Below are 264277 nucleotides of genomic sequence, written 5' to 3'. Positions count from 1 at the left end.
TAGAGCCCTGAGCTCATGACCCATATTCGTTTTCCTTATTTATGACCCAGAGTCATTCTTTCCATTTAAAACCCTAAACTCACAACCTAGAGTCGTTTTTCTTATTTATGATCTAGAGTCATTTTTTCCATTTAGAACCCTGAGCTCACGACCTAGAGTCATTTTTCTTGTTTATGACCTAGAGTCATTCTTTCCATTTAGTTTTTTCTTGTTTATGACCTAGAGTCATTCTTTCCATTTAGAGCCCTGAGCTCACGACCCAGAGTCGTTTTCCTTATTTATGACCTAAAGTCATTCTTTCCATTTAGAGCCCTGGGCTCAGGACCTAGAGTCGTTTTTTTCTTGTTTATGACCTAGAGTCATTCTTTTCATTTAGAGCCCTGAGCTCACGACCCAAAGTCATTTTTCTTATTTATGACCCAGAGTCATTCTTTCCATTTAAAGCCCTAAGCTCATAACCCAGAGTCGTTTTTCTTATTTATGACCTAGAGTCCTTCTTTCCATTTAGAGTCTTTCCATTTAGAGCCCTGAGCTCACGACCTAGAGTCGTTCTTCTTGTTTATGACCTAGAGTCATTCTTAGCATTTAGAGCCTTGAGCTCATGACCCAAAGTCGTTATTCTCATTCATGATCCAAAGTCATTCTTTCCATTTAGAGCCCTAAGCTCACGACCTAGAGTCGTTTTTCTCATTTATGACCTAAAGTCATTCTTTCCATTTAGAGCCTTGAGTTCATGACCCATAGTTGTTTTCCTTATTTATGACCTAGAGTCATTCTTTCCATTTAGAGCCCTGAGTTCTCGACCAAGAGTCGTTTTTCTCGTTTATGACCCAAAGTCATTATTAGCATTCAGAGCCCTGAGCTCACGACCCAGTGTCGTTCTTCTCATTTATGTCCCAAAGTCATTCTTAGCATCTAGAGTCTTGAGCTCACGACCTAGAGTCATTTTCCTTATTTATGAACCAGAGTCATTCTTAGCATTTAGAACCCTGAGCTCACGACCCAAAGTCGTTCTTCTCGTTTATGACCCAAAGTGATTCTTAGCATTCAGAGCCCTGAGCTCACGACCTAGAGTCATTCTTCCCATTTATGACCCAGAGTCATTCTTAGAATTTAGAGCCCTGAGCTCATGACCTAGAGTCATTTTTCTCATTTATGACCCAAAGTCATTCTTAGCATTCAAAGCCCTAAGCTCACGACCCAGAGTCGTTCTTCTCATTTATGACCTAGAGTCATTCGTAGCATTCAGAGCCCTAAGCTTACTACCCAGAGTCGTTATTCTCATTTATGACCTATAGTCATTCTTAGCATTCAAAGCCCTGAGCTCACGACCCAGAGTTGTTCTTCTTATTTATGACCCAAAGTCATTTTTAGCATTCAGAGGCTTGAGTTCATGACCTAGAGTCATTTTTCTCATTTATGACCTAGAGTCATTCTTAGTATTCAAAGCCCTGAGCTTATGACCCAGAGTCATTATTTTCATTTATGACCTAAAGTCATTCTTAGCATTTAGAGCCCTGAACTCACGACTTAGAGTCGTTCTTTTGATTTATGACCCATAGTCATTCTTAGCATTCAGAGCCTTGAGCTCATGACCCAAAGTCGTTTTTCTCATTTATGACCCAAAGTCATTCTTAGCATTCAGAGCTCTGAGCTCAAGACCTAGAGTCGTTTTTCTCATTTATGACCTAGAGTCATTCTTAGCATTCAGAACCCTAAGTTCACGACCTAGAGTCGTTCTTGTCATTTATGACCTAGAGTCATTCTTAGCATTCAGAGCCCTGAGCTCACAACCCAAAGTTGTTCTTTTTATTTATGACCCAAACTCATTCATAGCATTTGGAGCCTTGAGCTCATGACCTAGAGCCATTTTCACCCCTTAGGTGTTCAGAGCCACTATTTTCTTTCATGGGTGTTTAGAATTGTAGGCCTTCAAATCTCCCATTAGCATTCAAAGCCATCATATTCCTTCATAGGCGTTTAGAGCCATCTTTTCCAATTTTAGTCGTTCAAAGCCATTCTTTTCATCAGTTTTAAGCATTCAGAGCCACTCATATCTTCCAATTTTAGGCGTTCGGAGCCACTATCTCTCCATAGTTTGGCATTCAAAGCCATCATCATATGTCTTCAGTTTGGAGTTCAAAGTCATGTCTTCAATTTGGCATTTAGAGCCATCATTCTCTTAAGTTTGGCGTTCAGAGTCATTGTGCATACTCATTTAGGCATTTAGAGTCACTGTTTTTCCTTCTTTTGGCTTTTAGAGCCATTTTTCCTTAGCCTTATCATTTAGAGTCATAGCTCTTAACACTCATATTCACTGGCATTGCACATCTTACCTTCACAATTTTACATACGTCCTCATTTTCCTCACCTCATTACTTTGTGCTTATCGCTTGTTCATCATGCTCTTCTAGACTTCCCCTTCCATTGCACATGACATAGTCCTTTGAGTTCACGACACATATTTTAGTCATGTTGTTGGACACCCTACACTTAGTGTTCTCATGTAGTTTACATAGGGAAGTCCCCTTTGGACACATTCTTTCCTGTACTCCAAGGTGGTTCGACCGTTACTCATCTTTGACATTGATCTTCGAGTCACTTTCGGAGACATCTTAAAGGAAGCCTGGATCCATAGCGCAACTTTAGAGGCACTTCGAGAGCTACCATTCTCTTAAGGTTTTAGAGTCATTTTTGTTCCTCTGTTGGTTTGGGAGAGTTTGTGTTCTACTTATGTACCTTTAGGGGTCTTTTTTTTTTTTTTTCGATAGAGTTCACTTCGTTATACTCATTATTCACACTCTCATTTCATTTCGATGTTCACATTCTTTGCACTTGTGAACTCTATAAAAGAGGGCTATATTTGTAAACCCTATTTTATTTATTTTTTTGGTTTTTCCTGTCACCTTTGAGGAGTACCTTGGGAGGACTTGGACAATACTTCATTTTGGAGAAGTGGGGGACAACTTCCATGCTCAGCTGCATAGGACACATGGCCAAGGACACCACCACCTTGCCATAGTGGTGGTTGAGATGAAGACTCTTTTTTTTTTTTTTCTAAATAACTTTAGATGATGAATGAAGAACAATGGAATGGGTGGAAGCTGATAGAGGATGAAAATGATATCTGAAGGATTGACAGAAAAACAGGGGGTCAAAGAATTCAAGAGGATTTTTTTTGGGAGAAAAATCTGGAGAGTGAGTGCTAGGTTTTGGTGGCAGCTAAGGGATTTTAGAAGAAAAAAAAATGTGAGCTGAGATTTGAGGGGGGGTCAAAATGTATCATTTTCTATGAGTGAAATGGTGAGTTGAGAGAAGTGGAGAAGAAACTCACGGGTTCTTGGGTTCCAGAGAAGAAGAACCTCCAACGTCTTCCTTGAAGCAAGTTCTCCATTATGACTTTTTTTATCTTTCATCCACTATTATTGAGATGTGTTGTTGTTGATCTTTGGGTGATTCATGGATTCTTTTTCATAGTTAATGGCTCATTTGTTGCTCGTGTTTGTGTTCAAAAATTGATCCAACTCATTTTTATCTGATTTGTGACATTTAGAAATCCTTTTAATCTACCTATCTTAAAGCCCAGTGACTAAGACATGAAGTGTGGCTTTTGATGGTTCATCTTATTTTCTTCATTTGTGCTCTATTTTTTCTATTTTCTCCATGCTCCTGGTGTTTGTGCATTCTTGGGTATGGGACCGTACACTGGGATGTGAAACCATAGGATGATGATGCTGACAAGAAAGAGCTTAAGGTAGCATGAATCTCTGGACCCCAAGTCAAATTCGTTACAAGACTGCAACTGCTAGTGGTGAGGCTCGGAATGGCGACAAGGAGGCACTTGGCGAGTCCATTCACGAGTAAGGGAGAGCAAAAATGGAGGATGGTGGGTTAGATTCTAAGGGCTAGGAATTCAAGAACGTGGAGGAGATGTAGAGAACTGAAATCGGAGATGGAATAGATCCTCACAAGAAAATCGACTGGTACCGTAAAGGCATTGGCTATTGGGAAGGTGTGGAGGCATCGATGGATGGTGTGTTGGGTGGATACGACCATGTGAATGATGTGGATGTTAAGAGCAATGAAGTTTTCCTTAAAACACTCATTTTTGAGCGGTTCGTTGATCCTGGAAGGATTCAGCATCTGATTGCCCTAGATTGTGGTTTCTGGCATTGGGAAAGCGACTAAGAATCTTCTTATAAGGTATTTTAATGAGGTTGATCTTGTTGAGCCAACATCACATTTCTTAGAGGCTGCCCGTGAAACTTTGGCTTCTAGAAAGCTTATGTTTTCGGACATGCACAAGACAACCAACTTTTATTGTGTTCCACTTCAAGACTCTACTCCAGAAGCAGGGAGATATGGTGTTATATGGATTCAATGGTGTATTGGGCAGCTTGCAGACGACGATTTCATTTCATTCTTTAAGAGAGTAAAGGTTGGATTGAAACCTAGGGGATTTTTTGTCCTGAAAGAGAACATTGCAAGATCTGGGATTTGTGTTGGACAAAGCAAATAGAAGCATTACCCAGTTAGATTTATACTTCAAGGAGCTGGTAGCTCACTAATAACATGAAGCAAAGCACAGTTTAAGCAAATAGAGAATGACAAGTCAATAGTGGCATGGGAATTTTCACAAGTGGTAAGGGCACTTCAAATTTTCTGAATAAATAACACCCTTCAATTCGTGGGTCCAGTTGTGGCAAATGCAAATTGTTGACTTTGGGAAGATGATTAAAAATCAAGATAACCCTCATGGTGAAAAATTATTCTTTATCATCATGTGTCAAAGTTTAATTTCCGTAAATTCTCTTTTAAATGATTCTTAAAATTCCGATTTCTCCAATAATCTTATTTATATTCCAATTTTCAAATTTAATTCAGAAAAACTCCATTTTTAAAATAATTTTCCAAAATTTCAATTTTCAAAATTTAATTTCCAAAACTCCTATTTTCAAATAATTGCCCAAAATTCCAATTCTCAATTAATTTTCAAAACTCCAATTTCTTTCAAATTTAATTTCCAAAACTCCAATTCCTAAATCTAATTTTCAAAACTCCAATTCTCAATTAATTTTGAAAACTCTAAGTTCTTTCAAAGTCAATTTCCAAAACTCCAATTCCTAAATTTAATTTTCAAAACTCCAATTTCTTTTAAATTTAATTTCCAAAACTCCAATTCTTAAATTTAACTTTCAAAACTCCAATTCTCAAATATTTTTCAAAATTCCAATTTTCAAATAAATTTCAAAACTCTAGTTTTCTTTCGAATAGTTTTAATTCCACTCCAATTTTCAAATATTTTTCAATTCTACAACTTTTCATTCTTTATTAGGGTTTTAGGTCACCAAAAATCTTGATTTTAATAAGTCTGTTGTCATCCTCATTTTGGCATGCACTTGTACAAATTTTCTTCGATTTTCAAATGATTTTCTGTTTCTCTTGATTTTAAATAAGCATGAAGACAATTTTCATAATTTCAAAATAATGGAATTTGTGAGATTAATTCATGCAAAATCAATTGGGCTTTGGTGGGGGCCCTACATATGAGTTTTCTATTCTAATTGTCAACTGTTATGCTTAATGAATATTGTTTGATCATTGTCTTGCTCTTTGATATGCATGTGATATATTCTGTGTTCATTATTGTGTACTAACTTTGTTTCATGGTAGCACTTTATTACTTACTAGCAAGGTACGTTCTTACTCTCACTTTGTTTATTTATTTGTTATCATGATTTGCTTTTGATCTATGATCATTTTGGTATTCAGTGATCTCCTAATTAATTGTTATGTTTGCTTCACCTTATTTAGTAGAGACCCATTCTTAAGGGTTTAGAAGGGTGTTACGGTTTTTACCGTACCTTCATAATAAGTAACCTGACCCCCGAACCCAGACTCGGTTTTTCATAGATCTGTTTTTTCCAAATAAGGAGTCATAATTAGAGTTTTCTTTCTTATTTTGTTTTCCCTTAAAAAAAAATGAAACAAAAATAAGTGGCGACTCCAAGTCTTTTAAAAAAAAAAATCATATTTTTCACCAACTAAATAAAAAGCGAGTTTCATCATCGAGTGGAAACGTATTGTTCTAAAATATGGGGTTCACACACCTCAAATCTTGAAGTTTAGGACACTTAAGGTTGGTTAAAAGATATGTTATTTTATCTTTGATCTTAGATGGGTTTCCTTGGAAATGTTTAGAAATGGAGAAAATTATAGTAGCAACTACATCCTCTATGTCTTCTTCTTCTTTGTCTTTGACTATTTCATTTTCTGAAATGGTTCTATAGATTTTTAATCTAGAATTCATATTGTCTTATGTGAGATAACTGTCTCGCCATCCTTTTATTGACCTTTAAATGCAACAATAAGAGTTTGGGTAATAACATGGTTTGACTATTTAAAAGATATGTTATTTTATCTTTGATCTTAGATGGGTTTCCTTGGAAATGTTTAGAAATGGAGAAAATTATAGTAGCAACTACATCCTCTATGTCTTCTTCTTCTTTGTCTTTGACTATTTCATTTTCTGAAATGGTTCTATAGATTTTTAATCTAGAATTCATATTGTCTTATGTGAGATAACTGTCTCGCCATCCTTTTATTGACCTTTAAATGCAACAATAAGAGTTTGGGTAATAACATGGTTTGACTATTTATTGTTTAACTTATAGGTTATGTTGATAGGTTGTGTTGAACATAATCATTTCTTGAAGTTGTGTTAATATGTTATACTCGGTCACACAATCTATGTTCCATTCATAAATGGTTCTATTAATACAAGAAGCTTGATCATACTGATTCATTTCCTCAAATTGCATATCAAGGAAGGTTGATCTTGGGTAAAAAATATTAATCCTAGAGATTGCTTTATTCTAATTTATTTATTTTTTATTAGTTCATCAACTTCAACATAAGAATTATTGTCTTTATTAATAACAATAATTCTCCTCAAATAAGAAAATTGTGGTGTGTCTAAAATAATTAAACTTTCTTTTACCTTTTCACTTATTCTTTTGATTAGATCTTGGTTTGGTATAATATTTTCTTGAAATTTCTTAGATAATTCAAATGACTTGAATAAAGGCTTATCATCGTTTTTAATAAAGGTTGTCTTAATGTGTTTTTAGCTTTGGATGACTTCTTCTATTTTATTGAGTTGATCTCCTAGAGATTTTATATTAATCTCTAATTTTATTTCATACTATATTTAACCAACCAAATATAACCTTAAGGAATTCTGCTCTATTTTCTCTCAAATACGATTGAGGTTACTTTGGTAATGTAATGACACCATTTCTTTAAATTATAATTCTATTTGAGAGAGTTTCTAAAACATTAAAGGCAACATTTCAAATATTACATTAATTGATCTCTTGAGTATCCAAGAGACTCCTAAAAGTGCAATGCTTTGCTGCTAAGAGTGTAAGTAAAGCCGAAAAAACCGATAAACCAATCCAAACCAACCAAAACTGATCATATTGGTTTGACTTTCAAAAATAAAAAGGTCGGTTTGGTTTGAGAATTTTGAAATTTGATTTTGTCGATTGGATTATTGATTTTCTTATCTCCTAATTGATAAAAACATAACCAAACTAATATCCTAAAACTTATATATAATTATTTGATATTTGTTAATTTTTTTATATTAAATTCTATTAAAGTAATGTTAATATATTTTTAACATTAAATCCAAGTTAATTTCAATTAATTTTTTTAAAAAATTAGACTTAGGTCTAATATAAACTCAAATTAATAGGATTTGATATCAAAACAAACACAAATCTACAACTAAATTTAGGATTAAAAAAGGTTAATAAGTTGGGTCAAAACCGATCCACAAAAACAAAATTAAATCGACCTCAAAAAGCTTGGTTTGGTTCGGTTTTTTTCACTCCAACTATGGTTGGTTCGATTTTTATCACATAAAAAATCGATTATATTGGTTCAATTCATTTTTTATCCAAAAACCTATTGAACCGATTTTATTTACACCCCTATTTGCTGCAATGTTTTCGTAGCACATTTTATTATTGCGTTATATTGTATTAGTAAGATAATGTGCTCCAACAAAGTGCACTTCATCGATTTAAGACTAGTGAGTGTACAAGGATGGTCATAGATCAAACTAGATTATTTTTCTTTCCTAGAAACTAACCTTAAGAAAAAAACTCTTTACTCAGTAATATCGATTGAGATTTTACATACTATTTATAAGCCCCAATGCTTGAGGTGCTTACTCCTATTACTTTATTTTCAAAAGAATTTCGATCATGTTTCCATTTTTATTTTTCCTTAAATAGGAATCAATTTGGTAATTTGATTACAATATTTTTGTTTAAATAGAAGGAAAAGTTTGATATTTCCATTCTTGTTTGGATGCATATAGAAATGTAGGAGTGGAATGGGTATTTGTTTAGTTTCAATATTAAGTAACAACATAAATGAGAATGAAAAAAAAAATGATAATAATATCTATACATATAGTTTAAAATAATATTTTATTTTATTTTTTTAAAAAAGTTCTCACAATGTACATAGTTTAAAATAATTTTTTATTTTGATATAAAAAATAATATCTTTGAAACTTTTTTTTGCTAAATGATAAAAACCTATTTGAGCTTGTGATTTAAAAAATATATATATTTTAAAAAAATTAATACCATTTTTAGTTGTTGTTCACGAGAAACAAATTTTAAAAACAAAGTAATCAATTTAATAATTTTTAAAAATGGTATTAACAATTATTTATTTTAGAAACAACTTATCTAAAAAAAGTTTTTATTTTTTTTTAATTTTTAAAAATAACTTGCACCAATAAATCAAAATACTTTCTTATAAGTAAGATTTTATTTCCTTCATAATCATTTTTAATTCAATTCCTATTCTTATTTCAATTACTCAATGGAGGAATGAATAAGAAAAGGGATGAAATATCATTCCCCCTTTACATTCTCACGTATCAAACATGTTTCTTACTATAGTAAGAATGAAAAGAGATCGTATCATCTCTCTACCCCATTCACATTGTTGTATATGTTATTTGTATCTAGGTTAAATCATAATCTTTTTGAAGGCTTATATTAACAATCCTTTTATTGAACACTTTTGATAAAGTATAATCATTCTAATAAGTTTGGAATGATAAAATTTTCAATTTCCTAGAGAAAGGAATGAATACAAGCCCATTGGTGAAATCTAAATAATCGATTTGAAACTTTCTTAGATCAAAAGTTTCAACAACAAACCTTTAAGCTCCACAAACCCCTCAAATGAAAATCAAAGAACCTTTAATTTAAAGCTTAAGTTAATTCTATGATTGAGTTAACCTGTCCTTGGAAATTTTATTTGTAGAAGAATATTTGAGTAGCACCAAGGATAAAAGGTAAGAGATCTCATAAGTGATCCTAATGAATAGCATTTGGTGCATGATGTGCAAAGATGATTTTCATGTTTTTATTAATTATAGGACTAAATGAATTATGCAATTTTGATAGGTACCGAGTTTGGATAAAATTCTCAATCATGAGCACAATAATTTGTAACGTGATATATCCATATTTCTGAGACATCTCAAAGAAGTAAGAAATTCATATTTTTTTCTTTTAACATAACATGTGGAGTAGATATTTATAATATCTCAACTCGAAACATTACATGATTCTATAATAATACAAATCACACTCAGTGAATTCGATTTTTATTAATATAAAATATTTATAACTCAAAAATTGGATCGAGATTTTTAATATTTTTTTTTTTCAAATAAACCAGTAAAATTGATTTTTTTTTTTTTTAAACTAACTTGTTTCGATTTGGTTAATTGTTTTAATTATTCCTAGTTCTCCCATTATTAAGAAAAAGAAAAATTCCAATAAAGTTATTCGTTCCCAAATTCACAAGCAAACATTGCGGCCCATTTTTAGGCCCAAGGAAAGGCCCATTGGTTCTGAGTTTACAATGTTGGTGAAGTAGTTGTTACTTGTCAATACTGTCACACCCTTATTTTATCTTCTCTTTGTGCTCTCTATCCAATCTTCCCCTTCCTCATTTCAGGGTCTGCTTAAACCCTACTCTCTCCACTGCTCCAAACCCTAGATTCTGAAGGAGGTATGAACCCTTCTCTTCTCACAGCTCCTCCTCCTTCTCAACACTCCTCTTCCTTTCTCAATCCCACACCTTTCCGCTTCTCAACAACCTCCCTCACAAGACAACGTCGTTATCGAATCTCACTCATTCGGAGCTCATCCACCCCTCCCGACCCTCTCACCTCGTCACCCCCCTCCGTCACATCCGATGTCTTCGGCGGCCGGAGGGAGCTCTCGGGGATTCAGCCTCTGGTCGACAGCTTGTCGCCGCCTCTCAGGCTAGTTAGCTCCGCTCTCATTGTAGCTGGCGCAATCGCCGCCGGGTACGGCCTGGGGTTTCGGTTCGGGAAATCTCGGAACACCGCATTGGGCGGTGCTGTGGCTTTTGGAGCGGCCGGTGGTGCGGCTGCGTATGCGTTGAACGCTTGCGTTCCGGAGGTTGCCGCGGTGAATTTGCATAATTACGTCGCCGGATGTGATGACCCTGGGGCTGTGAAGAAGGAAGATATTGAAGAAATTGCGAATAAGTGAGTAATCGTGATTGTTGTTTCTTTCATTACCCATATCTGTGCACACATTTCGCATTAGGGAAAGCATAATTCTACTTCAATAAGACCAAGAATGCATTTACAGAGAAATATACATCTTGCAATTTTTAGTTTAGTATGATAGTTCTTTGAATCGACTGTCCAATTTATCGCAGGAAGCCTAAAACCTCATCCATTTCTCAATGCTTAATTTACAGGTATGGTGTTAGTAAACAGGATGAAGCATTTAATGCAGAGCTTTGTGACTTGTATTGCCGGTGAGTACATCTCTAGAGTATAAGGTGTGCATCCTTGTTTTCAATACGCAGACTGCAGTATTCAAGTTCATGGGGTATGGGCGGTGGTTAATTGTGGGAGCAACAAGCATGGGTACATATTTAATATTCAGAAATATCTCAATGGTCAGGCAGCCCTAAGCTAGTTTTCTGTACTCTGAAAATGTAATTTTGTTTCTCCCTTAATTTATTTCCACCTGGGCATTTATATCTGTTAATCTTTTCATTATTATCTAGTGTTGTTGCTTGTCAAATTTCTGTTTACAGTTATCCGAATCAAATTTATGCTGTGTTGATTCTATTGATGAGTTATGCTATGATGTTTCTTGGAATCATCAGAATATAGTTGAGCTTTGCCTATAATTTTTCAGGTTTGTAACTTCTGTCCTTCCTCCTGGGAGTGAAGATCTCAAAGGTGATGAAGTTGACACAATTATCAAATTTAAAAGTTCTCTTGGAATTGATGATCCAGACGCAGCAGCCATGCATATGGAGGTATTCTTTCATTAGTTGTTGTAAGATTAAAATGTTTTTGGTCTTACATGAATCAGGGGTTGATTATATTTTTCTCAAATTCAGTTGTAAATTTTGTTGCTACAGATTGGTAGGCGAATTTTCAGGCAAAGGCTTGAAACTGGGGATCGTGATGGTGACATAGAGCAGCGTCGGGTCAGTTATTTGTAGTTGTATCTCTTGACAGCTTTGATTTTTAATCTACTTATATGATTTCTGAATGGAGATATGGAGCTTGACCATTATTAGTAAGTCTCCAGTGCAGGCATTTCAGAAGCTGGTTTATGTCTCAACTCTTGTGTTTGGTGAAGCATCAAAATTCCTTTTACCTTGGAAACGTGTTTTCAGGGTTACTGATTCTCAGGTATGTAGTCATGAATTGCTTTTTGTGTTTAGTTCAGTTACTAATATTCTGCAATCTCGTTCCTGTATGTTTGATAGATATTTATTAATAGCATTCCTAATTGTTAACAACACCAATCCTGTTCTTCTGTTTTAGATTATTAAAAGTTGATGGTGGTGCATATTTCATATCTTTACATGGATCACGTGGTTTTCCCTCACTAAAAGTCTCTCCAGTTTTTCCTGATGTTAATACTAAACTTTCTGCCTGCCAGGTTGAGGTTGCTGTCCGGGATAATGCACAGCGGTTGTATGCCTTCAAGCTAAAATCAGTTGGCAGAGGTAAATGCACAATGCTTTAACGCCTCAAACAATGATAATGCTCGTCTTAAGTGTGGTATTGTAATTGTAGATTCAATATGAAACAAAATAATGTGTATACCATCACTGTTTTGTGTGATGAGCCTATTTTGTGCATTGTGCACTTGGGACATGGGATTCTTGTTTTCAAGCTACTTTAGGGGCAATGCTGGATGCTACTTGGCCCATTTGAAGTAAGAAGATTGGCTGGGAAGGTCCATACTCTGTTAATCAAGCAGTTGCTAAGACAAAATGTCTAGGATACTTTTAGAGAGATTGATGAGCAAACTTAGAAACTGTTTGGGAGTGATTTTAGAAGGGTTGAAAGCACTTTCCAATGCTTAGAAGCGTGTTTCAAGGCTTGGAAGCACTTTCTTTGCAAAAAATCGAAGCTAACAAAATTTGAAAAATCATTTTCAAGAATATAGAGTCAATTGAAATAATTTTTGGACTAATACTCGGTAGGTGCTCCTTTCAAATTTTATTTTCTTTTCCATGTGATATATATTCTAAAAAACCATCATCAATTTTTTTTTTTTTAAAAATCCAAATTAATTATCCTTAAATTTGTTTCTAATAGAAGTGCTATTCACTAAAGTGCTACTAGCTAAAAGCGCCTTTAGTAGAATCATTCTCAAATGGGTGCTTAGTTCCAAAAGGTAAGTACTAAAATATAGTCAATATTTTCTTCCTATAGGGGGGATATTATTTTGCTGTGGTGGGGGGTTTGGTTTTGTACTGGGTGGGGCACAAGGTTGTCTATGTCAATTAGAATGAAAAATGAAGAAATATAGGATATAAAAGAACAGGAAAAAATAAGGAGGGGATCTAGCAAATATGCTATACAACCATAGACTGTGAAACGAGGAGAGAAAACCTGTAAAGTTGAATGTTTTAAGAGGTAGAAACCTGTAATGTGCAACAATTAATATGATGATAGTTACAAGAAAATATATAACATCTAGTTTGGTCTGGAAATTTTATTAGGAAGGATCTCAAGGATCAGCAAATGCCCCTATTGTTTGTTTTGATGCATCATCTGCAAGAGTGAAATAGTAAATTTTTGAAGGCTTTGAGTCCTTGAAACTGAAGCTGAGGTGTGGTTTTATGCTTTAATTGATAAAGAATAGTTTGCTGTAATTAAAGTTGCTGGTTATGAAGGCTGGAGCAATATTGCTATGCATCAATGATATGTCTTTTTGAAACTGAAGATTGAGCAATTCAGACATTTTTGTGACTACTTAATCTGTAATATGCTGTGATATGGTGGGGTTGCCTACCTTAATAATTATTTTATCCCATTCATCATTTATGAACCAGGAATAATTTGTTAGTGACTTAATTTCTTTGATTGGTGATAATCTTTATTTATTATAATGTTGAAATCCATTCTAAAAGCATATACTAGTCATACTTGATATGCTGCATGAGCACTAATAAAATTGAAATATTTGTTTAGATGTTGATGTGAATCAGCTTGTTAGCCTTAGAGAGGCGCAACTTTCTTGTCTGCTTTCCGATGAGGTACCTCCAAAATTTTTTGCGATAAATAGACTTCTGCATGGTTGACGTCTTATAATTGTTTCTTCACTTGGTAGATTCTGTCTGTGGCAGCTTGCTGAGGATATGTTTAAGGAGCATACAAGAAAACTGGTTGAGGAAAACATTTCAACAGCGCTAAGTATATTAAAGTCTAGGACGAGAGCAGTGTATGATTACTACTCCTTTATTCTAAAGCAACTTATAAGTGTATCCATGTATTGTGGAACCTATCAGATATTCTTTTCTTTGGTGAGAGCAGTTCTATGCATCATTTTAAAAAATTAAAAAAACAGTCTGATTGAATCTTCCTTCAGGGATGTGTATGTGAGAGCATGCATGTTCTCGGACTTACTTTCCGTTGTAAATAATTGACTGTGCATGAGAAGTTTTGATTCATCTCTTGTCTGGGCTTTGTATATTCTTTGTAGTTTGGTAGTTGTAGCATTTGCCCTATCTTATAAAATTAGGTTCTTCAGCAGGGGAGCTACACAAGTTGTGGAAGAGCTTAATAAAGCACTGGCATTTAATAATTTGCTAATCTCATTGAAGAATCATCCAGATGCGGGCCGCTTTGCTTGTGGGGTCGGGCCAATTTCTTTGATGGGTAAGGATGATAGCTAAAAATTTGCCTTTAAGTTCTCATGGTCCTGATGTATTTTTAGCATTCTGAACCTTGTAGCTGTTATCAATTTATATCTTTCACTTAGGTGGTGAGTATGATGGTGACAGAAAGATGGATGATTTGAAGCTCCTATATAGAGCATATGTTGCTGATTCTTTATCAAGTGGTCGTATGGAGGAAAATAAGGTGAGAAACTCTACTTCTAGTCTCTATGTCCTGTGGCAAATGTCCTGGCTTTTTAAACTAAACTTTTAATTCTGATAGATTTTGAAGGGTAGTTCTTGTTATGGCATAATACGTCTCTGACCCAAATCTGTCTGTTGGATAATTCTTCTTTGGAAGTCTCTTTTATTTGAACCATTCTGTGTACCTGTGTAGTGATATGTAGATGATAATACCGAACCAAGTGAACTAAGTAACTGTAGTCTTTATAGTTTTCTTTGGACTTGAGAGAAAAGAAGAGAAACCTTTAGAAGCCCATTTCCCTTTGTTCAATTTGTGAATAAGGGCAAAAGAAGAGAAATTAGTAATTAACTGGCAGAAAATTTTCTCTATGGCCCCACCAAAACTACTACTTCAAAAGTGAGGTCATTTGGAGAAGGGAAATTGGGTTCAACATCTCTGGGACTAGGTACAAGCCCTTTATACAAGATCTTGGATGAAGCCTATCCTTTCTTTCCCCTTGCTTTGTCTCCATTTCCCTTTTCTGTAGGATTCCTCACCATTTACCTTAGGATCTTTCTCTACTTCTGTTCATAGCTGAACAAAATACTCAAAACCTCTCTCTCCATTTTCTCTTCTATTCTCATTTTTAGAGGTTCCAAACCGTTTTAATCTGCCTTCATTTCTTGTTAAGACATCTTTATCACTTGGATGTGCAGTGTGGGTGTGAACTACTATGCCTAAAAGGTAACTAGTACTAGGATTTTCTTATTTGATGTTAGAAAGGCCTTAGCACCTCACACCATCAAAATGGATCCCTAGGCTCATCTATGTTTTTGTCTTTGTTTAGAGCTTAGTTGCTTCCAGTTTGTTCTATTATCCCTAGGCTCATCTATGAGTTGCTTTTGGTAAAATGAAAGAACTTTAATAAAAGCTGCTAGACACCTTAGGGCTTCTCACCCTTCTGGGAACTTCAATTCCCAGGCCTCAAACTGGAAGTCGCATGGGAAGGGGCCCTCTGTGACGGTGTTATTGGCCAAACGGTTGTTTGTGGCTGGCTTTGTTAATGTGTTTGATAATTGTTTATGTTTTATGTGACCCTTCTTTTATTTATTTATTTATTGTTGTTTTGTAGCTTGCTGCATTGAATCAATTGAAGAATATATTTGGTTTAGGTAAACGAGAAACAGAAGGCATTATGCTTGATGTTACCTCAAAGGCATATCGTAAGCGACTTGCACAGTCTGTGTCTGGTGGTGATTTAGAAGCTGCAGATAGCAAAGCTGCCTTCCTCCAAAATCTTTGTGATGAGTTGCACTTTGATCCAAAGAAGGCCAGTGAGATCCATGAAGGTATTATAGGAGCGAAAATTTTATGATGCGCTGACACCACAATCAGCATATGCTGTTTTACATGTCACATGCGCTAATACTAGTATAAGGTGTAACACTTGTCATACTCTACTGGTACTAGTAGAGTGCAACATGTTTTACAAGATGCTGGAGGGAAAAGAAAAAAAACTAAATGAAAAATTCTATGCCCTGTTTCTTAATGTTGTTTGTCCCAATTGTACCTTTCTTATGTGCCATAAAAGTGTCTGATGTGCTCCATTTTTTTTTCCAAAGAAATTTATCGGCAAAAGCTCCAGCAATGTGTAGCTGATGGAGAGCTGAATGAGGAGGATGTTGCCATTTTGTTGCGGTTACGAGTCATGCTCTGTGTTCCTCAGCAAACTGTTGAAGCAGCTCATGCTGATATTTGTGGCAGCTTGTTTGAAAAGGTAATAATTTTTTCTTTAGTTCTTTTGTTTGTTATATAAGATTCCTGCTTGTCATTGTGCTGAAATGCTTTTTGTCTGGACCATCTCCTCTGTTGGTTTGCCTTCTATGGTTTTAGTTCAAAAGAGGAATCTATGGGTTTATGTATTGAATGATATAGCTCCATCTCATCTGAAGACCCTGTTAAAAAAATCAGTATAGCCCCGTCTCACTTTTAGTACTATCACATGCTTTTCAATTTGTTGTTGTTAATGAAGAAATGGGATTTTTTGTGGTCTCACAATTTGGCATTGGCCAGCAGCTCAATAATTCCCACACAGATTGCTCATGAAGCAGTAATTGCCACTTTGAACAATATATGAGTATAATCTGCAGTGTTGAGATGATATCGTGAACAGTTTGCCCTTGCAACCTTGCTAGATCCAATAAGGTGGTAATAGCTTGAGTCTGATCAAAGGTCTGGCCTATAGTTTGAATACTGTGGCCTATAGTTTGAGTCGTGAAAAGGTCTGGCCTATAGTTTGAATACTGTGGTTTGTCAGTATGGTTGCCGGTTGGCAGAAAGGCAAAGTGAACATTTTATTTCTGTGGATGTATCCAGTATGTTGTTGATATGGCTGAGCACATTGAATGCAACAATTAGCTATTGCTATTGTTTCTTGATGGCATGTTAGACCAATGTTTTGAAAGTTATGACAGGCCAATTGTTTTAGGAAACACTCTGATTAGTCATTGTGGATAAAAATTGTTCAGTTTGGATAGGAGTGGATTCACTTGGAATTGGATGGTGTAAGAAATAATTAGGGTCAAGATTATTTGATTGTGCTCTAGATAGGCTATGAAATAAGGTTTAGAAAAGTTTATTAATTCATGGTTTCATCCATATTCCTAAAGTTTTGGAATTCCAAAGCATTCTTCCTAAGGGAGTTAGTTTCTCTAGTTTAACTGTTGTAGAACCTTTTGATATGTAGCTTTACTTGAAGACCTGTTGATTTCTTATTGCGGTGTTTCTGTGTTCAATTTTAACATAGTAGAAATTGCCGTTCTTATTTTCTTTGTTAGCAATCACTGATTATTCCTGCTAGTCTATTGCCTAGAGGATTGTTGAACTAAAGTAACTTATTTTTGTTGTCTTTTCCAGGTTGTGAAGGATGCAATTGCTTCTGGTATTGATGGATATGATGATGATGTTAAGAAATCTGTGAGAAAAGCTGCTCATGGCTTACGCTTAACAAGGGAGGCTGCCATGTCTATTGCTAGTACAGCAGTAAGTATCCAATCTGATTGCTTTCTGTCTTTCCCCTTTTCCCCCTGTTTTTGTTCTTTTGTGGGAAATTGGCATTTGTTTGTTAATCCTTTTCTTTGGAGAGGAAGGGATGAGAGAGGGATCTGAGTTTGGGGGGGAGACAGAGAAGAGGGAGGGGGATGGAGGTGATGGTGTGCTATGGCACAACTAAATAGCATGCCATCCATCACATCAAAAAAATTTTAAGCAACATATTGTTGAACTACTATAATCTGTAGCTTTAGTTAACTACTATTATCTGTGCAGGTCCGGAAAATTTTCATTAACTATGTAAAACGATCACGAGCTGCTGGGAACCGTATTGAAGCCGCCAAAGAACTTAAGAAGATGATAGCATTCAACTCCTTGGTTGTGACTGAATTAGTAGCAGATATAAAAGGAGAATCATCTGATGCTGCATCTGAAGAGCCTATTAAGGAGGAAGAGGTACAAATCGAAGAGGATGATGACTGGGATTCCCTTGAGACACTCAGAAAAATAAAACCCAGAGAGAAACTTACTGCAAAGTTGGGGAGACGAGGAGGGCAAACAGAGATAACTCTTAAAGATGACCTCCCAGAAAGAGAAAGGACTGACCTTTATAAGACATACTTACTGTTCTGTCTGACTGGGGAAGTGACCAAGATTCCGTTTGGGGCACAAATCACCACAAAGAAAGATGATTCAGAGTATCTTCTGCTGAACCAGCTTGGTGGAATCCTAGGTTTGACTGATAAGGAGATTGTGGAAGTTCATCGGAGCTTAGCAGAGCAGGCTTTCAGACAACAAGCTGAGGTGATTTTAGCTGATGGGCAATTGACCAAAGCTAGGATCGAGCAGCTCAATGAGGTGCAGAAGCAAGTTGGACTGCCACCACAGTATGCACAAAAGGTTATAAAGAATATCACAACTACAAAAATGGCAGCTGCCATTGAAACTGCTGTCAGTCAGGGAAGGCTCAACATAAAGCAGATACGAGAACTCAAGGAAGCAAGTGTTGATTTAGATAGCATGTTATCTGAGAGCTTACGAGAGAACGTCTTCAAAAAAACTGTTGATGAAATGTTCTCATCAGGCACCGGAGAATTTGATGGGGAGGAAGTCTATGAGAAGATCCCTTTAGATCTCAACATTAATGCTGAAAAGGCAAAAGGGGTTGTTCATGAGCTTGCACGAACTAGGTTATCAAACTCCCTGATTCAGGCTGTGTCCTTGCTCAGGCAGAGAAACAGTTCAGGGGTGGTATGGTTTTCACAACTTGGTTTCTTGTGACTTCAATTAGATGACTCCTTAAATATACTGTCAATAGATTTTGAATGCATAGCTAGATCTCATACATGTTTCTGCTGTCTTCAGGTTTCCTCTCTTAATGACTTGCTAGCTTGTGACAAAGCTGTACCCTCTGAACCGTTATCGTGGGAGGTTACAGAAGAGTTGGCTGATCTTTTTGCTATATACATGAAGAGTGACCCAGCTCCTGAAAAACTGTCCCGCTTGCAGTACCTGCTGGGCATAAGCGATTCAACTGCAGCTACGTTGCGAGAGATGGGAGACAGAGTACTGCAAATCGGAACAGAGGAAGAGTTTGTATTTTAGATTCTGTAATGAGATGCAACGTTCTAAGCACATGGCTCATTTTTGTTTCCCCTTTTTTGGTCGGTCCCTTTTCTTCAGAAACGAGAAACAATAGGGTGATTAGTAGTGACAATTTGCCAATGCAGTCTGGGATTCCAAATAGGCATGAAGGTATCAATAGATGTTTAATACCAATTATCGTGTGCGAATATTCTTAAAAATAAATAAAATTCTCAATGCTTGATATCCTGGGCCATTGTTTTGTTTTTAGAAATTTGAAGTTAAGTTATATGACTTCTATCCTTATGTTAAAGAGCCCACCTCTGCAATGTCTTAAAACCACCAAAGCTAGATGAAGCACTCATGGTTGAGTGGCCAGTTGTTGGAAGGGCTGGCTTTGAGTGGCAACAGAGTTTGGGGCCAAAATGGCCTCAGTAGGCAAAAAATTATCCTCAGTGGGCACCTTTTCTAACTTACTACCAAACTAGCCGGAGCCATGTAATTTATTGTCTTTTGGTTTTAAATAGGCTGAAACTGCATTTTCAAAGTACAACTTCTAATCTTTATCAAAGCTGCATTGTCAAAATGCTAGACTTTTGATTTTATACTACAAGGCATTTCAAACAAGGAGACCTAGGTTAAAAAAGGATAATAATAATTTACATGACTCCTCGGTGACATCAAGAGGGTCGGTTTAATACAAAGTTTGAAGAAATGCATGGGTATTGGGCAGGATGAATTTTGGCCCTCAAACAACAGCACGCACCCCTAAAACTATCCTAGAAACCTCAGAGCTATTGAGTCTTCTCTCTACCATCCCCATAGTCACTTCGGACCCCTTGACTTAAACTCCGGTTTGGGTGAGCTTCTCAAATGCTAATAATAGCCTTGGAAAACCATGGTCCACACCCTTTGAACTTGATTTTTCCGTGATTTGACAAGTCCTCAACACAAGATGCCAAAATCTAATTTATCCTTATTTTTAATAAAAAGCATATTTAAATTCAAATTCCAAATATAAAATGCGAGGGTATCGCAGTAGTAATTGTTTCTGCTTCTTCAACACCAAGCAATACCCTATCCGAAACAAAGTCTTAAAAAAACTGAGGACTGTATCAAGTCACCACATCTTTGTTTGTAGCAAGTTTGAAAAATTTGTAAGGGAAGCTGCATGCCTTGAAGCCCAATAGTCGTGGCAACCTCCGGTGGGGAATCCACGGCCTTGACTGTTGGGAACAACCCAAAGATACCGAGTTGGTGAACTTGTTGACCAAATTATTACAAAGATAAATCACGCTCATTACCCATGTTGGTTGGGCCTTATACGAGGGAGTACCCTATCTCATTAGCCTAGATTTTTTATAGTGTATATGATTTCGCAAAAGCTCATTGATGTGAGCATCGGTAATGCATAGAAAATCCATGGTCAGTAGCAGCATTATTCTTAGCTCTGGTTATACTTTTAAGAATGCTGCTGACATGGGTGTTTGGAATTTTAGGTAGACAAGAAGCTTTAGCTTTGAATCTTGTGTTGCTAGCACTGGTTAGGAGAAGTAACATCATATGATAAATATACATGTTCTGAGTTGGGTGTCTATTTGGCAATATTTTAAAAATTAATTTTTAAGAATAATTTTGAAAAATAATTCTTAGTTATTTTCAAGAACAAAATTTTATCAAAAACTCAAATATGAAAAACTATTTTTTGGGTATACAGAAGTTTTCAATCTATTATTAATATTTTCAATTATTTTTTCATGACATTCTATAAAAAATACTTCAAATTTATTTAAAAAAATTAATTATTCTTACAGAATAAATCCTCGAAAAACAGTTTTCCATTAAAAATCTATAAACTTATTTTTTAAGTCAAGAAAATAATTTTTATTTTAAAGAAGAGAAAATTATTTAAAAAAATATTTTCACATAGACTACAATTTGGAGAGGAACTTCAAATGGATAAAAAAAACACAAGTATTAAAACTCATGTAAGCAAGCATGCTAATATGAAAGTTTTGGACTTTGTTTCCACTTTGAAAAGTTGGGTTGACAAAGAAGTTTCTAAAGTTAGGGGATTTTGCAAAGGTAGCTCCAAAAACTAAAGTTTAATGCAAAACCCCATTATTAGGACAAAAATAATTGAAAACCCATTGAACTTCGGCTGACTAATCAACCAGATTCCTCACCAAAAGATATGTTCACACACTAAACAACCACCATTCAAAGTAATTGTCAAAATCACCAAAATGTCAAAAGCCCATTTCCACTATGAGATGGTGCCTGCCTCTTTTTTTCTTCTTCTTTATCCTTTTCCCTCTCATAAGCCAACCAGAGGCTATCAGAGATTAGTGTAATGATGAAGTTGGGACATGGCCAACACCATAAAACACAAGTCTAATTAATTTCCAAAGTTCATTGTCATATACATTTCTAAGTTTTGTTTTTTCTTAGTTAAACATTAACTCTTTTAAAATAATTCTCAAAATTCTAAGTAGCTTAAACTATCAACCCTTTTTCATTACGATAAATTCTTTTAAGTTCTTGGACTGCTTGGATGAACCAGACAATGGTTTGTTTAAAGTTTAAGCATTGGTGCATTGCTCTATACCCCAAATTTAGAAGAGCTTTCAAACACTAGAAGCAATATTTTAGAGTAGAAACATAATTGTTTCTAGGTGTTGGATAGGTTCCACATCTTCTTGCATGATCTTACCTATATTTTGAAAACTCAAAAGAGATTTGTGCTTAATTTTTCTTAAATAATATAACATGTGAAGTAGAATTTTATTAACTTAAAAATACTAAAAATATAAAATATGAAGATTAAATTACAACCATTTCATATAGAATAAGAGTACGTTTGGGAGTAATTCTAAAAAATATTTCTAACATTTTTAATACTTAAATGATAAAATTTTTTTAGTATTAAAAACATTAAAAACGCTTTTTAAAATCATTATCAAACGAGTTCTAAGTCTTGCTGAAAAGGTTACCAAAAATAATGAAAATTTTTAATTAGAATTATTATCCTTCATTTTGAACATATATATATATATATATATATATGTTCATTGTTGAATGGCAATGTATATATGTTCATTGTTGGATTGAACTTGACCCATTCAAGCAGAATGTAAATGATGTAATGCTGATGAGGCCATTCTTCATGGATAATGTTATTCATTTGCCTTGTGCTCAATATTGTCAATGTAAGGGATTCACTAGTAGTTAGGTTAAAAATACATATTTCTTAATCTATGCTAGTGCCTCGTACGTATTCTCCACTATGGACATGAATATTAATGATATAACCCCACTACGAAAGTGGTGAGAAAACTGCTAATAATACTAAGAAAGAATAAGGGTTTTTGAACTTTTGCTCTACACATTCAACACTTTCTTTTTTTTTTTGAAATCTTTGTGAAGAGTTTTGACTAGTACCAGTAATAAAAGGCCATTGAGTTACTCCTTTCTCTCTATAAATAGCTACGTATATCCATGAGCTTCACACACTGAGCTTTGCCATACACAAAACCCCTAGCTAGCTCTTCTTCTTGGTTTCTTCTTAATTTCTCATCTTTGGTCTAGATAAACCCTAATAGGATAATGGGGTTTTCCACACCATGTCATCATATTTTATCCTACATGTTTCTTGCTTTTATACCCATTGGCATGGCCTCTTCGGGACTGTCCTCTACTTTCTATTCAGCCACATGCCCTAAAGCCCTCTCCACCATTAGAACTGCAGTCAATACTGCAGTGGCCAACGAAAACCGCATGGGGGCTTCTTTGCTTCGTCTCCATTTCCACGATTGCTTTATTAATGCAAGTTTTCTCTCTCTTCTCTTCCGTTATAATTTTTTTCTTTGTCCTTGTGGTATATCCTCTTCCATTATAATTTTTTTTCCTTGTCATTTTGGTATATATATTATGACAATGGAAAAAAAGTTTTTGACACTGTATAAGTATAAGTTCTTTTTAACCATATAAATATGTTTTAAAGTTGAAGTTCTTATAAATGGTATTAAAATCGATTCTCAACCTTAGTTGAGGGTTTGTTTGACCCTATGAAATATGTCTATCTGTTTAATTTCACAATGTCATGAGATACTATGAAAATGTCGTGTTTATATGTCTTATATGAGATACATGAGAAAGTTTATAATTTTATATAAATATAAATTCTTCTTAATTGTATACATATATTTTAAAGCTTTGAGGATCCTTTGAGCTTAACAGATTATTATATATTTACACATATCATATTTTATTCATTGTTAACCTATTTTGTAGGATTATTTAACTTAAGTGTCCACCTTTTCGTCTATTTATTTTTCATTCATTAAAATGTTTGTAGTTTTTATATGCATACGTACCGTGAATTTTATGTAATTTTGCTAATGATATCATATTTGTATGCATGATCAATATTAGTTTAACTCACTATTCTTAAGATTAGTTACTTAGTATAATATCAAGATTGAAGTACTTTGTAAAAGATTAGGAGTTGAAATTAAGGTTATTGTTCATTTATTTTCATCTATTCACCCACGAGAGAGAAGGTTGTCTCGGAGCATGGGGCACGGTGCCAGGACTATTAATTTAAGCATGCAGGAATATATGATCAAATTAATGGTTCAACGAATTTTTACATGAAATTAACTTATTATGGTTGATTATTATTTTAATGGCATAATGGTTTGTTTGGATGCAACAGGGATGCGATGGATCAATTTTATTAGACGACACAGCAAATTTTACAGGAGAGAAGACAGCAGGGCCAAACGCAGACTCGGTGAGGGGGTTTGAGGTGATAGACGATATCAAATCTCGAGTGGAGAGTGTTTGCCCTGGAGTTGTTTCTTGTGCTGACATCCTTGCTGTTGCTGCTCGAGATTCTGTTGTTGCTGTAAGCATAATTTTATCTCAATAAACATTTTCAAGATTTTATTTTCAAGAGATACAAAAAGTAAAAAAGTGTGTTTAAATTGACCAAAGGAAACAAATCCTACTCGGCCACCATAATTTGACCCTTGAATGAAAGAGGTGGTGGTCAAATTTGTCACGTAGGATTGCAGACGAAACACCTTGCATTCTCCATAAAGCAATCATCTGTTATTTCTTGGTAAATTCAACACATTACCCATTAATTAATTGGAGTTGACTTTAGGTGGATCTTTAAAAATTGATTGATTTGGGCTAATTTGGTTTGTCTATTCAATTGGTTCTTTGCATATCTACATCTACCTCTTATCAACTTGATCAATATTTATTTTTCTGCAGTTGGGAGGACCTACATGGACAGTTCAGCTAGGAAGAAGAGACTCCACCACAGCCAGTATCAGTGACGCCGAGACCGACATCCCATCTCCGGCACTGGATCTTGATGACCTCATATCTGCATTTTCCGATAAAGGATTCAGTGCCGAAGAGATGGTGGCTCTCTCTGGTATGTTATCGACGTTGTCACAAAGTTTTTTCAGTTCAAAACAGTATATGCTAACCCTGTGGGCTTTTCTTGAATGTGTAGGATCTCACACTATAGGCCAATCCAGGTGCCTGGTGTTCAGGGACAGGATATACAATGACGACAACATCGATTCTTCTTTTGCAGAATCATTGAAATCCAACTGTCCAGACACAGATGGTGATGACAACCTATCTGCTCTTGATGATACAAGCCCAGTTATTTTCGATAATGGTTATTTCAAGAATCTGGTGGACAACAAGGGCCTACTCCATTCAGACCAAGCGCTCTTCAATGATGGTTCGACGGATTCTCAGGTCTCATCTTATGCCTCCAGCGCTACTAGCTTCTATAAGGATTTCGCAGCTGCCATGGTGAAAATGGGTAATATTAGCCCGCTTACAGGAACTAAAGGCCAGATTCGTGTGAATTGCAGGAAGATAAACTGAGCCATGGCCCTCTGTGATATCTATTTCAGCAACCCTGCAAGTTTAGTTTACGTTTTCTGTATGCTCTCATTGATAATAATTGGCTAAACATGCCATGTTTGTGTGTAAAACAAGTACTAATATATGGACAAGTGGTTTTCTCATTTCTTTCACCGAACAATACAATAAGGTAGTACATAACAAAGTTGTGAATCCATGAAATGGATATCACAGAAGACAACATGATTTTGACATGGACTTGGGCCCTTGGGGAGAGTGAGGAGAAGAGAAGAAATAAGCTGAAGTTACACTCTGGGAAACTGAAGGAGATGGAGATTTACACAAACAATTCTCCAGGTTATTTGTTGTATTACCCACATGATAATGATAATGTAGTCCTAGTTAATTGATTTTCCGGCAATTCATCCTGATCTCTCCGTCAGATCCAGTGAGAGGCTTCATGTTGCCCATTTTGATCATGGAAACACCGAAGTCTGCAAAGAAGGCTCCTGGGTTGTTGCTGTAGTATTGCACTAGACCATCGCTAGCACTGCCAACACCCTTGAAGAGCTCCTGATCAGAATGGAGGAGACCCTTTAGTTTCAGCAAGTCTTTGAAGTACTCTGTGTCGAAGTTTGCTGTTGTAGCATCTAGAGTTGCTGTGTTGTCATCTCCTCCCTCTTTAGGGCATATCCCACGCAAGGAGGCAGCAAACTTGGGTTTTATGTTGGTCTCGTTGTAGATCCTGTCCCTGAAATTGGTGCAACGGGTAAGGCCAATGGTGTGGCCGCCTGAGAGCAGAACAAGGTCATTTAGATCTAGCCCATGATTTTGAAAGTTCGAGAGAAGCGCTGGGAAGTCAAAAATTGGACGTGGGAGATTGCTGTTTGCATCGTTAAGACTTGCTGTTCTTGCATCTCTTCTGCCCAATAATACTTGGTATGATGGACCTCCCAACTATAACACAAACACAATTGATACTGTTTTGTTAAGTTTAGATTAAGGCAAGGAACCAATAACTGGACAAATGAAAGAATTATAAGGCACTCACAATGGCAACAGAGTCGCGAGCTGCAACAGCTAGGATATCTGCACATGACACCACATTGCCACAGCAAGCTGAGTTAACGGCTTCTTTGATTTCATCTATCACTTCAAAACCCCTAAGGGAATTGAGATTGGGCCCGGCTGTCTTCTCACCAATGAAGTTGGGGGTGTCGTCTAGCAGAACTGATGCATCACAACCCTGCCAGTGCAACCATAAACACATATATACCAAGAAAGTCAGAATACCATTGCAATGGTGATCTACAATTAGTATACCTAATTAGTTTCTTATTATCTCTTCTTACCTAAATCTCGTTTGAAATTTGTCACACATGAGCCTACGCATTCACTGCATAATCTATGTCACTACTAACGTTTTTCTATAATGTAAGCCAAAAATCATGTAGAGAGATTGATACTATCTCTAAATGAATTTTCCGTATTGCTTCTCTGATTCACTTGTAACATTTAAAAAATAAATAAAATTGAATGTATTCACAGATTATATTTAGTTGGAAAAGCAATTTGGAGAATCATTTATATTGGGTTGAAAAGACAACCATTAAAGACCCCCATGACATCAATCAGATAGAAAAATGTGAAAAACCAGTATCAAGAAGAATAAACCCATCACTAAACTTACATTCACAAAACAGTCATGGAAGTGCACTCGAAGCAGTGATGCTCCAAGGCGTGGCTCATGATAGATTGCCTTTTTGAGAATTGATCTAATGGTGGGCAATGCCTGCGGGCACAACTTGTCATAAAAATCAGGAGAGAGTTGTGCAGATATAGGGATCACAATAGCGGCAGCTACCACAAAGCACATGAAGAAAGACCGAAAGGCAGACATGGCTATCAGCTCAGGTTTCTCCCAAATTGCAGTACAGAACAGACCAAAGGGCATATGTTTATATAGAGTGAAAATTATATGACCAATTCCCTGGTTTCTATCAAATTGGATGTTATTTTAATTAACATCATCCAATTGATTAATGCAAAGAAAGTTCACCTTTACAAGTATAGAACAAGTGGGATTTTCCAATTGAAAACATTGAAATGTTTGGTTTCAGGTTACAATCTAATGATCTTGGACTTGCTCAACCTTACTATAAGATACTTCTAAGAGGAGTTCAGTTCTTAGGAAAACATTAACATGTGCATGGATCAAATACTAAGTCAATCTTCAATGAGGATCCAAGCAAAATCAATGTTAAACATGACTGCCTGAAGCATATGCTCATATAACGTATGCCATTGCAATAGTACTTGCTTTTCACACTGATGCTTGCGCCTTGGACGGCGTTGATGATATTAAATATAATAGGAAAAGAAAATTTGAACCTCCAAAATTAAAAATGGCAGATCTGACTGGTCAAAGCCTTGGAGGGGAAGATATGATGGGAAACAAAAATGGTTTTAGTTATTTTGGTGATGGTTTGAAGAATAAAGGTTACCTAATCAACTGTCATACTCTTATCCTCTGATTTGAACAGTTCAGACTTCAGCTCTGATAGGAGGGGTTATTTATTCTAATTACTATTATTCTATCACCAACCCAGCTTCTTGAACTGCTTTTCTATTTGGAGGTCAACTCATTGATGGATCATGTTTAATGCAACATATAAAAGTTGACAAAATCAGAGAACTTCCAAGAAATTACAGAGACTTTGCATTTACCCTTCCTCTTACACCGAGTCATTTCTACCATTATCCAAATACAATTTAGAAGCAGCAAATGTGAGTGTCTACTCTCATGTGTGTGTGTGTGATACAAAGTAGCTGAATCTGAAACACCTAGCACACCCTTAAATCAGATGAGCCTATATGCAATTAATCCAAAACCTTAGCACACAAAACACTGGCACTCAATGCCCAACAGATAACAAAGAATACAACTTAGATTCTTCTGTATGCCGAGGATATGAGATAATATTGATACAATGTCAGCAATCTTTCACAAAATTGTTTACCATCTAGTTAGATGTATATAATTTTTTTAATAGGTAAATTTTTTTCTCCCCATTGGGACTTGAACCCGGAACCTCCCACAAACCATTCCCATCTAGTTAGAAATATGGACATTGCTACAATGATTTGGGATATAATATTAGGTATAAATATTACAATAACGATGGGGTTTTACTGGAAACTAAAGCATTGCATATTCAGGCAGCTAGAATGCTCCTACCATCATCCAAATACAATTTAGAAACAGCATATGTGAGTCTTCTCTCAAGTGTGATACAAAGTAGCTGAGGGCATCCCCAATCAGATGTGCCTATATGCAATTAATCCAAAACCTTAGCAACCAAGACAGTGGCACTCAATGCCAAGCAGATAACAAAGAATACAGCATAGATTCTCCTGAATGCAGAGGAGATGAAACGATATTGACACAGTCTTTCACAAAAGTGTTTAATGTCTAGTTAGAAATGTGAACATCACTAGAATGATTTGAGGGATAAATTTTACAATAACAATGGGAGTTAACTGGAAACCAAAACATTGCATATTCAGGCAGCTAAGCACAAGTTTTTTTCACCAACTGCCTTCTCCCTTCATCTTCTGGCCTGAGGGCATCAGTTCGTAGAATTGGTCCATGAAAGAAAGATGAAGCACCATTTATATTCAACTTCATCAAGAAAAAATCGAGAAATAAAGAGGCAGCATAAAACTTTCCATTCATAAATACTAAGGTATGTCATGTTCTGAGACACAGGATTTTCCCGTTCAAGATAAGAAATTGAACCCATATACAGAGATAAACAAAAATTAAACTCCCAAATTCCAAATAATTACACGAAAATTGATCTAAGAAATCACCCATCAAGATCATGGTTGGTGAATGTTGCGAATTGCAGCATTGATACTTCTACAGTCGAAATCCATGGTCTTCATCCAGTTCTCAAAATCTCCAATTTCCTACACATTCAAACCCATAGAACATGAATAACAACCTCTCCCAAAATAAATCAACAAAGACAAAAGAATCATATCGAGCTCTTTCATTTTGCGAGGAGGTCGATGGATTCAATTTTCATGTAGCATCTAAACACAAAGTTATCCCCAATAACTTGTCGTCAATACTTCAACACATTATAATCGAGCAACTACCGCAATCCAAATTTATGATTTTCGATTTCAAGCGATTAATATTCTATATGCAGCTCATCAATATGCAAATTTTAAGGCAAGATCTAAATGTAGTGAAATTAGAATAGAAATGGAAGATACTCAGAAGTACAGATAAAGAACCTTTATAGCAGTGTTGATGGCATGAGAAGCAGCCAGCCATTGATGGGTCTGCTTGGCAAAGCGGATGACGGTGGCAGTTAATGCTCGGCTTTCGAGTTCAATTCGCTTCTCGTTAATAAACGCTTCTTGAACTCCACCATTCACAGTATCCACCAAAAGATCCGAAACCCTCATCGCTGTTCTAATTGCATCTTTCTTTGCTTTCTCTGTTTTCAAAAAAATTCGAAATAGAATCCCCAATTTCAATTCTCGACACCTAGGGTTTTGAAGATACCAAAACCTAGCTCAAATTTAGTTAAATTGAAAAAGAAGAAAAGGCAGGAAAGGAAAAGGAACTGACCGGTTTCATCGCGGAGTTTGAGAGAAGTTTGGTGGTGGTCCTGGATAAGTTGAAGCAGAGAAGCTTCCAAGCCGCTGGGATCTGCATTTGGTCTCTCGATCTCAGCGGGAGACAACACGCGTGCACGCGCCACCGGAAGAGGCTGTGTAAACATTTCGACGAAAGCGAAGAAGAGGGTCACGAAAAATAGGTGAAATGCGCGGTGATTATAGCATTTGGTAGGAGAGGTGGGAATGGAAGACCTTGGGTGCACACATGTCTGTGCTACCCTGGCCGTTAGACGTCCCAGATCTCACCACGTCATCAACCGAACCTATCATGAGTGTTAAGAACTTTTCCTTCAAATTGCCCAAGTAAACACAATGAAGTGAAAGGAAAATTCTGCAACTAGAATGGATTAGATCGATTTATAACCAAGTTTGATTGGATTTAAGAAATGTAGAAATGAATTTAGCCTATTCGATTTTCAATTTCTTATTTCCTAATTGATGAAAACTAAACTAAATTGATTTTATACAACTTATATTTCTTATGATGTATAATACTAAATTAATATTCTAAAACTTATATTTCATGTTCGAAAAATTTGTTTTATACTTATAATTATATAGATTTTATAAATTTTATTAAAGCAATTTGTTGTTCCTAGGTTAGTGATAAATTAATTTTTAAAAGCATCTTTGATATTTCTTTGTTTTATACTAAGAAGGAATGCACGAGACCAACTTATAGCCTTTCTTATATTGTTTATGTTAACTTTCATTGATTGTATATTCTAACTGTGATTATACACATAATTAGGCTATAGAATATCTCCATTGTTTCCTTGTACGACTCTTTATATACTTTGTAAATAATTAGGATACAAGCAATTTTTCCTCCATTGATGTGCTTCATCTTTTCTTGGTATCAGAGCATCCTTGCTCCAACAAGCACACCTGATCTCTCTTGCTCCATATCTCAAATTTTTTTCTCTTTGTTTACCACAATGATCGAAAAGTCATATATAACTAAATCAAATCAAGCTCCTATTGTTATCACTCCCGAAGGAACTTTGAACATGTTGATAACTCTTAACATCACAACTACCAGTAAAACTCACTGGTCCCAATTACCCTACTTGGCGAACTCAATTTCTAACATTGCTCTATAGCTATGATCTTAGAAGGTATATAAATGGCACCTTGATAGAATAGCTATGATCTCACAAGGTATATAAATGGCACATTGATAGAACCTCCTATAACTATCAAGAAGAATGACATTGATGTTGTAAATTTAGATAACAGACTTTAGAAAATGCAAGACAACCTCTTCCTTAATGCCATGCTTGTATTTGTTTCTTATCAAGTCGCACCTCTTATCACTTTTATTGAATCAACCAAAGAAGCATAGGATCGACTGCATATGACATATGCCAATAGGTCACGATCTCGCATCTTCAACCTTAAAAAGTCTCTTACCAAACTCATAAAAGACAACATGATATATGCAGAGTTTATGCAAATTGTCAATACTATTGCTGATGAGTTAGTACTTGCTGGAAGCCTTGTTGAGGATGATGATTTAGTCATTGTTGTACTGAACGGGCTCGGAGAAGAATTCAAAGAAATAAATGTTGTTGTTTGAATCCAAGATACACCAATTTCCTTTGAAGAACTTCACATGAGAAATTGGCAGATCATGAACGAAGTCTTAAAATGCACACTACTGAATGAGAAACTATGCAAATAATAGCCCAATTCAATCAAAAGAACTCTAATGCCAAGAACAAATGTTACAATTTGAATGGACAGGGGTGCAACAACTACAATTATGGGAATTAGCACTTGAATCAAGGAACCACCATGAATTGTAACCATCTGAGACATTTCTCATCTCAAACAAAACGTCCCAATTTTTCCAACCATAATTAGCATACTATGAACCAAAATTGTGTGTCAACCATGTGACAAGATTGGTTACTTCACCAAAACTTGTTGTTTTCGATTTACTTCTTCACTAGAATCATAGGCTCACTTAATGGCCAATGACTCCAACAGCCTCAACTGGATAATGGACTCGAATGCCTCACATCACATAACATAAGATTTTCAGAACTTGTCTATTCATTCCGTTTATAATGGCGTTAATGACGTTATCATCAATGATGATAATAATGTTCCCATCTCCCACACTGGTTCTATTAAGCTTATTACTCCTAACTTTATTTTTCAACTTAACAATGTTTTGTGTGCTCTTTACATCAAAAGGAATGTGTTATATGTTTCCCAATTTTGCAAACACAATAATATCTCCATTGAATTTTTTTTCCACTTTCTTTGTTGTGAAGAATTTACAAATGGGAGCTTTGCTTGTCCAAAGTCAAAGTAAAGGAAATCTGTATGAATGGCAAACCTCTTCTACTACACTCCAAACCCTAGCCATATGCTACAATTCTACCAAAGTCATATAAATCAATGGCATCATTATCTTGGCCACCCCAATTCCAAAGTTCTTAAAAATATTGTTTTTAGTAATTTTCTTTCTATTTCCACTATGTCAAACCTTGATGTGTATAATTCGTGTCTTTGCAATAAAAGCCATTGTTTCTCTTTGGTGTTTCTATTCTTATCAATACTAGACCACTAGAAATAATTTTCACGAATGTTTAGGGACCTTATCTGATTACCCTAGTTAACAACTACCAATATTACGTGTTTTTCATTGATTTTTTTTTTTTTAAAAATACTCTTGGCTTTATCCCTTGAAACATAAATTTGAAGTCACTAGTGTTTCTGAAAAATAAAAGGCAATGGAAAAATATTTCAAGCACTCATATCCACAATGTATTTTGATAAAAGAAGAGAATTTTAAGGTTTAAATCCCACATTTTCTAAACATAACATCCAACATCTCATTTCTCCACCTTACACTCCACAAATTGTGGGTACAATCAAGCAATGACATCACCATGTTGTTGAGATAGGACTAACACTATTGCATCATTCTTCCTTACCCTTTAAATTTTGGTCTACAACTTTCCAAACAACCTCATATCCTATCACTCGTCTTCCTACACCAATCTTGGATAATTTGTCTCCATTTGAGAAACTTTTTCAACATATCCCAAATTATAACAAGCTAAAAACATTCTATTGTTGATGTTATCCCTAACTTTAACCCCACACAAATCACAAACTTCAACCCTGCTCCATACTATGTATTTTTTTGGGATATTTTGTGCCATATAATTCTTATAAACCCTGTTTCTAGAAAACTTTATATATCATGTTATGTAATTTTTTTAGAAAACAAATTCTCATACCAAAATACGGTCTCCATGAGTCAAGTCACCACACATTTCCTTGAGTCTTGGCTATCTCTTGATTTTGCCACTATTCCGGCCACAATTCTCATTCCTTCATCTAAACTAACCAACCCTACCTCTAACTTTCCTATTCTCATACTTTCCCTTTACCCTCCATCTTCAATCAATGACATCTTCACTAATGCCAACTTACCCATCTTAAACACTAAATTAGTAGCCTCGTTGACTCTTAATCACTAATGGTAAGTCCCTTCATCCTCACTAATTCCCTACCCAAAAATCCATCACCTATCTTACCACCCTAAGGCATTGTCACATGCTCTAAAAATCAGATTTTCAAACAAAAAATTTTCAGTCTTACCTCTAACTCTCTTTCCATACCCAACCCTATTGAACCAACTACTTATCTTCAAGCACAACAATATCCTCATTGGTGTATTGCTATGAGCGATGAATTTGATACTCTCCTTCGAAACCACACATGGTCCTTTGTTCATCCTTCTAAGTCAACTCAATATCAATAACGCATTTCTTTAAGGCACCTTTGATAATGATGTCTACATGCAACAACCTCCTGGCTTTGCTAACAAACAATTTCCCAATCATATTTGTAAGTTAAACAAAGCAATTTATGAACTTCGCCAAGCTCTACTTGCATGGTTTCATAAACTACACACCTTTCTCATTAGTTATAGTTTCATCAACTCTATCTCAGACACTTTTCTTTTCATCATGCGTAAAGGACAACATGCGTTACAACTTCTTGTTTATGTTGATAATATCATCGTCACTGGAAACAATTTATAGACAATGCAATGATTTATCACTTCCTTATCTAATTGTTTTTCTCTCAAAGATCTTGGATCCATGAATTATTTTTTAGGTGTTGAGGCTATTTGAACTACCAATGGTCTTTTCCTTTCCCAACACAAATATATTCGAGATCTTTTGGAGAAAAATTATATGCAAAATGCAAAGGAAGTTACCAAGCCCCTCTCTACCACTGAAACTTTAACATTGCTTGATGATGTTCCTTCTTCGGATGTTTCTCAATACCGCCAAGTTGTTGGCGCCTTATAATGCTTATCATTCACTTAACATGATATTTCCTTTGCTAGGAATAAGCAGTCACAATTTATGCATCGTCCCTCAATGAATCACTAGACAATTGTTAAAGAGTCCTTCGCTATCTCAAAGACACCTTGCACCATGACCTTCTTCTTCGTAAGTCTCCTAATGTCTTTTTATGCTTTTTCGGACTATAATTGGGCTGGAAATGTTAATTACCACACTTTAACATCTATGTACATTGTTTTCTTGGTTCAAATCCATTAAGTTCAAGCTCCATTAAGTAACGCATTATTACTCATTTCTCTATCGAAGCCAAATGTAGAGTAATTGTTTTCATTGCTAGCTACTAAAATAAATTGACTTCAAAATCTCATTCATGAGATTTTGATTACTACTCAAAAAGAGCATATTTTATATAATAATTCTCATGAGTTTTACATCTTTTGAGTAGTAATTATGCCTAAAATACTCAATTAACATGTTGTTACCCTTGCAAGAGTTACTAACTATTTTATGAAGTTTTGGAGTCATTTCAAGGTATGATTTTGATAAATTTATGACAAAAGAAATGAATCAAATTGAAGAAAACAAATAAAGTTAATGAAGATCCAAATGCATAATGAAAGAAGTAATGCAATTGGTTTGGACCAGGATTTGGAAGTGATTGAGGTGGATTCAAAAGAAAGAAATGGAAGAAATGACAAAAAAAAGAGTTGAAAATTTAAATATTTTTCATTTCATATGATCATGAGAAAATCTCGCATGACTATGCGAAATGGGCCAGAATGAATTTTTGCTGCAAACAAAAGGGAAACCTCAAAGCTGATTTCGCATGATCATGCGAAATTTTCGCACAATCATGTGAAATGCTTCAAGAAGGCAAAAATTGTTGTTGTTGCATTTTTTATTTCACACAATCATGCGAAATTGTTGGATCTCGTGCGAAATGACCATTTTATTACTAAACTCCAGATTTCTTGGTGAATAAGCCTCTATAGGACCTCTTAAATGATGCCAAGTGTCCACTTAACCTTGGCCTATAAATAAAAACTTGATTTTCTCATTTAGGGGACTTTTAGACATTTCTAATTGTAGAATCTTCTAGATTTTCTCTCTCTCTATAGAATTCTCTACTTATCTTCATTTTCTTACTAGCCTAACATGCCTTGTGAGACCAAATCTCCAAGCATGAGTGGTTAAATCTCGTTTTTCTCGAAGGAGGGAGAATCTAGAGGTAGGATCTATGGTGAATTAGAGAAATGAGTTTGAATTACACAGGTAATTTGATCCAATTGATTGATTAATTGAATTTTGAGGATTTTTCTCTTCAAATTGTCTTGGATGATTTCTACAATGCAAACTAGGTAGATTCATCAAATTCTTAAAGCTAGATTTGATGAGATTGAATAGTTGCATTGTGTGAATCATTGGAAAATAATTTAAAATGAATTGAATATATGATTTGATTTGATCTCTTGGATTAAATGACCTAATTTGAAGAGAAATTAGATCTAGACTTAAAGTTAAATAAAAAATCGATTTAGATGAAAATTTAGGTTTTCAATCTAACTTAATGAAAAGTAGATCTCAATATCTATTCACCATGGAAATTGTTTTCTAGAAAATCTTAACTCCGAGAATTTCATCTCCTATTAATTTTATTCTATTTTACATTTCATTTTTCTTCTCAATTTGAGACCATTTGTTAAATTCATTTTTTTTTTACTCTGAATTTTCAAATCAATTTCACTTGATCACAATCATTTCTTACCCTTCCATTCAAGCCTTAATTAACAAGAATAATCCATCCTAGTGGATGACACTTAAAAATCACTATACTACAGTAGTTTGTACTTGTAGACCCTCAATTTTGTCCCTCGACACTGGCATTTATCCTTTGGGCGTCACCTGCACCCATCGTTCTCATATGACACTACTAGGGCCCCTTTTGGGCTTAGTCGGTGTCCGAGCCTCATGTGGGCTTGTCTGTGGTCCATTGTGGTGCATATGAGGTTCATTTTAGAGGGTCATCGTGGTCATTTTCCTAGTCATTCACATCACCCTATAGGAAGGAAGTGGGGTCATCCCGATGTTTTAGCTTAGTTGGAGTTTATAGAGGCATGTTGAGGTTCGGAGCACTCGGGCTTGTTTTGATCGTATCTCCCTCATCCAAACTCGGAATCAAGAACCGTTTCTTTTTATGGATTCCTTATTCTTCCAGGAACATTCTGTAAAAGTTTCAAAATTTTTTGCAACCGGTCAGCTGGTTGGCAGCCGGTTCAGCCGGTTCAGCCGGTTCATCGAGTCAGCCGGTGTAGAATACTGATTTTTGGTAATTGTTTTGATCATATCTCCCTCTTCCGAACTTGGAATCATGTACTGTTTTTTTTCATGGATTCCTTACTCTTCTAGGAACATTATGTCAAATTTTCAAATTTTTTTGCCATCGGTTCAACCAGTGGGCATCCGGTTCGGCCGGTTCAGCCGGTTCATTGAGTCAGTTGAGGTAAAACACTAATTCTAGTAATTTTGGGGCCCAAATCCTACATGGCTCAGGCCCGTAAGCTCCATATTGGTTTTGGGAAATGTTGTGGGTCCATTTTGGGCCTTGGTTTTGGTTCCTTGTAGCCCACCACGAATCCATATGGATTCTTGGTGGTGAAGCAAGCTGAAAGCTGAAGGGAGTGAACTGGCCTTGTAAGTTTAAGAGAAGTAATGAGGGGTGTGGTTCCCATGCTGATGAAGGGGATTTCGGTGCTGAAGGGGAAGGAACCCAGGAGGCTCAAATGCTGAGAGGGGTATGAGTATAAAAGGTGGGAAGAGAGGAGAGCAAAGGACCTTTTGGCATTTTCAGAGAGAGGGGAAATTTTGCTGAGGAGAGAAACAAAAAGGTCAGGAGCATCTTCTGAGTTGAGGGTGTGGGGGAAAGCTTCAGCACTGTGGTTTCTTTGAAGAGGAGAATGACAGCATCTTAGTTTTGGGAGTCGTCATTGGCATACACGGATCATATTTGGTGGAGATTCTGAGGTAAGCATGCTGAATTTTCTTTGCTGACGGTTTATCTTCCTCGTCTTCATATGTTTTTCTCCTTCCTCATCATCTTTTCTTCCCTTTGATATGAATATTGTATTGCTTGGGTGTGGATAAAAAAGGCCACACATGATTTTTGTTGATTGGTTATGAATGGTTTAGGAACTTTCTAACTGAATTTGGGATCTTTTTATCAACCGGATGAACCGGTTCAACCGGTTCAACCCCATAACTGGCTGCCTCTGTCAGCCATGGGGAACACCTGCCTTTCTTGGTTTGGTTCTCACTCATCCGGGCTCGAAATTGAGAACCGTTTCTTTTGTTTGCTTCCTTAATATCTTAGGAAATTTCTGACCAAATTTGGGATTTTTTGTCAATCGGATGGACCAGTTGGGAACCGGTTCAATCGGTTCAGCCCCATAACTGGCTGCCTCTGTCAGCCATGAGGAACACCTGCCTTTCTTGGTCTGGTTCTCCCTCATCCGGGCTCGGAATTGAGAACCGTTTCTTTATTTTGCTTCCTTAATCACTTAGAAAATTTCTGAACAAATTTGGGATTTTTTATCAACCGGATGAACCAGTTGGGAACCGGTTCAACCGGTTCAGCCCCATAACTGGCTGCCTCTGTCAGCCATGGGGAACACCTGCCTTTCTTGGTCTGGTTCTCACTCATCCGGGCTCAGAATTGAGAACCGTTTCTTTTGTTTGCTTCCTTAATCCCTTAGGAACTTTCTGACCAAATTTGGGATTTTTTATCAACCGGATGGACCAGTTGGGAACCGGTTCAACCGGTTCAGCCCCATAACTGGCTGCCTCTGTCAGCCATGAGGAACACCTGCCTTTCTTGGTCTGGTTCTCCCTCATCCGGGCTCAGAATTGAGAACCGTTTCTTTATTTTGCTTCCTTAATTACTTAGAAACTTTCTGACCAAATTTTGGATTTTTTATCAACCGGATGAACCAGTTGGGAACCAGTTCAACCTGTTCAGCCCCATAACTGGCTGCCTCTGTCAGCCATGGGGAACACCTGCATTTCTTGGTCTGGTTCTCCCTCATCCGGGCTCGGAATTGAGAACCGTTTCTTTTGTTTGCTTCCTTAATCCCTTAGGAACTTTTTGACCAAATATGGGATTTTTTATCAACCGGATGGACTAGTTGGGGAACCGGTTCAACCGGTTCAGCCCCATAACTGGCTGCCTCTGTCAGCCATGAGGAACACCTGCCTTTCTTGGCCTGGTTCTCACTCATCCGGGCTCGGAATTGAGAACCGTTTCTTTTGTTTGCTTCCTTAATCCGTTAGGAACTTTCTGACCAAATTTGGGATTTTTTATCAACCGGATGGACCAGTTAGGAACAGGTTCAACCGGTTAAGCCCCATAAGTGGCTGCCTCTGTTAGCCATGAGGAGCACCTGCCTTTCTTGGTCTGGTTCTCACTCATCCAGGCTCGGAATTGAGAACCGTTTCTTTCTTTTGCTTCCTTAATCACTTAGGAACTTTTTGACCAAATTTAGGATTTTTTATCAACCGGATGAACCAGTTGGGAACCGGTTCAACCAGTTCAGCACCATAACTGGCTGCCTCTGTCAGGCATGAGGAACACCTGCCTTTCTTGGTCCGGTTCTCACTCATCCGGGCTCGGAATTGAGGACCGTTTCTTTTGTTTGAATCCTCACTCATTTAGGAGTTTTATGGAAAAATTTTGGAATTCTTCTCAATAGGTTGTACCAGTTGAGAACCAGTTCAACTTGTTCTGCTGAAGGACTTTAGGTAGCCCTCGTTTTTGGCATTTTTCGAGCCCTTATCCATTGGGGCTCAAACCCATTTGCTATAGGGCACTTGTGAGCCATCTTGAAGGTTTAAGTCAGTGTTTGATTTCAGTTAGTATGGGAAATTTTGAAGTTATGGGTGGGGTGGTCTAGGTAAGTCTAGTTTGATTTGTATGACATTTGGGGAGTCCATTACCTGATCTCAACCAGCCTTCTTCCTTTTTGGCACAAAATTTGATGCTTGATTCTGAATACATGTTGCGTGGCTGACTCACCCTCTACTGTAGCACATGGCTAGGGACCACAGGTACGCATCGTTGGTTTTGATTGTTGAATCATATGCATGCATGGTGCCTAATCCTGAATTTTTGTTACATGTTTATCTGTGTTTGGCTGACCTTTTATGCAGCGCATAGCTGGGGACCATAGGTACGCACCCATTGTTTTGGGTTGGTTGAATTCTTATGCATGCCAAATACCAATTAGGATTGTGTGATTCATGACATCTATTTAGCCTAGGGTTTCATCTTTGACCCATATGCTCCCACATACCCTAATTCATTAGTAGAGACCGAGTTCCGGGCCTAGAGGGGTGCTACCTCGCATGAGGTACCTTCCCAATGGGTAACCTGATCCCCGGACCCAGAATCTAGTTTTCGCAGACCGTTTTTTTTCCATACTGGGGTCATTAGGGGTTTTGGTTCTTACTTAATTTTCCCCTTTTTTAAAAAATAAAAATAAAAAGTAAGTGGCGACTCCATACAACACCGTTCCTCACCGGGGGCGGGTTTTTCAAAACTGGAAAACTCCAACTTTTTCATTCCTTCTTTTCTTTTCATAGCAAGTCGCGCCGGTCCGATGGATCGGGTGAGGGTCCACAGTACTAAAACCATTTTTGATCGGGTACAAGCTACTCTAGAATAGTGAATTAGGTTATAAATTTTGTTTTGATCCAATAAACAACGAAAAAACCAAGCGATCAGATTCATCTCCACATTACTATCATTTATAAAAATGTTTCTCAATACCGCCAAGTTGTTGCCGCCTTATAATGCTTATCATTCACTCAACATGATATTTCCTTTGCTAGGAATAAACAATCACAATTTATGCATCGTCCCTCAATGAATCACTGGACAATTCTTAAAGAGTCCTTCATTATCTCAAAGGCACCTTGCACCATGACCTTCTTCTTCGCAAGTCTCCTAATGCCTTTTTATGCTCTTTCGAACTCTAATTGGGCTGGAAATGTTAATGACCACACTTTAACATCAATGTACATTGTTTTTCTTGGTACAAATCCATTAAGTTCAAGCTCCATAAAGTAATTCATTGTTACTCGTTTCTCTATCGAAGCCAAATATAGAGTAATTGTTTCCATTGCTAGCTGCTAAAATAAATTGACTTCAAAATCTCGTTCATGAGATTCATTTCCACATTCCTACCACTCCTGTGAATTACTGTGACAACATTGGAACAATTTATCTTAGCGTTGACCTAGTGTTTCACTCACAAATGAAACACATTGCCATCAACTTTCACCCAGAACAACTCTTGAATTTTCTATCAACCCAGGCTTGATAAATATATATATTTTTTTAAAAGTACTTGAAGATGGATGAGTAGACTTCAATGGATTTATAAAAATGAGAGTGAGTGGATATCTAGGTAATGTATCAATAATTGTTACAATGTGTGTAACTCTTAAAATGATAACTTACAAAAATAACAAACTCTATAATCTAAAAATTTAAGATGTTTCTAATTCCATCATGATATTAATAGAGAATATAAAAAATTTACTTTAAAGTTATATATGCATAAATGTCAACATATGTAAACAAATTGTTTAATTAAGAAAAGAATTTATGGCATGAAATCTTTTAAAGATCGAAAATTTCTAGATATATAATAAGATTGAGATTAGAAAATTATTATGGCTCATCATTTAATAGAGTTTATAGCAGTTTTCTTCCAATGACCTTTCTTAAAAAGAAAAAAAAAATAGAAAAAAAGAAGAAGAAAGAAATACAAAGAACGATGTCTCAACTTAGGCTAATTTGGCACTTATAAGAATCATATCTCTAAGGTATAATTTCATGTTTAATAACACGTACTATTATTTATCTAATCAAAACTAAAATGATGAATATTTGATTCTACAATTAAATTGTATGATATTTCAATAATAAGCACAATTTCTTTTCAAAGAATGATTAATATTACTTTTAAATATGAACATTTGATTTAAGTTATAAACCTAGATTCTTTTTTGCCTTAGGCATCAATCAAACATAAATGCTCAACAAAAATGCTTATATAACTATGTCTAAGCCATTTAACTTTATGAGTATCATTAATTTAGAAGTCTCTTGGAAGAATAATATTTAGAGACTATTAGCAACAATAAAATTCGTACAAAAATAATTCAACTTTAAACAATAGAAATTAAAAAAAAAAAAAATACTTGCCAAGTGAGATTTGTAGTATGCTATCTTTAAAGAATAATTTTCTCTCTTTTGATATTGTTTGAAGCGATAACCAAATGATGTTTTCTCACATAAGATACAATAGTCAAATTTATAGGAGATGTGTCTTTACAATATCGATGGAGTTGCATCGCTCAGTTAAGATGTTCCTATTAACATAATGAGTAAAGTAATAGGTAAATATGAGAATAAAATTGATGATGATATTGAAATAAGACAAATGAAATTGTAAAAAATAGATTTTTTTTTTCATGTCTGTAAATTCATTTATTACCTCTTTTCCTTGTACTAATTAACTTAACTATAAAAAAACATAAGAAAATTCTACAATACCTCCTTCGGTACCATGCCTCCATTTTTTTCAGCCATTGGATGAAAATGAATAAATCTCAGCCATCCAAATGAAAAGGAAAAAAAAAAAAATTCAAACCGGGTACCTCCCCCTCCCATTCTCTCCTCCTTTTCCCTTTTTTCCCCCCTAATTTGCTCTCTTCCCCTCCACCTCCATAGCCGGCTGTGTGGCTCTTCCCCACCCTCACTCATCCTCCATAGCCTACTTCCTCCATAGCTCACCCATTTCCCGCTCTCATATTTGTTTTCTCTCATTTTTCCCGTTTTTCTCTCCATTGATTCTCCACAGTTGGGTGAAGACCACGGTCGGCTTCAACCGGGCCAACCTCTTCGAGGCCAACGTCGCAGACCTTATCAAAGACGTCTCCACAGCTAGGTGGAGACCACCTTCGCCGTCAATCGGGATCAAAGACGTCTTCACAGGTGGGTGGAGACCACCATCGCCGTGAACCGGGCCAATCTCCTCCAAGCCGACGTCTTGACCTCATCAAAGAAGTCTCCCTCAAGGACCGCGAGCTCAGGATTGTGGGCGAGGTCGATGCCAAGATCCGAGTCTTAGACTTCATTTCTCCCGATGTCCAGGTCAGCTATTTTTTCTGCTAGATTCTTCTTCTCGAAGATTTTATGTAAATTTTCTGAATTTTTGCTTTCTGCTACATTTTGTCACACAGAGAATTTCGGTTATTTCACATGGAGAATTTTAGTGGAATCTTCATAACCCTTGTGTTTTCTTCATATTTTATATTTTGTTTAAGAGGTGTAAGGGGATGTTTTCAGGTTCTAAATTTAATGGTTTAAAAACCCGAATTGAAGACGTAGCTGGAAGAAGAAGAAGAGGACGTGTAGTACTAAGGAAAAGAAAGCTGAGAAGGACACAATTGTTTGTTACTCAAAAGGCGCTTGTATCCTAATTATTTGGCGAGTTCTATATAAAGGGAAAAAATGTGAGTAGTAATTATGTGTTTTACAATATTGTATCCATTATATTTCACGTTTTTTGTTAGATTTATGGATTGATTACATTATAGAAAAAGAGTGTGGCTAGATCCATTATTGAACATTGAAAAAAATTTATATGTTAATTTTGTCATCATTTTAAATGTAAAGATATTTGGGGAGGATGTTGTAGTTGTAATGGTATTTGTATTTTAATTGGCATTTGATTGATTGTAGTAAGATATAAAAATAAAATTTATTGAAATGTGAAAAAAAACTTAAGTTGAGATAATGTGGTGGTGAAAGTATGTTTGATTTATTATATCCGAAATCATATTATAAAAATTGACTTAAATGATTTGATTTAATTTTTAGGAGCGAACGCGATGGTCTTGAAGTTGTTAGAAATCCAAAGAAGCCTATCGGCGCTTGGATACATTACTAGTAAGGGAAAATAGAAATATGTAAAATAATATGTTTTTTAATGTAATTTTTGTGGTTGTTATTGTTAAATTTGTTTGAAATTGTTTTGTAGTAACGATCAATTATCCATGATGAAAGAGAAGGATAAAGGAGTGAAGATAAATGATGATGTAAGGAGTAATATTGTTATGTCTAATATAATTACATTTTAAAATTAGAATTTAAATTATGTGACCAATTAATGTAGTTGAGGAAAAAATTGGGCAAGAAGTGGAATGCACTTTCAAAAGTAGAAAAAGAAAATTTCATGGCAAAGTCCAAAGAAAGTTCAAAACAATATTCACTTCAAAAGGGTGTGGTTCCAAAGGTAAATTTTTTTTGTAATGAATATATAATTTCTTTACTTATGTATTTGTTGGAAATTATATTAATGTAAACATGTTTGATGTTTGTGTATCTTTTCAGTTATATCTTCAGACTCGATGCTCCCCCGAGCGAGTGATTAGAGTGATTGAAAAATTAGAACCAAAGCAAAAGGCAGCCATAGAAGAAATAGGATTTGGTAGCCTCTTGCAACTTCGATGTAGGAAAATTGATCATGGGTTATGTCTTTGGTTGATAAATAGTTTTAATCCGAACACTTATATGTTACAGTTGTATAATACTTGTATCAAATTATCCCCCATTGATGTTGAATTTATTATGGGATTGAGGGCAAGAGGGTTCAAGATTGGCATGAACAAAGATGTTGGCCATAAGAATGATTTATGTAAAAAAGATTGTGATAAAAAAGGGCGATTTCCATTAGTGATGTTAGAAAATCAAATTAGGGAGGATAAAGAGGGTGGAAACGATTTTAAAGTTCGTTTTGTATTATTTGTGTTGGTGCATTATTGTGCCCAACAATGAAGCTTTTTGTGAATCGTTCTTTCTTACATCTTGTGGAAGACATCGATTCAATAAAGAAGATGAATTGGGCAGAATTTGTGTTGTCTTATCTTGTGCACGGGATTGAAGAGTTTAAGAAGAAACAACAAAGTGGGGTTTGCGGTTGCTTATTGTTTTTAATGGTAATGTCCTTGTAATTAATTTACATCATAGTGAAATACGATTTTGTTTTAATATAATTTATGAACTAACTATATATCTATGTCAAATATACTCGTAGTTATTCTACCACGAGCATATATCGTTTGAAGAGAAATTTCTACCGCTATATACTCGACCTTCTCCTCGGATTACTGCTTGGGGAGATGATGAAGTATTGGACAGGAAATGAAGATTGAAAAAACTTGGTGGATATGCAAATGAGAATGTAAGTTATAGTTTTGAAAGTCGTTTACTATTGATTTAAGTTTTTAGTGATTTAAAATTTGATATGTATTATATTTTGATGAATATATTGTAGCTCAAAATATGGGTGATAGAAAATGAGATAAGGGATTGCGTTGATGGAAATGCAACGACAATGGCGAGTGAGAATGAGGACGATGAGAAATTTGTCATCAATCTAAACAAAGATGTTATTAAACGAGTAAGTGTTTTACAATATTCATCGTGACTAACGGTGTTTTACAACCTTTGTATTATGATGTTATTAATCACATTCGTATATATCACTAGGTTGATGGTGGGAACTTAATGGAGATGGATAAAACCTTTCAACAATTAAAGACACATCTAATTGATATGGCTTATGGTGCAAGTAGTAGTAGTTGTGATCAAATTTTGGCTAAATTTGAGGAGAATTATACTACAGTGAAAGGTCTCTTCCTTAGGTCAAGCGGAAAACCTTTGAGAATGCACGAGGAAGGAACGAAGAATGACATGCTCTCATGCGAGAGAAGTTTGGAAGATACGAACAATATGAATGTGAATGAACATTATCTTCACACTTTGTCAAATGAGAAGTTATGCACCGAAGACTTGAATGAAAAGAATGAAGATGCATGTGCTACATCAATTGAAGTGCATATCATTCCAGACGAAAATCAAAATATTTTACCACTTCCAATCAAAAGGAATAGAAGAGATTATGGAAAGGTATGTATCATATAAAAGGAAAAATTATTTTCTTTACAACTACTTAACCATTACATAGTAAATAGATGTATATTAATGACATTTTCCATATTATGAACCATTACAAGCACTATGTGGTTATCCTAATCATGTCATGAAAACACGTTCATCAAGGGAGAGGAAACCAAGTAAATTCAAGGTCTCCCCGTTTGTACACAATTTAAGGAAGATGGTAAAACGTGAAGCATCAAAGGTATAATACAAATAGTTTAATATCATTGTTCTTATTTTTGATACTTAACATATATAGTTAATAATTATGTCTTGTTTTCGAATTAGTCAATCCCCATGTCCATTCGTGAAGACGTGGTGGATACTCAATCATTCAATGTACTTCAATCTCTTGTCGCTGATTATGTTTTCAATAAAGCATTGTCAAAAAGGTTTGTCGTGTCTAGAACATTCATAGATGTGTTGTTACAATTTTAGCCTTCATATGCTTCCAATTTACTCAAGTTTGTTTGAACATATTATTATTTTAGTGAGCTTCTTGTTGACTTTGGTCATGAACATGGAGTTCGTGGAGATTTTGAGTGCTTACGTCCTAGACAAAATTTGATGGATGTTGTAAGTACCTACTTCATTTATATCAAATGCATGCTATATTAGTTAAATAAATTTATTGAAGTTATTGTTCAACAACAGGTAATAAAACTAGAAGCCTTAAAGCTAAATGTAGACCCCCATTTGGGGCCTTTTCTTGCAGCTGGTCATTTTGCCACGTGGAAGAGCCTTGCTCAACCACGTGTCTTCTTTTGAGAGGGCAATGCAGAATCATATGGTGTTTTTGAAGTGCCAATGGAAGGTTGACAGGTGGCATGAGGTTCTGCAGGTTGTTAGAGGGGCAAATCCGGGAGAGAGAAAAGTGATTCTGCAGAGTAGTGTTGCTTTTGGGGGTGGTTGTTTCTGCAGGTTGTTAGAGGGGCAAATCCGGTAGTGAAGAAGGGAGATATTTTTTTAGGTATCCGGGGCTTTAGGAAGGTGGCAGAGGGAGCTTTAGAGAGGATTTTTTGGTTTGGTTATTTTTGGTGAGAAAGGGATGATTCTGGCAGGGAGGAGGGTATGAGAGAGGGGATGATACTTTTTTCCTGCTATAGAGAGTTGGAGAGAGGAAAGAGGCTGCCGTGAGGGAAAAAAGGGGAGAAGAAGAGGAGAAGGGGAACCGGAGAGAAGGCAGCTGCTAGAGAGAAGGTAGTGGAGGTGAGCAAGCAGAGGAGAAAACAGAGGAGAGAAGTGGCGGCTTGCTGAGAACCAAACGACTTTCGATCGAAAGGATTGCTCAGGTTTAGCTATTTTTACACCTTAAGTTCTCCATTATTTCAGTCAGTCGATGTTTCTTCCTAACACTTGGATGCTTCTGTTGGTTATCTAACGTGTTGAACCTGTTTCTCATTTTCCGTTTGCTTAGACTCTGTTTTCTCCTGTGTGTGTGGCATTATGATTCTTCTATTTTGTATGTGTGTTAAAATCAGTCAAGAACCTCCCACCGGTTCTTAGCTCTCAGTGTTTTTCGTGGAGGAAAGCTAGATTTAATCGTATTATTTCTTCTTGCACATGTTCTGTTTTCTTTCCCCGTGTCTTCTATCTCTATTATATTTAGCGTGAGTATCATGTTTGGAGTGGGTTGCCTGTATTGAGATGTCTTCGGAAGAGCTCAGTGGCAAAACCTCTGAGACTCATGTGTCTCATTGTCTGTTCGGTGAGTAGAAGTTCATCCATCCAGGGAGGTGCCTTACCCATCATCCTGCAGAAGCTCTCCTAGTATCATGCTTAGAAGCCTAACTTGGTATCCGAGGTAAGAACCTGGTGCAGTGGTTGAGGCCTTAATACATGGGTTGAGATCATATTTGGAGGTTGCTCAAGCAAGCCTGACGGGTTTTCAAAGGAAGCAGACCAGACAAAGCTTGCTTTTGGAGTGCTTTTCTCTCTCGTTGCTGTGGTTTTTACTACAATAGACCCAAATGACCTTGCAATTCCGAACCAGTTCGGAAAAGGGTTGAAGAATCCAGAGCTCTTGAACTGGCCTGAAAATGGTGATGACCCATGCTGTATCCCACGCTAGGATCACGTCTTCTGCAGTGGTTTAAGGGTTTTCTCAGATTCAGGTTCAGAACCTGGGCTTGAAGGGTCCCCTGCCTCAGAACTTCAACCAGCTCTCCATATTCATTCTCTCCACGCGTCCATGCCTATCACATTTACCCCATGCCCATACCCATTTGTATTATCACCCTTCTCTCTACACCACCGTGCACCTATATCATTCATCTCACTCACTCATCATACCCACTGCCAACCAACATTACCACCATATCTATTCACTTCTCTCTCTAAAACCTACTCATACCCATCTCTCAAACTATCCATAACCCCACCCAAAACCACTTGAACCCATCATCATCTATATCCTCACATTTACCCAACTTCTCCATACTCACTGCCCATTTCATCCCGTCACCTTCTCTCTCTCTTCATCCCACCAAACTCATCCTATCGTACCACCTCTCTTATTTATCCTCCCGCCTTGCATGCACTGGAGGTCATCTTCCCAAAGGCATGGTTGATGATGAGAGGTTCTCAAGTGATGAGGATTCGCGAAGTATGGTGAAAGCTAAGTACTCAAGTTTCCGAGGCCCATAAAGATCAAATGTCATATCATCTATAACAGCAACTATAGCAGCTCATCGGGTGGCCCTAGGCATTGAGAATCCGAGTTGGTCCACTGAAAGGATACCTCTGCCGTGTCTTAGCCATACGATATTCTGATGTTACAATGAAGCTTGACTCTCAGCATAAAGTTCTTACAGTTAAACGTGAGCATTTTTCTGAGTGCCAGAGATTGGGTTGATGATGCTGCCACATCAGCTGAAAGTGATAGGTGGAATACTGGAGAGACATCTGTTGAGAGAAGCTCTTGGCCAAGCTTCTCTGCCTCGAACTTTTCGGATCCAATCCTGCAAATCCTTTTGGTTCTGTGGATAATGATTTCATGATTGTAATAAAAAAAAAAAGACGCAGGTGACGCTTCCTGGGAGATCAAGTCAACCCCAAATCCAAAAATCATCTTGGAGTGCAGCAACTACTAGTAAAACTGTTGCTGATAGTGATCAAGTTGGAGGGACTGGTGGCGAAACAGTGAAGCAGAATGAAACTATGCCAAGCGTTTTGAACAGAATCCCTGTAACGCCTGTCACCAAGAGTACACTTGAAGTTGTCATACCAAAACATGCAGTTCCCAAGCTCATAACCGGATCGAAAAACAAGCTTGCCCAGATCAGTGAGTGGTCTGGGGCCCATGTTACCCTGTTGGAAGATAGACTGGAGGCGACAGGGAAGATGAACTTGGCGTTCTATTTTTAGGACATGCAGCAGAAGCTGTTCATGCTCTTGATGAGGTGGATGGAGCATTGTCCCATGGAGTAAGTCCTGATGGATCAAGGTGGTAGAGGGAGACAGGGATTGAACAAAGACCTGATGGTGTGGTTTGCAGGTGGACACTGATCAGGGGTGTCAGTGCTGATCATGTTGTTGAGTGGGAAGATGAGTTTTGGGAGGCTACTGACAAGTTTCAATATAAGGAACTTGGCTCAGAGAAATCAGGGCGTGATGCAAAAGGAAATGTATGGCGTGAATATTGGAAAGAATCAATGTGGCAGGATTGTGGGCTTATGCACATGGAGAAAACTGCTGACAAGTGGGGAATTTGCCGCCAGATGATTGAATTGCTTTTTGTCCATGCTCCTTCTCCTGATATGAAACTGAAGTTGCACAAGGAACTAACAGATTAATGGTGGGCGTCTCGTTTTTGCAACTGCGGCTTCTCCTTCTCTTTGTATGAGATTAGAGTAATCTGGAGGAATTGCCACACAGTCAGCGTAAAGTCTAAAACCTGGAAATTGTCTCTTCCTCAACCGGTTCCAGGTACACGTTGAGGCCTCCTTATGTAACCTCTTAAAAGGAAAACCTCCTGGAATTGAGAATGGACCAGAAGTACATGATGAGAAGGGGACCCACTCCAGCATGCTAAGCATGGCCACCTTTGATTGGGCCATCTTTAAGACACACGTGACTCACCTTATATTTTCAAGCATGTTTTCAAAAACCCATTTTCAAAAAGAAAATCTCACTTTCAGGTGATTTTAAGTCTTAATTTTTCTCTCTCTTGTTTTTAAATAAATCTAGTTTTAATAAATCAATTCCAATCATTTTCCCTTAATCATGCATCTTTTACTTTTTTTTTAATTTTTATTCATATTTTCATTTTTATTTCATTCATTTCACCTTTTATTATTATTATTATTATTATCTTCCTTATTATTATTATTATTTTATCCTTGTTGTTTTTAAAATAATCCCTCAAATCCCAATTTTCAAATAGTTTTCCAATTTTTAAAATTCTTCAAATAATTTCAACTTCTTAAAATTTTCCTCCTTAGGCATTTTTTTTTAGGTTCTAAATACCTCATTCTTTTAATAAAATTTGGCCGCCATTTTCTCTTCAGCGAGCCACTTTCGATTTTTTTTTTTTTCATAATTTTAAAAGGTTTTGAAATAAGCAAAGAATCAAATTCCGTAATTCCGAATAATGGAATTTATGGAATTAATTCATGCAAAAATAAATGGGCTTTGGTGGGGGCCCCACATAAGTGAATTTTATAAATTGATTGATTGATCGATTGATTTAATTGCCATGCATGATTGATTTTATTCTGCCCTATGACATGCTCGAAATTATTTCCTTAATTGTGCACTAACCACCTCTCTTGATAGCGCATTGATCGTTTGATGCCAAGGTATGCCCCACTCTCACTTCGATCGTTCTTTGTTGAGTGTTTTGATTCTCATATGTGCATGATTAGTTTTGGGTATTCATCGTTTTCCTTATTAGATACCATGATTGCTTCATTTCATTAGTAGAGACCCGACTTTAGGGACTTAGAGGGGTACTACGGTCTTTATCGTACCTTCCCGATAAGTAACCTGACCCCCGAACCCGATCCGGTTTTCACAGATCGCCTTTTCCAAAAATAAGGAGTCACACTTAGGGTTTTTCTTTCTTATTTTGTTTACCTGATGCGACTCATGGTAGCTTAGCTTTAAAGGCGTATCAACAAAATTTATACCTTAAATACTATTACTAAAGTAGCCAAGCTACTATAGCATAGTGGTTCTAGGATCGTTCACTGGGAAGGGTTTTCGCAAACACAAGTGATATTCAAATTAGGAAAATAGGTGATTTTCTTATGGATGTTAGCTTTAAAAGAAGATGAAAATGTTTTAGAAAGATTTAAACTAATTTAAGCTAACATTAAAGACTAAAATGAAAGGGTGTAAAAACAAGTTTCTCAAAGATAGGATAGCCATGCTCTGACTCTTATGCAAATTGGAAATCTCAGGATAGCTCCTCGCGTTGGGGTTGCAACTATGGTGATGCTTGCTTCCCGAACCGGTATGGATTTAGCAAATCAAGTTTTAATCCTTTAAAATGGCAAAACAGATGGTAGTGGATTTTATCAATGGTTATTCACCTTAGACTTCCTTTGAATGGCTCGTAAGAGATAACTAATGGTCTAAAGCCAAAAGCTTACCAAATATTGGCAACTCAAAGTCATTCCAGGTGATAAACTCACCTTTCAATGGCCATTGAAATTGTTCTAACGGATTAATGCAAAACTTGGAATTGAAAACCTCACCTTCCAATAGCTCGTAGGAGATAACTCATGGATAGAAATCCAAAAGCTTATCAAGTATTGGCCGTTGGAAGTTGTCCAAAGGAAATAAAAACCAAAATTTACATTAATGAACCATTAATGAAAAACGACTACCTTACCTTCCGGGTGCGAGAAATTTCCATGGGATTGCATCCAAGCCATCACATAACATCCATACTTTGAGAAACTTAAAGGTTTTAGCCAATCATCCTCTGAGGAAAAGCCTCAGAGGCTGTTTGGCTACTAAGAAAATGAGAAAGAAAAGAGAAAAGAAGAAAAACAGAGCTTTATATAATTCTAATTTAATCTACAGAGGATCGATCACCCCATCCGTCCATTCCAATCCCATTCCGTTTGGAGGTGTTGTGCACCTCTATATATAGCAAAATTACAAGATAAAGCCTTATGATGGTTGAATACAAGGTTACAAAAGGAATTTACATGAGAAAATATCAAGCTAAAAATATCTGGGAAGTCGGTGGTGTGTGCGTGGAGAAACAGAGGAGATTTGGCATTTTCGCAATGTGAATTTCTCCTTGCGAAATTTCGCAATGTTGCAAATGGAAAAATTTCGCATCGTGAGGAAAATCCCCTTGCGAAATTTCGCAAGGAGAAATTCACCTTGCGAAATTTGCGCAAGGTTTGATGCAGTTGTCTTCCGAAGGCCATATCTTCCTCATTTCAGCTCCAAATTGTACACGGTTTGAAGCATTGGATTTTGACTTCCTGAGATTTGAAATGGTATATAGTATGTAGAAAATTGACTTCGGAAGTGCCCCAAAAGTGCGAAAGAAGACTGCAGCTGCTGTCCTCTGTTCTCCTCTTCTCTCCTCTTCTCCATTGTTCTTGTTTGTGCTCGTGTTTCCACTTGAAATTCAAGCCTGTAAACTTCCAAAATCCTTGCTTTAACTTGTCCAAGTAGCTCCTCCATCATTTGGCATGCTTGAATTGATTCATAAGCTGATAAAAACATGTAAACTTGCCACAAAATGGTTAAAACCAATTACTAAGGACCTTAATGAATTAATTGGGTTAAATGAATATGATTACTACACAAAGGTGCTTAAAACCATTATAATTAGGTCTACAAAATAGCACTTTTGGTAGTAATCACACCCCCAACCGACTCATTGCTAGTCCCTTAGCAATGGAGGAGATAAAAACTAAGTAAACTATAATAATATACATAAAAGAGATCATGCAAATCACTCCAAAAAATGATACGAGTGGCATGATGGACATCCATGGATCAATAAAGATGTGAAGCTCAACCTATAATAAGAGTTGTCAAAGCATTCACTTGATCATAGAGTACAAAGAATGGATATTATGCAAGTTTAAGCATCAAAAGAATTTCCACTCTCAAAAGATCCAAATCAAATTCTTCCACTAAATGCTAAGTGTTAATGTGATTAGCTTCCGAGTATAGTATGGATAACTATCATCTCCCCCCAACCTAAGTCTTTCTTTAAGCTTAGCAAAATTAACCATCTCTTGATAGGCTAGGAACGCACCTCTTATTCACAATTCTTTTCACTTACTAAACTTAACCAATTCACCCATGTAACAAGAGAGGATCGGTGACTCCCAACCAATAAAGGCTTAGGGCACCAGGCTTTAAAGGCTTTCGCCACCCCTTCGGACCATGCTCAGGTTTCAAGGCAAGCAAAGAAGTTTATTCTATATTTTTTTTCTTTTCTTTTTCTTTTTCTTTTTCTTTTTCTATTTTTTCAAAGACTCATTGGTCTTTATGAGGTGTCCCAACACTATTAAAGAGAGGTTAAAGGTGTCAAATTATGATTTCTCAAGCTTAAAGGGTGAGATAGTTTCACATCTTATAACCGGAATCTAATGTATGTGTGTGCGAATAGCTTAAGGTGGAAGAGATAAGTTTGCATGCAATGGGAGTTTCAACAATTCATCAACTTTTAGAAGAGCATAATACAAACTCTAGGACTCATGTAATCAAGTTGAAACTCGACTTCTCTCATTTAATTTTGAGAGTTAATCCTTAATATCCATGGAGTTTAAAGCAAAAATTTTAAAAATTTAAAAAAGTAGCTAATTTAACTAAGTATGATAAAAATTTAAACTAATACTTACTTCCTCATCTCTCCCCCCAACCGAGATGAACATTGTCCTCAATGTTTGAATCGAAAATAAGGAGGAAGGAAGTGGTACCTCATGTGATGTGGACTTGGAGTTGAGAAGGTTGAACCGCTTTTTTCAAAATTCAAAAATTGAATGAGAGAGGAATTTATACTAAATATTTACAAAAATGATGAGTGGGCCCTACTTTGAGCAGCTGAGGACAAGGCTCAAAGGGTCCATGCCATGATGGTATACTCATATAAGTTGCAATGACATTTGAATGTAGCTTGCAGGGGTGTTAAAATTGGAGATAAAAAAACATGAAGAAAAAATTTGCAAGGTGAAAATTCACCTTGCCAAATTTTCGCACTGGTTACTCCCCTTGCGAAATTTCGCAAGGAGAAATTCACCTTGCGAAATTTTCGCACTGGTTACTCCCCTTGCGAAAGTGCAATCCCGAGAGGTTGCATTTTGCATCTTGCCAAAATGTGCATTTCGCAAGGTGAAATTCACCTTGCGAAATTTTCGCAACTCACTTGTTGAGTTGCGAAATGGGCTTTTAAGCTTGGACTTAGATATATTTCTCCCCTATTTCACCTTTTTCTCCACATTTGTGAGCTTGTGAGCTTTCGTACCTGCATGAACACTTCAAAACTCATCTTAAAAACATATTAAAACTAAATTAAAGCTAAGAATTCAAACTAAAACATGCATAAATTTAAAGAAAGCATAGAATTTAAATGAAGCTGATAGCATGTACCCCAAAAAGAAGATGAACTATTTAGCTCATCCTCACTCACACACCCACTTCATGCTGAAATCCCCCTGGATCCCAAACAAAATTGGCATCCTTCCCATTTGGTCCAAGGAATTCGTTTCTCTTCTCTTCCCTGGAGAAGTGGATGCTTTAAAGGGTTCAGGTAACCCTTTATCATCTTGAACCTTATGATTTTCAATGGAAGGTTGGTCCATAGAGTTGTCATAGCAATCCCCCACCAAAGTGTCGATCATCAACACTTTCCTTGATCTTTTTGCATTGGTTCCTTGAAGGTTATGGTGGGGTTGAGGAGGAAGCTTCCTTTTCCCCCTTGCTATGTCGAGATTGGTGAGCTTCTCAATGGAGTCTTGAATTTTTTCTATCCTTAGTGATAGATCATTATAAACCTCCTCCATTCTTACATTTATTGAACTCTCCAAATTATCAATCTTTCATTAAGATGAGAGTTGATCTTTTGTTGCTCACCTACAAAGTCCTCCATGACTTTGCTTATCTTCAAAATGGCTTGCTCCAATGAAGATGTACTCATTGATGGTTGAGGTTGAGGTTGGGTTGTAAGGTTGGGATGGTTATTCCAACTTGAGGTGTAGGAGCTTTGGTAACCGCGCATTTCTCTCATAGTTGGAATGGTAGGGCACTCCCCTACCGTATGCTCATATGAATCATCTCCATTCAAAGCATACTTACTACCCCATTGGCTTTGTTGAACTTGCCTTTTCCCCAATTCAATCCGATCCCTCATGGATAGGTATGCGAATTTGTCATTCGGTTGATGTTGAGGTTGGCTTGTAAGGTTGGATGGTTTACATACTCAAATGAAGTTGGCATGGCTTGTGGTTGTGCTTCAGTATGCACATTTCTCAATTCAAACTCTTCTATCGTTCTAGCCATAGATGCTAGCTTTGCCTTTATGCTCATGTCTTCATTCAAAGCATCCTTACTACCCCATTGGCTTTGTTGAACCTGCCTTTTCCCTAATTCAATCCGATCCCTCATGGATAAGTATGTAATTTTGTCATTCTCATGATCATAATGAGAGCTTTGATCTTCATGTGGAATTTCCATTTCTAAAAAAAATGATATTCAACTAAGGCTCTTTCTTCAACTTGTACCAGGTTCCCTCTTGGTCTCGAATCCAACAAGGAATGCACAAATTGAAATTAAAACAAAAATAAAAGAAAAGAGAATAAAAAATTTAACTAAAAAAAACTAAACTAAAAAAAAAAATTAGAAGAAAACTCACCAAACTTGTGATGAAGATCACAAGTTACCCTTAATGGTTGCTTCACTGTGCTTGTGGCACCTTCCCCGGCAACGGCGCCATTTGATGCGACTCATGGTAGCTTAGCTTTAAAGGCGTATCAACAAAATTTATACCTTAAATACTATTACTAAAGTAGCCAAGCTACTATAGCATAGTGGTTCTAGGATCGTTCACTGGGAAGGGTTTTCGCAAACACAAGTGATATTCAAATTAGGAAAATAGGTGATTTTCTTATGGATGTTAGCTTTAAAAGAAGATGAAAATGTTTTAGAAAGATTTAAACTAATTTAAGCTAACATTAAAGACTAAAATGAAAGGGTGTAAAAACAAGTTTCTCAAAGATAGGATAGCTATGCTCTGCTCTTATGCAAATTGGAAATCTCAGGATAGGCTCCTCGCGTTGGGGTTGCAACTATGGTGATGCTTGCTTCCCGAACCGGTATGGATTTAGCAAATCAAGTTTTAATCCTTTAAAATGGCAAAACAGATGGTAGTGGATTTTATCAATGGTTATTCACCTTAGACTTCCTTTGAATGGCTCGTAAGAGATAACTAATGGTCTAAAGCCAAAAGCTTACCAAATATTGGCAACTCAAAGTCATTCCAGGTGATAAACTCACCTTTCAATGGCCATTGAAATTGGTTCTAACGGATTAATGCAAAACTTGGAATTGAAAACCTCACCTTCCAATAGCTCGTAGGAGATAACTAATGGATAGAAATCCAAAAGCTTATCAAGTATTGGCCGTTGGAAGTTGTCCAAAGGAAATAAAAACCAAAATTTACATTAATGAACCATTAATGAAAAACGACTACCTTACCTTCCGGTGCGAGAAATTTCCATGGGATTACATCCAAGCCATCACATAACATCCATACTTTGAGAAACTTAAAGGTTTTAGCCAATCATCCTCTGAGGAAAAGCCTCAGAGGCTGTTTGGCTACTAAGAAAATGAGAAAGAAAAGAGAAAAGAAGAAAAACAGAGCTTTATATAATTCTAATTTAATCTACAGAGGATCGATCACCCCATCCGTCCATTCCAATCCCATTCCGTTTGGAGGTGTTGTGCACCTCTATATATAGCAAAATTACAAGATAAAGCCTTATGATGGCTGAATACAAGGTTACAAAAGGAATTTACATGAGAAAATATCAAGCTAAAAATATTGGGAAGTCGGTGGTGGTGCGTGGAGAAACAGAGGAGATTTGGCATTTTCGCAATGTGAATTTCTCCTTGCGAAAATTTCGCAATGTTGCGAAATGGCAAAATTTCGCATCGTGAGGAAAATCCCCTTGCGAAATTTCGCAAGGAGAAATTCACCTTGCGAAATTTCGCAAGGTTTGATGCAGTTGTCTTCCGAAGGCCATATCTTCCTCATTTCAGCTCCAAATTGTACACGGTTTGAAGCATTGGATTCTTGACTTCCTGAGCTTTGAAATGGTATATAGTATGTAGAAAATTGACTTCGGGAAGTTCCCCAAAAGTGCGAAAGAAGACTGCAGCTGCTGTCCTCTGTTCTCCTCTTCTCTCCTCTTCTCCATTGTTCTTGTTGTGCTCGTGTTTCCACTTGAAATTCAAGCCTGTAAACTTCCAAAATCCTTGCTTTAACTTGTCCAAGTAGCTCCTCCATCATTTGGCATGCTTGAATTGATTCATAAGCTGATAAAAACATGTAAACTTGCCACAAAATGGTTAAAACCAATTACTAAGGACCTTATGAATTAATTGGGTTAAATGAATATGATTACTACACAAAGGTGCTTAAAACCATTATAATTAGGTCTACAAAATAGCACTTTTTGGTAGTAATCATTACCCTTTAAGAATAAAACAAAAATAAGTGGCGACTCCAAGTCATTTTTAAATAATCAATAAAAATCAATTTTTCAAAAATAATAATTCAAGCTCACCATCGAGTGGGAAACGCATTGAGGAGAAATGCGGGGTCCACACCAAATTATTTTGAAAGACAATTCATAGGCATACGAAGTATAAGATGCTATCTTCCCACGACATTTTCAGTAATCTCATATTTCTCTTGTTGTTTACTTACATATTAAGTACAATATACTAATGTTCGTATTATGTTTTCTTATTAGCAAATGATTTTGTGCAGGAGTCCTCATATTTTTTTCGATAGAAAAACATCCATCGTGAGTAAGTACATTAGCGAATTGAATGATTGCGAGAAGGTTAGTAATTATTTCTAATGTTTAATTGCATATATGAAATTTAGAATAGATATTGTTTTCACCTATAATATAGTAGATTTTTTGTGCCCAACTCATATATATTGTTTTTCTAACTTTATAGTTATTTATTCCAATGCATGACGAATGCCCTGGTCATTGGTATCTGTGCGTCATTGACTTCAAAAACTCTCATATCCAAATTTTGGATTCATTACGATTGAAGAATCGAGACAAGTTCTGGTTTCAGAGTGTCAAAACAGTTGTATGCTTTCATGTTTATATTTTTCTTCTATTCTATTTTTTTTCTCTTCCATATTTATTAACACTTTCATAATAAATTAGGTTGAATTTTGTCAAACGTTCTTCAAACTGTATGACATAGGGAAAGATGTCTTCCAATTCTCCATTGATTGGGCTCCTTCGATTCTGACCTAAGAGAATGGGTTAGTATGAATACATAACTCACATTACTATTCTTTTTCTGAGGTATAATTAGACAACCATTCAATAAGTTGTTTTGCTTTTCTTTTCTCTTTCTTAGGTGGGACTGTGGAGTGCATGTCATTAGACATATGTAGAGATTCAAAAATGGTGATTCGATGACAAGCTCCGACTTTTGTAATTCTGTTAAAATACGTCGAGAAATAGCATGTGATTTAGTTTTACACGAGGGAAATAGAGAAAAATAAACCATTGTGGCTATTGTTTGTACAAAGATGTCGACACGAGCAATGAAAAAATTATTATTATGATATTTGTTATTTTTCTAATATTTATCATTTCCATCTCCACATATCGTCTTGTTTATTGGGAAGTTGTGAGATTCGATGACCATACATTATTAATGATTAAGTCCATTTTATTTGAATATCCAAATACTCTTCTTTCAATATGGTAGGCAAAATGAAATTGTAATATATTGGTATCATTCATGTTCGACATGTGTGATTTTGTACGATCTTTAACCTAATCAGATTTGTAAATATTCATTTATCTATGCTAACAATATATAGTTAGTACATTAGTAGACCGGTTAACGAATGACGTTCAGCCGATAAGAACCAGTCCTACGATTTAGCTAAGTCCACTTTTCATAGGCATACGCATTATTCGTACCGGTTGAGAACATTCCTCATATGGATAATGACCCTATGGATGCATTGTGAACTCGTTGAGGATTTGTCCCAACCACCTCAAACAATTTTAGATGCAGAATCACCCGGTGTCGGCGTTCAATTGAGTGATTGAAGATTTTTCTAAAGGGAGTGAGCAATTTTTTGAGTTGTGGAAAGCGGTTGATCAATGAAGAAATTGTCTCAACCGGTTGACGAATGATTTGACCAGTGGGAACCGGTTGACAAATATAGCAAACTGGTTGAGGAATTTTCTCAATCAGTTGATGGTTTTTTAACCAGTGGCAACCGGGTGAAGATGGGTATCAACCGGTTGAGAAATTTGCTCAACCGGTTGAGGGTATTTTTAACCAGTTGAGACCGGTCGACAGGCGTTCTCAACCGGTCGACCGCCATTCCTCAACCGGTTGAGAAAATTCCTCAACCGGTAGCCACTGGTAAAAAATTCCTCAACCGGTTGAGGCCAAATCTCAGTCAGTTGCCTCCTGCAATGCTATTGTGCAATTTAGGAGTACGACTACCATCCACAAAAAGGTATGAGTGTACCAATAACTTTTCACTACGTAAACATTCGACAAGGTACCATTAAGTTCAATTAAAAGGTTTGAAATTGATGGAAACTCGCATTACAAATTACCTAACTACGATTTACCCATTTTGAGTAAAATCACTAATTTTACCTATTTCATATGAATTACATCATATTGATTACTTTCCTATAGTTAACTTATAACCACCTAATTGTCACAAACTTTAACCACAATTGAATTTAATTAAATCCACATAATTAACCGTTTTTTCGACATGATATAAATGAATCGGTTTCTCCATTTGCCAATCATTTTATCACTTGTTATCAATTAAATTATAAATGTAGAGGATATTGCATTCTATCAATCAACTTGACTCTTGATCAAAATTCAAACTTTTCATTAAATAGTCAAGTTAAAAGTACACATTAGTGGAAGTGATAACGTCAACTAATATAAATACTGATTTAATACCTACCATCCCTTACTCCGTTAAGGAATAAAAAAAAGGTTGCATATCATTTTCATTTGGATATTTGTTTGGATCCCCACCTTGACATGGTGTTGACATATTTTGTTCATGTTGCTGAAATCCTGCTATCTGCACATGCACATTCCATGGTTTTTTTCAACTGTCCAATTCCATTCCAATTAATTAAAACTAATCATTAAATAATGCATAGCTGAAATTCATGTCAAAAGTGTTTCTTTATTCCCGATCTTACATTATTAAGTTCACCACAATCTATGTACATGTCAAATCGGTTATTTGACAAATGCTCCCCTAACATTCCCTGCATTTTTCAATAATTAAGTGTTGTCAATTATTATTGAATTAGATGTTATCAATGTTTGGAAATTATATAACAAGCCTATTGTACATACATGTATGGTTGCAAAAATGTCAACTAATGAATTTGTTGAAGGCATCATTTCCATTTGAATGTCACATTGGGAAGACAAATTAGTTTCCTCCTACGTACTCATAATGCCATCAAAACAATTATGTTCGTCATTTATGTAAGTACAACTACAAAAATTAATCTTAGGGGCAATTTTTTATTAAATATGACATACCATATAACTCGGCTGAGCATTTTGAGGGATTGTAGCTTCTGGACACTTTCGAATTGTGTGACCCACTCTTTTACAACGACTGCATCGTCTTCCCTTTTGAACATTCATAGCCACTTTGCCTGGATTTCCTTTAGTCTTCACAATATTTGGATCACGAACTTGGTTAGTACCTGTCGCTCCATCTGCTGCTATTTTCTTCCCTTTCAAATTATAGTTATAGAGTTCCTCCATTCTCGCCGTCAAATTTTGTATTTCATTTTTGGCCTCTATAAATGAAGATGACGTATCTGACGCAAAGTAGGAGAGCTTGTTGCACATCGATGAACCATGTCGTACAAACCGATCCATGTCGTTATCCGTCTCATTCACTGGTACTGATCTTGTATACACCTTTGCTAACTTTGTCCACCTCTTCATAATACATGACTGAGGAATCTCTTCCAAATGCTCCACCTTCATAACCACCACCATGTGGCAACATGGGATGCCAATTGACTCAAACATCATGCATGAGCATTTTAATGTTACAATATCCGGGCAAAATTGTACTTCCCAATTTAAGTTCGGGTGTCTAAACTTAGATAATGTGTATGCCCGCATTGAATGATCACTTACAAGACCTACCACAAAGAATAACTCTGCATTTTTCATCTCTCACGAAATTTAAGGAAAGATTCTTTCGTGTATACCGTCGCACATGATTTTCAATTATGGATAGTTTGGTTGAAAGCACGGGTGAAGAATTGTTCGACTCGAACTCTGCCTTTGCCTCGTTTTGCCGTATTCTCATATGGCTCTATCAAATTGTTGTACAAACTCATACAGTCGCAAGCGAATTTTTAAGAATCTATTTAGATATGCATTCATATCTCACACCTTTGTGTGGTTCTCATCCCTCCAAAGAAATTTCCACGTAAATACGCCTCTGCCCATCTTTTACGTTTCCCATATATCTCGGTCACCCAACGATTCTCATTAAGTCCCAAATTTGCAACCATTTCATGCCAAACCTTTTCAAATTCTTCTTCATTCCCACGCATGAACATGCACCTTGCAAATATGCTTGAGAAGTCCTTAATATGCACATTCGTGAATGCATTTCGTTGCAAATGCCATGAACACAATCGATGACACGTATCGGGTAATACTTTTTTAATTGCCTTACGCATAGCTTTATCCCCATCGGTTACAACAGATATGGGTTTCTTATTCATCATTGCATCAAGAAATGTCTCCAACACCCATTCATATGTCCCAACACTTTCATCTATCAATAACGCACAACCAAATACAACAGTTTGGTGGTGATGATTAACACCGACCAACACTACTAGAGGCTTTTTATAGGCATTTGTCCTATAGGTTGTGTCAAATGCTAGGACATCTCCAAAACACGCATAATCCATCCCGAGCAGTTGAATCAGCCCAAAACAAATTTGCTAGTCGACTTTCTTCATCAATGTTGAATTTATAAAAAAATGAAGAATCCATTTCTGCCTTTCCACACAAATAAGCTAATGCCGCTTCTGCATCACCGTCTTTAATTTCACTTCTACGCATTGCATCAACGTGATTGTATATATCTTTTTGTGTGAAACCGACGTGCTCATGTCTCCCTGATTGTTTGACCATATAGTCCATAATTTGTGTGGTTTTAACACCTACTTTACACAAAACATCAACTTGTGTCTTATCTGGATTACTTATTGTTCGATGAGACCGAAGGAATTGTGTGTTGATAGCATCGACCAAATTATGATTATGATCTCCTATAAATTCCTTTACAATCCACTTTCCATCTTTCCTATTCAAGCCTACACGAAATGCACCTTCACATCCAACTCTACTCAATGATCGTGGCTCACGCTGTCGCTTGTCATTTTCAATAAACTTTGTCGCTTGCTGTCCTTCTCTAGAACACGCCCACTTTCGAGATATTATATCTCCATTCTTGTCTCGCTTCAAATCATCTTTTCGAATACTAAATCCGGCTACTTTTGCTAACATGTTGTAAAATGTTTCAGCATCATCTATGCAATCGAATTGCAATTTGTAGACTTCTTCATCTGAAATACCCTTCAACACCTTCTCTTTCAAACCGTTTCCACCCAGGTGGTTAGTGCCACCGATAAATGCATCGTCATTGACGACGTCCTCCTCCTTCACTTCAAACTCCCGCTTGATTGTTTTCTCCTTCACCGATTGCATCATCTACATTACATAAATAACGTAAAAATGTGCCCCAATAATACTTTAACAAATTATCATATCACTTTTGTATCAATTGATTGCATACTCGAAGATAAACCGAATTCGACAACGTCATCTATTCTCGTTTTTGGATAAAAATTGAGAATTTAAGAAATTATAGAACCGGTGTAGACTGCACACGTGATAATTTCCCCATGATTTTCAATTTAAAAGGTCATATGTTGCAAAATTGATACTTGTGTGCTATACACAATCATAAGCAAAACTTTTTAAAATCATTAAATATCACTTAAAAATCATTATGTTGAGGAAATAACTTGTGAAAATGCAAATGCGACACCAATACCCTAAAAAGATGGCGTTAGACAATGATCGACGTCTGACATCTATACAGAAACGCACCATAATTTAAATTGACCTTAGACAACCAAGTGAAGTAATAGTTAAATTCAACTTCCTAGACATGGTTCTGTTGTTGAGGCTAAGGTTGTAGTGCTTTTGGAGGTCCTTGTGCAAGAACAATATTTCAGATTGTCCAACTTTTTTGTGGTAGGGGATGGTGTTGTTGGTCTTGATGAGCATAAAAAAACAATCGGTACAATTGTTTGGTTCCTCGTAAACCGAATCTATTCTCTTCTCTTGCTCTAAGCTATTATAATGTGGAAGAAAGTGGTTGACCTACAAATTCACCGGATGCATTTTGGTACTGCTTACAAAATTTGGCAGTGTCTACCGGTTGAGAAAATGTCTCAACCGGTCTTATTTAATCGGTCGACCGGTACATGTTCACTGTTATAATATGTTAACAGAGTAGCTAATTGTTTCTTTTCGTTGTTCATTTCATTAAGGCCTTCATTCCTAATCAGAACGTTAGAATGTTGCCCTATTTAGGCATACTATGTTAACAAAAATTCCATCATTAATCTTAGTTGCCATCTTCAAGGAGTTTGCCAGTCACAATAATTAATACCTCTGATTCACATTCTTTAAAAACATGGAAAATCACTTTTATATAATTCTATCTAAAAGCATGGAAGCTTTTGGGTACGCCGCCAAACTTATTCCAAACTTACCCCATATTGGGAGTCAATAATACACATTTCTTAAGGTTAATTCTCTCCTTTTAAGTCAGTTGAATATGTATTACCCTATAATTTTGATGATAGTGTGATTTTTACAACCAACATGAATCACTTATATTAAATAAATTAATGGCAATTGTTCAACAGATCACTGATGCATATTACTAACAATGTGCTATAGACAATCAAAATCCAAACTCTTTAACATCATTACATACCATTTAAAAATCACTATTAGGTTTTGGGAATATTTCCCCATCCATTTGAAAGATGAGGGAATTCAACTTAAAAAATGTATTATGGATTTGTTTACCTATTCTTTATTGAGTTAAAGATCATACCGTTAAAATGGAAAGTCCAAGTGTGATGCAGCTTGACCTGAAGATTTGTCTTCTGCATGTTTTTTGTAACCTGTTCTCCAACATATAGCAGACCTCGTTCAGTCTCCAAGCTCCTTACAATATGTTCCCTTCCAAATATATACTAACATATGTATGTGGTTGGTTGATGGAGTTATTACATTTTTTAATAGGCTGCCACATGTTGAAAACCTACCACCACAATGGTACACTTAGTGGTTGATAGTTTGGATATTTGCATCAGTTTTTTAGGTGCCATTAAATATACATTTATATCAGGTGGGAAAGTCAGCCTAATGTTGATATTTTTTACACCCATTTGAAATGGATATATGTATAACTTAACAAAATATAAAGGGGAGATATGGACTTAATTGATAATATTGACATTTCTTACTGTTGTTTAGCCTATTTATTGTAACTATGTTTTCATACCGTTTCCTACTTACTATATTTTTTCATGAATTAACGTGATTTATTTTTAATTAATGCTTCCTAATATATCCTAGATATGAGAAAGGTTAGTTAATTAGACTTAGTTACGTAAAATGAGATATGTTATGATATTCTACTAATGGAAATTTTAAATAAATTCAGATTCATTAATTTATTTCACTCACCATGGTATATCGTACTTATTCGAACAATTTGTCATACAACCATAATTAATTTTAATGGCCCTATGGTAGTATATGTTAGTTAATTACAATTTTAATCTAATAGGTGTGACTATATCTTAGTGAGTTCATTATACTATATTTTTTCATGAATTAACGTAATTTATTTTTAATTAATGCTTCATAATATATCCTAGATATGAGAAAGGTTAGTTAATTAGACTTAATTACGTAAAATGAGATATGTTATGATATTCTACTTATGGAAATTTTAAATAAATTCATATTCATTAATTTATGTCACTCACCATGGTATATCGTACTTATTCGAACAATTTGTCATACAACCATAATTAATTTTAATGCCCCTATGGTAGTATATGTTAGTTAATTACAATTTTAATCTAATAGGTGTGACTATATCTTAGTGAGTTCATTATACTATATTGCACATATCATAAAATTGCCATATTTTATTTTCCTTAATATAAATTTTGTGAAATTAACTTCAATTAATTTATTTAAGGTACATCAAAATATTTATTCATTTAATCCATTATAGGTTAAATGAGTTCATATGGAATATAATAAAGTGTAGCAAATATAATGTAAGACATTAAGCTAATTAAATTTTATTAGTTCATAAACTGGATGTCTTTCCATATACTAGGAAGGTCGACCGACGTTCAAACCACTTGTAACCCTCAGCCCCTTTGTCTTCTACTCCATTCTTCTTCATCCTCGGCAAGATCTGAACCCGTCCGTCTTCCACTCCAGTCTTCTTCATCCTCACGCAATACCTGAAGGCCACTCGGAATTTCATGGCTCCAAAACGAGCACCGGTCGAAGCATCCTCCACCGGTGGAAAGGGAAGAAACGGTGGTATCAAGGATGCGCGGACCAAAAAAAACCTCCGACCGACAACAAGCCAGCGACAGCAATAGAACACCTCGATGGAGCAAACGCACCACCAACAAAGGAAAACGACGGCCGTCAAGCAAGTCCGGAGGTTCGTAAGAAGGCCACCTTTGATCGATCTACGTTCGCAACCCCTGACCTAGCCCAACGATTTCATCTTCATTTGCGAATCGGACCGTAATCCCGGGTAGGAACATTGATTTTGCAAAGCTCAGTTATTTCCATTTCGATGTGCTTTTCGCGAGAATGGGTTGGCTTCCTATTGTCTCCGTCAAAGAGTTCCTTTATCCCAAGGTTGTCAAATGTTTCTACTCCAATATGACATTCGAAAATGAAGGACCCATTACTACCACGATTAACGGTGTACAGATCGTTTTTGATGTTGCTGAACTTTGTCGGATTTTAGAGATTCCAAATGAAGGGTTTTGTTTGTATGAAGTTAAGAAGTGGCCAAGGGTGGAAGGTTTCAAACCTGCAGAAGCTATACAGAGGCTATGTGGTTACCCGAGATCTAGTAGACCAACTTCCCATTTGTTGACTGTGTTGAGTCGTATCCTACATCACATGATATCGTACATTTTCATCCCTAAAGAAGGGCACCGAGATGATGTATCTTTCTTGGAGGCTTTTTTGGTTGACAACATTCTCACAGAAAGAAAGGTTAATATTGGTTACATAATTTTCCAACATATGAAAGCATGTTCAATAAGCGAAGATTCAGTTTTCCCCTATGGCATGTTTATCACAAAGATTGTCAAATACTTCAATGTCAATTTGCGCAATGAGACAGACGGGAAAAAACTCAAATCATTTGATACATATGATCGAGCTTCACTTCGGTGCATGCATTTTGTTCGGAAGAAAGATGGTTCATGGGCAAGGAAGTCTTCCGTTCCCCCCTCAGAGGTTGATGTGTCTTCAGACAATGGGTCCTCCGAGGATGAAGAATATGCAGATCAGGATGTAGAGGGAAGAACTTCTGAAAAAGCAAATGTCACACAAATACCGTCAACAGGTGGTGTAATTGGACCGGACGACTCTGAGGCATCAGATAACCTCAATGCCTAGATTAGCTCCCTTGGTACCCGCTTGGAGGATATTGTATTAACCAATGACCGACGTTTGACATCTTTGGAGAATCGCATTGATGGTTTACACGAGGAAGTCAATGAGGGTATGCAAGTTATACGAGGCCAGCATGATGAGATGATGGTCTTCTTGCGATCCCACTTCCCGCTTCATGGACCAGACCATATATGACCCCTTCTACAATTTGTACTAGTTTTATAGTTATTAAACTTTCATTCTGTTTTTGGACATTTGGCTAATATAAATGACCTTTTGTAATTATGACTTCTCGTATTACTTATGGATGTAGTGATCGGCCATTCACATAAATGGCATAAATGTATTCGCTCAATTCTGATGATGGTATATGGATGATGTATTTTCTTCTACATGTATATATTCTATCTAGCTTATTTTGTTTATAGCTCTTGATATATAGGTTCTTTTCATCTCTTTAAACCTTCTTCTGTAGATTTAAAATTGTTGGTGGACATCACATAATTTAGGTTCCCATTTGGGTGCCATGGATATTTTTGTGTTTTAAATATTGATTATGTAATCCCTGGTTTCGGATGGCAAAAGGAAGGTTATGACTATTACCATCAAAAGCATAGAAGAATCATGCGTTAGGAAGGTTATATTGAGTATTGGTTCCTCGTAAAACGTATGTATTCTCCTCCCTTGGTCTAAGATGTTATAATGTCTACGAATATGGTCAGCCTACTATATTTTTTTTCTCATAAAACTTGGGCAGTTTCAACTGGTTGAGGCAATGCATCAACCGGTAGCAGTTTGGTTTGCTACCGGTAGCAACTTGCCATTTTGCGTTTTGGAAAAAAAATTGGCAGTTTCAACCGGTCGAGCTAATGCATCAACCGGTCGCAAGTTGTTTTGCTACCGGTAGCCACTGGTCATTTTGGGTGTTGCACCAAGAAATGACCAGTGTCTACCGGTCAAGTGCACATGTCAACCGGTTGCATATAACCGGTCGACCGGTTACTCATTAATAGAATAGGTTGAGGTATGCTTGCCTGCTTGCAAAAATTATCGTACTAAGTTGTAGCCCTCTTTTTCCTTATTAAAATCATTCTTATGTTATACTATTGGAGACACACTCTTAGCCTTTAGCCTCCTAAATGCAAGCACTTCCTTTCCCCACATAGGTTGGGCCATTTGGCCATTGACATTATATTAATTATTAGTTGAGCTTTTGCTGGACACCACTTGTTTCCGATGAAATCACATAATGATTTTTAAGTTACATGCTTTTCCCTCTGGATTTGTGTTTGAATTAACGCCTTTAATAGATAAAAACAGGGCATGCTCCCCCCATGTACGGGAATCCTTTCAGTTTTTCATTGTCCTTCCACTAATTTAGATTGCATTTAAATTGGAGGAAAAAGGCCAATCTCTTCTAAACTATATTCATAAGTCAATTTACTGTGCACATAAGTAAATTGAGTTGCAAAGCCTTCCAAGCTTCAAGAAGTTGCAAGAAGGTACTGCAACTTGTGTGTCTCAACTAACCTAGAAACTAGGAGAAAAATTGATAAACTCAAGCTTTGAAGAATTATGCTTTGAAAACTTATAAGATATTACAAGGATTATATCGACCAACACATGCATTCACTTTTGCTGGTGGTGCAAATTTGATCAGGAGTTGAACAAATTTCACCATAATATGTTACAAGATTAAATTATACCAAGCATTGGCACTAATTTGAAGTCACTGAGTAATGATGAGAGGCACCATGAAATGTGTTCAAGATGCAGGAAACGAATATCCTTGTGTTTTCTAACATTATTGAGGTGTTCCTCCCAAGAATTTTGCTGCTTTTCCGACTATGATGGTTTGGTTTTCAAGCTTTTCATCTAATGTGTGTTTCTTATGGAAGACATTCTTGGTTAAAATCCTTATCATTGACCGGTTGATTAAAAAAGGCATGTCCTGAAAATGGTGTTGTTTATGTTGCTAATGCCAGTGTTCTACTAGCTGTAACTTACTTCATTGCATTGCTCTCCATCTTTGGGAGACTATTTATGCTTTGCTTCGTCAAGTGAAAGATTCCCTTTTTAGTTATATGCTAGCTTTATTTGAAAGAGGAAGCATAAATCTGGAAAACTGTTGTCTAAATTTTGAAAAGTATATTCCTCAGGTCTTTGGTTTAATTGTTCACTGATTTTTTAGGGAGGTGTATTATGTTCCTTAAAATGTTTTGAATAGGCTGTTATTAGATTGACTTAATGCTTCGGGATTTTTATTGCTCTTTGTCTTCTCCTTTGGTTCTCTTGTTCCTTTGTGCTTCCTAAGATACCCACACCCATCCCCAACCCGTGTTTTATTGGGTTTGCCTCCTTTTGATGTTTTTAATATATATACTTGCTTAAATTTGTCAAGATGGAAGGCAATTGAGTAGAAAATTGTAATTTGGATTTGGGGGACTAGGAACATTGAATTTATCAAAATCATTGAGTAGAAGTTGGATCCTTGAATTAAGGATTGAGGGAAGGATATAACTGGAACCGTTTTAGAGGTGTATAGTTCACTGTTAGAGTTTAATGGGAAGAAGGCTGTTGGAACGGATGGTTTCTCTTTTAATTTTTGGCAATTGAGTTATGATTTGGTGAAGAATGAGTGATTGGTTTTGTGTTATGAATAGAATAAATAATTTACAAACTTTAGCTTTAGAAACTTAAAAAATATTTAATGAGTTGCATTGCCTTATATAAAGGAGTGTGGATGACTTTGGTTACTTCAGCTTTGGTTACTTAGATTGATAAGGATAATCTATCTTCCGGGAATTATATTGGTTTTGTTTGATTGCAAGTTAAAGGCTTTGTTGGTGATGATGCATAGTTACTCTTGATTGGCACAGCATTTGTGTGCTGCATAATCACATTGGCAGTGTCTACCGGTAGAGATAATTGCTCTACCGGTAGCACATTACCGGTCGACCTGTTCACCCTCAGTTTTGTAAGTTGCAATATGATGTAGTGAGAAGCAACATGTGTTTCTGCTGAAGGCTAAATAAGATTTATATACATATTTCCTCACTCCTATGAGCCATGCCTAATTAGGCATGAATGAAGCTCATGTTTTCATGCTCTATATTTGTTTTCCTTCTTACATATTTGTCATGTCATGAGTTTTCTCTTCAAAACCTAGAATATATCTAGAAATCCTAAACTTAGTGTCTCATCCAATTAGAAATCCTATCAATATAAAGACTTATCTTCTTATAATAAAACCTTAAGACAATTTCATCTTCTATAAAATAACTCTAAAACTATAATACTTAACTAATAGAAACTGAAACAAACTATGAATGTGAGTAACAGTCTAACAATATTGATTTTTCCATTAGTTATGCAATATGTAATTTGTTTTACTTAGATTACTTGTACCATCAAATGCTTTTCTCTTAATTCATAAAAACTTTTCTACGGACTATATGAAAGAAAAACCATAATCTTTAGAATTTTTTATGGCTAATGTGAACATTTTGAACCATTGAACCCTGCTTTATAAAATTGGGACACCTCCTTTTAATTGAAAAGCCATGTAAAATGTACGACATTGAACCTATTTCTAATGATGTTTCCTTGTAAATATGAGGCTCCTAACATTCAAAGAAGTCTACATTGCTTGTAATCTTAAACATAATATGAACCTGTAATAGTCCTTACTAGTTGCCTTGGTATTTCTTTGCTCTTCCATGTTACATGTAAAGGAGGTTGTATACGTCAAGGAGTCTACATTAAACCTCTAAAGTATCTATATAAAACTACTTTTAAGTTAAGAACTAAACCACTTTTAAGTTAAATATCATTGATAAATAGTGTTAGTATATTCAATAAATATAAATTACCAAATTTTTTGATTCTCTAATATTTACCAAACAAGACAAGTACTCATCACTAGCTTTGATGCATGCATTATATCTCGCGGACCTATCATGTTATTAATATGCCTCATGTGTCAAACTATTTGGTGCTAAGCCTAATCCAGAATGATCTCACTCTTTTAAATTTGATTGGCATAGTTAAGTTGGAAGAAAATGTCCGAAAGAGTTATTGTGACTGTTAGAATTATGTAATGAATGTAAGAATTATTTTCTATTAATTTTAAGAGTTCTTGTGACCGTTTTTCCCTACTTTCTTTACTAGCAACTGTTCTTAATATGGAAATTTATCTCATTATTTCTGTTATTCAAACCTTAAGGAAACAATTTTTTTGATTGTTATGATGGATTTCATTCTGTCATCACATTTTATCGAGATGCATGACTTCTTTTATTTATGAGATGGCAGATTATGAATTCTGAGAAATTCATTTGGTATTTTGCGTCAGAAGACTACATAAGAGGAAAGATATTTACAAGTAAACTAAAAGAGGAAAGATACTAAGAAGATTAAAATTCAATCCACATCTATTCTTTAAAATAATGAACATGAAGAGTGATGAGTTTGATGATGTTATCAACAAAACCAATCAAGATATATTAGAAAAAAATGTTGTGTTTTGCATCATTAAAATGTGGTAATTGAACCCAAAGAACAATTGAATATTCAAAATCCTTGCAATCAGAAGCCATATCACATACCTAAATGAAAACAAAATGAAGTATATGAACCGGTCGACCGGTTATATTCTACCGGTTGCATACTTATCTCAACCGGTAGCCACTGCCCCTTTTAGTTGCTGCATTGTCAAAGGGGCAGTGGCTACCGGTTGAGATAAGTATCCAACCAATAGAAGATAACCGGTCGACCGGTTCATATTTCATTGTATAAGTTGTAATTTGTTTGGATTCCTCCATAGATTCGTGTATTGATGGGCCATTTGGTATTTTGCTACATGTAATTCCTCTTTCTTTGAAGTGAGATTATTGTGGTAAACGAACATCCATAGAAACCAACCTTTAGTTGCGTGCAAGCGGTTATATATTTTATGAGAAGGTGCGTTAATAATAAAGATCGAATTGAAGGCTGTAAGGTGGAATTTGTGTCCTCCTAACATGGAAGTTCAAAAATAGTAGCACACAAGGTAGGGATAATCCAATGGGAATAATGTTAAAGACGATGGTCAATGCAAAGACACTCGACTTACATGGTGGTCAACTCTATCAGGTCAGTTCTCACCCAGCCAATGTTTTTTGTATGAGTATTTCTTGGAGCTTGGCATCAATACTTTCTTGTGATGGAAATGTTTTCCTTAGATTAATGTAATCACAATAGCTCATTAATGATTGTGTACTTGGCAACCTTAGGTGCTTTGGACTAAAGTGTCCCCCTGAAATGGTTTAATTGCAACAGGAACCACAATATGATGGGTCTCTTTCATATCTAAGGACCTATAAGAGGTGTTCATAGGGCCCATTATTGAGTGCATATGTAGGGTTTCACTGTTGAATTTCCATATCCTATCATTCCATGAACATAAATGCCCACAACAGGTAACACTGACATTTCCTTTATATGTTTGATTTATATTAGCTAGCAATTTGTCTGAACTTGTTTTCTCCCCTTTTAACTCTCCTGGAGGACGCTTAGTCTTTCTTTATTTTTATTTGCTCTCCAAAAGGAGACAATTTTGTTGGGCTATATTGCGAGTGTATTTGGACCATAAGAGATGTTTTATCTTATTTATTCTTTCACTTGTATTATTGTGAGTTTACTTGGACCATAAGAAATGTTATATCCTATTACATTACTGTTTTTGTAACTATTCTTTGTTGTAAGGCTATACATCCATCCTTTTCAGTTTGCCTTTTGAAAGCAATGTATGCCCTAAGCTAATAACAGTTATTTGGTTTATATCTTTCTTACATTTTGTTGCAATTGGAAGTGTTTTGAGATTAACACGGTTTTATCTTATATTTCTAATTTTGCAGGAGGCAAGCCTAGCTATTCCACTATTCTCACCTATTCTTGTCCCAATGGCCCAAAGTATTGGACAACTTCTATCGCAAATTGCATCATCACCTACAGTTCGCCTTGGGGTGAGAATCTAGGTCCCTGCATCTTATTGAGATTGTTACAGATCATTCCTTTGAAATTATTTGGTCAAGCCAATTGAAGCATGCATTTTGTCAATTATTATTGCTATAACTATGATACATATAATGATGATTAATTATAATTACATGTTAAAAAAATTAAAAGAAAAGAAAAGAGAAATGGTAGGATGAAAGAATAAATAGTCCTCTCTAATTAAAACAAGTTGATTGATCTGTTGTATATATTCCTTCAGTTGTTGGAAAGCTTTCATGTATTCGTCTATCCATTCCAACTTCCCATTTCATATTAGCTTGAAGAAGGGAAGACATTGATTGGTGCATTACCATATGAAGCAGTTTATGTTGCATTATGACCTGTCAACCTTTGCATGTCTTTCATGCTTCTAAAGGGAAGCATCTCTATCAAATTCCATTTCTGCCCTAGATTCACCTTAATTACTCATCAAGTTACCAGGTAGCCAAGGAATTTGCCTCTGACAACACTGGAAATGCACTTCTCAAGGCTAAGCTTCATATATAATTCCTTTAGAATATCAAAAACTTGTAATTTTTGGTAGTTCTGGGCATGGATCCTATTCTTCCCCAACATATAATCTATGTCAACCTCAATAGTTGGTATGCATTTGGTTTACCAGCCATTAGTAAGTGATGCCTATGTTTTCTAGAACCAAGGCATGACAATGTGGCAATATAGCCTCTTTCAATGATAATAGCAGTCTCTTTGGACATTTGAGTGCATTGGCATTTGTTATATCTAACGGAAGCATCCAAGAATGAGAGTTGTTGATACTTGGTTGTGGAATGTATCAATCAGTCTATTTGTGGTAAGGGAAAGTTGTTGCTAAGACTCACCTTGTTCAGGTCCATGTAATTCATCGAATTTGCCACTTTTGATTTCTCTCAGCACCAATACTATACCTGCCATCCAGATCAGAAACTTGACTTCTTTTATGAATCCAGCTACTATAAGTTAAATCAACTTCTTGACTTCAAATTCAGCTACATTCTGGTTCAATTTTTTATCTGCTAAACTTGCTGGTGTCTGGGTTTAACATGGAGTTGTCCAGTGATAAGGAAAGGGTCTTGCTGGACTATACTGCATGCACCATGCAAACACATTTTGATTAGTTTTCAAAGGAGGGAAACTAGATATGAGAATGATTCCTTGTAAATCCAGTCAGGTCATTAAATAAAAAACATTATAAAACTATGACCTCATACTAGCGGCAAAGCACTATAGTATAGTGGCTCTAGGGTCGAACTCTGGGATGGGTTTTCATTCTACCAGTGATATACTCAAGATTAGAAATTGAATTTAATGATTTCCTTTATCAAAACTTAAAGTTTAAAAGAAATAAAATTGTTTTGAAAGTGTTTGAAACTAAATAACATAAACTAATTAAAAAAGGAAGAAAGAAAGTCTCTCGGAGCTAAGGATTGCTAGGATCAAGTTCAGAATGCAAAGTGGAAAATTTCCGGATTTTTCTCCTCGCATTGGGGATTTAACCTATAGTTATTCCCGAACCGGTATAGGTTTAACAATGAAGATTTAATCCATAAAAAGTCAATAGAAATGGTAGTCAAGGTCCATTAATGGCTTAGACACTATGGGTCTTCACCTTGAACCACTTTCCCAATGGCTCGTACATGATAACTAATGGACTGATATGGATCTAGCAATAAGCATCCACAGAGACCTGAAGCTTACCATGTATTGGCCATTCAAAGTGATTCTAAGAGATTTAAAGCAAAACTTTGGATTTAGAAGCCATTTATGAACTCCAACTACCTGTATTTAATGCACGGGAGTTTTCCACCTTTGCATCTGGACTTTTCACCTAGCTTCCTTCACTCCAAGAAACTATAAGTTTAGCCTCTCATCCTCTGGGAAACATCCTCAGAGGTTGTTTGGCTTCCGAGAAAAAGAAAATAGTAAAAAGAAAAGGAAAACGAGAGAGCTCTGTATTTCACTAAGTGTAAAACATAACATATATGTTAGTTGTTCGAGAGGTGATTTCCACCCCTTATATAGTCTTTACAAAAGCAAAGCTTGTGATTGGTTAGTTACAAGGATAAGAAAGGAAATTACATCAAAAATACATAAGAAAATATCTAAAGTGGAGTCCGCAAAAACAGAGGAAAATTCGCACCACGCATGGGCTGTGCGAATTTGGAAGGTGTTGTGCGACCTGGAGGTGTTGTGCGAATTTCAAGGTGTTGTGCGAATTTCGCACAAAAGGGAAATACATAGAAATACTGGACTGCTAAAATAATGATTAAGCTTATCCTCCTCTGATGGGGGCTTGCTAATATGAATAACAGACTCCACCATCCTTGGAGGTATATAGAAGGCGATACTTCTCTCTCCTGTCCATCCCAGTTTACTTTTGCATTTGTTATTTGTTTTGAACCATCACATCAGAGTCATATGTTGTTGTCCTCAATTCTTAAGGTGCGATGTGTATTATTGTTTTTTTTTTTTTTTTTACATATCCCAGATGCTGGAGTTCATGCACCATACTACCTAATACTCTCTTTCAATGAATTACTAAAACAGGTAACTGATTTCTTTCTTATGAACACTTTCAGGCAGAGATGACTTTGAAGCAATTAGAGAACCTTAGCCCTCCCATAATGAAGCAAGTTATTCCTCTGGTGGAGCAACTTCCTCCATTGTACATGGACTTGGTCAAGGGAAGAGAAGATTTGCTCCAAAACTGAAGAAACTCGTCGGCTAGTATGTAAAACCTCTAGCTATTGTTTGATTTATTTAATTCCCTCATACACATGGATATGGTTTTTTCCCTTCATCACTACATGTTTTTCTTTTCATTTACAATTTTAATGCTTTGCTGGAATGAGCTAATAATATATGGACAATTTAAGTTATTTTGTCGAGTTGTAGAACTTGATTGCCAATATGATTTATCTGAATTCAACTCAAGAACTGTATCACCCTCCCCACCCTGTGGCATGAGTGCATGTCTTGGTACAAACAAATTAGATGTGATGGCAACAAGTTTGGAGTTGGATACAACATGATGCACCTAAAACCTCCTTCATGAAGAGCCATGCAGCTAATGAGTTCCTCAGTTTTAAAATATCTAATTTGATGTTTTGTACTCACCCTAATGTCATTGATTGCCCTAAAATTATGATACAACAGCAAGGAAGGAAAAAAATGTAGAAATCCACAACAGAATTCTAAAATAATGTTTGTTTTTATTGCATGAATAATAACAGAAACAAACATATAAAGGTGGATTGCTATTTCATCAAGAAGCAAAATTTTGGTCTCTTGTATTCCTTTTCCACCCACCAACTGCAGAGCAACTTGCTGATGTCTTCACCTAAGGTTTGGTAGAACAATTTGCTGATGTCTTAGCCAAAGAGTGACAAGTAGGAGTTTTCATGGTATTCTATGTGCAGTGGCAGTTTTGTACGTCTCTTTGTCCCTCCCTCCTCTCTTCCTCTCGTAAAACCTATTATTTTCTCTTCCTCCCTCCATTTCCCTTCAGTTCCCTTGCTTCTTATTATATTAATTTAAGAGAAATGTAATATGTCTCTCTCTCTCTCTCTTGCCCCATCTCTCTTTTTCGCTTATTTCACTTCTTATTCTATTTAATTTCAGAAAAATGTAAGACCTGTTATGAAACCCATTCCATTTGTTTCCTTGCATATGTTCTTATATGGGCGCATAGCGTACAGTGACTCACTTGATCAACATAGACGATGCAAAGGGATGCACTTAGTTTAACATGGAGCATAATTTTCAATGTTCATCTCCTGCTTAAGACGTAAGCTAGCATAGAGCATAATTTTTCTTTTCCTTTTCTTTTTTTTTTTTCCCTCTTTTTGTAAGTTTGAACATGGTTTGAGGGTATTCTGTGTATTTTAGCTAAAAAGGGCAGGGAGAGGATCACGAGACAAGGAAATGCACAAAAATCGAAGCGTTGACCGCGTTGACCGTGACCAAGCGGTCGACCGATTTATGAACCGGTCGACCGGTTTGTCGGGGCTGAGAATTTAAAGAACCTCCCGCACCTCAGTTTCTCACTCATTTCTTCTAGTTCTTCAACCCTTGTGCCGTTCCAGCTGCCCTCGAGGGATTTTTGACGCCATTATAGCCTTCTGAGAGGTACAGATTGGATTTTGGAGGCTAGGGTTTTGGATTTTGGGACCCAGGGCTTCTCATTTGGGCGATTTCCTCCTCAGTTCGCGCGTCAGATCCTGCATCAGTGTCTTCCCGCACTTGAGGGCTTTCAGGTGTGTGTGCATCCCTCTCTTCAGCCTCGTCTCCTTCATCTCAGCCTTTCGGATGGCACCTAGGAGAGAGTCAGCCGCTTCCAGGGCTCAGGGCAAGCGCCCTGCTGAGCCATCTCAGCCAGATCAGTCCAAGGCTCGCCGAAAGGCGAGGTACGACACTGCTATTTTCGGCTCTGTCGAAGACTACCAAAGATATAAACAAAAATTCGCCCAGAGGAAAGTTGTTCCAGGGAGAAGCATCAATTTCTCCCAGCTTAAGTACTTTCGATTTGAGGAGTTATTTGGACAGATGAGATGGCTACCAGTGGTGACTATTTCGGAGCCTATCTTCCCGACTCTGATTCGTGCTTTCTACTCACGGGTGACCTACGGGGTTGGAGGACCGATCACTTCCACTGTCAGAGGAGTTGAGATCACCTTGAGTCCAGAGAGCATTTGCCGGATTTTCGATATACCATCAGTTGGACTGAGGGTGTATGAGTCCAAGGTGTGGCCCATGGTGCCGGGATTTGAGCCCAGAGAGGTTATTCAGAGGCTGTGTGGACTTGCCAATGGCCAGGGGATGGGCAAACCCTCTGCACATAGCCTGACAGTGATCAGTCGTATCCTGCATCACACGGTCTGCTCCATTCTGTTGCCACGTGGCGGACATCGAGATGAGGTATCCTACCTCGAGGCTTTCATAGTGGATTCCATTTTGACAGGGAGACGGATTCATGTCAGGTACCTGATGATGATGCATATGATATCTTGCTATGAGAGCAAGACCCGCGTGCTCCCCTATGGTCGCTTCCTCACAAGAGTATTCAAGGATGTCGGGGTTGACTTGAGCCGCGAGACAGATTTAGAGGCCCCAACCACGTATGACACATATAACGAGCAATCTCTGGGGCGAATGAAGTTTGAGAAGGCCCCTGATGGCTCTTGGATCAGGAGAGCTGAGCGACCACCGGCACAGGACTAGGGGCAGGGATAGATGCATCTCGGAGATGAGGAAGAGGCCGAGATTCAAGAGATGGAGGGTGGGCTAGACCCTAGAGGGACTTTGAGCAAAGCATGCCTGAGTGTGACATTCCTCCTCTTGAGCCGATGATATCTGAGCCGGCATACACAGCTGGACCATCTGAGTCATTCTTCACTGAGCCTTCTCACGCAGAGATACCATTTCAAGCACCTCACGCACCTGATCATGCGCCTTGGATGGATTTATCCGCTCAGATCAGTTCTCTCGGGACTCGTATGGAGGAGCTTGCAGTCGTCAATGATACTCGTTTCCACTCTATGGAGGATCGCATAGAGGAGTATCAGACCGGCTTCACATCGCAGTTTGAGCATCTCGATCAGAGACTTGGGCGTCTTGAGGAGCGTATGGATCAGCAGCATGAGGAGATGTTGGCCTACCTTCGCTTAGTGTTTCCTCCACCTCCGCTTTGATATCTTCGAGACCCCCCCCCCCCCTCCCCCTTTTCTTTTTTATGTTGCCAAAGGGGGAGAAATTTTAGGATGTAGGGGGCACACACATGCATGACATTTCCATATCATTAGTCTTGTTTTGTGTATATGCGATATTATTATATATGATATGATATTTTCAGAATTCACATTGTCTCCTATAGAAATTTTATTTTGCATGTCATTTAAAATTTTCGCTTTAATTAATCCATGTTTGGTTTGAGGGGGAGATTTCTTCTCTCCTAGATAACCAAGGTTCTTTAAAACCCGAGTTTTATCAAACATACCTAAGGCAAATTGATTCAAAAGTGGCATATTAATTCACATAAAGACCTTGCCTAAGTAGTATAAAAGAAAGGAATTGCAAAAGGAAGGTTTTCGGGGCCAAAAAGCTCAACCGGTCGAGTCTATCTGTAACCGGTCGACCGGTTTACGCTGTCCGATCGAAGACCGATCGAGAAGTGTCAAAAACACTATCTCTTCTCGGTTAAGGTTCACACCCTTCTAGGTCGAGGTCCGGTCGAGGCAACGATAACCTGTCATGCATTAAATGCTCCAACATTTTGCTGTTGCCTTTTGCAGAACGACCGGACGAGGTTGTCTTTTGTTGTTTTTGACTCCCAAGCTTAGAAACCTAAAAATTGATAGCTCCACTTCATTTATGACTAAGAGAACAATTGCATTCAAAGCCTACATACTTGTTCTTGATCAAAAAGCTCTCAATTTCTTCCTTAGTGCATTAAAACCATCACTTACATATTCTTAGTGCACGCTTGTAAATCATCTTACATTCATTTCCTATGATGTCAAGTCTTCCAAGCGTCTCGATCATGTATCAATTTGGTTCTTTGATGAATTTTCGAGTTTATACCTGAGATTCTTAAACATTTAAAACAATAAGTCACTTAACCATGGTTTGTTATCATCAAAACCCGATTAGGGGAACCATTGGGCTAACCAGAATTAATGCCCGCACTAAGCACAGGATCCACCTCAATTCCCTCCAAAATTTTACCAATAAAGCAAAATTTTTGTGATGTCTATACGTTCAAGATTCCTCAATATCCAATATGTGGAAATAATCTAGAAGCACCAGCACAATAAACAGTGTAATATACTTTTCAAGAGTGCATACCAGCAAAATGTTAAGATCATGTCCTCCATCATCCCTTTTCCCCTTCCCCTTCCCCTCTCTGAAACTGACTTAAAAATAGGAATAGTCTTGGTCCCTTGTGTGGGTGGACAACTTACATAATTTATGTATAGAAAGAGCGAAGATATTAGTAACATAAACTAAGGTATTAGTAACATAAACTAAGGTGATTCATTAAAGTCCCCAAGCAAACCAACCATATCTAGAAACTATCTTACATGGTAGGATGGATAGTTTTGGTCCTTTCAGTGGAGAATGCTAATCTACTCCAACAGGTGAAGAGTTAACATATTTTATGACAGTGAGACAGAGGAATGCTTTTATTTGTTCCTTGTTTTCTCTATCATTTTTCCATGGAAGTTGTGCCCAAGGCATTGAGGGAATCATCAAAGAAATAACAAGAAGTTGCTCTACACCTAGACTCAGAATTGAAGTATATCCCTGATCAAGAAATTGAGCATATTGATATTTGTCAAATCACAACCAGGAATTGAGTATCATTCTGATGATGTGATTAGTCCTCACTTTTCGTGTTGTGCATTACTAATGTATAAATGGCTCATTGAATAACTATAAATGCATTAACTTCTGAAGCCCAATTTGGGATATGCTGGTAGCCAAGTAAATGCCTGTAGGTTCTATGAACTCAAATCGATCTTTAAGATTGAACAACGTTTAATGTAAATTCACGCATTAATTCCATGATCACTGTTACTTCGGTCTATCAGCGCCACCGCCTTGACTACACCATCACAAATACCACTACAGGTGAAAAGTTTCACAAAATTTACTACAACTGAACTCTTTCCTGATTGGTCACAATGAAACCGAACACTCCTCACAATACCAGATTGCCTAACAGGCATTTGTAGCAACTATGGTCATCAACTTCATTCTTTATTTATATTTTTCTTTAAAAAAATTAGAAAACAATGTGCATGCTTAATGTATCTCTTATTGCCCCCCTTTTATTTATGTGCCAGAGAACCATCGCAATTTGATTGATGTGTAAAATTTCTTTGGTATTTTTCAATTTGGCCATGCCAAACAAATGATTGTGAATCAGTGGGGTCAACACTTACTACATGGCAAGGACAAAATTGCCTTCCCTTGGAACCCAACAAGTCAGACAAGAAACAATGTCGTTTCATGTCCTCGTGTGCCCAATTGAAAGGAAACGAAAACAAAGCAAAACAAGAGATGCTTACCGTAATTCAGAAAATGACAGTCATGTACAGTTAAAAGTAGTGTCCTAAGCTGAAGGGAACATGGGGAATGTTATTAAATTCTGAAATCTTAGGGATTCCACGAAGATGGCAAGGCATATCTGTGATTGCTCTATGCCAACATTGCTCTATGCCAACATTGCTCTATGCTTTGCTTGTAGCAAGAGAACTTTCAATCCATTTCTTTTTGCCTCCTTTGCTCAGTGTGTGTGTATTTCAAAGGTACTCTAGTTATGATTTGGCCTATTTTAACTATCACAATTTGATGCTTCTAAAGGAGTGTTCATATATGTATTTGAGAGGTTCTGCATTTGTGAGTTGTCATCTCTAACTTTCTCATTTATGCTTCTAAATGAATATGGTAACCTTAGCAACACATGAACATTGAATTAGAAGAGGTACTTCATTTTATTATTTTCCCAATTTTCTAATTGAACAATATCTTTGGCATTTTATTTTCTCAAGTTGTAATTTGTATGGAAGCTTGTCTCAATCAAAGTTACAATGTTTTCCAAAATATTTGTGGGCAAGTTGTGGGACATTAAGTTTAACTAGTCTTGATAATCGTCTAAGGATTTTACCCTTTTTATAGGCCTCCAAAAGGGAAAGTATACTTGTGACTAGTTCCTTAGGGATTAGGTAGTTTAGTCATATTGGGTGAACAATACTACCTTTTATTTGGGAAGGCCTCAAGGTTGGATGGTTGGAGGGTAGTACTTTGGGATAGTCTGTTTGTGTCAACTTCATTGCCCTTTAACCTTCGCTTCTTATTAGATAAAGAGTTTGAAGAGTGGATGTTATTTTTAAGGACAAGGGTAACTAGAAATGATGATTATTTGAGTGCTTGTTTCTTGTCTTGGTCCTCTATTTGAAGGACCAAACTTCAAAGGTTAAGTTGTTTGTTTTTTATGGATTATCTATAGTGAAGTAGTTTTCTATAGATGTTGAGCTTGCCGAAGCAAGTTTATTATGAAGAGTCATATTAGGGTGCGAGGCATAAGCAAAAGTTAACGTGGAGACCTTGGTTGTTAAGGCCTTGGTTCGTGATTATGCAACTCTTTTGAGATCTATACATGATAAGGTTAGGTTTTTTAAGGATCACATTACTTTTGTTTGGTGTTTGATGTGAGCTTGTCTGTGGGTAAGCCTATGTCTTGATCTATGTTGGGAATAGTAACAAAGAGAAGTCATTTGTCTTGATCTCATCGCCATATCACATACCTAAATGAAAACAAAATGTAGTATATGAACCGATCGACTGGTTATATTCTACCGGTTGCATACTTATCTCAACCGGTAGCCACTGCCCCTTTTGGTTGCTGCATTGTCAAAGGGGCAGTGGCTACCGGTTGAGATAAGTAGCCAACTGGTAGAATATAACCGGTCGACCGGTTCATATTTCATTGTGTAAGTTGTAATTTGTTTGGATTCCTCCATAGATTCGTGTATTGATAGGCCATTTGGTATTTTGCTACATGTAATTGCTCTTTCTTTGAAGGGACATCATTGTGGTAAACGAACTTCCATATAACCCAACCTTTAGTTGCGTGCAAGTGGTTATATATTTTATGAGAAGGTGCGTTAATAATAAAGGTCAAATTGAAGGCCTTAAGGTGGAATTTGTGTCCTCCTAACACGGAAGTTCAAAAACAGTAGCACACAAGGTAGGGATAATCCAATGGGAATAATGTTAAAGACGATGGTCAATGCAATCACACTCGAATAACATGGTGGTCAACTCTATCATGTAGTATATGCATAGGGAATAAAATTTGTTTGGTGTAAGTGATATGAATTTTATAATTGAAAATGTATGTATAGGGATGAGTATAGCTGAATGTTTACTCAGCCATATTTAAAATACATTTACACAAACTAAATATTATAAGCATTAGAAACCTCTTAATCCAACTTCAAGTCTTCGAATTGTGATCTTGTAATGCTCGAACAATCATCTATTGAGTAATCATGACATCCTCATACATTGTGATGAATAAGAAGTGAAGGTCTATACAATTTTGGGAGGTGGTGAAATGATTTCCGGAAAAATCTAAATCCAAAAATACTAAAACATTCACAAGGGTACGAAGAATGTGAGGAATCCTCACATTCTTCGTATCCTCCCAATTCTCCACTTCTTTGGAGTTTTTAAAATTTTTTGGGACATCATATGGCTTGGGTATTGTTTAAATAGGTTCGTTACACTTAGGAAGTGGTGAAATGATTTCCAGAAAAATTCAAATCCAAAAATACTAAAAAATTCACAAGGGTATGTAGAATGTGAGGAATCCTCACATTGTTCGTACCTTCCATATTCTCCACTTCTTTGGAGTTTTTTAAATTTTTTGGGACATCATATGGTTTGGATGTTGTTTAAATAGGTTCGTTACACTTAGAAGGTGGTGAAATGATTTCCGGAAAAATTCAAATCCAAAAATACTAAAAAATTCACAGGGGTACGAAGAATGTGAAGAATCCTCACATTCTTCGTACCCTCCCAATTCTCCACTTCTTTGAAGTTTTTTAAATTTTTAGGACATCATATGGCTTGAGTATTGTTTAAATAGGTTCGTTACACTTAGGAAGTGGTGAAATGATTTCCGGAAAAATTCAAATCCAAAAATACTAAAAAATTCACAAGGGTACGTAGAATGTGAAGAATCCTCACATTGTTCGTACCTTCCATATTCTCCACTTCTTTGGAGTTTTTTAAATTTTTTGGGACATCATATGGCTTGGGTATTGTTTAAATAGGTTCCTTACACTTAGGACGTGGTGAAATTATTTTCGAAAAAATCCAAATCCAAAAATACTAAAAAATTCACAAGAGTACGAAGAATGTGAGGAATCCTCACATTCTTCGTACCCTCCCAATTCTCCACTTCTTTGGAGTTTTAAAAATTTTTAGGGACATCAAATGGTTTGGATGTTATTTAAATAGGTTCATTACACTTAAAAGGTGGTCAAATGATATCCGTAAAAATCTAAATCCAAAAATACTAGAAATTTCACAAGGGTACGAAGAATGTGAGGATTCTCACATTGTTCGTACCCTCCCAATTCTCCACTTCTTTGGAGTTTTTAAAATTTTTTGGGACTTCATATAGCTTGGATATTGTTTAAATAGGTTCATTACACTTAGGAGGTGGTGAAATGATTTCCGGAAAAATTCAAATCCAAAAATACTAAAAAATTCACAGGGGTACGAAGAATGTGAAGAATCCTCACATTCTTCTTATCTTCCCAATTCTCCACTTGTTTGGAGTTTTTAAAATTTTTTGAGGCATCATATGGTTTGGATGTTGTTTAAATAGGTTTGTTACACTTGGGAGGTGGTTAAATGATATCCGGAAAAATCCAAATCCAAAAATACTAAAAATTTCAAAAGGGTAGGAAGAATGTGAGGAATTCTCACATTCTTCGTACCCTCCCAATTCTCTACTTGTTTGAAGTTTTTAAAATTTTTTGGGACTTCATATGGCTTGGATATTGTTTAAATACGTTCATTACACTTAGGAGGAGGTGAAATGATTTATGGAAAAATCCAAATCCAAAAATACTCAAAAATTCACAAGGGTACGAAGAATGTGAGGAATTCTCACATTCTTTGTACCCTCCCAATTCTCTACTTGTTTGAAGTTTTTAAAATTTTTTGGGACTTCATATGGCTTGGATATTGTTTAAATAGGTTCATTACACTTAGGAGGTGGTGAAATGATTTATGGAAAAATCCAAATCCAAAAATACTCAAAAATTCACAAGGGTACAAAGAATGTAAGGAATCCTCACATTCTTCGTACCCTCCCAATTCTCCACTTCTTTCGACTTTTTAAAATTTTTTGGGACATCATATGGCTTGGGTATTGTTTAAATAGGTTCGTTACACTTAGGAAGTGGTCAAATGATTTCCGAAAAAATCCAAATCCAAAATACTAAAAAATTCACAAGAGTACGAAGAATGTGAGGATTCCTCACATTCTTCGTACCCTCCCAATTCTCCACTTCATTGGAGTTTTGAAAATGTTTTGGGACATCATATGGTTTGGATGTTGTTTAAATAGATTTGTTACACATAGAAGGTGGTCAAATGATATCCAGAAAAATTCAAATTGAAAAATACTAAAAATTTCAAAAGGGTACGAAGAATGTGAGGAATTCTCACATTCTTCATACCATCCCAATTTTCCATTTGTTTGAAGTTTTTAAAATTTTTTGGACTTCATATGACTTGGATATTGTTTAAATAGGTTCATTACACTTAGGAGGTGGTGAAATGATTTCAGAAAAATCCAAATCCAAAAATACTCAAAAATTCACAAGGGTACGAAGAATGTGAGATTCCTCGCATTCTTCGTACCCTCCCAATTCTCCACTTCTTTGGACTTTTTAAAATTTTTTGGGACATCATATGGCTTGGATGTTGTTAAATTAGTTTGTTACACTTAGGAGGTGATCGAATGATATCCGGAAAAATTCAAATCCAAAAATACTAAAAAATTCACAAGGGTACGAAGAATGTGAGGAATTCTCATATGCTTCGTACCCTCCCGATTCTCCACTTGTTTGAAGTTTTTAAACTTTTTTGGAACTTAATATGGCTTGGATATTGTTTAAATAAGTTCATTACACTTAGGAGGTGGTCAAATGATTTCTGAAAAAATCCAAATCCAAAAATACTAAAAATTCAATACATTTTGAGGGTGTGAAATGGATCGAAAAATTCAAAATGGAAATTTACCGAAAAAATATGTGAGGGGTTTGGATTTCCATATTATTAGTAATTATACCTTTTTCGTATTTTCAATATTTCAACCAATTTTTTTGAAAAGCTAAGAAATAATTTAATCATATATTCTCAATTAATAATTAGTACACAACTAATTTAATTTTAATTTAATATATATTTTATAAAATTTGGTTCTAGTTTTCCCATTTTTTTAACTTCATAAACCAATTATATTACTTTTCACACTTCAAATATTCGTCAAATTTTTGTCAACAAATTATTTGATGTTAAAATAAATTAAATTTACTTTTCCTTAATTTATAAATTATATCACCAAATTCTTTATAATTTTATTTATTTATTTTAAGTTTAATTTTTATGTGGGGTTTAATCACTTTATAGTACAAAAATAAATAAACTGTAATTTATTTTTTCAAAATTTTCTTTATTTTTCTGTTTCATAAAAAAAAATTCCTAAACAAAATAATTACATTAAACAAATTTATAATTGGTTAATGTAATAAATGTAACAATGTGTGTTGCATGGGATTATTTCCCATGGCAACCGGTTGGGTGACCTGAAGAAGTAGTTTTGTTTTTTTTGTTTTTTTTTTTTTTTAATTTAACATGCCATGTGTCTCTACCCTATTAGCCCAAAAAAGTGGGTATGGTACCGAAAAGTGCTTTTCGGTACCGTAGCAAGACCCAAAAACATATTGATATCTCTAACCAACATTTGCTCCTCACCAATGATTTGATCAATTCTTCTAATCACATGACAAAAAAATAAAAAATAAAAAATAATAAATAATAAATACAATACTTTTTCAATGACTTACCATTCAAGAATTCTTGATTTGACAATTGGTTATAGCTGTATGACGATTGTATTTACCTTTGTAAATATTTTTTATGCTATCATGAAACTCTTAAATAACATGTTAACATCAACGTTAATACTACCTTTGCATATAGTCAAGGTGGCTTAAGATAAGCTTAAAGTGAAAAAGATGCATCACAACGTATGGATCACATTACAAATTTTTGGCCATAAAAATCTTATCGATTCAGTAATAAATATATAGTAATAATAAACTTTGATTGGTGATTGATTAATTGGTGTCAAAATTGGGCCCTAAAAATGGACTATGGTGGCCTTTGCCACAACCAAAAGTCGAATAATTTCTTTATAACAATGAGAGAATCTTTCTAGATTAAGTTTCCAACAACACTGACTTTACCATTAAATGTATGAAAATTACAAATCAATAAGCTTTAGGATATGATAACTTACAAAAATAATAAACTCTATAATCTAAAAATTTAAGATGTTTCTAATTCCATCATGATATTAATAGAGAATATAAGAAATTTACTTCAAAGTTAAATATGCATAAATGTCAACATATATAAACAAATTGTTTAATTAAGAAAAAAATTTATGGCATGGAATCTTTAATTTAGAGATCAAAATTTTCTAGATATATTATAAGATTGAGATTAGAAAATTATTATGGCTCATCATTTAATAGAGTTTATAGCAGTTTTCTTCCAATGACCTCTTCTTAAAAAGAAAAAAAAAATAGAAAAAAAAAAGAAAAAAGATACAAAGAACAATGTCTCAACTTAGGTTAATTTGACACCTATAAGAATCATGTCTCTAAGGTATAATTTCATGTTTAATAACACGTACTATTATTTATCTAATCAAAACTAAAATGATGAATATTTGATTCTACAATTAAATTGTATGATATTTCAATAACAAGCACAATTTATTTTCGGGGAATGATTAATATTACTTTTAAATATGAACATTTGATTTAAGTTCTAAACCTAGATTCTTTTTTGCCTTATGCATCAATCAAACATAAATGTTCAACAAAAATGTTTATATAACTATGCCTAAGCCATTTAACTCTATGAGTATCATTAATTTAGAAGTCTCTTAGAAGAATAATATTCAGAGATTATTAGCAACAGTAAAAGTCATACAAAAATAATTCAACTTTAAACAATAGAAATTAAAAAACAAGATACCTTCCAAGTGAGATTTGCAATATGCTATCTTTAAAGAATAATTTTCCCTCTTTTGATGTTGTCTGAAGCGAAAACCAAACAACGTTTTAGCATATAAGATACAATAGTCAAGTTTATAGGAGATGTGTCTTTACAATATCGATGGAGTCGCATCGCTCAGTTAAGATGTTTCGCTCAACATAATGAGCAAAGGAGTAGGTACATATGAGAATAAAATTGATGATGATATTGAAATAAGACAAATAAAATTGCAAAAAATAGATTTTTTTTTTCATGTGTGTAAATTCATTGATTACCTTTTTTTCCTTGTACTAATTAACTTAATTATAAAAAAAAAACATATTGATATCTCTAACCAACTTTGCTTCTCACCAATGATTTGATCAATTCTTCTAATCACATGACAAAAAAAATAAAAAAATAAAAAAAAATAATAAATAATAATAATAATAATACTTTTTCAATGACTTACCATTCAAGAATTCTTGATTTGACAATTAGTTATAGCTGTATGAAGATTGTATTTACCTTTATAAAGATTTTTTATGCTCTTAAATAACATGTTAACATCAACGTTAATACTACCTTTGCATATAGTCAAGGTGGCTTAAGATAAGCTTAAAGAGAAAAAGATGCATCACAACTTATGGATCACATTACAAATTTTTGGCCATAAAAATCTTATCGATTCAGTAATAAATCTATAGTAATAATAAACTTTGATTGGTGATTGATTAATTGGTGTCAAAATTGGGCCCTAAAAATGGACTATGGTGGCCTTTGCCACGACCAAAAGTCGAATAATTTCTTAATAACAATGAGAGAATCTTTCTAGATTAAGTTTCCGACAACACTGACTTTACCATTAAATGTATGAAAATTACAAATCAATAAGCTTTAAAATATGATAAATGATTTTATAATTTAAGATTAACTTTAAAGTAAAAGGAAGTTATGATTTAGATAGAGACATGCAATATTGAAAATGTCATGTATGGAATAATCAATGCGTAGATACAACCTTCCACCTAACTTTAAATTTTTTTTTTCTTTCTACTTTATGGAAAATCCCCCTTTATTAATTGAGCAGCTTTATCACATGATACCTAACTTTGAAAATGTCCCCTTTATTTATTTATTTACTTTTTTTTTTTTTTTGCTTTTTCCATATAGTAAGCAAGTCAAATTTTGGAAGATAACGAGACAAAGAGGTAGCTGCATTGAGTTAGGTGGGTCCCATCATAAATTGCCTTTAATTGAGCATGCACATGCAGATTGACTGTTGTGGCGAAATCAAAATTCGTTATGCTATTTGAAAAGCACTGCAGTGCCACGTGTGCGGGCCAGGTGTCATGTATAATTCGATGGGTTTATATCATGGTGGTATTACTTTATACTTTGATTATTATTATTATTATTTTACAATCCCATATGTTTATATCATCATTTAATAATTTTCACATTATTATATATTTTGAATGACCCAAATCAAAAGTTTGATATATATTTTTTATACGTCATATTGTTTCATATTCCGGGTTTCATGGTTTCGTACTTTATATATTATTCCATCATTTTGTATTTAAATTTTATTATTTTTTATTTTTTTAAGTTATTTTTTCATATGTTTATATTTTTATTGAATGACCAACATTTTATCATACATTCTCAATGATTAATGATTAAGATCAAAAATTTGATATGATATGAAATTAATATTATAATTTTTTCTAGAGAAAACAAGGGGGTTATTTGTCAATATCATAATTATTATTTTAAAAAATGTCATTTTTTTTTTCTCTTCTAGTCAAAATTTGGGAGATAGTCTCGCCACATTGATAGCTGTATTGGGCCCATGGTGGTTCAATAACCATCTGCTTTAATTGACAATACACATACAAGTCAATTACCACACAATGCCGCAGAATGAAAAAAATGTAAAATAATAGTAATAATAATAACAAAGAAAAATAATAGTGAAAAGTGAAATTTAATGCAAATGGTTGATGGGTAATGAAAAATGATATGATATTTTAAAATATGTAAGATTTTAAATAATTTAAGTGAATTTTTTTTTCATATTTTTTTTATTATAAATAAAAAAAAAATTAGATTTTTTTTTGTTCTTGTTGTTGTTGTTTAGTTCAAGTCAACTGAGCAATAGCTTCAAATTTGAACCGTGTCACTCAGTTACTTACAACTATATAAAAATCATGGTCAAATTTCAATACTTAATTGACTAAACCCCATTGCTCTTGAGCATTCAATGAACATCTACAAAATTAGAAATTTGCACGTTACTTTCCAGCCACCAGAAAGGAAGGGGCACATAACAACTGAGCCGACGGAGCCGTAAAGTAGGAAAATTTGATACTATACTCAACTTACCATGTGATCTGTTAAAATATATGAGTAAATTTCGACCGTTAAATTAAAATATTAAAAAAAGTAAGATTTAGATATAAAGAAATATAACTTTAAGGACACGTAACAACTGAGCCGACAAAGATGTAAAAATATAGGAAAATTTGGTCTTATACTCAACTTATCATCTGATTCGTTAAAATATATGATTAAATTTTGACCGTTGAATAAAAATATTTAAAAAAGTAAGATTTTGATATAAAGAAATATAACTTAAAGGGCACATAACAACTGACGCGTAAAAAGTAGGAAAATTTGGTCTTATACTTAACTTATCATCTAATTTGTTAAAATATATGATTAAATTTGAACAGTTAATTAAAATATTAAGAAAAATGAAATTTAGATATAAAGAAATATAACTTAAATATAAGTTATATTTAATTTTTTAGAAAGCATTAAGAAAAGTATATATAATTTTAATTAATTTAAAATAGGAGATAAAAATAATTTATTATCTTTAATCTATTTATTTATTTATTTATTTTTTTCAAAATTTAGCCGAGACCAAACAAATTGAAAACAATGCCCACTTTTTTGTTGGGAAAACAATGCCAATGTAAAATTAAATTTGAATAATTGAATGAAAGTATTTAAAAAAATAAAATAAAAATAAAAAATAAAAAACACGAGGTGTATAAAAAAAACTAAGACATAAATATAAAAACAATAAAAAGTATTTATGAATTCTAAAGCAATGAGATTCTTTTCAATCACGTAACCATTTATAATTACATCACACTTTTTTCGATGTATATTACTCCAATTCACGCTAGCGCCATGACCAAAAGCAAAAAGTAGAAACCATTTTAGAAAATTTCCAAGGCATGCAGCGTAATGACTCAAAAGTGGATTCTCTTGGTGTACAAATGTCTATGGGATTGATTTGATCCATTCTTTCTCTAGAAAAAATTTGAATGGTCTTGCAAGAACCTTTCCTCCTCTGTGTTTGGTCCCATCATTGACGGGCATTTAATAAAGAAACTATCCAAAACATTTTACCTAAAGATAATGAAAGAAACCAAAGGACAAAAAGGAAAAAAATTCTCAAAGGTATTCCGTTGCTCCACACTTGGGTGGTATGATATGATTTGTGTTTGTCTTTATTCCAAAATATCTACCAAGAATATCACAGACTAATCCAAATTTTCCTGGCTAAAAATTTGTCAAATCAATCAAAGTAGCTTAAGTTTCAATCATTTTCACATGTGTTTTTTTTCTTCTAAATTTCAATAGGTAGTAGTAAGGCTTACTCATCAAGTAAATTGGATGCACCCCTTGTTAGACAAATTGAGGTCGAAAGGAGCAGGTGGCTAGCCACCATAGTAGTTGGAATGTTTTCAACATTTCACACCATGTTTCAAGGTTTTATATTGTGTGGGTGGTTGGTTGATTAGGGTTTTGCAATAACTAAGTCCTAACTCCTAAGTACAATGTTGAATGGAATATTTTTTAGAATAATTTTTAAGTATTTTATGATCAATAAGAAGTAAAAGACAGTCCACCCTTATTGAAAATGATTAAAAATATTTATTATTTAGCGTAAAATAGAAAATTCTTCTAGAAGATTAATTTATAACTACTTATTATGAATAATATCAATTAGAAGTTAAATCTTTATTGTTATGAGATATTATATTTGATCAATAACAACAAATTAAAAATTGATCTATTAAACTTATTAAAGTACAAAACAATGCAATAGTACGACTGTACGATCATACTTAAAATGACAAGGATAATTTAATGTGAAGTCTAAGTGTCTATTTGGGAACCGTTTTCAAATTTAAAACATGGTTTTAGAACAAATTTTCTTTATTTTTTAAATCATCTTAAGGTGAACTAAACACATCAAGCAAGATGATTTTTTATAATTGCCCCTCCAATGTAATCTTATTCTTGAATATGATACAACGAAGAACTATGTTTAAAAAATTACTCTCAAAAATTGATTCCTAAGAATCATTCTTGCAAACATGACCAAACAAACCATAATTATTTCAAAAGTTTATATCTTCTTGTGTTCTCATACCAAGTCCAAAAATCAAAATACCAACAACAAACTGTTTTCCGACTATCAATTTTGCTTTAGTAAAATAAAGTAGAAGCTCTTGATTATTTGATCGGTCAATCAACCTCAAGAAGGTCTCATCTGCATGGGGTCTTCACCAAACCTACAAAATTAAATGCATTTCAATGGAGCCCACATTTGAAAAATTTTGCGTTTGTCTGGAATATCAAACATTGCGACCGCTTCATTTCACGTAAACGCGTCTTGATGCTAATTGACATCTATTTTTCATCGTTCTCAACTAATTAATGCCCCCTGCTTACTTTTCCAAACGTAGAAATGTGATCCCAACCAGGCCATGCACTACTGGTCATGAGGATTAGGTAATCTGCCAAAGGCCATACGCCTCTATATAAAACCCTACCTGGACTGCCTTGTGCTCACCACACTCCACTCTTAAACCCTAAATTTTTCTTTTTCTCTTTTTGGCTGATTAGTCCTATGGCTTCCTCTTCTTTCTCCATTGTTGTTGTGGCATTGGGTGTCCTCGCGCTCTTTGCGGGGAGCTCTTCTGCTCAACTCTCGACCAACTTTTACTCTAAAACTTGTCCTAAGGTCTTTGATACTGTGAAGTCTGGAGTTCAATCGGCGGTTTCGAAAGAACGCCGCATGGGCGCTTCTCTCCTCCGTCTCTTCTTCCATGATTGCTTTGTCAATGTAATCCTTCTAGCTTCTTGTTCTTAGTGTATGGGCTTGAGTGTTGGTCATGCATGTTTCATATTTGAAGTCCAAGAAAAAAATCTTAGATAAGGTCATAGGGATTCTTAGCTCAATTTTGGGTTAATTTGGGAGTGTCTTTTACGAGGTTGTTGTTTTAATTTTTGTTCTTGGGTTTTTTATTTTCCAGAGTCTTGGGCCTTGCCGACATCCAACCTTCATATTAAACATGTACTACTTTTTCTTTGGTCAAAGGGGTAGCTCGAATAGCTACCGCATGAGGTGTAGATTAAACAGATTGGCTGGGAAGGTCGTAGTTAAACACTTGAACTCACCTCGAGATTCGTTCTTGACCCGGTCAAGAGCTTCTTAATATGCTTTTATAGTTTAACATGGTATCAAATTTGTCCTTAAAGTCGTGAGTTTGTAGATCATTATTTGAAACCTATCTTTGAGGCAAGACATGTGAGGTGTCGGGACTAACTCGGATTAGCCTGATATACATTGTTGGTCCATAATGAGAATAGTTCAAACTATTGGTAGCTTAATATGCATAGTATTAAATTTACCCATGAAGTCATGATATACATTGTTGACTTACTATCTAATCATTCTAAGTTTTTGAAATATAGTTTTACTAAATTGTTATGCTTTTAGGGACTAATTTTTTTGTTTCTAGCCATGCCCTGGAAAATGAAATTTGAAATGAAAAGGCCTGGTTGCTAGAACACCCTGGCTTGCAAACGCAATTTTCCAATGAAATGGTCTCTACCAAGGCCTAGATACAGCTTGAGAAGAAATAAAAAGTCAACAGGCTTAAAAGAGGTGTCCTCAACTTAAAAAAAAAAAAAATCACAATAAATCATCTTAATAATTAATATCTGCTTCAGACTGTTGTTCTCCATTAATTTATCATAGAAAGTAAACGATACAAGCTAGCTATAGTTATTAATATGACCAATTCATACTTACTCTGTTTGATGCTTGGTGTTTAATTACAGGGCTGCGATGCATCACTCTCCTCGACGACACCTCTTCCTTCACGGCGAGCAGACCGCCGTCCCCAATAAGAACTCCATCAGAGGCCTAAATGTGATCGATAACATAAAGTCGCAGGTGGAGAGCGTGTGCCCTGGTGTAGTCTCCTGTGCCGATATCATAGCCATTGCTGCTCGCGACTCGGTCGTGATTGTGAGTTCATAATTAACTAGCCTTTTCCTTTTACAAAATATATCATACATGACTCCAGAATTAATCATTCTTTGACACGGTTTTTATGAAAGCTTGGAGGGCCCGACTGGGATGTCAAGCTTGGAAGGAGAGATTCCAAAACAGCTAGCCTCTCTGGTGCCAACAACAACATCCCCCTCCCACTTCTAGCCTCAGCAACCTCATCTCTAAGTTCCAAGCTCAGGGCCTCTCAACCCGAGACATGGTGGCTTTATCTGGTAGATATATAAAAAAATTACATAGTATGGCATTGCATATTTTAAAATCATATCTCGGGTTTTAATATACGGATCAACCTGCAGGAGCACATACAATAGGCCAAGCGAGATGCACCTCCTTCAGGGCCAGGATATACAACGACACCAACATCGATAGCTCCTTCGCTAAGACAAGGCAAGCGAGCTGCCCGAGTGCTTCTGGTTCAGGAGACAACAACCTGGCACCTCTGGATCTTCAGACCCCTACCACCTTTGACAACTACTACTACAAGAACCTGATCAACCAAAAGGGTCTTCTTCACTCTGATCAAGTTCTCTACAATGGAGGTTCCACTGACTCCACAGTTAAAACCTACGTCAACAACCCAAAGACCTTCACTTCTGACTTTGTTGCTGGAATGATCAAGATGGGTGATATCACTCCTCTCACTGGGTCTGAAGGGGAGATCAGGAAGAGCTGTGGGAAGGTGAATTAAGAGAGGCTTTGATCATCATTTGGGAATAAAAATCAATAGAAAAAAAAAAAATTTCGATTTTTCTGCAAAGTTGTTTGCTGTGGTAGAGTTGTTATCTTAGCTGCAAAATCAATGGAAGGTTTAGTTTTAATTGTTGCAATGAGCAGTGGGAAAGGTAGAGAGTGATTGTTTGGAGGGATTCAACTCATGAGTTTTATGTTGTGATTTTGCTTGCTATGATCAAAATAATATCATAATTTATGATTAATATTTATCTTCTTGTGTACTCTTTTATTCGAATCTTATAATTTCATCTAAATATAAATATATATCAGAAATTAGGACTCTAATATTATATTAAATTATTAATTTAATTTCAAAATAAAAAAAAGATGTAATTGGAAAATGTTCAAGAATTTGCTGTGGGGGCGAATTAGATAAAAACAAGAATTGGGGGGAAATAATTTAATTTTCTTTTCCTTTTCTTTTTCCTTTCTCGAGGTGAATTCATTTTTCGTGAAGTACCCAAGAAAGCGAATTGGAAATTTCTCAAGGAGTTAGTTTTCTTTCTTGTTAACGGGTTTTGGTTGCCGTGTAACGCCTCAAATCTCCAAATGCGGTAAGTGCCTCTGGATTCTGATGTGATTTCCGCCATTTTGTTGTTTGAGATATATGATTACTTTGCACACTCTGCCCTCTAGGTTTTGCTCGATTGCTTGGTCGTTGAGACAATGGAAGAAAAGAAATCAATCAACTTTGAATTCGTGTGTGCTTTTTGTTGTGTTCTGGGGAAATGAAAAGAGAAAATTCGCAACTTTAGCAAGCCTAAATCTTAATATAGTGGAGGTTTCAGTTTTCTTGGGTCTTACATAATGAAATCTCTAAGAATCAGAATTCTACTTCCTTTCTTTCCGTACATTCCCCCTCAATCAAACAGAGTGTTTGTTTTCTCATAAGCAGAGTGTTTTGTTGTTGTTGTTGTTGTATTATCAGTAGATCACTAACAGTGAACATTTTTTATTTTCTTTTTCTCTTCTTTTCCTTGACATGTATCAACATTTTGAATATAGTAGCAATGAAATTGAACAAAGTTCTGATCACCAAGGAGTGAAATTAAAATGCAGAAGGATTAGTCTATCATTTGCTGCGGATATAGATTGTGGGTAGTATGATACCATCGGCATGCATATGTTGGAAATGGTGCTTGAAAATGAAAATGTGATGTGAACTTGGTGAGGAAAGTTAGGAGATCCTCTAGGACTTTGATCTTGTGGTACCCTGGAGAGGATAACCATAATCAATGGTGCATAGTTTCTAGATGCTTCTGGTATAGGGCACAATTGTGACATGATTGTAGAGAAGCCTTAAGGTATTCAAGCAATAGTTGGGGTTAGGCAAAATGTAATTCGTTTGTGGATGTCAAGGCATAGAAAAAAGATGTGAAAGTTGCCGTTTGTGCCAAGCTGACTGCTTGAATGAGATGAAAAGAGTGAAATGCAGGGGAGTAGACTTGCTTAGATTTATATCATTGACATACAAAAGTGGAACAAGAAAACATCTGAATCCTTGAATCATTCCAAATGAGCCATAAGGTGACGAATATGGGTTGAATTCCAAGATATTAGCACCAAGGGTTTGTTTGAGAATATGGAGGGGCCTTATGGAATAGATTAATGAAAAAACCTGAGGATTGTTCCTATACCATCTTCTGATAGTTCTACTGGTTGATCAATGGTCCAATTTAGGCGACGATAAGATCGATAATGGCACTGACAGTAGCGCACTTGATATGACTGAAGGCTCCATCAAAATTGAGAGTTTTTTATTTTTTATTGTTAGTCTCATATTTTGCTATTGACCTACTTATATTTGATGAACTTATCAGGCTTTTATATTGTATTTTAAGCCTTAATAAGCCAGCAATATCAATGACAGGGCAACAAACAAAACCAAGTACCATGTGTTGTGCACCATTGACCGAACTTATCTGTTGTACCAAATACTTAGCCTTTTTACATAGCAACTCTAGTTAAGAAAAACTAGAGAAAGAGTCACTACGACCTTTGTAGTACTCCGGGTATTATCCTTAGGGATTGACTTATGGAAATTGTCAATACTAGAATAAATGAAATGCTTTTGTTTAAATCCTAAAGTGAAAAACAATTTGAGTATTACCTTTTATAAAATGGGATTAAGTGAATAAAACTAAATTAATAACAAAATGAATATTGATTTTTAATTCAATCGATTCAAGTTTGGGGCTTTCCATAATCCAACTTAAGGTATAGAAATAGAGAGAATAAGGGTTTCTTAAGTAAAGTGATCTTAGGGTTTTGGGATCCTTGGCCATTTTGCGATCAACTTGAGTTTTATAAATCAAAATTGTATCTGAAACCTAATTTTTCCTTTTTAAAACAGATTTCTAAAACCATCAAATGAATGAGATTGATTACCAGTTTAAGATTTGACTTTTTAATCCTTCCTACTCCTTATAGCTTTGTTTTGGGGCAAATAATGATAGGGAAGACGAGGATAACTAATGATAAAAAATTATCAAAAATCACTAGTATTAGGTAATAACCTACCGTATCATTTCCTAGACTAACTCACAAGGATAGAATAAAAAAATTGATAAATTGTCACCCAACTAATAATTAATTTCATTGTTATAATAATTTACCCACTGTCCGTGTAGGTTTCCTAGCCCTTAGGTTTTCATGTTTCAAGCCCTAAGTTAGCTTCTTAGCCTCTTATGGGGGTGATGTCACATTCACAATTCATAATGGGGTAAAAATCTATAATTTGAATAAAAAGAAACTAAAAACAATATATTTAATAAAGAAGAAAAGGAAAACAACCCAAAGTTCTTGTCTTCTTCCACCTTCAATGTCAAACTCTTAGGAAAAAAATATCCAAGATATCTTAAACCTAGAATTAAGAGAATTTATATAATATCATCAATTACCTAACATGTGGTAAACTCTCATTGGCCACTTATTACAAAAATAATTATCTAAAAAAATGATTAAAAAATAATCAAATGGTGATTTCTAGTCGTGTAGGGTCCACTTAGGGCGAATGGAGTGCCCTAGATGCAATTGTCGAGGTAGAGGAGGCAAAACATCAAAGTGACAGTGGGTGAATTCGAAATTGGCATTGACAAAACATCAAATTGGGGTCATAAGTTGAATTTCAAAATCATTTCGAAATGACCCTTGAGCTTTGCACAGTTGTCTTCAAATTACCATAACTTCTTCATTTCAACTCTGATTTGTACACCATTTGAAGTGTTGGACTCTTGACTTCCCGAGCTTCGAAACGATATATAGTATGCCTAAAATGGCTTTTAGGAATTACTCCAAATTTGTCCTCAAAGTCAGAGTACATGTTTCCACTAGATTTTGAGTTCCAAATTTCTATGCAACTGAATCTTGCTTCATGTCTCATTTCCCATGTTTTCTTGTCTTCTTTCTTACTCCATAATGGTCATTTCTCATATTCCAAACTCATGATATCCTCGTTTTGCCTTTTCTCATGGTCTATAAGTCTTGACTCACTTATTTCGTTATTTAGTCATTTCTTGATCCTTCAAAATCTAAAGTGATTCAACTTGTACCTTTTTCTTTCCTTGAACTTGAGATAAGTCGCCAAAGTACAAGTTAAACTCATGACTAGGGCCTTAGCATTGATTTAGGTTAAATTGGGTAATTTGAATGTCCTTTGGTGCACAAATCATATCGAATTTGTGTCATTAGAGCACATAATTTGGCTCCAATCCCCCTCAACCTAAACTTTGCTAGTCCCTAGCAAATAAAAAAAGTAAAAAAAAAAAAAAAATGAAAAATATGTAATGAGATTCATGAAACCATATTGACTCAACATAACATGTTTCACACACAAGATACCTAAGTAGTCAAATTTCCTAGAATTGAGCAAGATGACATAAGATATGCAATTTTTTAGTTTTCTCGCCTTATCTTCGTATACAAAAATATGCATCAATGTTTGGCATTCCCCTTAGTGTCTCTTGATTTTCCCTTGATTGGTTATTTCCACCTAAACCTCATGTGCTTAATTTTGGTGTCCTTTCATAGTATTTTTCTTAAAACATTTCTTAAACTCAAATTTCATCATTCTTTAAGTTCAAGAGGGAAGAAAATTTATTTTGATTTTTCTTTCTTAGTTTAGGAAATCTCCTTCTATATGGCTCAATAGGGATCCACCGACAACTCCCAAGTTTTCACCCAAGGTACCAGGTATTAAGGACCTTTATAGGCCACTTACCCCTTAGTTATCACCCTAGCTCAAGGTAGAACAAGGTTGAATTTCCAAAACATTTATTCCTTTTTATTTTTATTTTTATTTTTATTTTTTCAAGACTGAGTTTAGTTTGTGTAACGAGCAAGATATCGATGACTCCTAACCAGTTAGTTTTGGGCACCAAGGCTTGAAGACATAAGGCAATTACCCTTAGGATAATTGCTCAAGCTTAAATCAGTCATTTTCAATTTTTTTTTTTTCAATTTGTTTTTCTTTTCTCCTCCCCTTGCTGCTTAAGAACAACTCCTTTCAAGCTAAAGAAATTGTCTTAATCAAGATACCATAAGGGTACACGTGCTTTGTGTGTGCTTTGAGTCTTAACTAGAAAATAACCATCAAAGAAAAATTGAAGGTATTCCAAGGATTCAACCTAACTATTTTTGCACTTAAAGGTATAGAAAGATGAGGTATGTGAACTAATACTCTTGCTTTAACTATATTTCTTCTCAAATTCTAAAGAAATAATACTCCTTAAAGTATTCTCATGCAAAATAAACCATGAGTTACCAAAGCAAATCAAGAATCTCATTAACTAACCAAAGATAGCATGCAAACTTTTAAAAAAAATAAAAATTAAGGCTAATATACCTTCTCCCTCAACCTTAATTACACATTGTCCCCAATATGTAGGATAATGGGTCAAAAGAAAGGAAAAAGGGAAATATTACCTTCAGATCATCGGGTGAGAAGTTTGTTATAAGGACTTCATATAAACTGGTCTTGCACAAAAGCAACAAGATCAATAGCAAAAGTATGCATAAAGAAAACTATAAATGGTGAGATTCGAAAAGAAAGTATAAGAGCATAAGTATGCCCCAAAAATACCATAGTGTATACAACCATCTCGAAGAAGGTATGTATAAAAATGAAAATCAAGGGCCAATGATAGGATCAACAACTCCATCTATCTCCTCCAACACAGGGGTGGCTACTTGGTCAATGTCCTCCGACATAGGTGTAGTAGCCTGATCAGTGATCTCCAATATAGATGTAATAGCCTCACCACCATTCTACATCATAGGGGGGTCATCGCTAATGATGATTTCCACACCAGTGTCAGCAACTCGAATGAAAATCTCACCATTGACCTGTCCTGTAGAATATGCAATATCAATGATCAAGGTAAAAATCTTAGCTGTAGCATCACCTGATGTCTGTAAAATAGGCATGGTCTCATGGGCTACCGTCGGTGCTCTAGTGTCAAAGCCTCAACTAATCACCTCTGTGCCACCATCAACCTCTAAGTTGGTATCAGCTGGTGTAACAAAATCTTCTCTCTATCTAAGTGGAATAACCAAAGAAGTGAACTACTATACAAAAAAAGTGAGGTCATCCATCCGAGTCTTCATCTTACTTAAGCAAGCATCAATGCGGGAGTCCATGGACACAAATAACTCTTGAAGTGTGTTTAGATGGGCCATGATCGATAAGGTACTCGGGGTAGCATCAGCAACCTGAGGCTGCGAAGGTCTAAGGATATTAGAGACTGGTACTACTGGTGTAGAAATAGGAACAACAGGCTCTGGGGCACTCAAAAGAGGTGGTGGAAAAAGAATAGGAAGCACTAGTAAGCTCGTGTCAAAAGTAGGAGTAGGTGGAAGCGGGCTCTCTGTAGTAGATGGAAGTGGAACAACATGCAAAGCTCTTTTTCGCCTAGTGCCATGGGTGGTCAACTGTGACCTTGAATGAATCACTCGAGTCCACTAATTGATAACATAAGTGTGAGAAGCCATGCGGCAATCAAACTCAGGTAACTAGTGTCCACAGCGAAGCAAGTAGTATGAGAGCAACTGAGACAAAGGAATGAGATAGCTTTGAGTTGAAGCTAATTGTTTCTCTTTCACCTTTTGAAAAAAATAAATGATGGTATCCATGATGAGTTGAGTTGGACTCCACCACTCGCCGTGTACATGTGATATAACCCCCATAAGATTGAACCAGAGCGCTTTGTAGAGTGTCCAAATGGAAAAATGTTGGTGTTAATGACTTGATGCACAAACCATAAGATCTGTGGCATCTCAAGGCGAGTAATAGGCGAACGACAACGAGATCTCGAGGTGCTAGTATACGTGCAATCCTCGGAAAGGTTGGTTGTGACGAAGGTGCAAATTGGGCTTCAAGAGGAGCAGATGATGGTAAACCAAAGGCTACAACAATGGTCTTAGTGGAAATAATATCAACTCGTCCTTTGATAGAAAAATTTAGCTCTCGATACCTCCTTCTCCAATCCTCGAGAATAGAGAAGAACTCTCATACACTAGCGGCATAAAAATTTGGGAGAAAATCCATCAATGTGAGAAAATAATATTGATCGAGGAGACGCATGGATCGTGCATTGGGCTTATAAGTACTAAATCCCTTTGTCATAAGAGAATTCCTGACCAAACTCCGATCGAGATAGGTCCACCCTAGGGTCATCATCACAAACTCTTAGAGATGGAGGACGTGTTGGGCTTAGAGTAAGGGAAGCTGCCTATGGATGTAGAGGAGTGGTAGTAGGCCTGGTGGTCTTAGGAATGGTTGAGCAATTAAAACGGGCCTTCGTCCTGGCCTCTACATGCATGGCTTCAATCCTCTTAGTGGTCGGGCGATCAAAACAAGCCTTCGTCTTGGCCTCTACATGCTTAGCTTAACGAGTGACATGCCTCTTGGTAGGCTCACTAATCACTACACCACTTTGACTTTGGACAAGAGGTCAGGCACGCTTTTGCCTCGGGGAATGCTCGGTCACATTGTCACTTTGAACAACAACTTTCCTTTTATCTCAATATGCAAACTTTAAGGCAAGATCTAAATGTAGTGAAATTAGAATAGAAATGGAAGATACTCAGAAGTATAGATAAAGAACCTTTATAGCAGTGTTGATGGCATGAGAAGCAGCCAGCCATTGATGGGTCTGCTTGGCGAAGCGGATGACGGTGGCAGTTAATGCTCGGCTTTCGAGTTCAATTCGCTTCTCGTTAATAAACGCTTCTTGAACTCCACCATTCACAGTATCCACCAAAAGATCCGAAACCCTCATCGTTGTTCTAATTGCATCTTTCTTTGCTTTCTCTGTTTTCAAAAAAAATCCAAACAGAATCCCCAATTTCAATTCTCGAAACCTAGGGTTTTGAAGATATCAAAACCTAGCTCAAATTTAGTTAAATTGAAAAAAGAAGATATCTTGACTGCTTCGTTTGGTTGCTAAGAAAAGGCAGGAAAGGAAAAGGAACTGACCGGTTTCATCGCGGAGTTTGAGAGAAGTTTGGTGGTGGTCCTGGATAAGTTGAAGCAGAGAAGCTTCCGAGCCGCTGGGATCTGCATTTGGTCTTTCGATCTCAGCGGGAGACAACACGCATGCACGCGCCACCGGAAGAGGCTGTGTAAACATTTCGACGAAAGCGAAGAAGAGGGTCGCGAAAAATAGGTGAAATGCGCGGTGAATTTAGCATTTGGTAGGAGAGGTGGGAATGGAAGACCTTGGGTGCACACATGTCTGTGCTACCCTGGCCATTAGACGTCCCAGATCTCACCACGTCATCAACCGAACCTATCATGAGTGTTAAGAACTTTTCCTTCAAATTGCCCAAGTAAACACAATGAAATGAAAGGAAAATTCTACAACTAGAATGGATTAGATCGATTTATAACCAAGTTTGATTGGATTTAAGAAATGTAGAAATGAATTTAGCCTATTCGATTTTCAATTTCTTATTTCCTAATTGATGAAAACTAAACTAAATTGATTTTATACAACTTATATTTCTTATGATGTATAATACTAAATTAATATTCTAAAACTTATATTTCATGTTTGAAAATTTGTTTTATACTTATAATTATATATATTTTATAAATTTTATTAAAGCAATTTGTTGTTCCTAGGTTAGTGATAAATTAATTTTTAAAAGCATCTTTGATATTTCTTTGCTGAAGATAATGACTAAGAAGAAATGCACGAGACCAACTTATAACCTTTCTTATATTGTTTATGTTAACTTTCATTGATTGTATATTCTAACTGTGATTATACACATAGTTAGGATATAGAATATCTCCATTGTTTCCTTGTACGACTCTTTATATACTTTGTAAATAATTAGGATACAAGCAATTTTTCCTCCATTGATGTGCTTCATCTTTTCATGGTATCAAAGCATCCTTGCTCCAACAAGCACACCTGATCTCTCTTGCTCCATATCTCAAATTTTTTTCTCTTTGTTTACCACAATGATCGAAAAGTCCTATATAACTAAATCAAATCAAGCTCCTATTGTTATCACTCCCGAAGGAACTTTGAACATGTTGATGACTCTTAACTCAACATCACAACTACCAGTAAAACTCACTGGTCCCAATTACCCTACTTGGCGAACTCAATTTCTAACATTGCTCTATAGCTATGATCTTAGAAGGTATATAAATGGCACCTTGATAGAATAGCTATGATCTCACAAGGTATATAAATGGCACATTGATAGAACCTCCTATAACCATCAAGAAGAATGACATTGATGTTGTAAATTTAGATAACAAACTTTAGAAAATGTAAGACAACCTTTTCCTTAATGCCATGCTTGTATTTGTTTCTTATCAAGTTGCACCTCTTATCATTTTTATTGAATCAACCAAAGAAGCATAGGATCGACTGCATATGACATAGGCCAATAGGTCACGATCTCGCATCTTCAACCTTAAAAAGTCTCTTACCAAACTCATAAAAGACACACATGATATATGCAGAATTTATGCAAATTGTCAAGACTATTGCTGATGAATTAGTACTTGCTGGAAGCCTTGTTGAGGATGATGATTTAGTCATTGTTGTACTGAACGGGCTCGGAGAAGAATTCAAAGAAATAAATGTTGTTGTTTGAATCCAAGATACACTAATTTCCTTTGAAGAACTTCACATGAGAAATTGGAAGATCATGAACGAAGTCTTAAAATGCACACTGCTGAATGAGAAACTGTGCAAATAATAGCCCAATTCAATCAAAAGAACTCTAATGCCAAGAACAAATGTTACAATTTGAATGGACAGGGGTGCAACAACTACAATTATGGGAATTAGCACTTGAATCAAGGAACCACCATGAATTGTAACCATTCGAGACATTTCTCATCTCAAACAAAACGTCCCAATTTTTCCAACCATAATTAGCGTACTATGAACCAAAATTGTGTGTCAACCATGTGACAAGATTGGTTACTTCACCAAAACTTGTTGTTTTCGATTTACTTTTTCACTAGAATCATAGGCTCACTTAATGGCCAATGACTCCAACAGCCTCAACTGGATAATGGACTCGAATGCCTCACACCACATAACATAATATTTTCAGAACTTGTCTATTCATTCCGATTATAATGGCGTTGATGACGTTATCATCAATGATGATAATAATGTTCCCATCTCCCACACTGGTTCTATTAAGCTTATTACTCCTAACTTTATTTTTCAACTTAACAATGTTTTGTGTGCTCTTTACATCAAAAGGAATGTGTTATATGTTTCCCAATTTTGCAAACACAATAATATCTCCATTGAATTTTTTTCCCACTTTCTTTGTTGTGAAGAATTTACAAATGGGAGCTTTGCTTGTCCAAGGTCAAAGTAAAGGAAATTTGTATGAATGACAAACCTCTTCTACTACACTCCAACCCCTAGCCATATGCTACTATTCTACCAAAGTCATATAAATCAATGGCATCATTATCTTGGCCACCCCAATTCCAAAGTTCTTAAAAATATTGTTTTTAGTCATTTTCTTTCTATTTCCACAATGTCAAACCTTGATGTGTATAATTCGTGCCTTTGCAATAAAAGCCATTGTTTCTCCTTTGGTGTTTCTATTCTTATCAATACTAGACCACTAGAAATAATTTTCACGAATGTTTGGAGACCTTCTCTGATTACCCTAGTTAACAACTACCAATATTACGTGTTTTTCATTGATTTTTTTTTTTAAAAAAAAATACTCTTGGCTTTATCCCTTGAAACATAAATTTGAAGTCACTAGTGTTTCTGAAAAATAAAAGGCAACTATGGAAAAATATTTCAAGCACTCATATCCATAATGTATTTTGATAAAAGAAGAGAATTTTAAAGTTTAAATCCCACATTTTTCTAAACATGACATCCAACATCTCATTTCTCCACCTTACACTCCACAAATTGTGGGTACAATCAAGCAATGACATCACCATGTTGTTGAGATAGGACTAACACTATTGCATCATTCTTCCTTACCCTTTAAATTTTGGTCTACAACTTTCCAAACAACCTCATATCCTATCACTCGTCTTCCTGCACCAATCTTGGATAATTTATCTCCATTTGAGAAACTTTTTCAACATATCCCAAATTATAACAAGCTAAAAACATTCTATTGTTGATGTTATCCCTAGATTTAACCCCACACAAATCACAAACTTCAACCCTGCTCCATACTATGTATTTTTTTGGGATATTTTGTGCCATATAATTCTTATAAACCCTGTTTCTAGAAAACCTTATATGTCACGTTATGTAATTTTTTTAGAAAACAAATTCTCATACCAAAATACGGTCTCCCATGAGTCAAGAGTCACCACACATTTCCTTGAGTCTTGGCTATCTCTTGATTTTGCCACTATTCCGGCCACAATTCTCATTCCTTCATCTAAACTAACCAACCCTACCTCTAACTTTCCTATTCTCATACTTTCCCTTTGCCCTCCATCTTCAATTAGTGACATCTTCACTAATGCCAACTTACCCATCTTAAACACTAAATTAGTAGCCTCGTTGACTCTTAATCACTAATGGTAAGTCCCTTCATCCTCACTAATTCCCTACCCAAAAATCCATCACCTGTCTTACCACCCTAAGGCATTGTCACATGCTTTAAAAATCAGATTTTCAAACAAAAAATTTTCAGTCTTACCTCTAACTCTCGTTCCATACCCAACCCTACTAAACCAACTACTTATCTTCAAGCACAACAATATCCTCATTGGTGTATTGCTATGAGCGATGAATTTGATACTCTCCTTCGAAACCACACATGGTCCCTTGTTCATCCTTCTAAGTCAACTCAATATCAATAACGCCTTTCTTTAAGGCACCTTTGATAAAGATGTCTACATGCAACAACCTCCTGGCTTCGCTAACAAACAATTTCCCAATCATATTTGTAAATTAAACAAAGCCATTTATGAACTTCGCCAAGCTCTACTTGCATGGTTTCATAAACTACACACCTTTCTCATTAGTTATAGTTTCATCAACTCTATCTCAGACACTTTTCTTTTCGTCATGCGTAAAGGACAACATGCGTTACAACTTCTTGTTATGTTGATAATATCATCGTCACTGGAAACAATTTATAGACAATGCAATGATTTATCACTTCCTTATCTAATTGTTTTTCTCTCAAAGATCTTGGATCCATGAATTATTTTTTAGGCGTTGAGGCTATTTGAACTACCAATGGTCTTTTCCTTTCCCAACACAAATATATTCGAGATCTTTTGGAGAAAAATTATATGCAAAATGCAAAGGAAGTTACCAAGCCCCTCTCTACCACTGAAACTTTAACATTGCTTGATGATGCTCCTTCTTCAGATGTTTCTCAATACCGCCAAGTTGTTGGCGCCTTATAATGCTTATCATTCACTTAACATGATATTTCCTTTGCTAGGAATAAGCAGTCACAATTTATGCATCATCCCTCGATGAATCACTAGACAATTGTTAAAGAGTCTTTCGCTATCTCAAAGACACCTTGCATCATGACCTTCTTCTTCATAAGTCTCCTAATGTCTTTTTATGCTTTTTCGGACTATAATTGGGCTGGAAATGTTAATGACCGCACTTTAACATCGATGTACATTGTTTTCTTGGTACAAATCCATTAAGTTCAAGCTCCATTAAGTAACGCATTGTTACTCATTTCTCTATTGAAGCCAAATGTAGAGTAATTGTTTTCATTGCTAGCTGCTAAAATAAATTGACTTCAAAATCTCATTCATGAGATTTTGATTACTACTCAAAAAGAGCATATTTTAGATAATAATTCTCATGAGTTTTACATCTTTTGAGTAGTAATTATGCCTAAAATACTCAATTAACATGTTGTTGCCCTTGCAAGAGTTACTAACAAGTTTTATAAAGTTTTAGAGTCATTTCAAGGTCTGATTTTGATAAATTTGTGACAAAAGAAATGAATCAAATTGAAGAAAACAAATAAAGTTAATGAAGATCCAAATGCATAATGAAAGAAGTAATGCAATTAGTTTGGACCGGGATTTGGAGTTGATTTGGAGGTGATTGAGGTGGATTCAAAAGAAAGAAATGGAAGAAATGACAAAAAAAAAGTTGAAAAATTAAATATTTCCATTTCGTATGATCATGAGAAAATCTCACATGACTATGCGAAATGGGTCAGAATGAATTTTTGCTGCAAACAAAAGGGAAACCTCAAAGCTGATTTCGCATGATCATGCAAAATTTTCGCACAATCATGCGAAATGCTTCAAGAAGGCGAAAATTGTTGTTGTTGCATTTTTTATTTCACACAATCATGCGAAATTGTTGGATCTCGTGCGAAATGACCATTTTATTACTAAACTCCAGATTTCTTGGTGAATAAGCCTCTATAAGACCTCTTAAATGATGCCAAGTGTCCACTTAACCTTGACTTATAAATAAAAACTTGATTTTCTCATTTAGGGGACTTTTAGACATTTCTAATTGTAGAATTTTCTAGATTTTCTTTCTCTATAGAATTCTCTACTTTCCTTCATTTTCTTACTAGTCAAACATGAGTGGCTAAATCTCGTTTTTCTCAGAGGAAGGAGAATCTAGAGGCAAGATCTATGGTGAATTAGAGAAATGAGTTTGAATTACACAGGTAATTTGATCCAATTGATTGATTAATTGAATTTTGAGGATTTTTCTCTTCAAATTGTCTTGGATGATTTCTACAATGCAAACTAGGTAGATTCATCAAATTCTTAAAGCTAGATTTGATGAGATTGAATAGTTGCATTGTGTGAATCATTGGAAAATAATTTAAAATGAATTGAATATATGATTTGAATTGATCTCTTGGATTAAATGACCTAATTTGAAGAGAAATTAGATCTAGACCTAAAGCTAAATAAAAAATCGATTTAGATGAAAATTTAGGTTTTCAATCTAACTTAATGAAAAGTAGATCTCAATATCTATTCACCATGGAAATTGTTTTCTAGAAAATTTTAACTTCGAGAATTTCATCTTCTATTAATTTTATTCTATTTTACATTTCATTTTTCTTCTCAATTTGAGACCATTGTTAAATTCATTTTTTTTATTCTGAATTTTCAAATCAATTTCACTTGATCACAATCATTTCTTACCCTTCCATTCAAGCCTTAATTACCAAGAATAATCCATCCTAGTGGATGACACTTAAAAAATCAATATACTACAGTAGTTTGTACTAAAACCATTTTTGATCGGGTACAAGCTACTCTATAATAGTGAATTAGGTTATAAATTTTGTTTTGATCCAATAAACGACGAAAAAACCAAGCGATCAGATTCATCTCCACATTACTGTCATTTATAAAAATGTTTCTCAATATCGCCAAGTTGTTGCCGCCTTATAATGCTTATCATTTACTCAACATGATATTTCCTTTGCTAGGAATAAACAGTCACAATTTATGCATCGTCCCTCAATGAATCACTAGACAATTGTTAAAGAGTCCTTCACTATCTCAAAGGCACCTTGCACCATGACCTTCTTCTTCGCAAGTCTCCTAATGCCTTTTTATGCTTTTTCGAACTCTAATTAGGCTGGAAATGTTAATGACCACACTTTAACATCAATGTACATTGTTTTTCTTGGTACAAATCCATTAAGTTCAAGCTCCATAAAGTAATTCATTGTTACTCGTTTCTCTATCGAAGCCAAATATAGAGTAATTGTTTCCATTGCTAGCTGCTAAAATAAATTGACTTCAAAATCTCATTCATGAGATTCATTTCCACATTCCTACCACTCCTGTGATTTACTGTTACAACATTGGAACAATTTATCTTAGCGTTGACCTAGTGTTTCACTCACAAATGGAACATATTGCCATTAACTTTCACCCAGAACAACTCTTGAATTTTCTATCAATCCATGCTTGATAAATATTTTTTTTTAAAAAAAGTACTTGAAGATGGATGAGTAGACTTCAATGGATTTATAAAAATGAGAGTAAGTGGATATCTAAGTAATGTATCAATAATTGTTACAATGTGTGTAACTCTTAAAATGATAACTTACAAAAATAACAAACTCTATAATCTAAAAATTTAAGATGTTTCTAATTCCATCATGATATTAATAGAGAATATAAAAATTTTACTTTAAAGTTATATATGCATAAATGTCAACATATATAAACAAATTGTTTAATTAAGAAAAGAATTTATGGCATGAAATCTTTTAGAGATCGAAAATTTCTAGATATATAATAAGATTGAGATTAGAAAATTATTATGGCTCATCCTTTAATAGAGTTTATAGCAGTTTTCTTCCAATGACCTCTTCTTAAAAAGAAAAAAAAAATAGAAAAAAAGAAGAAAAAAGAAATACAAAGAACGATGTCTCAACTTAGGCTAATTTGACACCTATAAGAATCATATCTCTAAGGTATAATTTCATGTTTAATAACACGTACTATTATTTATCTAATCAAAACTAAAATGATGAATATTTGATTCTACAATTAAATTGTATGATATTTCAATAATAAGCACAAATTCTTTTCAAAGAATGATTAATATTACTTTTAAATATGAACATTTGATTTAAGTTCTAAACCTAGATTCTTTTTTGCCTTAGGCATCAATCAAACATAAATGCTCAACAAAAATGCTTATATAACTATGTCTAAGCCATTTAACTTTACGAGTATCATTAATTTAGAAGTCTCTTGGAAGAATAATATTTAGAGACTATTAGCAACAATAAAATTCGTACAAAAATAATTCAACTTTAAACAATAGAAATTAAAAAACAAAATACCTGCCAAGTGAGATTTGTAGTATGCTATCTTTAAAGAATAATTTTCTCTCTTTTGATATTGTTTGAAGCGATAACCAAACGATGTTTTCTCACATAAGATACAATAGTCAAATTTATAAGAGATGTGTCTTTACAATATCGATGGAGTTGCATCGCTCAGTTAAGATGTTCCTATTAACATAATGAGTAAAGGAATAGGTAAATATGAGAATAAAATTGATGATGATATTGAAATAAGACAAATGAAATTGTAAAAAATAGATTTTTTTTTTTCATCTCTGTAAATTCATTTATTACCTCTTTTCCTTGTACTAATTAACTTAACTATAAAAAAACATATTGATTTCTCTAACCAACGTTTGCTTCTCACCAATGATTTGATCAATTCTTCTAATCACATGACAAAAAAATAAAAAAAATAAAAAATAAATAATAATAATACTTTTTCAATGACTTGCCATTCAAGAATTCTTTATTTGAATTAGTTATAGTTGTATGAAGATTGTATTTACCTTTATAAAGATTTTTTATGCTATCATGAAACTCTTAAATAACATGTTAACATCAACGTTAATACTACCTTTGCATATAGTCAAGGTGGCTTAAGATAAGCTTAAAGAGAAAAAGATGCATCACAACGTATGGATCACATTACAAATTTTTTGCCATAAAAATCTTATCGATTCAGTAATAAATCTATTGTAATAATAAACTTTGATTGGTGATTGATTAATTGGTGTCAAAATTGGGCCCTAAAAATGGACTATGGTGGCCTTTGCCACGACCAAAAGTCGAATAATTTCTTAATAACAATGAGAGAATCTTTCTAGATTAAGTTTCCGACAACACTGACTTTACCATTAAATGTATGAAAATTACAAATCAATAAGCTTTAGGATATGATAACTTACAAAAACAATAAACTCTATAATCTAAAAATTTAAGATGTTTCTAATTCCATCATGATATTAATAGAGAATATAAGAAATTTACTTCAAAGTTAAATATGCATAAATGTCAACATATATAAACAAATTGTTTAATTAAGAAAAGAATTTATGGCGTGGAATCTTTAATTTAGAGATCAAAATTTTCTAGATATATTATAAGATTGAGATTAGAAAATTATTATGGCTCATCCTTTAATGTTTATATAACTATGCCTAAGCCATTTAACTCTATGAGTATCATTAATTTAGAAGTCTTTTAGAAGAATAATATTCAGAGATTATTAGCAACAGTAAAAGTCATACAAAAATAATTCAACTTTAAACAATAGAAATTAAAAAACAAAATACCTTCCAAGTGAGATTTGCAGAATGCTATCTTTAAAGAATAATTTTCCCTCTTTTGATGCTGTCTGAAGCGATAACCAAATGACGTTTTAGCACATAAGATACAATAGTCAAGTTTATAGGAGATGTGTCTTTACAATATCTGTGAAGTTGCATCACTCAGTTAAGATGTTCCTCTCAACATAATGAGTAAAGGAGTAGGTAAATATGAGAATAAAATTGATGATGATATTGAAATAAGACAAATGAAATTGCTAAAAATAGATTTTTTTTTCATGTCTATAAATTCATTGATTACCCTTTTTTTCCTTGTACTAATTAACTTAATTATAAAAAAACATATTGATATCTCTAACCAACTTTGCTTCTCACCAATGATTTGATCAATTCTTCTAATCACATGACAAAAAAAATTAAAAAATAAAAAATAAATAATAATAATACTTTTTCAATGACTTACCATTCAAGAATTCTTTATTTGAATTAGTTATAGCTGTATGAAGATTGTATTTACCATTATAAAGATTTTTTATGCTATCATGAAACTCTTAAATAACATGTTAACATCAACGTTAATACTACCTTTGCATATAGTCAAGGTGGCTTAAGATAAGCTTAAAGAGAAAAAGATGCATCACAACGTATGGATCACATTACAAATTTTTTGCCATAAAAATCTTATCGATTCAGTAATAAATCTATAGTAATAATAAACTTTGATTGGTGATTGATTAATTGGTGTCAAAATTGGGCCCTAAAAATGGACTATGGTGGCCTTTGCCACGACCAAAAGTCGAATAATTTCTTAATAACAATGAGAGAATCTTTCTAGATTAAGTTTCTGACAACATTGACTTTACCATTAAATGTATGAAGATTACAAATCAATAAGCTTTAAAATATGATAAATTATTTCATAATTTAAGATTAACTTTAAAGTAAAAGGAAGTAATGATTTAGATAGAGACATGCAATATTGAAAATGTCATGTATGGAATAATCAATGCGTAGATACAACCTTCCACCTAACTTTTATATTTTTTTTTTCTTTTCCCTTTTTTTCTTTGGGAGAATTATATTTTAGGGGTAGATGGGCCCCCAAATTAACAAAAGGTCCGTGTAACTCTTCAAATTGAGCCCAAGACTCAATGAAAGTATGGAAATTGAGTTGAAAGATATTATCCTTCAATATTTCCAAAAATGTCCTTTGTTGATTTTGAGAAAAAAATTAATATTTTTGAAAAATACTTTTATTTAATTTAATATTTTTTAAAAATATTTTTGATTTAATTTAATATTTTTAAAAAATACTTTTATGTAATTTAATATTTTTTTAAAAATACTTTTATTTAATTTAATATTTTTTTTAAAATAAATTTATTTAATTTAATATTTAAAAAAATTTAATTTAATATTTTTGAAAAAAAATTTAAATTTAATATTTTTGAAAAAAAAAATTAATTTAATATTTTTGAAAAAAAAATTTTAATTTAATATTTTTGAAAACCACTTTTATGTAATTTAGTATTTTTGAAAAAAAATTATTGAAAAAAAATTATTTAATTTAATATTTTTGAAAAAAAAATTTTAATTTAATATTTTTGAAAAAAAAAATTAATTTAATATTTTTGAAAACCACTTTTATGTAATTTAGTATTTTTGAAAAAAAATTATTGAAAAAAAATTATTTAACTATTTAAAAAAATTATTTAATTTAATATTTTTTTAAAATAGTTTTATTTAATTTAATATTTTTGAAAAAAAAATTAATTTAATATTTTTGAAAAAAAAAATTAATTTAATATTTTTGAAAACCACTTTTATTTAATTTAGTATTTTTGAAAAAAAATTATTAAAAAAAATTATTTAACTTAATTTTATAAAATATTTTATATGTGTTCTTAAAGGGTATATTTGTCCGTTACTATTTCATATCCTTCAACTCAATTTAAAGATCAAAAGTTTTATACACTCTCTATAATTAATGTTTAAGATCAAAAGTTTGATATGATATGAAATTAATATTATAATTTTTTTTAGAGAGAACAAGGGGGTTATTTGTCAATATCATAATTACTATTTTTAAAAATGTCATTTTTTTTTTCTCTTCTAGTCAAAATTTGGGAGATAGTCTCGCCACATTGATAGCTGTATTGGGCCTGGTGGTTCAATCACCATCTGCCTAAAATTGACTATACACATACAAGTCAATTACCACACACCGCATAATGAAAAAAATGTAAAAATAATAATAATAATAATAACAAAGAAAAATAATAGTGAAAAGTGATATTTAATGGAAATGGTTGATGGGTAATGACAAATGATATGATATTTTAAAATATGTAAGATTTTAAATAATTTAAGTGAATTTTTTTATCATATTTTTTTTTATTATAAATCAAATAAAAATTTTAGATTTTTTTTTTTCTTTCTTTTTTGTTTTTGTTGTTGTTGTTGTTGTTGTTTAGTTCAAGTCAACTGAGCAATATCTTCAAATTTGAACCGTGTCACTCAGCTACTTACAACTATATAAAAATCATGGTCAAATTTCAATACTTAATTGACTAAGCCCCATTGCTCTTGAGCATACAATGAACATCCACAAAATTAGAAATTTGCACGTTACTTTCCAGCCACCAGAAAGGAAGGGGCACATAAAAACTGAGCCGACCGAGCCGTAAAGTAGGAAAATTTGATACTATACTCAACTTACCATGTGATCTGTTAAAATATATGAGTAAATTTCGACCGTTAAATTAAAATATTAAAAAAAGTAAGATTTAGATATAAAGAAATATAACTTTAAGGACACGTAACAACTGAGCCGACAAAGATGTAAAAATATAGGAAAATTTGGTCTTATACTCAACTTACCATCTGATTCGTTAAAATATATGATTACATTTTGACCGTTAAATAAAAATATTTAAAAAAGTAAGATTTTGATATAAAGAAATATAACTTAAAGGGCACATAACAACTGACGCGTAAAAAGTAGGAAAATTTGGTCTTATACTTAACTTATCATCTAATTTGTTAAAATATATGATTAAATTTGAACAGTTAATTAAAATATTAAGAAAAATAAAATTTAGATATAAAGAAATATAACTTAAATAAAAGTTATATTTAATTTTTAGAAAGTATTAAGAAAAGTATATATAATTTTAATTAATTTAAAGTAAGTTTTTTATTTTTTTAATTTATTTTCAAAATTTAGCCGAACCAAACAAATTGAAAACAATGCCCACTTTTTTGTTGGGAAAACAATGCCAATGTAAAATTAAATTTGAATAATTGAATGAAAGTATTAAAAAAATAAAATATAAATAAAAAAGAAAAAACACGAGGTGTACAAAAAAACTAAGACATAAATATAGAAACAATAAAAGTATTTATGAATTCTAAAGCAATGAGATTCTTTTCAATCACGTAACCATTTATAATTACATCACCTTTTTGCGATGTAATACTCCAATTCACGCTAGCGCCATGACCAAAAGCAAAAAGTAGAAACTATTTTAGAAAATTTCTAAGGCATGCAGCGTAATGGCTCAAGTGGATTCTCTTGGTGTACAAATGTCAATGGGATTGATTTGATCCCTTCTTTCTCTAGAAGAAATTTGAATGGTCTTGCAAGAACCTTTCCTCCTCTGTGTTTGGTCCCATCATTGACGGGCATTCAATAAAGAAACTATCCAAAACATTTTACCTAAAGATAATGAAAGAAACCAAAGGAAAAAAGGGAAAAAAAATCTCAAAGGTATTCCGTTGCTCCACACTTGGGTGGTATGATATGATTTGTGTTTGTCTTTATTCCAAAATTCTACTAAGAAAATCACAGACTAATCCAAATTTTCCTTGCTAAAAATTTGTCAAATCAATCAAAGTAGCTTAAGTTTCAATCATCTTTCAAATGTGTTTTCTTCTTCTAAATTTCAATAAGTAGTAGTAAGGCTTACTCATCGAGTAAATTGGCTGCACCCCTTGTTAGACAAATTGAGGTCGAAAGGAGCAGGTGGCTAGCCACCATAGTAGTTGGAATGTTTTCAACATTTCACACCATGTTTCAAGTTTTTATTTTGTGTGGGTGGTTGGTTGGTTAGGGTTTTGCAAAACTAAGTACTAAGTACAATGTTGAATGAAATATTTTTTAGAATAGTTTTAAGTATTTTATAATCAATAAGAAGTAAAAGATAGTTCGATAAGAAGTAAAAGACAGTCCAACCTTATTGAAAATAATTGAAAATATTTATTGTTTAGCGTAAAATATATAATTCTTCTAGAAGATTAATTTATAACTACTTACCTTGAATGATATCAGTTAGAAGTTAAATCTATATTATTATGAGATGTTATATTTAATCGATTACAACAAATTAAAAATTGATCTATCAAACTTATTAGAGTACAAGATAGTACGATAGTACGACAATATGATCGTTCGTAAAATGATAGAAATAATTTAATGTGAAGTCTAAGTGTCTATCTGGAAACCATTTTCAAATTTAAAATACGTTTTTAGAACAAATTTTCTTTATTTTTTAAATCATCTTAAGGTGAACTAAACACATCAAGCAGGATGATTTTTTATAATTGCCTCTCCAATGTAATCTTATTCTTGAAAACGAGACAATGAAGAACTATTTTAAAAAATTACTCTCAAAAATTGATTCTTAAGAATTATTCTTGCAAACATGACCAAACAAACCATAATTATTTCAAAAGTTCATATCTTCTCGTGTTCTCATACCAAGTCCAAAAATAAAAAAACCAACAACAAACTGTTTTCTGCCAACTATCAATTTTGATTTAGTAAAATAAAGTAGAAGCTCTTGATTATTTGAACGGTCAATCAACCTCAACAAGGTCTCATCTGCATGGGGTCTTGCACCAAACCTACAAAATTAAATGCATTTCAATGGAGCCCACATTTGAAAAATTTTGCGTTTGTCTGGAATATCAAACATTGCGACCGCTTCATTTCACGTAAACGCGTCTTGATGCCAATTGACATCTATTTTTCATCGTTATCAACCAATTAATGCCCCCTGCTTACTTTTCCAAACGTAGAAATGTGATCCCAACCAGGCCATGCACTACTGGTCATGAGGATTAGGTAATCTGCCAAAGGCCATACGCCTCTCTATAAAACCCTACCTGGACTGCCTCGTGCTCACCACACTCCACTCTTAAACCCTAAATTTTTCTTTTTCTCTTTTCTGGCTGATTAGTGCTATGGCTTCCTCTTCTTTCTCCATTGTTGTTGTGGCATTGGGTGTCCTCGCGCTCTTTGCGGGGAGCTCTTCTGCTCAACTCTCGACCAACTTTTACTCTAAAACTTGTCCTAAGGTCTTTGATACTGTGAAGTCTGGAGTTCAATCGGCGGTTTCGAAAGAACGCCGCATGGGCGCTTCTCTCCTTCGTCTCTTCTTCCATGATTGCTTTGTCAATGTAATCCTTCTAGCTTCTTGTTCTTAGTGTATGGGCCTGAGTGTTGGGTCATGCATGTTTCATATTTGAAGTCTAAGAAAAATCTTAGATAAGGTCATAGGGATTCTTAGCTCAATTTTGGGTTAATTTGGGAGTGTCTTTTACGAGGTTGTTGTTTTAATTTTTGTTCTTGGGTTTTTTATTTTCCAGAGTCTTGGGCCTTGCCGACATCCAACCTTCACATTAAACATGTACTACTTTTTTCTTTGGTCAAAGGGGTAGCTCGAATAGTTTCTGCATGAGGTGTAGGTTAAACAGATTGGCTGGGAAGGTCGTAGGTAAACACTTGAACTCACCTCGAGATTCGTTCTTGACCCGGTCAAGAGCTTCTTAATATGTTTTTAGGTGCATTTATAGTTTAACATGGTATCTTGTCCTTAAAATCGTGAGTTTGAGAGAGTTTGTAGCTCGTTATTTGAAACCTATCTTTGAGGCAAGACATGTAGGTGTCGAGGTTAAAGTGGTGTTTATTTTTTTGGCTTTTTATCGAAAGTAATTTAATTTTAAAATTTAAGTTGTTTGTTTTTCTATTTTTTTATGATTTATTATAAATTTTTTTATTAAATAAAAAAAATTAAAATATGTAGTTTTTTTTTAAATATAGAAAATGATATATTAATTTTTTTTTTACTTTTTAATACTTAATAGAAATAAAATACTAAAAAACAAACTATCTGATATTTAATACTATTAAATATTAAGATTCTATTTAGAATTGAGTAAAAAAACAAATACCATCTAACTTGGATTAGCCTGATATACATTATTGGTCCTTAACGAGAATAGTTCAAACCACTGGTAGCTTAATATTGCATAGTATTAAATTCACCCATGAAGTCATGATATACATTGTTGACTTACTATCTAACCTTTCTAAGTTTTTGAAATATAGTCTTACTAAATTGTTATGCTTTTAGGGACTAATTCTTTTTGTTTCTAGCCATGCCCTGGAAAATGAAATTTGAAATGAAAAGGCCTGGTTGCTAGAACACCCTGGCTTGCAAACGCAATTTTCCAATGAAATGGTCTCGACCAAGGCCTAGATACAGCTTGAGAAGAAATAAAAAGTCAACAGGCTTAAAAGAGGTGTCCTCAACTTAAAAAAAAAAAAAAAAATCACAATAAATCATCTTAATAATTAATATATGCTTCAGACTGTTGTTCTCCATTAATTTAACATACAAAGTAAACGATACAAGCTAGCTATAGTTATTAATATGACCAATTCATACTTACTCTGTTTGATGCTTGGTGTTTAATTACAGGGCTGCGATGCATCACTCCTCCTCGACGACACCTCTTCCTTCACCGGCGAGCAGACCGCCGTCCCCAATAAGAACTCCATCAGAGGCCTAAATGTGATCGATAACATAAAGTCGCAGGTGGAGAGCGTGTGCCCTGGTGTAGTCTCCTGTGCCGATATCATAGCCATTGCTGCTCGCGACTCGGTCGTGATTGTGAGTTCATAATTAACTAGCCTTTTCCTTTTACAAAATATATCATACATGACTCCAGAATTAATCATTCTTTGACATGGTTTTTATGAAAGCTTGGAGGGCCCGACTGGGATGTCAAGCTTGGAAGGAGAGATTCCAAAACAGCTAGCCTCTCTGGTGCCAACAACAACATCCCCCCTCCCACTTCTAGCCTCAGCAACCTCATCTCTAAGTTCCAAGCTCAGGGCCTCTCAACCCGAGACATGGTGGCTTTATCTGGTAGATATATAAAAAAATTACATAGTATGGCATTGCATATTTTAAAATCATATCTCGGGTTTTAATATACGGATCAACCTGCAGGAGCACATACAATAGGCCAAGCGAGATGCACCTCCTTCAGGGCCAGGATATACAACGACACCAACATCGATAGCTCCTTCGCTAAGACAAGGCAAGCGAGCTGCCCGAGTGCTTCTGGTTCAGGAGACAACAACCTGGCACCTCTAGATCTTCAGACCCCTACCACCTTTGACAACTACTACTACAAGAACCTGATCAACCAAAAGGGTCTTCTTCACTCTGATCAAGTTCTCTACAATGGAGGTTCCACTGACTCCACAGTTAAAACCTACGTCAACAACCCAAAGACCTTCACTTCTGACTTTGTTGCCGGAATGATCAAGATGGGTGATATCACTCCACTCACTGGGTCTGAAGGGGAGATCAGGAAGAGCTGTGGGAAGGTGAATTAAGAGAGGCTTTGATCATCATTTGGGAATAAAAATCAATAGAAAAAAAAATGAATTTCGATTTTTCTGCAAAGTTGTTTGGCTGTGGTAGAGTTGTTATCTTAGCTGCAAAATCAATGGAAGGTTTAGTTTTAATTGTTGCAATAAGTAGTGGGAAAGGTAGAGAGTGATTGTTTGGAGGGATTCAACTCATGAGTTTTATGTTGTGATTTTGCTTGCTATGATCAAAATAATATCATAATTTATGATTAATATTTATTTTCTTGTGTACTCTTTTATTCTAAGGCTGAATCTTATAATTTCATCTAAATATCAATATATATCAGAAATTAGGACTCTAATATTATATTAAATTATTAATTTAATTTTAAAATAAAAAAAATGTACTTGGAAAGTGTTCAAGAATTTGCTGTGGGGGCGAATTAGATAAAAACAAGAATTGGGGGGAAATAATTTAATTTTCTTTTCCATTTCTTTTTCCTTTTCTCGAGGGTGAATTCATTTTTCGTGAAGTACCCGAGAAAGGGAATTGGAAATTTCCCAAGGAGTTGGTTTTCTTTCTTGTAAACGGGTTTTGGTTGCCGTGTAACGCCTCAAATCTCCAAATTGCGGTAAGTGCCTCTGGATTCTGATGTGATTTCCGCCATTTTGTTGTTTGAGATATATGATTACTTTGCACACTCTGCCCTCTAGGGTTTTGCTCGGATTGCTTGGTCGTTGAGACAATGGAAGAAAAGAAAATCAAGTCAACTTTGAATTCGTGTGTGCTTTTTGTTGTGTTCTTGGGAAATTGAAAAGAGAAAATTCGCAACTTTAGCAAGCCTAAATCTTAATTTAGTGGAGGTTTCAGTTTTCTTGGGTCTTACATAATGAAATCTCTAAGAATCAGAATTCTACTTCCTTTCTTTCCGTACATTTCCCCCTCAATCAAACAGAGTGTTTGTTTTCTCATAAGCAGAGTGTTTTGTTGTTGTTGTTGTTATTATCAATAGATCACTAACAGTGAAACATTTTTTTATTTCTTTTTCTCTTCTTTTCCTTGACATGCATCAACATTTTGAATATAGTAGCAATGAAATTGAACAAAGTTCTGATCACCAAGGAGTGAAATTAAAATGCAGAAGGGATTAGTCTATCATTTGCTGCGGATATAGATTGTGGATGGTTTGATACCATCGGCATGCATATGTTGGAAATGGTGCTTGAAAATGAAAATGTGATGTGAACTTGGTGGAGAAAGTTAGGAGATCCTCTAGGACTTTGATCTTGTGGTACCCTGGAGAGGATAACCATAATCAATGGTGCATAGTTTCTAGATGCTTCTGGTATAGGGCACAATTGTGACATGATTGTAGAGAAGCCCTTAAGGTATTCAAGCAATAGTTGGGGTTAGGCAAAATGGAATTCGTTTGTGGGATGTCAAGGCACAGAAAAAAGATGTGAAAGTTGCCGTTTGTGCCAAGCTGACTGCTTGAATGAGATGAAAAGAGTGAAATGCAGGGGAGTAGACTTGGTTAGATTTATATCATTGACATACAAAAGTGGAACAAGAAAACATCTGAATCCTTGAATCATTCCAAATGAGCCATAAGGTGACGAATATGAGTTCAATTCCAAGATATTAGCACCAGGGGTTTGTTTGAGAATATGGAGGGGCCTTATGGAATAGAGTAATGAAAAAACCTGAGGATTGTTCCTATACACATCTTCTGATAGTTTCTACTGGTTGATCAATGGTCCAATTTTAGGCGACGATAAGATCGATAATGGCACTGACAGTAGTGCACTTAATATGACTGAAGGCCCCATCAAAATTGAGAGTTTTTTATTTTTTATTGTTAGTCTCATATTTTGCTATTGACCTACTTATATTTGATGAACTTATCAAGCTTTTATATTGTATTTTAGGCCTTAATAAGCCAGCAATATCAATGATAGGGCAACAAACAAAACCAAGTACCATGTGTTGTGCACCATTGATCGAACTTATTTGTTGTACCAAATACTTAGCCTTTTTACATAGCAACTCTAGTCAAGAAAAACTAGAGAAAGAGTCACTACGACCTTTGTAGTACTCCGGGTATTATCCTCAGGGATTGACTTATAGAAATTGTCAATACTAGAATAAATGAAGTGCTTTTGTTTAAATCCTAAAGTGAAAAACAATTTGGGAATTACCTTTTATGAAATGGGATTAAGTGAATAAAACTAAATTAATAACAAAATGAATATTGATTTTTAATTCAATCAATTCAAGTTTGGGGCTTTCCATAATCCAACTTAAGGTATAGAAATAGATAGAATAAGGGTTTCTTAAGTAAAGTGATCTTAGGGTTTTGGGATCCTTGGCCGTTTGCGATCAACTTGAGTTTTATAAATCAAAATTGCATCTGAAACCTAATTTTTCCTTTTTAAAACAGATTTCTAAAACCATCAAATGAATGAGATTGATTACCAGTTTAAGATTTGACTTTTTAATCCTTCCTACTCCTTATAGCTTTGTTTTGGGGCAAATAATGATAAGGAAGACGAGGATAACTAATGATCAAGAATTATAAAAAATCACTAGCATTAGGTAATAACCTACCATATCATTTCCTAAACTAACTCACAAAGATAGAATAAAAAAATTGATAAATTGTCATCCAATCAATAATTAATCTCATTGTTATAATAATTTACCCACTGTCCGTGTAGGTTTCCTAGCCCTTAGGTTTTCATGTTTCAAGCCCTAAGTTAGCTTCTTAGCCTCTTATGGGGGTGATGTCACATTCACAATTCATAATGGGGTAAAAATCCATAATTTGAATAAAAAGAAACTAAAAACAATATATTTAATAAAGAAGAAAAGAAAAACAACCCAAAGTTCTTGTCTTCTTCCACCTTCAATGTCAAACTCTTAGGAAAAAAATATCCAAGATACCTTAAACCTAGAATTAAGAGAATTTATATAATATCATCAACTACCTAACATGTGGTACACTCTCATTGGCCACTTATTACAAAAATAATTATTTAAAAAAATGATTAAAAAATAATCAAATGGTGATTTATAGTCGTGTAGGGTCCACTTAGGGCGAATGGAGTGTCCTAGATGCAATTCCCGAGGTAGAGGAGGCAAAACATCAAAGTGACAGTGGGTGAATTCGAAATTGGCAATGACAAAACATCAAATTGGGGTCATAAGTTGAATTTCAAAATCATTTCGAAATGCCTTGAGCTTTGCACAGTTGTCTTCAAATTACCATAACTTCTTCATTTCAACTTTGATTTGTACACCATTTGAAGTGTTGGACTCTTGACTTCCCGAGCTTCGAAACGATATATAGTATGCCTAAAATGGATTTTAGGAATTACTCCAAATTTGTCCTCAAAGTCAGAGTACATGTTACCACTAGATTTTGAGTTCCAAATTTCTATGCAACTGAATTTTGCTTCATGTCTCATTTCCCATGTTTTCTTGCCTTCTTTCTTACTCCATAATGGTCATTTCTCATATTCCAAACTCATGATATCCTCGTTTTGCCTTTTCTCATGGTCTATAAGTCTTGACTCACTTATTTCCTCATTTAGTCATTTCTTGATCCTTCAAAATCTAAAGTGATTCAACTTGTACCTTTTTCTTTCTTTGAACTTGAGATAAGTCTCCAAAGTACAAGTTAAACTCATGACTAGGGCCTTAGCATTGATTTAAGTCAAATTGGGTAATTTGAATGTCCTTTGGTGCACAAATCATATCGAATTTGTGCCATTAGAGCACATAATTTGGCTCCAATCCCCCTCAACCTAAACTTTGCTAGTCCCTAGCAAATAAAAAAAGTAAAAAAAAAAAAATGAAAATATGTAATGAGATTCATGAAACCATATTGACTCAACATAACATGTTTCACACACAAGATACCTAAGTAGTCAAATTTCCTAGAATTAAGCAAGATGACACAAGATATGCAATTTCTTAGTTTTCTCACCTTATCTTCGTATACAATAATGTGCATCAATGTTTGGCATTCCCCTTAGTGTCTCTTGATTTTCCCTTGATTGGTTCTTTCCACCTAAACCTCATGTGCTTAATTTTGGTGTCCCCTCATAGTATTTTTCTTAAAACATTTCTTAAACTCAAATTTCATCATTCTTTAAGTTTAAGAGGGAAGAAAATTTATTTTGATTTTTCTTTCTTAGTTTAGGAAATCTCCTTCTATATGGCTCAATAGGGATCCACCGACAACTCCCGAGTTTTCACCCAAGGTACCAGGTATTGAGGACCTTTGTAGGCCACTTACCCCTTAGTTATCACCCTAACTCAAGGTAGAACAAGATTGAATTTCCTAAACGTTTATTCCTTTTTTTTTTTTTTCAAGACTGAGTTTAGCTTGTGTAACGAGCAAGATATCGATGACTCCTAACCAGTTGGTTTTGGGCACCAAGGCTTGAAGACATAAGGCAATTACCCCTAGGATAATTGCTCAAGCTTAAATCAATCATTTTCAATTTTTTTTTTCAATTTGTTTTTCTTTTCTCCTCCTCTTGCTGCTTAAGAACAACTCCTTTCAAGCTAAAGAAATTGTCTTAGATACCATAAGGGTACGCGTGCTTTGTGTGTGCTTTGAGTCTTAACTAGAAAATAACCATCAAAGAAAAATTGAAGATATTCCAAGGATTCAACCTAACTATTTTTGCACTTAAAGGTATAGAAAGATGAGGTATGTGAACTAATACTCTTGCTTTAACTATATTTCTTCTCAAATTCTAAAGAAATAATACTACTTAAAGTATTCTCATGCAAAATAAACCATGAGTTACCAAAGCAAATCAAGAATCTCATTAACTAACCAAAGATAGCATGCAAACTTTTAAAAAAAATAAAAATTAGGGCTAATATACCTTCTTCCTCAACCTTAATTACACATTGTCCCCAATGTGTAGGATAATGGGTCAAAAGAAAGGAAAAAGGAAAATATTACCTTCAGATCATCGGGTGAGAAGTTTGTTATGAGGACTTCATATAAACTGGTCTTGCACAAAAGCAACAAGATCAATAGCAAAAGTACGCATAAAGAAAACTATAAATGGTGAGATTCAAAAAGAAAGTATAAGAGCATAAGTATGCCCCCAAAAATACCATAGTGTATACAACCATCTCGAAGAAGGTATATATAAAAATGAAAATCAAGCGCCAATGATATGATCAACAACTCCATCTATCTCCTCCAACACAGGGGTTGCTACTTGGTCAATGTCCTCCAACATAGGTGTAGTAGCCTGATTAGTGATCTCCAATATGGATGTAATAGCCTCACCACCATTCTACATCATAGGGAGGTCATCGCTAATGATGATTTCCACATTAGTGTCAGCAACTCGAATGAAAATCTCACCATTGACCTGTCCTGTAGAATATGGAATATCAATAATCAAGGTAAAAATCTTAGCTGTAGCATCACCTGATGTCTGTAAAATAGGCATGGTCTCATGGGCTACCGTCGGTGCTGTAGTGTCAGAGCCTCAACTAATCACCTCTGTGCCACCATCAACCTCTAAGTTGGTATCAGCTGGTGTAACAAAATCTCCCCTCTATCTAAGTGGAATAACCAAGGAAGTGAACTACTATACAAGAAAAGTGAGGTCATCCATTCGAGTCTTCATCTTACTTAAGCAAGCATCAATGTGGGAGTCCATGGACACAAATAACTCTTGAAGTGTGTTTAGATGGGCCATGATCGATAAGGTACTCGGGGTAGCATCAGCAACCTGAGGCTACGAAGGTCTAAGGATATTAGAGACTGGTACTGCTGGTGTAGAAATGGGAACAACAGGCTCTGGGGTACTCAAAAGAGGTGGTGGAAAAAGAATAGGAAGCACTAGTAAGCTCGTGTCAAAAGTAAGAGTAGGTGGAAGCGGGCTCTCTGCAGTAGATGGAAGTGGAACAACATGCAAAGCTCTCTTTCGCCTAGTGCCATGGGTAGTCAACTGTGACCTTGAATGAATCACTCGAGTCCACTGATCGATAACATAAGTGTGAGAAGCCATGCGGCGATCAAACTCAGGTAACTAGTGTCCACAACGAAGCAAGTAGTATGAGAGTAACTGAGACAAAGGAATGAGATAGCTTTGAGTTGAAGCTAACTGTTGCTCCTTCACCTTTTGAAAAAAATAAATGATGGTATCCATGATGAGTTGAGTTGGACTCCACCACTCGCCGTGTACATGTGATATAACCCCTATAAGATTAAACCAGAGCGCTTTGTAGAGTGTCCAAATGGAAAAATGTTGGTGTTAATGACTTGATCCACAAACCATAAGATCTGTGGCATCTCAAGGCGAGTAATGGGCGAACGACAACGAGTATCTCGAGGTGCTAGTATACGTGCAATCCTCGGAAAAGTTGGTTGTGACGAAGGTGCAAAGTAGGCTTCAAGAGGAGCAGATGATGGTAAACCAAAGGCTACAACAATGGTCTTAGTGGAAATAATATCAACTCGTCCTTTGATAGAAAAATTTAGCTCTCGATACCCCCCTCTCCAATCCTCGAGAATAGAGAAGAACTCTCATACACTAGCGGCATAAAAATTTGGGAGAAAATCCATCAATGCGAGAAAATAATATTGATCGAGGAGACGCATGGATTGTGCATTGGGCTTATAAGTACTAAATCCCTTTGTCATAAGAGAATTCCTGACCAAACTCCGATCGAGATAGGTCCACCTTAGGGTCATAATCACAAACTCTTAGAGATGGAGGACGTGTTGGGCTTAGAGTAAGGGAAGCTGCCCATGGATGTGGGGGAGTGGTAGTAGGCCTGGTGGTCTTAGGAGTGGTTGAGCGATCAATATGGGCCTTCGTCCTGGCCTCTACATGCATGGCTTCAATCCTCTTAGTGGTTGGGCGATCAAAACAAGCCTTCGTCTTGGCCTCTACATGCTTAGCTTAACAAGTGACATGCCTCTCGGTAGGCTCACTAATCATTACACCACTTCGACTTTGGACAAGAGGTCGGGCACGCTTTTGCCTCGGGGAATGCCCGGTCGCATTGTCACTTTGAACAACAACTTTCCTTTTATCTCGAGCCATCTGAAATAAATGTTGAAAAACAAACTAAACTTAAAGAAGGAAAATAAATAAATAAATAAAAATAAAAATAAAAATTCATTAGGGTTAAGAAAACAATCTAAAATAAAATTAAGAAAAAAATGAAATAAAACAAACAAAGAAATTGTATGTGGAGAAAAATTGGATGCTCATGAAATTTATGGATTCATGTGAAACAGTGGTAGACCATTCCTAAAATGCGGGAGCACATTCAAGGTGTCCAACAATGATGAAAACATGAGTCTTTAAAGCCTTAGATATAATCCAAACAATACCTAAGTTCAAATATCATATGACAAGGAAATATTACTATATTTCAAAAAGCTCTACTCGAGTCCTCCTGGCGAGTCATGGAGAGTAGAAGGTATTGATTGGTCCCCTATTTCAGAAGAGAGTGCTTCTAGGTTGGATTCCCCTTTCGCCGAAGCAGAGATCTTTAATGCCATCTTTCAGTTAGATAGGGATAAGGCGCCGGGGCCTGATGGTTTCACCATAGCAGTATTTCAAGACTATTGGGATGTGATCAAGGAAGACTTAGTGAGGGTGTTTGCAGAGTTTCACAATAGTGGGATTATTAATCAAAACACTAATGCTTCCTTCATAGTCCTTTTGCCTAAAAAGAGTCAGTCAAAGAAGATTTCAGATTTTAGACCTATCAGTCTGATCACTTGTCTATATAAGATAATAGCAAAAGTATTGTCAGGGCGTCTAAGAGGAGTTCTACAAGAGACCATCCACTCCACTCAAGGTGTTTTTGTTCAAGGGAGACAAATTCTGGATGCAGTTCTTATAGCCAATGAGATTGTGGACGAGAAAAAGCGATCAGGGGAGGAGGGAGTTGTGTTCAAGATAGACTTTGAAAAGGCTTATGACCATGTGAAATGGGATTTCTTAGATCACGTGTTGGAGAAGAAGGGTTTTAGTTCTAAATGGAGGAGTTGGATGAGAGGTTGTCTGTCGTCGGTCTCTTATGCTATTCTAGTAAACGGTAATGCTAAAGGATGGGTCAAGGCAGCTAGAGGTTTAAGACAAGGTGACCCTTTATCCCTTTCCTATTCACTATTGTTGCAGATGTGTTGAGTAGAATGTTGTTGAAAGTTGAGGAAAGAAATTTGCTGGAGGGCTTCAGGGTAGGCAGAAATAGATGTAGGGTGACCCATCTGCAATTCGCAGATGATACTATCCTATTTGCTAACCCTAGAGAGGAAGAATTGCAAACTCTTAAGAGTTTATTGTTAGTATTTGGTCAAATCTCTGGGCTTAAGGTCAATCTTGACAAAACTAATCTTTTTTGCATCAACCTTGATCAGAATCATCTTTCTAGGTTAGCGTTGTTGCTTGACTGCAAGGCTTCAGATTGGCCCATTCTTTATCTGGGTCTTCCTTTGGGAGGGAACCCAACTGCTTGTGGATTCTGAGATCCAGTGATTGAGAGAATCTCTAGGAGATTAGACGGTTGACAAAAGGCTTACTTATCTTTTGGTGGTAGGATAACTCTCCTACACTCTTGCCTTTCCCATATCCCTAGCTACTTCCTTTCTTTGTTTAAGATTCCAGCTTCAATGGCTGCAAAAATCGAGAGGATGCAAAGGGACTTTCCATGGTCAGGGGTTGGGGAAGGTAAAAGAGATCATCTTGTTAGGTGGGAAGCAGTGTGCAAGCCGAGGGTTATAGGGGGTTTGGGGATTGGGAAGATTCCTTTAAGGAATCGTGCTCTTCTAGGGAAATGGTTGTGAAGGTTCCCTAGGGAGAGTACATCTCTTTGGCATCAGGTCATTCTTAGCATATACGAGACACACTCAAATGGTTGGGATGCCAATACTATAGTTAGATGGTCACACCGCTGTCCTTCGAAGGCCATAGCACAAGGCTTTCAGGATTTTTCCAAGTATACTCGGTTTATCGTAGGAGATGGGGAAAGAATTCGCTTTTGGGAAGATTTGTGGTGGGGGGACCAAACTTTAAAAGACCAATATCCAAGACTATTTCGAGTAGTAATGGATAAAAATATTCCAATATCTTCAATCTTTGGTTCGTCTCGCCCTCTCTCATGGAACTTTAATTTCCATCGTAATCTAACCGATTCTGAGATAGAAGATCTAGAACGCCTCATGCACTCTCTAGATTGTATGAACTTATCCACTTCTGCTTCAGACGCGAGATCATGGTCCTTATGTTCTTCAGGTTTGTTCACAGTCAAATCTTTCTTTACAGTCCTGTCCCAAATGCCTGATTCATCTCCATTTTTCCCCACTAAGTTTGTTTGGAAATCTCAATTCCCTTTCAAAGTTAAGGCCTTTGTCTGGCTTGTGGCACATAAGAAGGTGAATACCAATGACTTGCTACAATTGAGGAGACCCCACAAAGCTATTAGCCCTGACATATGTAAGTTGTGTATGGAACAAGGAGAATCAGCAGATCATCTCTTCCTCCATTGTTCAGTGACGTTGGGGTTGTGGCACAGACTTTTTCAACTAGCCAAGATGGATTGGGTTCCTCCGAAAAGCATTTCAGACATGATGTTCATCAATTACAAAGGATTTGGCAAGTCCAAGAGAGGGGTAATTCTATGGCAAAACGCGAGTATAGCGTTAATCTGGGTTGTGTGGCGGGAAAGAAATGTTAGGATATTTGAGGACAAGGCTAGGAATTCAGGGAATCTTTGGGATTCCATTCATTTCCTTGCGTCCTTTTGGGCGTTTTGTTCAGCGGGTTTTAAGGGCACCCCCCTTAACGTATTACAACTTGATTGGCTATCAGTGTGTAGTTCCAATGGGACGGCCTAGTGTATTGTTATTTTTTCATGTTGTTTAGTTTTTTTTGGAGGGAGGATTCCTCATCCTCCTTGTGTACTTCTTTTTCTATCAATATATTCTTGCGTGGTTTCCTATCAAAAAAAAAATATCATGTGACAAGGAAGTCAAAGTGATTAGTTAGCTTAGGAGAATGTGTAGAACAAATAGAAAAATCTACTAGAGAGTTTAAAATGTTCCAAAGAATATAAAACATAGATTAGGCAACAATTATGCAAAACTCATCGAAAAATAAGGACTTTGCTCTCAAAGTATTCTAAGATGTTCAAGAAGCCCTAAGAATCATGTAAAAAAAATTTTCAAAATTTTTCTCTAAGTATAAACCAAAAATTCTAACGCCCTGAATTTCCAAGGAAATTTCCAAGCAAAGCAAATGAACTGTGTGAAACCAAAATCAATCTTGTTGCACTACACTCGGGGTATTTATCGTTTTTGATTTATCTATCCAACCGGAACAATAGAAACCCTAAACAATGTTGATGAGAGTTGGGTAACACTGCATTTTATATGGAGCAACACCGCACAACGAAATCATAAAGATCAAGAAAAATCCATGAAAAATAAACAAGAAATGAGTATGAGTGTAATGCGTACTTGGAATGCGACAAACCCACCACAAAACCCTAAAATTGCCTTCAATGGAAGCTAGGAAGATGAACAAGGGAAGAGAAAACAAAGGGGAGAGGAAATGAAGTGGTCTAGAAGTGGAAACGACCATTTGTAAAGGAGTTTGGGTGATTTCGGAATGAGCTCCAAATAGAAATTAGGTATTTTGAATTGGATTTTGGTTAAGAAGAGTCATTTCGAAATTTAACTATTGAATTCGAAAATAACCTTATTTCGAATTTGTTAACTGATGGTAAAAAAAAATGGCCATTTTAAAATGTAACCATTAGAATCGAAAATACCTTATTTTGAAATGACTCACTATATACAAAAACATTTTAGACACATCATTTCGAAATGAAAGAAAATCATTTCTAAATTGGGCAAATTTCAAATTCACCTTCTGAAGTTCAAAAATCTCAATTCTAAAACAAAAAATTTGATTTTGATAAGCCCACCATTTCGAATTTGCTAACTATAGCCTCAATGTAGGGAAAGAAACCCATTTCGAAATTTCACTAATGATTTCAAAAATAGCTCCATTTTGAAATGACTTACTATTGATTCCAATTTTTATTTCGAAATTGCAATTTTATTTTATTTTTATTTCGAATTTGCCTTCATTTCGAAATAACCCGCTGTGAGTGTTGAAGTCCATTTTAAAGCATCAAAATTGATCATTTCAAAATTCAAAATCCATCTCAAAATTCCTTGTATTCTAAACTCATTGTTTGTGAGTTCAAAACATCTATTTCGACATTTACTAGTGATTTCGAAATCAATCTCAATTCGAATTCACTTTCCGTGGGTTTAAAATTGCAATTCCAAGAAAAAAAAAAATTGAATTTGAAAGGATCATAATATTGAAATCACCCACTAGTGGTCTCCAAGAGCGTCATCTTCATTTGAGATTTCAAATTTAAAAACGAAGGAATTTTGAACTCATCCACTATACCTTTAACTCTTCATGTTTTTTTTTTTCTTTTTTTTTAAAAAAAAAATTAGGATCTCTCCCAAGGGCCACTTAGTTTGTGTACTCTATCATTTGTACTCAAAGTTCACCAATAATCCTCACAAGTAAATTTTGGAGACCTATAGTTTTAAATATAGATCAGCGTACTTGTAGGAGCTTTGTCACCTTGAACACATGTGAGGCTTACCTTTTTACTCCCTTGGAGTTCGCATTCCTCTATATCACCCGGATGTTTGCAAGCTAAGTAGCTACAGCTTATAAACTCATTAGTCAGTTAAAAACAACTAAAAAATAAAAAATAAAATAAAAAAATGCTAACCATATTGCTAATGACTAATTGAAAATGCAAAACTAAACAAAGGAAAAATAAAATAGAATAAAATAAAAGATAATCAAAGTTCATCTTCTTTATAGCCCAATATGCACGATGTTCGAGCTCTACAAGCAAATGACATGTTTTACCATAAACAGTCCTATATGGTGACATGCCAAGGATAGTCTTATAGGTTGTCCTATATGCCTATAGGGCATCACTCAACTTGGTAGACCAATCTTTTCTTGTAGTGTTGACTACTTTGGTCAGGATTCTCTTAATCTCTTGATTTGCTAGCTTGGCTTGCCCATTCATTTGAGAGTGATATGGGGTGGACACTTTATGCCTCACTCCATATTTCTACAAAAGAGTGGAAAAGGGCTTGTTACAAAAGTGTGAACCTCCATCACTAATGATTGCTTTCAGAATGCCAAACTTAGAGAAAATATTCTCCTTTAAAAATCTGAGCACCACTTTATGATCTTTGCTCTTGCATGCTACTTCTTCTACCCACTTAGAGACATAATCCACTCCCACGAAAATATAAAGATTACCAAAAAAATGAGGGAATGGTCTCATAAAGTCAAGGCCCCAACAATCAAAGACGTCAACAACACAAACGTGATTTTGTGGCATTTGATACCTTGTGTTGATTTTCCCCAGTTGTTGACATTGTGGACAACTTTTACAACGAGTGTTACAATCCTTGAACATAGTTGGCCAATAGAATCCACTTTGTAGAATTTTTTCTAAAGTCTTCCTTGGAGCAAAATGACATCCACAAACTCCTTCATGACACATTCACAATATGTCTTGTTGTTCATCCTCTGGAACACATCTTCGAATAATTTGATATGGGCAAAACTTATACAAATATGGATCATCCCAAGCATAGTGTTTTGCCCGTGAAAGAAAATACTTTTTTGTCTCCATGTTCCATTTTGAGGGAAGCTCTCCAATTGCCAAGTAGTTGACTATATTTGCGAACCGAGACAACTTCTCCACTGAACAAAGTGCATCATTAAGAAACTCATCATTAATTTGTGCTTTCTCGAAATATGACTCTACTTTAATTCTAGAGAGATGATCAGTAACCACATTCTTTACCCCTTACTTATCCTTGATTTGAATGTTAAATTCTTGAAGAAGAATGATCCGTTTGATAAGTCTTGCTTTGGCATCCTTTTTGTTGAGTAGATATTTCAAGGCCGAATGATCAGTAAAAATTACTATTGAAGTTCCCAAAAGGTAGTTCTTGAATTTATCAAGTGCAAACACCACTGCAAGGAGCTTATTTTCAGTAGTTATGTAGTTCTTTTGAGCATCATTGAGGGTCTTACTAGCATAGTACACTACATATGGTTTTCCATCTTCCCTTTGACCCAGTATAGCGCCTACCGCACAATCACTGACATCACACATCAACTCAAATGGAAGAGACCAATTAGGAGGTCTCGCAATTGGTTCAGTAGTGAGGAGTGACTTTAGCCTCTCAAAACTTCTTGACATGCTTTAGTCCATATGAATTTTGCATCCTTAAGCAATAAAGCATAAAGAGGTTGAGAGATTTTTTAAAAGTCCTGTATGAACCTCCTATAAAAACCTGCATGCCCCAAAAATTGTCTCACCTCTTTAACAATAATAGGTGAAGGTAGCTTTGAGATAAGCTCAATTTTTGTTAGATCTACCTAAATGCCCTCTCTAGAGATGATATGACCAAGTACTACATTTGAGGTTGCCTTGAAGTGACACTTCTCCCAATTTTGGACCAAGTCCTTCTCAATGCACCTTTTCAAAACTTTTTTCAAATTTAAGAGGCAATCATAAAAGGTCTTCCCATAAATTATCAAATCATCCATGATTCTCTCTACCATGTCACTGAAGATACTGAGCATACACCTTTGAAATGTGGTCGGTGCATTACAAAGACCAAAAGGCATTTTTCTATAAGCATAGGTGCCAAATGGGCATGTGAATGTGGTTTTCTCCTGATCCTCCAATGCAATGGCAATTTGAAAGTAACCTGAATAGCCATCCAAGAAGCAATAATAGTCATGACCAGCTACCCTCTCCAAAACTTGATCCAAGAAAGGTAATGGAAAATGATCTTTCTTAGTGACTGGATTCAACTTCCTAAAATCAATGCATACTTGCCAACCTGTAGTCAACCTTGTAAGAATGAGCTCTCCTTGATCATCCTTCACCACAATTATCTCATGTTTATTAGGTACTACTTGAGTGGGGCTCACCCAACTATTGTCAGAGATAGGATAAATTATACCTGCATCTAAAAGCTTCAATACCTCATTTCTGACTACATCTTGCATAAGGGGATTTAGCATTCTCTGTGGTTGCCTCACTAGTTTTGCATTCTTTTCCAAATAAATATGATGCATGCAAATCAAGGGATTTATCCCTTTCAAATCTGAAATGGACCAACCAATCGCCCTTTTATTCTCTTTAAGCACCTTCAAAAGTTTGATTTTTTGCTCTTCATTTAATGTAACTGAAATGACCACAAGTTTTTCTTCATTTTCCTCTAAATAAACATACTTTAAACCATGCAGTAGGGGCTTTAACTCTGGTTTGCTTATCTCAACCTCCCCTTTTTTGCTTTCTTTATCATTCTCAACACTGTTCAAAGATTGAATGGTACATTTTTCTTTCCACTTTGTAGCAACTTCAATACATTCTTCTTTAGCAATTGTAGAGAAAAATTCATCTATATTTTCCTCCATTAACTTTTTTGTGTGTTCTTGCACCAAGGCCTTTATAAGGCATGCTTCCTCATCCTCCACATCATCATGGTCTATCAATTGCTTGCATAAATTGAAGACATTCATTTCCACTGTCATGTTTCCAAAAGATAACTGCATCAATCCATTGCGATAGTTAATGAGAGCATTGGTTGTAGCAAGGAAGGGTCTCCTAAGAATAATTGGAATATAATTTACACCATTTTTCAATGATTTTGCATCTAACACCACAAAGTCTACTGGGTAGTAGAACTTTTCAACTTGCACCAAGACATCTTCGACTACTCCTCTGTGTACGTTAATCGAACAGTCTGCTAAAGAGAGTGTAATGGTAGTAGCCTTAAGCTCTCCCAATCCCAATTGCTTATAGATTGAATATGGAAGCAAATTTTCACTAGCTCCCAAATCTAACAAAGCCCTTTCCATGAATGAGTCTCCAATCTGGACTGAGATGGTAGGACAACCTGGATCTTTGTACTTCACCATTGCCCTATTCTCAATGATGGCATTGACTTGCTTAGTGAGGAATGCTTTCTTGCTTAATTTAATTCTTCTCTTCACAATGCATAAGTCCTTGAGGAACTTTGCATAAGCAGACACTTGCTTAATCATATCAAGGAGTGGAATGTTGATCTTCACTTGCATCAAAACTTTCAAAATCTCCAAAGTCTTATCTCCCACTTTGTGTCTCTACATAGCTAAAGGGAAAGGCAAATGGTTGAAAACACTCCCTTTATCTTTACTCACTATGGTTTCCTCATATTTTTCAGTTTCTTTCTCGTTCCTAGCATTTTTGTCCATAGTTGGCTCATCTCTAACAGGAATATCTTCACTTATTGGTAACTTGGGCTCTTCATATTCTTTCCCATTTCTGAGTGCGATAACTGCATTGCAATCTTCCTTTTGCACTTTAGAAACTTCATTTGCTCATTTGGAATTTTTCTATGGTTGAGCTGAAAACTTTCATTTTTCTTGAGATAAGCCTACAGCAAGTTGACTCAAAGTGGTTCAAATATCTGCTAGTTCTTGAGATGTTTGAGCATTTATCCTACTTTGATCCTCATAATGTTTGTCTTGCTTCTGTATGAACTATCTCATCATATCTTCCAGGCTTGATTTAGACGATGAGGTCTAAGGTTGTGGCAAAAAATTTTGAGACGACGTACCTTGTGGTTGAAAACCTTGCTGCCTATTAGTCTAATTACCCTGAAATTGGTTTCCTTGCTGCTGAAACTGGCCATGTTACCTCTTCTCCATGATAGATTTGGATGATTCCTCTAATCCAAATTATAAGTGTTGGAATATGGAGAATTGCTAGAATATTGCTTGTATGTCCCTAAGGCATTGGCTTGCTTTGAAAACATGTCTTGCACTGCAAATAGAGTGGGATAAGATTGCACACCATGTTCTGTGGACTTACATGTCAAGCACGGTTGAGTTATTCCCTCATTGACTATTTGTACCTCTTGAACTCCCTTGGCTTCCAAATCATCCAACCTCCTCATAATGGTCGTAAACTTTGCTTAGACATCTATACCCTCAGGTAAGGTATACACTCCACTAGCTCTTGCCTTGTTCATTGTTCTATCTCTAGGTGGTTCCTTGACAATTGGTTCTTCCCAACTTCTAGATACCTCAACAACATAATCAGGGAATTGAAATGTTTCATTAGGGTTTTTATTCATGAAATCTCCTCTACACATAGTCTCGAGAAGTTGTTTCATTGGTGGTGACATGCTTTCATAGAAATACAATACTAGCATCCAATTGTCAAATCCGTGATAGGGGCATGTTGCGACCATCTCCTTAAATCTTTCCCAGCATGCAAAAAATTTCTCATCCTCCATAGCCTTGAAATTCAAGATCTCATTTTTCAACGCACTAGTCCTATGTGTTGGAAAGAATTTTTGCAGAAACACTGATTGTAGATCACCCCAATTTCTGATACTATAGGGTTTAAGACTATTTAACCAATTCTTAGCTTTATCTTTCAATGACAAGGAGAATAGCTTCATACGGAAGATCTCTAAAGGAGTGTTGGCTTCTCAAAAAATTGAAACGATGTCCTCAAATTCCTTGATGTGAGAGTATGGGTCTTCATTTTATGTCCCCTTAAAAATGGGTAGTTGAGATACCACTTGAGGCCGAATGGTAACATGATCATGATTTGGAGGTAGCATAAAACATGATGGTGTGCTCAACCTGGGAGGATTTAGAAACTTTCTCATAGTTCTTTGGTCTTGTATAGGTGGTCGTGGCCTGTTGTTGCTGTTGGACTCTTCAGTGTCCTCCATTTTTGGTTGAGATTCTTTAGTTGTTCTTTGAAGTCTACCTAAAAGATCTCTTTCCCAACCAAGCATAAAATAGAAGAAAAAATATATAGAAAGAAAACAAAATTAAAAGAACTAAAACAAAACAATGCACTATATCCTAGTTATGACAGTTGCCAATCCCCGGCAACGATGCCAATTTCGTTACCAAACTTCTCTGTTGTACCAAAATTCTTAGCCTTTTTATGTAGCAACTTTGATCAAGAAAAACTAGAAAAAGAGTCATTATGGCTTTTATAGTACTCCAAGTATCGTCCTTAGGGACTAACTTATGGAAATTGTTAATACTATAATAAATGAATTGCTTTTATTTAAATCCTAAAGTGAAAAACAATTTGGGGATTATCTTTTATGAAATGGGATTAAGTGAATGAAACTATATTAATTACAAATTGAATATTAATTTTTAATTCAATCGATTCAAGTTTGGGGTTTTCCACAATCCAACTTAAGGTATAGAAATAGAGAGAACAAGGGTTTCTTAAGTAAGTTGATCTTAGGGTTTTGGGATCCTTGGCCGTTTGCGATCAACTTGAGTTCTATAACTCAAAATTGCATCCAAAACCTAATTTTTCTTTTTTAAAACAGATTTCTAAAACCATCAAATGAATGGGATTGATTACCATATTAAGATTTGACTTTTTAATCCTTCCCACTCCTTATCGCTTTGTTTTGGGGCAAATAACGATAGGGAAGACGAGGATAACTAAAGATCAAGAATTATAAAAAATCACTAGTTTCAAGTAGTAACCTACCGTATCATTTCCTAAACTAACTCACAAGAATAGAATAAAGAAATTGATAAATCATCACCCAACCAATAATTATTCTCATTGTTATAATAATTTACTCATTGTTCCTATAGGTTTCCTAGCACTTAGGTTTTCATGTTTCAAGCCCTAAGTTGGCTTCTTAGTCTCTCATGGGGGTGATGTCACATTCACAATTCATAATAGGGTAAAAATCCATAATTTGAATAAAAAAAAACTAAAAACAATATATTTAATAAAGAAGAAAAAGAAAACAAACCAAAGTTCTCCTCTTCTTCCACCTTCAATGTCAAACTCTCCAGAAAAAAAATCCAAGATACCTCAAACTTAGAACTAAGAGAGTTTATATAATATCATCAATTACCTAACATGTGGCACACTCTCATTGGTCACTTATTAAAAAAATGATTATCTAAAAAAATGAATAAAAAATAATCAAATGGTGATTTCTAGTCATGTGGGGTCCACTTAGGGTGAATGGAGTGCCCTAGATGCAATTCCCGAGGTAGAGGAGGCAAAACATTAAAGTGGTAGTGGGTGAAATCCAAATTGGAGTCATTTCGAATTGGATTTCGAAATGGCCTTTCAGCTTTGCACAGTTGTCTTCAAATGACCATAACTTCTTTATTTCAGCTCTGATTTGTACACCATTTGAAGCGTTGGACTTCTGACTTCCCGAGCTTCGAAACAATATATAGTATGCCTAAAATGGACTTCGGAAAGTACTCCAAATTTGTCCTCAAAATCAGAGTACATGTTACCACTAGATTTTGAGTTCCAAATTTTCATGCAACTGAATCTTGCTTCATGCCTCATTTCCTATGTTTTCTTGCCTTCTATCTTACTCCATAATGGTCATTTCTCATCTTCCAAACTCATGATATCCTCGTTTTGCCTTTTCTCATGGTCCATGAGTCTTGACTCACTTATTTCCTCATTTAACATTTTCTTGATCTTTCAAAATCTAAAGTGATTCAACTTGCACCCTTTTCTTTCCTTAAATTTGAGATAAGTCTTCAAAGTACAAGTTAAACTCATGGCTAGGGCCTTAGCATCGATTTAGGTCAAGTTGGGTGATTTGAATGTCCTCTGGTGCACAAATCATATCGAATATGTGCCATTAGAGCACATATTTTGGCTTCAATCAACCATCCTTTTGGAATCTATTTAACTCCTTGTGGAATGTTAGATACCATTAAGAATCTCTAGTGGATCAAGCAAATGAATTGGATCGATAGGCTTGTTTGAAGAGGGAGATGTCAAGAATGTTTATGGTCGAGTGATTATGGGATGTGCGAAATTTGGAAATGTCAGGTGTGAAGCAAAATTCAAAATGAAATGAAATAGGAGAGAATGGTAGAATGGGTGAGCCACCCATTCAAGAATAGAGGAAGCAAGTAGGTTTTCTATGACAATCTGCTGAAAGAAAAGATGTTTCATCATATTGATGATAACAGGAAGTACTGATGCACTCAGAGTGTTTATCCAGATTGAATGTGTCTTTGCTAGATCAATTTGTGTGCATAGATATAGAAATATGTGTAAATATAATCCAAAGCTATGAAGCTCGTAGTCTTGAACCTGTTCATCTTATTCACAAACCCTTTCCAATTGTGGTGGAGACGGGATGAGTCAATTCATTGGGCCCATTACCATCCATCTCTAAACAAAACTATAATGTGGGATTCCATCCAAAACCATCAAGGTGTATTATCATGGAAAACAATTTGTTTTTTGTCCCTTTACTATGACTCTCCATCTTGATCTTGAGCATGAGGAAGTTCCTTATTAGGATGCTACTATAATTTGAGAAAATTTTAAACATTTAATTTTGATGCTTTTGTGCTCCATCAATATTCACAAGTTCTGTGTATGTCTACTGATGATTCTCAACCATAAACTGAATCTACCACTTTGTTGTTGACTGTAAAGAAAATCGTTTTGCCATCCATGGGAACCTATATTGACCACCAGCCATGCTACTGGCTATAATAGATCTGGAACATTGTTACAATGAAATTTGATCTGCAGTAAAGTAGCATGGTTGGGCAAAACAAACAATAACCCCTCCCTGCATCAATATTCAGCAACCTGTATGTGTTTAACCAGAATTTCTTGGATCATGATTTATCAATTTGAGCTGTGCTTGGAGGGATTGAAGAGCTAAAAGATCTGTTGAAGATTGACTGGAAAAAAATTGATGGTTCCATGGATAGTGAGCTGTATTTTAGCTACAGGTTTCTGGGATTGAAGAGCCAAAAAGACCCATTGAAAGGGTCGGTCCTAGAAAAATGTTTACGGCTCTATGGATTTGCGCTGCACATTGGACTACTTACAGAGCAACTGCTTCCAAAAGGAATTATTCAAATTGCAGAATGTTAGTTTCTTCCTGGAGCTGGAAGAAACACAGCCTCCACAATTGCTCTGTGTTGGACAACAATTGCTACTGAAGTGATTCTAGTTGCTTCCAAAAAGAATTATCCAAATTGCGGAATGCTAGTTTCTTCCTGGAAGATCCATAGCCTCCACAACTGCTCTGTATTGGGCAACCATTGCTACTGAAGTGATTCTGGGATGCTGGTGGAAATTTAGGTAAACTAGAAAGTCAAAGTTACTGCATTTCTGTAACTTTTCCTTTTTGAATCCAGCCACAGGATGGGATTAAAGCCATGCTGTCTGTCTGCCACTGTCACAAGCTTCACTCCAGCCAAGGCAACCGCAGCTTCGTGCATAACTTTTCTTGCTTGTCTATTCCTACATTAGGTAGTACACTTCATTAATTGCTCCCTGAGACATTGACAAGTAAAGGATAAGGACTCGAGGAAAAAAACCAGAAAGTATGCAACGATTTCCAATTCTTGTTAACTGTAAATTTGTAATGATAATGGTACAGGACATGGACTGGGAAATGTGAAATGATACGGAAACACCAAGAGTAATAATATCTATGAAATTGAATGGGGAACTTACAACACAAAAATCAGTGTAATGTCATATAAAGTTTGGGCAGATAATTAGCAGAATGGAAGAATTGTTTGTTATATTATATGGTAGGTACTTGTGTAGTATCTGATTTTCTATCTATTCTGAACTTCTGGAACCCTTTTCTTAACCTCACTTTTTTTATTGCACTAAACATAGCATATGATTTATTGATTACTGGCTCGTAATTAACACATCTTTTGCTGGTACTGCAGATGATGGGGGTATCATAGCTGGACAAACAATCTATGGATGCCACTGTAAGAATCTTAACACCCCATTTCACTACACTTCTGCAGGATCACCTTCTAGGATAAGGTTTAATAAGAAAGAAAATAATTCTCATAATGGTTTCGAATACAGCATTCTGATTTTTGCATCTCATGTTGGAGGAACGTGTTCTTGTTTCAAGCTAGTTACAAGTTGTCTCATGTTGTTCTAAGTGCTTGATTGATTGTGTACAGAACAGAAATCTGAGTCAAATGTTAGGCTTGTTTAGCTCACCCTCCTGCAGAATTTATCAATCATCTACCTAGTTAAGTAATTGCAGTAATATATGGTGGCCCATGATCTAGCTCAACGATGGTGTCCTCTGGCAATAAATCATGACATAGGAAAGAGAGGTGGGCTCATATGACTTGCTTATTCTCAAATGTCATTTCACTATTTGAACATGTTACAAATTAGGCACTTTCTGGAAATCTGGAAAATCATGGAGTCTTGTCTATTTTCACTGTTAAACCAAATCTGAAGAGACTTGAATCTGAAAAAATAAATCATAGTTAATGTGTCCTGCTGACCCTTGATTCTTCGATTGGCTTCAAAACAATAGTTAATGAACGGGCAGCCATGGAAGTCTGCTAATTAATACTTGCAGCTATAAATTCATTGGCCTCTTTAATTCCTCTGAGTTCTACACATTTTAAAAACAGCTGAGTCTTCACTCCAAAATTTTGATTTTGTCAGAAGATCTTTTATTTAACTTCAGAAGTCAACTTATGTTTAACATTAGAGATAATCCCCTTTACGGAGAGATTGAGATTGAAGAAATAAATTATGTACCAAGACCATGCTTGGCTGCAAGGAAAAGGTTGGGTGTGGGGTTGCCCATGGTTGAAGAGAATTTTTCCAGATAATATTTTAAGTACGGTTTGCCAAATTTTCAATGGTCTGCCGCCCCCACAAGTGGATTATTACCTTCAGGCAGCTGTTTTTTTTTCATTTGTTTATTATTTCTATTAAAAACCAATATATTCAAACCTACATTGAGACTTGATGCTTGACCCATGTGATAGCTTTATTTAATTTCATCACTTTTGAGCTGGGTTGATGTCATTAGGCTAGGGTTTTACTATTCTCATAGGTGTCCATGAGTTGGGTTTCTTTGTTGGTAATTTCTATGAACTTACAGTACTTGAACTATATGATATGACACTTGACTTATGGGAAACATTTTCCTTTCAACAATCACCAAGAATCCCCTATCACATTTTTCATTGGATTGGAACCTTTTAAAGTAATGCCACCATTGGATCCAAGAGTGAGGCGCATGCTCGAGATATGTTTGATCAAAACTCCAGTACCATGATAAGTTATCAACATGACCTAAAATTTTAAGTAGGGTTTGCTTTTTGTTTTATCGAGAAGTTAAAATCAAGCCTAAAATCATAGATTTATATGCAATGTAACTGTTATAAAAAATTTACTAAGCATGGAATAACTTTTTGTATACATCAAAAGAGAACTTCTACGAGATGAAATCTTTTTAATAGCATTATGTAAGTAGTCACCAACGATCTTTTCAGCCAATGTAAAGAGAGTTTTTGGTGTGTTAGGCTAAACAATTGGGCCAGTTACATTTTTTAACTTATCTTGGGCAAAGATGCTTTTAAGAGAGGGAAGGGAATTCATTTGGAACTCCTGACTTTTGAGTGGACAATTGAGTAGATGAGATAATATGCCAATATTTGAAGCAACCAGGATGTGAAACCAAATATAAAAAGGGATTATGTAATCTCAATTTGAGCTCCACACGCCATTAAAACCCAAGCACATCATAAAATATAAAAGCCAGGGTCGCAGCCCACATGGTTCCGTGTGAAAGAAAGAAAACCAAAGAGTATATATAATGCAATTTTCTGGGTACAAGCATGACGAGATGAGGAAGAAACAAAAATGAACCCATTTTTTCAAATGACAATGGCCGAATTTTAAGCTAAAATTATTTCCAGCTTTTACCCTTTGTCTGGGGAAGAATCACAATTCACCCAACAACCAAATTTAATTATTGTTTTGCTTCTTCTTCTTCAATGGCACTGATACAAAAGTGGGCATACGCTTAAGGCTCGGTCAAAGCGTATTCCCCACATGGGTAACCACCAAACTTGGTGGGAAAACCACCGGAAACTGGTTTTTCTTTTCATTTTGGATTTCAAATTTCTGGATTTGTCTGAAAATTTGGGTTTAATTCCTTCTCTATAGATGACAGAAAATTCTTGGGAAACCCCAGCTCTGCGAAGAGAGGTAGATGTTCTATGCTGGTATTTCCCTAAGGCAAAAGGAATGAATTAAAAGAAAAAAGAAATTAAAAGAACCCATTACATGTTGGGCCTAGCTAAGAATTCTCAGCAACCAAACAGGAGTAGAAAGAAAGAGGAGAGCAGTCCCCACCAATATGATGATCATTAATTCTACCATATCAAACATGATGCATGAAGAAAGTTTAAAAGATTTAGGGTGGTGAATTCAGTCGAAGTATGGAATGTTATCGCTTGTAATAGAGCTATAGCCTGTTGTGCTTGAAGGCAGTATTGTATACAAAGAAGATGCAGAAGGAGGTGAAGAAGAAACAACTGATGGTGTGGGTGGGGGTAGAGATAGAGGAGGTGGAGGAAGAGATGATGGCAGTGCAACTGCAGATATCGAATCGGACTCCGAAGAAACTATAGCAGCATGACTAGAAGAAATGATGGTGGAAGCAGCTTCTCTATACTTGTATTTCAGTATCTCAGCTTTCACTGCATTAAGTTCGGTTTGTAGAGAATGAACTTGATGTTGTAAAGCTGAGATTGCACCCATGCATCCATAGACTGGATCTCTGAGCCTCAAGTTTGCTTCAAAAACCAGGCTGTTCACGGCATCTGCTCTTTGGTTCTCTGCAACATCCTAATTGTATATGCATAAATTATAGAAGAAAACATCAGAAGGGTAGACGTTATGAAGACTGTAAGATTAGATGGGAACTGGGGCTTTACCATGAGCATCTTGGAGACGTTGCTGGCACCAAAAACTTTGTGGACAGCAGCAAACTTGTGGGGTTCATGGGGGGAGAAATAGGGGGAGAAAGGGCACTCTTCAGCACATCTTCTTCTCAGAAGCTTACATGCAGCACAAGGGGTGATAGTGTTCAAGGTCCCAGGAGGCCCCAGCAACTGTCTCCTTCCCATATGAGAAGATTTATGATCAGTTTCTCTCTTGATCTTCTTTCCTACTTCATCAAATAATCTCTCCCTGATCAACAAACAACAATGGAAAAGAAAAAGGAAAACAGAAGGAACAGTTATTATAAAGAGAAAGGAAAACTTGGGGTTTGAGGAAATTGTGGTTCATCTCATTAATTCTACCTTTCTCTGGACATTCAAGAGAGCATGCAACTTGTTGGGAAGTAGCTAGAGACGGGGACAGAGTTCCAAAGGGGGCAGGAAAGGGAAGGAAAGAAGAATGTAATCAAGGGAGAGGAGTGCTTTAAATGGCTTAAAGGACTTAGGACAAGGAGGTCAATCTTTTTTTTCTTCTCTAGGAAACAAACAAGAGACGCATTATGATATTATGGAAAAGGTTGAAAAGAAAGATTGTGATCCTTTTGTTTTTATGAGATGGTGGTTTTGGGTAAGCATTATATCATGTATAGTTGGATGTGAATTTGAGGATTGAGTCATGGGGGGAACAGTAGATTAGGGGAGAGAGAGAGAGAGAGAGGAAAGGCAGCTGTGGGCATGTTAACATGAACTAGTTGCTCACGTGTGGGCTTCTCTATTGCCGCCATTGAATTTGAACGCAACCATCTGTCATGCAGTGATGTGAATGGCTGGACTTACTTAACACCCACGCTTGTTGGATCTACCTCCACCCTCCATTTGTGCTTCTCTAGGGTTGCCTCTAACTCCCTGTTAATTTTTAATTTGTTTAAAAAGAAACTTCTAGTTACGTACTTATGGAACTTTGTCATTTCCACAAAAATTAGATTATTATTTAAGAAAAAGCAAATGAGATCATGCCCAAACAAATGAGATTAAAATTAAAATATATATATATAGATATAAAACAAGAATACCAAATTATACAGCAATATATTATAATTCTACTTTTAACTATGAATGTGGTAGTAAAGCACAACCCTTTGTTAAAATAAGATATATTTATATTTTTCTTGATTTTTTTAATTTTATTTATTTCCTTTTATACCGTGATTCTTTTTATCTTAAATGAAAGGTGTATGTGATTTTTAATTTTTTACCCTTGTACACCTAAAATATCTTGCTTTAATTTTTTCTTTTCCCCATACACCTAAATAACTTTACCCTCACTTCATTTTTTTTATCTTTATTCCTCTTTTCCTCTTTCTTCTCCTTTGGCACCGTAAATTCAAAATGGGGAAAAGAAATATTGAGAATAAGATTGACTACCATGAACAAAGCACATGGTAAAAGGAAATATCGAAAGTAAGGTTAGTCACCATGACCAAAGCACATGGGAAAAAAGGAAAATAACCTTTTGTTGAAGTTAATGAAGTATCTCCACTAAAATTAATCTTACAATTCTTTGAAATAATCCATATAAGAAAACTAAAATTCATTATACGAAAATGGTTTATCTTCCTTATCAACCTTTCCTTGTATGCACTTCAACCTTGTTCATGTTGAAAGAAAATTTAATTTGGTTTAAGATTTTCATGAGTTGATTGCATAAGCTCTAAAACTATTGGCTTTTTTTTATAAAAACTAATTAGGTATTAATGATGTTAAGACTAATCATTTTCATTGTATTTAATATCACTTATTATTTGGAAAATATAGTCAATTCAATATTTCATTGCAAATAATTTTTAGGGTTTTATTATCTCGAGATTTATTTAAAAGACTTTGACACACCCATCCCAATATAAGTTTGAGAATGGACTAATCTCGTAATGAGTTTAATATTGAAAACCAAAAGATGAAGTTAAACTTTCAAAGTGTTGCCACATTTTTTCTTATAGTCAATTGATTTTCATAAGAGTTAATCAAATCATTGAATTCAATAAGCAATACTTGAATTAAAGAAAAATAAGTATCTAATAACCTATTTTCAAACATGATATGACATGAGGAGCCAAAAAATAAACTCAAGAATGGACACAAAAAAAGTGTGCGATTACTATGTTCATAAACCCAACTATAACTTTAAATTGTGGTTATCGAGATTAGCAATATGGAGAAAAAGGGGGGAATTTAACCCAAAAAAAGGGTTACATTCTGAGGATGGAGGTTTCGATTATTAAAGAAAAGAAGTTGCTTAAAATGTAAGGAAATGGATTCATGTGGGTCATGAGTTCTTGTTTGACCCGGATTCTAGGGGTATAGAAGTCGTTGCTCTCTCATCTCCGATTAACCTAACCTTTTTCAGTTCCCACATCCTCACTACACCGACATTCATTTCTCCATGACAAGTAACAACCCCCTACTCCCTCCTCCGATTTGAATCTATTCCTAATTCTATTTTTGTACCCAATGGCCAATACAATTGACTGGGTTATTTGAATTTCAGCATAGATTAGATGCATGTGACAATGTTTTCTTTTGTATTTACTCTAAGTGGGTATTCAAAAGGACAAAGTGTTCTTTATGTTTTCTTTTGTATTTATTCTATTGGGTATTCAAACGAAAATATTATTATTTAAATTGATATCCTAATTGATTCCGTGACCATATTTTAAGATTGTTGTCACAATTAAAATCCATTATTTAAAATAATTTTCAAAGTAGAAAAAAAAAAAAATGAAGTCAGGGAACGTGGTACTTCTCCTACAAGTTTTATTTTGGAGCATTTAGGAAATTTTCTAATTGAGGAATTTTGCTTAAACCTATACTTGTCTCCCATTTATATAATTATATACCAGCCATTTTTTTAAAAATAAAATGACTTGTGAGAGGTTGTAAATGTCTATCTTCTTTAAAAATTAAAGCTTTTAGAAGAAGATTTTTTGTTTTTAATTATTACATGATAATATAACTATTTCTAATAAACTTTAAAATTAGACTTGGTAAAAAAATCTTTTATCATCACAAAAACCTATTTTAAGCCTTCAAAATGATCAATCGTGATTGACAATAATAGTTTCATGCATGTTTATTCGGGACCACCGTTGCTCGGAATACACGCATTGGAACTCTTCGCTCAATGTCCTAGATCAAGCCTATTTATTCTACTCGAAAACTCAAATACAATAGTCAAACCGCATTACACACAAATCAAAATAAAAAAAATAAAAAAGTGTGAAACCAATGTTTGGTTAATCTTGATTTTAATGATAACAAAACAAGGTTTAGAACTAATGATTATATTTCAAGTGTGATTAGGCAAGACGATTTCCAAAGTGGCAATCACAAAGACAAATCAAGCTAAGGAGAAATCATGAAGAAAAAAACCACCTCAAAGAGAAGTGTTTTTCAAGACCTAAGCTTCATAAGATCTCTTTGTAAGGTTGTTGGTGCACCAAGATTTCCATGCATTACATTATTTACTTATGCACCAAAATCATCCAACAATTATTTTGTTTTAAATATTTTAAGAATTTGATGATTTCATGTTTTAAACTAAAACCTTGTGTTAAATGTCTTTCAAACTTATTTTAAAAGGTTTTAAGTTGAAAAAGTTGGTTGTTGAGCCAAAAAAAAGGCTCAACCGATTGAACTAGTGAGGAACCAGTCGACCGCAAGCTCAACCGGTCAAGGTCTGGGTCGACCCATAGCTCAACCGGTCAAGGCCCGGGTAGACCCCCAGTTCAACCGGACGAGGGTGCAAAAAACTTTCTCTTTCTTCCAAAACGGTTGTTCAACCGGTCAAGGATGAACCTCAACCGGTCGAGGTCCGATCGAGGTCCAACAATCACCTGTCAAGCATTTAATGCTAACGGCTAGTCAACCGGTCGACCCCTAACTCGACCGGTCGAACCCCCAAAAGGCTAGTTTGGTTTTTCTTTTCTATAAAAATGCTTCAATCTTCATTGTTTAAAAAGTTTAACCTTCCCAAACCTTTCTTGATTATATTTGAGTCTTGGAATAATATTTTTGAGTGCACCATTGTTCTAAAACTTGCATATCCTTAGTGCACCTTTCAATCCTAGTTTTCTTGTATCATTTGAGCTTAAAGTTCTTGTACTAGGATTTTTGTGAGATCATTTATTTGTAAACCTTTGAGATGAAGTTTCTCAAGAGTGTGGTATCTCTTGAGAAGTGTAAAGGGTGCTTGAAGCCAAAAGTCCAAGATGGTGAATTGGAATCATAATCCAATTGTATTGCTTGAAGGCTTGGTTTGGAAGTCTTGAATTAGTGGAACTTCAAGCTTGAGATTGAAGCTAGAGGAGAGTGGATGTAGGCCAGGTCGCGTCGAACCACTATAAACTCTTGTGTTTGCATTCTCTCTTCCCTACTCTTTAATTTATATGCAATTGTCTTTATATTGCTTATTATATATTTGAATATAATTTGTCTCTTACTTTCGCATAGTTTAAATTTGCAAAAATAGATCATCACCCTATTCACCCCTCCTCCCCCCCTTTAGGGTGATTACCATAGGTTGGATTAGCCTAATTTTCCTAACAATTGGTATCAGAGCAAGACTTCTTATTTAAGACTTAATCGTCTAAGAAGTAATAGTTAATCCATCAAGCTCATCCCACATTGAAAGTTTTTCAACCACTCGACCTCCACTTTTTACGGGAATCGATTATCCCTATTGGAAAACTAAAATGACTTGGTCTCCAATCTATTAATTTTTATTTATGGGATGTCATTGAAGATGGTCCCCACATTCCTTCAAAATTAGAAAATGGAGTGATGGTTCCAAAACCTAAGAATGAATGGATGAACTTGATAGAAAGAAAGTTCAATTAAATGCCAAATCCGTTTTTATCTTATATTGTGTTATTGATAGAAATGAATTTAATCGTATTTGGCAATGTAAGTCGGCTAAAGAAATTTGGAGACTATTAGAAATCACTTATGAGGGAAACAACCAAGTTAAAGAGTCTAGAATCAATATCCTTGTGCATGATTATGAATTATTTTCTATAAAGGATTTTGAATCTATTGTTGAGATGTTTTTTTGGCTCATTGTGATTGTGAATGAACTTGAAGCCTTGGGAAAGACCTACACTGAAGTAGATAAAGTCATGAAGATCTTAAGGTCTCTACCAAAGAAATGGGAAACAAAAGTAACAGCTATTCAAGAAGTAAAGGATCTCACCAAACTCTCACTTGAAGAACTCATTGGATCACTCATGACTTATGAGATAGAATTGTACAATCATCAAAGAGTTGAAGAAAATAAGAAAAGTATAGCTTTTATGGCTTTAATAAATGATGATGAAGAGGAAGAAAGTGAAAGTGAAAGTGATGAAGACTCCATGGAAGAAGAATGCACAAATGAGGATGCTAACATGTGTTTTATGGCTTTGGAAGAACATCAAGATGAGGTAAACTCCAACTCTAACCTTTTTGAATTTCAAGATGTACTTCAAGAATCATATTTTGATCTTGAAAAACTTGGTTTCAAAAATATCTCTCTTAAGAAAAAGATTTTTTGTCTTCAAAATGAGCTCAATATTTTGAAAATATTGAGAAGGCAAAAATCTCTTTTGAAAAGGAAAATGAGGAGTTAAAAATTCTCAAATGGCCAAAAAGACTTTTGATATAATTTTGGCAAATCAAAAATGCATTTTTGATAAAAAAAAAAAAAAAAAAAAAAAAAAAAAAAAAAAAAAAAAACTAGGTTACAAGCCTTTCAAAAATCAATTTTTTTTTAAAGGAAACCTCTAGTTTTTCGCCTTCAACTATTTGCAAATGAAGTCACATTAGTGATATTTGTCCCTTAAGAAAATCTCCTCATGTTCTTCAAAACTCTAAATTATTTTGGATTCCAAATGGAAGAAAAACTAACCCTCTAGGACCCAAAAAGATATGGATACCAAAGGTTACTTAATTTGTTTTGTAGGGATCCATGTAAGAAGGAGGATATGCTTATCTTGGAAAGAATGCATTGATGATATTGGTAATGGTATCCCTTCTAAAGCTTAATTTGCAATATCATTTTACTAACACTTGGTATATTTTTGGTATATTAATAATATAACATTTGGTGTCACTTTGATAAAATTGGTATATTTGTTAAACCAAGGTTTGGATTAAAAAGAAGACTTTTTTATACCTAGGTAAAACTCAATGATCATATGCTTCTATGCCCTAAGAGTGTTATTCAATGCATGTTATATATCTTTTTAAATGCATATGTTCTCCCATATATATATATATATATATATATATATATATATATTCCAAATCATGCTTTAAATTGGGAATGCTCTAAGGATGAGCAATCTTTTATTTGGAAACTATTCTCAAATGAAAAAAGGGGAGAGATTCATTTTCATGAGGAATTATATTTTGGATATCACGTGATTCCCCTTATATACTTTATTGAAACTTTTTGTTGATGACAAAAATGGGGAGAAGTAATGGTAGGTTGCTAACTTGGGAAGAAATGTCAATTTTGTTTTAGCAATCCTATTCATATTGATGCTATGTGCTTTATTGGTTATATTTGTATGCATCATATTTAATAATAATGTCTTGCCAAGTTGCTCTTTATGTTATTTATGTTTGATTATATAATTTTGAGCATCCTTAATATACTCCTTGAAGTTTCTAAACTTGAATATTTTCTAAATTCAAATGAGCATATATCGAGGGGGGGCTTTTTAGCAACCTTGGTTTTGTCATCATAAAAAATTGGGAGATTGTGAAACCAAGGTTTGGTTAATCTTGATTTTGATGATAACAAAACAAGGTTTAAAACTAATGATTATACTTCAAGTGTGATTAGACAAGACGATTTCCAAAGTGGCAATCACAAAGACAAATCAAGACAATGAGAAATCATGAAGAAGAAGACCACCTCAAAGAGAAATGTTTTTCAAGACCCAAGCTTCATAAGATTTCTTTGTAAGGTTGTTGGTGTACTAGGATTTTCATGCATTACATTCTTTACTTATGCACCAAAATCATCTAAGAGTTATTTTGTTTTAAATATTTTAAGAATTTGATGATTTCATGTTTTCAACTAAAACTTTGTGTTAAATGTCTTTCAAACTTGTTTTAAAATGTTTTAAGTTAAAAAAGTTGGTTGTTGAGCCAAAAAACTGCTCAACCAGTTGAACTGGGTGAGGAACCGGTCGACCGCAAGCTCAATCGGTCGAGGTCCGAGTCAACCCCCAGCTCAATCGATCGAGGCCCGGGTAGACTCCCAGCTCAACCGGTCAAGGGTGCAAAAAATTTCTTTTTGTTCCAGAACGGTTGTTCAACCGATCAAGGATGAACCTCAACCGATCGAGGTCCAACGATCACCTGCTAAACATTTAATGTTAATGGCTAGTCAACCGGTTGACCCCTAACTCGACCGGTCGAACCTCCAAACGGTTAGTTTGGTTTTTCTCTTCTATAAAAAGGTTACAATCTTCATTGTTTAAAAAGTTTAACCTTTCCAAACCTTTCTTGATTATATTTGAGTCTTGGAATAGTATTTTTGAGTGTACCATTGTTTTAAAATTTGCATATCCTTAGTGCACATTTCAATCCTAGTTTTCTTGTATCATTTGAGCTTAAAGTTCTTGTACTAAAATTTTTGTGAGATCATTTATTTGTAAACCTTTGAGATGAAGTTTCTCAAGAGTGTGGTATCTCTTGAGAAGTGTAAAGGGTGTTTGGAGCCAAAAGTCCAAGAGGGTGAATTGAAACCATAATCCAATTGTATTGCTTGAAGGCTTGGTTTGGAAGTCTTGAATTAGTGGAACCTCAAGCTTGGGATTGAAGTTAGAGGAAAGTGGATGTAGGTCGGGTTGCACCAAACCACTATAAACTCTTGTGTTTGCATTCTCTCTTCCCTACTCTTTAATTTATATGTAATTATCTTTATATTATTTATTATATATTTGTATATAAATTGTCTCTTACTTTCGCATAATTTAAATTTACAAAAATACACCATCACCCTATTTACCCCCCTCTAGGGTGATTGCGATAGGTTTGATTAACCTAATTTTCCTAACAAAAAGTTTTAATGATATTATTGAATAATTGATTTTTCCAATGCAAATAAATCATATGGTCTCTTTTGATTTTTATCTAAGAATAATAAATTATAAAAATAAACATATAATGCAATTTTAATATGTGACTTTTCTTTAAAATTATATGAAACTAATAAATTTTTGAAAAGTTTATATTATTAGGATTTCGATCCATGATGTGGGTCATGTGGGATTAATAAATTATGAAAATAAATATAAGTGAAATTTGAATTCATGACTTCTCTTCAAAATTATATCGAACAAATAATTTTTCAAAAAATTTATACCATCAAGATTTTGATCCAAAATGTTTATCATGTGGAAATTTTCTTTTTAGTCTTTTTTTTTTGTGAGATTAAAAAAAGTGTGGAAATAAATATGCGGTGATATTTGAATTCATGATATCTCTTTTTTTCGAGGTTTCAATATTATATTGAATAACTAATTTTTCAAAAAGTCTATATTATTAGAATTTGGATATATATCTTGTCATGTCTGTTATTTAATGGGTATAAGTGTAATTTGACAATGAAAGAATATCTTGTCGTGTAATTGTTTATTTAAAAAGTTTGTATTTATTAAGTGTGAATACAATTGCTGATTTTGAAAATTTATTTGATGAGGCTATTGGATGAAAACAACTTGACCCATGTGTGTTTTTTGACTTCATATGCATGGCCCATCATTTTCTAGCGTAGACTTTGGCATCAACCCGATGCCCCATTTGGCCCTTTTGGGTTCCCTTGGCTTGGGTGGTTAGGATATCTTTTTCTTCATTTTTTTTAATTGTTTATTTTTTTGTCCTTTTTGATAGATAAGGAGTCAGAGGCATAACTTGGAAATGCCAAGGCAGTACCCACCAAACTCTAAATGTGAACCGTTGAATGTGTGTGATGAAAGTTATATCAATGAGAAAAAATATAAACAAATGAGATTAAGGGATAAAAATATAAACAAATAAGATTAAAATACAAACATATAAATGAATAAGTTTAAGATATAAAGATACAAATAAATAAGATCAAAAATGTAAATAAAGGAAACCTAAAAGTATTATGTGGCACCACAAAATTGTCGGTGTCATTTTGGTAAATATATTTTTGAATACCATAGTATGACCTGAACTTTTAAAGCGTAATTTGGTATCGCTTTTATAGTAGAAGTAAGACTATGGCAAGAAATCATCCTTCAAAATAATTTCTTATTTTTCTAAGCTTTTTATTTTCTAAAAGAGAAAGCAGTAAATAATTTTCTAATTTTAAAAAATAAATATTTTTGGAAAAAATTTGAAATTTTTTAGATTTTTTTTTATATAAATGTAAAGTATTTTTTACATTTGAGTTTCTAAAAAGAAATTATTTTTTAAATATAATTGTGAGTGCTAGTAAAAAAGACTGATTTTTCATTGCCATAAAAAATAATAGCTAATAAAAAAGTTTTATTTTTTGTATTTGACTAATATTTTTATTAACTTGGCTAATAAAATATAATTAATAAAGATATTTTTTGTCTTTTTGTATTTACCTTATATTTTTATATATCTAGCTTTTATTTTCTTTTTTTTTTATCTTATATTTTCTTTTGTATTTAAGTATGTGAGTAATTATTTTGAAAAATGTTTCATAGAAATTTTATCAAAGATGAAATAATTTTTTTTATATATTAAAATATAATTTTTTTTTCAAAAAATAATATTTTTATGATTTTTATATTAATCATTTTTTAAAAAGGTATTATTAAAAATTATTATTTGAAAAGTAAATATAAAAATATAATATTTTTAACCAAATTATTTGTTCTTTATTTTTTTTTAAAACACGAGTTTAGTTTTATAATTATTTTTGGTAGAAGGATTTATTTATTTAAATTGATGTAATTATTCCAGAAGCTCATCCAAACGCCCCCACATCAAACTACACAACTCTATTCCTAACCATCTGATTTGGAGACTTTGAAATGTGGACACATTGTGGGTTGAGGCATTTACAATCTGGCCCACTATTTTTTAGTATGGGCTTTATGGGCTAATCAGGCTCAATCTTTGGGTTTGGGCTTCTGAGAGGAAAGGTGCCGTCGTCTCTAGAGGAGTACATCAAGCGGATAGTGACGGACTCTCTCAACTGGAGCGGCAATGGCGATTCGAGCATTTTCAAGATCAAAAATCCCAATTTTCTCTGCAAAAATCCTGCAAAGCCTAATCAAATCACCTATTAAAGAGTCTACAAAGTTCCAATTTCCAGTTCTAGAAGTGGCTTCGAACAAACCCCTCCTTGGTTTGAAGCATTACCACGACGGAAGGCCAAGAGGACCCCTTTGGAGAGGGAAGAAACTGATCGGGAAAGAAGCCCTCTTTGTGATATTGGGTTTGAAAAGATTCAAAGACGATGAAGAGAAGCTTCGCAAGTTCATTAAGTCACATGTGTTGAGGCTCCTGAAGATGGATATGATTGCTGTGCTCACTGAGCTTGAGCGCCAAGAGGAGGTTACACTGGCTGTTGAGGTTCTTTTTCTTTGTCTGAATCTTCTCTTCATGTTTAAAAAAACACGTTATTGTCTTTGGGTTTGTGAAGAGTTCTCTTTTGCTGGGGTTTAATATTATGTTTGTTTTTTCTTCAAGCAATTAAATTTTGAGTTTAGAATTTGATATATGAATGAAAGTTCTAAGCTTTGTTTGTTTCAGTGGAAAATAGAGTTGGGGAGCAATGTGCGTACACTGTTGAATGAGAATTCTTTTAACTGTGGTTGTGGTTTATTCTTTTCTTGAAGTTTTTGTTCATGTTTTACTCATTTGGGTTAGTGAAGTTTTTGTTCATGTTTTACTTATTTGGGTTAGTCGAGTTTTTTCAGTTGTCAGAATTTGAAGTTAGTGACAATTTCATTTTTTTTGTTTGTTTATTTTCATGTTTATCCTAGCAATAAGTGTTCATCATAATGCTGCATCTCCATTTTTAGATTTTCAGAGGACATGTAAGATTTCCCTTTCTTCAAGCTTTTTATATTTGGGTCTATGAGTTGTTAATTTTAAAGTTTCAGAATTGGGATCTAAATTAAAATGTTATCATTGCAAGTGTTTGTCAAGCAAGACAGGGAATAAATTTGTATCTATAATTCGGTTTTATTGTGACTCCTTCAATCACCTTTGTTTCTTGCTCAATCTTCAAGTTTGTGGGCTTTTACTATTCATGCTTCTCCTTCTTTTTTTTCTCAACTTCTGGGGTTTTATCTGAGCCTTGGGGAAGAACTTATTGAATTTCAGGTGTTTAGAGTGTTTCAAAAGCAAGACTGGTATAAGCCTGATGTCTATTTGTATAAGGACTTGATTATTGCATTAGCAAAATGCAAAAAAATGGACAATGCAATGCAATTGTGGGAAAATATGAGAAAGGAGGATTTGTTCCCTGATTATCAAACATACACAGAAGTCATTCGGGGGTTCTTGAGACATGGGTCACCTGCAGATGCTATGAACATATATGAAGACATGAAGAAGTCTCCAGATCCACCAGAGGAGTTGCCATTCAGGATATTGTTGAAGGGACTTCTGCCACATCCCCTTTTGAGAAATAGAGTCAAGCAAGACTTTGAGGAGATATTTCCCAATCGGCATGTTTATGATCCTCCAGAAGAGATATTTGGCATACACTAAGGTTTGCATTTTGTACTCCATTTTCTTTTTGTTCCTTTTGTTTATTGAAAATTTGTTTATTTACGTACTTCTCCCATTTTATTGAGTTCTTTTAGCTAGCTTGAATAATTGAATTTGTTTGAAGATATGCATTAGCATATTTGATTAATCAATGACAACATTCCCTCAAGACATTTTCATTTTGTCCTTACTAGGCTGCTAAGGCATTAATTAACCTAGAAGTATGAGATTGTGGGCTGGTATAGTGGAGTAATCCGTGATTCAACTGGCCCTTATAGATATTCAGTCTGAAATGGCCCTTGGACACCTCAATAGCTGACAATGGATTGTGTGAGGAACTACTTCACCCGAACCCCTAATCCACTGATAGTGAGAAGGAGTTCCATCTAAGCAGATTCATCAAAGAATAGTAACGTCTTCCTGAAGAATGTAAGAAATCCCCCCCCACCCCCCACCCCCCCCCCCCCCCCCCCCCCCCCAAGTAATGATGAAAGTATAAAATAACAACATTTTATCCTTAATTACTGGAAGCACTACTATTATCATGGCAGCTACTTTCCGAAGACTGTTTCACCTTGTCCTTTCTTATTGGAAAGAATTTTGATGGCAACACCCTCCACAAATTATCTAGCTGATGAAAGCAATTATCAAGACAGGAATTGAAAATGCTTTCAAGTTTGAATCTTCCTTCCATGCCTTAGTTCTGGTCTACTGCATATATTTTACAGGACATGCCTGGAGCTTGGATTATCAAATTGAGTTGCATTCATCCACTTTGATTGTTATGGTACAGTATTGCTTCCATAATGAGATATTTCTTGTGTGTTTTTCATTTGGTTTTAGGTTTCAAAGAATTGCTCACATCAATTGAAGGCAAGATTGGACAGAGAATGTGAAGGAGAAGGGTTTATTGTTCTACAAGTGGAAACAGGAGCATGGAAATTCCACCACAAAAGGGCTCATATCTCACTTAGCTTCAGTAGTTGGAGCTTCTCTGAGTATAAAGTCTGATGTATTGCAAGAAGTTTTCCTTTTTCGAGAGAGAAAGAGATGCTCTACATTTTTCCATAAAAATGTGAACCATTTTGAGAGAGAGAGAGAGAGAGAGGAATGCTCTACATTCGTCTTGCATGCATTTTCATACTGACAATAAATTTTGTTAACAATGAATAATAATCATATTATTTTCTCTTTTATGTCAGCTTTATGTGATTATCTTCTTAACTCGTTCATTTATTGACTACGTTATTAATTCTTTCATCACTCTAAAATCAGCCCCTTTCGCATATTGTCATAAAAATTAATGTTAACAATTACTAATTACAAAATATTACATTTACGATAATCAAATCCACTCCTCCTCTCTTTCACCTTGTAACTAATTTGCATCTCTCTCCTCTGTTTTTATTCTGCTGCAAGTTTTGCAGGAAGCTCATTGAAGGTTGAAACTACAATGCAAAGGAAGCTCCTGATGATTTTGTGAGGGACATGGTTGGTCATGGAACCCAGTGCCCACACTGCCTCAACAGCAGCTGCCAACCAAGTGAACACCGCAAGTTTTTCTGTGTTGGCACAAGGAGCTGCAAGAGGAGGGGTCCATCTGCAATGGTTGCCTTTTCTAAAGTTTGCCATGCATCAGAATGCGAGGATGCAGATATACTAGCTGCCTTTGATTATGCTATTGTTGATGGGTTGACATCATTTCAATTTCATTAAGCCTGGGAGGAGCAGTTGATTTTACTACTGACTCCATTGCAATTGGTGCTTCTCATGCTATGCAGAGAGGTATTTTAACCATGAATTCTGCAGGAAACAATGGACCCGAGTGTGCATCCATAGTTAGTGTTGCACCATAGATGCTCAGTATGGCGGCAAGCACCACAGATTGCAGAATCATTGGTGAATATGTTCTGGGGAATGGAATGGTACTAAGTGTAAGTACTTTTGTTAGTGTGATATACATTTAATAGGTGAACATTCTATCATAGCACTAATTAATTGGAGGATATTAATCCATGATTTATATAACTTGGCTATGAAAAATTCATTTATTCATATATGTCACACCCATTTTGGTACTTCTTTCTCTTAGTCGACTATTTATTTGATTATGTAACAGGGTAGAGTAATTAATTTGGAGTGAAGTTTTCTCTTGTACATGGAAAAGATGTCACAACTAAATGTGATGAATTCAGTGCCTTGTAAGTTCTGCTCTCAAGCTCATATTTATCTTGTTTCTCCACGGAGAAAATATACAAACCAATAGAATTGTCATTGCATTTCAGGAGATGATGCTTGGACTAGTTTTTCAACCATAGATTGGTGAAGGAAAAGATTGTAGTATGCCAAGCCTTCTCTGCCTTGGGAGAAGCTTTCAGAGATGGTGTCCTTGGGGAAATCACCTTGAATGACTTCCAAATTGATGTTTCTTTTGCTTCACCTTCATCATGAGCTTTAAGTAAGCGGCATTTTGACTAGGTGGTCCAATCATCACTGAAAAATGCACTTACCGGACAATGGGGTCTAGTCAGAATGTCAGACAAGCCTGGGCTTACTCAGGTTCAATAGTTTTCATAGAATTGTACCTTATGGGATCTTGTGGGATTTGCATGGTAACCACTAATATTTCATCTGCAGACCATGAATTTCTTCAACCTTGGATCAAAACTCTCTGTTGTTGATTTGCCTGGATATAGCTCTGGTTATGGGAAGACAGAAGTTAAGGATGCTTGGGAGGAGCTTGTGAGTATGCGGGTAGGACTTGGCCTTTAGTTGATAGTTGCCTATTTCTATTTCAAAATTAAACAGCTAAAATATTGTGGATTTTGGAGGGTGGGTGCATATGACGCCATTGTATCCATTTATGGATCACTAATTATCAGTTCAAACTGTCATTCATCATATCCTTTATCGTCCACAATCCAGAGATAGTATGTATTATTAATTGTTCACTTGACAATTGAAGTATAAATTAATAACTGGAAAAATATCATTTTGATCAGTTGCAGGGAAAGAACTCCTTGCTTGGAGCATTGGAATTACCTTCAAAGAGGCAGCCTACCTAGGTACACCCCAATACTATACATTTACTCATCTATTTATGGCATAAAAATTTATTTGCAGATAAGTACATGATCATTTCATTCTTTAATCACTTCAAGACGGTAGTAAAAAACTTAATTTGTAGAAAAGTACATGAATTTTTCATAGTTTAATCAATTCTTTAATCTGTTCTCATGTAATTGAAAAGAACACCTCTTTTTTAGCAGGTGCCTGCAAAAGATGTGCAAATTTTATATAATGAGGAAGTTAAATAGTTGTATGTATAAAACCATGAAGAGTTAAGATATGTATATGAATATATATGATGATAAGTAACAAGAGTTGCCATTAATTCATCCAATTGTTGCCCAAAAGGTAAGCAGGAAAACAAGCAGCCAACCCATTTACTCTTCTGGGGATGTTCTGACTCATCCCTGTTGGGCATGTCTTGTGTTAAAGACTTTCATGTTTGTCAGGGGCCGCAGAGTGGAAATTTTTGGTTGGACTGATGTTATTTTTCCCTTTTTCCTTTTACAGTTATATGGTTTTTATTCTTTTTTTTTTTTGTTTTTTGTTTTTCTTTTTTGGTAAGATCATTAATGGACTAATAGCTTCTGTAATGGAGTCAAGAAGGCACTTGTAAAGGGAGACTTCTCTAGGGTTTTTACTTCTCAAAAAGTCAATCCGAACACACCCACATCAAACTACACAACCCTATTCCTAACCATCCAATTTGGAGACTTTCAAATTAAAGTATGTGATGATCCCACTTGTGGTCACATGGTGGGTTGTTCTAAGTTGAGAATCATAACCATCTGACACACTATTAATTCTGAACCTTCCACTTTCATATTCACACGCCTCTCCAGTCAGATTCCAGATTGGGCATTAATGGAACTGTGCACCCCATACTGCCACTAGCTGACTAGCAAAATAATATGTAAATTGCATTCACTCTTAATATGGGCAATGGGCAGATCTGACCCGCATTAGTAAGCTTTTTCCTTTTTTTTAATTTCCACTCAGATTTATTTACTTGTTTAAAGTATATAAAATAATTGTCAGAAGAGGGGGGTATCATTCACTTCAATTCAATAGTATTGCATGTTTGAATTACTTATTAGATATATAAATAAGTATTAAGAAAATTATCATGTAAATCAAAAGATTTTGATTCCTATCTTCCACATGATGGCATAATTCATGTCTATTTTTATTACTAATCTAATTCTTATTCCCACATGCCGAACACATCTATTTTTTTCCATCAGTATGATTATTGGGCTAAACCCAGATCTCACTGTTTTTCCTAATAATTCTTACTCATTGACTCACTTTTCAACAAAACAGAAGGAGATATAGTTTAGTGATTGTTCAAACAGATGTTCTGGAAATGGAAATGATGATGAAGTAGACATTCTCCAGTGTCAAGCATAAGAAGAAGATGAACATGTATTTTCAATCATCCAAGCTCGCGGCACAATTTCTTCTTTTGATACTACAACTATAGAGATTACCATGTCTATATATATATTATTATTATTATTATTATTATTGCCATGTTTTGATCATACAGCAACATTTAGCAAGGCATGGCATACTCTAAACCAACAAGGAGCCCTCTAAAAATCAAGAATTTATAGAAAATCTCCTAGGAATGCCTTCATGGTAGTTGAACAGAAAGCCTCCAAACCTAGAATCCATTCTGCAACCAATCCCAAAGCACAAGGTTGAAGTAGGCGATTCGTGCTCATAGTCTTCTTCGTATGCCCTTGAATCAAATGATCGTCTTCTGCTTGAGTTTCGGACTCGAGCATGGAAAATTGAAGGGGTTGTTGGAGAAGACGACCTTGACTGTGATGATGAGGACGATGAGGAAGTGGAAGAGGCGGGAGATGTTGGAAGACTGATTTTCCTTGAAGTGAGCTTATGGAAGATGATGTTCAAGAACCCGGGCTTTGAGTGCCTTTTCATGGAGTTTTTCATGGTGGTGGAATAGTAAGAGGGTGGGGGTGTGAGAGGTGGGAGAGGGGTTTCCGGGAACTTGAATTTAGGGGTACCGGGTTGAGACTCCCATGTGAATGGAACTCCCGCAGATGCTTCCCCATGGTAGACCCCAAATGAGGAGTTTCCCACAGGGACCTCCTTGGCTAAAAGCCTTGAGAAGAACCTGTCATCCTGCTCGATTTTCAGGGTCTTTTGAGAATCATTTGAGCTTCTCCTGCTTGTCATCCTTCTTCACAAACCCACAAAAATTTGAAGACCAAAAAAGCAAAAAGGAAGACAGCTGAGCTAAGAGGAAAACATTTACAGAACCCCTGATCTTCTGAAGGACTGGTTCAAGCTCCTACACCTGAACTTAACACACTGGAGGTAGTACAGGCAAACTTCCTTATATACAGCTAGCATTACAGTAAAATCTGTCTGGCCTATGACCGAGTCCTCATCTCTTGGGTTCCACCTAATAAATCCAAACTTTCTACAATTTATAATCTATAGAACTTGAAAAACATGAGCATGCACTCTTTAATGAGAAAGTCAAATCAGATGTACCTTTGAGAAGCCTGAAAAAACCCAGGGCCCTGCCCATATGAACTGCTAATCCATGTGAGGAGGCACCAATCATCCTGTGTGCCTTACTTAATTCTTAATTGATGGCAGGCATTTGACATTAGGATGTGACATTAACGTGTAATCAAACCAAACTATAATTTAATCAAACTTCCAAACGATGATGCTTATGTTTTGCCGGCTATCATGGTTATTTTACCATCACAATGAAATAACCATTGTGATGTCTTTCAATACACGCATGTGCCATGCTAGTTGAGAAACGATGCACTAAAAATATATTAAAAAAAATGAACTCAAAAAATTCAGGTTTTGTTTGGAAATGTTTTCGATTCCAGAATAAAATTATGTTTACAAACTCAAATATAAAAAATAATTTTCTCGACGTTTTAATCCTTAATAAAAATACATTTAGTATACTATAAAGTTTTCATAATATTTTTCATATTTGTAATTGTTGCTCGGAACTCTAAACCTGTAACAAATTCTTGAAAAACTTTTAAAAATAAAAAACTATTTTTAAAAATAATTTGCAAGCATGAAGTAATGTTTGACTAAACGAACCATATCTCATGCATCAGGGATGAATCTAGAAGATTGAATGAGCAAGGGCAATGCTCCACAAGGTTTAGGGTTTCACCTAAATCAAGATATTGTCGGTGTCAACATCCCATTAATTTAATAAGTGAACCTTATTACATTTGAAAAAGACTTCAATAGAATTTAATTGGCAAGTCAAATCTTTTCTTTTCCCTTTTTTTTTATTATTTTTTTATTGTGATGGTGATGGTGATGGTGTGTGCATGAAACTGATGAAAGAAGTGACCAGAGCCAATGACAGGATTAGACTTTAACAAGCTGTGGGGTAATTCCAATAGAACCTACCCCTAGTGAACCTGCCCCTTGACTCCCTCCATAGCCATTGCTGATAAAAGAATACTAAACAGAACAAAAGGAATTAGGGTAAAGTTCTAGCCCTTACCTACATTTTACAGACACATTAGAATGTTATGCCAGTAATGAACGTAAGTGAAGAGCCAATGAAGAATAATGGCCCATGTCATTATTAATAGACCCTAGAGGCTAGATCTAGAGCAGCTCCCTTGAAGCACATGTCTCTCGTGGTCATTCTGTTTTTTGCATATCTCCTCCAGTCTGATGATTATAGAGAATTTTTTTTTTTTTTTTGATAGGCCAGTCTGATGAGTTAGAGAATTATTAGGAAACAATTTTTCAGACTTAAAATCTGTTGGATAAAAAACCAGTTTTTGGGGAACTACTTGTGAAATAGGTTGTTTTTAAGAACATATTTTAATTATTCTTTAAAGTCTGTTTTAAAAAATAATTATATAAAACGAATAATGATTGAAAATAAAAATTATTTTAAAAAAAATATCTATAAACCCATAAAAAAGTTCGAAAATATTTCAAGCTTTCAAACACTTTTGCTTTCAAAAACATTGTAAAACTATTCTTGAGAAGTGCCATCAAAAAAGTATTTTCGACAATGTTCCCATACGTACCCCTAAATTATGCTAGACTTTTGATTTAGTTGCTATGTTACAAGACATTTTTGTTTTGCATCAGTTGTTGCTTAGTAAGGTGATGAACACTTCTTAACAATCTCCAGTATATAATTAGTTTCTGATCGTACTGAATTGACATAAAGCTAATGCATAAATCATCAAAGGAGAATGAAACAGTCATTGCAGTTATGAAGTCCTAATCATAATAATAGTTTATAGTATTACAGTAACCAAACCACTCATCTATATATGAATAGAAAACCACCACTTTCAAACACGTTCTTGGAAAATTTGGTTAAGTTAGTGGGGAAAGGAGGATTTCAAGTAGGATGGATCCAAAAATTAAGGGTTAGCTATCATGTTTGTTGAGACAATGGTGTCTGATTTGTTGCCTAAGTTCAGTAATATAAGGAATCGAGCAAGAGCTGATTTTAAGGGAGTGTAAAAATTTGACTTCTATGTTTTTAAATTCTATTCTCATGTACCTCAGTATTGAGATAGAGTAAAAACGAGAACTTTAACAACAAAAACACATTCAAATAGGCAAATAATCTCAACTATTTCTCAGGGTAGATAGGAAAAACTATGAAAAGATGAATGGCAAGTCAATGAATTGATTCAAATTTCTTCAACATTCATAAGAAAAATCCAATATATGCAAAGACACTTTATGGAGCTTTAAAAGATATAAGATTATTACTTGATATTAATCATAAATGAAATTTTAATTAATATTTCTGATTATTAAAATATGGTATTCCATATCATATAGGAGAAAATGTTTCCAATACTGTATATGTAGTGAACTCCTTTTAACCATATAAATGTATTTTAAAGTTGTGAGAACCCATTGAGCTCATAAATGGACAATAATTGCATGAGAGGACCGGGCCATTATCCATGAGACAGACGTTATGTCACCATGGAAGGTGATTGGGTAGACAGCCTAATGTGCGGGTTGTTACATGAAATATCTAAAAAAACGAGATGAGATTGGAATAGTGAGTGGAGAATTAACCCAAAGAAAAGGGAAAAAAACACTTAATATCCAGGTAAATATATAAGAGAACAAAGAAGAATATTTTCAGATTTGAAACAACTGAAACTCTACCTCATGCACATATAAGAACAAATATTGGGTCAGCCATTCAAAAACAGGCATAAGAACCCTAAACCTTCAGATTTAAAACTAATAATTAATACTTAAATGGCAATAGGAGAAAATTTCACCACACAATTCAGAATTTTGTGGCTTGCTCACCCTTTGAATGTTGATCATTTACTCATATAATATGGAGGAAGACATAAATGGGTTCCAAAAAAGCCCCAAGATCAAAACAGTATAGCTGAAAGTGATTTCAAAACTGCAAACCAACACAAAGTTTGTTGTACCAATTGATCGAGCTGGGATTTTATGTATTCACCTCTAGAAAAATAATGTTGTCACGTATAATTAAGGCAATAAAAGAACAGTATATACCATCAGTCACCAGTAATCATTACAGGAACAAGACCCATTCCTGAAATGGTGAAAGCGTTTCCGGTCCCTCACAATAATCTCTCTCTTGAATGCATTGGATATAAGCTTCATAGCAGAATGGCAATCACTGCATGTCCGGAGGTTCTTGACGACCCGAATTGTCTTTCCAGGAGGTGTGCTCATAAGTCCAAAAGCAACAGCAATCCTCTCACTATGGTATCTAATTGCACCCTCTTTCTCCTCTTCCTCTATGTCATGTAGCACATTGGCAGTATTTGGCACATGCCCTTGCCCTTTCAATTCCTTTGCAATCTCATCCAAAAATGCATTAATTTGGGTGAATTGAGGATGTGAAGTGTCTCCAGCCACAAATTCATGTACTATATTGTTCACCTCAATTGAACTGCATCCAGGTGTTTTATGCACCCCCCTCTTGATCATTAATTTCCGGCATGTATTCACATCATCCCACCGGTTTAAGGAGGCATATAGATTGGACAAGAATACATAATTTCCACCATCACAAGGGTCCAACTCCAATAGTTGCTGGGTCACCTGCTCACCCAGTTTGGTATCCTTATGAATCTGACATGCCCGAAGCAAGCTTCCCAACACCATTGAATTTGGTTTCATGGGCATGGTCCTTATAAGTTCTAATGCCTCTTTGAGATAACCTGCTCGACCTAGGAGGTCAACCATGCAGCCATAGTGTTCAACTCCAGGTTCCAACCCATAAACTCCAAGCATTTCAGAGAAATATCTTTGACCTGCAGATAACAAGCCTGAGTGACTACACCCACTCAAAATCCCAACAAAGGTCACTCCATCTGGCTTAATTCCTTCCTTCTCCATCGCAATGAAAGCAGCTATAGCTTCCTCACCACGACCATTCATTCCCAATCCTACAATAATAGAATTCCAACAAAAGATGTTCTTTCTGGAAAGGCCATGAAAGACATCAAGGGCTGCTTCCAAAGCCCCACATTTGCAGTACATGTCTATGAGAGCATTACCTAAAACAACATCAATTTTTAACCTTTTTGTTCTTATATAACCATGAATCCATTCACCCATATCCAAAGCGCCAAGATGAGCGCAGGCAGATAGCAAACTAACCATGGTTACCTCAGTCGGCTTCACATTTTCAGATTGCATTTGTTGGAACATAGATATGGCTGTTCCAAACTCCCCACATTGAACATATGCTGAGATCATGGTATTCCAAGAGACAGAATTCCTAGCTGATCCCATCAAAAGGAACAGCTCCTGAGCAGCCACTAGTTGCTTCGACTTACAATACCCATCAATTATGGCATTCCATGAAACTACGTCTTTAACTGGATTACAATCAAACGTCAAACGAGCTGAATTGACATCACCTAACTTGCAATAGCAAGTTATCATGGAATTCCACGAACACGAGTTACGCTCTGTCATATTATCAAACAGATTCCGGGCCTCCTCAACATACCCATGCTTACTCAACGCTGAAATCATCGCATTATTCGCAACAACATCTCTCCTAGGCATTCCCATGAACACCCTCTTGGCACACTTCAAATCCCCAACCTTAGCATAAAAATCCAGCAACCCAGTTTGTAAAATCATGTCATATTCAAAACCCATCTTCATTATCTGGCAATGAAAAGCCTCACCTAACTGGGCTTCACCCGAAATAGCACACGATCGGAGAATCAAAGAAAATGAAGTTTTGCTGGGAAGCACATCATTACGGAGCATCCCACTGTAAAAACCCAGAAAATCCGGACAAACCCCAGATTCCAATGAAACCCGAATCATTGAATTCCACAGAGATGGGTCTGGGCTTTTCAGATTCTGCAAGAAAACCAAAGCGTAGCGAGGCTTCTGAGAACGAAAACATGAAGACAGAAAGTTGGTGACAAGAGAATTTGAATGAAAATAGTCGTTGGTGAGGATTTGACAATGGATTTGTTGTAATTCACTGAGGTTTAAGAAGGCATTTTGCGATCTGAAAGCTAGATAATCAGCGAGAGATGATAGATTTTTGGGAATCGAAGTCATCAATCTTTTGTCATGGTACGTCTTCTACTCTGCTTTTGTTTCAATTTACAGTTGGAACTCCCGCCACAATGTTTGGGCTGGCTCCAAGCCCATATTGAGTAGGTTGGGCCTGCACACAAAGACCATGAATGGGCTCGACACTGACCTCACTTATGTTTGATGGATATCAACATAAATAAAATAATTGAGCTTTGACGAATGATGAGAGAAAATGATTTTAGGTTTTGCTTGTCAACGTCCTTAAAAAAAAAAAAAAAAAAAAAACCCTTTCTGAAGAACCTTATTTTTAAGAATATTTTATACAAAATTACCCTTAAATTTATTCTAAAAGAAACCTTATTTTCATGACAAATTCTTCAAAGAACTACTTTTTTATTTTCCTTTCTATAATACAAACATTTTCCAGATATATCGTATATTGGGAGACGTCAATACGATATTTTTGAGGAGAAACATCGTTTAAACACAGGTCAACACACTACAGAGCACTCTCAAAAATGGCTCCTTTCTTTTAGCCGTTGAAGGGATTCGAACCCCAAATAAAAGGTTTAGGGTTCAACTCATCAAATCACAAGTTTGTCATTTGTTAAATGTATTGCACTTAAAATATTTTTAAAAAAATATTTTAGAGAGCAAATTAATTATAATTATTTTATAATTAAATACAAAAAATTCTTTTTATTAATTACCAAAAATATAAAAATTATCATAATAATTTTCTTCATAGTGTTTTTAATATCATTAATAAATTAATTAAATATTAAAAAATTATACATATATCATAATTTATTTTATATCATTTAATACAATTGAATTAAATGGATCATAATTCCAATATTAATATATATTTTTAAGTTAGACATATTATAATTAAATATCATAATATTATTATGAAATAATATTTTATGTAAACTTATAAAATTCATATTTTTATCGATATATAGATATTATTATCAAATATGATAAATCATATTATACATATATCAAATTCTTTAATAAATAATTTTAAAATATTTATTATATTTATAATTTCATTTTTATGGAGTTTTCTTGTATTTTTATAAATATTAATCAATTTTATACTTATATAGATTTTTTTTTTTTAAATATCTATCAATATATTTTATATATTCTTAAAATCAATAATATATAATTACTGATATTTTCATCGAGGGTGAAGATCAAGTCGGTGGAGGTTTGGCTACAAGTACGAGTGAGGCCTTTAACTTACATGAAATATGACGTAAGAGGAGCTGTGGCGGCTCCACCGTGGAGCCTCTTGGACAGATGTGCGGTTTGAGAAACCTCCAGAGCGTTGGTCCACTCGAAATGGTCAAATATAAAATGATCAATTTTATTCCATAACTCTCTAATCCATTTCTATTTAATAACACCGTATGAAAATTCCTTAGAAAGGCTTCACATTTCAAATTCACTGCTATTGCTTCTTGGAGGATCAAATCTTCGAAAAGCGGTAACTTGATGTGAATTCTTCTATGCATCTTTTGATTTTCACTAGATTTCTTTCTTCTTCCTTTTTCTTTTTTTTTTTTTTTTTTATTATTTAAAAAAAATGGATTTTTTGTTGGTAAGTTTCATCTGAGGCTCTGATCATACTGATATGGTGTCTGATTCTGTTATTTGCATGAATTTGTTTGTACCCATTTGATCAGTTTGGGATTTTTGCGATGAATTTCGGTTTTTAATCAGTATTGAGGAATTCTGCAAATGACAGAAAAAAAAAATTAAAAAAAAAATCTTTTTTACTTTTAGTTTTTTGGATTCTTCTGAAATCATTAAAAACCCACTTCTGTTTCATGGAAGTAGCTTTACTCTGCGCTCTTGTTTGGGTTGGGAGGAACGATTATAGCAAACCCAAAAGGCTATTGAAGCTTTTTATTAACCTTCAGCATTTCTTATTGTAGTAATCCTGGGTTCTGTCTTCAGGATTTGAAAGAGACTGGTTTGTTTGATAATTGTGCTAAGGTTTCCATGAATTTTTGCATTAGGAATATGATTCAGCGTGTTGATTCTAATTTCTTTATTTATTTCAAAGTGTTAATAATGATTTTTGTTTTGGTATTCAGGTTTAAACCCTATTCTGAACGATTTTTCTGCTTGATCACCGAGTATTCGACTAAAGTCTTGTTAGTTTCTCCTCTTTTTTCTTCTCCAGCATAATTCAGTTGATTTTCGAAAGGAAAAACCAGGGAATGCTGCAAGATGTATCTGAGTGCTCAGCGTTCTCTCTCTGAAGTATTTGATGTTGCATATTTACCCCATTTGCCATTCCTCATCTTTGATGAAACTGAGCGCATAAATTGCAGCTCCCTTTCTCTCAGTGCCCAAAAGCAAGATGGGTCAGTAGAGCATAGAATTTGTTGTGTGTTCATACATTACTTGTGTGGGGACGGTTGAGCTTCTTCTACTATTTAGAACCCCTGCTCTGTAAATAGCATATATTGTATAAGCAGACGAGACTCGGGCTTTATTGTGTGTTAGCTTTTGTTTATTGGGATGGAGAGTAAAGGGGCTGTGTTGATGAACAGATATGAATTAGGAAGATTGCTAGGGCAAGGTACCTTTGCTAAGGTTTACTATGCCAGGAATCTTAAAACTGGCCAGAGTGTGGCCATTAAAGTGATAGACAAAGAGAAGGTTGTGAAGGTTGGGCTCAAAGATCAGATCAAGCGAGAAATATCTGTTATGAAACTGGCTAGACACCCTAATGTTTTGCAGCTTTATGAGGTTATGGCCACCAAAAGTAAGATCTACTTTGTTATGGAATATGCTAAAGGTGGTGAGCTCTTTAAGAAGGTGGCTAAAGGGAAGCTAAAGGAGGAAGTTGCATGGAAATATTTTAGGCAGCTGATTGATGCTGTTGATTTCTGCCATAGCAGGGGAGTTTATCACCGTGATCTGAAACCGGAAAACTTATTGTTGGATGAGAATGATAACCTAAAGGTCTCTGACTTTGGATTAAGTGCCATGGCTGAATGCAAGCATCAAGATGGGCTACTCCACACCACTTGTGGGACTCCTACCTATGTTGCTCCTGAAGTGATCAACAAAAAAGGCTATGACGGGGCCAAAGCTGACATTTGGTCTTGTGGGGTGGTCTTATTTGTCCTACTGGCGGGTTATCTCCCATTTCATGATTCAAATTTGATTGAAATGTATAGGAAGATTAGTAAGGCAGAGTTTAAGTGCCCTAATTGGTTCTCACCAGATGTACGCAGGTTGCTTCAAAAGATATTGGATCCAAATCCCAATACTAGAATTTCCATTGCCAAAATCAAGGAAAGTTCTTGGTTCAGAAGAGGATTGAAATCCAAACAGATAAAATCTGAAACAGGAAGCAAGGACATGGCTCCTTTGGATTCAGATGCAGCTTCGGGTCCCTGCAAAAGTAATGGTATGGCTTCTGAAGCAAAGCAAGAGTTAGCCAAACCTACAAACCTGAATGCTTTCGATATCATCTCTATTTCTGCTGGTTTTGATCTGTCTGGCTTGTTTGAGGAACCTTGTCAAAAGAAAAAGGCAATATTTACTTTCAGAAAACCTGCTGCTGTCATCATCTCTCGACTGGAAGAAATTGCCAAGCATCTGAGGCTGAAAGTGATGAAGAAGGATGCAGGTTTCATGAAATTTGAGGGCCTGAAGGAAGGTAAGAAAGGAATCTTGTCCATTGATGCAGAGATTTTTGAGGTGACACCATCTTTTCATTTGGTGGAAGTAAAGAAGTCTAATGGAGATACGTTGGAATATCAGAAGCTACTGAAAGAAGATATAAGACCTGCTCTCCAAGATATCGTTTGGACTTGGCAAGGTGAGGAGCAGCAGCAACAACAGCAGCTTTCCTGACTGTTCTTATATAGTCAGTTCTTTCATGGGGAATGATATATTCTGTTTGGTTGTGTATCTTCATAATCTGCCGTTTCTAAATCTTGTCTTCGCCCTTAGTGTAGTCTACCTATTTAAATAGACTCTGTTCTTTTGGTGCTTGTGCTTTATAACTTCTTTTGTCAAACAGATTGTGATATCTTTCAATCACTTCCTCTTGCTGTTCTTTGTCTGTTTTATAAGTTTACCAGCTATGCTTTTCCTGAAGTACAAACAATCTTTATTTGTTTGCCGATTTAGAAAGATAGAGAACTAATATTCTCGGCCTACACAAGTTTCCTAGTAACCCATTATATGTCCTTGTTTGGTACCCCCTGAAACCAGTTTGAGATGTATTGGTGCTTGAGAAACCAGTTTCAATGACTGAAAGTTTTGAAATGTACTTGGACCATAGCTTTTTTTTTTGTGATCTTAGAGTATGGTTACTCGATTTTTTGCCAGTAATCCTCCTGCATTGTGTTTAAGTTATTGCCAACCTTGACTGATCTGATGAGATATTTGTTTGGGGGGAGGGGGGGGGGAGAGATTTTGGTGACACTCCCTTATCAAAACTTAATTTGAGAGTTGTCCATCAATCCAGCATGTGTGGCCTACGTGTGATTCTTGAGAATTGCAAGAGGGTCTACCTCAATTGAGTTAACCAAAAAAAGAAACATATAGAAAGGAGAATACAATTTATGTACATACAAAATAAGAAATATATATGGATAGGCCCCTTTGCCATCACCTTAGGTTGATGATTTTTGTGACTCTGAGGTGTAGGTTAGTTGATGAGTCATTAGGTTCATGTGGTATGTAGCTACCCAGCTTTTCTAGAGATTCCCTTGGTTGCAGTTAAGTGGGCGTAATCTGATTACCATGACCCTCTATGATTCCTCTTGTCCAGACTGATCATGTAGCATAAATGGCCAAGGACCAACTGTTACCCGGGGAAGGATTTTCTCCCAAACTCAATCATAATGGAGAGTGCCCATTGACTATATATATCATATGGTAAGATAATATCAGTCACTTTGAATTTAGGGTCAGCCTTCCATCTCTGCTTACTGTTTCTTTCTACATTCAGATATAAATAAGTACAATTATTTTATACCTAAATAGTAAATTAGGTTAAAACCCAAGAAACAAATCCGACAGTCATGCTTCACGAAGCCCCACACTATGTAGATAAATACTTTCATGGTATTGCCATACTGCGATCGAGCCTAAATGTCAAATTTTCAAAAGCTTATAACATTTAGAAAAATTGTTTACTCAACGTGATATCAAAACTCCATTTAATTGGAGATCTCAGGTTCAAGTCATCCCTCCTTTATTATTCTGTCTGCGTGATGGGTATGGGGCTGAACATGTCTCTCCTTGTCAATCATCATTATTAAGTCAGTGAGATCTTTCAAGCTGTGGAAGATCACAAGGAACTCAGCATTTTCATTAACAAGTGCACAACACCATCAAGAAAAAGTGGCTGTTTTTCAACACTACAAAATCTAATCTGTGAATTTAAATTAAAGAAAATTGATGCAGTCAAGGAATAGGAATGTAAAAGATTAGAATACATTATTACCAAATGCAGCAATGCTTATTCCAGGATAAAAAGTTTCTTATTCTTTCTCTGTTATCTGGAAGTAAAACACCCAGCATACTACAGCTACACAAAAATGGGTGAATTGGTCAAGTCAATGATCTCAGGATGGACAGTAGCAGCTCTTCTCTTCTTGAAACATGGGTTAGTTCTGTAGGCAGGTGAGCAGCTCAATAGATCTATAACCTCAATTTCACAAGAGGTATCGAGACTGCTGGTTTTTGGTTTACCTCTATCAGCAGCCACTGTAGCTGGCAATTGTTTCATTGTCAGAACTTTATTTTCTTTGCTCAATCCAGAGGTATCTTTATCATCAAGAGTTCCTTCTGTGCTATGAGAAGATGTTCTCACTGGGGAATCAATGAGACAAAATGGTGGTCTATGTTCATCTTTTGAAGTGGGCGAGTCTGCAGGTTGTCTCATGGCGTTTTCTTGGGTCTTTCCAGAACAATGAACTACTTCTGGAGAGGGTGAGTCCCCTGGTTGTCTCAAGCCATGTTCTTCAATCCATCTAAACTGCTCCAGAGCAGTCTCCTCATGGGCCGTTACTTGATCAAATCCATCACTGCTGCTGCCTCTTTCACCAAGTTCTTCTTTCTCATCGCCCCTGGCATTGTCAAAGAAACTCTGATCACTTCCTGAATAGCATGGAAGCTCATCCATGGGAGAAACTTGCACCCTCATGTGCTCTGGCAAGATTGGGCAACCAGCAGAATGCTTTGTATACTTTGTTGAGAAAAAGTTCACTGTGAGGTTCAAGCTGATAACATATAGAAAAGACATGAGTATCTGAGGAGAAACCCATATAGCTTAATGCAGAAAAACACGTCTTATCTATCAAAAATTGGAGGAGAAAATGTCAATACCTCTGCCATGCCGGGAGGGTGAACATGGTGTACGCGAGTTTGATCTTATTGGCAATCCCAGAAAGGGATTTGAAACCTGCAGCTGCCTTTCTGACGGCTAGTGACTCTGTTGGGTGCTGCCACGCCCATTCAAACTGCAAGTTTCAAACAAATTGAACATTCAAATGGGTTGGTAACTAGGCCATAGAGCAAGATAACCCATAGGAGATATTTTTGAACAGAAACTTGAAATTTTGAAAATGGTGTTTTGAGAATTTGTTTTCAAAACAAGGTGATTTTTTAAAGTAAGTCTTAAACTGCTTTTGGGTATTTTTTGTAAAGTGTTATAAGAAATAATTGGAAACTAAGAAAATAGATTGGAAATTTTTGCATTCTACATAGGGCACATTCACAAAGAACAGGTGGAGAAACACGTTTCGAAAACAAAATTTTATTTTTGAAAGCAACTTTAAAATTGTTCTCAAAAACTTATTATTAAGAACTGTTTTGAAAATATTGTCAAAAGATGCATAACATTCCTGAAACAAGAAATGTTTGCAGATTATTCTAATGCTTCTAAAATTGTGAAACAAATGGCTACTCCATTTGAAATTTGGAGCAAGAAATTAAAAATTCAGCTTTAATGATCAAGGAATACAAACCTGAAGAGCAGAAACATTTGTTGGGAAACCATAAATACATAGAACCATTTCCCAAGGGCGCTTCCTCTTGGTTTTCCATGCTCCACACGTTATTTCACCGTTGTGTTGCCTGATTCTACGCCTTGGATTAACTGTAAATCTGTAGTTTGGAAGACAAATTAGAATTCGAGCCATTTGACCATAAGATTAAAACCAAAAGGTTAATATGGATTAGGGTTTGCTGCTAAAGTAGAATAGAAGCGAAGTCTCCACAGCGAAAAATGGTTTAAAAAAAAATGTAATTTAAGGAAAGAAACCCTAGTGGTTCACATAGATACAGACACATACAGAAACCCTATTAATCCTTTTGGGTGCTGAGATATTGCAAGAAAAAAAAAATAGACGATCGTGAGATCCCACGTTTCTTTGCTTCTTCGGATTAGATTTTTCTCAGCAACCAAACAGAATGAAGCGGAAAAAATGGAAAAGAAGGGAAAAGGGGAGGAACCCGATATAGGAGTGGCCTTTGTGCCTGGGGCTGAGGGAAGCCAGTAGATAGCAGGCAAAGAAATCACCGCCTTTCTCCTCTGAATTTAGGGTTTCTTCTGAGATTTCTGATCGCCCCTTTCTCTTCGTCATCACTCTCTGCCTCTCTTTCTCTCTCTTCTTGTTTTCGATGAGAATGAAATTTGACCGTTACTGCATAAACGAGTCGGCACTTAACTCACGTAGTTTGAATCTCTTAAATCCAAAGCCCAACTCGCTTAGGGCCCAACCCGAAGTAATAAGTGTGAGGGAAATTTGATTTGGAAGGAGAAAATAATCCATGTTACAAAGTGAGTTGCCAAAATATTCCTAAGCAATAATCAAGTGTGTCCAAGACCATAGTACATGATGATTTTGAAATTTGATAATTACTTTGACGAATTTAAACGGTGGCATCCATGGGTTGGTGGAATTTGCCCAAATTAAACATTTAGCCTATGTTTGGTTCTTAGAAAATTTGAGGAAAAATGCAAAGGAAAGAAAATAGAGAGGAAAAGTAAAAGAAAAGAAAAAGTGAAGGAAAATAAAAAATAGAATTAAAGATGATAAATTATTTTTATTTGTTATTTCAAATTCATTTTATTTATTTTAACTCACCAATATAAAGATTAAATAATTTTAAAATGCATAAGTTTCTAACTAATTTTAATTATATTTAATTTTCTTTGGAATATTTTATAGGACAACCAAATATGAGAAAATCATTTTTCATAGCATTTTTTTTCTTTTCTTTATACTTTCCGGAACCAAACATAACCTTAAAATCCACTTCAACCAGAGTATTCCCCATTCTTTAGTTTAGTCAATTGTTATTTTTATTCCGTTCATTTTACCTTCGGGAAATACTTATGAAACATATTGGTTTTCCATTTGAGAATATGCTTGAAAAATTATTTGTAAAAAATAATAAAATTTGGACCTTTTAAAAATTTAAATGTTTGGACCTTTAAAAAATATGCTTAAAAGGCTTCGATGTCATCCATAACTTCATTATTTTCTTTCTTCTCTCTATTGCTCCTGTGAATGTGCCGAAGTTGGGGCTCAATATGTAGGCTTGAGACCACCTATTTACAATCCTTAGTGAGCTGGGCTTGCTGTAGCCTAGCCCATGTACAACCCCTGCTTACTGACGGGGTCTCTTGTCATTCCATGTCTGGAACTTAACCTCGATCCTGCTTTAACCAGCACCTTCGTGCATTACTTTCATTACCTTAATACAAGAGGAAAATGTACTACTCTGAATTCATAATCTAGACTATTGAATGAAAGTATGAAAAGCCGAAACTAAGATACAAAGAAATGCGACCTAGGTACAAAGCAATAGAATCATTCTCAAGGTACAAAGCAATGGGACCTAGCGATTTGTGATTAGCTACTACTTTTTGGTATGGTATGGCACCGATATCGTAGGATGACAACCCTAAGCAAAATCACAAAAACTAACCACAAAAGAGAAATTCAGTCTCCAGAAGGCTAAGCCACAAGGAGAAATTCACCCTCCCTTAACATCTTCCCTCACTTCATTGTCTTGATGCTCTGTGAAACCCCCCCACTTTCATTTCACAAACACTCAATCTTGACCCTCCATTACATCCACCTAATTAGTTAGCATTTAGGACTAAGACAAACACTCTAAGAGGCAGCTGATGTTACCCTCTGGAGATTCTCTTTTGCACCACCACACAACATCTACCCACTAAACAAATGAGACTGCTATGTTCCATGAGGTGACAGAAGATCAAAGATTCATTTCTAGGAGCCTCCTAATGTATGAATGAATGTCCAGTAACAAGCCCTGCATATCAGCTAATATCACAAAATGCTTAATAGAATAATATTTACACTAAGAACTTCATGCAACGACAGTAACTAAATGACTTCTGTATGCAGAGATTATTCTCTATACTAGTGTGGGATGCAAAGATGGCAGACTTCAAAGGCTGACAACATTCAGGGTCCTACTTCCACTGTCTGCTAAAAGCAAAATAAAGACTGATGTATTCCTGAACTCTCATTGAAGTAACCTAAAGCATCATTTTAAGTGAAAAAAAAAAAGAAGTTCCTAATCAACACATCATCTAGGGAATATTCACTTGGGAAAAAAACTCAAAACAAACAGCTCCATATTCCCTCTATTCGACCACACAAAACACATGGGGATCAGAGGTTAGAAAGGAACTAACCAGGAAAAATCGATCTTATTAGTCACCAAATAATAACCCCTTTAAGTCTCATATGATCTACCATAATTAAAACTTCCCTCCTAGCATACATGCAACAAACAGAACTAGCTTCCTAATGCTATGTTTGATTTGTGGATAGTACTATGAAAGGGAAAAAAATGCTAATCGAAGTGATTTTCTTATGTTCCAATGTCATGGAGAAAGGTGAAGAAAAAATACTAAGAAAAGGAGTAGGAAAAATGTTAAAATATTTTCCTCCCCATTTTCCTTGGATAAAGCTAAGAAAAATTTAAGTAAAGTGTATTCATCAACAATTTAATTTTATTTCCCTGAACTTTTCTATAGGCAACGAAACAAGAGAAAATTTTTATAAATTTTGCTAATTTTTTTCTTTCCTTACATTTTTCCATTCAAAGTTTCTGGGAACTAAACACAGCCTAAAAATCAAATGAAATACCCTTTTCCTACTTTCATAACTCAAGCTTTTTCTGGTTACAAGATGATCATTCTTTTCCACTGTAATCTGGATATTGATGCATATAATAAGATTAGAGTGATAAATTCTATCATAGGAGTAAGAAAAAGCGCACAGAAGCAAAGGAACAAATTTGAAGCTAGTGTCGAATCCTTTCAAATTGAGGCCCTAACATTCCATAGTTCTGAAATGCCATCTGGGCTCCTGAGGTAAGAAGTCTTCTGTGAAGAAACTGCATTATAGATCATAAATAATATATACTTAGGGTAGCTAAGCCCCATAAATAAACTGCATTTGAAACAAAAGCCACAATCTATACAGAAACAGGAGTACAACAGTAAGGGTTTGTTCGGATCCGAGGAAAAATACAAGGGATATTAAAAGGAAAATAAAATGCTAAAAATTAAGCAGGGAAACGAATCCATGCTTGTCCAGAGTAAGTTCGAACATTTTGATTCCCATTCCAAGATCCAAAGAGGGAATCCCATGGTATTACTATTTCGAATTATCGGCAAATTGCACAGCAGCCAGAAATTCAAACCTGGAAAGTACTAAAATTCCCGAAAGAGAAAAAGAAAATTGAAGAGGAAAAGATCAATCGGAAGGCTTGGAGGACGAAACCAAATGCCTCCAGAGATAGCGCCCGCTTGCCATGTCCACGCATGTCCAGAACCCCGATCCTATTGCCGACAATACCTGCCCGAAAAAGATGAAAACAAAAACACCCTCAGGTCAATTAATTGAATGGAATCCAAAAAAAAAAAAAAAAACACAAAACCCTAGAAAGGAACCTTGGAGGACTTGGGAGTGGAGTCGTGGGGATCATTGTCATCTCGATCACCGTCGGCGGGAGCGTCGGCGACAACTTGAGGTTGGGATTTGAGGTTCCTGAGAACGAAGAATCCGGCGAGGGTGGCGGAGAGGAAGATGAGAATGAGCCTGAGCGGACACATTTCGATTTTGCCTTCTCCGGCGGGCGGAGAGACGCGGTGGGGAACGACCTTTTTGAAGTCAGAATAGGGAGAAGGCAAAGGAGTGGGTGGGTGCAGTTGAAGATTTGTCAACAGTTTGGTTGCGGATATTAGACTTTTCCTTTGCGCATGTTTTTAAATTTCTTCCTTTTTTTTTTTTTTAATAGGTATGGGAGAGTGGCATTATGCTGTGATTCATCTCCCAAATTGGTGCTTTCTCATTGATGATGGGACTTTTACTTCAAATTAAAAATAAAAAAATAAAATAAAATAAAATAAAAAAGGAAAATTGGGTGAACGCTGACGGTGATTAGTTTAGTTTGGTATAATGCGGGTGTAAAAAAATTGATTAGTTTTGTTATATTATAATGTAATTTAGTGCTCCTTTAGGTTTATTTTAAATTAACAAATAGTAAAAAAAAATTATATAAAATATTGTAATTATTGGATAAAAAATATTGATTTTTTTTTTTCTTAAGATTTATTTTTAAAATATGAGTTTATAATTAAAAAAAAAAAGACAATTTAGCTTTTATTAATAGTTACCACCAAATCCTATAACATGAAACCTTATTTTACAATTATGTGATAATATTTTAATATAAGAATAAATGCAGCCTTAAATTGTACAAAAATAAATAAGATCAAATATCAAATACTATAAATTAAGATCAAGGCCTAAATACAAAATAATACAACCATTCTCAAGTGCAAATTTGTGACTGTCAACTTCTGATATGACATTTAAAAACCATTTTTGGGTATAGAGGATAGAGCCTTGACCACTTTTGGGTATGGCATTAAAACCTTTGCACATGGCCCTCTTGCCCTTCAAAATATACATACGGAGTTTCTTTCAAAGTAATTGTTGAAACGTTTCGAAACTTAAGGTTATTCAATACAATTTTAGGCCATGTTTGGTTCCCTCAAAATTTGGAAGAAAAAAGATAGAGAAAAAATAAAATAAAAAATAAATTCAAAGTTAATAAATTATTTTTAAAAAATTTATTTTACTTATTTTCTTCCATGATATAAAGATTATATAATTTTAAAATATATAAATTTTTAATTATATTTAATTTTCTTTGGTATTTTCCTAATGTAACCGAACATAAGAAAATAATTTTCCTTAATATTTTTTTTTATTTCATTTATATTTTTCGGGAACCAAATATAGTATTAGGTTATCTTTGAGATAAAAAGAGAGTTAACAAATCATATCCTATATTTGATTAGTCATAAAATAGAATAAGTTATCTTATCATTTATCTTATATTATCTTCAATCAAATATTATATAAAATAAGTGATTTATATCCTTTGTATATAGAATATGTTAATCCTAACATAAGAGGATATTGGATACATTAATTTAATGATTTAAAGTGACTTAATGACTTAATTTATATCAATTTCAATTTTTTGTTTATTTAATTTATATCAATTTCAATTTTTTGTTTATAAACATAACTTTATATTAAAGTAAGAATAAATTAATTATTTTGACTTAATACTTAATATTAACTTATTCTTACTTAAATTTAAAATTATGTTTTAAAAAATCAAGATGGATATAAATTAAGTCATTAAATCATTTTAAGATAAATTTGTTATTAAAAAATAAGAACTAATATATATATATATATATATATATATATATATATATATATATATATATATATATATATATATATATATATATATATATATATATATCAAATAACATAATATAAAAATTTATTTAGAAAATTTAAATATTATAATCATAAGAGAAATTTAAAAAAAAAACATAAAATATTTAAATGTAATATAATTTTAATTTTAAACATTGAAAAATAATACTTATTTCATTTTTTTTATATATGTGATTTAAATATAAAGATAAGATAAAAATATCATCTCAAATGAATTTAAAGCACGTTTGACAATGATTATTAAAAATGTTTCTAGCATTTCTAATACTTAAAAAATAAAAAATTTCAAATGTTAAAAAGACCAAAAACACTTCCTAAGATCACTAACAAACACACTCTTAATATCTAAAGATATAATATTCTAATCAAAATCATATTCTAAGGCATGGATTTTCTATCCAATAAGATATAACATCTAAGATATACATATCCTATTCTACTCTATCAACCAAATGCAACAACATTTTTATCTACAAATGCTTTTGAAAAGAATTATCTATCAAATGCACATCCAAATAGCACAACCAATAATTTTAAAAATACTTTTTAAGTTTTGTTAAACACTTAATTCTTTAAAAATAAAGAAATAAAAAACCATTATCAATTTTTTTTAAAAAAAAAATTCTCTAAACTTTATCAAACGCACCATCAAACAACCAGGACTTTAGTGCACATTTAAAAACCAGAATTTTTAATTTCGATAAAGTTCAAATCTTCAAAACGTGATTTAAAACAAATTCAAATAAATAAATGAATAAATAAGGTTACCTTAGATATATTACTTATAAGATACTAGTGCTCTAGATGAAAATGGTCCACCATGGTGCGCATGCACTTGTCCACCATGGCGCGCATGTACTTGGCCACCATCACTGTGAAAGCCGACCATCATCTAAGTAATGACACCCATGTCATAGGCAGAATATCTTAAGATTCTAGATAATATTTTTCCAGGGCTGCGCCTACCACATCCATGCATAGCACTTTCTACACGGGTCTCACCATGCAACCAAATGGGTTATCTTTTCAATCATATATATCAAGTTATGTCACGTGTACCCAACAATCCTAGACCCAATCCCATATCTCATTGCTTTATACCTTAATAGCAATCTTTTATATCATAGTTTCATTTGTTTAGACCCTATCCTATATGTTTATACTTTCATTCAATAGCGCAGATTTCAGCTTACACTTGAGAGCAGCCTAGATTAAAACGTTACCGTAAATTTTTCCTTTCTTGGAGTCGACTCCTGAGATAAAAACTGAGGATTGAAATCCAAAATCAGGAAGCAAGAAATTATTGGACAAATAAAAACCAACTTCTGCAATCCATGTGAACTCCCTTTGTTGGCTAGTTCTTTTGATGTATACACCCAACCAGTGATACATAGAGTCACCACCTCCCATGTGTTTCCAAGGCATTTCTGCTGGGCTTTTCACTTGGAAGATCAGAGACGCTTGCACCCTCTGGGCATCCTCAAACTCGGCCAAGTCCAGGGCAGCAGCTGCAAAGGAAACAAAGCTACCTCTGTAAATTTCCAAAAACTCCTGGTAAAGCACACAGATCAATTTGAGAAATGATCCTGAGAATTCTTTGCCTGGTAAAGCAGAGATCTTAATTTGTGTCGTAGAGATATAAGAGGAAAAAGAAAATGTCAAGAAACTCGAATTTAATGAATGTTAGTTATCATATGTGTTTCACCATTCAGCAAATATCATCCTGCTGGTAGAATTGGACAGCCAGGCCATCAGATGAGTTGTGAAATAAAAGGCAGGTTGCAGGGGACTCTGGGGTATAACAAATTTCAGTGTATTTTAAGCTCTCAGCATGGCATGGTCATGAGCAAGGAGGGGGATAAGTCAAGCTGAGGCTCATTGAAAACCACCCAAACCATCAACTTCTGAAAGTACGTCAAAATATTCAAAGGTAATAAAAATATGTATCAGAGCATAATTGGGCTGGCTACAGCGTATAGGCCTATAGGTTGCAGAAGCCAAATCCATTTAGAGCAATCGTGTTCAAAGGTTCAGGTCAGAATTGCATTCTAGTTCAGAAGTGAACAATTTTCTTTTATTCCACTATGCCAAGATATTACCATTTACCTATGTCACCATACCACAGTTGACATGTCATAAGGGATAGATAACAAGTTTCTGAGAAACAAAAAGTCAGTAACCTACCATCTTATAGTTTGGCGAACCGACCAATCTTAGCAAGTACTGTTCTTAAACTTCGGATACCAGCTCCAGATTTCGAGCTCACCATCATCTGAAATTAAAAAATAGAGTTCCAAGTGCTGAGATTGGTTTTTACAATAATGAATCAAATTAATCAAATAAATTTGTTCCTTCATACCAAAGGTTGAACTATAGACTTATTTGCCTTGAGGCTCTGCAAAATTAACATGGAATTGACCAAGTTTTTTAGTCTAACAGGAGAGATGTGTACATAAAAATTAAAAGAAGTAATTATTTCTCAGAACATTGACCTCTTCAATTTGCATCGCACGTCGTGCTACATCAATTGGGAACACCAAATCGGTCTTGGTTAACAAAATCTGGTATTTAGTTTGAGCTCTGTAAAATAAAACTTTACTCAGCATGAAGGAAATTAAATGTGCTATTAATGTGATACATGTTTGCAGTGTCACTTCAACTAGCAATGATACAGATGAAGCAATCATCATTCATTAATCCAACACTGAAGATAAAAAACTGGTTTTTTTTTTTTTTTGATAAGTCTGAAGATAAAAACTGTTACCATGAAAGGTCTGTCCTACATGCAATTCATCAATGTTATCTCATGCAAGTTCGACTTTTCTTTCTTTGCTCATTTTTATTATATATATATATATTATATTCTGGTTTCTTAAACCATGATCTTATTACCAAAAAAGCAGGGGACAAAAAATGAACAACAAGAATTCAACCCATATAATTGAAAAAGAAAAAAGAAAAATAGCACCAATCAAATTAAAAATTTCCAATTTGCAGCCCCAACAAGCATGAAAATCTTTAATACAAGGTATGCCAGCAGGCATGAGCCTAAACACCCATAGTATAGTAAATATGTGATTCTTTCCCGTAAATGATTGATCCTCTCATACAGTTGCTGGCAGCATTTGCTGATTATTCCATTTCTTAAAAAAGATATTTCTCCAAACGATGCATATGTAACAAGAATGGTTTATTGTAACACCCCTACAAAAAATTTTGACACAGCAACCTCAAATCAATGCAATGAACTCACTACCATCATTATGTAGGTGCTTTCAAATGTTTTGAAAACAAAAAAAGAAACAAAAACAAAAAAAAAAAAAGGCAAAATTTTTGTAATGCTGCATGGCCAAAATTCCCCTGTGCATATTTCTCAGTGCAACTGTGTGGGTGACTGATATCCCTATATGGGAAATGAAATCACAATCCATAACCACCTGTCTGCATACCTTTCCATCAAATCAATGAGCTCATGATCCCTAGGCTTCATACCCCATTTTGTGTCAACAAGAAGGCATACTCGCTTCAGGCCAATTCTTGTGGAGACATACTCTTTAACCTTTGAAATTGAAAATCATTTAAACAAATTTGGCAAATATAACAATAAGATATATTGATCAAATTATTTTTGTGCAGGACCGACCAACAAAGCAGATAGCAAGTAACGCACATAGTCACTTGCTGAAAGTGCACAGAAAGTAGGGGATAGATGAACATGGCAGAATCTGAGAATTAATTCTGCTTGCGTGCCATCACAACAAGCAAATCAGTTGGCTGCTTGTTTTCCTGATTCGTTTGTTTTTTTAACAAACAAAATAGAACAAAAAGATCTTTGTCCTGCCTTTCAAGAAACAAAATGATGATCATTCTGCCTTCTTTGTAACAAATGAACAAATTAATGGCAAGCATTATATATGTTTTAACTCTTCAAATTTATACATATGACTATTGTACATCCTAGTATAAAATTTGCACATCTTTGCTAACCAACTTCCACTAAAGAAAAGGCGTTCTTTTGCATTATGTGACAGAAGTCACAAAACATCAAGTTTCTTATGTTATGTTGGATTGAATTATGAAAAGTTTTATGTACTTCTGAACAAATTTTCTTAATACTGTTAAAGCATGACATAATCATGTACTCGTCTGCAAATAAATTTTGTGCCATAAATAAATAAGTACTGATATAGTGTCAGAGTATACAAAGAAGAAAGTAGATTTCAATTCATGCTTTAACCAGGTTGGTTGCCTCTTTGAAGAGACTTTATACCTCAATTGTCAAGTCAACAATCAATAATAGATAACATCTTTGAATTATGGCCCATATAGCAGATTATGTAGACAGTTTGAATTGATAATTAGTGATCCATAAAAGAAGACAACAAGGTCATATGCTGCCTCCTTCTAAATACCACAATATTGTAGCTGTTTATTTTGAAACAGATAAAAAATGCAACAGAACAACAAAAGGCTAGGTCCTATCTGCATACTCACAAGCTCCTCCCAAGAATCTTTAACTTCCTCTTTCGCATAAGCAAAGCCATATCCAGGCAAATCAACTAAAGAGAGCTTAGATCCAAGCTTGAAGAAATTAATGGTCTGCAGATGAATCATTAGTGGTTACCATGCAAATCTCACAAGATCCAGAAGGTACAACTGTAGGAAAGTTATTGAACCTGAGTAAGCCCAGGCTTGTCTGACGTTCGCGCAACACCCCATTGTCTGGTAAGTGCATTTAGCATTGATGATTTCCCAACATTTGACCTTCCTGACAGAGCAAATTAAGTTCAACAACTTTCCACCATTTTCTCATTTCTCAAAAAGCATTAAGCTATTAAAAAACCCATGGATACAAAAAACACTAGAGTTGAGCCTGCAGAATCTAATAAATGAGCAAGCAGACAGCATAACACGATCTACTGGGGAGACATATGATAATTGTCCAACACTGTGAGGGATCTGCAGTACCCACAAAGAAGACCCCACTTCCTAACAATTCTTGTACAAAAAAGACCAACTAGTATACTAAAGCTTTTTAATGTCGTCAAATTGTCCAAATTGAAGAAAAGGATTTGCCTAGGCCATGCATTGAGCAGTATTTATGATGGAGTCATAAACAGTAAACCAAAACAGAAGGACAAAATGGAAAGCAAAAAAAAAAAGAAGCAGACGAAGAAGAAGAAGAATTAAACAAAATTAATGATGCAAATGACCAAGAGTAATCATTGAAATCCATACCAGCAAATGCAATCTCTGGAAGGTCGGGGGGAGGAAATGAAGAAGAAACATTTGCAGCAGCAAAAAATGTCAATTTATTCCTAAATATCTGTGTAAGACAGTTAGCACCAGTATTAGTTATAAATAAACAACAGAAGAGCCAGCAGTTCTTAGTAAATATGAAATTGTGTATGTTCAATGCTGAAGATAGCATGTTTATACGTCCATTTTTTATTCCAGTTATATTTGTTAGTTAGGGGACCATGAAGGGAGAATTACATGGCTAAAATTTGTCTTATGAAAACATTTTATGCAAACATGACAATATAGGTGAGAACCAGAAGACAGTTCCCAGTCCTTTAGAATACTACCATGGGTCTGACCTTCATGGTATTGCTAGTTCTATCTCTTTCCACGTTCACTGATTGTAAATTGAGAATTAAAGTAGCAAACAAGTTCATATAATGACACAATGAACGAGTGTGTTGTCTCCCACTATGGATAGGAACTTTATAATGATAATTACAATTCAAAGGCACCCTCAAGGGTAGGGACTATTGAGCTCAAGAGTAGAATTTACAGAATATCTTATGTTTTCTTGTGATAATCACTGGTCACCTATTATAAGCATCCAACAAATTTTAGTTTCTCAATAAATAAATTGGTAGACTGATATTGAGAAAGAAATATTCAACACTAATAAAACATAACATGCTTCCCAACATGAATATAAACTTACAGATTCTTCAATCCGCTCTCTTTCTGAACTTGTAGAAAAGGGGATATTATCCAAAGGAGCAGAAAGCTCAGTGTTGTAGCCCGACCTTCGTAACTCAATCAATCGTCTACGACCCAACAGCTATGAATAAGATTACTGATGAATGAGAATCATACAACAGGGAAAGAAAATTTAAATTATAATAGTAATGATACCACTGACAATAATAACAATGATGGTGAGGGGAATGATGTGAACAGATAATATGTAGATCAAATGCCAAAAGTGCTTCCTAAGTTAAATTACATTATCTTCCACGAAGGCCAGGATAGAGGGGCTAGGTTGTATTGCGTGGAACTGTGCATTTTTCGACATTGTAACATTCCTCTCCAAATCTTCGTCCTTCTCCTTGGTACTCTCTGCAAAGAAAATGTGTAAAATAAAAAAGATAAAAATAATAATAAATAAAAACAATTGATGAAATAATAATAAATAAAGACAATTGATGAAACAACTGACCATTAGTAACTATGCCATCATCTAGCCGCTTATTCGTGATATCGTATGGATCTATCCGAATTACTCGCTTTTTTTTCTTGGGTCGATTGTCTGCTGCAACAGAATTGTCATCCAAGCTTTTTTTATCTTTAACTGTTCTCTTAGTTGGCTTCACAAGAGATACATCTGGGTGTTTGTTTTGACCCCGATACAAGTGTGTACTTGGGTTAGATTTGCTTCTAGCATGTTTCTTCAGTGAACCATCTCCATGCCCATCTAGTTTAAGAGATTCCATTTTATCAACAGTCTTTGCCTTGATTCTCAATTTACCATTGGATAATTTTGCACTTACCTTAGTGTCCTTAGGTCTGCGAGAAGGATGCTTAGGTTCAACTGTAGCATCCTCCACTTTGCTTCTAAACCTAACCGGGCGAACAGATTTAGAGCTACTTTTGTTGTCATCAGACTCATCTTCACCCGAGCTTCTTCCTCCTTTCAAAGATCTTTTCCTATTAGATATCCCACCAGCATTGACTCTTCCTTCCATGGTTCCTTTTCGTTTCTCCCAGGATAAAGTCTTCCCATTAGGTATCCCTGCATTTTTGTGGAATGTTCCCTCATTGACGCCTGTATCTTGGTCAGCATATATTCTCTTTCTTTTCCGGTCAGAGTTCACCAATTTAAACCTATTCTTATCATCAATCTCCACCTGGTGCCTCTCCTTACCACCATTCACTCTCTTGCTAAATCTCCCAGCACTAGAAGTCCTTTGAACCTCTTTATTTCCTTGAAAAACCTTTCTCCTACTATCTAGGGTTTTAACATCATCCTTGGAATTCTTTGATCTTTTAATAGCAAGCTTGAGTTTCTTATTGATCTTATCCCTTGAGCCTGTTTCTGCAGACATTCTTCAGTACGGTTCCAGAATCACAAACCCAAAAAGAAATAGCTGAAATATTCAAGACCCAATAAGTCATAAACCTCAGAACCCAATCTACAATGAATGAATAAAACCCATATACAAGAACAAAAATCAAAACTCGTTAATGAAGACCCAAGAAGAAACGCATTTCCATTTAGAAATAATCCTCTGTTTGGTTGATGAGAAAAAGTTGTAGGAAAGAAAAGAGATGAAAAGTTAAAATCTTTCCCCTGTCCAAACCCGGAGAAAACCCAAAAAAGCTCCAACCAATTTCACCAGCTATAGCTACTCGCCCAAGCAGGGCAGAGTTTTCTACACCTGACAAAACGTAAAACACACAACATAAGACTCAAAATTTTCGTTTTCCGTTCAAACCCTCCATTTTCCCAGCGACCAAATAGAGGATATAGAGGGAAATGCTAACTACAAAAAATAACAATAACAATAATAAAAGGAAAAATAAAAAATAAAAAAACCCTAGAAATGGGTAATGATTAGAACACCTTTTTGTTTTTTTTTAGAGAAAATGCTTTGACTCCTCCATTCTCTAACGCCAACTCTTCCTCTCGTTTGCAGCTCTCTGCTCTCTGCTCTCTGCTCTCTGCGCTACTCACTACTGATACAAAGCCGTTCGACTCTCAGAATGAGAACCTATGGGCCCTTAACCAAAATGGGCCTGACTTGATCCGAAGTGGGCTTGTTTTGAAACCGATTTTGAAACACTTTTCTGAAAGAAAAAAAAATGTTTTCTAAATCAAAAAACACTTTTGACTTTTTTTTTGTACTAAAACCAGTTTTTTGAAAATTCGTTCAGAAAATAGAGAAATTTAGTAACAAAATTAATATGTTTTCAAATAATTTTTTAGCCAGTTATGAGAAGCAATAGGAAACATACAAAATTAGTCAAAAACTTTTGTATAGTACATAAATACATCATATTTATATGAAAAATAAGTTAAGAAATGTATTTTTTATATACGAGCTTCCAAATAAAATTTTATTCCTGAAAATGACTTAGAACAAATTTTGGAAACAATTGAAAAACAACTCCTATCAACCTTTCTTACTTTTGATTTAGGTTTCCCTTAGGGTTTTTTGATAATTAGAATAATTGCTTTTAAAAATAAATTTGAGGTAATTTTAGGTATTTTTTATATAATATTTTGAGAAACAATTGACATATAAAAAATACTTTGAAAACATATGCATGTACCCAAGTATATAGTACCTCCAAAAGAATAGGTGTAGACCCCTTTTGTGGGGGACCAGGAGAGAGTATTTTTTTTTTTTTTTACTTATTTGCATTTCTTTTTTAAATAAGGAAGGGGACCCCTTTTTCTGCTGGAGGGAAGCCGGATTGGACGGGCAGCAAAAGAGCAAGGAGGCCATGCTGCTGATGGAGGAGGCCATGTTGTTGATGGGTGAACAGTAGAGCTGGTGATGGCTTATCAAAAAAGAGAGAAACAGGAAGAAAGAAAAGAGGGTAGGGGGGAGGTCATAGTGAGAGTTGCTGGGGATTTCTTTTTTTCCCGAGCTTGAGAAGCTGCCAGAGGGGAAAAGGCGGTTTTGAGCCGAATAGGTGACAGAGAGCCAAAGAAAGAGGGCCTCCAGGGTTTCTCCTGAGGGTGAGTTTTCCACTGTTTTCTCGTTTCTTTTTTTTCTCTTCATATATTATTATTGAGATGTTTTGTTGTTGGTTTTTGGATGGTTTATGCTCTGTTCTTCTTTTGCTTATGTGATTTGACTCCGTTTTACCTTCTCCGGAACATTTTAAAGAAAAGTGACTTTTTAATTCACCCATCCATGTGCATGAGAACCATGCAAACCCGGCCATCATTCCCATACCCATTTCTCATCAACCTCCTTGCACCTATCCCCACATATATCCATCATTCACACCACCACTCACTATGCCTCCTTACATCATCCACCACACCCTATCAGAAAGAACTCAGAGATATGAAGATAAGAACGAGATGTGCAGAGCATCTGTTTGAGAGAAAACCAGAAAGATGAAAAACTGAAATTGAGCTACAGCGAAGCTACCCACTGTTAGGTCCTCTGTTTCTTATATACAGGAATCTAAAAATCAGTTATTAACCACTTTCTATTAGTTACAACAACCAGGTTGTTAACTACTTAAATAACAACTTGTTAAGTTGTTAAACAAGCTGTTAACTTCTTGACATCCCCCCTCAAGCACACAGGGCGAGAAAGGACTATGAGTTTGCTTCGGAGATGAAGAAAACGTTGAGTTGAAAGAGCTTTGGTCAAGATATCAGCAACTTGATCTTCAGATGGGAGAAATCGAACATCAAGAGTTTTTTGCAAGACTCGTTCACAAACAAAATGATAATCAATTTCCACATGTTTAGCCCAATAATGAAGGATAGGATTTGTAGCTAAATAAGTAGTGCTGAGATTATCACAATAAAGAACAGGAGGCTGAAACAGGGGAACAAAGAGTTCTTTAAGCAGGGACTGGATCCAAGTGAGTTCAGCTGCTACGTTAGCCAAGCCCCTATATTCGGATTCAGTACTGGAGCGAGAAACCACCTTTTGTTTAGAGGCTGACCAAGAGACTAGATTGCCTCCAAAAAATATGCAGTAACCACTGGTGCTACGTCTATCATCAGGGCAAGATGCCCAATCCGCATCTGTATAGGCAATAAGATCAAGGGAGGAAGATGGTTGGAAGGAAAGCCCATAAAACAATGAACCTTTGAGATAACGAAGGACACGTTTCACGGCTTGAAGATGAGTAGAGGTTGGAGCATGCATAAATTGGCAAAGCTTATTAACAGTATAAGCAATGTCTGGTCTAGTAATTGTGCAATACTGTAGGGCACCCACAAGACTCCGGTACAAGGTGGGATCTTCTAATCTGGTACCATCAGCTATGGAGAGAACAGGACCCGCAGCCATTGGGGAAGCCATGGACTTTGATTCAGACAAACCAGCACGTTGAAGAAGATCACAGATATATTTAGCTTGACTTAAATGCAAAGAAGATCCAGAATTGAGCACCTATATTCCAAGAAAAAAGTTGAGAGGACCAAATCCTTGAGAGCAAAGCAAGAGTTTAAGGAGGATATAAGTTGTTCAATGAGTAAGGAACTTGAGCCAGTGACAATAATATCATCAACATAAACCAAGACAACAAGCATGACAGAATTGTTACAGTAAACAAACATTGATGTATCTACTTGTGACATGGAAAAACCCCATTTAACTAAGGCAGAGCTAAGTTTGGTGAACCAAGCACGTAGAGCTTGCTTCAAACCATACAATGCCTTGGTAAGTTTACAAACAAAGTTGGGCTTAGAGGGATCCACAAAGCCTGGGGTTGTGTCATAAAAACTTGCTCAGATAAATCACCATTAAGAAATGCATTATGAACATCAAGTTGTCTGATAGACCAGTTTTTACTTAGTGCCAAAGAGAGAACCACACGAATAGTAGTGGGTTTAACCACGGGACTGAAGGTTTCAAAGTAATCAACCTTTTCCAGAAAAAACCCTTGGAGGGTTTTACCCTTCTGGATGTCTCTGCGTGTGGGCAAAGTTTGGGAGTCACGAAATCTGAATGCCATTCCAGCCCCTTTTTCTCTCTCTCTCTAAACAAACTTCATTTTTTCTCTTTTCATTATTTTTCTTTCCTGCCAAACAAACATCAACGGTTGAGCAGAATTTTGTTTCTTTCTCCATTTGCAAATTTGGTGTCAATACTCTCCCACTAGAATTCTCTTTCCTCTCTTTCCGTTACTCGCTTGTCTTTCTGGAATTTGCTTTCGGAATCCGCTTTCTGTTTTTCGAAAAGTTTATCTTTACTTTTTTTTTTCCCTTCGCAGAGGAATGGCACAATGAGTGGGGGAAACACGACAAGGAGGCTGAACTGTAGAGGGCTTAGCAAACGGGAAATCTAGTTCATCAAAAATAACATGTCGTGATATATGTATTTTTCCATTGGACATGTTTAAACAGAGATATCCTTTATGCTTAGAGTTGTAGCGAATAAAGGTGCATTTAACTGATCGATATGCAAATTTATGGCGATTAAAAGGGCGGAGAAAAGGATAACAAGTGCAACCATAGACACGAAAAAAAGAATAATTTGGTAGACAATGGTAAAGAGTCTTATATGGAGAAGAAAAGTTCAGCACAGAGGAAGGAAGTCTATTAATCAAATATAAAGCAGATTGGAAGGCAAAAGGCCAATATTTAAGAGGAATAGAAGCATGAGCAAGCAAGGAAAGGCCTACTTCAACCACATGTCTATGTTTTTTCTCCACATGGCCATTTTGTTGAGAAGTGGATGGACAAGATACTCTATGCAGAATCCCAAACTTACACAAAGTATTAGTAAAGGCTTGAAACTCTCCTCCCCAATCAGTTTGAAGCATTCTAACTTTAGTATCAAATTGAGTCTCAATCATCACTTTAAATTGCAAAAAGGCAGAGATAGCTTGATCTTTAGAAGCTAGTAAATACAACCAAGAAAATCTTGTATGATCATCCACAAAGAGCACAAAGTATCTTGCACCATTAGTACCAACAACAGGGGCAGGACCCCATAGATCAGAATGTACAAGAGCAAAATGTTGAGATGCTCTGGATTCAGACAAAGTAAAAGGTAGGTGATGGCTCTTTGCCATTTGACAAGGTTCACAAACACCTGTCCAATGTTCTAGGGGCAAGCTACAAGCACTCAAAACTTTATTGACTATTTTACGTGCAGGATGGCCTAACCTGAAATGCCATAGATCTGCCTTATTGGAAAGTTGTAATGTAGATGACATACATGGGACCTCAGTTGTCAAGCTTGTTCTTCCAGCAAGTTTATTATCATCAGGATCTTGATATCTTCTACTAGGTGCTGAAGACGACAGTTTGTATAAGCCATAGTTAAGGTTGCCTTGGAGAAGAGCCTTCTTCGAAGCTTGATCCTTCACCACAAATCCATTAGTAAAGAATTCCATAGTGACATTATTGTCAGTACACAACCTATTCACACTTATCAAATTGGTTGTAAGTTGTGGAACATGTAAAATATTTTTTAGATTTAAAGACCGAGAAGCTGAAGAAATAGTGGAGTGTCCAATATTTGAGATATTTAAACGATTACCATTTCCAACCATGACTTTGTCTGAACCAGCAAATGGAGTATGTGAATTCAAATTGTTGAGATTTGGAGTTAGGTGATGCGTAGCTCCGGTATCCATGTACCAGCTTTCATCTCCAACAGTGGACGGAGTTGCAACCATTGCAGCAAGATGATTGTTCATTGTTGGTTGATAAGTCTGATCAAATCTATGATAGCAATTAATTGCAATGTGACCATATTTACCACATACTTGGCACTGTGGTTTTCCATTGCTGCCACCAGAAACATTATTGAAGTTTCCAGATGAGTAAGAATGGTTGTTAAAGCTACCTCTTCCTGGACCATGTCCAAAGTTTCCACCATTGTTGTTATAGTGGCCTCTCCCACGGCCTCTACCAAAGTTCTGATGATTAAATTGTTGTTGATTCTGATTGCCTCTACCTTGAGTCTTGAATTGACCAGACTTTTGATTTTTTTTGTTGTGTCCTTGAATGTTCATTGTTGTAATATTTGCCTGCAGGAGATTTGTTTGAGATTTATTTCTTCTGTTGTGTGTTGTTGTTCCAATCAATTTTCATGAGTCAAGAGCATGCTGTGAATTTCTTCTAGGCTTAATGGTTCATGCCCAGAGGTAACTGAAATGACAAACGAATTGTACTCTGCTCCGAAACCTGCAAGTAAATAGAGAATTCGGTCTTGCTCTGTAATGTTTTCTCCAATTGCCAGCAGGTTATCTACAATGGACTTGATTTTGAGTAGATATTCCATCATACTCAATCCTCCTTTCTTTGTTGTCTGCAATTGGAAACGAAGCTGCATGATACGAGCCTTTGAAGCTGTTGAGAAAATTTTCTCTAGAGCAGTCCAGATTTCTGATGCAGTATCAAGGCCGATAATCTGTGCCATCACTCCTTCTATCAAAGAAGAATAGATCCAACACATTACTAAGCGATTCTGACGTTGCCATATACTGTATTCTGGATTTATGTTCTCTGAATCTCCAAGAAATCGTGAAGGAGCAGAGATTTTGCCATGGATCATTTCTTCAAGACCATTTACAATGATGATGTTCAGCATCTGAGTTCACCACAGTAAGTAATTTGATTGATCGAGTCTTACCGTGAATGCTTGATTCAATGATGGCATTGTATGATGAGCAAAACTGGAGTTAGGATGATCCGTGGAAGAAGTTGATCCTTCTGATGCCATGGAAAAGGATTTGCAGATGTTAGTTTGTGGCTCTGATACCAAGAAAGAACTCAGAGATATGAAGATAAGAACGAGATGTGTAGAACATCTGTTTGAGAGAAAACCAAAAAGATGAAAAACTGAAATTGAGCTACAGCGAAGCTACCCACTGTTAGGTCCTCTGTTTCTTATATACAGGAATCTAAAAATTAGTTATTAACCACTTTCTATTAGTTACAACAACCAGGCTGTTAACTACTTAAATAACGACTTGTTAAGTTGTTAAACAAGCTGTTAACTTCTTGACACCATCTACACCGAACCCATTTCTCTTCCTCCCCATTTCTTCATACCCAACTTTCTCTCTCTTCACCACACCACTCACCTATTCTCTTTCAAGTCCCCTTCAAGTTCATTCTTCTCACATTTGCATGGCCATGCACGGCCATGCATGATCCCCACCATACCCGTATCCTCCATGCCCTCATGTATATCACCACCCTCTCATGCATAACTATCCTCCACTTACCCATTTTTCTTCTTCTTACCACCTTTCTCTTTCTACACCACATACCCTTCATGCACTGTTTTCTCTCTCTATACCACCACCACTACCAAACCCTCATTTTCTCACTAACTCACTCACTTTCTACTCCCTACCCGGTTATCTCTCTACACCACATACCCATTTTCCAAATACCCATCAACCCACCTTTGCATGGCCACCTTTCTTGGCCCACTTCCAAAGCCCACTAAACTTATTTTCTTGCACAATGGATTGGAGAAGCCCAAGGCCCGTGAGTGCATTTTGAAGGCCTTTCTCCATTTTAGGGTCATCTCAAAGTGCATTTTGAAGCCCATGCCCATGAGCATCATTTTAAATTTTCTCTCCACCTTGGCCCATTCCTAAATGCTCCCATTTGCTTGGTCATCACCCTTGGTCCATTTCCAAAGCCCACAAACTTTAAAAATTGATTTATGAAAATCCAACACCCTTGGCCCATGAGCATCCTTTCAAAATTTCTTTCCACCTTGGCCCATTCCTAGATGCTCCAATTTGCATGGCCATCACCCTTGGCCCATTTCCAAAGCCCTCAAATTTTAAAAGTTGATTTATGGAAATCTAGCACCCAAATAATTCTATCTTACAAATTTTCATCTTTAAATAATCCTTTAAAAATTCCGATTTCCAAATTAAATTCCCAATTTCTAAAATTCCAATTTTCCAATTTCCAAATTTAATTTCCAATTTCAAAAATTCCACTATTTACGTTCATCTATTTAATTATTGTTTTCATTATTATTATTATTATTATTATTATTATTATTATTATTATTCCACTTATTTATTTATTTATTATTATTATTATCATTATCATTTTACCTATTTATTTTTAAAAATTCCACATTCAAATAATTTCCAATATTTCAATTTTTTATAATTTAACTTTCAATCATGATGTAACCGTTTCTACTTCCTAAATAATTTTCAAAATTATGCTCTCTTTCGAATCTAATCCCTAAAATCCCAATTCTTAAATTTAAATTTTCAAAACTCCAATCCTTAAATAATTTACTAATTGCTTTCAAATTTAATTCCCAAAATTCCAATTTCTAAATTTAATTTTCAAAACTCCAATTCTCAAACAATTTACTAATTTCTTTCAAATTTAATTTCCAAAATTCCAATTCTTAAATTCAATTCCCAAGACTCCAATTTTCAAATAAATTTCAAGAAAATCTAGTTTTCTTTCTAACAGTCTTAATTCCATTCTGGTCTTCAAACAATCTTCTGCTCCTCTTGTTTTTAATAAGCATGAACGAATTTTTCGTAATTCCAAACAATGGAATTTATGGGATTAATTCATGTAAAATAAACGGGTTTTGGTGGGGGCCCCACATATGTGACTGATCGATTGATTGACTAATAGATTGATTTGATTATGATACATGATTGATTTTATTCTGCTCTATGACATGCTCGAAACTATTCCTTAATTGTGCACTAACCTCACTTCTTGATAGCGCTTTATGGATCATTGCCCAGGTACGCATCCACATCAGCTCGGGTCATTTTCTGTATGCATGTTTAGATTCTCACATGTGCATGATCACTCTGAGTATTCATTGATTCCCTCATCAATTGCCATGATTGCTTCATTTTATTAGTAGAGACCCGACTTTAAGGACTTAGAAGGGTGCTACGGTCTTTACCGTACCTTCCCGATAAGTAACCTGACCCCTGAACCCAATCCGGTTTTTCGTATACCACATTTTTCAAATAAGGAGTCACACTTAGGGTTTTTCTTTCTTATTTTGTTTACCCTTTAAAAATAAAACAAAAATAAGTGGCGACTCCAAGTCATTATTTTAATACATAAAAATCATTTTTCAAAATAAAAATCGAGCTCGCCATCGAGTGGGAAACGCATGAGCCGAAATGCGGGGTCCACAATAGGCTAAAGAAATTATTTTTGATGTTTGAATTATCTATTAGAAGCTTGTTTTTAAAAATAATTGAAAACCATTTTAAGAATGGTTTTTTTAGTATAATTTTTAAAATTAAATTTCAATTGTTTTAAAAAACAAAATTTTATTTGAAAACTCTATGAAAATAAGCTAATTCAATTTGGATAACCACGGGGTGAATTGGGTGTTAGAATTTTTTTGAAAATAATTCATTGCAAGCAAGATATAAAGATGCAACGAGTAAATAAAGAACAATAATAAGAGATTGATAAAAAAATTGTTAACTTTTTTATAATGTTTCGACAATTTACTTACATCTACTCTCTTCAAACTCTTAATCAAGTAAAAATTTCACTATCTTCAAAATTTGAACCACAAACCTTCAGTACCTTCACTTAGATTCCAAGGTTTAAGTAACTAGTCTACTTGAATAACTTCTTATAACGAGTACATGAAAGTGAATTCATAAACTCTGGTCCAAGTAGTAAGTTAAGTAATACAAGAAAAACTATGAAAGACTTGAAAGTACAAGGAGAATTTGCAAGTTTTTGAATTGAAAACTTTCAATAAGAACAAAGGAAGGTCTTTTCAATTGAATGCAATTCTCATCTTCATAAATACTCTAAAACACTTCAATTTATAGGTTTCTAGTTCAAGAATCCCATAATTCTCAAAGAAGACTTGACTGATTGAGCAACAAATTTGATCAAGTCACTAGTCATTGGCCATTTCACGCACTAGCAAGTACTTGTTAAGATTCAAGCTCTCAACTAGTTGAGCAAGTGATTTGATCACTCTAGTCGGTCTCAACCAATTGAGCATATGCTACCATATAATTGAGAGCCTACAAAGTGCACCTTGATCATTTGAGTCAACTCAATTGGTTGTACTATAAAGTGCTCAAAAAACCTGGTTTGAACCTGGATCTTCTAACAATTTAAGTTTAATTTCTTAAAACCTTTTAAGACAAGTTTAGAAAAAATTTAGTGTAATATTTTAATAGAAAACAAGAAATCATCTAACTTTTTTTATGAATTTTTATCTCTTTAAGTTCAAAGATGGATGATTTTAAAACTTTAAGCACATGAAAAGGCTTTGATCCAAGTGCACCAACAAGTAACATCCTTACAATAAGTCCTAAGTCAGTTTAAATCTTCATGACATCCTAAATCTCTACTTAATTGATCTTTTTGCATGGTTGTTTAAGCTCTCTTTAAATTTTCGAAAGTTAACCTAAAAAAAGTTAACTTGATTTGAACCATTAAGAACCTTAAACTTGTTTTATGATCATCAAATCTCAATTAGAAAAACCATTGAATTAACAAACTCATATATGAAAAAAATAATTTTATGGACTAATTTTTTTTATAAAAATATTGTACACTAATGCATATATACAAGTTTTCAAAGTATTTTTTATATTTTTCGATGTTTTTTGAAACACGGTAAAAATGGCCTTAAAACAACTCAAGTTTGTTCTTAAAACCAACTAATTTTCAAAACAAATTCTCAACAAAACTATTTTTAATAAAATTTGTCCAACATGAAAATTGTTTTTAGTTATGAAAAACAACCATTTCCAAACAAATTTTAGAACAATTTTTAACATAGTTTTATATTGATTTTAGGAACAAAATTCCGTTTTAACGTCAATTTTTTTTTTTTCAATTTATTGTTCATCAAAGCAACAAATTTATTTTTAAAAATCACCACACAAATTCTAAAAAAAAAAAAAATCATCAAATATAATTTTAAAATCGACTAAAAAGCTTTGATAAATGCATAATGACTTTATGTGCATGTGACAAGAATAGTAGATGGTATTAAATAAAAATAAAAATAAAAGGCTTAAACACATTATTTGGATGGAAGCTTTGCACAATCCCCACAAAAAGTGGAACTATTAACTTCATTTGTCCAATCACTTCAAAAGAAAAAAAATATTCTCTTGAAAGGGATCTTCTTCAAGAGCAAATGATTGGCCCAACCCTTTTTTTCTTCCTTCTTTTCTCCTATCTTGATTTAGTAAATGGCCATTGGTCTCACTTAAAAGAGAATCCAATGTTCTTCTTTGAAAGGGATCTTATTATTATAAAAAAAAAAATGAGATAAAATAAAAAATAATTGAAAATAAACCCATATAAAATATATTTTTTAAAAATATTTAAAAATATATAATAAAAAAAGTTAAATACATTCCAAATTTTCAAATAGATCTTTATTTTAAAAATATTAAAAAACCATTCTCAAAAATTATATTTTAAAAACGTTTTTACAAGTCGTTTCTTAATTGATGATATATTTTCAATATGATAATAATTATTTGATTTCATAGAAGATTTACACTATCTACTCAGATAAGTAATTTCATTTCATGTTCTTCCCCTTTTTCTGTTTTCTCTTCTTCCATTCGTTTCATTTTTTTTTTTCACTTCAAATCGAGAAAAGGAGATAAGAAATCACTATCGGCATGACCTCTTTTCCCTATTCATTTTTTGTCTATCCAATGAAGACTTGGAGGGAAAAATTGAAATGAGAGGGAACGCAAGTGGGTGGGTCACGGGTGAGATTGGAAGGAGACAAAAGAGGAGATTATAATTATTATGGGAGGAAGAAGAAGACAAAGTGATTACTATCATTTCAAATTTTTGATTTAAAAAATACAAAAATAATTAAATGTTTATTATTTTTTTAGAATAATAAGAGCCTATTTATTAACATTTTTTAGAATAAAAAAATATTTGACAATTAAAAAATAGAAACAATTTTTTTTAAAAAATAATATTTTTTATAAAAACATTTTACTTGTTTTCAATTATTTCTTTATAAATATTTTAAAAAATGACAAGACAAATATGAAGAATGATTAAAAAAAAAGTATCATGTATAATTTATTATTAAAAAATAAAAAACATGTTAAACATATTTTTATTTTAAAAACATTATAAAACTATTTTTGAAAACAGCATTAACAAAACTATTTGTTAAAAATAATTTTCAAAAACGTTATCAGACCCTAATTTTCTTGTGCCATGAGAATCATGAGATACATCTTTAAAAGATGGAAGTGCTCTTACAAATGACCTTACCATACATCAACATCCTCTAACAAAAGATAGGCGCACCATCCTTACAAAGGATCAGTACCGATATACCAAAGATGAAGAGTCTATGTCCAACCTTATGGAGATATCAAGCAGCATTTTCTATGGCTTCTTTTCAAGTAGCCTCTCAAGCATTAATATGAAGATGGTCCAATTTCAATCATGATGTAACCACTAATCACTTACCATAAGATAAAGATGAATGTATGATTTTGTGGGTGTGCATGCATTAAAGGGAATAAATTTTCAAAGATGTGGGTGGTGCGTGGGGATGATATGTTTGGTTGGAAAATAAAAATAATTAAAGAGAAAATTAGAAAGTAATAAGAAAAACATTAAAAAAATAAATTTAAATTTAACCCATGATTTGAATTTATTTTTTTGTGCTAGTAATTTTTCAAAATAAAACATGGGATGGGGTCAGTGGCATGCAGTGAGGGAATGGGTGAGGCATGAAACACATTTTTCATGGCAGGTTTGATCTTCAAGTATATTGGGATTGAGGAAGTTTTGTCTCATACCAGGAGTATGACATATTTATTATTTTTATTGTTACAAAACGATAGATTCAACAAAGTTGGTGTTCTATTTGAAATACAGGTGATCCTGATAGGTCGGTAGGTTTGAACCAAATATTCAATTTGAAAAATAAGAAGACAATAAATGGGGGTAATTCTTAATTATTTTCAATTATGTTTGGTTCAAAAAAATAATTTTGTTTTATATTTAATTTATCATAAAAAATATTAAATGAATTAAACTTATATCTTTTAAAATTATTTTATTTTTATCTATTAATTTTAAATCTATTTTTTTTATATCTCATTTAATCCATTATTTTTTATTCTCTCTCTCTCTAAATTTAATCAAACCAAAGGTAAATATGGGTTAACTGAACAAAAAGGTCATTTTCATCCTACTAAATGTTGGACAAAGACGCCCTAGATTTGGGTCAAAAAATTTTAAATTCGTCTTTAATGGGGTAAGTGCCAACCCTAGAAATCCATTTTATAAGATCATTCATAAATCCCATTTTTCATTCTAACTTCTTTCCTCAATGGAGGTGATTGACAGCACCCTAAAGTCGATGGTGTGGCCATGAAATCCTTTCTAGATCATTCCCATATTTGAGCTACTCCTAAGTCTAATCATTTCCCACTAATAAGTCCTATCATTAACCCAAAAGCCCAACAGGATTACCCTACCCCTCCACCTTTCCTAATAAGTTAGTTCTGGTTTAAATTTGGTTTTTAAAATATAAGTAAAATATTTTATACAAAAATACATATTTACCGAAATAAAATAATCCTAAATACACACATATTCAGTACAACACAAGGTGAATGGGTTATGCACCCATTGATTATTTGATACAAAATCTGGAAACATGGAAATGGCAAACCAAACAAGAGAATTTAATTTGGATATCGGGATGCCCAAAAAGGGAAAAACCCCAATATTTCTTTGTTCTCACTTGCTAAGTTTTGGCATATTTACAAATACAAATATAAAAATATATATATATTACACAGCTCTACGTACATTTTTATTATTAATGATATGTTAAACAAGGAAACGAGAAGAGCCCAATGATGCCCTGGCCTTAGTTAGCTGGCTTTTCCCAATGGTTTTTTTTTTTTTTTTTTTTTTTTTTGAAGACTAAAAAAAGCGCTAACCAGAACATTTAATCGCCGGCGACTTGGGTCTCCGGTCCTTGGAACATGAGTCCGGCGAGCGCCGGCCGGAGCTTATCCTTCCACGCGGCGGCGTAGGCCGCTGCATCGCCGGCTCTCCTCCTAACCTCCACGACGACCAAATCATGGGTTAATCGATCAATTTGAACCCCGATTATGAAATTACCATTTGGTCCCTGCAGGTCAACTCCCCATTCCTTCTTCCAATTCACCGTCAGGTTCTCACCTTCGGCAATTTCCTCGATTTTCTCGATTATTTTCTCGACGGGCTCGGCCGATACAAATCGCTCGTCGTCATCCGGCGACGACTTGGACGAGTCATTGAACAGACCCGACAAGTTCAAACCAGACGAGAACGAAATTATGTCGAAGGCATTCAAGTTCGTGGGGCTTCGGTCCTCTTTTTCGGATTTGAGTCCGAAATCTTCTTCATGGAACTTCACCTCTTTGTATCCTTTTCTGAACCATGGGTCCTGCAGGATTTCATCGACGGTGATCCTGGTGTTGGGGTTGGTGTCGAGGAGGCGAGAGAGGAAACGTTTAAGGTCCGGAGACATCCATTTAGGGCACCGGAACTCGCCTTTGTATATTTTCTTGTACATGGCCATGAGATTGGGATCGTTGAAGGGTAGGTAACCGGCGTTCAACACGAAGAGGATGACTCCGCAGGACCACACATCCACTTTCGCCCCATCGTAGCCTTTCTTGGTGAGAATCTCCGGCGCGACGTAAGCTGGAGTGCCGCACAAGGTGTGCAGGAGGCCGTCGAGGCGAATCTGATCCGTCAAGGCGCTGAGCCCGAAATCTGAAACCTTCAAGCACCCGTTCTCGTCAACGAGGAGGTTCTCCGGTTTCAGATCCCGGTGAAACACCCCCCGCGAATGGCAGTACCCGACGGCGGAGATCAACTGCTGGAAATACCGACGGCTCAGATCCTCGCTGAACCGCCCCTTGGCGACCTTCGCGAACAGCTCCCCACCTTTCACGAACTCCATCACGCAATAGATCTTGGTCTTGGTTGCCAACACCTCATACAGCTTCACGATGTGAGGGTGCTGCAACCGGCGCATGATAGAGATCTCCCGTTTCACATTCGCCATCAAGTTGCTCCCAACGATCTTCTTCTTACATATTGCTTTAATGGCCACACTTTGCCCAGTCCTGATATTCCTCGCATGATACACCTTCGCAAACGCCCCACAGCCCAGCAATCTTCCGAGCTCATACTTCCCAAACAAAGCCTTCTCCGACGAGGTAGCCGGAGCGGCCCCACTCCCTGAGCCGCGTTCGATCTCTGGCATGGTATCCAGAGATCGAACCCCCCTCTCTCCAATCAAAATGTCTAGACCCTTCGTATTGAAGGCACAAAAAGAGTTTTTCAATCCGAATCCGAGCTGGGTTTACCCACCGCGATTTCGGCGCTGTATGTTTCTCGAGAAAATGGTGTCCAATCGTTATTAAATAGCTGACCCCGAAGCGCGTGAGGAAAATGAAGGTAAAACCGTAGTTCAATAGTTGGGTAACGTTTTTTATTTAATTTTTTACGATTGGTGACAGACCTTGGCGTCCACGTGTCTGGTTACAAAAAAATAAGAAAGTAAAAATGTTATACACGGGCTAATTAGTAAAATATTGCCACGTCGGCGGCGCCCGCACGTCAACACTCTTTTCTACGCCAGCCACGCCGCGGATCGTTTGAGAATGTTCCGCTCTTTTGCATTTCAGTCCTTTCTTTTCTCCTTTACTATGCCCAATACCCCAGTGGTTTGTACTTTTTCCACATTGCGGAATGAAACTAATTTCTAAAAATAAGCGTGTACCGTATTGAATTTTAAATAAATATTTTAAATTTATGTGTTGTTTTTTCACTTAATTAATATTTAATAGTATTAAATATTAGATTATTTATTTTTATAGTATTTTATTTTTATTAAGTATTAAAAAATAAAAAAAATCAATATATTATTTTTTTATTTAATAAAAAATTTATAATAAATCATGAAAAAATAGAAAAACAAATATTTTAAATTTTGAAAATAAATTATTTTTAGTAAAAAATTAAAAAATCAAACAATCTTTTGGTACAAAATTATCAATTTTTAATATTTTTTTTAAATATTTGTAGGTCATATATGTTTTTTAAAAAAATTTGAAGAAAAATATAAAGGAAATATAATAAAGATAAAAAATAGAAGAAAATTATCTAAATTTATTTAACTTTTATATATATATATAAAGATTAAATAATTTAAATATATATAAATTTGTGATAAATTTTAATTAAATTTGAAAACCCATTTTACTTTCTAGAAACAAAACCTTTGTGACGAAGGAAGAAAGAGTAAAGAGACGTGTAGGTGAAGTTAGGTCGGAGGGGTTGCCTGTTTTGATAAGATTTTACAAAGCTAATGATTTGGACTTTGGTGTGGGCATGATTGGAGCTGGCCATAATTCACCATAATAATATTATAAAGGTACACAGATTTGGCTGTATTCTCACTTTCCCATCGCCAACCCTCCACCCTGTTTCTACGAAATATACTCTCATATTTTTATCTTACTACTTGTAGGCAACTTAATATGACCATTAAGCCCATCGCTAAGTATTTAATTTGGATAATAATGAGTCAATAATGTACACCAGACTACCACCTGTTCTTGGATACATCTTGATATTATAAAAATTTATTGTTTTTTTTTTTAGTATTTTAATTATTATATTGTTGATTTGAGGGACAAATAAATGGGACGGAAATTTGAGGATTTATGATCAAGGACCACTTTTTGAAAATTGGAAACACCCATAATGTTGACCTAAAAATTTAGCATATTTTCCATCTGTCATGGCCACCATCGATGAAGACTTAACGGTAAGAAACTTATAGGTGGCTTACCTTTCACCTTATCTCCCCATTCAACCTTGTGACTTTTAGTTTAGAAAACAACCCACTTGAAGAAGGGATGGTGGGTTCCTCTACAGTAGACTATACTTCATAATACAAGTAGATAAAGTTCAAAATTAATTGACTTTGACAAGTGGTATTAACATGAGGGATGTGTGTTTTTATAAAAAAGAAAAATTATAAAATAAGAATGTAAGTTTGAAATATCCGATTAGTGTGTTTATTTAAAAATTATTAAGATTTTATATATTTTTTACTACTTCCTTTGACCATATAAATATTATCTTTTAATAATATAAATATTATTATAATTATAAAAAATTAAAGATTAGTAATTATTCATTTTTTCTAGAAATCGAATGAGAACGATTGATCACATTTTTCTTAATATTGAAAATCGGATTTTTGATATTGATAACGATTGATCTTATCTAAGTAAACTAGAAAGTTTTTTTTTTTTTTTCAATTATCGGAACTTTAGTTATCTGAGTAATGTAGTCTAAGAATAATAGTGATTATTATATATACGACACTAAATATAGTTGAAATAAGTATATTAATAATTATATTTTAAATTGCAGTGATAATCATAATGACACTTTTGGATATATTACTTTTTGTTTAAATTACATGAATTTTGAATTATTTTGAAAGCATCGTTGTCTCGCGATTAGTTGAAAGGCGCGTGGGAAAGCACACTTTTGACATGATTATCGTGATTTCTTTTTTCTCATTGTTTGATTGATTCTCTGTTTGTGAATTGGGCAGGAGGCTTCCTGGGAGCCCCACAAGCCCACCGATCTACAGAGCCCCTAACCCAACTTTTTGGCAGTTCTGCAAGTCAAATTTATGTGCCTCCCTTTTCACGGGGTCACACGCATGAGGCCTGTGATCCTGCTAAGAGCAGTGGATTGTGTGGTCCATGGGCAACCCTGGTCTTATATTTGGGAGATTTTTTGTGAGCCAAGTGTTACCTCTGCTAAAACACAAAAGATGTCATGGGTGTTGTCACCAATATAGAGTGAAAGAGCCAGATTTGTAGGATATGGAGGCTAGACAGGGTCACAGGAAGGAATAGGAAACTTACAAAAGGGGAAACATGTAGACATATCGTGTGGACAAGACCCAAAGGGTGAGAACTAATTAAAGCTATATAGCGGGGGAGGACGGCAATGGGGATAAGATTTGATGGGGATGGCCTTTAAATAAAAACGGGGTTTTGGGTAGAACTAAAGATATTGGGTTTTAGGATGGAAAGAAAGGGCTTGTTTGAAAATATTTTTCAAAACAGTTCTCCAAAAACAATTTTTAAACATATAGTTTCATTTGAAACTTAAATATGAAAAACATTTTTCCCGACTTAATCCCTATGAAAATACCATGCACTATTGTATAAGTCAAAAAATTTAAAGTAATTTTATCTTTTTATTGATCAACAGTAAAGAAACAGTTGAAAATTTTTCCCTTTTTAAATATACATTACTATTTTTAAAAATAGTTTCCAACAAGTATTTGTATGAAACAAGAAAATAAATTAGTTACTTTGCTTTGATACTATGCATGTAAATAAAAGTGATCAAGTCAAAGTCCTTGAGGGAACCATGATTTGTGCTTGCGTGTGTTTTTTTCAAAGATTTTCATTTATTTCTTCTATATTTTAGCAGTGACATACTGTTACGAACGTTTTGACAACCACATCGTATAGTGAATTCTAATATATTTAATCCATATTTTATGGCTACAATCTTTTTTACTAAGCAATGAAAAATCTTTCTAAGAAAAAAATAAGTCATAAAACTATTTTTTATTTTTTATTTTTGAAATATTATTTTATTTTTGAAAATTATTATTATTACTTTTTCAAAAATGGGAATTATTCAATATTTGTGTCATTTGTTTCAGGCTTTTCTTAATAGTACGGTAATTTAAAAAAGTTATACTTAAATTATTGTAGTAGAAGAAGTTATTACAAATATATGATAGTTTTTGTCATTTAGGAGAGAGGAGATAGGAGAGAGGGTGAACGGATAAATTTTTTTTTAAACCAAAATCATCTTTTCAAATTTCAAAAGACGAAATTGTCTTTTCAAAAGATGATTTAAAAAAAAAAATTCAAAAGGGAAATCGTCTCTTCAAGATACGAGTTCCCTTGAAGAATTGTTTTTTTATTTTATTTTATAATTTGGGGATTTTTTAAATATATACATATTTAAATATATATATATATATATATATATATATATATATTTTTCATGAAACTCGTCTCTTGAAGAGACGAGTTCCCTTGAAGAATTTTTTTATTTTCATTTTTAATAATTGGGGAATTTTTTTTTTCATGGAACACGTCTCTTTCCCTTAAGGAATTGATTATTATTATTATTATTTTTTTTGGGAATTTTTTTTTAAATATATATTTTTTCATGGGAACTCGTCTCTTCAAGAGGCGAGTTCCTTGAGGAATTGTTTTTTTTTTTTTTATAAATAATTTGGGAATTTTTAAATATATATATTTTCATGGAGAGATGAGTTCCCTTGATGATTTTTTTTTTAATAATTTGGGAATTTTTATATATATAAGAGACGAGTTCCTTTGAGGAATTTTTTTTTTTAATAATTTGGGAATTTTTTAAATATATAAGAGACGAGTTCCCTTGAGGAATTTTTTTTTTTTTAAATATTTTTTTTTCCATGGGAACTAAGAGACGAGTCGAGTTCCCTTGAGGAATTTGTTTTTTTTTTTTATTTATGAGGAATTGTTTTTTTATTATTATTATTAATTTGGGAATTAAAAAAAATATTTTTTTTCATGGGAACTCGTCTTTTGAAGAGACGAGTTCCCTTGAGGAATTGTGTTTTTTTTTCTTTTTTAATAATTTGGGAATTTTTTTTAATATATATATATATCTATATATATATATATATATATATATATATATATATTTCATTTCCCTTGAGGATTTTTTTTTTTAATTTGGGATTTTTTTTAAAAAAAAATATTTTTTTTTCCATGGGAACTCGTCTCTTCAAGAGCCGAGTTCCCTTGAGGAATTTTTTTTTTTTAATTTTGGAAATTTTTTTTTAAATATATATATATATATATTTTCATGGAACTCGTCTCTGGAGAGACGAGTTCCCTTGAGGAATATTCTTTTTTTTAAATGGAGAATTTTTTTTTTTTTCAGGGAACTAAGAGACGATTTCCCTTTTGAAATTTTTTTAAAATCGTCTTTTGAAAAGACGATTTCGTCTTTTGAAATTTGAAAAGATGATTTTGGTTTAAAAAAAAATTATCCGTTCACCCTCTCTCCTCTCTCCTATCTCTTCTCTTTTAGGTGGTAAAAACTACCATATATTTATAATAACTTTTATTATTACTATAATTTAAACATAATTTTTTTAAATTACCGTATTATTGAAAAAAGTCTCATTTGTTCCATTCCACGCAATCATCATAGGTTTGGAGCCCCTTCCCAACTCTTTTGTTCAACCAAAAATGACAGGTAAAAAATGCTTAATTTAAAAGGAAGGTTATATAGCGTCCGAGACGTACTTGATGATAAGACAAACTAGCCTCGATGGCCCAAGGTCCAAATTTTAGCGATATACTTGATGGTAAGGTAAATCAAACTGACCCTATGCCCTACACAAGCACACCTCGACGGCCATCATTGGCTTTTGAATCGAAAGCCATTTGTGGTACTTAGGATCATAGGCAAGGTGAATAACTACTCCACTGAAATTGACATTTTCATTGGCGTAGGCAAGCTACGACTGAACATTCCTTTTTATTGTTCAAAATCTGTCGGGATTTATTCCCTTATTGGTAGATCTCATAGCCTACAAAGGCTAGAAGGGATCACTGTTTATTACATCCTATTGGTATCCAGAGGAGGGCTTACTGTTTATCTTATTCTAGGAATAAAAGGAGGGTTAAAGGGCTTATTTTGTAACTGTTCTTTATTTATATTTTTAGAGTATGCGTTTTCGAAAATTGATAAAAAAAAAAAAAAAAAAGTAGTTTTTAAGAATAGTTTTTGAAAATTATTGTTTTATGTTTTGTAAACTAAAAATATATTTAAAAATTTGATATATTTTTCATTTGTTTTAATATTTTTAAAAAATAATTTTTATATGTAGTGTTTTATTTTTAATCATTCTAAATATTTACATAATTATTGTTTAAAATAGTATTCTAAAAACAAAGGAAAACAATTAAAAGATATTATTTGAATATATTATATTTTTTATTTTTAAGAATAGAAAAAAAAATAATTTTCGATTATCAAATGAATTTTTCGAGTCTTTTTGTTTTGCATAATAGAAAATTGATTTAAAAAACAGTTGACAAAAAGATCTTATTCTTCATAACAAAAAAAAAAAAAAAAAAAACATGTTTCATAACCAAAACTTTTTTTTTTTAAATAACATCTTTTAATTGTTTTCCACCATTTTTATTTATTTTCAAATGGTTGTTTTAAAAAATAATTATACAAATATGTAGACATAAAAATTATTTAAAAAAAAAACACTAAAAATCTATTAAAAATATTTTAGTTTTTTAAACAAAATTTTGTTTTATAAAACAATATAGAATAGTTTTTGAACTATTCTTAAATACCATGTTTCAAAACTATTTTAAAAAACAGTTAACAAATATGTTATAATTTTTCTTATGAAAATGGGTTAACAGCCACTATGTGCATCAAATTAAATATAGGGTTAAACCCCTCACATTTTGGCTGAACATACTTAGTTCTTATAGGTTTGAAATCTCATCCAATGTTTCCCCTAGTTTGAATAAAAGATGATGCAACTAAAAATGGTAAAAAAATATTTGATAAAAATTCAAATTAATGAAAATTACTTATATTTAGTTAAAACATTAAAGAAGATGAATGAATACATACGTGGACGGTTGTCCCCCATTTTTTTCCCTCATCACTCATTCCTTTCTCCCAAATTGAAATGAAAAAGTAAAGGACATTGGGCCAGACTGGCCAGTGGAGAAGAAAAGGTTGAAGCTGTAAAGCAAGGCTTATGAGAGTATCAAACAGAGTAGCAGCTGTGGGTCTAAATAAAGGTTGTGGGCCGGTGTGGTTTGGGCAAAAAAGAAAGCAGCACAGTGCACATCCCGTGTCACACACATATCAGGAGCCACGTGAGTCCAGAAATCTCCTCAAGCCTCTCATCAACTCGCCATTCTTCCCCCAGGACCCCCACCCACCCCACCCCACATGGTGGTGGGCTTGGGCCCGTGTCCCCTGGCTTCTTCTCTCTTGTAGCTTGAAGAATGGACCTTCCCAAGGCCCTCTCAAATCATTAATGTAAGAGCCAAGTGTGATGTCCCAATGTAGATCGGGGAAAAAGTTTTTGACACTTATAACACGAATCTTATAAAATAATAAAATAGATGGGTCCAAAAGAGATATTATTCATAAGATTTTGTTACAAATAATATTTGAACGAATATTCAATTTAAATTATATGAAATTTGTTTACTTTATATAAGAAGATGAATATGATGTAATTTCACATCACTCAAAGAATAAATACTCCTTATATATTTGATCTACCATAGAAATCATGAAAGCAATATTTTTTTTTCTTTACATTTGGGTGTTTTTGCTTTCTATTTTATTATGGAAAATAATTTGAAGTAATGCAATTTTGCCCACGAATGTTTTAAGAGTCTATTTGAAAATTATTTTGAAGGACAAATTTTATTATTTTAAATTAAAAAAATTAAAAAACATGTTTTGATATATTTGGGATAAAAATTTATTTTTTAAAAATTTGTTAAAAAACAGGTCGTAGGTTGTTTTTTTTTTTTTAAAAAATTTTTTTTTTATAAATTAAATAAATTTGATAATTAAAAAGGGATAAATATATTTATATTTAATTCCAAACAGTCCTATAAGGTTTTTCTTTCCCAAAAATAATTTGGGCAGAAGAACCCTACCCTTACGGGTAAATAATTGTAACGGAAAAAGCCATGAGGATGAAGAGATGATGATTTAGAGGGAGGCACCCCCCACAGCTGCCAACTTCTGTTTCTTTTGGAAGTGGTGCCCATCACCGTTTCATCATTGCTATGAGATTCACCCATTTTAAATCCAACGGCTACCTCCAAATAATAAATAAAAACAACCCTTGTAAATAAGATTTTGTCACACCTTAATTACAATAAAGTATTTAACATATGGTCCTTTACATAAAATTAAAGCCCTATACTTCTATTCTCTTCACGCCCATTAAAATATGGACATAATCGCATTAGCTTCTTCAAAATCACCATCACCCACATAACCTACTAACTTGAGTTACTTCTCAACAGCATTATTCATTCTAAGGCATATAGAGCTTGTTCCCACATTTGCACCTCCATGCTTCTGGGTAATACTCTGTCGTCACTGGCGTCCCCGGCGGCACCGCCACGTGCACCGGCTTACATGGTGTGCATTTCCCGCACTTTGACGTGCAACGGGGTGGCGATGAGCCGGGCCCGCTCAAATACCTCCGTGCCAGGCTGAAAGGAACGCCTCTATTGGTTTGAATTGTTCTCTTCTGCTCGCTATTATTTAGTGTCTTGTCGATAAGGGTACGCTGGACGAAATTAATTATTAATAATTAGTAACAATTTTGAACATTGGAAACATGATATTTTCTTTAAGACTGTTAAAAAAAAAAATTGCTAACGTGCGCCATTGAAATTTCTATGGGAAAGCGGGGCCAGATGGGGTTCACGTGCGCAGCTTTGGGAGAACACGGTTCCGGTTTAAGCGCTGAGGGCATCAGGCTCATGTTACCGAGACCCCATGAGAAGATGACGACGGCGGAGGCGCTAAGGTGCGCCAGGGGTTGTGTGCGCCGCCATGGGCCATGGTTGGAAGGGACCAATTACCTAATGGTGGTTGGTGGCGCCACCCCCATCTCAGCCGTCTGCGTCCATTTTTGGCGCATTTTAGCCGTATCAGTTGTTTGAAAACAGAGAGTAGTCTCTTCAACTGACCCCATCGGCTCATTATAGCCAAGATTGGCCTACGTTAGTGCCACCGGCGCATTTTAATCCCCCCACCACTATAGTAAGATGAAAATGATAAAAATCATGGAGGTATATTAATAATCAAATGATTCAAATCCACCGACCTGAAAATACAGATCACCGTCAGCATTCAACGAACACTTGATATCTGCAATTGACACAGATATATGAAAAAAAAAAAAAAACCATTAAAAATCCGAGATTTATACTTAAAAAAACAGCTAAATTTTGCTGATAATGGAGATGGGTTAAGGAAGGAAAGTGAAAGAAAAATGAAAATAGAAGTGGGTTTACCGAAGCAGGCAGTTCTGGTACTGCTGATAGAAGTGAGCAGAGCACAAATGGAGAGGAAGAAGATGGAGATGGTGAGGTAAATGAGATGGGGTCTGTGCATAAACCTGAGTGCTGTAGAATTCTTCAACTCCATGAACTGATAACGAAGATTAATCAGTTTCTGAAGCTGAAACTGAAACCTCAGTGTATTTATCTTTGACTCTCTCTTTGTTTCTCCTCTGAAGATCGCAACTTTCGAGTAGATTTCCCACGTCCCATGCAATTATGTCAGCCTAAAACGCCTCAAACTCAACCCATGGCGACACCCTTTTCCTCTCTCTGTTCGTTTCTGGGTGGGGGTGGTTGTGGTGGTGGGAGAAAAAGGTGGGTTAATGGTACGGCTTCTCAGACTAGAGTGTTGCAGAGAGAGAGAGAGAGAGAGAGAGAAAGAGTATGTGTGTTTGTGATTGAATCTATGCGGATCGTCGCTTCCTATGCTTTACCATGTTTGGTTTCTCGGATTCTTCTGCAGCCTTTAGCCTCTGTTTTCAACGATTCCCAAACCCAGAAAGCAGAGCCACCCCCACCTACCACCACCACCACCACCACCACAACCCAAAAACAAAAAGGAAAAAAAAAAGAAAATTTTATTTTTTTAACCCCAAATCGAACGCCTTATGGCTTGTTGATTTTCAGCAAAACGCATCTGTAGTGGGTTGGAGCAGTTCAGACCTCCAACCGCCACTCCCTTTCACCACCGTGGAGCTTTTAACAACGTCCACCTTCTTTAGTCTTTACCATCAAAGTGTCGGTTTGTGATTGGAGGATCTGGACCCAGTTCTGATCACAACCGTGCTTTGTGGCCTGTGGGTAGAAGAGGAGAGGAGAGAGGAGAGAGTCTGGATTTTCCCAGGAAAATATATGGAAATGCAAGCTCCACAGTGATGGTCCTTGGTAGGCATGCATGTAAGGATAGATGACTGATTCAACGCCGTGGCTTTTCACCTATTTTTTTTACCCATGAATCCTCAGATTCTGAAGGCAAGCAAGTCAGGACAAGACGTCCAAACAAATGAGGAAGTAAGTATTTGGAAATAAATGCTTGGTTTTGGGTCTTTTTAGGTGTGCCCTGTGTGCAGACCTAATTCCAAGTGTTGCATTTCCCTTGGTTTTCACTTTCTACTTCTTTCCATGCCTTTTTTCCCCTTGCCTTAACTGCAGGCTTGCTTCAATTATTTTGTGACCTTTTTTTTCTTTCGAACTTTTACTCCATTCCTAGAAGTCTTGTCCAACATGTAGTTGAAAAAAGCATGCCTACTCTCTTAAATTCATCAACAGGGTATCTCACTTGGAGAACCAAATGGACATCCAATATTGTAGGTTTTTTTTTTCTAAGGGCATTGATACCGAAAAATGAGACTAATCATACTCTGTAATATTATACCATTTGTGATTAATCATATTCCGTCCAATATACGATTTATTCTCATTATATATATATATATATATATATTATAAAATTCTTCCTTTTCAAATATTGGTGATAGACATTTTCTAAAACATTGGTGTCAGGTTTGAGTTTAGTGTGATGTTGTATGTAAATTATAGTGTTGGTTTTTATTTTAGGTGTTTTTTTAACAATGATATAAAACATAATTAGAAATATAGAACATAAGTTGCAAATTTGTACATTGTAAATAATATATACAAATTTTTTAAAATGATTTTATCGGGAAAAGTTTTCAAAAATAATTCTAACAAAAAACACCAATTATTGAGAATGATTTTTAATTGGTTTTAGGAACAAATTTTTTGTGAACTCATGTATAAAAAAAACAATTTTCTTAACACATTATCCATATAAATAGAATACACTTGTATACAATATAAAATTTTCAATAATTGAAAACATCTAAAATTTGTTTTATAAAAAGTTTATTTTCAAAACAAACTTATAAAAAGACTTATTTTCTAAACAATTTTCAAGCAAAAGGTTATTTGTTTAGTTTTTGAAAAATGAATCTTCATTTGTTTGCTGATGAGTGGGCAAACATTGGAGGGGGAACAAAGTGGATAAATGAAGGTCCAATATGCTCACCACCATTCACTACATAGTACACATGCATATATATATATATATAGATATATCTTGAATCCCATCGGAGTTGATGGCATAGAGCCAAAAATAATCCCTAAGCACTCAAATCTCTTTACACCCATGAAACAATAGAAGTGGTAAAAGAAACCTCTATAGTCAATTCAAAGAGGGTTTGGGCAAAAACCCAAAAAGAAAAAAAGAAAAAAGAAAAAAGAAAACCTTTTATGAGGGTGACAATGACACTTGGAAAAAAAAGGAATACTTGTGGTGGTATGAAATGAGGACATTTAGAGACACCATCACAATCCATGTTTTATTCTTTTGCCCTTGCATTTGAAGAAGTAGGCAAGCGTGGGGGGATTGAATTTGACCCAATTCAAGAAGTGGGATGTTGATGTAGGAAATAAAGAGCAAAGCCTCTCTGCCCTCCCTCAAGACCACCTTGTTCTTTAGCCTTTGGTCTTATACATAGATTTCCAATGCCCTTCCCCACTTCCCCTTCCTACCAACAGCAACAGCCCTTGTCTCCTAGGGCATCCCTTAAATCAGTATTTGTCCTCAATGTGGGCAGTGGTATTGACCATTGGCCCCCTGCCCCAATCCACATCTGAGGGGTTTGATTGGGATGTGGGAAATTTGAGGGATACATGTGAATGCAATTATCCCTCCTTTGCAGACACCTCTTGTCAATTATTTAAGGGAAAAAAAACTTGGAAAAAAAAAAGAAAAAAGAAAAAAGCTGACACCCTATTGTGATTGGGACAGATGGGACTCTCACTTGTGCCTAATTTTATCTCCAACAGTCTCACAGTTCCCCATTATTTCTTGCCAATTCTTGATATGGTTTAGCACTCTTCTTCTACTGCACAGAAGACTATGCCATTTGCTTTTAATTTGTTCCATGTCTCCTTTCTTTATATCCCATTCTCATTTCACCAATAAATCCAAACTTCATAGCTTCTATAAGGCTATATTTCTGAAAAATTAGAGGAGAATACTAAATAAGTTTATGTTATGTTTGGTTTTAAAAAGTATTACAAAAGGGAAGTGATATTAAAAAAATTATTTTCTTACATATCTTATTTTTATTCTAAAAAAGTATTAACGAATTTAAAATTTGCTAAAAAAATATTTTTTAATAATTTTATTTTAATATCATAGTTAAAAAAATCAAATATAATTAAATTTAATTAATTATTTATGTTTTAAAATTTTTCAATTGCTATAAAAATTTAAATTAAATAAAATAAATTTGAAATAATACATAAAAATAATTTATTAAATTTAAACATTTTCCTTAATTTTTTCGGGTACTTTTTAAAACTTATTTTAACTATGTCAAATAACAATTAAATAATTTAAAAAAATATAATTTTTTAATTATATTTCGATTACACCATTGAGGCACAATATTATGTGAAGTACACTCACTAGTCCCAATCACTAAAAAGGTAAAAAAGTGTAAAAAAAAAAAGGTGGTATCATTTAAATGGAATGGGTAGGCATGGTCCACATTCAAATAAGAAAGTAATGTTTCTTTAGTTAAAATAGCAAATGTTTTGCTTTAGGGTCGACACCTTTAGCCTAAATTAATATAAACTTCCATCTTGTTCTATGGATCTTGTTGGGTTGATGAGTTACATTGATTCATTATTTAATTTATATGATACCTTTCAAATTTTGAATCTTCTAAGTTCATAAATTCTTATTTATACCTCGAATGGGAGTGATTTTGAAAGGAAAAAAAAAAAGAAAAAAAAAGGGAAAAATGGCTTTTGACATTTGAGAGTTTTTTTTTTTTTTTTTTTTTTTATGAAAAATTAAATATTTGATAAATTTTTGAAAATTATTTTAAAAATAATTAAATGGTTAAAAAATGAAATAATTATCAAATTTATCATATGTTTTGAATGATAGAAGATCATGAGTTGATATCTTAGCATATAGCATTTTCCCTTGTCTATATCCGTAAAAAGTAGGCAAATTTCCAACAAAATTGTCTCAAAAACCTGAATGAAGGAAGAGATGGAGGAGAGTGGGAGTAGGGAGTAGAGAGTAGAGAAAGCGGGCATCGAGGTGGGGAGGTGCCAAACAGACAAGAGCAAAGTCGCGTGCTCTTGGGGTGGGAGGTTTCAAATCTCAATATCTGCGGCTTCGTGCAGCGCAAAATTCAGATTCCGCTCCCACTCAGCCCCACTTGTCTACCCTTTTCCCACCCACAAACCAACACACTCCCACTACGACACCGTTTCACCTGGCTATTCGGTACTCACTACTCAGTCCTCTGCTTTGCCGCCACAATGCTAAATGATTCTGCTGCTTAAACCCTAGTCTAATAACCCTTTGACTACTTCAATCGTTTTCACTCCTCTCTGTTTGGAATCGTTTGTGGTTTTGGATTTTGAAGGAATGGAATGTGGGTCGGTGACAAAACCCTCCAAATCGTCCTCAAATATAACCGAAATCGTTTCCAGGTTTGCGAGAGTTTGCAGGTTTAGATCTGTTGGAGTCTTCTCCTCCTCGGAAAACCCTGGTCATAACCGCCACGATCATTGCCCCAGTAATGGGGATGTGGTGATGGTTGAAGGCTGCAGTGACGCGACTGAGGAGACTGAGTGCAAAGCCGAGAAGGTTCATCCTCAACCTGTTGAGGGTTTGAGCAGAAGTGGTGCATGTGGTGGTGGTAATGTGGAGATTTTGAAGCTGTTCGACACTGTTTCATCTCTGAAGCTGGCTTATATTCAGCTCCAGCAAGCTCATATTCCCTATGACCCAGAAAAAATCAAGGCTGCTAATGAGCTTGTTGTTGCGGAGGTTGAAGCTCTCTGCAAGATCAAACGAGCTTATAAGGAGAAGAAGCATTTGGGAAAGGTCAAGCTTGGTTCTTCCCACTCCGAGCTGATTCAAGTGAAAGAGAAGTTGTTGGAACAGTTGAAGTCTCAAGCTACGGCCAAAGACTCTGAGATACTGAGTTTAAGAGGGCAACTTGAGGACTTGGATTTGAAGAATGCGGAACTTACCGACAAGCTTGAACGTAGGTGTTTGGAAGAAGAGAAAGTTGGGGTTTTTAACCAACCTTCGTTTCAGGATGCCTTTAATGCAGCCTCGAAGGCAATTCATGATTTTGCGAAACCATTAATTAGCTTCATGAAGGTTTCGGGTTGGGATTTGGACCTAGCAGCAAATTCAATCGAAGAAGATGCGGTTGTCTATTCCAAAAGATGTCACAAGAAGTATGCTTTTGAGGCCTACATTGCCCGGAGAATGTTTCATGGGATTTCAATCCAATCTTGCAATTTTGAAGATGGTACTGGGTTTGATGACCCGGTTGGTGCCCTGATAGAAGATCCCGATTCGGGTTTTGCCAAATTCTGCAGAACCAAGTATCTATTAGTTGTTCATTCAAAGATGGAAGCTTCATTTTTCGGGAATTTGGATCACAGGATGCTAGTAATGAGGGGCAAGCATCCGAGGACGCCATTCTATCAAGCATTTGTGAAAATGGCCAAGTGTGTTTGGGTTCTACTAGGAATTGCAGCCTCGGTTAAACCCAAAGCCGAAATTTTTGAAGTCAAAAGAGGCAGTGAATTCTCTGATGTTTACATGGAGTGTGTGGAGGGGGACAAGGAAGCCACAGGTGGGTTCGATGAAGGACAAACAAGGATCAAAGTTGAGTTCATGGTGATGCCTGGATTTAGAATAGGAGATACACTGGTCAGGTCTCGGGTTTATCTCTCGAAAATGAGATCCTGACTTCATATGTGCTAAAAGGAGGTGCTTGGACTAACTGGTAACTTTGAGAAAACCCTATCACTTCTTGTTCTGAATATGTTCATATCTTTGCTTGAGTCAGGCAGGAGTTGTTATTGGAGTTTTTGCTTTCACAATAGAGTATGGTGGGATTGAACCCACAAGCTCAAAGTTTGTACTTCTTTCCAGTTCCTAGGTTTTTTATATAATCCATAATGTAAGCTGCCAGGATCTTGTTTATTGTCTTTTTGAATTGTAAATAAATATCTAGTTAATGATGCCACATAATTATTGCATCCTGTTTCTCCACTCGCTGAATCTAACTTGAATTGCTTGAATTGGGTGCATTAGGGGTTGAAGCATGTATAGCTTGACCAGTTGATTTGTTCTCCATTGAATTGCCAAAAGGTTTGATTGAAAATACCTATAAATAAAAAGTTCAATTGAAAATGCTCATACTTACAGGTTGGAAAAGTTCTGGATTACTTATGTTCTGATTTTCTTATTGAGAGGATACAGAAATCCTCCATGATGATAGGCATAATGTTTCTAGTTCAAGACTCTGGTTTACTCTCTGCTGCATCTTTGTGTATGGGGAACAAGTGCAACTACTCCTTTTTGATTTCTTATTATGTGTGCTATGCAGAATCATAAGGAAAAAACATTCGAGATTGGACTTGTTTTTGGAATCTGTCAGTTTATATCTGAGCCCAACTTTTTGAACATGGAAACCCACTGTTCAAATCTCCAAAGGGCCTTGAGGCCAAATTCTTCTGTGTAGCCAAGTGCAGATATGTGCTCAGTTCCTTAATAGCATGCATATAGGTATTTTCAATCAAATCTCCAAAGGTTTGATTGAAAATACCTATAAATAAAAAGTTCAATTGAAAATGCTCATAATTACAGGTTGGAAAAGTTCTGGAATACTTATGTTCTGATTTTCTTATTGAGAGGATACAGAAATCCTCCATGATGATAGGCATAATGTTTCTAGTTCAAGACTCTGGTTTACTCTCTGCTGCATCTTTGTGTATGGGGAACAAGTGCAACTACCCCTTTTTGATTTCTTATTATGTGTGCTATGCAGAATCATAAGGAAAAAACATTCAAGATTGGACTTGTTTTTGGAATCTGTCGGTTTATATCTGAGCCCAACTTTTTGAACATGGAAACCCACTGTTCAAATCTCCAAAGGGCCTTGAGGCCAAATTCTTCTGTGTAGCCAAGTGCAGATATGTGCTCAGTTCCTTAATAGCATGCATATCTGGATATCAATGATTTCAACTGATTCTTTGTGGATATATCAGGGTTGTACCTGTGCAATTTCTAGTGTCAATAAGATTATGTAACATTTTTGCAGGATCCAACATCTTCTCAATAATTAGGTTCTTAAAGCTAGCTTGTTGCAGACTAAATGTCACCATTTAAGAATATGAACGTTTTGGAGTATATGGTGGGTCCAATATATTATTGGACCTATCTTCAAAATAGATGCTTTACATGCAAAGATGAGGAAAGAATTGACTGATCACATGTTGCTTCATTGCCCTAAAGCAAGTCTATGGCAGCTGGTTTTCTCTTTGTGATGATGTGACTTGTGTGATGCACTCTATTGTAAGAGGAACATTTGAGTTGGAATGGATCATGCATGGGAAAGAAACCAAAAAAAAGCTTGGAGGGCCCTTCCCTTGTGCCTATTTTGGACATAATGGAAGAAAAGGAACAAAATGTCATTTGAAGATCTTGAATAATTGGATCAAGCAATTAAATCTTCTTTTATGGGTGTTTTTTTTAATGTGTTAAGAGTGTACATAGATGATCATTCATTGACCATAAAAAACCTCTCATATACATTGTGTGTACCAAATGTTGCTAATATATATAACTGTTTTTTGCTTATCAGAAAAAAAAAAAATCTCAAAAATAGCAGTGCAATGAGATCTGGCTTCTTTATGCTGGTTAGTTTGAGAGTGTAGGGAAACTTTGGTTATCATTTCTCTGTTTGTAACCTCTCAGAGAGGTTCTAGACCTTACAATATGAGCTAGTACGCATTTATACCGAGGGATTTCAAAGGGCTTGTGCTTTACTCTTTAATTATTCTCAGAATACAGAAGAGAGGTCTAAAAAAGGGGGAAAAAACAGTAAAAGAAAAGGACCAGAATGCGGTTCTGCACTCAGAAATTTCTGTTCATACTTTAAAATCACCGGGTACTTTCTTCATTATCCTCTTCATCGGTAGAAAACAAGTCCTTGCATAGCTCTCCGTAGAATCTACAGACCAAATCAATGAAAACAGGGCACTTGAGGTTCTTCCAACAATAGAGAAGCTCTTCCACGTCCATCAAGTCCCTCACTTTGCCTTCTTCCACAATCATCTCCACCAAATAGTTCTCGAAACTCCTGCATGCATCTTCCAGATCTTCATGACCTGAAGCTACCCTTTTACCAGCAGCACCAGCCTTCATGGAAGCTGGTGTAAGAGGTGATGGGAATAGCCTTCTTTCTTGCCCTGCATCAGAGATGCTCCTAAGCTCCCTGACACGGTCCATTTCTTTTTCTTGCCTTTGGAAACGGAAGAGTGATAGTAAGGCAGTAAACCGGTTCTTTGGCGGTGTCTTTCTGGTTTCGCTCTGGCGTGGACGTCTACGAACTTGAAGAGCCCTTAAAAAGAAGGGTCTTTTGAATCTGAACTTGAAGATTGGCTGGAGTTTTCTGCATGGATTTAGAAGCTTGGATTTGAAGGCAATCAATGTTCTAACTTTCATTTCTGAATGATTGGAAGTAGAGTGTGGTTGAAGTAATGGACCAATATGGTGGCTTTTGCTGCCTTTGTTTTCTTTGTGGGGAGCGGTTAGATGGTTTAAGATCTCTGTTGGGAAGAAGTTTGGTACAACAGAGAGAGAGAGAGAGAGAGAGAGAGAGAGAGAGAGAGAGAGAGAGAGATTATGAAGAGGATGGTTGTTAGGTTGTTTGCACTTCTCTTTTGTAAAGGAGGCGGGTATCAATAGTGGGGTTCACGTCTTGTAGTCTGGAAGTGGGATACCATGAAGTAAACCTCTAAACTGATTTTCTATCTCTCCTGCTACGTTATCATTTTTGTCTTCCTTTTTCAATTACCATTCTGCATTTGATTCATTAGCATCGTTGGCAAGAACAATTACATCTGTAATCCAAAATGATTCAGACGTTTCAGTTGCCAGTTGTTCTACAACCAAGTTGACACCCTTGTTCTGTACAGTTTCGTATAGGACATGGGTAGTATGATCTATGCGCTTGCCATCATGTGTGACAAATGGGAATGGGATTCTCATTTCCACCCCTGATCACACTAACCAAACGTTGGAACTTTAGATAACAATGTGTTTCTCCCTGACTAAACACACCCTTGTGAAAGTTATAAGGTGGGGTTTGGTTTAGATGATTTGAAGACCCTACCATGATTACCTCGTTTTTTTTTCTCTTTTCCTGCTTGAAAAGGTTCACAGGCTTGCTTCATACAATAGATTTCCAGAGCTGCAGCTGCAGATTCTTTTGTTTTTGTTAGATAGTTTGCTGAAAAGAATCTCTCTAATATAGGCTGGATTCAGCCTGGCTGAACCATATTCTCTAGGCTTCTCTCCAACCATTCATCATCAGGTGTAGGTAGGTGCAGGACTTACCAATTTGAGTACTATGTGGGCTGGGCCTGAGCTAGTCCTAAGTTCCTAACCTTTGTCTCATCATGAGGGTTATTAAAAGATGTTAGCCCAAAGTTTTCGAAGGTTATTAATTGAATTTTGATGATGACAAAATAAATGATTGGTATTTTATTATTTTCTTCTAGTGGATGCAGGTCTTAAAAATTAAAGTGCCGTTGTTTATAATTTCAATGAAAAGGGAAGATCTCAATGATGAAAAATGGAAAAAAAGCCTAAAAGAATACCATACTTTTATAGCTTTAATTTACCCTTATAAAGTTAGCAATCAAAATGGCTCTATGCTGATCAACTTGTTAAAAGTACCCTTTGGCAATTTGGTTTTTTTAATCTTATTGTAAAGATAGGCATTTTTCACTTCATGAAATATTATTTTTAAGTCTATCTCATCAAAATCAAAACATGGGACACTTTAAAAATTAATATAACATCAATAAATTTTTATAGCATACAATGTAGGGTTATTTGGACCTCCTAAGGGTCGACTCTTGGAGATTAGAGTCTCTAGATGATCAAGTTCAATCACTCGGTTTGTTTGTCTTTGCAATGCTCACCTACATGGCACATTTATTGTCAATAACTAGTCAGATGGTTGATTAGTTGAGCGGGAATTGCTATCTAACAGCTAATTCTTGCACATTTTTTATACAAAAGTTTCTTATAATTGTCAATCGTTATGGGCTTTAAAGACACTTTGGTGCCATTTTTACTAAACTTGTAAACCCTTATTGATTGCATTTTGGAACCTAAATACATTCATTTTTAATCCTTATTGTTTCAAGCTAACTTTTGTGCTAATTGTTATTCATTGCAAGTGTACCATGTGAGAGAGCAATTTAAACAAGTGGTTTCACTTGTTAAAGTTTGTGAACATTGATTAATATCTTGCAAGCCAATTGTACTTGGAAAGAGTCATGCATTTGAAGGATTCTTTAACTCTAGTGGAGTAACCTCAAGGCTTGGTCAAGCTTGAGGGTCATAGACGTAAGTAGGATTACACCAAACCGCATTACATAGCATTTGCATTCTCTCTATTCCTATCTCTTTATTGTATTATCGTTAAGTTCTTTAAACTATCAATTAGCTAAGCAAAAATTTTAAAATTAATTAACACCAAATTCACCCCCCTTTTGGATGTATAAATACATCGGATCATCTACACTTCTATAACCATTTTCTACTAAATGAAATTACAATCTTATTCAAAGTTTCCGTCTATCATATGTGTTTCCTGTTGTTTAATTATAACATCACATCATTGGATTTCAGGCAGATGAAGCAGAGCAGTCCTGAGTGTTTATCTCAACAGCTTTTCATGGATCACCCACACATAGAATTTACATCAATTCAAGGGTTGCTAAAGGTCTGCAAAATGTGGATGTTCAGAAGGGAAGTTATCTGTGTTATCTGTCTCAGTGAGTAGTTACCATCATTGTCATGTTCATCCACAAATATTTTTATTTTTCGTTGCCTATTTCTTTTGTTGTTCTCTTTTCAAGTTACCCGTTTTGTTCATGATCTCTAGTTCACATAGATAGGAAAAAAAAATCTCCTTTTTATTGTTTTTATTCTAGCTGACTTTATTAGAGGCTCAAGCTGGAGGAACCATCAGTTTTCATGCTTAGAATATGCTTGATTTATCGCTTAAACCTTCCCGGTCCCTAAGCTCTACTTCCAGCTCCAGCATGTGGGACATTGAACAGTTTAGAAAGCATTAAAGGTCATCATTCATGGAGCATGGAATTATGGGGGGAAAAGCAGGACTTCGTAGACAGGGTTGTTACTTGTTAGTAAAATCATAATTTATTCCTAGAAGTGGCCTATACAAAAGGTTCGATACTGTGAGGGAAAGGTTGATCCCTTAATCTAGTTTTTTTAAAGCCCTTTTGGAGCTAAGAGATGAGCATGCACTAGGAAAACTTAATCATGTCAATGTAATATGTATAGCAACAAGTCAGTGCTGGTTGTGATGATAAAAGGAAGCCATTTGACATACTTTCTTGCTTTAATGCCAATCTTTTCTGAGTGGACCCTATGTTTTTTAGCTTTTGAAGATCCAAACTTTGCTCTCTTTCTATATATGTTTTCTTTTTCTTTTCATTGATCTTTGGTTCTGGGCTTTGATATAGAGGGGAAGCAGAAGGTCTCACCTTTGGGCAGGGGGAGAGGAGAAAGAGATAGAGGTGGTTCTTTTCTGATGGGTAATTACAGGTTTAGGTTATCGGATATGATGCCAAATGCCTGGTTTTACAAGCTCAAAGACATGAGCAGAGCCAGAAACCATAATACCGCTCAGTCCATCAAGAAAAAGCTACCCTCATCAGCTGCTACATCACAGAAAACCAACCTCTCTCAGCCAAGATACTCCTACTACTACAACGAAGAGCCCATCAGAGCTGATATGCTCTATGGTTCACCTGTCAACCCGAAAGCCTCAGACACTCATTTTCCTGATCCACCAAGAAAATCATCCAAGAGAAGACCCAAGAGGAAAACCATTTATAAGCCCTCTCCTACACTAGTCTCCTCTGTTTCAGCTGGTTATGGCTGTCCTGCTGCATTTGAATCTGTCTGGACTGAGCATGATCCAACTGAGTCTGAGGACTGCTTTGTCTCAGCTATTGAGCCAGGCCACAATGTATCTTTGCTGCCAGAAGTTGGGCCAAATACCGATGTTGCGTCTGACTCATTCAATGGACTAGCCCCCTTGTCGACCTCTTGCAGCTGTAGAGTCTGTTCTTCAACTACGGATATTTTCATTGATGTGAGTAAGAAATCCTTTTCTAGTAAAGTTGAGAAGCTAGACGAGTTTGACACAGTTTCAGAGCTAGAGCTTCCTCAAGTATCAACCAAGCCAGCAAGATTCAGAGAGACAACTGTGGAAGCTGCCAGGCACAGAAGAAGTTCGTCTAAATTGGAGGAGATCAAAGCTCAGAGATCTCTTTCTATCAAAATTGTCAAGGAGGGCAGCAAACAGACTCAAAAAGAGCCCAAGGCCAATCCTCTTGTCCGAAAGCCTACTGCAAATGCAGCAGGAGTTAAGCTCAGAACCAATTCTCCAAGACTTGCAAGCAGGAAGATACAGGCCTATGCCAGAAAGAGTGTTTATTCTAGAACAAGCTCAAAGCCCCAGAGTAGGAGCCTTTCAGAAAGCTGTGCAGTAGTGAAGGCCTCATTTGACCCAGAAAGAGACTTCAGGGATTCAATGTTAGAAATGATCGTGGAGAACAACATCCGGGCATCCAAGGATTTGGAAGAGCTTCTTGCATGCTACCTTTCTTTGAATTCTGACGAGTACCATGATCTCATTGTCAAGGCTTTTGAGCAAATCTGGTTCGATACAAGTGATCTTCGCATGTAAGATGCTTACGTTTTGGATTCCTATAGTCCTATCAGTGTCAGCTACTTAAAAAAAAACAGTTGTTTTAACCTCAAAAGAGTTTCTGGGTTTCTAAGATGGAACATGTAAAGATTAGCAGGATTCTCAATCTGACAATCCAAAATTGTAATACCTGTAATGGGTTCCAATGAGAATCTGAGTTCTGTGCAAACTTAAACAGTTTCCAATCCAGAAGTTGTGAATTCACTAAAGTTGGAATAGTTAAGGAATGCAAATATGCTTAAGATCTGTTCTTGGTCAGTAAAACTGCGGATCTTTCCAGGATTTTCTCTGGCAATTTTCTGTAATGTATAAAACAAATCAAAATTAATCAACCAAAATTAGGTAAAACTCACCAAATTTGTGTTTCTAAGAACAATGATGAGCATTAAAAATGGAGAAAGTGGAGTCCTGAAATTCTAAAAATGGGAGAAGCCAATCTTGAAAGACTTAGGGCTTCATCTGTCCCAGGGAGTTAAGCCATTCAGAGCCACTCACCAACCAAATGAGGGAATCTCAAATTCAAGCTTGTAGCTCGTTTAATTAACTCACTTTTCATAAGATAGGATCATCCATAAGAATAAGAATCTTAACACAGGCCATGTCATACGAGTAAGTTTTTGCTTGCATACCAACTCTGTAATTTCTACTCCCTCCGTTCCTTTGCTTTTTTCTTTTTATTATTTCACTAGAGTGAACAAAATGCTTGTGAGTAATGAATGGTATATTGGTGTTGGATATTAGCAAGTTCAGGTAATGATGATAGCTTGCACCATTTGGAAAGGCCTCAAAGAAATGGTTGAAAAGGTTGTCTTGTAGAAATGGCAATGCTTCGCCAGAGGGCATTAGATTTAGATCCATTCAGCTGGAACCATTTCACCACTTTTAGAAAACTTGCCAGAGAGTGAGAGAGACGATATAATAGCTGGGGACATGGGCATGGGATTTGAAGCTCTGTAAAGGGGAGGATGACAAGTGACCTTCACATGGAAGGAAATTGAATTTTGGTCAGGATCTTTTGATTGTAAGGACCACCAGAGCATCAGGCAGAGGGCTTTTTTAAGATATGGAAAAGAAGGACCACATGAGGATTGAGGAAAAGCCAACTAGCCCTTACAGTCTTGCGTACCTTCCGATGATTACAAGCTTGATGGGTCTCTTCTCCTACAAAAATACTCATTAGCTACCGTTTCTTTCACCTCTTCAAGTGACTTGGAACTGTGCCAACCTCTTTTCCCTCCCAGCCTGTCCTTCTAGTACAAATGAAGCTTAAACTCAACACAAAAATACTACAGCTCTCTTCCAAACTCTGAACCCTCAGGCTTCAGCCATTATTGATAAGCTTTGGAGTTACAGTGAATGCATGTGTAGTGGAACTAGTAAGAGGGGGCTTTACAAACCTGGTCAGACCTGTATAATTGAAATCAAACAAAAAAGGGGAAATTTGCTTTCATAAAGAAAAGATGAAACATCGTTAGTCATGCAGGATCTGCTATAGATTTTAAACTTTTTGACATTAATTATTGGGCAGTTCAAGTAGGACATGGATGGCATTACCAGGCACATTCTGCTGCATTTTGTTAGTTATTTTGGTTAAATAAAGTGCTATTTTGAAAGCTATTTTTTTCAGAAATAGGCTGTCTTACCCTCGTCAGAGTCGATAATTAATGGTTTTATAGCAAATGAACTTATCAGATATACCCTAGTTTAAAATAAATGTACCCATATAGGTACTTGATCTCAATTACTAGTCCAAAAAGTTTGAACTCTGATTTTTTTTCTTTTTCTTTTCTTTTCCCTTTTTTCCTGTGGCTGACAGTAGAGGGATCTGTATCACACCACAAAGCAAGTAGATAGATTTATTACTCACTTAAAACTTCAGAGCTGGATACAGGCATGTAGTCTCATTCATATGTAGAAAATTGGTCTACAATCTGATGAATTTCCAGACCGTTTGACATGGATTCTTACCCTTCCCTTTATTTTCTGTTCATAACTACCCCTTCACTTTTGATCTCAAACCTAATCCTACCACTTCATCTGGCAAGGGTAATGTGTCAATTCAGCCACTGAATTCATTCTTATCTCCAGCTTTAAACACATTTAACCTCCTTCTCATTAAGTTTAATTCATGGGAGCTGAGAGTTTAAGCTCTTCTTCTTTGAGATCCTTGCCCTTTTCCATCTCTTGTAGTTCTTGTGGACTGAGCACCAGTTGGTTTCTGTGATACCTTCCCGGAGACATTGCAGGGTGCCTGAAACCCAATGTTTTCCACAGCTCCAACCGTCTTGGACAACCGTCTTTTGTGCACCTCCTCCACCAATGTTCTATGCAGTAGCTGGCTTCGCACATCTACTAATGAGCGGTTTCTTGTTAATCTAATGCTCACCATTGCGAACTTATCCTTAGAACCAGGAGCTCTCTGTGACTCCTGCAAAACCTTGCCTTGCTTGTAGCTTTTTCCAGGCAGGGCCTTCCTCGTGCTAGAGTTCTCTTCAGGGCAAAACCTTGTGGACTTCTGAGTTTTCGCCCCAGGATGCTGTTCTCTTCTTAAAGTACTTGTTTCGGAACAGTGTTCATTGCCAGAAAAGTAATTCAAGTTGGAATATTTTCCAGAGTGTGCAGAACTTTCAGAGCTGGTATCATCAAACAAATCATCTGCAACAAGATTCATTTCTGATTAAAACTCAGATTCACATCTCAACCCAGCATAAAAACTCTTGAATCTAATGGACCTATAGAAGCAAAATAGGTTGTTAAGTGTATGGCTCCTCAAAGGCCCTGTCTTTCAAAGTCTCTATAGCCCTAATGAACCAGCTAAGGAACATATATAAACCCGAACCACAATGAGGAAAATAACTTCCCATATCCTAATTTTGATCATCAGGGGAGCAGAATCCCCATACCCAGTTGCATTGAAGGTTAGACTAGGTGTGAATTCAGCCTATACCTCATGATTTTCTAGACAGATTGGTTCTGGCCAAGTGCTTTGAATTCGGATTGGACTGGCTCTAACTGCGCCTAATGTATTCTTTAGTCAGAGAAAAGGTTGGGTTGTGTAGGACAAAGGCATGGCTGCCTCTAACCAGGGTAATGCCCTCAGCCACCCAAAAACACTAGCAGGCTCATATCATAGTATGGAACCTTCAGTATTAGGACGGTGGTCTAGAAATGCTAACCAAACTTCAGGAAAATATAACTAATTGATACCTTTGAGCCAATCACCACCTTGAGCCATTGTGTCCAACCTGTGAGAAGTGCTCAAACACGGAAACGAAGCTTGGGATGATGAACAGGAGGAGAAAGAGCGGAATGGATGGTTATGTCCCTCATCTTCTTCTTGATAATCAAATGCATAGTGATGTTGCTGTGGCATGTCCCATTTCTTCCATTGTGGTACTAGAGCAGATATCTCCCCATCAATCATATCTGCAATTTCAAATGGCTCCCAATCTGTGATCTCCAACTCCTTCACCATCTCCATTGCCACATCAATTGGAGTGTCAGTCACAATGTCAAAGGGAAAATATATGTTCCTTGCAGACCCTGCAAGGATGAAAAACAAAGGGTTTAATGGACCTGAAATGACCTGAATGCTTCTAAATTGCATATAAAGAATTGACTGACATACCATCTTTATCAGCAGTCTGCACTTTAAGGAAAATGGTATCATCATCAGGATCCAGTGTCCCTGTGATTGTCATGTTGGTCCTTACTCTATCATCGCTCAAGCGCAGTTTCTCTATTCTTATGTCATTCAGAAATGGCTTCTGACTTCCAAGCTTTGGTTTAGGAAGCCGTTTGGCCTCATCAGAGGCCAGGAAAGGATCAAGCAATAGTTCTTTTGCAGGTAGTCTCTTGGAAGCAGTTACTAAGCATTTCCCAATGAACCTCTGTGCTTCCAAGTCTTGAATCCGGTAGAATGCTCCAGGAAGCTTTCCCTGAATGGAGAAAAGAGGGATGTGGGTCAGATTATGCTTCACTGATATGCAATCTTGACATCAAAATCTTGCCTTACCGATGTCACTTTCTTGTAAATTTGTGCAGGGTTGGAGCATTCACTATAGGGGTACTCAGATGTAAGCATTTCTAATACACACATGCCAAATGAGTAGACATCAACCAGTTCATTGTAGTTTTCCTCATATAACTCTGGTGCCATGAACTCCGGTGTTCCTATACCACCCAACAAACAATCAAAAACAGAAGTTAGAAAACCAGTATTTCTAGGGGGAAAGCACACGCAAAAAGACTGGTATACAAGTTATTCAGCAGCATCTTCATGAGGCCCTTTGGAGACATCCCATAAAGTGATTTCTTCCTCAACGATGGAGACTATACCTATAACACTGTGGGCTGATTGGGAGCCCCGGAGAATGGCTGCCAAGCCTAGATCGCCAATCTTAACTTCTCCAAGATGCCCATTGACAAAGATGTTATCACACTTGAGGTCTCTGTGAATTACTGGAGGATCATGGCCATGCAGATAAACAAGCCCCCTGAGGATTTGCCGTGCCCAGCATTTAATAGCTCGGATGTCCACCCTTTTGTACTTCTTCCTGTATCTGCACTAGAGAATATATAGTTGCTGTTAACAATTAGTCTACTATTTTAAAAGAAAGGAATGAACAATTCTGCAGAATTTACTCTCTGAGGGTGCCTGAGGTGAAGAATTCAGTGATGAAGTTGAAGGTTTTGCGTTCCACATCAATCCAAGAAGTGTAGAATTGGATGATGGAATCGTGATTGAGGGCGCTGAGGAGATGAACTTCAGAGTAAAGCCGCTGTAACTCATCGGGTGATCGGAGAACTTCATTGAGTTTCACTTGGTTCCATGCCACTTCCATTCCAAGGACCTCATCTATTGCCTTGTACACTGTCTTCATTGCTCCTTTGCCCAAGACTTCGTCCAACTGTTCATCATACATAGACCATAATCACAATCAACCAAGAAAGGAATAAGGATTTGATTCTTTTGAGCCTTGCAAAACCCTTAACAAAAGCCCATGGGAGTTCCCTAATAAATCATCAAAATCAATCAAACAAGAATAAGAAACCAACATATTAGCCATCAACATTCATCATCTCCACTCTTCTTCTCAAGATTATCAAGCTTTAACCAGCTGAATATAGGTGTTTGCTTACATTTTTAATGGGCATATCTTCATGGCTATCTTCATCTATGAATATGTCCCTTTTTTCCCTTACATGGAAGTGGAGCTAAAGAAACACCCACCTCCCACCAAGCCAATTATCGTTAAATTTAATTGAAGCCCAGTTGAAAGAAAGCTTTTCATGTAGAAAAGAGGACACCCAACTACTTAAACTAATAGCATCAATCTCATATTTTAATCACAAAGCTACTCCATGTATCGTATATCATAAACTAAGGCGAAACTTTTTCTGTCCATATACTACAAGAGCCTGCAGACCTGCATGCTCATGATCAACCAAACATAAGACTTTTAAAAAAAAAAATTACATATATAGATGATCAAGAAACTTACTCTACCATAGCGACCAGTTGGATCGGTTTCAGCATATCCAGACTCATCCTTTCCTTCGTTGGTGAGCTCTCCAAGCTTTGTTCTATACATGTTTTAAGCTACTAAAGATGAAAATTCTAAAAAAGAGAATTCAAAGTTGTTGTTTACTAGAATGATGGAAACATGCAGTTAGGATTGAATGAAAACTGGGTTCTAAATCCGAGGCTTCCCCTCATGATTTTCATAAGAGAAAACACCAAAGAGGAGCCAGAAGAGCCTCGAGTAGTCAATACAGAGCATGATCCAGGCCATTCCCACAACCACACGAGAGAAGTCGTAGTTCTCAGCAAACATTTGATGAAAAGACAACGGTAAAAAGGAAATATAGGTGAGATTTGACAAGAGAATAAAAGTTAAAAGAGAGTTAGGAAAAAAAAAAAAAAAACACGGAAAAAGATAGGGATATTTTCTTGGAAAAGTGGAATGTCTCTGTAAAGGATATAAAGGAATATTTGTTATGTGGGCAAGGAAATATTTGGAAAAATATTGAATATTAAATCAAAAAAGATTAGAGAAGAGGAGTTGTGGCTGCCGGATTACTAGGAGGGTCCTGAACTTGAAGAATCTGTGGCTCCTCTTTGTAAGTGCCATTTGCGGGGCAATTGAAAGAGAGATTACAGAAATTTGGGAGAAGCCAAAATTGTGATTTGGGTTGTGGGTGGTGGCTAGTGAATGAGATAGAGATGGAGAGTAGTCCAAATAAATAGAGAGCCTCACACGCAACTGTGTACAGCCTTGACATGCCATCATATGACGTTTTCATAATTTGTCAATATCGTACGAACATTAAACCCATTGACAAAAAAGTTAAAAAAAAAACACTAACTCCATTACCAAAATAGAAAAATAAAAAAGGGAAAAATGTAGCACACCACTATATCCCAAAAAATAAAAAAATAAAAAAAATCCTATACCACAACTAAATTTTTTTCATATCTTAATTTTATTTCTTTATTATCGTCCATATAAAAATATATTTAGATTTCATTTTTTTACTATTTCAATCTTTTTTTATACAACTGCACCATCAATAATTGTGATTTTTAATTCAATATGGTACACAAATTCGAGTGCACCACCAATAATTGTGATTTTTAATTCAATAGAGTACACAAATTCAGTATTCTAGTATTAATTCTTTTTTATATATATACGTAACTATTGCATGTTAGAAAATTTATAATTAAAAAAAGGATAATGATTTTTGTTTTTGGATTAAGAAAGATTCCTTTTTGGATGCTTTTTTTGCCAAGTGAGTAGTAGTGGGTTGAGAAGACCACAACCCCTTTCATTTTCAAAATCGCCCATGATTATCTTATGGCATTTGAAAGAGTCTCTCCCACTTATTTTTATTCTTATCCTGTCATTTTCAACTTTTCCATGGCATGGGGACCTCCGACCTCATCCGCCATTCGCCCTTTATTTATTTATTTATTTAAATATAAATAATTTCTAATTTTAAATGTGGGGTTGACCATATAATTTGTCTGCCATTGCCACTAGTTGTTTTATGGTGTATGATATTACATTTTGGCGGTACATGCATTTGTACTCAAATTGAACAAGCTCTTCCAAACCTCGGAAATTAAAGAAAAAACACACACGCACACAAGAAAAGTTAAATCCGACAAGTAAGGCTACTTAGAATTGATTTTCCAGCCCCAAAATAAGCAAATATATATATGAATACAAATTTGACACTTGGATTTAGCCGCCGGACAAGGCCGTGGAAGTCAAAACCCACTAAAAGTCTAAACCGGTGCTGCCACTCTATACAAATGCTTATGTCTTATGGACTTCCTTTCATAACAATTACAAAGGCTCAAATAATTTTTAATATAATTTTTTTTTTTTTGAAAAGTAATCTATTTTTAACCTAAATATTATTTACTATTGCAAGTATTTATACATGAGTTTTAAAAGAGAAGGTTATTTTCATAAGAAAATAATAAAAATATTTTTATATCAAATTTTAAAAATTGAATTTTCAAGAATCCTTTCAATCAAATAACCCCAATAATTATACCTTGCCACTTAAAAATGAAAATAAAAATAATACGAGAAATCAAAATATGAAAATGAGAATTGATTTTTGTAAAATAAATTTTTATTATCTTTGGATCTAGAAAGTTTGAAGAAAAATATATATATAAAAAAAGGAAATAAAGAAAATGAAGAGAAAAAGTAAAGAAAATTAAAAAATGAATTTAATGTTAATAAAATATACATTTTTTTTATATAATTTTAATTATATTAAACTTTCTTTCATTTTTTTCATACTAAAATCAAATATTAAAAAATTATTTTTTAAAATATTTTTTTCTTTTCCTGGTACTTTTTAAAACTAGCCATAGCCTTAGTGAATAAGAATGAAATTGATTTAGGGTACTTAGGTGGAGTTTGTTTTTTTACTTAATTCTATATAGAACCTTAATGCTTAATAGTGTTAAATTTAGGTTGTTTATTTTTGTAGTATTTTATTTCTATTAAGTATTAAAAAGTAAAAAAAAAAATCAATATGTTATTTTTTCTATTTAGAAAAAACTACATATTTTGGTTTTTTCTATTTAGTAAAAAGTTTATAATAAGCCATGAAAAAGTAGAAAAATAAACAACCTAAATTCTAAAACTAAATTATTTTTAGCAAAAAATAAAAAAAAACAAACACCACCTTACTCTTCATTCTAACGTTTTGATTTAAAAATAATGTTTGAAGACTAATCTTAATTTTTAAAATATTTGGATAGAAAAAAATCAAAATCATAATTAGATATTCCAAACTTTGTGGTGTAATTTTATGGGCATTTTGAAAAAGTGGAAATATGTATTTTTCCTTGAAACGTTATGGATAAAAGATTTCCATTTAATTAAATGCAAGTACAAAGAAGATTACGTGTGAAAAATGGCAGTCTTTTGATCGACAATTTAAGTTGTTGGGTCTAATAAGAATGGTACGTACTCTTAACACAAATGATCAAACAAAAATACATAAAGTTTCTTTGGAGGCCAGTCGGATGAGAAAAACTGAGGATAAGAAATAGGAAGTGTAGGAGAAAGAGTCAATGAAATGGATAGGTGAAATGAATGGAGGCATATAAGACCTGAGAGAAGTGGGAACAAGAGGCTGGCATACTGAAATGCAAATGGATTGAAACAAGGAAAGAGGAAGAAGAAGAGAGAGAAAAAAAGGGTTTTTGTGGGGAAGGGGGAATGTTGAGTGGGGCACACAGGACACTCACTGTGCTGTGAAGTGTGATGTGTGATGGCAGCTCATGGGTTTGGATTAATGGCCTCCTTTTTTCTTAGAATGATACAATCCACATAATATGAATGAGGACCCATTTGTTGGCCATGCACCCACCAGCTGATTGGCTATTATCCTATTAATTATTAACAAAATCTACAAAATCTTTGAAACAAAGCTTGATTCACTATCATCTGAGTATCCTCATTCACAATATTCATGTGGGTATTAATCCCCCCCCAAAAGAAAAAAGGAAAAAAGGTGAGCTCAGAGGTGCTGTTCTCATCTGGATGTCAGATGGGTGTGATCGACCCAGGATCGCACGGTGAGCACTGGGATTCATCATCGCTCAAGCTGCACCAGCCGGGAATCGAACCCGGGTCTGTACCGTGGCAGGGTACTATTCTACCACTAGACCACTGGTGCTTGATGGTCAATCCTAAACTATTTGCATAAAGTGGTTTGGATAAGCTTCATGATTTGTATTTTACCTCAATAATTTGGGGGCCCTTTTTAGTTTCTTTGAAGAAAAGATTTAGTTTCTTTGGTTTGGTTTTGGGTCTAATCATATGATTTATTAGGTAGAATTAATTTCATAGGTTGTATTTTAGTTCAATAATATTAATCTAAGAACCCTTGTGTTGATTTTCAACACAATTTTGCATCAAAGCTTGGCGTTTTTATGAGAAAATTTACTATTTTCAAAATTTTTCTTAAAATTACATTTTTATTTTTTACAATAGAAAATGTTTTTTAAAATTTAAACACAGGTTTGTTTGATGAATTTTGGATCGAAAGTTCTTAATAATTTAAGCGCTTTATGTTTGAATAAATTGTTTAGGAGAATAATTAAAAATATGAAAAATATTTTTAAAAGTAAAAATAGGTACAGAAGTTACTTCTCATATTTGAACTCTCAAATTTTTCATAGTTAGTTATGTAGTTCCCAAAAAGTACTAAAAACAATAAGAAAGATATAAAAAATAAAATAAAATATAATTAAAATGAGTAAAATATATTTGAAAAAAAAATATGTAAAAATATTTATTAACTTCTCTTTTTTCCCTTTTTTTTTTTTTTTTTTTTTTTTCCCGGTAACCAAACAAAATAAATAATTAAGTACTCATAGTCCGTTACATAGGAATTGTTTGCCACAATTCCGAAGTGGGCTACTAGCCTACTACCACACAAGGTAACACAACGCCCAGTGCCCATCCCTGTTAGCTCATTCCAATTTCCAAGAGGCAATTCATTCTCCTCCGACAAAACTGCTGTGCTAATCTGTTGTGCACTATTCTAGAAAAGGCCAGGATGAGGTGTGATCAATCTCCAAACAAGGCAACAACCCCTTTGAATGGTGGCCATACCCACCATAAAATTTCAAGTCATTTTGTGGAACCCCACCAACATTTTTCTTAGTGGTTGCCAAAGGAGAAGTTCAACCCCTGAATCTTGATCATCATTGTTGAATACTGGTATAAAAACATCTCCCAATAGCCCATTGTGCAGTGAACTGAATCATCAATTGTAATAGATGCAGAAGAGGCAGAATGTTAACAAGAAAGACAAACTGTATCTGTTTTGATATTGTTTGCAGTTACAGCAAGGGAACCAAAATCGAGATCAACATCACCTTGTATATGACACCCATTGAACTCAAGGAGAAGCCAACAAATGGCCATGTTAAAGGGAAAATTTTGTACCAGAAGAATGTACAAAATACTTCTTTGTACAACTGGCCAACAACCCTGAAAGAGAGAAAAAGCAGGACAGAAAAAGGGTATTTTCTAAAGTTTGGCCTGATTTATTAGCATCTATGGTAATTTTTGCTATGTTTTTAACTCTTCTATTGTATTAGACTATCCATCCACCTGCATTTTGAGGGACAAAGGGGGGAAATCGTCTTCGTTTTTCAGATGGTATGACAACCCTTCAAACCTGGAAGTCCAAAACCATAAAGGAAAAGCTCAGGGATTCCAATAGGAACAAGGAAACTTTAACTATGTGTAGCTATATTCATCATTTTCCAAAGATATTTTTCAGAGGGTAGAAAATTTGATTACCTCTTTTCTTCATTACCCAGTGCTGGTTTTGGACTCTGCATTCTTGAACCTACAGGACTTGCAGTTGCTCCCCAAGCAGGCAAAGTGCCTGAAGAATCTGGCTTAGTGCATCTATCTGGTGTGGGCAGTCCAGATGACAGAGTACCAAAGGACCCAAACTCAAGTCTCTTTGGCGGGAGAGATGAACCATTGGCATGGATAGACTTCCCATGGCCTAGAACTGGATACTGTAACTGTGACAACTCATGGCTGGTTTCTTCAATCAAGTTCATCTCTTGCTGAGCTGCAACCAAGCCATTCCTATGTTTGCGCCTGTGTAATTGACTGTGAGATTCTAGTGCTTGATTCCTTCTCTGCCCTACTGGTCTATCCCGGTTTGGAAGATGGCTCTGCAAGATTTCAAATGGAAGGTTTCCATAATATTAAGATGCCATGCAGAGACTATATGGATTGCAGACCCCAACAGAAGAACAAAAAAACAAAAAAACAAAAAAACCCAAAAAAGGAGATGAGCAAATGCCCACAAAGAAATCGGAAATGAAGATACCATGTTGGGAAAGTATGTGCCAGTTCCTCGAGGTTTTTGCTTATCTTCAAGGCCAAAAGCAGTAATAGATCGTGCAGGATGCTTTACAGGGAAATGATTTCCCAAGATAACACCATTTGAGTCCATCTGAGAATGCAAATTCTGCTTAAACTGCAGGTGCTGACGGACTTTGTCCCATGGAGTATTTATCTGCAACTGTGAAGGTGACAAAGGAGGACTGGGCAGTAGAGGTGGAGGTAAGGCATGGCCATAGCAACATTGACCATATTGCAGGCTTCTAATGTGACTGTCATAATCCCCACTGAGGTCCAACAAAGTTTCCAATGATCCCAGGCTTCCAGCATTGCAAGCGAAGTCCCTTCCTCTAAAAGCAAGGGCTGTATTTTCTGAGATATTAGCAGTTGGTCTAGAGATAATAGAACCAATAGAGTTGTGCCCTTCATGATAACTATGCGAACTGAATGAAGTGTTAGCCACAAAATGGTTCTCTTTGGATTCCTGCTGTAGAACAATGCTGGCATCATCAATAACAGAGCTTTCTGCCATTTTTGGACACAGGCTCCCATTTTCTATAAACAAGCTAGAGATATATAAACGATGTCCATGGTGAGATTTCACTGAAAGGGACCTACCCAAGTTGCCAGTCGGAGGCAGACTGTCAGACATGTCCTCTGTAATCCTCAGATCATGAAAACCACAGCTTGCACTCTCTTTGGAGTCCCCTGAGAGACAATATCCTGAAACAGCATTCCCATCTATAGAACTGTCCATTTCCGACAATGAAGGAGAGGACAGCACTCCCATTGAGGCGGTTTCATCATCAATTCTAGTTATCTTATCACTATCGAGTGATGTTAGAAAAATTTCATCTTCAGAGCATATTTCGGTGCCTGATGATGAAGATGAAGAGCTTGACCCTCTAGAGCCAAAAGTCAGAGCAGAATTTTGGATTTCAGCCATATATTTGCTTCTATGCCTCTCTAAAGTACTTGCAAAGAAAATTTTGAGCTCATCCTGTATCACTTCCCTTGGTAACGAAAGAATCTGGCCAAGCTTGTGAGACCCATATTTAAAAGCACTACGTATTCGATAGAAATTTCCTGTGGAGAATCCAAGCATGTTACCATTATCATAATTAAGAGAGAACAGATATGTCAAGAAAAACCCTTTTTATGCTTATCTGGATCTACTTTAGAAAAATCTTCTCATTTTTTTCTTCATATGCAGAAACAATATTCTATTGAAAACAAGAAAGCTTGAGTAGATGTGCTGTTTGAAAAAAACAGCAATAGCATTGAATTGTGGTAAGCACAGTGCTGGTGTTGCACAAGTGATATGGGTATTGAAATCCGTGGGAAATTAGACGATGAGGGTGGCAGAGGAAGTGACTGTAGGGCCAGTAATGAGGCGATGATGGTGGTGGTATCGAAAGTGATGCTGATGGTGGAGGTGACAGTAATAACTGTGATGAACCAAAGCTAGTCATAGCACCAGCAAGAAGGTGGAAGATGTGATGATGTAATTAGTGGTGGTACTGCAACTGTTATTGGCATTGATGATTCTCATGGTTTGGGAACTGAAACAGCATTAATTTTTGCATGTAAGAGCAGCAAATTCCTGTCTTTACCAGGAACATTTTTGCACTACCGTAATCCCCACCCAAAAAAAAAGGGAAAGTACTTTAAGGTGCATCACTAAACACCAACTTCCTTTTTTACTAGATTTCACCATTTTAATCAACATGCATCTAAATAATTTCTAAAATGACAGACAGTCATTGCACAGACTTACTCACTTGAACAATGCATGTTCAGTACTTATATAAGAATGTAACAAAAATGTAGCCTCCATATTTCAAAGGCTTAATCATTTTTTTTTTCAGGAATTGCTACAAGATCATTTGACTGAAACAAAAACATATATATACCTTTATTGACACTGCGCCCAAGATTGTTGTTTTCCCTCAGTGGATCAATTATATTAAGATGCTTCAGGGGAAATGTCCGCGAGTTTGTCTCAAGCCCCCTGAATGGAACCGAGAACATGTCCACACAGTTTCTAAGAAATTCTTCACTTAACAATAAATCATCCTGCCCATTTTCTGGTAGTTCAGCTGCAGAGAGAGAGAGATCACATTCTCAAGAACAATAACGGAACCTATTCAATGTCACAAACACAAAAATTGTTTTCTTACCCACAATATCAGGCAGGGAAGATTTGCAAACTGGACCATTTAGACCGATACAGTAATTATCCCAATCAAATTTGCTGAAGTAATCCAAAAATCTATAAAGCACCTATAACGAGGAAAACATATACAAACTCAAACCAATGTAAGTATGGAGTGTTCAAAGCAATGTCGACTCCCACAAGTACTTACCGCTAAAGGGCCATCTAATGATGAATGAAATAGATGGAAGATATATAGAACCAAAATCTCCAGAGCATATGTTGAAATCAGACCATGATGGGCACCAAGGATCCGACTCTCATAGTAGCACCAAGATTTTATCAGGATAATGCTGCGTTTGAAAAGATGATCTTTGCCAATAAGGCGGTCAACCTGCAACAAATTAGTGAGATGAATGTTAAATTTTCAAAATAATACAGAACCTTCTAGTCAGCCTGCTAGAAAGGGGAGCGAAATTTATATAAAGTTGATTTGATAGCAGGAAATTGGATCCTTTTCCTAGTAATCTGACCAAATCTACAAACAAGAACTATGAGCAAATTGTGCATGTAGCTAAGTGAGAAAATTACAGGCAGGAAGATGACTAGATTCACAAATGCCTAACAAAAATGGTCAACAATTACACTTAATAGAGGCTTGAATGAATAATTGCAAAGAAATTGAACTCCATACATATGGAACCACGGATTTTCTCTCTTATGATTCTGGACAGATTTAAAGGAGGGATAGATGCAGTACAAGCTCCAAATATGCCAATACAGAAACCATAAAACCAGCAATGAAGCTTCTATGCTAGCAAAGGTAGAAATCAGACAGGGTACACATTAAATTTTAACATGGGAACATAAAACCAACCCAACATCACTTTGTGGAATATTGTCCTTCTACATATTTTCTTTCATTTGTGTTTCTCCATAGCTGGTAAGCAAAATGAACCACTTATTTCTTTAAGGTACTCAGACAATAAATTCATAATTTAATACAACTTTTCTTCACCTATCAAAAGAAAGGCATAAATTCATTTGAGAAAGAAAACATTAGACAAAGACAGAGAAATCAGAAAAGCAATGGAATAAGCACCAATAATGATAACAAGTCTATTGAAATCCTTAAAAAAAAAAAAAAAAAAAAAAAAATAGTATGTGATGAAAAAAAACTTAGTTCAAATGCTATCAGAAAGCAAAATTAGCACATTCAAAATGCTTTACAGAAACATGCTTTAATTCTGTGGCATCCAAGCAACCCAAAAAGAGCAGGAAGATCTACATTTCAAACCTTCATAGGATGTCTATGATCATACCTGCTCAAGAAAACACAGTGTAGAAAGTCCTCCTAACTGATTGAAGGAGATATCTATTACAATCTCTTTTACAAGACATTTCACAAGCTTAACCTGCCACCAAAAAACCCAATATTTTAAAATGAAAATAATAATAAAGGGGAAAAAAGATTGGCAAGATTTCGTGTTAAAAACAATCTCCTCATTATATTGATTTCATTCTCTAAGAGCACATTCCTCACTTTTCTGCAGAGGAATATTTCTTGTCGGTGCTTTCCTATCTAGTAGTCGTACTTTTTCCCCTTGTTTTGGTGTTGGTAAACATTGCCTCCTCTGACTCCTGTATGAGACCTGCAGGCTTTATATGCCTACTTCAAGTGTATCAACAATCAAGATTAAACACCAAAGAAATGCTCCCCATCCCATAGAACTTCCAACCTGACATTAACTCAAGTTTCAATGGTCCTGAACCATATAAAACCATAATCTGTCTAAAGTGTTCCTCGGAAAATTTGGAATGGCTTAAAACACATCAAGAACCCTAAAAGAATACTAGAATGCAACAGGATCCAAGTCTATCAATTTCAAAATAGTTGCATCATAGACTCTTTATGCCATGAATTCCCCATACAAATCTATAGAAGAACTTCAAATATTCTCCCAAAAAAGCTAATCTTTAAACAAACTCTTGAATAGGATAACTAACTAGCAGTACAAGCAAGGGAAAAAAATCAACTGACTTAGGAATAAACTTTTATGATAAAGCACCAATGTTAAAAAAAAAACCTCAGCAGTAATAAACTGGATGTCCTTCACTTCAAACTCAGCATTTTCATTCTGCTCTTCTCCCTTCAGAACAGCATGGACATCACTAGCCAGAGCTTCCTCAACGTTTGAACTGCAAAGGGCAGTCAAATCAATATCTCCATCTAAAAGATAGGTCTTTAGAGGCACAGACCCATAGGGGAACACCTGTAAAATTAGCACAGAACTCAAAAAAACTCAAACTATAAACAGTTCAGTAAATGGGCAATAAACCCTTCGGATTAGCTTCTTCACATACACAGTATCAAATACAATTGCAGGAGAAAAAAAAACCAAAAAAAAAAACCAAAAAACCAAAAACAAAAACACAAAAAATAGACAAAACAAAACAAAACAAACTAAACAATAAAAAAAATAAAAAATGAAACCCATGTGCACCATGATTCTGAATTCGTAAGAAAAACAATATAAAATCCATATAGAACTCGAAAAGTGTTAAATTAAAAGTACAATTAAAGAAAGGAGACTAGGCACATTGCAAGATTAGACCTTTGTCCTCTCTACACCAAAGAAACAGCTTCCCTAAGAAAGTCAATTGGATTGCCAAAAAATACATACACCATTGATGAAGTACTGGGTATTGAAAGGGTAAAGATTGAGAATAACTTCGACAAAAGCATGAAAATTGGAAGAATTAGCAGAGAGGAAAATAAAAAAAACGATTCACCTCGCATCCAAGATAACACCCAATAAGCCTCTGAACATAGTCAATAACCTCCTGCCTCTCCCGCATAGAGCCCAGAGTGGGCTGCATCTTGGCCACAATCTCCTGGGTGGCCCTCTCCGCTGCGGCCCAAGAGTCGCCGGCAATCGAAGCCGGCAATGGCGGAGAAGAGGAGGTGGAGCGGGAAGCGCCACGGTACGATACGACGCCGTTTGGCAGAAACGGATAGGGAAGCTTAAGATCACCCATGTAACTGAACCAACTACACTTCACAACCCACAGGCAGATAGCGAAAACTTTCACAAACCCATCACTGCCGGAGCAAGAAACGATGTCGTACGCAATTCAAACTCCTAACAAGAGAGACAATCATCGGAGAAATCTCTCTCTCCCTCCCTCTCTCTTTCTCTCTCTGGACGCGACGAGACGAGACGCGACGCGACGCAACGCAAGCGGAATAGGAAATGAAAACAAAGAGACTGCAAATTGGTTTTGGACAGTAGCAAGTTTTAACGGGACAGGACAAGACGATGACGTTTCGGTGTTTGGGGACTGAGACGGCGTCGTTTTGGTCACGCGGTTTTCACTTCGTTGACTCAGTAAACCGGGTGGGACACTGGTCTGGTGAAGTCCAGCTCAAAGATTGTTAATCTTAGAAGTTAGAAGGTCCTTTGATTTTGCCCTCAACCCTTCTTCCCCTTTGTTTTTTTTTTTCTTCTTTTTCATTTTATAATTTAATTTAGTGGTCACAGATATTTTTAATTTATTAATTGTAGATAATTTAGGAAAAATCTATTATATCCATTCGCTGTCATATCCACCAAAGCAATAAAGTTGAGATATAAAGTGATAAAATCAAATTGGACCAAATCACCCTTTGATTAATACTACGATTTCAATATGACTTCAAAAAAGTGCCATTTAGTATCATCGATTTACGTCTAATATATGATAATTGGGAGATTCAATTGAATTTCCAATTCACTTGAAGTTAATTTATTTTGTTATCAGGTGCTACTCGATATGAAGATCAAATTGAGATAATTTTATCCATTTTGGTTTATCATTCAAAATTTAGGACATCTAATCAAAATTTTCAATTCACTTAAAATTAATTTGTTTTATCATCTTTCTAATTTTGACATGATATATGTAGACATCAGGCTTCTCAATTCAACAAAATTTTAACTTAAACCCGTGATGAGTCACACACATTTGATCGTATGATAAATATTTAAAAGATGACATGTACCAAAATTGGAAAGACTATAAAATTTGATCTTATATATAAAATCATTAAAAAATAAACATTCTCTTATATACAAATTTATTTGACTAAGAAGACAAGTTAAAATCAAATAATTAAAAATTTTAAATTAAGTAATTAAATCTTAAAAGATTCTACAACTAAATCTTAAGGATTTCAAATTAAAATTCTTTAATTTCACCTATAAAGGTAACTTCTTTTAATGGACTTTTCTCGCTTTTGCTAGAAAAAAAAAAAGGTATCACAATAAATAAAAGATTTCACAAAATTTCCTACAATTTTGAAAAATTGCAAACTTTAAGAAAACAAAATCTCTACATAAAAAATAAGTCACTTTAGACCCTAAATCGACTTTCATAATAAAGAAGTATTATCGATTGACTTTTAAAACAATCATCATCATTTATTAGATTGTGATGATGATTGTGATCCGAAAGAAAGAATTAGAGGAAAAATATTGATTTATAAAGGATATTAACATTGAGACTGTAACTCATAATTATTATTAAAAGTTTATCCTTTAAAACGTGCATAAATCATAATGGATTGAGAAACTCACATTAGAAAATTCTTGGAAAGGTATACAAACCGTAATAGAACAACCCGTGCGGGAAAATTGATCCAAAAATCCTTGGAGACGTGTCGCCTAAATCACAAAGGAGAATGTGAAGTTCATTCAAACATGGGTATTACACTTTAGACCAAGTTTGTCTCTTAACTTGATCTTACAACAAAGAGTACCTAACTTATACCTTACTCTATTACAACCACTAAATTCAAAAATATGGGATGATGTTGCATAATTAGAAATGTAATTTCGTTTAATCTAGACAAACTCACTGGAGGCGGGAGTTGTCAAAGACGTCTCTTGGTTTGGCAGCAAAAGATTCTCTCTGGATAATTTCATTTGTCATGGTTTGACAAGTTCAAATTCCCTTATCCTCTTGCCAAACTTCATGCCAGGACGATTCCCATTTTTGGCAAATTTATAACTTAAGGGGTTTTCTGTTCAAATACGATGGATGAGAAATATATCTGATGTGATGTAATCATCCTTAATGGAGTGGCGTACCTGGTTAAATCAGAGAAGCCAGGTGAAGCCTCCCCTGGAAAAAAAAAAACAAAGGACCAAACAGGACTCAAATGAGACAGAACACGAGCCCCTTTTGGATAGAGGGGGGTAACACAAGGCTTTTGGGCAAGTCTTAGTCACCCAAACAATAAGATTTAAGCATGATTATTCTTATTAGAATGATGATGTCTTGGGCAGAATCTTATCCACCTTTCGGACATGGAGAGACATACAACAGTCTGAACCCACACAGCATGGGGAGGATTTCAAACCCATGTCTCAAGGTAGAGCTGACTGGAAACTTCAGTTGGAGAACACCACCCCCATTTCCCATTCCCTACCATGAGACTACATATTTTTAATATTTATCATCCCACAAGATAATGAAACCATTTTCATTTTCCTATGGCTAGACATAGGAGTGGGCCAAGGGATGAAACAAAGCAATTGGCATATTTAACAGGGCCAAGTTGAGAGTAGTAGGTCAATGGTTAGTTCCCCACCTACAGGGATAGCTAGAGGGGTGCCATTCCTCCCTCCATGCAGGGGGGGTTGTTGGGCTGGAGAATGGGCGCCTAGATGAACCTTCGTAACCAGAACACAAAATCCAGCCTCACAACCCATTTCATAGCATTCCCACAACCAAACACCATTATGTTCCTATGACTCCTGCACAACTGAACCCAAACAGAAATTGAGATCTCAGAGCATCAGAGAACAGAACAGGGATTAAGGCCACATTGAAAAATGCAACAAGTTTTTTCTTTCCCAAGCAGAAAAAAAGGATATGAAATTCTCCCGGGTGTTTCTCTTCAATTGTCACTTTTCCCAATGGATTACATGCTATAAAATGATGCTGGGCCACACAAAAACTAAATAGAAGTCCCAAAGTCAAAACATTTATGGATAAAATGCAATAGGAACCATTGCTGAACCAAAGCAGAAAAGCTCATGGCAGTAAAGCAGAACATGCTGCGGATTTTCAGGGACGAGCAGCAGCTGCACCAGCAGGGCGAGGTGCTTGACCTGGTTTTGGCATGTCATCCTGTCATGCAAACACAAATAAAAATGAGCTACCACAAGATTCCATAACCCATACCATTAGAGAGGTGATTCCAACATGTCACTATTTGGAACTTCTAGCACTGCTAGGAACAATAAATGGGACACAAGGAAATTTGGAAACACCAAAACATGATATCACCTACCAGCAGCAAGTATGCAAGCCTATTCAAGGCGTGTAGGCAAGCTATGTGCATGTGTGGGGAAACATGTTTGTGTGCGCATGTGTCTGCATGCATGTGAGTGAATTTGAAAGAGAGAGAGACTCAAGTTTCAGTCCACCAATTTTTGCAAGAAAAGTTCCACCAACTACATAAGACCCAAGGTATAGATTTGAGGTTCTTTTGTTTTGTTTAATTTTGAAATCTTATAACAGACCAAAGTACAACTTCTATAAAATCAAGACAAGCACCAGGGAGGAAAAAAAGGGCAAACATTGCTGGTCTTGTGAAAACAATAAGAATCGATATCCAAACATCTAAAGAAATACATTTGAAGGAATGGTGTGACAAGACCTCTTTTAAACTTCAGCCATGGAAAAGCACACCAAAAAATGACAAGCCAATATAACATTGCCTTACAAATGAAATATTAAATAAATTAGAAGTACACTGTGAAACTATTTGGAGTTTCATGTTAACATTGATTGAACTTGGTAAAAACTTTTGACCAAAATGTTAGAATAAATAATTCACTTGTATAGGGTGCAAGAGTAGTCATTTTATCTCATTACTTAAACAGAAGCATAATACTATCTGGAAAATCAGTGAAAACTGTATAGAAAGTCATTTCTCAACCGTTAACGAGTAATTAAACAGAAAAAATAGCAAAATAATAACAATAATAATAACAATGATAAAAGAAAAAGAAAAATAGACATACCCGGCGTCTAAAGCGCTGAGGTGGATCACGCTTCCTTCTGTCAGTGCGGGAACGAACCCTAACAACATGCGAATGAATTGCACAAGAAACACAGTACTGCATCTTGGCATACAACTTGGGGAGAGTATAAGCTTCACAAGTAGAAAAATTCAAACTCAGTGGATCATCATCACCATAAAGAAGAAGAAGATAGAAAGTATTGATAAAGAAGAATTACTATCATAAACACAAGCTTCTTGCACATCACGAACAGCAGCTTGCTCCACAATGTTCCTCACCAGAAACCTCTTAATAGCTTTGTCCTTTAACACAATCACAACAAGGAGACAACCTCTTTAAGGGTTTCCATCAATTACAAAACAAAACTAAGTTTCATTTTTAGTGGTTGACAACGCATTGGAAAAGAAAACAAATAGGAATATTTCCGATCATTTTCGCTATTAAACTTAGCATGAAAACACAGCTGAAGAAACATACATAAATCTAAAAGTAAGAATTCGCCTAGCCTTCAATAACCTAACAACTTGACACAATCAAACAATTCTAAATACACACAATGAACTGGTCAGTTCCATTGCAAAGAGAATACGAGGAAAAACAAAAGCTCGATTTTTGAGACAGAAGAAAACAAAAACATCCAGAAAAGCTCAACACAGTTATTCTTGATAACTTAAAACAAAAGATTCAAAGTTTTCTTTCCTATGGTTATGGATATTTCTCGGCCACCAAACGAAAGAAAATAAAGGAAAATTGAGGCAAGCAAAAGAAAAAGTACCTTAGGGCAGCATTTGCCACAGTTGGAGCAGCGAATGAACTTGACGTGGCCGCGGCCGTGCTTGTTGCGACCACCATTCCTTCGCTTGAACGTCTGCAAAAACACAATTACCAAAAAAATCGGTGAGAAATGATAGCAAGCAGGATTGAAAAGTGAAATTTTCGAGGAAAACCTCACCATCCTCCTCTAAACCCTAGATCTGAGGCTTGCGCTCGTCGGCTCGGCTAGGGTTTCTGATAGGACTGCGTGGGAGAGAATGAAATGGAGATTTTATATATGATGACTTGGATCTGGCCCATGGGTATATGTGTTGTTTGGCAGTTGGGCCGCGCCGGCCCGATTGGCTCTCTATGACGCTATTTTCAGATCGTCCTAAAATGAAATAAAATTGTGAAAACAGTAAAATATCTTCTTCTTTTTTGGGCATTCTCATTAATCTTTTTTGGAAACAAAAAAAGCAGTTGATTTTCAATTAATTTGTTTTAAATAAAAATAAATAAAAATTAAGGGTGAATTACAAAAATCACCCCAATATTTTAGCCGATGTCTTGATTTAGCACTAAAGGTTTTTTTTTTTTTCCTTTTAAAGGGTGGACAAGCCCTATCACAAAGCACATGAAAAATTTTGATATATCAAAATACATCACATAAAAATCCAAAAGAAATTTTTGTTTAAACAAAAATAATTTTTTTAAAAAAAAACAAAAAAAAACATTCATATTGAGTTTTTCTCAAACCATAGACGGTCGGAACAAAATTAGTCAAATAAGTATACAAGATTTTATGGAGCTTAAAAAAAAGGTTTTATTTTTTCAGAAGTCAAACCAAATAGAGCTTAAGTCTACCATTACTTAGCTGTTTAAGCCTAGTCTAATTATGTGTCCAATTTTATAAGTTGATTACTTACAAATATTAAATCCATTTCCTAGAGAAGAATTTCACTTCTTGTACTCATTTTCCATTGTTATCAATCCTGTAGAAACCACCACCACCTTCATGATCAACCATATAGATTGCTGCTACAGCCATAGTATCCCTCATAACTAAGGAAAATATTTCAAAATTAAGGCTATCTTTGAAGGAAATAAAAAAAAAAAAATTGAAGGAAAAAATGAAAGAAAATACACATTGGGGCTCAAGAGTAGATAGAGAACAGCAGAAAATCAAGGGTACAGAACATTTGATACATAGAAGCATGGTGAAGAGAGTATGACCTTAGTAGGATAGGGCTACTAAACTCCTCTATATACACTCCATCCATTGATTATTAAGACCCCTACAGTATCTACAAACTTCCCCAAGGGATAGGGATAGGGATTTGGTTTCTTACCTCAGGCACTCTCTTTCTCATACAGCTCGCATATTTCCAGTTCATAACCTTCCATATGTTCTTCAGGTAGTCAGCTTCTACATTTTTGTACTGCACCACCAGGGACTATCATTTTAAATTCCAGTTTTTCCCAGAATAAGAAACTAAGGTGGTGTTTGTTATTTTGACTTTTTTTATTCAGCCAAAAGTAACCCGTTAATATCATTTAACATAACTAAATTGAACATATTGATAATAAGTTTACTTTAGTTATGTTGGATGATGTTAACAGATTAGTTTTAACTGAATAGAAAAAGTAAAATATTTTGGCTTTTTCTATTCAGTTAAAAAACAAATACTACTTAAGTCTATAAAGAATTCAATTCTGAAACAAACTTTTTCATATACCCAAAATATTAAGGTTGTGTTTGGTTCTTGAAAAATACTAAGGAAAGAAAAAAAATACAAAGGGAAATGATTTTTTCGTATTTGATTGTCTTATGAAAAATAAAAAAGAAAATAAAATATTATTAAAACTAATTAAAATTTTATATATTTTTAAATTATTTAATCTTTATATGGATGAGTTAAAGATAAATAAAATGAGTTTTGAAGTAACAAAAAAAAAAAATTATTTGACTTTAAATCTTTTTTTTTTTTTTTTCATTTTTTCTTTTCTTTTATTTTTCTTTTGTTCTTTTCCTTACATTTCCCTTCAAATTTTCAATTTTCTGAACCAAACATAGCGTAAATGCCTAGAAAAATCACCTGTAAGTAGTATGCATGCTCCCAAACATCAATACCAAGTAAGGGGACTAGGTTTGGTCCTTTAGTTACGAGGGGATCCTGTTATAATTGAGAAAGGTTTGCTCATCAGTCAGAAGTACATAATTTATATACGATCTTGTATCAGAAAAATGGTCGAATGTTCTTTACCTGATTCTGAGTGGTTTCTATCTGAAGCCTCTTCATTTCTTTATCCAGGGCAAGCCACTGCCATTAATAAATAGAATATAAAGAGAAGGAAATCATCAATTAAAGAAGAAGAAGAAGAAGAAGAAGAAGAAACGCCCTCTGGAAAAACCAACCACCCAACCAGAGCCCTGCAAAGCAGCACCTTCTGCGTTGATCTTCTGCATCAATGCTTCTAAGGAACCATAGGAAGAGTGAAAGGCCACACCCAAGAGGCCATTTGGAGGCTCACCACCGCCTTCCTGCCACATAGGAAAACTCCCTTGAAACTCACAATTACCGCCTTCCTGAGTATTAAAAAACAATCTAAAATCAGCATAAACCGATCGGCAAATAGAAATTTCCTTGAAACTCACAATTACAGGAGCGAGATTCTTCCGGAAAATTGAATGGTTTATATGACCTTCAAGATTCGAAAGAAAAAATGGTTAATTAAAAAGGACAACACAGATGATGATATCAGCATCCAGCAATGAGTTTCGGTTACCTCCGCCATTGAACTTGATGGAGCTCTGGAGCCGAAGGATGGAAGAAGAGTCGCCTTTAGAGATGGCTTCGTCCAGCTGGTGGAGTGCTTTGTAGTAGTTGGTGATATAAGTGAGGTGGTGCTTCAGGTGGTGGAGCTCCATAATCTCTCCGCTGATCAGCGGCTCCAGAGCCCTATAGTCGTAGGGAAGATCCGGAAGAGAGAAAGTTTTCAGCGCCTGCACTTGACCCAGTCTCTGGCCCCGGCCCAGGGAGTTTCTGTCGAGTGTGAGAGGACTCATGGTCATGGGAGACGGGAACGAAGGCAGGCCTACAGCCTTTGTGGAGCCGGTTAGAGGGGCCACTGCCATTGGAACATTGAAAGGGATAGAGAAAGGCGGAGAGACTAGAGAGTGAAGAGAATTGGGAGAAGTCTGCCGCATTCTTCACCTCACTCAGTGTTACTTGCCGCTTCCTTCTTAAATAACGTGTCAGTTCCATGTCGCATACAATAACATATCTGTGCTGTGTGTCAAATCCCTGATTTTTTATCTTTATTTTTCATTCAAAAATCTCATTTAAAACTAGCATCTCTTGGTTGTTTGAGGTAACCATTGCTTTCATTAAAGAATTAGAGTTCATATGTGATAATATATAGAATAGAGTTTTCGTATATACCCTTTTGGATGAAAGCAAATTAGTTGTTATATTCAATGGATTGACTGTCCTCTTAAATTTTCAAGATTGTGTTTCTCTGTCAGGCTTTCGTTATTAAAAGAACGTGAGAGATGGCAAGTACAGTAATGCGAACGAATATTAAGGGAAAGGATTATATTTTCTTCCGTTAAAAAAAATACATCTTACCAGGAAGAAGAATATTCAAGGGAGCATACAAAAAGGAACAGTTATGGAGACTTATGGGTGTTTTAGGATGGGAAAGTAACCCCAATTGAAAAAATCAAATGGGGGCATGAATCCCATTCAGCCCCCCTAAACTCATACAAAGCTAAAAAAAAAAAATCAAATGGAAAAAATAGAAAAGTGATCTCCTCTTAGCTCTGGAGACTACTTCTATGACAGAAAGTCGTATTCTTGGTTCCATGACCCACTGCCAAAAGCATCTTCTTCTTGGCTGAAACAGAGTTTGTCTGCTAATCTTGATATAGGATGGAGGAATTAATAGGTAGGAAAGCGAGGAAGCATATTATGCCTGCAGGTCTTTGTTTGAATTCCAAGCAGGGACTTTTGCAACAACAGCATCCGTTAAGATCCCAGCTCCATTTTCCACGCCTATTAGAGGATCGGTCTCACTTTCCTTTGCCTAGGACCATTCCAAAGATGGGATAGATTAGCAAAGAAACGGATAAATTTATAAGGGAAAAGAAATGAATCTGAGGTACCTGGGCCATTTGTGCTGATACTTCACTAGGCTTCTGCTGGCCCTCACGAGAGCAATAATAAGAATATAGCACCATTCCAATTAAAGCAATCAGGATTCCCAGAATGTTGCGCCAGCTAAACGGGTCGTGGAGTAAAACATAGCCAAAGGCCAAAACTAGGCATGTTTTTAGATGTCCCAGGACCTGGTATGTTACAGGAGATGTCTTCCCAATAACTAGAAATGTACTGAAGTTTACAGAAACAGATATCAGGCAAGATAGAACAATGAAGACCTGCAAATGAGGTGATTAGATTTAGGAGTTGAATTTTGAAGTAGAGAAATTTAGGAAAGAAAAAAAAAAAACAAACAGAAGAAATTAATGTTTTATCAAAATTTCAATCCTCACCAGCACTTCAGATGTATATTTGAAAGCAAAAACATTTTGCTTAGTCAGAAGCCAATCCAGAAATGGGCCAGCAATGAACAATGTCATGGCTTGATAAGGACATGACTGATACAGGAGTTGGGTAGAAGAAACCTTGAACTTCTTCTGGATGTTATTGGTCATCTAAGAATATAACTGATTAAGATCTTAAACAACAAAAGAAATTTTACTATCCTGCAGAAAGAAAGAAACCGATCCTACAATGCATTCCACGACTACTTGTATGGTTATGTGCAAGCTGAAAAGCACAAGTATTATAGCTATTTCAATATTAGAAATTTGTAGAGGCACAGGTCTAAAGCAGAAGTACAATGTAATAGCGATAGCTTTTTCAGCTTAAGGATACAATCTGAGCGATACAGGTTGTAATAACTGCAAGCAAAGATAAGACAGAACCCAGGGCATTGAGCTGCAAATCAGTCACCGTTGCAATCCCAACACCCAAAAGAAGGATAGAAAGAGAAAGTTGGATACTCCGGCTGCGGTAGTGAATAAGAAATTATCAGTACATAAAGCTGTAACCAGACAAAATAATCAGATGATAGACAAGATTAAATGATTGGAATATCCAAACTTAAAAAGGTGCAATTTTAATTTAGCAGGAACAAATGTGTAAGTGCCCATAGCTTTACCAAGATCTGCAAATAAAAGAACAATTCATAACTAAAGCAATGCCTAATACTCTGACCACACATATACCAACAAAAGAAATCAGATATGAGTGCATATTGTAACTGAAGAGATCCATAATTAATAAAACTGAAGCTCATGAATGATAAGACAGCAAATTGCCCTTTTCTCAGAACCGTTGGGATATCAACAAGGAAAAGGATAGAACCTTTTCGGGTTCAAGTCACTGGAATTTGCTTTTTGTTTCATGAAATTTGTCTACCAACAAAAAAACGTTAAAACCAATTTATTCAGGTGGTATCCTTCACCAAAATTGCCTACAGGCGAAGCCTCTAGAATGAATGAATATAGAGTTTATGAATAACAGCCTAGCAAATTTTTACTAATCACTTAAACCATTATTAATGTATTTGTGTAATAGTTGAATTTTATGCTATTCTGGAGAATTGTTATTAAGCTATTATGTCAAATAGGAGAGAAATCTGCACTAGAAATATCGAGGATAATGGGGATTGAAGGGAAACTTCACAAAGCAATTGATTACAAAATGCAAAATATCCAGCCCTGTGGTTCTCTACCACATACTTAAAAATTAAATCCTAAATAACTATGATTAACAAACTGTCAGATACAAGATATACAGCATAAATACAAGTTGTCAAAAGGCATTTCCCAGAACCAAAATAAATGGAGAAGCACCAAACTTAACAGTCTTTTCATTTTGGAGAATCCAGTATGCCTCCCACACACACACACATGTATGGCACTGTGTGCAGTTATTGCATATTCAATCAATAATTAGATATTTGAAGTAGCCAAAACAAAAAATATGCTACTCTGCATATATGCTATGGAAATCCACACAAACATAGTCAGTCTAAAATATCTTGACAAGGAGAAAGAGAGTTTTAATATGCTATGGAAATCCACACACACACATGTATGGCACTGTGTGCACTGATTTCAATCAATAATTAAATATTTGAAGTAGCCAAAACAAAAAATATGTTACTCTGCATATATGCCATGGAAATCCACACACACATGTATGGCACTGTGTGCGCTCATTGCATATTCAATCGATAATTAGATATTTGAAGTAGCCAAAATAAAAAATATGTTACTCTGCATATATGCTATGGAAATCCACACAAACATAGTCAGTCTAAAATATCTTGACAAGGAGAAAGGGAGTTTTAATAAATTCAAGTGCCAAACCCATTAAAATGAAAGGTGCCCTCCTTAGAACACAAATATCATTAGTTAGCCAACAACCAATAGGCTTAAAAGAATTAAACAGATGTCAATATGATCAATTGAATTGTGCAATATATTATCCTTTTAAATTGGCCTAAACATAAATGAGTAAAATATATTTGGCACTAGAAAAATTTAGAAATTGGTTCTGATGCTGGGAGTGGACAGAGGTTTATTTCAGTATGGATGAAATTCTATTTTATATCTGAAGAAGAACATAGGAAAGCAGCATGAAGCTAAGTAAAAGTAAGGGAGTGCTTAAGAATTTACCTGAATCTCTTCCTAAAGAAAAGGGTTTCCAGAAGAACAGTACAGGGGATGATTGCCAGTTTTGTCATCTGGAATGCAAAACCAAGAGAGTAATATCAGAAGTTTAGAGGCAAAATTAAAATTATAAAATTCTGAAACACTAATTAGAAGAGTCAAAATTCAAACAGATCAAAACTAAGATATGGAAGGGTCCTAGAGAACTATGCCATGTACAGAATCACTTTAATAGAAAACAAAAGAAAAGGAAATTTCATTGCATCACCAACTAACGATATCTGAACAAGATGATTTGCATAAGTTCAAATATGTGTCAATATGAATTATCCTTTTAGACCTGGTGATCATAGTTGATAAATTGATTCCAAGGCAACATAAACCACTGGATATGATAAAAACGAGTGTCTCATGTACCCAATACATTCACTCTTTTCACATGGCACAGGTAGCAAATTTCATCACTTGAAACAAAGGGGAAAAACACCTGCATTACAAAACCATTTCACTTCTAATGCAAAAAAGTTAGGTCAAAACATAATTTTAAAACCAAATGCCAGAGGACGATAAAAATGTACCTGGTAGAAACCAACAGAATTGAAACCCAAGCTAAGATTCAAAAGCCCAATGGATGTTCCATTTAGTATGCCAAATCCCATCACAGCTCTAGCATCAAAAGGCTTGTGCTCAAATAATTTCATCCATAGTGCCACATGAAGAGAACAAAATGTGACCAGAAGATGCCAGCTAGTTAAAGTTGTGGCTGCAATCGACAGTTGGGTAGCTAAAATGAGAACTCAAGACTAAATTAACAAAGCAGCTGTGAAAAGAGCAAATATATGAATGGAGGAAAAGTTTTCACTCTGACTGCAATTAACTTTATATAATCAAGAGGTTGCATGCCTAATTATGCTTAATATCTGAATAGCTTTCAATGACCAAATGCTTCTAATCTTATAAAAGTATTTGATATGGAGAAAAGCATTCATCCACAAGACAAGGAATCATTTCAAAGGAAAATCTGAACATCACACATTCCAGGTACCGTTGTGTTAGGCATCTTTGTGTGTGAGTTGATATGGAATATGCATTCATCCACTAGAAAACAAAATTGTTTCAAAGGAAAATAGAGATATGATTGCATTGCCTTTATATGTCTTATATATATATATAAACTGATTGTATTTTATATCTTCATGTTTTTACTTAAAATAGTAGTTGAAATTCCTTGTATTATAAAGTCTTTATCATAATTATTCAAGGGTGACAACCACAAGCAACTAGTTAACTGACATCTTTAATTTACACAGAAACTGTTAAGGCTAGGATCCATGTAATTTCTCAATTTCAATTATTACATAAGATCCTGCACAGGTTCAAACTATAAGGGTTGGTTCTCCAAATATCCAAAGGTTGAATACCTGTTGAGTGCAAGGTGGACAATTTTAAGGAATGCTTCCCCATCTTTATTGGATGAATACATCATGGCTTCCATTCTCCACATTACCCTGCATACCCTTGTGAAACCATTTGCTTCTTTTGTCATATCTTCCTCTGGTTATATGCCACAACCTAGCATTTATCAAAGAACATAACCACCCCAAATCTAGAACTAGAGGAATGCACATGCTACTGAAGTGTGACTAATCATCAAATTCAGAAAGGTGTAGGCCTATTGGGTCCCACAAACAATAATCTTGTCTGTTAACAATTTATACTTTGACAGCTTCTAATCCCCTTATTTGAATTTCTGACACGATTCAATGAAAGTGCATAACTCCATGGAATAGGACATTGTTATAGTTTCATGGGGCAAAATGTTTGAATTACCCTGTCGCTTTTTAGAGAAATGACATCATCATCCATCGGTACCATATGCGACTTAATGCCACCCCAAGTCCCATCCCCAGTTGAGAACCCATTCATGGAAAATATAATGATATAAGAATGTGTAAAACAATAACTCAAGATGTCTCAAGATGTGAGGGTTAAAATAAAAGTAACATGCAAGTGAGATGAACATAATGGAGTTTACACTAATCAGGCGGCTTTAGTTCATATAACTAATAGTTCTTAAGCTTGTTCAACATGAACAAGAATTGCCAACTAATTCTCTAGAAAATGCAAACTCTATAAGAAATTAATTGTCTATATGATTTTGCATTAAGGACATAGATTGAGAGTCTCGAGTTTTCATGATGGGAGAAAATTATTAGTTGCCAGCTATCAGTTATTCACCATCTCACTAGTATCAATCAAATGCATATCCTATTTACTAAAGTATCATCCAATGACAAATGTCCAGATTGCAATTCAGTTTGTATATCAATACAAGTCTGTGGAACCTATCAAAAAGAAAAATTTAAATCTATACAGCTTGGTGGGGGCTGATAGTTTACACCGGTCCAATGGTTGGAGAGGTTTTCTTAAAACACTACTTGGACTAGCAACTTAATTAAGCAGGCCAACTACATAGCCGTCTCTATTCTTATTTTATAAAGATCTCATAAATAAACTATTAAGATTATTTCCAGAAAGATCAAATGCTCGTTTTATCTTGAAACTCCCTTTCTACATAAGGAACAGCAGTAAAGCACCTGCAGGCCACGATTACAATGCCAATGCAAACATCAAATTAAATGCAATAACGGTACAGCCTACAGGTGAATCAAAACAAAGATTGATCAATTAAAGGAACAAAAAACGGATCGTCATCTGTATTCCATCAGAAAATTTGAAGTCGCAAACCACTCACCGAAAGAGAAGCCAAGCGAGCTAATAAGCGCCTTATTGCAAATCACAATCGACACCGACGAAACCACCGACAAACTCAACGCTCCTACGGTTCCCAGCTGGAACCGCTGGCTCTCACCCATCTTCACCGAATTACTCTCTCCTCGATCTGGATCTGCCAATTTAACCATCACAATCCACAACTCAATACACTCCCAAACAAAAAACGGCAACCAAACACCAAAAGCCGCACCTCATTCCAGAGAAAATTGAGACGCAAATGAGCAAACCCGCGAACCAGGGAAGCAGCTCAACTGCATGCAAACATCGAGATTCAAAACATAATAAATGAAGAACGCAGAGAACAAATCAAAATTCACAGAAAATCAGCATTGCCAAACCCTAGATCTGCTACACATCTAGAGAGAGATAGAGAGAGAGAGGGGAAGAGGGAGAGAGAGACCGAAACTGAAGTAGTGTGAAAGGAATGAGGGGAAAATGTGAGAAATGAATGCATGAAATTTGGGTCTGTGTTGATGACATGATTCAAATATTTATATGAATCAAGGGCAATATTAGTAAATAAAAAAATCCCCAAAATTAGGAGTACGTCTATAGGGATTATTATGTCATTAAAAGATGTGTCATGCAGATCCCAAGTAACACTCTCTTTTAATGTCCTCTCAATAAAAATATTTTGTATTATATCAAATTATGGAAGAAAAAAAAAACATAGAAAGTGGTTTTTGACTTCCTTCCTTTTTTAGTAAAAAAAAAAAAAAAAAAGGAAAAAAAGAAAAAAAGAAAAAAAGGAATAGGACAAATGTATAAAATTCATAATTGGAAATGGTATCAAAATGTTTTCCAATTTAAAAGAGAGAAATATGGAAATGGGAATGGGATTGCTATTATAATGTACGTAGAGATCAAGTAATAATCGAAGAGGTGCCTAAGGCTTTGAATTTTTGGTGATGAATGGATTTGTTTGGAAGCTTGCCCATGTTATTCCTTGGTTGAAAATGCCGTCACATGTGGGGTTCTACTTGGGTCAATGCTCATTCCAATCTCAATTAAATCTAAATATACGCATTAAATGATCTTGGATATGTTTTTCCCTACGGCATGTCCAGCCCTGAGGAAGGTCTGGGCTAGAGATTTTGGGCCACATTGTGGTAATAGGTCCATTTCCATTTCTCAGTACTACAATCTAAAGCGAAATAGGTCGGAGGACACTGCCCATTGTCCCATGTTCGTTACCTGGAAGGCTAGACTCCGCATTTTCTATTTGGCAAGTGAGTTATGCAGAGTGGTCCGTATGATTATTAATTGCAAGCTATCAAATTGGCTTTCGGATCAAGAGGATACAACTGTATTGCCTATTAAAAGTAGCTTTGGGGATCAATTTTGTCCTTTTCTTTTCTGACTCATAATATAAGTTTTGACTTTTGAGTCTCATTTACTTACCTTATTAGTGAAAATTCAAAATGTTGTCTCTATGAAAACCTGAAAATGAAGGAAATTGTAGTTTGAAAATATGATTTTTAAAATGTGATTTCTGAAATAGTACTGAAGTTATAATTTTTTATGTGATTTTCTGAATTGATTTAAAAATTCAAAAATTAAAATTATAAAAAAATAATTCCAGATGTATACTATTTGAATGGACTGAAGGATGAATTACTTAAGACAATAGTTTCATAAGATAGAGGTAGCCGAACCCAAAATCCCCAGAGGTGTGTCTCCCTTTTAAATTAATGCCGTGTTAAACACCAAAAGAAGCACATGAACTACTTGCACAACCATTACTCTTCAGTCTTCACTCAATGGGAAAAGGTAATTCCAGTACAAATATAAAGGAATAGAAAGGAAGAAGAAGAAATCTTAGTCTCAAGATCATATAGTATATATATATATATATAAGATGATGGCCTGCGGGTGCTATAGTTTTTAGCAACCTCAGCATTTAGAAGAGAGAGAGAGTCCTCCAGATGGGTAAAATGAGAATGTGAGCATCTAAAATTGGCTACCCTCGTAGGTCCGGCCAAACTGCCAGCCGGACGGGGCGACGTTGAAGCTTGTGACGGTTCTGCCGTCGCCGGCGGTGACCATGAAGGACAGGCTCTGGCCGTTGAGAACGGAGTTGCTCTGCCAGTTTTGGCCCCAGTTTCTTGACATGGTTTGCCACCCTGTTCGGGAACCCTTGATGGAGACGGAGTGGATGTCGCCGGCGCCGGCGACGTTGGTTACCAGGACTAGGATGAAGTATGTGTGGCCATTGATGGTGAATCTGATTCCTCCTTTCTTCGCACATGGTACCCTGTTACCACCGCAACCACAATATTTGTTAACAAACCCAGAGTCATATGGGACCAATCCTTATTCTCTGCTGCAATTGCTTAATCTAAAGGGTCCGTTTGGAAAGCAGGAATAGGAATGCAAATTTCATTCTAACATGAATGACATTTTAGAGTATGATTGGAAATGCTTTAAAAACAATTCTCCAAAAATAATTTATTTATATTAATCCTTCATAATAATTTTTATTTGTTTTCAGGAGTAAATTTTGATTTTTCAAAATTATTTTTATGAAAATACTAACATTTTATGTGTTTACATTTTTAATTCATATTATAAAAAAAAAACAATAGAAAAAATCTGAAATAAAAATTTATCAAATATATTTTCTGAATTATTAAATTTATTTCAATAATGAGGTTTTCAATTCCTCACTATTCCAATTTCTAACATCCCTTAAAAGTAATGTTTGGTGAACAAAAAACGTCCATGAAACAACAGTTAATGATTGGAAGAAGTAAACTATTTCAAACTTTGGTATCAAGCTCTTTTAGTAAGTCCAAAAATCCAAATACCCAAAATTTTAAATTATTAATTAATGAGATAACTTTAAATAGAAAATACCAATTTCAAGATTTTTGAAAACCATAGTTTGGACTTTGGGCCAGCTGGCACTGGAAGAAGTAAAAGAGAACTGAGATCGTAAAAGCTTGTGGTAGGCAGTAGTCCAACCTTCTGAAGGCAACAGGGACGATGCCAGCGCGGTACTGAGCAATTTGGAGGAAGGCAGGCTCCGCGAGGTCGAAGTGTTGGAGAGGAGGGTTGCACCACCCGCCATTGTTATTGGCCAAAGCGAAGTTGGGGGGGCAAAAGTTGGTTGCAGTGACGGTGATGGAGCCAGGGAGGCACCACCTGGGGTCGTTGTCGCATCGCATTTCGAAACAAGCTCCGCAGCTCAGCCCATTGTTGAACAGCGCGGTGCTCAGCGCCGCTGTGTTGGTTCCGTACCCCTGGCTGTACAAGTTCCCATACCCACACGCTCCTCCTGCAAAAACCCAACTCCACCGTTAATAAAAAAGTGAGGAAATGGATGAAGGAAGTGAGTTTCAGTGGGCTTAAATCTTCGGGGTATATTCACTTTACGTACCCATTGTGCCGGAGGCGTCACCACCGCCGTAGAAGGTGGCGTGGCCGCCCTCCCAGCCACTGTAGTCGGCGGAGGCTGCGAGCATTTGTAGAGTGAAGAAAGCGAAGAAGAAGAAGAAGAGGCCAAATGGAGATGGTCGGTTGGCCATTGGGGAGAAACACTAAAGAGGAGAGGGTGGGTTTGGTTTGTACTGAAGGAAAGAAGAGAAACGAGAGTGATATTTATAAGGAGTCCTAACACCCTCCCCTCCCTTGACCCATTAGCTTTGGGTTTATGGCACCCCTTGAAAAAAATACTTCATGACTACTAAAATCTCAAAAGTTATTTATTTATTTTATTTCTTTTTACTTTTCTTATCAAGTTGTCTTTCAAAGTATAAACCTTTTTTTTTTTAAAAAAAAAAAGAAAAATCATTCAATAAATCAATAGAAAGGGGGAATTAGATGACTAAAGGCAAAACCAACCGCACATGCAGTTGGGTCTAGTTGGGTTAACAACCGCTGAGCCTAAGCCCCTGGGCCCGACCCCTCCACATGCTGCTCTCGACTCTTTCTTTGTATATTTTGTTATTTTTCATTTAATCCTTTCAGGATAAGTAGGGTACATGTTAAGTGATTATTAATTAATATTTATTTACAGGAGGATGAAGATGGATGGAGATGTTTGAAGTTGGAAAAGAGGGAAAATGATGGGGACTGGTTTTAAAATCACCCCATGTTGGGATAAAAGTGACAGGTGCTGAAAGATACGTGATAAACCCTTGTTGACCCCTCCATTATGCATGTCTTAGTGGGACTTTTGCCATGGCTTTTGGGTTTAAGCATGTGGACTGCTCTGAGGATTGGCTTCCTGGCAATGCAATCAAAGACTTGGGGGTGTGTTTGTTTCCCTGGAATATGCATGAGAATAGGATGAAAAATGATGGTAAATCGTACTATATAAAAACTAAAATTTAAATCCTAATAAAAATGAGACTTGGTTTCCATATCAATAAACTTTTTCTTTTTATTCTCATCATAAAATACAATCCAATCCAAATGGTCAAAATATTATATGATAAAACACCCTGAAATATTTTATTTTAAAAAAATATTTTTCTAAGTTTTCGCCCAAATGCAGTCTATTGTTATTATTATAATAATACTAATTATTATTATTTTAGGGTTTAGGGGTGTGGAAAACATGGTGGCTAATATCACCGACAGGTGATTAGAGAAATTTGGTTTGAGGGGGCTGACTGTGACGGCGGACATAAGACGGTGATATGTCCGTTTTTTTGTTGGAAGTTGAGTCACATGTATGGCCGACTTTTTTAAATATTTCAATGCTTGCGTGGCAGTCTTCCCCCACAAGTTGGCACCGATTACGTGGCATCCCCCTTTCACGCACTTCTCGTCATTTCTAGCTCGTACACGTGTCGTGCTATCCTTCACAAACAGATCCTCTGCGCCCATTCTTTTGTACGACCAATACAACCACCACCCCACACTGGTTGCCTCCTGTTAAATTCAAGACTCCAGGGAAGTTACGATCTGAGGTGGCATAAAGTTATTGGTTTTCATCATAAACCTGACCTGAAGTGAGCAAGCTTATTTCCCTCCCAGATAAGAACGTGATGGTATTCATTATTCGGCCATCGTCGTCTACATCCTCTTTTCAAAAACTGTGGTAAACTCTAAAATGGGAGCAAATACATATTCCACGCTTTCAAAATGCCCTTTTTGTTATAAAAGATTAAATTGGAGTTTTACACAAACATTTTTAGGAATCGCTTCTTTTCAAATTACTAAACCCAAAATTCCATGATTTTTTTTATTTTTTTTAATTTTTTTTAATTTTTTTATTTAATAATATGGAACTTAAAATCGGAGACCATGAATGTGCAAATTAATATGGACCACAGAATGAAGGCATGAAAAATGAAATTCAAGATACGAACGATTTGTAATTAGCCACCATTTATCAATATGATACTGAAGCGGTTGTACAATGACACTATAAAGGATAAGAAAGGGATTTTGTTTTAATGAATATCTAAAAAGATGCTATTTTTTTTCAAGAAAGACAAATCAATCATAGAATCATCTTGAGTGGAACTAGGAAGAGACCGAAGAGGGTGATTTTGTCATTTCATTGAAGACGGTGCAATGAATTGACAGCAACTTATTTATTAACAACTAAGATAGGGATTTAATGTTGGTCCTACCATGTTATAGCCACATGCAGCTCCTGCCTCACCAAATCCCTTCTCTATTCACGGATCCACTGGAAAAAAAAAACAAAAGAACAGAAAATTCAGTGTTTAACCATCAGCGCAAGAGAAAAGACAAATGGATGTATTTTTCTAAGGAGGCAAATGTAAGGGAACTTAAGAGAAAAACGTTCTCATTCCTAATTTTTTGATTTGATCTACAGTGGCTGAATCTTGCTTGGATGCAATGTGATTCTTGTCTGTTCCTAAAGAGAATATACCTAAGTAGGTTTGAGAGTTTTTTTTTTTTTTGTTTTTAATTATTCCTATGAGAATGTGTGAAAATGAATAAATTTCTAATGAAGATACCATATCTTTCAAGATCTAGATTCTCAGAGCTTATGATGCAGCTCTGTGATCAGATTCATTGTTCACCTAAAGTCGAACACTACAAGTTTCTCCAATGCCCAAAAATGAAAATACAGACAACAATCTGATTCAAATGCTTCTAAACATATCTAACAACAAACCAAAAGGCAAAGAAAAAGTTCATTTTGCTCATATTTCAACTATTATAACAATTATGAAACAAAACAGATGAGAAAGAACATCACGCACAACCGAAACAATGCCCCACACATAAAGGTAAGAAATGAACTAATTTAGCACTAAGAAACAAATGTTTTTCGGTTGTTATTATTATTATTATTATTTGAGATTAATGTAAGGTAGGAATAAGGATGAGATCTTGTGATCGTGAAACCCCGACACATCATTCCCCAGGAGTAGTGTTAGATCAAATCATATCCAGAAAAGGGCATAAGGGTTTTGAGTTTTTGTTGTTGGTTAGGGGTCAATGAAAGTGGCCTTCACAAGGGATTGTTTGCTAGTACCACTAGCTGAGAGGCTAAGACCTTCCTAGAAGAATTTGAGTGGCTGGCTGCTTTCTGGTAAGGTTAAGAACTAAGAATATGGTCACAAACTGAAGCTGAAAAAGCCCCACGTCAAGGGCCGGTTCAGGTAAAGCTCAAATCAGTGGACCCAGACCATCACACCATGTGCATTTAGATGAGGTAGGCCACACAAGATCTCTTTTCAAGGCTATAATTTTGGGTCACTGTCCATGAGGTTAGGCTCAACACAGTAGCAAGGACCTCCACTGTCACATTTGTACTACGAAGATTAATAAAGTATAACACCAAACAGAGGATTAATAAGAGTACGGTTAACCTTCTAATTTATTGTCTGATATATGGCTACAGGGCTAAAAGCGTATCACTTACAATAATGTTGGTAGCTTCACCTGCGCTTTATGCTTTGAATCGTTCGTACCTGCATTAAAAGAAGAGTATTTCATTGCAGGAAACACCATTAATTTTTCCACAGCTTTTTCTAGTTTCATTTTTCCTTTTCCTATTTATGCTTGTCTTCACTCTGTATTTCTTCCTTCATCATGAAGTTACTTACTAGTTGTCCTTGTAATCGTCGGTGCTATTTCCCATCCTATTTTTCATTGAGATTGATAAACATCTAACGGATGAATCACATAAATTTTCTTTCCAATTCTAGAAAAATCCCACGTTTGTATTGGAGTCTTTTCAGTTAAAATTCAGATTTATCTCATTGCCTAATAGGGCCAATACTAACATGGTTCTATCAATAAGATTCTTTACATGGGAAAATATGCATATTCAAAATTACCATGTGATATATTCAAATATGAATCTAAAGTACCTGTTGAAATTGGAGCTGCAGTTTCAATAATAGCTATCTAAAAAGTTACTATCATGATGTTAGCTATCTACCATATTTATGGACATAAAGCATCCAAATGGGTCTGGGGATGCTGAAAATAAAATTTCTTAGCTATCGTCGTAATCATGATGAACATTAAGAATAAAAAGTTTATTTCACGGTGAGATAAGGCCAAACCTTTAATGTGTTTGTCGCATATCCAACTAGTTTGGGCTCAACTGTTGCCATAGAGATGGTAATCTGCTCAGAGAAGACTGCCTGCACAAGTTATAGAATCTGCTAGCAATACCGAAGTTGGACAGAGTCAAAGGATAGCTTTGCTGTTCACACTTTTTTCCTTATTTTAGTCCATAATTATTTCTTTATTTCTTCATTTATTATTCTGTACAGTTAGCATAGATTATTTTACATATTATAGTTTATATGTATAGGGTTAGAATCATGCGAGATTTTATTTGCTTTTATTTGCTTTCCATGTATAGCATCCTTGTAAAGTCTATATATAATATACAAAACTCAAGACCAAGGTATTTGGTCATTCACATAATATTTTGACATGGTATCAGAGCAAGGTTGCTAATTTTTCTTCCCTCAAATTCTTTTCTGTCTTCTCGGTTTCGGAGGTGCCTCTCGTGTCTTTCGGTCAAGTCTGTGTTGATCCGTGCTGCACCCAACCACAACCATTTTTCTTGGTATTTCTGTGACTGTCGTGGGTCAGTTTTCTTCTGGGATTTTTTTTTGGTCCACCCTTTTGTCTCGGGTTCTATTTATTTTTTATGGATTTCGCACCAGTGTGTGTTAAGTTTACAGGCACAAATTATTCTACCTGGGCATTTCAGTTTGAACTTTTTCTCAAGGGAAAAGACCTTTGGGGTCATATTGATGGCACGAATGTTGACAAACCATCCACTTTTGACAAATCTCAGGATGTTGGGTCTTCTCCTTCATGGGCTGTGCTTGATGCACGCCTCATGTCTTGGCTTCTTGGTTCAGTGGAGCCTCATATTGTCACCCACTTGCGGCCCCATCGCTCCGCTCAATCTATGTGGGCTTACTTGAAGAAAGTTTATCATCAGGATAACGATGCTCGTCGCTTTCAGTTAGAACATGCGATTGCCATGTTTCAACATGGTAGTCTTTTCATCCAGGATTACTACTTGGCATTTCTGACTCTTTGGCATGAATATGCTGATTTGGTTACAACGGATGTTCCTATTGCCGCTCTCTCAACTATTCAGACTATTCACGTGACTACCCGACGTGATCAGTTTCTTATGAAACTACGTTCGGAATATGAATATGTTCGCTCCTCTTTACTGAACAGATCTCCTGTTCCCTCTCTTGATATTTGTTTTGGTGAGTTACTTCACGAAGAGCAACACCTTAGTACTCAAGCTATTCTGGAGCAATGTCATGGCAGTTCCGGGATGGCAACTGTAGCTTATGCTGCCCAAGGACGCCAACCACCAATGCATTCTAAAAACTTGCAGTGTTTCTGCTGCAAGGAATATGGACATATTGCTGCCACTTGTCCTAAGAAGTTTTGTTCTTATTGCAAGAAGAAAGGTCACATTATCAAAGAATGTCGTATTCGCCCTCAAAATCGTCAGGCCTAAGCATTTCAGACTTCGGTTATTGTCCCTCATGTAGCAACTTTTGCAGCACACGACTCTCCTTCAGCTGCGTGCTCTGTTCCTGCACCTCCTGCACCAAATTACTGCACCCCAGAAATGGTGCAACGGATGTTAATTTCAGCATTATCAGCAATGGGTTCCAAGGTAACAATTCTACTAAACTCTGGTACGTGGACTTGGGGGCCTCTAATCACATGACTAATAATCCCACCGCTTTGTGTCATGTTCGGCCATACGCTGGTCAATCTTCCATTTAGACTGCCAATGGCAGCTCTTTGCCCATAGCTGCTATCAGCGATGCCTCTTCTAAGTTCACTAATGTGTTTCTAGCTCCTCAGTTTTCCACGAATCTCATTTATGTTGGCCACTTAGTTGATAACAATCGTGCTGTTAATTTTTCTGGTAATGGTTGTGTTGTGCAGGACCAGGTAACGGGGGAGCCGATCGCGAATGGACCTAAAGTGGGGCGCTTGTTTCCACTATTTTTACCCGTTCTAGATTTTTCTCCATTTTCTTCTATTAAGTCTTTTGCTTGTAATAATGTTTCAGATCTTAGTATGGTGTGGCATTGTCGTTTAGGCCATCCCAATACTCAGATCTTATCTCATGTATTGAACTCTGATTTACCTGGTAATAAGGATCGTTCTTCTTTATCTCTTGAGTGTGATTCTTGCAAACTTGGTAAAAGTAAAACTCTTCCCTTGCATGCAAGTAGAGCATCTCACTGCTTTGATCTTATCCATAGTGATGTTTGGGGACCTTTCTAGTCAGTTCACATGAGAAATTTAAATATTATGTGACTTTCATTGATGATCATAGTAGGTTTACTTGGGTCTACTTTCTTTGCTCTAAATCTGAGGTCTTTCGTACTTTCACTAAGTTTTAAGCGTATGTTGACAATCAATTTTCTACTTCTATTAAGACATTACGCACAGATTCCGGTGGTGAGTATTTGTCTACTGAGTTTCAAGCATTCTTGGCTTCTAAGGGTATTATTCATCAACGTTCATGTCTCTCTACCCCTCAACAAAATGGAGTTGTCGAACGCAAAAATTGTCATCTCCTAGATATGGTACATACTCTCTTGTTAGAATCTTCTGTTCCATCCATGTTGTGGGTAGAGGCTTTGAAAACTGCTACTCACTTGATTAATTGTTTACCTTCTCAAGTCCTATATATGGAGTCTCCCTATTTCCGCTTATTTGCTAAGCAACCTAGTTATGATTATCTTCGTATTTTTGGTTGTGTATGCTTTGTTCATTTACCTCCTCATGAGCGACATAAATTATCTGCTAAATCTATTCGATGTGCTTTCTTAGGATATAATATGTGTCAAAAGGGATTTGTTTGCTATGATCCTACATTACATCGTACACGTATTTCTAGGAATGTTATTTTCTTTGAAAATCAACATTTCTTTCTTATATCATCTTTTAATGTGCCATTTTCTTCTACTGTGGTCCTCCTTTCCTTTAAGCAACAGTTCTCAGATCTTCATCCAATTAGTTCTCGCTTTCAACCAGGTATTGTGTATACAAGACGCTCCTGCCCACAGTCTCTTTCTGTGGCTCACCCGATATTTGATCCTACCACGCTCTAGATTCAGTCAGTTCCAGCACCTCCAGCACCTTTAGTACGTCGCTTTCCTTGAGTGTCTGTACCTTCGAATAGGTATGGATTTCCTTCTTCCAGTTCAGACAATTCTATTTCAGCCTTTACTGCTGCATTGTCCAATTTTGATATTCCCACATGCTACTCACATGCTGCCAAGCATGATTGTTGGCGACAAGCTATGCAGGAAGAAATTGCCGCTCTAGAGGCCAATCACACTTGGGACATTGAGCCTTGTCCTCCCACTATTGTTCCTCTAGGTTGCAAAAGGGTTTACTTAGTCAAGGTCCAATCTGATGGAAGTTTGGATCGTTACAAAGCTCGGCTTGTTGCACTTGGGAATAATTAGGAATATGGTGTCAATTATGAAGAGACCTTTGCTTCTGTGGTTAAAATGACTATTGTTTGTACGATTCTAGCTCTTGTTGCTTCCAATGATTGGCCATTACATCATATGGATATAAAAAATGCTTTTCTTCATGGGGATCTTAAAGAGTGTATTTATATGAAGCCACCCCCAGGATTGTTTCCCTCTTCGACTTCACATGTGTGTAAGCTTCGTCGCTCTCTTTATGGTCTCAAACAGGCTCCGAGGGCCTGGTTTGATAAATTCCGCACCACTTTATTACAATTTTCATTTAGGCAGAGTAAGTATGACACTTCCTTGTTTCTTCGGAAATCAGACATGGGTATTGTTGTTCTTTTGGTTTATGTTAATGATATTGTGATCACTGGTTCCAATTCTGTTTTACTTGGTCAGCTCAAAACTCATCTCTTCGAGTCCTTTCATATGAAAGATCTTGGGTCTTTCACATATTTTCTTGGTCTTGAGGTGCATCATAGTCCCTTTGGTATTTCCCTCAATCAACATAAGTATACAAGTGACTTGGTGGCTATAGCCTGTCTACAAGGGGTTACTTTTGTTGATACTCCCATGGAATTAAATGTCAAGCTTCGCAAAGAGGAGGGCGACTTACTTGCTGATCCCAGTTTATACAGGAAGTTGGTGGGTAGCCTTGTTTATCTCACCATTACTAGATCAGACATTTCTTTTGCTGTACAACAAGTTAGCCAGTTCCTTCAAACTCCTCGTCATCTTCATTTGGCTACTGTCCGTAGGATCATATGCTATGTTCAAGGCACTTCTACTCGTGGCTTGTTCTTCCCTGC

General features: G+C 35.3%; 25 protein-coding genes, 3 long non-coding RNA genes, 2 other non-coding genes and 1 pseudogene across 37 annotated transcripts; 11 read left to right on the top strand and 20 right to left on the bottom strand.

The window, feature by feature from the left end:
* Positions 1–3876: 3876 nt before the first annotated feature.
* On the top strand, positions 3877–4568 carry LOC117917011 (annotated as a pseudogene).
* A 5432-nt stretch (positions 4569–10000) lies between these two features.
* Positions 10001–25149, top strand: LOC117915654 (protein TIC110, chloroplastic). 2 transcript variants are annotated; one of them, XM_034831278.1, is made up of 18 exons: positions 10001–10615; positions 10834–10893; positions 11283–11406; positions 11512–11580; positions 11690–11788; positions 12042–12108; positions 13586–13650; positions 13741–13835; positions 14145–14272; positions 14376–14476; positions 15588–15804; positions 16078–16232; positions 17372–17497; positions 17783–18759; positions 22768–22915; positions 23808–23999; positions 24374–24539; positions 24621–25149. In XM_034831278.1, exons 1-18 carry the CDS (start codon positions 10113–10115, stop codon positions 25004–25006), a joined length of 3678 nt encoding a protein of 1225 aa, XP_034687169.1. In that variant the 5' UTR covers positions 10001–10112; the 3' UTR covers positions 25007–25149. The 2 variants fall into 2 exon arrangements, with proteins under 2 accessions (XP_034687169.1, XP_034687168.1); XM_034831277.1 differs by lacking the exons at positions 22768–22915; positions 23808–23999; positions 24374–24539; positions 24621–25149 and adding an exon at positions 18872–19339 and having other exon boundaries at positions 17783–18757.
* On the bottom strand, positions 25131–26954 carry LOC117915655 (cationic peroxidase 1-like). Its single transcript, XM_034831279.1, has 3 exons — positions 26676–26954; positions 26037–26231; positions 25131–25942 (listed from the first exon to the last, which is right to left on the bottom strand). Exons 1-3 carry the CDS (start codon positions 26937–26939, stop codon positions 25388–25390), a joined length of 1014 nt encoding a protein of 337 aa, XP_034687170.1. The 5' UTR covers positions 26940–26954; the 3' UTR covers positions 25131–25387.
* A 1731-nt stretch (positions 26955–28685) lies between these two features.
* Positions 28686–29821, bottom strand: LOC117915656 (biogenesis of lysosome-related organelles complex 1 subunit 1). The gene is made up of 3 exons (XM_034831280.1): positions 29631–29821; positions 29291–29496; positions 28686–28957 (listed from the first exon to the last, which is right to left on the bottom strand). Exons 1-3 carry the CDS (start codon positions 29782–29784, stop codon positions 28868–28870), a joined length of 450 nt encoding a protein of 149 aa, XP_034687171.1. The 5' UTR covers positions 29785–29821; the 3' UTR covers positions 28686–28867.
* A 14181-nt stretch (positions 29822–44002) lies between these two features.
* Positions 44003–44922, top strand: LOC117916778. Its single transcript, XR_004651596.1, has 4 exons — positions 44003–44076; positions 44175–44321; positions 44415–44540; positions 44630–44922. It is a non-coding gene; the product is annotated as an uncharacterized LOC117916778 (long non-coding RNA).
* Positions 44923–91897: 46975 nt separating this feature from the next.
* On the top strand, positions 91898–94330 carry LOC117916447 (peroxidase 4-like). The gene is given in 7 exon segments (XM_034832491.1): positions 91898–92153; positions 93155–93167; positions 93170–93193; positions 93196–93344; positions 93437–93512; positions 93515–93601; positions 93686–94330. Coding segments are annotated over 7 exon segments (957 nt in total). The 5' UTR covers positions 91898–91937; the 3' UTR covers positions 94078–94330.
* Positions 94331–99130: 4800 nt separating this feature from the next.
* LOC117917010 (biogenesis of lysosome-related organelles complex 1 subunit 1-like) lies at positions 99131–101749 on the bottom strand. The gene is made up of 3 exons (XM_034833247.1): positions 101596–101749; positions 101225–101430; positions 99131–99469 (listed from the first exon to the last, which is right to left on the bottom strand). Exons 1-3 carry the CDS (start codon positions 101747–101749, stop codon positions 99392–99394), a joined length of 438 nt encoding a protein of 145 aa, XP_034689138.1. The 3' UTR covers positions 99131–99391.
* Positions 101750–115881: 14132 nt separating this feature from the next.
* On the top strand, positions 115882–118646 carry LOC117916446 (peroxidase 4-like). The gene is made up of 4 exons (XM_034832490.1): positions 115882–116161; positions 117466–117657; positions 117750–117915; positions 118000–118646. Exons 1-4 carry the CDS (start codon positions 115946–115948, stop codon positions 118389–118391), a joined length of 966 nt encoding a protein of 321 aa, XP_034688381.1. The 5' UTR covers positions 115882–115945; the 3' UTR covers positions 118392–118646.
* Positions 118647–137041: 18395 nt separating this feature from the next.
* Positions 137042–139816, top strand: LOC117916038. Its single transcript, XR_004651497.1, has 2 exons — positions 137042–138627; positions 139233–139816. It is a non-coding gene; the product is annotated as an uncharacterized LOC117916038 (long non-coding RNA).
* Positions 139817–141115: 1299 nt separating this feature from the next.
* On the bottom strand, positions 141116–142872 carry LOC117916035 (LOB domain-containing protein 15). The gene is made up of 3 exons (XM_034831840.1): positions 142641–142872; positions 142272–142527; positions 141116–142182 (listed from the first exon to the last, which is right to left on the bottom strand). The coding sequence occupies exons 1-3, from the start codon at positions 142652–142654 to the stop codon at positions 141763–141765; spliced, it is 690 nt and encodes a 229-aa protein (XP_034687731.1). The 5' UTR covers positions 142655–142872; the 3' UTR covers positions 141116–141762.
* Positions 142873–152468: 9596 nt separating this feature from the next.
* Positions 152469–155266, top strand: LOC117916034 (protein THYLAKOID ASSEMBLY 8-like, chloroplastic). Its single transcript, XM_034831839.1, has 3 exons — positions 152469–152900; positions 153657–154047; positions 154890–155266. Exons 1-2 carry the CDS (start codon positions 152532–152534, stop codon positions 154044–154046), a joined length of 759 nt encoding a protein of 252 aa, XP_034687730.1. The 5' UTR covers positions 152469–152531; the 3' UTR covers position 154047; positions 154890–155266.
* Positions 155267–156612: 1346 nt separating this feature from the next.
* LOC117916039 lies at positions 156613–157738 on the top strand. Its single transcript, XR_004651498.1, has 2 exons — positions 156613–156800; positions 157049–157738. It is a non-coding gene; the product is annotated as an uncharacterized LOC117916039 (long non-coding RNA).
* An 803-nt stretch (positions 157739–158541) lies between these two features.
* On the bottom strand, positions 158542–159494 carry LOC117916036. The gene has a single exon (XM_034831841.1). The coding sequence runs from the start codon at positions 159318–159320 to the stop codon at positions 158718–158720; it is 603 nt and encodes a 200-aa protein (XP_034687732.1). The 5' UTR covers positions 159321–159494; the 3' UTR covers positions 158542–158717.
* A 2959-nt stretch (positions 159495–162453) lies between these two features.
* LOC117917009 (pentatricopeptide repeat-containing protein At1g08070, chloroplastic-like) lies at positions 162454–164708 on the bottom strand. The gene has a single exon (XM_034833246.1). The coding sequence runs from the start codon at positions 164706–164708 to the stop codon at positions 162672–162674; it is 2037 nt and encodes a 678-aa protein (XP_034689137.1). The 3' UTR covers positions 162454–162671.
* Positions 164709–166077: 1369 nt separating this feature from the next.
* Positions 166078–168818, top strand: LOC117916363 (CBL-interacting serine/threonine-protein kinase 10). 3 transcript variants are annotated; one of them, XM_034832319.1, is made up of 2 exons: positions 166078–166182; positions 166796–168818. In XM_034832319.1, exon 2 carries the CDS (start codon positions 167226–167228, stop codon positions 168570–168572), a length of 1347 nt encoding a protein of 448 aa, XP_034688210.1. In that variant the 5' UTR covers positions 166078–166182; positions 166796–167225; the 3' UTR covers positions 168573–168818. The 3 variants fall into 3 exon arrangements, with proteins under 3 accessions (XP_034688210.1, XP_034688212.1, XP_034688211.1); XM_034832321.1 differs by lacking the exon at positions 166078–166182 and adding an exon at positions 166452–166671; XM_034832320.1 differs by lacking the exon at positions 166078–166182 and adding an exon at positions 166452–166694.
* A 1201-nt stretch (positions 168819–170019) lies between these two features.
* Positions 170020–172654, bottom strand: LOC117916365 (structure-specific endonuclease subunit SLX1 homolog 2). Its single transcript, XM_034832322.1, has 4 exons — positions 172188–172654; positions 171701–171839; positions 171060–171193; positions 170020–170953 (listed from the first exon to the last, which is right to left on the bottom strand). Exons 1-4 carry the CDS (start codon positions 172316–172318, stop codon positions 170260–170262), a joined length of 1098 nt encoding a protein of 365 aa, XP_034688213.1. The 5' UTR covers positions 172319–172654; the 3' UTR covers positions 170020–170259.
* A 2485-nt stretch (positions 172655–175139) lies between these two features.
* Positions 175140–175955, bottom strand: LOC117916491. Its single transcript, XM_034832558.1, has 2 exons — positions 175675–175955; positions 175140–175579 (listed from the first exon to the last, which is right to left on the bottom strand). Exons 1-2 carry the CDS (start codon positions 175834–175836, stop codon positions 175478–175480), a joined length of 264 nt encoding a protein of 87 aa, XP_034688449.1. The 5' UTR covers positions 175837–175955; the 3' UTR covers positions 175140–175477.
* Positions 175956–178553: 2598 nt separating this feature from the next.
* Positions 178554–185490, bottom strand: LOC117917119. 2 transcript variants are annotated; one of them, XM_034833340.1, is made up of 12 exons: positions 185406–185490; positions 184002–184929; positions 183789–183901; positions 183504–183623; positions 182786–182873; positions 182224–182315; positions 182042–182146; positions 180997–181106; positions 180040–180127; positions 179907–179942; positions 179732–179819; positions 178554–179055 (listed from the first exon to the last, which is right to left on the bottom strand). In XM_034833340.1, exons 2-11 carry the CDS (start codon positions 184885–184887, stop codon positions 179736–179738), a joined length of 1722 nt encoding a protein of 573 aa, XP_034689231.1. In that variant the 5' UTR covers positions 184888–184929; positions 185406–185490; the 3' UTR covers positions 178554–179055; positions 179732–179735. The 2 variants fall into 2 exon arrangements, 1 of the variants encoding a protein (XP_034689231.1); XR_004651625.1 differs by lacking the exons at positions 178554–179055; positions 179732–179819; positions 180997–181106.
* Positions 185491–198094: 12604 nt separating this feature from the next.
* Positions 198095–199897, bottom strand: LOC117916397 (CBL-interacting serine/threonine-protein kinase 11). Its single transcript, XM_034832367.1, has one exon. The coding sequence runs from the start codon at positions 199759–199761 to the stop codon at positions 198451–198453; it is 1311 nt and encodes a 436-aa protein (XP_034688258.1). The 5' UTR covers positions 199762–199897; the 3' UTR covers positions 198095–198450.
* A 7597-nt stretch (positions 199898–207494) lies between these two features.
* Positions 207495–209692, bottom strand: LOC117916744 (EPIDERMAL PATTERNING FACTOR-like protein 6). The gene is made up of 3 exons (XM_034832904.1): positions 208700–209692; positions 208510–208553; positions 207495–207966 (listed from the first exon to the last, which is right to left on the bottom strand). The coding sequence occupies exons 1-3, from the start codon at positions 208830–208832 to the stop codon at positions 207709–207711; spliced, it is 435 nt and encodes a 144-aa protein (XP_034688795.1). The 5' UTR covers positions 208833–209692; the 3' UTR covers positions 207495–207708.
* Positions 209693–212873: 3181 nt separating this feature from the next.
* Positions 212874–214835, top strand: LOC117916741 (protein GRAVITROPIC IN THE LIGHT 1). The gene has a single exon (XM_034832902.1). The coding sequence runs from the start codon at positions 213186–213188 to the stop codon at positions 214527–214529; it is 1344 nt and encodes a 447-aa protein (XP_034688793.1). The 5' UTR covers positions 212874–213185; the 3' UTR covers positions 214530–214835.
* A 1664-nt stretch (positions 214836–216499) lies between these two features.
* LOC117916743 (transcription repressor OFP17) lies at positions 216500–217412 on the bottom strand. The gene has a single exon (XM_034832903.1). The coding sequence runs from the start codon at positions 217290–217292 to the stop codon at positions 216729–216731; it is 564 nt and encodes a 187-aa protein (XP_034688794.1). The 5' UTR covers positions 217293–217412; the 3' UTR covers positions 216500–216728.
* Positions 217413–219603: 2191 nt separating this feature from the next.
* On the top strand, positions 219604–221733 carry LOC117916341 (transcription repressor OFP4-like). The gene is made up of 2 exons (XM_034832294.1): positions 219604–219637; positions 220352–221733. The coding sequence occupies exon 2, from the start codon at positions 220420–220422 to the stop codon at positions 221581–221583; it is 1164 nt and encodes a 387-aa protein (XP_034688185.1). The 5' UTR covers positions 219604–219637; positions 220352–220419; the 3' UTR covers positions 221584–221733.
* Positions 221734–223432: 1699 nt separating this feature from the next.
* Positions 223433–227824, bottom strand: LOC117916340 (probable serine/threonine-protein kinase WNK4). Its single transcript, XM_034832293.1, has 7 exons — positions 227109–227824; positions 226249–226514; positions 225943–226166; positions 225620–225777; positions 225233–225542; positions 224812–225147; positions 223433–224259 (listed from the first exon to the last, which is right to left on the bottom strand). Exons 1-7 carry the CDS (start codon positions 227196–227198, stop codon positions 223748–223750), a joined length of 1896 nt encoding a protein of 631 aa, XP_034688184.1. The 5' UTR covers positions 227199–227824; the 3' UTR covers positions 223433–223747.
* Positions 227825–230654: 2830 nt separating this feature from the next.
* On the bottom strand, positions 230655–230742 carry LOC117917186. Its single transcript, XR_004651649.1, has one exon. It is a non-coding gene; the product is annotated as a small nucleolar RNA snoR114 (small nucleolar RNA).
* A 4-nt stretch (positions 230743–230746) lies between these two features.
* Positions 230747–230817, bottom strand: TRNAG-GCC. Its single transcript has one exon. It is a non-coding gene; the product is annotated as a tRNA-Gly (tRNA).
* A 1085-nt stretch (positions 230818–231902) lies between these two features.
* On the bottom strand, positions 231903–238550 carry LOC117916529. 2 transcript variants are annotated; one of them, XM_034832607.1, is made up of 9 exons: positions 237964–238550; positions 237258–237443; positions 236493–236585; positions 235382–235564; positions 235196–235298; positions 234929–235114; positions 233002–234101; positions 232455–232843; positions 231903–232329 (listed from the first exon to the last, which is right to left on the bottom strand). In XM_034832607.1, exons 1-9 carry the CDS (start codon positions 238207–238209, stop codon positions 232251–232253), a joined length of 2565 nt encoding a protein of 854 aa, XP_034688498.1. In that variant the 5' UTR covers positions 238210–238550; the 3' UTR covers positions 231903–232250. The 2 variants fall into 2 exon arrangements, with proteins under 2 accessions (XP_034688498.1, XP_034688499.1); XM_034832608.1 differs by lacking the exon at positions 236493–236585 and having other exon boundaries at positions 237964–238549.
* Positions 238551–241039: 2489 nt separating this feature from the next.
* On the bottom strand, positions 241040–243281 carry LOC117917155 (40S ribosomal protein S26-3-like). The gene is made up of 5 exons (XM_034833406.1): positions 243196–243281; positions 243019–243111; positions 242461–242545; positions 242244–242374; positions 241040–241344 (listed from the first exon to the last, which is right to left on the bottom strand). Exons 1-5 carry the CDS (start codon positions 243196–243198, stop codon positions 241282–241284), a joined length of 375 nt encoding a protein of 124 aa, XP_034689297.1. The 5' UTR covers positions 243199–243281; the 3' UTR covers positions 241040–241281.
* A 27-nt stretch (positions 243282–243308) lies between these two features.
* On the bottom strand, positions 243309–246207 carry LOC117917154 (superoxide dismutase [Mn], mitochondrial-like). Its single transcript, XM_034833405.1, has 7 exons — positions 245787–246207; positions 245656–245702; positions 245416–245541; positions 245264–245320; positions 245096–245173; positions 244349–244438; positions 243309–243390 (listed from the first exon to the last, which is right to left on the bottom strand). The coding sequence occupies exons 1-7, from the start codon at positions 246205–246207 to the stop codon at positions 243367–243369; spliced, it is 843 nt and encodes a 280-aa protein (XP_034689296.1). The 3' UTR covers positions 243309–243366.
* A 363-nt stretch (positions 246208–246570) lies between these two features.
* Positions 246571–253039, bottom strand: LOC117916633 (UDP-xylose transporter 3). Of its 3 annotated transcripts, none has more exons than XM_034832760.1 (9): positions 252938–253039; positions 252728–252788; positions 252497–252649; positions 250320–250504; positions 249748–249815; positions 247937–248069; positions 247552–247713; positions 247165–247437; positions 246571–247085 (listed from the first exon to the last, which is right to left on the bottom strand). In XM_034832760.1, the coding sequence occupies exons 3-9, from the start codon at positions 252615–252617 to the stop codon at positions 246969–246971; spliced, it is 1059 nt and encodes a 352-aa protein (XP_034688651.1). In that variant the 5' UTR covers positions 252618–252649; positions 252728–252788; positions 252938–253039; the 3' UTR covers positions 246571–246968. The 3 variants fall into 3 exon arrangements, with proteins under 3 accessions (XP_034688651.1, XP_034688654.1, XP_034688653.1); XM_034832763.1 differs by having other exon boundaries at positions 252497–252643; XM_034832762.1 differs by lacking the exon at positions 252938–253039 and adding an exon at positions 252876–252897.
* A 1108-nt stretch (positions 253040–254147) lies between these two features.
* LOC117915763 (expansin-A4-like) lies at positions 254148–256121 on the bottom strand. The gene is made up of 3 exons (XM_034831442.1): positions 255917–256121; positions 255502–255814; positions 254148–254791 (listed from the first exon to the last, which is right to left on the bottom strand). The coding sequence occupies exons 1-3, from the start codon at positions 256062–256064 to the stop codon at positions 254488–254490; spliced, it is 765 nt and encodes a 254-aa protein (XP_034687333.1). The 5' UTR covers positions 256065–256121; the 3' UTR covers positions 254148–254487.
* Between the last annotated feature and the right edge of the window lie 8156 nt (positions 256122–264277).

This window comes from Vitis riparia, chromosome 6 (assembly GCF_004353265.1).
Source record: "Vitis riparia cultivar Riparia Gloire de Montpellier isolate 1030 chromosome 6, EGFV_Vit.rip_1.0, whole genome shotgun sequence".
In the NCBI taxonomy this organism is placed as follows: Eukaryota; Viridiplantae; Streptophyta; class Magnoliopsida; order Vitales; family Vitaceae; genus Vitis; species Vitis riparia.
The sequence above is the reverse complement of the archived record's forward strand: the minus strand, read 5'-3'. Positions and strand labels throughout refer to the sequence as shown.

Coding starts and splice junctions, on each gene's coding strand:
- LOC117915654 (XM_034831278.1), top strand. CDS start 10,113: ATGAACCCTTCTCTTCTCACAGCTCCTCCTCCTTCTCAACACTCCTCT. Junction 10,616..10,833: donor ATTGAAGAAATTGCGAATAA/GTGAGTAATCGT, acceptor CTTAATTTACAG/GTATGGTGTTAGTAAACAGG. Junction 15,805..16,077: donor GGCCAGTGAGATCCATGAAG/GTATTATAGGAG, acceptor TTTTTTCCAAAG/AAATTTATCGGCAAAAGCTC.
- LOC117915655 (XM_034831279.1), bottom strand. CDS start 26,939: ATGCCCTTTGGTCTGTTCTGTACTGCAATTTGGGAGAAACCTGAGCTG. Junction 26,232..26,675: donor TCCATGACTGTTTTGTGAAT/GTAAGTTTAGTG, acceptor TTGCACTGGCAG/GGTTGTGATGCATCAGTTCT. Junction 25,943..26,036: donor CTCGCGACTCTGTTGCCATT/GTGAGTGCCTTA, acceptor TTTGTGTTATAG/TTGGGAGGTCCATCATACCA.
- LOC117915656 (XM_034831280.1), bottom strand. CDS start 29,784: ATGTTTACACAGCCTCTTCCGGTGGCGCGTGCACGCGTGTTGTCTCCC. Junction 29,497..29,630: donor CAAACTCCGCGATGAAACCG/GTCAGTTCCTTT, acceptor TTTTGAAAACAG/AGAAAGCAAAGAAAGATGCA. Junction 28,958..29,290: donor CCATCAACACTGCTATAAAG/GTTCTTTATCTG, acceptor TTGAATGTGTAG/GAAATTGGAGATTTTGAGAA.
- LOC117917010 (XM_034833247.1), bottom strand. CDS start 101,749: ATGTTTACACAGCCTCTTCCGGTGGCGCGTGCATGCGTGTTGTCTCCC. Junction 101,431..101,595: donor CAAACTCCGCGATGAAACCG/GTCAGTTCCTTT, acceptor TTTTGAAAACAG/AGAAAGCAAAGAAAGATGCA. Junction 99,470..101,224: donor CCATCAACACTGCTATAAAG/GTTCTTTATCTA, acceptor CATATTCTACAG/GACAGGTCAATGGTGAGATT.
- LOC117916446 (XM_034832490.1), top strand. CDS start 115,946: ATGGCTTCCTCTTCTTTCTCCATTGTTGTTGTGGCATTGGGTGTCCTC. Junction 117,658..117,749: donor CTCGCGACTCGGTCGTGATT/GTGAGTTCATAA, acceptor TTTTTATGAAAG/CTTGGAGGGCCCGACTGGGA. Junction 117,916..117,999: donor AGACATGGTGGCTTTATCTG/GTAGATATATAA, acceptor ATCAACCTGCAG/GAGCACATACAATAGGCCAA.
- LOC117916035 (XM_034831840.1), bottom strand. Junction 142,183..142,271: donor ACGTCTCCAAGATGCTCATG/GTAAAGCCCCAG, acceptor ATATACAATTAG/GATGTTGCAGAGAACCAAAG.
- LOC117916034 (XM_034831839.1), top strand. CDS start 152,532: ATGGCGATTCGAGCATTTTCAAGATCAAAAATCCCAATTTTCTCTGCA. Junction 152,901..153,656: donor AGGTTACACTGGCTGTTGAG/GTTCTTTTTCTT, acceptor ATTGAATTTCAG/GTGTTTAGAGTGTTTCAAAA.
- LOC117916036 (XM_034831841.1), bottom strand. CDS start 159,320: ATGACAAGCAGGAGAAGCTCAAATGATTCTCAAAAGACCCTGAAAATC.
- LOC117917009 (XM_034833246.1), bottom strand. CDS start 164,708: ATGACTTCGATTCCCAAAAATCTATCATCTCTCGCTGATTATCTAGCT.
- LOC117916363 (XM_034832319.1), top strand. CDS start 167,226: ATGGAGAGTAAAGGGGCTGTGTTGATGAACAGATATGAATTAGGAAGA.
- LOC117916365 (XM_034832322.1), bottom strand. CDS start 172,318: ATGACGAAGAGAAAGGGGCGATCAGAAATCTCAGAAGAAACCCTAAAT. Junction 171,194..171,700: donor CAAATGTTTCTGCTCTTCAG/GTTTGTATTCCT, acceptor TGAAACTTGCAG/TTTGAATGGGCGTGGCAGCA. Junction 170,954..171,059: donor ACCCTCCCGGCATGGCAGAG/GTATTGACATTT, acceptor ATATGTTATCAG/CTTGAACCTCACAGTGAACT.
- LOC117916491 (XM_034832558.1), bottom strand. CDS start 175,836: ATGTGTCCGCTCAGGCTCATTCTCATCTTCCTCTCCGCCACCCTCGCC. Junction 175,580..175,674: donor CCACTCCCAAGTCCTCCAAG/GTTCCTTTCTAG, acceptor TTTTTCGGGCAG/GTATTGTCGGCAATAGGATC.
- LOC117917119 (XM_034833340.1), bottom strand. CDS start 184,887: ATGTCTGCAGAAACAGGCTCAAGGGATAAGATCAATAAGAAACTCAAG. Junction 183,902..184,001: donor TGATGGCATAGTTACTAATG/GTCAGTTGTTTC, acceptor TTTTCTTTGCAG/AGAGTACCAAGGAGAAGGAC. Junction 181,107..182,041: donor AAGATTCTTGGGAGGAGCTT/GTGAGTATGCAG, acceptor TCAATTTCAAAG/GTTAAAGAGTATGTCTCCAC.
- LOC117916397 (XM_034832367.1), bottom strand. CDS start 199,761: ATGCCAGAGATCGAACGCGGCTCAGGGAGTGGGGCCGCTCCGGCTACC.
- LOC117916744 (XM_034832904.1), bottom strand. CDS start 208,832: ATGGAGTTGAAGAATTCTACAGCACTCAGGTTTATGCACAGACCCCAT. Junction 208,554..208,699: donor TACCAGAACTGCCTGCTTCG/GTAAACCCACTT, acceptor TGTCAATTGCAG/ATATCAAGTGTTCGTTGAAT. Junction 207,967..208,509: donor ACGGTGATCTGTATTTTCAG/GTCGGTGGATTT, acceptor AATTTCGTCCAG/CGTACCCTTATCGACAAGAC.
- LOC117916741 (XM_034832902.1), top strand. CDS start 213,186: ATGGAATGTGGGTCGGTGACAAAACCCTCCAAATCGTCCTCAAATATA.
- LOC117916743 (XM_034832903.1), bottom strand. CDS start 217,292: ATGAAAGTTAGAACATTGATTGCCTTCAAATCCAAGCTTCTAAATCCA.
- LOC117916341 (XM_034832294.1), top strand. CDS start 220,420: ATGGGTAATTACAGGTTTAGGTTATCGGATATGATGCCAAATGCCTGG.
- LOC117916340 (XM_034832293.1), bottom strand. CDS start 227,198: ATGTATAGAACAAAGCTTGGAGAGCTCACCAACGAAGGAAAGGATGAG. Junction 226,167..226,248: donor ACCTCAGGCACCCTCAGAGA/GTAAATTCTGCA, acceptor TCTCTAGTGCAG/ATACAGGAAGAAGTACAAAA. Junction 225,778..225,942: donor ATCAGCCCACAGTGTTATAG/GTATAGTCTCCA, acceptor TGGGTGGTATAG/GAACACCGGAGTTCATGGCA.
- LOC117916529 (XM_034832607.1), bottom strand. CDS start 238,209: ATGGGTGATCTTAAGCTTCCCTATCCGTTTCTGCCAAACGGCGTCGTA. Junction 235,565..236,492: donor CACTGTGTTTTCTTGAGCAG/GTATGATCATAG, acceptor AATTTGTTGCAG/GTTGACCGCCTTATTGGCAA. Junction 235,299..235,381: donor CATTAGATGGCCCTTTAGCG/GTAAGTACTTGT, acceptor TCCTCGTTATAG/GTGCTTTATAGATTTTTGGA.
- LOC117917155 (XM_034833406.1), bottom strand. Junction 242,546..243,018: donor GTGGCAAATGCTGCCCTAAG/GTACTTTTTCTT, acceptor ATTGTGTTAAAG/GACAAAGCTATTAAGAGGTT. Junction 241,345..242,243: donor CTCAGCGCTTTAGACGCCGG/GTATGTCTATTT, acceptor TTTGCATGACAG/GATGACATGCCAAAACCAGG.
- LOC117917154 (XM_034833405.1), bottom strand. CDS start 246,207: ATGCGGCAGACTTCTCCCAATTCTCTTCACTCTCTAGTCTCTCCGCCT. Junction 245,703..245,786: donor CATCAAGTTCAATGGCGGAG/GTAACCGAAACT, acceptor CGAATCTTGAAG/GTCATATAAACCATTCAATT. Junction 243,391..244,348: donor TGAGAAAGAGAGTGCCTGAG/GTAAGAAACCAA, acceptor ATTTCATTTTAG/GACGATCTGAAAATAGCGTC.
- LOC117916633 (XM_034832760.1), bottom strand. CDS start 252,617: ATGGGTGAGAGCCAGCGGTTCCAGCTGGGAACCGTAGGAGCGTTGAGT. Junction 247,438..247,551: donor AATATACATCTGAAGTGCTG/GTGAGGATTGAA, acceptor CCTCATTTGCAG/GTCTTCATTGTTCTATCTTG. Junction 247,086..247,164: donor TATCAGCACAAATGGCCCAG/GTACCTCAGATT, acceptor GAATGGTCCTAG/GCAAAGGAAAGTGAGACCGA.
- LOC117915763 (XM_034831442.1), bottom strand. CDS start 256,064: ATGGCCAACCGACCATCTCCATTTGGCCTCTTCTTCTTCTTCTTCGCT. Junction 255,815..255,916: donor TGACGCCTCCGGCACAATGG/GTACGTAAAGTG, acceptor GGGTTTTTGCAG/GAGGAGCGTGTGGGTATGGG. Junction 254,792..255,501: donor GTCCCTGTTGCCTTCAGAAG/GTTGGACTACTG, acceptor CGGTGGTAACAG/GGTACCATGTGCGAAGAAAG.